The 218,415-nt window shown below is 41.2% G+C and overlaps 2 protein-coding genes across 5 annotated transcripts; both read right to left on the bottom strand.

Moving 5' to 3' along the window:
• Nucleotides 1–3,725: 3,725 nt before the first annotated feature.
• GAS6 (growth arrest specific 6) lies at nucleotides 3,726–43,704 on the bottom strand. Its single transcript, XM_041465746.1, has 15 exons — nucleotides 43,421–43,704; nucleotides 42,860–43,026; nucleotides 28,995–29,019; nucleotides 28,156–28,218; nucleotides 23,629–23,751; nucleotides 21,935–22,054; nucleotides 19,794–19,919; nucleotides 18,459–18,580; nucleotides 18,225–18,343; nucleotides 17,643–17,832; nucleotides 12,139–12,303; nucleotides 10,401–10,569; nucleotides 8,661–8,833; nucleotides 7,700–7,925; nucleotides 3,726–4,305 (listed from the first exon to the last, which is right to left on the bottom strand). Exons 1-15 carry the CDS (start codon nucleotides 43,488–43,490, stop codon nucleotides 4,154–4,156), a joined length of 2,010 nt encoding a protein of 669 aa, XP_041321680.1. The 5' UTR covers nucleotides 43,491–43,704; the 3' UTR covers nucleotides 3,726–4,153.
• Nucleotides 43,705–90,504: 46,800 nt separating this feature from the next.
• Nucleotides 90,505–197,994, bottom strand: RASA3 (RAS p21 protein activator 3). 4 transcript variants are annotated; one of them, XM_041465733.1, is made up of 25 exons: nucleotides 197,633–197,994; nucleotides 181,308–181,425; nucleotides 169,951–170,054; nucleotides 158,027–158,121; nucleotides 145,831–145,907; nucleotides 124,123–124,203; nucleotides 121,355–121,427; nucleotides 117,044–117,123; nucleotides 113,022–113,126; nucleotides 112,378–112,534; nucleotides 111,448–111,596; nucleotides 109,663–109,777; nucleotides 108,711–108,785; nucleotides 107,736–107,859; nucleotides 106,460–106,566; nucleotides 105,740–105,817; nucleotides 104,739–104,816; nucleotides 104,117–104,190; nucleotides 103,072–103,119; nucleotides 100,360–100,475; nucleotides 99,344–99,426; nucleotides 95,716–95,927; nucleotides 94,861–94,964; nucleotides 92,928–93,111; nucleotides 90,505–92,347 (listed from the first exon to the last, which is right to left on the bottom strand). In XM_041465733.1, exons 1-25 carry the CDS (start codon nucleotides 197,652–197,654, stop codon nucleotides 92,272–92,274), a joined length of 2,535 nt encoding a protein of 844 aa, XP_041321667.1. In that variant the 5' UTR covers nucleotides 197,655–197,994; the 3' UTR covers nucleotides 90,505–92,271. The 4 variants fall into 4 exon arrangements, with proteins under 4 accessions (XP_041321667.1, XP_041321668.1, XP_041321669.1 ...); XM_041465734.1 differs by having other exon boundaries at nucleotides 100,369–100,475; nucleotides 197,633–197,992; XM_041465735.1 differs by lacking the exon at nucleotides 103,072–103,119 and having other exon boundaries at nucleotides 197,633–197,993.
• Nucleotides 197,995–218,415: the final 20,421 nt, after the last annotated feature.

Raw genomic sequence — 218,415 nt, 5'->3', positions numbered from 1 at the left:
GTAAAATGTCATGTTAATGCACTAAAAATACCATTTCCAGACGTTTATTTTAGGCTACACTTTAGTGTTCAAATTAATACCTTTCTAGCCAAAAGAGCACCCCCAACAAAACCATTTTAGGTTAAATGCCTCTTATTTATTTTTAAGTTAATCCAAGACCTAATGCAGTTATTTCACAATGACTGAAACAGAGTGAATGAAAGGATGAAAGGAATGAAAGGGCCCAATTCCTTTTTTAATGTATTTATTTTCCCCAAAGGCTAAGCAGCAATACCTTTGGCAGTGACACTGACAGGAAAAAAGCCATGTCCCTGTTGTCTGCACCCTCCCTCCTCACCGTGTACCACATTAGCTGGGATTCCTTTGGCACACACCTGCCGTATTTTGGGACAGGGGTACTTACAAACAGCATGAAAACTCATCTAAATGCTGCATCCCTTCTCTGCATTTTGCTCCTGCAGGAAGGGTGTTGGTGCTGCTTGCTCCATAGATCTTACAGTCTAGACAGCAATGAAGCTCTAGAAATTTCCTGAAATGCCAAAGAGTAAAACAGGGAACGGAAGGTATTTCTTATTAACATTTTAAGCAGCTGCTCTGTATTATGAAGATATTGAAAAAAACTAAATAAACAAAACCAGCTTACTTGACAGTTTCCTTTGAAAGGAAGAGACACCATCAGACCTGCTTAAAATGGAAAAAAGAGTGATCACCCTTTTGCATAATACTTTGCAACTTGCAAAAAGTATCAGTTAATTCATGTGGTTTACCTCTGTGTATAAAAAGCAGATCCAGTACTGATACACATAAGAAGAATTAATTTATATGAACCATAACAGCCACCTTTTGTTCAATTAAGGTTTTTCTGAGATGCAAAGTTTTAGGCCAGTGATGAGGTGCCTTATGTGTATTGTTGACAAGGTGAGTTATATGAACCTGGCTGAGAAAAACAGAAGTCCGAAAAGAGACCATTTGTTTTGTTTAAAACATTAATTTAATGCATCCCAAATGCTTAGTTCGTGTGCAAATACATGCTGTGAAAAGCACAGTCACTCTGACTATGAAATAAGCGAAGCTACACATTTACTTCTTTTACCTGCTATGAATACTGCCAGGGGAACCACCAGGGTCCGTTTTGAGGACTCAAAGTCCAGAACAGACTTGATCCCTTTGGGTTGAACACCTAGACTAACTGAACAAGGATGAAGTCAATGTTTCTCTTGGGTTGAAGCAAGTGACTGAGAAGGAACGAAGGAATGCTTATTGCAGCTACCTCTTCTTCCAAACCTTTCTCCAGTATGGTACTGCAGTAAGATATTAAAAAAAATCATCTTTACACTCTGCTCCCCCTTGTCCCCCCACCTCTTCTGTCATTCTGCAGACTGAGAAATGCAGAGTTTCTCTTCTAAACCACATTTAGAGTCAGGGTGCATTGTGGTCTATGCAAAATATCTACACATACATGCACACATATGCAAAGTTTGGGAGCAATTTCTGCTCTGAATTAGAGAATTAAATGCTCTTGTACACGTGACATTTAGTATGAAACTGCAGAGTACCATAACATACCACAGGATTCATGTTTCCAGGACCCAAAATAATTCTGGCCACATAAATAGTGGCACTTACATTAACACAAAAGTTAGACGTGTTTGTGATTCATTTATACCACATGGTAGTTTTTTTGGAGCTACCACAGAGATTTTACCAAAATACCAGACATGAAACTATTTTGCTAGATTGTTTCATTTGAAAAAAACAAAGTAAAGCAGGGCTCATTTCATCTTCTTGGTATAAAAATAGGTGTCTTCCGAATCTGTAATTTTTTTCAGTGGAATTACTCCAAGACTAAAAGATGGGAGATTTTTGTGGTGGAACCCCAGCCAGCAGCCCAGCCCCAGACAGCCACTCACTCATTCTCCCTTGCTGGGACTGGGGAGAGAATCAGAGTGGTAAAAGTGAGAAAACTCATGGGCTGAGATAGAGACAGTTTTATAGGTACAGCAAAAGCCGCACACACCAGCAAAGCAGAACAAGGAATTCACCCACCACTTCCTGTGAGCAGGCAGGTGTTCAGACATCTCCAGGAAAGCTGGGCAACGTCACATGGAAAACAGTGACTTGGGAAGACAAAGACCATCACTCTAAGTGTCCCTCCCCTTCCCCTTTTGTCCCCCAGCTTTATGTGCTGATTATGAGGCCATATGGTGGGACATGCCTCTGGTCACTTGGGATCAGCTGTCCCAGCTGTGTCCCCTCCCAACTCCTTGTGCACTCCCAGCCCCCTCACTGGTGGGGTGAGAAACAGAAAAGCTCTTGACTCTGTGCAAGCCCAGCTGAGCAATAGCTAAAACATCCCAGAGTTATCAACATTGTTTCCAGCAACAACCCAAACTACAGCCCCATAGTGGATCATAAATTGATCCAGAGTCATCAGTGGTAATATAAAGCACTTTCAGGAACAACGTGGTTTCCCTTGCTCAACTAAAAAAAAAGCAAAAACATAGAACTACTCCTAGGTTTTGGTTTTGACAATCTGTCAATAATATTACTGTCTAGTGGGAAATTTCCTTACAAACTTGTGTGTGGTCAGAGCTGACAGTAGGTCCTTCTTCAAGTATAAATGAGTAGGTTGGTTCAAAGTGATAAAGTTCTGTTCTTTTCTGCCCCACTGCATTACTGCTGATTGTTTTATTTACGATAAGAAGCCATGATGTCATGTCTAATGGCTAAAAGAGTACCTTCCTCTTCTATGCTAAATAAAGCAGGGATCCTTGCTAGAAAATATGCTTGGAATAGTCTTCCCCTTCTTGCCTCTTTTCCACTGGGACAGTTGTATCTTCACAGTTTGGTTGCAGATGTTGCCGCACATGAGGATTATTAGATAATGTATCTCCTTATCTGCTTAGGGAGAACATAACATGACTGACCAAGAATAATTTAGAATTAGACCTTATTCATGCTAATCCTCTGAAGGATGGTATAACCTTAGACACCCAATACTTGGATTTTGCGCCGCAGCATATACCAAGATTACTCAGTTTATTAATTTGATGCAAGAAAGGACCAAATAAAACAAGACTTAAGTGACTCAAGACAGGCTAGGCAAACCCCATCCCAACTTCAGAAGGAAAGCTGAAAAGCTGAACACACTTTATGGCTCTAAAACGTTTCCTGCATAAACCCCCAGAGACATTCTCACCTCATGCAGTTCAGCCTGGCTAACTCTCACAGCTCAAGCCTCTTTGCTCCCATTGCTCACAGTGAATGAGCCAACATAAAAATGCAGCAGCAAAAATATGTCATCACCAGATAATATTCCCCAACCTTCAACACCTCATCATTTACTCCAACAGCTATTGACACAAAAGCTGTATGGCTTTCAACTTGAGTCTTTTCTTCTAAATGTTTCCTGCTGACCCAACTTCATTTTCCATTTTCTGTTGACCAAGAGTTTTTCTAAAGGTCACAACTGAGTCCTTTTTCTGTGGTACCAGAAAGAGAAGCTCTAGAAATAAGAACAGCAGCCACCATTTGCTCTGCAGCTGAGAAGATATGAAATACTGATGAAAGCATATAAACCCCCAACCCTTAACCTCCAAAAAAAACCCAAAAAACCCAGCCCTTGCCCTCTCCCCCACCCTCATCCAGTGTAACCTCCAGATCAGGCACAGTCTGAGTCACTGTCTCCAAATACCAGAATACAGAATAATCTCAGTACAAGTAAATTAAAAACTTGTATGTAAATATTTTATTCTCTCATATTTTGCAAATCAGAAAGCAGTGTTTGGTAATAAAAAATAATACAGAATTATTATTTTTCTTCCAGTCCACACTCATATATTACCAGGTTTCCCACATTACAGATGAAACTGTCTCTTACAGTCTAAAGATAGTATTCACTTTCAGTACATTCTGTTTTGACTTATTTAATATTAGTCTTCTGAACTATTTACAAATATATTACAACCTTTAAACCTCAAAGCAAAGAGTATTTCAATAATCAATTTGACATAAGGATCAGTAGCTTCTACGTAACTTCAGTGTTTAAGAGAAACTATACACGCAGTGCGGTAGATCTGAATAATTTATATCTTTTAAAAAAAGAAAAGCACTGAAAGTTTCTGAGTATAAAACTTTCGCATTGCAGTGGTACCTACTGACCCTCCTGGACTGGAGGACAGGAATGTGAGGTGATGTCACTGTGCTTGTAGAGAGCCTCATCTAAGTCCAGTGCCGAGTTGCTCAGCTTGAGGGTCATGCAGCCGTGGTAGGACGCGGTGACCGGAGTGGAGGTGACAGGAACGTCTGTCGGAAAGGGGAGATAAATATCTCTGACAGCTGCCTTTAAATAAACACCTGCCCTGCCTAGGCTCAGATGGCTATTGCTCCAGTTCATTCAAGCTCACCTCTTTCCATGCTGGCATTTCTACCTCCCCTGCCCCCTTGCCAGAAGGCAAGAGCACAATCCCAGACGTGAGGAAAACACCATCTGTTCTGGTGCACAAAAGCCCTTCTCACAGGCCGAACCCTTCCTCAGCTGCTCTGTGTCTCTGCAAGGCCTCCAGACAAGATGAAACCGTGGAACCTTGTGCTGCACAGCAGCAAGGCTTCACTGCAGTGGCACAATGTGTTCACACAGCCCCATGTTTTCCCCGCTCCATCTCCAAGCCCTCTGCTCTGTTATTGGTGGAGATGTTAGACCTTCCTCTAATGCTCTTTCTCTTATAAAAATAGCTCCAAAAGATTATAGGAAAGACTTTATGACAAGAAAGCACTTCCCATACGCTGCCTCTACCACTTGCTGGACTCATCTTGACGTGATTTTGCTGTGTATGAGCACAGGAAGGTTGGTGGCCTTCATCAGCAAGGTGCTGGAACGCATCAGCTGAATTGGTCAGACTAATGAGACTAATTTTTACTGTGGAGATCCACTGTTCTTTTAATCAGTTTACCAGAGACAGAAAACAGATGGCAAGGAAGAAGACACTAAGTACAATCCAATAGACTAGAGGAAATTAGTCTATCTTACTACTACCTTCTCTAATATCATATGCACACTGACCGTAAACAAACAAAAACCCAGCACAGTAATGTAACGACAAGAAAATCTACGTGAGCTCTGTCCTCTACCTTTCCCCAAAGGTCTTTAGTTTATTTACAGCCTAAAGCTGACCCAATCAAACTGGTTGTGCAATGGAAAATAATGAATGCCTCAAAGAATATTTAACTTCACAGTGATTCAGGTAGCTAAATAAATCACTTATCTTTACATCGAAGCAAGGACAACTTGAACAATAGGTTGTCCTGTTGACCCAAGATTATATGAAATTTAAAGTGTTCTGCCTGGAGATATGCAGGGCTGATGTGATCAGACACAGCTCAGACAGAATCTAGGACTGAGTGGGAGAGAGAACATTTGTGGGAGATCTGTAAGCCACAAAGAAATACTATAAATCTCTTCAGCTTCCTGGGGGAGAGCTACCATTGCTTCGTAGTTGCTTTATTTAGTGATGTTATCTATTTCCCATTCCTCCCATTTACCAAAGTTTATCTGCAAAGTCTGCTTAGAAGAATACAGCATCTCTGTTGTAATACCTCACACAAATGTAAACTAAATTTTGAGTCAGAAGGAGTTGAAGTTGTGACTTAGCAACTTGAAGACTTGTCTAAGGAGTCAAGCAGATTGCTGTTACATGTGCCACAGGGCTGAATGAAAGACAGTGTGGGCTTTCAGATGGATTTGCAAGAGATTAAAAAGAAATTAATTTTTTTTTCATTGTGTTGTAAATTATGTGAAATATTTCATTTTCTGTTATGACTAGAAATTGATCTGTCCAAAATGTGGTCATGTAAAGCTTTGGAAGCCTAGTTTAATGGTTCCTTCACCTGGTGGAATGCATATTTTCTGAAAAATCACCTATGCGTCACATAAATTACATAATTTAGGATTTATCAGAACTGAAAAGCCTATACAAAATGTAATTAATGTCTATATGTTCCCTCTTATCTGTTGAAACTCTAAGTAGTATTTCTTCCACATCTGCAACATTAGCTGTGCTTAGGATCAGACTTAATACATATTTGGATCCAGAATTCTTTCTTTATTTGTGGCAAATGGAATAAAGACGTGAAGTTTGACCACTATACTGTTTTTTCCACAGGGTATGGAAGCATGGAAAAACTAAAAACTACGTAATGTTTTCAAAATCTGAATGAGCCAAACTCACTTAGATCTGACCATTTGGTATTGTTAGTTAGCCCAGAGTGATTAATCCAACTGGAAGTGCTGAAATGTTTATTTATTTGGCAAATGACAGGGTTTCTCATGCAAGCACTGGGTTCCTCTCAATGGCAAAAGCAGAGTGCTGGCAGAAATTCCTGTTGCTAAGCACAACAGATCAAAGGGGGGATAGCAGCTAAACCTACAGCAGCCAGCTGAGCCTGAGCTGCCTCAGCCATGGATCTCACTCTCAGCTCTGGCAAATTAAAACCAGGGCTGCATCCAGCACAGGTAAGCAAACCACAGAGAACCTGGGACATGAATGTGACAGAATGGGATGATTTTCTGAGCTGTGGAAGTCTCCACTGTGCATCTGAGAGCAGCTTAAAAAAAAAGCAGGCAACCTCTCTTGTCTGTGCAATGGCCAGCTTAGATAATTCAATCTGAGAGTAGAAAATGCCATGTTTGGGATTTCAGCCTCGCTCCTGCCACTGTGTGAATGTCCCAGAGTGTGTGGCCTCCCCTTCCAGGTGTGACTGGGAGCCATTTGCGTCATCGGCATAAATCCTCTGTAAACTCTTGCTCATGGTGGGGACAGCCACACCATGTGTACTGTGTGGCACCTCAGACACCCTGTTCCAGCCTGACTGCTTCAGCACCTCACAAGAGGCCAACATTTGTACCTCTCCCTTGCTTGGGCAAGTAAGGGCAAGATTTTGCTTAGCTGTTGGCATCATGTGCATCAGAGACATAAGTGTTCCTTTCACAGCATTCCTCAGCAGAAGGGACTGATAAACCTGTTCAGGCAGAACAAGAAACAAACTCCCAAACTTGGCCAAAATTCACGATTGAGATGAAAGTTTGATCTTACAGGTTCAGAAGAGAGGAGGTTCAAAATGACCTCCCAGAAGAAACCCTGTTGTTGCTGAAAAGCCAGAGACAGTATAAATGGTTTAACCCCTTGGTTGTGCCCTACATGCTCCTTGCTGGGAGGCAGTCAGTTAACCGTGTCGTGCTGTGATCACTTCACAGAGAGCATCAGCCAGGGACAATCCCACACTGGGCTTCCCAAGATTCAGGCAAAACAGCTTGAGGCTCTAGTGCTCCCCTCAAGGAGTGCTCCCACGGATTCATTACATTAATGAAGCACTGCAGAAACCTGTAGCCCAGCTCCTATGGATTTCACCAGGTTTAAGATAATAACCCAGCTTACCACAATCCTTCAAATTAAATCATTCCTATTGCTGAACAAGCAAAACCTTCTCCTTGTATTTTTGCCTCCAGCTGCCCTCAGAAGGACACAATCATTCAAGGGAAGTGCAACCCCAGATCCATTATGTTCCTGCATTGCAGACAAAGCCTGCTCAAGCAGAAACAGAGTAGGACTCTCACAGCTTGAACAGAAACAGTTTTCCTGACTCCCAGCTCAGCAAAGCAAGTTGGAAGTCTGTGGTCCATGGTACAAAACTGGAGGCTCACCTGGCAATCCTCCCACGTACGTCTTCGTTGACTGCAAAGAGCTCTCCAAGACGGACAGACTGTCCTCCAGCTCAGAGATGCTTAGTTCACTCTCTCCTGCTACCCCATCTACCCTCAGGGATAAGTGATCTTTCTTGAGGAGGACATCTACAGAGTGCTCCTTTTTATCACAGAGATTTATTGCCAGCCTGGACACAACTGTGTTCTCCACGGCCACGATGATAAACTGAGCAGCAGGAGAAAGAAAGAAAAACACGCAATGAGCAGAAGAATACCTAGCTACACTTACCCAGTACCAGGATGAGTACCAATGTGCCCTTTATTACAAATATTTTGCAGAGTCTCCAGAAAATTAGGCTTATTGCTATTGCTGATTGTGTTCTGAGCTCATTTGCACAGATGAAAAACCAGCAAACCAGTGGGACTAATTCTTGAAACCGTGTTTTCTCAGAGAGAGTTCTTAGTGGGTCTTGCAGAAGTCATTATATTGCACTGGGGACAAACCAACTGGAGCTGCTGTACTATAAATGAAAATTGGCTCATGGGATTTAGTGAAATCCTTCCTGGTTTACCCTTGTGGAATGCCATTAAATAGTAGCTTCAACACTCCACCATGACTAGCTTTTCCCAGCACCTTTCCCACACGTAAAGCCTGTCTCTTGGCTACTTTGGGACAGGTACTGATAAGCAAGAATGGAAATCCCTGGTTTATGGCACTAAACAGTTTCTGTGCCAGAAGAAAAAAGCCTGCATTCAAGGATTTTTTTCAAGTTCTACCTTTTACCTAAGTCACATTTGCAGAGAGCTCCCTATTGGCATCTGACACACACCTGTAAGAGGCAGAACTTCAGGCAAGCACTGTTGCTTCAGAACATGCTCTGAACAGGTGGGACAAATAATGAGACAGGCAGCAAACCAGGAAACAGCAAGGAAACTTCTCTCCAGAAACACTTGTTTGTACCTGTTGCTTCAGTTTCTTTGTGGAGTGATAGTCAATCAGAGATAGTGATAAAGGGACAGATGCTTCTTCCGTAACTAGGGCAAACAGCACACCAGTATCTGTTGCTGGTTGAATTACAGCATTTACTTCAATTTCCCAGTTTGTCATGGTTTCATTTCCAGAAGAAGGTTGCACTGCAGAAAAAGAAATTCATTGGACAATGTGTCAAATGGGTAAGCTGTTCAATATCTCCCTGGAGAAGAGCATAGCCAGATGAGCATCTGGAGGGACTGCCACATTTTTTTTTAATTAAAAAAAATCATTCCAAAGCATCTGAACATAAAATTCGACAAGAAAATGGCATCAGTTTCCTCTTGTTACCTTATGCATTCTGCTGCTTTTCAGAATGACAAAGGATAACATAAAGCTTTTTATCACAAATTCCCATGGCTGCCAATCTGACACATTCAAAGAACTGCTGCGACATAGGTCAATCAAAAACCAGTTTTTGAACCAGTCTGCCTAAAGATCATTGAGAAATCTGAGTTGAAATTTGACACACAGGGAACATTTCTATGAAAGCCTGTACTAAACTCAAAAATTGTATAAACATACTACACTCAGCACCTACTCAAACTCTTCCTGATCACTGATCTCTCAGAAGTGTGGCATGTTTTATTTCACCTGTTGAACACTGAATTAAACTTTCTGCTATCTTCTTACTGCCTCAGTGCCCTAATAATTTAAAAGGTAATGCAGGCTGCAAAGAAAGATCTCAACCTGCTCCTGCAACCTCCCTTCACAGGACTATTAGCTTTGCAGGTTCACCACATCTTGAAATACAATAATCCATTTTTTATAAAGCTTACCACTGGAAAGGAAAAAAAGATAATGATTGTTTGGGAAAAAAAAGAGCAGGTGCTGAGGCCTTATCTTGGTTGTCATCTGCACTTCACCTGCATTTTACATGCTGCCTTGTCTTTACTTTGCAACTTTGGAATCCACGTGCTAAGTAATATGACAGACACCTGATACTCCCTAATTTACCATGACACAGCAATAAAATCCACGTAACACTGAACAGATGGCTCCTGCAGAGCAGGACTTACACGCCACTCTGAAATAGATGGTCAGCATTTGTGTGGGGTCAGAAATACTGATTGGTTGATTACACAGATAAGCAAACACAATAATCTAGAATAGTAAAAGGTGCCTTTCTGAGTGCTACATTAGTATGGACAAGTTTGATTTGAAACCTGTTATTACTGTATTGTAATTTCATTGACTTCTATCAGAGATATGCTTAGTGCATTTGTCCCAAGTGTAAGTAATAACACCCCATGATTAAAAGTGAATCCAAGACAATAGACAATATTAATTTTTCTGTCTATCATGACCTCAAGATACAGCAGTATGGCTGCAGGTCTCCCTGTTGAGCAGAAAACAATGGTAGGGGCTGGAAGCACCTAAGCTGCTGACAGAGAGATGTAAAGCCTCTAAGGCTGAGGATGAGCTGGAGCTAGTCTGGCTGTGAAATGTATTACTGGAGCTACACAGAAAGAACCTAATCCTGCTGGGCATATTTTCACTGGCTCAAACTATCATTTATAAGCCTTCCTTTACTAAGAACCTCAGGTTTAATCTTTTCTGCATCAATCAACAGTGAGTCTGGCACACACCTAAGTTTTAACACTGTTTATTAACCAGGTATGGTTAATGGCAGGACAACGGGTCAGAAAGAAAAAATCCCAGCTTACTTACTGTAAGTAAGATTAAACACAGCAAAACCTCGTCCAGGATAGAAAGAGCCTCGTCCTGCTACAGCAAAGCACTGCATCTTTTCATTCATCTTTATGGTCTCTTGGATAGAGGTGTCCTCCCCATTCAGCCAGTTCCACGCCCGCATGCAACCATCCAGCCGAGGGTTTATCTGGGAAGATAAAGCAGTACCTTATGCCTCAAGTGACTGTTCAGTGAAGAGGAATTGTGTGCAAAGGAATACTGAGTGTGCAAAGGAATACTTATCATACTAAACAGTAGAAATAATTTTGACTTGTTATGCACATGCAAACCAAGAGGCGGCAAACCCAATCCTGCAACCCCAAGCAGGTGAGTGGTCAGTATTTCCCCAGGAAACTCCCCTGAGCTCAGCTTGTCTCCATGGGCCACAAGGGCACTAGCTAGTGCAGGTGCTGATTTGGTTGTATTGGTTCTGTAAGCTCCTCTATGTGCTGCCCATCATTAATACAACTTATTTCTAAAGCTCTGTAGCCAAAGCTCTGTAATTTAGCATGGCAAATGCTGGAGGCAAAGTTAAGGCTGAAAATCCCAATCCTTTTTGTCATTGCAGACAGCCTGTATGACACACAAGACAGACATTGGAGCTGATCACGGTATAAGTTTTTGGGCTCTGGCTCAAGGAGGGGTGCTGGCACCACAAGACCAGCACACTGCTCTGTACACACCTTATTCCTTCCTGCTTCTAGTTAGCCTGTCCTGTCCTGATGTCAGCATTAAAATGTGAGTCAGTGTGTAAAGTGAAGGCTCCTTGCAAAGTCTTTAAATCAGCACTGCTACCCCCAGTTAAGTGAAGGAGAGAGAGAATTAAGTGTCTGAGCCAGGATAAAAACCTGAGGAGTTTCTGGCTCTCGGTCCTAGATTCTGACTACACCCTGGGCTTACTGTCTCTGACAAGCAGTGGCCCTGAATGACTTCTTGTGAGGCACAGGAGCTGTGAGGCTCAGCTGCTTCACTCCCAGTCACAGAGCCACAAGCTTGTGACCTCATTTAGGAATAAAGAGATGCAAATTTGGATTTCAAGGTGCCAACTCTGCTTGTGGTGGACATTTAAACCAACCTGAACAGCAGCTATTCCAGAAACACAGCAATCATCCAATCTTACCCAAGGACTGCTTTGGTCCTTGGGTAAGATTTTATTCATATGTTGTATGAATAACAACTTTTATTCATATGTTGTATCTACTTCTGTTAGGAGGAAATAAAGAAAAATAAGCTTCTGTTTTTCCTTGGGTCTCACTATGCTGATACAGCAAACACATGCAGCAAATTGTGATTTGTTACACGTGAAGAACAAACTTTGGTCACAACACAAAGAGTGCCCTGACGTCGGTCCCAGGCTTAGCAGGCACAGTGGCACCCTCTCAGAGCAGCGTGCCCACTGACCCCTCCCCAGGCCACTCCTGCTCTCCAAGCCAGCATGACCACTGTGAATTTTGTCATGTGCTCCAGTTTTGCTGTGCCCTAACTGGGATACATCTCACCCAAACTTACCAATCAAAAAATATGGAGACTCAACTTTGCTACTGGCTTAGGCTCCTGCTATAGTCAGGGGACAGAAAGCTGTATCCAGAAGGTGATAATTCCACCTGTTTCAGGGCAGGTTGAACAGCTCTCAGGAAGGACCTACATTACCCCAAAAGAAGATGAAATCAAGCCCTTCAGGCATGCAAAGGAACACAAGTTATCATGTTATACTTACCGGTAGAATAAGGTCCTTTGTTTTGAAAGGAATGCCTCCTACTGTCAAATTCAGCTGATACACTCCCTTGTCTAGTGTAAACAGGTTTCCTGAGACAGCTATTTTCATAACTGCATCCCTATTGACCTTTATAATCAAATTTCTTTCAAGTTCCTCAACAGAGATCTGAAAAAGTAAAATTCCAAAATGAGTTATTAAGCAGTCATAGAACTTAGTATCTGCAGTCTCAGCTACAGGACAAACCCCAGTGAAATCCCCAAGATAAAGAAATATTTTCAGTCCCCAATCCTCTTTGTTCACATTCTAAGTGACATTCCACATTGATATGTAAATCTGCTCTAGAAAGCAGTCTGTGATTAACCTTAATGGTGAAGACAGTCCACCTACTTCAAAACAGCTACAGAAAAATGTGAGTGGATTAAGTGCATGACTTTTGTAGGTTGCTTTATGCAAAATGTAAATGCAATAATGAGTAACTTCCTGTTGCAACTGCATGTGAAAGGAAAAGCTGGAAGGACAAACAAGATGTCTTTTGTTGGATCAGTGTAAGATAATGCAGAAGCCTCCCAGACCCAGACTTTTAATATCAACCTCTTCCAAAAGCACAACATAGAATGGAATTTTTGAGAGGGTAATAAAAATGCGTAATAGGCAATTACTTTTCTCTCAAAAAAGCATCTACAAGTTTTCCCTCCATGTCTCTGAAAAGCTACTTCTAGGAAGATTCTATTACCACTGAAATTTCAAAAAAAATTCATCATTTTGATTATGACAAGGCAGCACAGAGAAGCAATATAAAGCCTCTGTGGAGGGAGAGAAGGTGAAGCCCAAAGCTGATGCACCAGACTGACCAGCAGCCAAGATTCTGCTGCCTTGGGACATGGGTCCTGCTACCAGTGGGGTGTTCTGTGGCTGTAGCAGAAGACAATCCCAATCCTTCTGTAAAGAAGAAAGAAACACACCTCACTATTTCATAATCTTCTTCCCACTCTGTGACAGATACTCCACCTACTCACTCTTCATCTGTACAGCTCTGTTCCCTGGGACACCCAGAAACTGCTTCCATCAGTGAGCTGCTGTACAAACCAATTATCTATTTCAGAGGATGTTTAGACATGTCCTTCCCTCTCCCTGCTAGCAGGTCAGGTCCTGAGCATCTTTCTCTCTGTATTTTGACTAGCAGTCCCAAAATTGCTCTTATCAGCCATTCTGAGGTCTTGCTCTGTGGCTGTAACATAAAGGAGGACAGGGTTGAGCAGGTTTGTATCTGGGCACTCCCTTTGGATTGCAGTCTTCAGTAATGAAGATTTAAGTGAATTTGATAGTAGAAAAGATTATTCTCAGACTTTCTTCCTCTCATGAACCTATTTTCTTCTCATGTGAATTCCAGTACAATCTGGTTTATATTGCTACAACACTGTTTCCACCTGGTGTGTTGCTCTGTGCCACATCCTACAGGACGTGAATTTACTTGTCTGCAGCTTGCTTGTTTAAAGTAGCACCTACATCTCCAGACTGCATTTCATGGAGACACACAAGCCAGTCTCAAACAGGCTTTTTCTGAGTATTGGATGGCTGTGAAGCCCATTCAGTGTGTGGGAACATAAGCCCACAGGTTGTGGCAGCCTCAGCCCAGCTGGCTGAGCTACACACAGGCTGTGTAGCCAAAAACTCACACAGACACTTCTATCCAGTGTCATGGTCACAACTGCCCTAATGCTCTGGGCTGTGGAGTGCCACAAGGAGCTGGCACAGAGCATCTCCCTGCTCCTGGCACAGACACTGGGCAGACACAGAGCAAATGGGAACTGGGGAAAAGTGGGGAACTGGCTGCAGCAGCGCCCATACTGTGAAGAAACATTGCTACTTACAGGGCTACCAGAATTCAGGGCCTTCTAAAATTTTATTACATTGTATAGCAAGTAATAACATATAAATAAAAAAAAATTCTGAGTTCTTAACTGCATCTGATCTTTAATACAAGCAAACCGAAATCAGTGAAAACTTCCATAAGAGAAGGGGTTAATCCCTGTGGGAATTCTCAACAGATTCCAGTGTAGGAAATTACATTCTGCCTACTTTACAATGCCCTCTGGCTGTTTAAGCTCCTGCTTCTTATAATCAAAGCTTAATTGCTGGTGCACCACCATCTCTTATAAACCAAAAGAGGAATAATTTCAGTAGTTAGCATCCTGCTCCAATGCCCTACTCTTGTGGCAAGGAGAAGCTACTTGCTGCCTGCCACCATGGCTTAGGGACATTCAGCAGGGCAGTTCTCATAGCTAAGGGTTCCCATATGATTAGCCATAGCAAGGGCAGTCAGCTTTGTGTTTTGGATTCATGCCCTGGATAGCTCATAGCACATAGCCAGCCTGTCCACTGCTTGCAGAAAAGGAACAGACCTACAGTCAGCTGCAGGGTTAAAACCAAACACCAATCTTGTGATTGCTTAACTTCCAGCCCTGACATTTAACAGGGCAGGTAAGTTATTATTTTTGTTAACCAGACTGTGTCCTCAGAGAAAGACTAAACTGAACACTGAAAACAAGACAAAATGATGACTATTTTTGGAAATGCAAAATAAACAGAAGGCGAGTGCATTCTCTACTATCGTAATTTCATATGTGCCACTTCATCCAGCTGGATTACACACAAATAACCACATTAAAAGTCTTCCCTGAGGTTTGCTTGTTTGTGTTTTCAAGGCTGGTTCAGAATTGAAATTTCAATGCTCATTTCAAAATATTTTAGGAAGGATTAACACCAGAGAAAATACCTAGGTAGAACTATTGGCCTGAAGTTTTGAAAATGCCATTGTATTTCAGTGAAAGTATGCAACTTTTGCTCAAGAGATGAGAACACTGCTGGTGCTTTTTCATATCTTTTGCTTTTAAATACTCATTGTTTTTCCATCTGCTGAAAGTTAAATAGTAAAATTGCTATTTTCTCACCACCCATATGAAGTTCTCTCCAGTATCCAAAGTCCTCTGGTTAAGATCTAGCCAAAACTAAGGGCTTGATTCTGTGCATACTGAAGTGCAGACTAAAGCTCACAACTGCATTTAAGCCTGGACTCTGATGTCTGAAGATTGTTGGGGGTGTATTTCATAGAAAGCGAGGCTGCAAAGTACACACAAGTCCATGCTCAAAATGAAATAGGTGGCTACATGTTTTATAATAGGAGACAGTAAAAAGAAGTCCTTAAACAGGATTTCCTAGATCGAAAAGCATGCCAGAGAGAGAAAAATGGAGAAATGTGGGAACACATTTACAGTTGTATCACTCAGCCATATAGATTAAATGGCATTTAGAGGTGTGTGACACTAGATGTCAAGCAGAAGAGAGCCAAACATCTCTAGGGTGAAAGCAAGAGATAAGAAAATACAGCAGAGAAAGGAGAAATCAACAGCCCCCCAGCAAACCAGGCAAGGCCCCAGGTCTCAGAGGTGTAAAATAGGAAGACAAGAGACTAAAGGCTCCTTCCTCCTGCTGCTGTTCATCCGTGGGTAAATCCTTCTGCTTTGGGGCAGTATCAGCATTGCACTGTTTCACTTTGGGAGACAGTCACCACAACTGTGGCCATTGACCTGCTCCAGGTCCATTCCTGTGGCAGCACTGCATGATGCTCTCTCCTCCACTCGTGCCATATTATTTATGCCTCTGGGAGCTGCCCAGCACACACTCAGGGACACCTCTGCCTCCACCCCATCAGTGTGGGTCCTGCCCACTTGCCCCACACAGCATCCACAGCTTGGTCTTTACCGTCCCAAAAAGCCTTGGGGAAGGATTTCTAGGGGATTTACACAATTCCTCAGAAAATGCACAGGGTGCATTGCTGCAGCCACTCAGCCAGGCAATTTCTTGGTTAGGATGGTACCTGGGAATAAGAGCCCTGGCACTGATAGCTGGCAGGATACATTTAATTTTTTGCCTAAACATGACACTTTCATCACACTGCCTTCTCTCCCTGAAAAAAGAAAACACATTTCAGCTGTGTCTTCCTCAAACTAATATGGGGGTAGTTTGTAATTATTTCATAATGAGGTCAGGCACTTAGTAAGTATGTTAGCTCCTCTATTAAATGAATTAGCTTGACAACTGCTGATTTTTGTGACTCCCAAGTCACCCCAGTGGCATCCACTCTGCTTTTCACATCTTCTGTCATCATCCTCTCTTTGCAGACAATTACAATTGTCCTATTTCAAATTACCAGAACAACTCTTACTATAAAATTCAGTAAGAACCAACTTGAAGCTATTCCTATATGTAAAGATACAGCATGTCACACATTTTATCTACAGCTTTAATGAACCTCTACAGTTCTCAATTTGGAATCTAAAATTGTTTCACTGTCATTAAAAGAACTGAACCAACATCGCCTCATCTGCTGAAAACATTGCCAAATGTCAGTGGTTGATAGTGAATGTATTCAAGGACTTCTTCATTTATTAATGAAAAACAATTTTTCCCACTTTGCTTATTTCTTTAATGTATAATTCTGAGCTTTTATATACTAAAAAATGTAAACCAGAAAATTATTCACAGCTACCAGTATCCCCATTTGTCTCATATGTGAGTTAGCTGAGAACTTCCCACTCATTCCCCAAGAGGCACATCAATTTAAAAGTTAAAAGAACTAATTAAATAAGAAAAAATGAAAGAGGAGGAAAAGGCAGAAGTGAGAAAGCATGTATAAACTGCTCATCTAGTGTAGCTCATACTGCAGGACGTCTTTCATGATCCTGGCACAAATGGCAACAACCATAAGGCTCCCAAAACCACCAACTGATGTTCTGTGAGAGTGCCAAGAAGAACATGAACCCTTACAATCCTTACAATTTCATGAGATTGTGGGATTATGGTATCAATAAAAAGGTGATTTACACCAGTAGTGCTGGGTTGACAGTTGGACTTCATGGTTTTAGAGGTCTCTTCCAAAGTTTTTTGGAATTCTCTGATGCTATAGACCCCAATATCTTTACAAGGGAAACAGTCTATTTTGTATATAAACAGGCCTGAAGACTTTATAAAAAGTATACTGTAGCATAACAGCATAAGAAAATCTGAGGCCTGTGACTAAACAAATGAACAAATAAACAAAAGCAAGCACACCCCCCTCCCTACCAAACACATTTGGAAAGTTTCTTAAAAGAACAGATAAAGAGTTCCTTCCCTCTTACTTCCAGCCCTCAGCCAGAGGGAACTGAACTGATGTGAAGTCATCTTAGCCCTACTGCATCTCAAAGACACTGTTTGTGCAAGTGGTTGCTCTGGTTGTGCAAATTAGAGATGCAGTGTATATTACAATGTAATTAAATAAAGTATAATTCAATTTCTTAGGAAAAATATTTTCACCTTGGAATCTATAACATACTGGCATGCATTTAAGGGATAGATAGGATGGAAAAGCATTTTCCCATGAATACACAAAGTCTATCTGCACTTGATGAATGCATCCCAAACAGGCCAAGAAGGAGTGAGGGCTCAGCAGGGTCTGGACTCACCGTTTGCCACATGCCGTGGTTGATGAGCGGCCCGGTGCTGGTCACGCGGCCGATCCCGTTGTATTTCAGCTGCAGCTCGAGCCGTCCTTTGCGCAAAGCCAACACTATCCATGTGCTGTCTTGATGGCCTCCAGCAAAGAAAAGGATACCTTCAGGATCAAAGGTTCTAAAGTCGAACTCAGCCACAAGTCTGACCGCACAGGTGCCAAGAAATAAATTAGTTATGCAGAGTTCAAAAACCACAGAGTACTTTCCATACAGATAGCATCAAGTCTAGCAGCTCTAAAGCTCTGTTAAAATACACTAGCTTTTAATGCACTCCTGAAAGCTTTAAGAGGTGAGTACAGCTTTTAAAACATCATCAAGAATAAAGAATACAATACTATATTTCAGTAATTATCCTAACAGCTCTGTGGTCAAGGCTGCCTTTCTCAATTACTGGTTTAGGTAATGTTTAGCCTAACAGGACTTCATAATCCAAATAAATAATGATGAATGTAGGGTCAATTACTATTGTAACAACTTTGTTGCATGCATCAAAGCCAGTCAGAGCATTTAATTGTCATTCTAGATTGTCCTCACCTCGTCAGTTGTTTCCTTTTGAAGCGCAGCCTGATAACAGGAGTTCCGCTGAACATCCTCCCCAGGTGCAAGGATTTAATACTCCTCCCAACAGCAAAAGGCACGCATGGTATGATGTTCTATAATCACAACACATTTCTGAGTGCTTATTCTCCTCACACCAGCAGAAAGAGAATCAGAGAGTGCTGTAAAGTAAAGGTCTGTTTGCAGTTACAGCAATGAACACCGACATACCTCACATGTATTCATGTCCTGGGAAAGTTTCACTCCCCCTCTGCCATCACAATGACAGGTGTAACTCCCTGGTGAGTTGACACAGGTCTGTTCACAAAGCTTTTCTTTGCATTCATCTATATCTACACAAGACCAGCGAAGAAGAGAGATAAAAACAGAGTTTGTTTAAACATGATAGAAATGAGGGAATGGCCTGAAGTTGTGTCAGGGGAAGATTAAGTTGGATATTAGAAAAGGGTTTTTCACCCAGAGCAGGGGTGGACAGTGGAACAGGCTCCCCAGAGAAGTGGTCACAGCACCAAGCCTGACAGAGCTCAAGAAGCATTTGGACAATGGTCTTGGGCACGTGATGTGACTGTTGGTGAGGGTGCTGTGCAGGGTTGGGAGTTAGACTCTATCCTAGGATCCTTGTGGGCTCCTTCTAACTCAGCTTATTCTGTGAAATCTATTTTCACAGACAGATTCAGCTGCCCAAAGATACATAGCAAGTCAGTGGGAAGGCTGGAAGCAGAACTCAACTACTTGTCTGCTGGAGCACAGCCCTGGGCTTTAACTTCTAGACAAGACTTCCTCCCTTCAGGCCCCTTCTGCTATGCCTGTAGTGACTGGCTTCTGCTCCTTCAGTCAGGGACTGCATATAAAACCTGAGTTTCTCATTCACTGTTTTCTTTTTTTCTTCAGCTATTTTTTATCTTCTTCACAAGCAAATGCCAGAAAGCAAACTGTGACAGCCCACAGGGATCTCTTCAGGCAGAGTTTAACACTTAACGCCCAACAGGACTGGTTGGAGTGTGATTTGAGTCATTACGTTAACTTAGACAAAAAGCAGGGAACAACACTGCCTTTGGAATACTTCCAAAACGTACTCTGTTGAGAAAGCTTGCAGCAGTGTAGCCAGCAGCATGGTTCCAGTACATATTAAGTTCCTAGTTCAGAGTAATACCACAAGACAGGTTTTGAAAAAAGAGCTACTGCTTTGTAAATTTTCTTCTCCTATGAAGAGAGACAGCAACACGCACAGATGTTTCTGAGCTTTCACCAGATCTTGCACTTGTTGAAATGCCAAGAAATCTCAGTACTTTGGCTCATACAGCTTGATTCAAGTCATCAAAGATGACTACAAACTCATTGAACTCAAAGACAGCAAGCTTGATGAACTCAAAAGTGACTGCAAACTGCAAACTCACTCCTAACTAGGGAAAGGGAACAGAACTCCAGTAAGTAAGCACAATTAAAAAATAAATTAAAAAACTTTTACTGAAACCTGAAACGAAATTTCTGGGGTTCTACAGATTTAAATTATATAATAAATGCTAGCACATTTCTTGAGCTTACCCTGACAAGTTTTTCTCACGTCATCGTACTTGTAGCCTGCATCGCAAAGACATTCATATGAGCTTATTAAATTTTTACAGTGAGCTTCTCCACAGATGTCTGCTGATGCTGTGCATTCATCTATGTCTGCAAAGCAAGCAATGAAACAACACAGCTTCAGAGGAGTATAATCACTGCTCACATAGAGTGATCTTAGGGCAAGGAGATCCCTGTGTAATTTTGGAAACTGAAAAAGGTATCTTTAAGTATCTACTTTTAGGGTTAGCTAGCTATAAGAAGTGACTTCAGGCTTCAAAAATCAGTTGGTCTTTTTTACCTTAAGTCATGAGCCACTACTGGAAAAAGCAATGCAAAGTGAACCAGGAGAAAAACTGTAAAACAAAATAACTAGCACAAAATCAAAAAGCCCCACTCTCTCCAACTGGGGGACCGAAACTGCAGGTTAAAAAAAGCAATGGGCAGAAATTTAGGAGTGGCAGCATGAATTTTACCAAAACACTGAAGGAACACTCAGCCTGTGGCACTTCAGAGATTTCTGCTCTGTGTCCTCAGACAGGCAAACAATACATATTAATATATCTACAAAGCTAAGATCTAAATCTGCTGGTCTGTAGTGGCAAGGGAGAATTGAAGCAGCCCAATTTCTCACCGAGAACAAGCCATGCCAGAGAGACGTGGGGTTTCGCCATAAGGGCAGGCAATGAACTGGAACTGGAAGTCCATAAAAAAACCTGATTGTTTTCTTCACATGTTAACTAATACCCTGCAGAATCCCAGTGTTGACAAAACATTTGCAGTATACTGAGAGTTTAATATTTACTTTTGCTTTCTAGTATGTGTTAAAACTACAATTACTCATTACTCTTGTTGATTTTCCCACGTATGAATGAACTGGCTGAGTACCCCCTGTAGCTTAGCCTACAAATCAAAACAAGAGGGAACTTTTGTGTGTATGCCCACGATGACAGGAACAAACATTGAAAAAGTCAAAATGCAATGATAAATCTGAGATATCGATAACCACACCTGACAGTAATTTCAGCAGCTGGAAGGTCACATGTAAGTTACAGAATGCTTATATAGCAGTGCTCACAGTGTTCTAGGAGACAGTACTAGGGTATGGAACAAATGTACACACACAGAAAAACAAACACATATGTGAGCCCCTTGCCAGCCACCTGTCCATGCTGACTGGCACCAGGAGGACAATGCAAAAGTGAAGTTGGCTCTTCTAAGTTGCTGCTCCCATTAGGAATGGATACCATGTAATTTATACAGTCATCACTTTTTAGAGTGGAAGTGACTTAGAAACAAAATCTTGCTCTTTTTCTTTTTGCTGGTAGCATTAATAAGTTGTTCAGATCATGTATTGCAACAGCAATTTGTTTAGAAATATGTCATCACATCCATCTCTAAGAGATATATACCTGTTTTTTCATAAGATGAACGTAACTTTAACAGCCACCTGCTGTTGAGTTATTGAGTTTGTCTCAGCATGCAGTCTCTTAACACTTTTAAAATCTCAGTTGCTTAAGTTTTGGTTATGTAAATTCATTCGGCAGTTTCAACCAGAAACTTCAGGTCCTCATTTTCTGTTCTCAGCTGGTATGTAAAATAGCTGCCAAACTTCACTAGGGCCTTTCTACACCTATTAATATTGAGTTGCAGTGAATTTAGCCATCTGTATCTATCTGAATTCATTAGCTGCTGCACACATCCAAATCTAAAAAAATAAGAAATACACAAAAGAAAAACAAATGGCTCACATACTACAACACTGTGGGACTGGAAAGAATCATAACAACACATCTGGCCAGCGCTTCCTCTTCTCAATGTCAGGATATGAGGACTGATCAACTAAACCAATTTAGCACAATCCAAGCCACAAATCCTCCATGAATCACGCCTGTGTTATGCTCTTGAGAGCATCATGGTCCAACTGCTGACAAGCCCAGGCATGTAGGCTGGCTGGAGCACCCAGCACAAACCCAGTGGAGTAAAGCTAAGAGGATCTACCAGCAAGTTTCTGCTGGGCTAGGGAGCAGACCAGGACTGCTCAGGGCAACCCAGCTCTCCAAAACACAGACACAAGTCACAAAGCATCCCCCCTGAAGCAAACGGAGAGTCCCAGCAAAGCTTACCTTCACATGTTTTGCTGTCTTTAAGAGCATAACCACTGTAGCATGAGCACCGGTAGCTGCCTAGCTTGTTGAGGCAGAGCTGGTTACAGCCGCCGTTCTGCGTTCTGCATTCATCAATATCTACATCAAAAGAAAGTGTCACAGTCAGCTTTTCACATCTGTAAATAATCTACAGGGTCACAGGGCAATAGATGTTGGGAAGGAGAAAGATCAAACAAGAAACAGTATTACAGATGCAACACAGTGATAACAAAAAGCACAATGATTTTGTTCAAACACTTCATCATATAAGCTCAAGTTTGTTTACCTTACCAAAAAAAAAAAAAAAAATGGGAGAGAGAAGGATCTGTAACTGAATAGTATCTCCTTCACAACTCTCAGAATACACAAATGTATCTTTAGACACCGTGGAGGCAAAGAAGCTTGTTTGCAGAAGCAAACTAGTTATGTATTTTTTATCATAACTAGGTACTAAAATTATGCTATGGCCATAAGTTCAGGACAAAGGCTTTAAGTAAAACAGGAACACGATATTGTTACAATTACAGAGCTCATGAGAACAGAGGAAGTTCCAAGTTCACACCTGCCGAACATTTATGAGCTTAACTGTGCCCCACTGAAATTGGCAGCAAAAGCCTGTAAAATCCAGCAGAGCCTGAGTTTCACCTTCAGTCTACCCTACCTGATCATTATGTACTGCTTGTCTATGGGACTCCAGAGTTAGCTGATGGGTACAACAGCATGTCATGGCATTTTATAAGGAAATAAGGAAATATGCTTCAGACTGATCAGCGTCTGAGCTCTCAAAGCCAACTGGATACTGACTGGTCTGCTTTCTGAATTGATTAAATAAGATGTTTGAGTGATCCTATAAACACCTCACAATTTTCACATGAGAAGGAAAGGATTGGATCTCCTGCAGTCTGGGTTGCCACAATTCTGGACTAGCTGAATACTATTTCTAGTCATTACTTACTATTGGCAAGCAAAAAAGCAGTGGCCCTGACAGGAAGCCTTGCAGGCAGAAGAAAAAGAACTAAAGAAACCAAAAAACAAGAGGAGGGAAGATAACTTGTAGAGAAAACTCTGTGGGCAGCTGGAACTTCTTGCACCAATAGTTTCTGTCTGAAATTCTCTTTTGAGGTGATGGAAATATACCAATGGAATATATGGAATATATATACCAATGGAAATATACCAATGGAATATATGGAATAAGGTCAGACTAGCAAGAAGGCTTCAATAGACTAATTTTATCAAATTGTATGTCATCAGACTCAACTTGCCAACTGGAAGTCATTGTTCCCACTGCAGGGATGCTAGATGGGAAGATGGGCCAGCCTCTCTGGCTCTGTGATCTGTTACACCAGGGTTCACAGCAGCAGCTGATGTAGCTCGGCTTGAAAAGCCACTGCTACTCTTTCTGCTGCTGCTTTCAGAGGGGTGGAGCAGAACGTTGGAGCATAACTTCTTGGATTACCTTGCCAAGACCAAGCTGAGCTCCAGTAGAGTCATAAAAAAGTTGATGTGAAAAACTACCTGTTTCCCAAAGAGTAAAAACATGAACAATGTGTAACCTAGGTTCAGTTCTGTGACTTTTGAATTGTGCAGCACAGTATCGGTGACCATTTGAGAATATAGGAAAATCCAAAATATCTTTGCTACAAGAATAAAAGATAATGAAACCAAATTACCTTTTTCACATTTTTTCCCCTGCCAGCCACGCTTGCATTCACAATAGAAATCTCCCTTGAGATCCTCGCATTTGACGGTCCCTTCTTTGTGACAAGGACTGGGAGAACACTGGTTTGGCAAATCTGATTTACACAAGAAATAAAAAAACCAAAACAAAACAGAACAATACATTGAAATCACTGACAACCAGGTGTTTCACTCTCATTAGAAGATGGGAAGCTTAAACAGTATTGGGGAATCACTCAAAAATACTTGCACCTGGCAAAACTATAAGCTGATTCTTAGTGCTCATATGCCAAACAAGCTGTGCCAGGAATTTTACAGAGCACATGCAGTGGAATTCACTTAATTGCAAAAAGAAGTGAGCTACCACCCCCATATCTGAAGGACACATCCTGAAAGAAACAACTCAAAGTAGTTTATTTTTCTTGTCTCACTAATTTTTGAGAAAAATAAAAAAGGCAGTATCAACTAAAGTACTCAAAAAAGGATGGGTATTCCTTTCAATCACCTTTGGTAGTTAAACTGAGTATCTTACCAGAGCTGATAGGTTTCTAGCTAGCAAAAGTTTTTAAAAGAAATTTTTCATAGATCTTTCCTATTACATTGAATGAGAATAAAAAAGGAATACTCATATATCAACAGCCAAGGAATAGCAAACCATTAATCCAGTTTACAAAGAGCACAATGTTCATATGGGGATTTTTAAGCCAAGTTCCAGGATTTGGCAATGAGTTTCCTCATTGGAAAGAAGCTGGGGAGTAGTCACCACACTTTAGGAATGATTGAAGGGAATAAATCTCAAAGTATCATGTAGCCACTCACCAACCGTAGTCACCTGTCCAAATTCACCTACCCACTTACCTGCACAGCACCCAGGGACAGTGCTTCACAGAGGTAGCTAAAGGAAGGATGAGAGAACACCCCTGTTTCCACAAAAAAATGTGTTGGTAGCTATCTTGTAGTAGTAACCTGTTAAAACCAGCGTTCTAGATCAGTGGTCTTCAAAAACATGAATGTGTTAACTGTTTCCACAATTTTAACCAGAAGGAACAATGCAGGAGCTCATTCTGCAGATTGCAAAGCATTTGAAAGTGCCCAATGTGTATACACTAAGTGAGCAGCAGCAGAAAAGACCTGCACTGGTTTCCATGCACTGGTTCTGCTGAGTCCAGTATGGACTCGATATTCTAAACAGGACTTTGTAGCATGACAGGGAGGTTTTTAGGAGAGGAACTGTTTGTAGATTAGCAGCCCCTGAGAACTGAGAAAAGTTAAGACTCCTACTTTTGTCAGGATTACTGTACTGCTACAGGTCTCTTCTCAGCTTCCTCTGTGAAAGTCGCTGTCATGACGAGCTGCTTTGAAAGGACTTTAACACTTCTGAGAGCGCAGGCAGTAGCAGTCCATTTGATGTCTCATAAAGCACTGAACAGCACTTTTGTTTGCACTGACTGTCTTGGATTTAAATCCCAGGTGGTTGAGGTTGGCAGGCATCTCTGAGGTCACTTGTGTGACCTCCCTGCTCAGGCAGGGCCACCTACAGCTCAGGACCATGGCCAGAAGGCTTTTGATTATTCCAGGGATGGTGACTCCACAAGCTCCCTGGGCAACCTGTGCCGGTTCTGGTTCACTCTCACAATGCAAAAGCATTTCCTGATGTTCAGACAAAACCTTCCAGATGTGCAGAGCTGGGGCAAAGGCACAGCCAAAGAGGCCAGGCCACACAAAACAAAATACAGCTACAAGGGCTGACTTAACATCCACCTGCCAGAGCGCCTCCCAGCAAATCACTGCCCGGCTGACACACTGCTGGAGGGGGAGGAGCTGGGGAAGGAGAGGCCCGGTGAAGGTGGCAGTGAGCCACAATACAGCAAATCTGTCCTGGGTGTTTCTTTGCCTAGGCAGATCAGAATGTTTGCATTAAACAGAACAGTTTAGGTATAGTAAGCCAAGAATTTTTTTTAGCAGCTCACACTAAATTTGTCAGTGATTTTAGTCATTTAATAAGCAAATCAAGTCAGCGGGGTTATACACAACTTATCTGGTGTGTCCACAAGTTTCTGATTCTTGCCCTCAAACTGTATTCTGACATAGCTTGCAGAGCCACATGGTAGTAACAATGCCCAGCAGGGTAACAACCCATGGTAAAATCCACCACAGAGATTTCTATCACATCAGCACTGTGCTGATTGTTTGCTCCCTCTCATCATGAGAGTTTGAGAACATAAGACACACTCTTATACTCTTCTGGTGGCTTCACAGTTGTGTAATTCTGCTGGGTTCATAGAAGGTACTCCTGATTGAAACCATTGCAAAAGAAAAAAACCTGAACTTTTGTTTCCATTCATTTACATGACAGATTTTAGTAAAGCTGTTAAAAGTAGTGTTGAGCATGACCTTTTCATGTGCTTTGAGCTGTGTCTGATAGCACCTATGAAGCTCATAAGTGCAGACAGAGAGCAGAACTACCAATTCTGTCTCTCAAATCTGTATGGAAACACTTTCCTTATGCCCACTGACTGTCACTTTCAGTTCATCACATTGTTCTGTGAATTTATTTTTTGATACCCACAAAATAGTTCATATTGAAACTTCATAAAAAGCTAGGCTGAAAATAATATTACGCTCAGTAATTTAATAGTAAAAAGCAAGCACATGTGACCTAACAAAAATATCATTGACTTTTTTAAGGCCACGTATAGCTTCATCTCCCAAAAGTCCTGTAGAAATTTCCAAAGCCTTGCAGAACCAAATCCTTAATTCCTAGATGACCTGCAGGATCTTTTAGAAAAAGATCCAGATATGCAGAGAAAGTATAAGTATCCATGTGTAAAGTATGCATCTATCTGCAAAGCAATTATAAATAATTGCAGTCACTGGAGATAGTACAATAAACAGAGTCTGTGGAGGGACTCGGGTCTCCTCAGAGCAGACACAGTTTGGTTGGGGGAATCCCTCTAGAACCAGAGATTAACTCTCTGCTAACTCTGATGGGAATACTGCTCATGTAAGCACCCATGCTGGAAATTCCTTTTTATACACTGCATGCAATCCTCTGAATCTGGAGCAGAATCCTAGTTGTAACCTGATCTCAAGAGTTTATGAAATTAGGAATCCTCACATATTCTGTCTAACCTGTCTACCTTATTTCCAGTATAAACTTGTGCAGTCAATCACCCTCCAGCCCTCAGGTTGTTCAGTATCTTTGTACACTGGGTTAAAAGAACATTCCACTACCTTGTTTTGAGAGGAGAAAGGCTGTTAAGAAACAAAGTTTAGAAGTGTCTTGCAGGCACAAACCCATAGAGCTACATAGTCTTTTGGCAGCATCTGTGAAAAATTAAGAGACACACTAGAACTGGCCAAGCACGAAGCCTGTCATTCTTCCAAGCGTGTTTCAGGCTCCTTCTCTGTTACTTCTCCTGTGAATTGATGATGGTTAGCCAAAACTCAGCCATTTAAAAACCTGATAATATTTTAATGGGGGAAAATATTATCATTTCCTTTACAAACCACTGAATCTGCAATGGGCAGAAATCCCTAAAAACAATTATTCAGCTTTTATTTATTCAGAATTTTTTATCACTACCCTTTGGACTCTCATTTCTGAGACCCTGATTAGTTGTTTGGAACAAGTGTTCCCAGTCAATATCACCATTTTCAGCAGAAACTCCTGCCTCTTTGCTGTGCCACATGCACAAGTAAATGTAAGCATTGAGCCTCACATCCCACTTTGGACTAGCTGGCATTCTGCAGCCATCACAGGTACCACAGGTCTGAGAATTCCCAGTTCGAAGGACTCAACATCCATGAGTGATACTGCTGCAACATGTGAAGGAAATTCTTTACATACCACTTATTAACCTTGGAATTCAGTCTTTAAAAAGGTTGTTTTTAAATGCAGTTTATAAATGTAAAAAGTTGACTAAAGGCAACTAGAAAGGTATTAGAAGAATCCATTACATTTTCTTCTCTAGTGTTAGTGAAGGACAAAAAAAAAACCCTTCACCCTCTACAATGTTATCAGTTTGGCTTCCAAACTGCTTTGAGGCTTTAAAGGTAGCAATATTCAAAGCACAGTCATATGGTACATGAAACTGATCTTTTAATGTAAAGAAGGCTGGCACAAACCTGGTTTGACTGTAAACTTTTTTTGAGGTTCCTTAACGGGGTGAGCCAAAGCTAGCATTCAAGGAATAGAAAACAAGGGGCCAAACATTTTGTACAGCCTTATGGTACCTCCTAGTTCTTGTCCCTCTTGCTTCTCATATTACTCAAATTTTGGAAAGCTGGTGGGAAAGAAATTTGCATCATAAAATATCAAAGCACTAAAACATGACAGCAAGATAGCATTAGGTTATAAAATGGGAAAGATTTTGTTCAGTGGTATGGAGTCTTAAGCCTGGAGAATAGGAAGACCAACACTGAAATACTATCAAAAACAGAGATGGCTCAACTAGTCCCACACCATCAGGTAGAATGAGAGAACATTTAAGTACAATATAAAAACCAAAAATGCTTACTATGAACACACGTAAGGAAATCTGGATTTCTCGTATACGGTGACCCATATTTCTGAATACAAGCTGAAAAAACAGAAAATGAAATTGTTATTGTTACAGTGGTGAAGGACAACTATTCAAAGCACATAAAATGACACCTGGCCTGCAAAGATTTGGAAGGGGGATGTAAAATCTATGCAATATTATCATCTCCCAGATGCCTTGAAATTCTGAAGTTCATTAAAATCTTTTAGCTTTGATGTACAACAGTTAAAAGCCATTTGAAGAAGATGATCACTTAACCAGATGCTACTATGATTCTAAAACTATGGTAGTAGCTACTCCAATTTGACCATCTAAAGGTCTTAAAATATCTAAAAAGCACATGGTTTTTCTCCCACTGTGGCATTTGTGATCTAAAATACATCATATTTAACACAAATAGAAAACAGTATGATGCCATGACTATGATACAGTCAATAGAATCAGCCAGTAGTTCAATCAGGCACCTGTTTCTTTTTAAAAGGAGATTAGCTAGTAACTAACTTCATTAAAAAGGGAAAAAGGTAGAAAACTACAAATCATTTCATAACATTGCAAGCCACAGATATATATGCAACATCAGGATTTTAACATGCAGAAAACACATAAAGCATTTCTGTCTGCAGATGTACACATAAGTAAAAACACAAACCTCAAAGCACAATAAGGAACATAAAGTCTATCTTAAAAGTTAGCAATGCATGTTTACTGCAATCAGATTCCCATCCCTTTCCTTAGCAGAAACTTCAGCTGTGACAAGCTCCAGTGTTAGGCACGTACCAGACTCCCACAAAGTGGAAATAAAAGCTGCAACTCACCCAAATATTTCGGGTAAAAGTATTCCTGTAAAAGGGGAAAAAAAAAAAAAAAAAAAAAAAAAAAAAAAAAAAAAAAAAAGCAAATATTTATTGACTTGTATTTGCTTCTAATTTTATGCTATTTAAAAGCTGCTGTTACTTTAGCAGTCCTGTATGGCAGTTGTTTAACAATTCCAAACACCTAATTTCCTTTTATTCAGAACCAGAAGTAGCACAGTATTAAACATGCATTTTGTCATTTGAAAAGCAAAGAAACATTAGTTTGACTTAAGGTATTTTTTGATGGCAGCTGATCTGGTCAGTGACTGAGCATGAAGACACCCTCCAAGAGATAAAGCTGCTGCTGATGGCATGAGGTAGGGCAAGGAACTGGAATCTGGGGCAAAACCCTGCAGGGAAGAGTACAGGATCATTCAGTCACCCCGTGCCTCCTCAGAGGCATTCTGCTGATACAGGACATGAACACCACAGGCACTAGAAAAAGTACTTATTGCTCTTGCAAGGGGCACCCCACAGCTCAAACAGCACCCACTGCTGTACCACACATCACATCCTGGATGCTTAAAGCAGGGAGAAATGACACTTTGCAAGAGGGGGGAAAATTGACATCCACTTCTCTAAAACCAGACTGCAAAGGGCATTGCCATTCCTCTCATGCTACATGGTCATGCATTACTGTTCCCCACTTTGCATCAACCAAGTGCAGCCATACAGTGAGAGCAGCATCATTGTGCCGACGTGATGTGACTCTAACCTTGCATGTTAGAATAGTCAGCCTGGTGAGGCCTCACAAATCATATGATTGCTTGTACCAGCACAGGGAAACAGCAGAAAAAATGCAGTTGTGCTGCATCAAAGAATGGGAAATTGGCTGCAGCTGACAATTGTATCACATTCTTTAAAAATACAAAACTTCATGGCCAGGAAAAAAAGCAATTTTTTCCACCTTCATGCTGGATTTCATAATATATAAGTCACTAATTCAAATGCTGTTAAAATGGTAATTGGGGCATTGAATGAGGAAAAACTTATGCATTGTATCAGTGCTTAATTTTTTTGTTTAAATAAACCACGTCTCAGCTAATTATGAAAGTGCATGCACAGTATAATTCTCTTTTATCCAAAGGAGCAATTTCCATATAACATTATCTTCAGTGAGACTGGGACAGTAAACTCCCTGCATTCTACAAAATTAAATTGGTCTATACAATGTGCAAGAGAAGAAACTATTTTATCTTCTCCTCTTATTACTTCAGATGTTTGGATTGGATCTATACAGGCATGTATGAACAACAGAGAGAGGCACACACCATGATTCAGTTTGATCTGGACTGTCCAGTGCAATCAATTGCACTGCTGTCATTTACCAGAAGAATCAATTTCTCCTGGCAAATATACTCCTCTTACTGAAATGCACCATGTAAATATTCAGCTTAAATTATAGGAGCATCAGCAAAGAAGTAGAAGCAGCAGCTTACACTAATGTTAATTTTCAATTCTGATATGAGAGTGATATGCTTGGCATCTTTTGGGACTGAGCTTTGAAATGTTTCTTCAGCTTGAAATGTGTCATCAGAGTGATGAGCTCAGAACCCACTATGGTCCCTGTTCACTCTTTTTTTTTAAGGTTTAGATTGGAAAAGACAAATCAAAAAAATGCAGTCAAAACAAAAGTAAATCTAAGCAGTCTAAGTATTCAGATGGGTGCCCATATGTGCTATAACCACAAACTGAACTTCAACTAGCACTTGAGGAGAAAAAGATAGGGGCATATAATAAAATATTCCAAACATTTTTTTTCATTATTTCCTCTTTGTTCCATGTACTTCACGAGAACGTGCAGATGTATTTAACCACCAATAGGATAATCCAGACTCTGAGAACAACTATTTTGGCACTCACAGGACAATAAATAGGAGCTTTCATATTCATGGCTATCAGCCTAATTGCTCCATGTCAGTGGTGGCAAAGGCATTTTCTCCTCGACCTCTGCTGAATGAGTTGAGTGCTAGAAAAGTGGTATAGAATTTACTTTTGTAAATATAACTTCCAAACTCAAACTGACTGTGTATTGATTCAATGCCAATTGAACAGCAGATAAGTGAAACTCCAAGGCATTGTACGCCCACAAGCTTCATTCCACAAAGTATGGAGCCAAGAGATGTAAACAGGCGACTATTACTAGAAATTTAGCTCTTCTGTCCCTGTCTTTCTCATTTGCTGATGTTATACAAAGGCACTTGCTGATCAGTAGCACTTCTCCAGGTTTACAAAACCTGCTGATATTACCATTCTAAAATAAAGACATGTGCTCACAGGTTCTAACATTACTCATTTTTGTGTGATTAGCTTTTAATTTTTTTCCATACTCAATTTTTCTTACAGCTGGCTTCTGTAAATACAATGACAATGTATTTACATTCAGAGAAAAGATTAATCAAGAATGAAGGATGAATGATCTCACACCTTAAGAAAAGGAATCTGCCTAAACTGCAGTCCCTTTTCAAAAAACACTGATGACAAGTTTTCTTGGTTAAAAATTCAAGCAGCACCTAACCTGATACAGATACACATAATTTCTCATGTGAGCATTCAACTCTTCAATGTCTTTTCAGTCTTCTGTGATCTCTTAAGGGGGTCATTACCCCCAGATGTCAGAGAAAATTAAAATCCTACACAGGGTTAGGTCCCTGCTAAAAGTGTGCAACTCAGCTTCTTTCTGCTAGAAGTGTTCAATTGTATTTTCAGAATTCTCTAAAATGCCAAGAGAAATGCTTTGAGGCTTGCTAAGAAGGAGTTGGCAAAGATTCTCTGTTACTATTTTGCTGATTTCTCAACAAGCCACTTTCAATTTCAGGCTCAATAAACTTCTCACCATCCAGAAAGTCACACACTGTTCACAGGACCAAAACACAGGAAGATATTTAACTGTTACTACTAGGGTGGCAAAAAATCACCACAGAATTATGTAAGTGTTAAATTTGCAGCTTGGATTCTGACAAAAAAGGTCAACATTTAAGTGTGGTCAGCCCTTCCCCTTTAGATCTGCTTCCTAATTACTGCTGAAAATAAAAGCAGGAGCAATTGGCTTTTGAAATAAAAAGCTATAAACACATACATGTTGGATATAAACATCCTCTGGACAGGCTGCTGCACAGACACTGACCTCACCAAGCTCTCTAATCCATCTGTCCAGCAGTAATGTCCCAGGCAAAAGGAAGACAAAGGCTGCAGAAGCTCTGACCTCCACAACAGACCAAACATCACGAATGTAGCCTCAAAATTCCAACCTCTGTGACTGTTCCCAAGAAAACTTAAATGTATTTCCACCTCTCTTCTTTGTGACCCACCAGACTTTCTGTCTGTCTGGTTTCGACCAGTATGGCTGGGATGGCAGAAGCTACAATAGTCAAGGGCCTGGCAGCAGGACACCGGCAGCCTGTGATGCCCCAGTAACATGAATGGTCCTTTTGTAAATTACATCTTTTATCTGCTGCCACTACAGGTCAAACTTGTAGTATGAGCTGTAACTCACCCATGAGTTACGCATCATGTACCACGCAAAGCACAGCTCAGCAGAGATCTCCCTCTCAGGTAAAGAGGAAGAAACAGCAGAGACTGGGAAGTGCCTAAGATCTGCACATCTCCACCCTTTCAGTGAGGTGGAAAGCAGGGCATCAGGCCAGTCTCTCCAGGCAGGTCCTGGCTTGCTTATTTCAGCTCAGTTCCAGAGATCTTTCTCTTGCTGCCCATGAGACAGAGCTGTGCTTTAACAGAAAAGATTTAAGCTGTGCAGCTCCCACCCGTCTCACACAAATATATGTACATGCTAGAAGCAAGTCTTCTGATGCATTAAATGCAATTATTTGCTTCCACAACAGTGTTGCAAGATCTGAGAGTGCATGCTTTTATTTCAAGGTAGAGTGATACCAAGCATGAGCGTAAGAATTCTGTTCATAGGACTAAGGAGTTCCTGCCCACCTGCAGCTGGAGCTTACTATTACCCTGATAAAACAGCTACAACACCTAGTCTGGATACCTAAGAGAGCATAATTTTAAAAGTGTTCTCAAAAAAACTAACCCAAGCCAATGACCCCCCAAAAACTCCAGGCTGCTCATTTTTACATTTGGCTTCTTTCCTTCCAAATGATAAGAAAAATTTCACTCGGGGCCACCCCCACAACGCCTCTCATTGAAACAACTGAGGAGAGCACAACATGAAGGTAAGAATTCACAGCCGTGGAGTGGAAGGAGCAGAAACACCTATGTCAGCCTCCCTGCCAAAGGAAACCTACTTTGGGACTGGGGTCACCACCTATTTTCAACTCTATGGCCAAAGTCCACAGTGGTAAAATCCAGAAGTTATTGTAATTATACATTGGTCCTGCTGCGTTTTTAGAGAAGGTGGAAAAACACCAAATCAGAACAGGCGTTAACATGAGTCACTGTATAAAAATAGCCCTTCTGAAAACATAACAATGACCCTGTCAACACCAGGAAAATGTTCTCACTGCTCCTTTACTTTAAACTAATTGGTAATACTGGAGACCTCAGAAAAAAGGGCCTGCTTACTGCTTCTGTTTATTTTGCTTGAGCACCAGGTCAGGTAAGACCGTGAGGCACGGAATCTTACAAAATTCATGTTTGAGCTCTGGAGGCCACAAATAAAAGATGTAGTTTATAGGAAGGCTGCTCATGTTTCTGGTCATCTGGCTCTTGGTCACCTTGCTTGGACAAGCAGGATGGACCAAAAGGCCTCCAGAGATGCCTGCCAGCCTCCAGTCTGTGATTCTGTGACTGCAGTGTCACTAACACTGGAGAATTTCACGGAATTGTGTTAGCAACGGTGATTTCTAAAAAGCACTTTCTTAGTTACCTAGTTACATCTAAGAGAGTAGCAACAACTCCCACGTTATGCCCTTTCCTCATTTCCATATAATGACTCTCCCTTTTCCTCTTTCCTTCAGGACTGAATGTTTGTCTTGGGCATGGTCAGACCTTGTTTATAAATGTTCTTCATGTTTCCACACTATGGGCTTGTGTTATCCTTGAAGAAATCACTGCTACCAACCATAACTGGCTATAAATCAGTGTTTGCTAGTTTTCAACTGTTACAGCCTGAGAATGCAAATCTCAATAATGCTCAAGAACTCTCCTCCTTTTTTTAAAACTCAGACCTAGAATTTAGGTGCATAGCAAATCTCACACTCATATGGGCCTTCCTCCTGTATCAGGGCATTAAGCAGTTCTGCAGTTCAGAATTTTAAATACATAGAAGCAGTGGTTTCAGAATTGATGTTCAAATGAATGCCATGCTGCCTGCACAAGCTTTCCTTCTCATCATGAGGGACCCACCACTCAGCCAGGGTAATGTGCTTCCTATTGTGCTTTGTGGCAGTCTGTATTCTCTATATGAAGAGCAAAGATAATTTCTCTCCACAATTTGGCAAGCCAGGAGTTAGAGAAGCAAGTAGTTCACATTGCAATCCAAAAGCAGCCTCCAAATCTCATCTCCTATCACCCAAGTAACAGCTGCTTAGGGTAGCTTTTAGATTTTTTTGTCCATTTGTCAAGTATCCACTTCACACTGTCCAGCTATTCAGGTACACAAAAACTGGGACTGCCCCTTCTATCAAGTTGTTGAACTTGCCAAAATAGAAGCATTCAAGACTATACTCTCCAGCATGACATCTTCCATAGAGACAAGGTACCTCTGCAGAATCCAAGTCTGAAACAAAACCCATCTATTGTCCTAACTTCCTTTGCTCTGTTCTGGACAGCAAGACTGTTTCCCAACAGTTTACTGAGGTGCCACTTCAGCAAAAACTTTCTCTGCAATGAGGAAAAACCCACCAATGACTGGAATGCATAATTAAAGGGGAGAAAAAAAATTACTGAAAGGAAAGAAAAGACAAAAAAATGTTGACGTATGTCACAGACACTTGAAGATGCAGGGGCACAGAGACACGATTTCTATAGGTGGCCTGAGGCAGGGTTTGACTAGACAGCAAACAGTGTGAAATGGATATAACTGTTGCCAAATACTTCAACAAAAATAGTTGGTAGTGTGATTCCAATTGGTTGCATGTGCTTTTAAGTTATTCTGACAGAAATCTGATCACAAATGCCTTGAGGTTTCCTCCACTGCTTCAGAACTGAAAGGCTACTTTCCCTCCAGCTGCAATAATGTGCAAGATCTCAGTTTGATGACAAATGTCATCTCACTCAATGTTGCTTGTTTGAATCATTACTTTTGCAAGAGTTAGTGTTTGTATGTGGTAAACTAACACTTGCTCAGACAGTTTAGTCAAATTAAGGAAAACAGTATCTGACCAAACATGTAACATAAGTAAAAAGCTGTCTCTCCAACACTACCTAGATTTACTCTGTAATTATTTTAGCCATATTTAAAACAGAACATGTCATATATAATATCAAACATGATTTAAATATCTATGATCTCTCATAGGCTCTGTGACATTTTATCCACTTTAGTTTTCCCCCTCCTTATAATGCAATCACACTGTTTCTTTGGATTTTGCTTAATCTGAAGAGGATGCAATTCACACTAACAGCACTCAATCACATTAAGGCGTTTAAGGATTCGGACTCAGAGGGTACGGGCAAGTAAGGAATAGGGAAGTGACATCTTAGATGATACCAGGCCCTTGTGACAGAATCTGATCTCATACTTCCCTGTTCATTATTTTCATAATTAAGTAACTCTTGCTTTTCTGTTCATGTCCTAAATATTTTCTGGAACTGAACTAGAACTCCCTGTTCCAGGAATCAGCCAAATATGGTTGCTTTCCAGGAACATGTGATTCTGTGCAGTGCAAGCATGACCCATTCTCCTTTTATCTCTTCATTTATGTACCCTTCTGTCCTGGCAGGTGTGTAGAGTGAAGGCAACACCAACACTTGTTCCCCTCTCTGGGTATCCTCTTTACTTCCCAACTCTGCTCTTCTTCTTCTAGTTCCCACTGCTGATGCTCAAAGGAACAGGGAGAAAGCACAAACCCATCAACAAGTAAATTTCCCCAAAGATATCCACGCGTGAGGAGCCTATAGAAGAGCAGTCACAACAAAAGTGTGATTAAAGCAAAGATACAGAAGGGAGACCTGCTGAAAAACTTCAGTCAGATTCTCCAAGGCTTGGTTGTTTTTTCATTGCTTTGACAGGTTGAGCTGTGACAGCCATTTCTGTTTCTCTTCCAGCACCTGGCCTTCCCATCCTAACCTCAGGCTGCCCTTCCCACTGTGTCAGTCCCCACTGGATTGGGGAACCAACCCAGCTGCAAAATTACCATTTTTTCTCTGCAGACTACTTTTCTTTAGGTTAAGTTACTTGAATTGGTCCATGCAGTCATCCAAATTGCTGTGCAAGAAGGGTGAAAAGAACAGGCAAAGGAATTGCTCATATCTACTAGAGCAGCTGAATCCCCAGTGTGAAACCAAAGCTTGAAAAGCAATGTGATGGGAGAACTAAACCTTGTTGCTCTCCTCCTTCTCAGTTTCTTCTAAATCTGTGGTCGTGCTTCCATCCTTGTTCTTCATACTTAGTGGAAAATGACTGCTTGTAATTCATTAAGCTCACTCAGACTATGGAACACACATGAATCACAGCTGCCAATTTATACACATTCAATGTTTCTCTTACCTGATTCTTAAGCAGCTGCACTAAAAAAATTATATTAATTCCCAGTAGGCTGCTCTTTTTCTTTTTAATTTAAAAAAGAAAATGAAATGAGTTCATGGCCACAAAACTGTTTTCTTAATTTTTACTTGTCATTTTTCCCTTCTTACGTACTTATTAAAACTTATTGTACTGCACTAGAAAACTGACTTACCCTAATTTCATCTACTTTTTCCATTATCATCCATCTTGAAATGGGTATAACCCCAACCCCCCCTTCAATTTGTCATTCTTAGCACCTTTTTCCACCCTATCTTCAAACAGCCCCTCAGCATAATATTAGTCCCTTCTGTCTTCTCTTGCTCCTTCCCTCCTGCTGCACAGGACATTTAACATGCACTATGTCTGTGATGTGGTGTGTCAGTATTTCCAGGTCTATTCTGAATTTTTGGGCTGCTCTCCCATGAGCGGAAACTGATACAGATCAGGTAGGTATGAGTCCAGTAGAGTTGATGGAGTTGTGTCTGCTTCCACCAAGGGCAGACTTCACTCACCCTTCTCTAAAACTTTTGATAAAGCAGCATTTAGCAAATAAATGCATATCCTGCCTCCTAAGGCAGGCAGGAGTATTTCTGTCACCCTCCTGCTACTGAACACCACCACTGTCAACAAATACTGTGTCTGTACTGCAAAGTAGATGGGTGCACCCTGGTTGAGAGTCCCAATCCTTTTGCCTTGCAGATCAGTTAGACCCACTGGATTTTGGTACAAAGCTCCCTTGCCTTTTATACCAAACTACAGGGAGAAGGAAAGAAAGGGAAGGGAGTGTGCCTGGTGGACACACAGACCTCATCGCAGCAGGCTGGGATGCCACTGTGGCATATCCCTGGGCACTCAGATTTTTACTTCCTTTTTCTCTCCTTCAACCCATTCCCGGACAAAAGTCTATGTATCCCTGTATTTTCTTTCTCAAAAGCTATTTAGCAGGTGTCACTGTGCCTGGGAATCCATTCCTACATGTACTGAGTCCAAGCAGGTTAAAACATCAGCATAGAGTTTTCCCATAACTCTTTCTCTCTCTCTACACCAACAAGAAGAGACAAAGAAATTTATACAGTTATAAATCTAGCCCTTTCTCCATGCTCTGCCAAAATGTCAAAACAAATCAGTATATCAAAAAGAACTGTCACAGCAAATAAAACCAGATTTTTGCCTGGTTATTAAAGGAATATTCTATACAGGGATGATGACATCTGTATCTAAAGATGATATCAGTATTTTCCATGTCTAGACTGCACAACATTCACTAAATTACTTAAAGAAATTTTACACTGCTTTACTCTCCCAGTAACTCCTCTCCTCCCTCTACATGCCTTCATACTTTACTGATTAATATTTACAAGCATGTGTCTACCTTGTTATTCTTAGAAATAACATCTAAACATTGCCTGACAAGCATGCCTCCTAAAAGATCAGAATGAAGTTTGGATGACCTGAGTCCATGGATGCAGCTCATCTGTGTTATGAAGACCATGTCATGTTATGGAACACATAAAAAATAAAACCAGTGAGCCATCAACACGCTGAAAACCAACCAAACTGACCCTTACCACACCCTATACATTGCTTCATCTGCTTTTCAGCTTCTCAATAAACCCAGCCTAGCAGAAAGAATGCTGACATTGCTGGATGTTTTGTTAGGATCAGTAATTTTCAAGAGAAGATCGCTAAAAGCCCCCAAAAACATGGTCTGGTGCCACTGCTGCCCTTGCCATGAGTGGGACAGTGGAGTAGATTCCTCTTCAGTTCCAAGTTATGCTGTGACTCTCTGCCAGTGTTTTGTGTATCTGACAAGCTGTAGATTTAAAAACAGTTTGGATGTAAGTCCCTCAAAATCCACGTGTCTGCCTATGAATCAGATGTCCATTCTGCACGCACAGGGAAACCAGCTGGCTTTCCACTGGGCTCCACCGAGGGCCAAATCCACAAACAGTAAACACAGGTGGCCAGGCTGACCTACATCAGCGCTTCTGGTGTGCCTAACATTTTTCAATGCATTCAGCATAGTAATTTCTATGGTGAGCTGCAGGAAGAGCAGTAATTCTTCAGCGGTAACAACAGCAAGCAAGATGTGCAGGGACAGATGCTGTACTATGGTACCAAAGGATTAGAGGCTGCATTTGAACATCTTCCCTATGCTGAGCCGTTCAAAACAGAGAAACTCCTCTCACAAGGACACTTTTTTCCTCAGTGAAATACAATGTTTCTAAGAAGATCAGGATCTACACTCCCTTCTGGCCTTTGTTTTACATGCTTGGATGACCAGATTTTTAGAATGGGTCAACCAAATTCCAGAGCAGTTTATCAGTCACTTAACAAGCTGTAATACCTTGACTGCATACCAAGGTCAAATATTTCTGCAGTGCTGCTTTTATAAGGCCTTGTCAACATCTTAAATAAGATAACATTCTTATCTCTGTATCCAAGATATTTTGCAACTTCATCCCATCTATCACACCTAGCAAGTATTTTGGATAGATCACATTTAGAAAATGTCTGCATACCTCCCATCAAGATGTTTTCCCTCCTTCTTTTTTTTACCACCATATTATCTTTTAATTTTTCTGTTTGGCACCTCTAACACAAATTAAATTACAAAACAGGAACCATCCCAGAATTCTGCAGTAATGTTTAAGGATGCTATAATCAGCTTCATGAAAAAAGTAGGCTGCAAGACTCATTAATCCAGGCTACTTGCTTTTACCATGTATAGTCATACAAGTGGCACAGACTGAGCTTTGTTCTGCCTCTTAAAAAAAAAAAAAATCTAAAAATGTTTCAATTGATCTTCCTTCCTCTGGTCTGAGTGAGCTGATATTTATATTTTCCGTAACATAAAAGACAAAAGCTGCACTGCCCTGCACATGAATGGCTCTTGGACCCCGCCTGAGACACTATTCTTAGCAGCTGATGTAAGTAATCACACATGTGGCAAAATCCACACTCAGGTTTCAGAGAATGTGCATCTTCTGCTGACTGCCTGCAGATGTTGTTATGGAAAGCTGATCACTGAAACAAAGGCCCAGAAAAAGGGTGTAGGTGTGTGACATGCCCTTTCATTTACTGGTCTGTCCAGGAGATAGGTAGCTTTCTGTGAAATTCTTGTCTAGATGTTACAACCGGCTGCCTAAAGATATAGTTTCACCTAAGAAGCATCACGTGAGCTGTGTTACAGCCTTGCTTTGTCTTGCCTCAGCTTCTGGAACTGTTTTATTGAATCAGCTAATGAAATTTCCTATCGCATCTTTAGGTCATAGGTCTTAAACATAGGCCTTGAAATTCTTCTCACACAACCACAGGATAGTCAAGAAAGGCAAGGTTGGTAAGGAAGACTCATACATTTCATTAGCATCTAATGAAGGGGAAAAGGGAAGAGGGACCACACTTTTGGTCTAACATCACAAGCCTTTCTTGAGGCTGAACTGAAAAGCACCAAGATTGATCAAGTAATCTGAAACTAACTTTCAATTGTCAAGGCTGAAAAACTATTGCTCCCGTGGGACAGCAAACAGCCAAATGCCTACATAGATGCTCATCTGGTGCTTTAAAGCATAAAACCTGGGAGATGCAACAGGACAGACTGCACTGCTGTGTTTGTCATGGCTTGCCTGCATAGCCTCACAGAGCTCAGCACAGGGCAAAAAGTACTGTAGCTGCTTCTTTCTGCTACAACCTAAATAGTTAATCCATGTGACCAGGTTCAGCAGGCACACGCAGAAATTTCACCCTTCCTAAACTACAAGGAATCTTCTTCTGTCAACAGCAATCTGTTCATTTCCCTGGTCAACAGATTTCCCTGGTCACTTTACCAGCATGGATCAGCTGCAGCCTGGCAATATGCTGAAGCAGGACTGCAGTTACTGTAATTCTTCAAAAAGCTGGGTGTTGTTTACAACAGTCTTTGGCTTTCCTAAGTCAGGTCTTCCTTTTTCTGTCAGTCACTAGGACTGGATGTACAACACAGCATCAGTGAAATGACAGCACAACTCCCTGCTGTTCAAAATACACTTCCATTGTGAATTAATACTCTGTCCATGAAATCCACAGTTACTGCTGAAAGAGCAGTCACCTGTGCACTACAAAAGAGTGAAGTCTTCCAGTGCAGAGCAGCAACAGCCCACATACATAACCTCTGCCACCATGCATTAGAAAGCTGCTACTGAACGGCAGCTGCTGCTTTCACGTCACATAGTGATTGCAAAAGGGACAGGAAGGGCCACACATCCCCCTGATATATTATGGCACACTTGCTTCTCAATCATGAAGCAAAGTAATGCAAGGAGTAGAACATACTGCACTTAACAAGCAACTCCACAGCTCTTGGGAGGCTTGTCTCAGAAAAGGTAGACTCTTATGTCACTGCAGATCTAAGTGTCCTCGTGTAGAAGGACATGTTAGGGGGCACAGACACTAGAAACCCATCTAGCCTTTCTTTAGGTTTTCAGAACAGAGTGAAACCTAGCAGCAATAGCAAAGGAAATGCACCAAAAAATCAAAATCACTTACAATAATAGAAAGCCAGCGTTGTCCTACAAAACACACTGAAAATATGATGGTATCATAAAGAATTTCTATTATACGTGAAAAGATTTTAAACCAAAATGATTTCACTATTGCCATTTCAGTAGGAGTACTGTGTTTTTTTAAAATTTACAAAATCAGTACCAAATGCTGTTAAAAACTCCTGACATATTTGTACATTATCCTACCCTTAAACTGATCTATCAGTGCATCGCCTTTGGCTACCTTCTTGGCCAGCAGCCAGTTAGTAAAAGCAGTGACCTTAGATCACCTTTGTTCCAGAAGGCTACAAAATCACACTCATCATAGTTTTCCCAGTACTCACTGCTATGTGATGAATATTTGTATTTTAAATACAGTAGCTGTGCCAGCCACTCTCACCCCATTACAGTTACACATTCTGAAGTAGCCCAGTTTCTGCAGAACGGAAGCAAACACTGCTACATGCAGATGTGACAACACAGACACATAAAAGGTGTAACATTAAACACCACTTGGGCAAGTGTTCCATATTAATCTCGAAAATAAAGGCGGTCAAAAACACATCACTTTGCTTTTGCTGTGCTTACTACTGTCTTGTGACAGCAAGCTACTGCACTGTCTATCCAGTGCTGAGGCTGCTAATGATGCACACATGTCAAGACTTGCCTTACTGGAGCATAAAACATCTCCTCTGCTAAATCCCTCCCTTGCCTGTGGTTTGTGCCTCTGTGTACATACACACGTGCTCTCTCTCTCTCTCTCTCCCTCTCTGTCCTATCTTCTCCCTAGAGCATCATACCATTAACAGGAACATGCTGTGCAGAACTGAGCTTCAGCTTGAACACCAAGAAAATCCGCTTCCCACTGCTAAATCAATGCCAGATAGTCCTTGCAATGAGAACAGCCTATCCAAAACAGCGTTGAGAGGAAGTGTAAAGTGGCTGGAGGAGTAAGCCAAGCTTAGTAAAGCATCCTCCTGCTGCTCAAAGTGAGAAGACTGAAGTGAAAGTCAACCTTTATAAGACTGGAAAAGACAGCTCCACTTATGGTGTGCAGTCTGTAATTGTGTGAATCCACAGTGTTAGAAATGCAGCAGCACCATGTTCCCATATATGTGCCCTCCTGCTGTTGTAGTGACAGGTCCTGATCCCAGTGATTCTAAGATGCTGACCAAGCTGAATTGGTCCCCATGGATTTAAGAGGGGTTAGGACATTCGTCTGAGAAGCCCCAGTTGTGACATACACTGCAACATTAAGGGGATTTTAAAAACAGCTGGGATGGGAAGCTGGAGGGAAAAGCAGGGTATCCAGACAGAGGAGCTGCCTGCATCATTATATTGCACTGGTCTTGCTTCATGGATTTGGACCATGGGTGAACAGGACCATCCTACCCGGCAGTGGCAGTCCTGCCCGCCAGTGCCAGGCTGGGCTGCTCACTCAGACCACGCTCACAGGGACGCTGCTGACCGGACTGCCCCGGCACTGCCCTCGCGCAGAACGAGCACCAGTGTGTCTCCCAGTCATTCACCTAATGGCCCTGGGTCCTCCTCCTCCAGATGCCTTTCCCAGCTGTGCCGGTAGCTGGCATCCAGCCGCGGATAGAGGGTGGGCGGGAGCGCAGAGCCGGACAACCCCCCAAATCTCCTCGGCGGCTCTGTGTCCTTACCGTCTCGGGGTCATTCTCAAACACCTCCCGGGCCTCCTCCTTGCTGCAGTGCTCCTCCACGCACTCCCTCTCCAGGTGCCCTTGCTTGGTCTCCTCGAAGATCTGGTAGGCTCGCCGCTGCCTGTGCCGCAGGAACTGGGCAGCTTCCGGGGCGCGCAGCAGCACGGCTGGGCAGCGAGCGCCGGGACGGCGCGGGGGAGGCCGGGGCAGGACGAGGAGGAGGAGAGGAGAGGAGCAGGAGCAAGGACAGGCAGCGGTGAACAGCCGAGTCCGCCTGATCGCCCCGGATCCCCCGACCCCCACCCCGCACAGCAGACCGCCCCTCCGGGGGGCACCGAGCGCTCTCCCTGCTCGGGGCGCCGCCCGTGGGTCTCCCCGGCCTCAGCGCGGCCCCTCACCCGCATCCCCTGACCCCGCCGCCGCCCTCACCGCAGCCGCGGAGCCGCGCATCCCCCCGCACCCCACCCGCTCCGCAGCACAGCCCGCGGTCGCACACACGCAGGGCGGCGGGGGATGCTCGGCGGCGAGTGCAGGAGGGACGAACCCCCCCGCGGTACTCACTCTGCGAGGAGTCCGCCGCCAGCAGGACGAGCAGCAGGGCGGCCCCGAGGGGCGCCGCGGGATGCGGCATCACGATGCGGCGGCGGCCGGGGCCGGGGCGGGCGGCGAGCGCGCTGCTACTGCGGGAGCGCGGCGGCGGAGCCCGGCGGGGGAGCCGCGGAGCCGCTCGCCCGCCCTGCCCAATCCTCACAAGGCACCGCCGAGCCGCTGCTCACGGACACACCTCGCGGCGGAGCGGCCGCCGGCCCGGCCCCGCGTACCTGCCCGGGAGCGGCCGTGCCGAGCGGCGGGGGCGGTCACGGCGAGTCGGGCCGATGGGCGGCCGGCAGGACGCGGGGAGACTGCGCCCTCACCCCCAGGCACATCTCTTTAATAGCTCCGGGGCTCATCGCTAGCAAGGGAGAAGCTGGCACAAAACCCAACCCAGTCCTGTCGTAAATTAGAAACTTGGGCTCTCCCCATACGCCAACACAGGTTTTCGTCAGAAATGCATTTTCAGTTTGTTCCAGTATTTTAGGATGAACTCCCCAGGAAAGAGATTAATGTCTTTTGTTACCAATGTATTGCAAACCGTGATTTACTGTCCTTTGTCCATCCAAAGTTCCACAGGACACTTCCACCGTGGGAAGCTGTAACCTAGAGCGGTGGGGTCAGAGCTCAGAGGTGCTCTTAGGCTATCTACTGCCACTGCTTTAAAGCCATGCTTTTTATCTGTACTACTCTGTCAAAGGGTAAGTGTGACAGTAACAGTAACACCATGTCTATGCATTCTTCAAGAAACTTCAGTGGCATAATTTGTTTCAGAAAAATAACTTGTCTAGTTTTATTTTGTTATTTAGGTATGTCTAATACAGACTTTGTGTCTCCACAATAAATACTGCAAATATAACATAACAAATGTAAACAATGTATTCATATCACATATAGTTGAAGTAAAGTAGATGAAAACAGAAGAGCCAGCCTCATTCAAAGCAACTGTCCCTAGGCTGGTGTCTTCTATCTGACAATGGCCAATAGCAGAGAAACAGGTAAGAAGTATAAAAACATGTAAACCAACATTAGGTGGCCTTTCTTTCTGTTTTCAGCTCCTGAAGTTCAGAGGAAAAGCTCTCAGGTGAAAACTGTATCCACTGCAACCCTAACAGCCACAAATGTACCACTTCTCTTTGAATTTGTCAAATAGCTTTTTCATCTGTTGGTACACCTGCCTCCAGGAGTGGTGGGGAGGTCTCAAAATAGCACAAAAGCTAGAAAGGAACGTTTTCCTCAATGGTTTTAAATCCAGTGCTTAATAATTTTACAGGGTACTTGAATTTTTGTCATCTAAGAAATAATGAATGATCATGCCCTATTTGTTTCCAGCATACCAGTTTATAGACCTCTCTCATATGATTTCAGAACCATCCATTTTCCTGAACTGTGGAGCTTTGGTCTTTTACTTGTTTCCAAACCTCTTTGAGCTAGCATTGCTCAAAGGAGCAATGTCCCTGTTGCTTTTTCCTGTCATTTGGCCACATCCCTTTCTTGTGCTTGCATGCTGCAAACTCTATCAGAATAATCCAACAAAAATGATTAATTTTGTTTCAGATCAGTTCCCCCACTGAGTTCTGAACAGCTGCACAAACACCAAAAGGGAGAGGCTTTCAGGGGTGACAGCGAGTAGCTTCAGGCAAAAGAGCTTGGGCCTAATTTCATCAGCAAAGCTGGCCAAGATGGTTTATGAAGCTACAGCTGAAGGCAGAGGTTTCCTAGGACTGACTGGCTGCCACTTTCCTCCCGCTGTCGTGTATCCCCCTGCCCACGTCCACAGATGTGGCTGTGCCATTTCAGCTCAGTCACCTGGCAGGAAACCCTTCCTTTTTTTAGTGTGTGTGTGTGTGTGTGTGTGTGTGTGTTTTACCAGGTTACTGTGTTGAACCTGCTCAGTGACAGCATGAAGAATTGTGGAGTGGGATTACAGCACTAAATCCACAGTCTGCTCTGGGATTGCAGCCTGAGCCCCTCAAACATTCCCCACCTTTTCATCCTGCCCTGTATGTTTTCTATTTATACTTCTTTTCAGACAATGTGACAAAACTACATCCAATATTCAAAATATGATATTATAGCAATCCTGCTTTTTTCTTACTTCTATTTTTTTCTTACTATTCTCAAACATTGCATGGGTCATTTCTTGACCTGTTCTCTCCACAGAGCCATGAACAAGAGGTCTGAGATCTCTTTCCTGAGTGGAAAACCCTTTCCTGAGTGCAGATTTACAAGTGAATATGGAAGGTGAGGGCTGTCTTTCATGGGTGTGTCGCTTTGTGTGTCTGTATATTAAATTTCACTTGTTATTTATTACCCTGTCACATGAAGAGTGTTATCAAGTGATACAGCCAAGCCAACTGAACAGCTTCTTGCTGCCAAAACAGGTTGTCCCACTCTGCCTTCCCTCTATGCTTCCACCTTATTCCTGGATGTACAATCTTTGTACACTTTTTTCACTGATGTGTCCTCTCAGCAAGTAAATTCCACTCACTAAGCCAAGATAAAAGTTGGGTTTTTTTGCTAAAAGTCTTCTGATGTTCTTGATTACCAGTTCAAGATTTGTCTGTTCAGATGAATTTTGTATTATCTGCCAACTGACCTCATGGCATTAAGCTTCTCCATAAAATTTCTGAAGATGTTGAACAGCAGAAATTTTTGTGGGTTCTGGAAACTGCATTATATTGTGTAATCTAATGATGAGTTTTCTTTCTTTCAGATTTTTTTTTATAATTTTCTCTTTATCCCATATGATCACACTTTGAGAGCATATGGTAAAACACCAGCTCAAAATTTTTTTAAAATCCAAGTATTTAATTTTATCAGAACCATCTTTATCTAAATAAATATCATTCCTTGAATCTCAAATGGATTTGCAAAACAAGACATCCTTCTTGGTATGCAATGCTGATTCTTCTCCAACATATCATTCAGTTCACCAGTTCTATTCTTTCTTATGTTTTCCAGTCAGTTACTTGGCACAGACATCAAACACTGATTTTGGTGAGCTCAGAAGTCGCTTCAATAGTTGTATTTTCCACCTTCCATTCTTCTGGCATGGTAGCATTTGAGGCAGATTTAAGCAATGAGTTGAATAAAGTAACAGTTTGATTTTCTTCAGAATTCATGGTGGTTTGTTTTGTTTTGGTGGTTTTTTTTTTTTTTTTTTTTTTTTTTTTTGTTTTTGTTTTTGTTTTGTTTTGTTTTGTTTTTTGTTATCTGGTCTCAGCTGTCCCAGGAATGTCTTAGGGAACATGAAAAACAAGATAGAAAAATAATGCTGAAAATATTAAAACAAAGTTACATGAACTGCTGTTCTCTCAGCTGCTGTACTCTCTCAGCAAGTCCCATTTTAGACTCTCTTTTGAACAGATGTTTCCAAATATAAATCTGAACCTGTAAGATTAGTTCATTGGTTTTTAGACACTAACCAGAAATATGCACCAAATCTAACAAGTTTTGAGGAAAGTGACTAAAAATACAACTAGAAGTTGTTCGTTAAGGATCAAAAGTCTAAAAGTGGTTCATCAGTTCACAGACAGTGAGACACTTACACCAAATTCCAACTGATGCCCTTTGGTTTCTCTTCCTTGATTGATCCCAAAAGAAACCAGTGCGTAGTGTGTAGACAAGCTGCAGAGGTGTAGCAGAAGTTTAACTGAGCAAAGTTCATTTAGGTGCCTGCCACTAATTACATTTGTAATCACCAAACTGCAGAATGAAACTAAAATGTCCTGAGAAGAGTATATAGGCCCCACAACTTTAGAGTTGAAGAAGCAGGGCAATGGAGCAGGTGAAGGATCTGGAGCACAAGTCTCATGAGGAGCGGCTGAGGGGGCTGGGGCTGTTTGACCTGGAGTAAAGGAGCTCAGGGGGCACCTACAACCACAATGAACTGGAAGGAGGTCATAGTGAGGTGGAGGTCAGTCTCTTCTCCCAGTTAACAAAACACAGGACAAGAAGAAATGGCCTCAAGTTGTGCCAGTGGAAATTTAGATTGGATATCAGAAAACATTTGTTCACGGTAAGAACAGTCGGGCATTGGCACAGGCTGCCCAGGGAAATAGTGGAATCATCACCCCTGGAAGTGTTAAAAAAAAAGTGTGGGTGTGGCACTTGGGGATATGATTCAGTGGTGGACCTGGAAGTGCTGGGGTAGCAGCTGGATTTGATGATCTTAGAGTTTTTTCCCAACTTAAACAATTCTATGATTCTATATATTCATTGTGGACAAGAGGAAGGGATTCCCAAGCCTGCCCTTCCTTCCTTCTATCAGTCTTCTAGCCAGAGACACTGTGAGGTGCGTGGTTCTTGACTTCTGAAGGACCCTCTCTTCTGTGTAAAGTAAAGGTTACTTTACTTTCTGTGTAAAGGTTAGACATGTCCTATGAGTTGTCCCACACTGCCAAAGTATCTCAGATTTTAGAGCAAGCGACTGTTTCACATGCTCATTCCACATTCATTTACTACTTTTCCTTTGAAAGTGTTCCTAAGGTGTCATTCCTATTTTTGCTTGTATTTTATGAGTAGAAGGATATGAGATTACATCAGAATACTTAAGAAATTAAATGATTGGGGAAGGCAACATACTTAATCAGAAAATCCCTCTGAGAGTAAGAGAGCTGATTCCATGATCCTTGACCTGAGTGCAGTACAGGCTGGCCATATGCCAAATATACTCAGCACATTAAGATCTGGAACTTGCTGCTTAGTTGTCAACTATAATTCACAGACTGATGCCAGGAAATAAACTGGAAGTTTCAAGGGCAAGGAAGTTCTGAAGTGTCATCTTGTTCCTTCTGTGCCTGTCTTGGTTTCAGGTGAATGAGACTTCCTTTCATTAGAAGCTAAAATGGTGGCTGAAAATGTCTTTAGGCACCAGCAAAAACAAATTGCTTGTCTGGACAGTGGCACTCCCTCTGCAGCAAGCAAGACAACGAGCAAACTCCTGGGCAGAATGGGCCACTGCTATCCATGGGTGAGCTCTCGGACTAAATGGCGCCCACCAACAGCACAGACCTCCTGCCAGAGCCTAGAGGACATTGTGGCTCCTGGTTTATTATATACCTCTGCAGGACACTGAAGGGTTGAGGTGGGGGTGCAGGACCAGACGGTCTGTTTTCTGTGCAATCTGAGTCACCACTAAACACCTGGAGCCAGGGAGCCCAATGGGGCTGCTGCATTTATCGTGACAAGATGTTGTGGAGGAGAAGATCCTCCATAACTGACTGCTTTTTACTTCTTAGTCCCTTTTTTAAACAATAGCTTTGCTTTTCTCCATTTTTGAAACAACCTTTGTACTTCTGGGATACAAGCATTAGATTGCAGACATAACTGTGTTGTGGACAAAGACCAGTTCCTCTTATCTCGCTCCTGCCTTCACATGTCTGTTATCCAGTTGAAGACGTTAAATTCAATTCTAATAGATTTCTTGCTTGATGATTAAGCACCTCTTGTGCCATCACTAAATGTCTCTCTAGTGTCTTCTTATGTTGCCATTTGGCAAAAGAATTTTGTAGAGGTTGAAAGATACCTCAATTTTCACCACATGAGACAAGGCAAAGAAGGGAGCTCACAAACTGGAACTACTGTGGGCAGACAGACCATAAATAACTCTAGAATGCCCCTGACAGATAATTTATATCAAAAAAGTAGAATCCCAAATATCCTACTGTCTTCACGCACACACATGAATCTTGTTTGTATGGAAAAATCACACAAAAATTCCTTACTGAAACAGTGTCATTTTGAGGACCTGAGGATTTGTAATTTTGTTTTACCCAAAGATGGAAAAAGCTCCTGTAGCAGTGTGTGCAGCTTGCCCAGGTGGACCTCAGTTAATTAGACAAAGCATGGGTTCTCACACTAAAAATTTAAGATTTCTTTTTATCATCAGCAGGAACTGAACCCAGACTCCAAGACAGGAACCTTTCATGGTACCAACGCAATCCCTGCTGCTTGGGAAACCCATTTGGTAGATCCATCTGGACCTTCTCCTAATGTGCCACTGCCACAGATGAGCTGGGGCTTTTTTGTACAGCCTGCACTTTCCTTTTTAAAAACAGAGTTTTGAACATGTCAGCTTCATTTAATGCCTGGCTGTTAAATGAGTCAAAATAAATTTAAATTGTGAAGTATTTGTGATGATGAGAAGTGAAGGTGGGAAGGTAACAAAAATAGGATGCGAGCCTTCTAAGAACATTTCCAGGCACTCAGTGTAATGCTGGATAGTCATGCAGCTGCACTGAAAGACATCACTGATGCATATACACATACTGATGTGTGTGAAACCTTATTCCAAGACACACACTGATGTAGAATGGAAGTGGTGATGAAAAAGAATGTCCGAAGGATGAGAAACTGCAACTGAAAGCAATTAGAAGCCAAGCTTAGATTCAGGCTATTTTCAGATTCAGGGATAAATATGAAAAACTACTTTCTCCTCTTCCAAATGTAAGTCCTTCATGGAGCCACACAAACATGTGCCTTTGTTTAGATCAGGACAATATTTTTGTGTGAGAATGTGAAATTTCATCAAGAGGTCCTTAATAATGTAAATGGCATAAAACTCCTCTTCACATGGTGTGTTCAAGTTTAATATTTTCTAATAAAAACAATCACAGAAAGGTGCCCTTATACTGAACACTCTTTTGAGTGATTGGCATATATTAAATCAAGAAGAAAATGGTTAACTTTCAAAATATGCTTAGTGAATTCTAGTGATGATGAAATGGATGAAAAGAATAAGTAAATTTAGATTAGAGAGAGAATCAAAGACTTGGGTAAAAAGGGGAACTGAATGCATGGAGAGAAATGTAGAAGAAAGGTAGTTTATCTTTCACACATGTCATTTACTTAAAAAGAAATTTCATAAAAGACTCTCCGATTAATGTCTCCCTTCAATAAGAGATCCTAACCCTATTATCTGACAGTGATACAATATGCTGGAGGGAGAAGGAGAAAAGCTTCTTTTCTTCAGGTGCTAGTCATACCCATGTCCGTATGCTGAACTGAATGACCAGAGGAATAGACTTTGGAAGGGACCAGATTCTCTTCAGGGCTTTCCTGCTGGATTTCTCTTTCAGCTTTCCTGCTGGATGCTCCACAGCTGAGACAACTGAACCTTGCTTTGAAGCATTGCACCAGCATGGACACTTATGTTTCTTCTTCTCTTTTCTCTGATGTTCTTGTCCCTGTGGAAGTGTGCTGAGTTAAAACAAGGGGCACCCTGATGATGAAGAAGTTATCACGACCTGCGCAATTGTCAGGAAAAAAGTTGAGAGAAAATGCAGTGTCAGCAGATAGAGCTCAGTTCTGACTCATACCGAGGATAAGAGTTCAACAAGTCTGAATCCCAAACCAGATTCTGAATAGGAATGAAGTTTTGAGTGATGTAAGGGATTTCATAAACACTGCTGGTAAACAGGATTTGTGTTTTATTAAGCCATTGGTATATCAATATACCATGAGGTCATCATGGCTTCTATTTCCATACATTCCACACGAGCTTGAGTCCTAAGGGATTTTTAGTTGCTTGAATAAAACCTAAAATAAATATTAATAAATTCCAGAGTGATATGAGGAGGAGAAGAATATTGCAGCAAAACAATAAGAAGAAATATAAGTCCATACAATGCATTCTACAAAACCTCGCCAGGAATAATATAAACACCAAGATGACAAGTGGAGTTGCTGAGACATTACTTGAGTTGGAGCTGTCTCTCCAAGGCGGGAGGGAGAGTACTGATATTCATTGCTGCCTGTGAAAAGGGCCTCTTAGCAGAAGAGCATGATGTTTCTTTATAGTTCTCATTAACTGAAAGCAATAAAAAACTCCCAGCCGTATAACACAATATAATGGGCCAGTGAGAGACAAAACAGAGCTTTAACAAGATGTTGCTCTTGCCAATGCTCCGAGCTCTTAGAGGGAACTCTGCTCTGAAGCAGCCTCCATGCATCAGTCTGGGCTTGGAAGAAAGGAGAGGAGCTGTCACTGCAAAGAGCTCTCAAACCCTGATCCCTGGGGCAAGCTGCTGGTGGTTGGGAAGAGTTGCCTGGTAACAAGGAGCTGCCGCCTTCTCATTTCCAGCTGTTAAACTGCATTGGAAGGAGCTGAATAATACCAGAATAGAAACCTAGCTTATAATTTGTGGTTTAATGCAATGAAATAGGTGTCATGTTATGGCATCTCTAAATTGTTTAGGACACGAGTCTTTGCAGTAGAGTTCCAGCAGGTCCATGTTGCAAAATGGAAACAGAGCTTTCTGTAATCTTCTATTGATCAGCTTCTTGTTCCAACAAGATTTGTCAGTGGTGTGCTGGTGGTGTAACTTCTGGTGTGTGTAAAGGATGGGGAAAAGGTAATAGCAGAGGGCAATTTAACAGAGAAGCACAAGAAACAGACATAACCAAGAAAGCAGAAATTCATTTTCTGAAAAGTATATGAAAATATATGTATTAAAATATCAGCATTCATATTTCATATTTGAATGGAAAATACAATATCTGATGTACTGATTTCTCTATCCAAAAAGAAATGTGTATATTTACCAATTTACAACAACAACAACAACTACAACAACAGCAGCAACAACAACAACAATAACAATAGTAATAATAATAATAGCAAGGGTCTGAGTTTAATTATAAAACAAGTATTCTGCTTTCTTTTCTAGAAGGGAAATTCTAGTTGTGCAGTTTGAGGGGACTGAGACTTGAATGAGGCCTGTTGACATCTCTGTGGGAGACAAATTAAAATGAAAGTGTGGATCAGACCAGAGGAGAGGGTTAGACTGTAAGACTGCCATCATTGAGGGAAGGAGTTTCAACATATGTTGTTGGGCAACCTGTACTGACTGCCCTGAAGTTTCCATCTTCAAAAGCTGGAGGAAAGGAGAATGCCTGCAAAACCCCAAAGCAGCAAACAAAAAGGAGGAGTGAGCCATCCTCTGAAGTCCTGGGAACAAAAGGTGACATTGATGTGGGCTTTGGCAGGGAAGGCAGTCGTGGGACCTGCTCACGTTCTTTAGAAGGGTTGTAAGCAACAGAAAGAAAATATCAGCTTTGGTTTAAATTCAAAAAAATCATAGTTCAGTGTGCTGTTCTGGCTGGGGTAGAGTTAATTTGCTCTATAGCTGCCAGTATGGGGCTATGACTAAAACAGTGTTGATAACTCGGGATGTTTCAGCCATGGCTGAGCAGGGCTGGCAGAGCACCGGGGCCTTTTGTGCCTCTCACCGCACCCACCAGTGAGGGCCTGGGGGTGCTCCAGGAGCTGGGAGGGGACACAGCTGGGACAGCTCACCCCAAGGGAGCAGAGGGAATATCCCACACTATAGGGTGTCATGACCAGTATATAAAGCTGGTGGAAGAAAAAGGAAGGGGGGAATGTTGGGACTAATGGTGTTTACCTTCTCAAGTCACCATTACACGTGATGTTGCTCAGCTTTCCTGGGTTGGCTGGATACCTGCCTGCCCATGGAAAGTGGTGGATGAATTCCTTGTTCTACTTCACTGGCCTGTGTAGCTTTTGCTTTCCCTGTTGAACTGTCTTTGTGTCAACCCATGAGTTTCTCTTTCACCCTTCTGGTTCTCTCCCCTGTCCCACTGGGGAAGAGTGAGTGAGCAGCTGCGTGGTGCTGGAGTTCAATCATGACATTCAGAAACATGTAATTTTAACCAGGAAAATTAGGGAGGGAGAGGGATATCTAGGTGAAGAATGACTTCCCTTTTCCATTACAGATTGATTTGAAAGATATGGTAATATCACAATACATTGCTAGTGAGAGCTGGTTTTAAGCCTGTGTTGTGCTAATTTTATCAAAAACTAAAACCTTCAAACATTGATACTTAAAATGGGCAAGAAATATGTCAAGAAAATATGTTTCACTCATGTGCAATCTGATCTTCAGGTAAATGTACCAATGTTCTCTTCTCTACAAGAAATCTTTATAGAATCAGGGTGACCCCAACGTCTGGCAATGATTGGCATCTGACTCCATTGATTCAGAATGCTGAACAATTGCTTTATGAAAACTATACTATATTACATTAATACTATATTATATTAGAGAACACTAAATTATACTAAAGAAAAATCCATGACCGTCTGAGACAGTCACAGCTTTGACCCAATTGGCCAAGGAAACAAAACAATCCTCAGCAGAATCCAACTGACAAATCGCTTCAGGTAAACAATCTTCCTAACACATTCCATGTGTGCAAACAACAGGAGCAGCAAGTAGAGATAAGAATTGTTTTCCCTTCTTCCCTCTGTGCTTCTCCAGGAAAAATCCTGGGAGAGAGAATTACGTCTCTCTCTGTTCAGAGAACATGAATGCCACAGATCTTCTGTGTTTTAGGAAGATAGCGATATCATGAAAACAAAAAACAGGAGGCACACAAAAATCCAACCAGTCTGTACCCACATCCATAGATGCATACAAATATGCACATATATGTATCTCCATATCCATGCGTGTGTTGCCATGTCCCAACACCCTACAAACACTAATCAGTTAAGTTTCTTACAACAGTCTCTGGGACAGGAAGGTATTATTCCTGTTTACAGATTAGAAAGCAGAAGTCTCAGGGAAGTTCAAAGGTAAAACCCAGGAAGAGCTGGAATTGACTTTAATTTTTTTAAGTCCAAGGTGGGAGTTTGTTATGTCCAAGATTTATGATACCATCTTTTCTTTTTGTTGTTTGACTTGATTTCAAAATTTCTATGGCAAAGAGAGAAAAATAATGGAATAGAATACTGTTCAAATAAAAGGAGAAAATTACTGTTTCCCTTTAAGTTGAGAGAGGGAAAATCTTTCCCTCTCATCATGTTAGCTTGTATCAGAGCAATAATTTAAAAATGAAATGCTGATTCTTCAAAAAGAAATTTAGTTTTGCTCTCATTGATGCCAGCTTGGTCTGCAAGCTCTACCACAGGAAGAGATGATTAAGTGGTTGAGAAAACCTGAATGAATTACACTCAGACCACAATAATTAAAGCCCTCCTTGGATCTTAAGGGCTGGAACCAGAAAAACAGTGGTCCAAAAGACCCAGTCCAGCACCGCTGCGTTTTGGTGTGGGCAGTCCAGTACATAATAAAAATGCCCTGCATAATATTATGCCCTGCATAATAAAAGTGCATAATAAATGCTGCCTCTCAGCAGCACCTGGCTTTTAATGGAATAAATGGGGCAAAGCGGGTCTGGAAGGGCAGCAACCCCTTTTACAGACTGGTATAAGGGGCAAATAAATCCACCCCCACCACAGGACACAGGCTGGGGCTTTCTTCAGCCTGTGGTGCTGACTCCTTCTCCCTGAGGAGTGCACCCTCACTTCTTAGGGATAATGCTGTGATGCAAAGGGGATGATGGAAGGACCTGTGATACTGTGGTGCATGGAGAGCACCCTCAGGAGGGAATATGGTGTCTCCTACATTAGCCTCCTTCAGAATTATAATGAAATTTTGTACATTATATTATATAAATACAGAGTGACTGTATATTTTATACAAGACCCATCCTAACACTGGATACTGGCCTGTGCTGCAGATTCTTCTCTAGACTTAGAAATTACTTGTATTGACTCTCTCCAAAGGAAACCCAGTCACCAAGTTGTTGCTTTTTGTCTATAATCACTTTGCCTTCATCTATGGTTTGGCACCAGCTGCACCAGGAAAAGGCACATAATTACAGTTTACTTCTAAGTTATTTGATCAGAAGTTCAAATTCTAAGTCCCAGAAATTACACATTGGTTATAACTAAGAAAAAAAAAACCTCAAGTATTCTGTTAAGAAAATGGTGTTAAGCTAAACACTCATAAGTCAAACCCATTGCAAGAAAAACACCTTAATATCTGAAAAAATACCAAAATAAAATGAACAGAAACTTAAGTTGTTATCTGGCTATAAAATTAAGTTCAGCTATTTTCTTACTTGAGCTTATCAGTTCTTATTTTTATTGTGTGCATTGTTTATATATTGTGCTCTAGAAATATTTTATGGCATAAATGTTTGGCTTAAGGGAGGGAGGAAAGGGTGGGAAAAATCCCCAACAAATAATCCAGTGTATTTAAGGCTTTCAGTCTGTACATATGCTGCAAGGAAGATTCCAGCAGTGTGGTTTACTGTATGCCAGGTGCATTTGCTGCTAGGAAACCAAGCTCAGCTGTCCACAGCACTTGGCCCTCTGTTGAAACTAGAAATCTTCAATATGCCCATCACTTGAGCAGACACCAGCTCCTAGGGCAAGTGCAGTAAATGCACAGGAATGCACATTTTGGGGGTGAAGCTCCCTAAATCTCACATGCAGTGTCCTGAAGCAGTAGACTCACCATGTGTGAGCTGAATGAATTACGGACCATGAGCAGAGGAGCTGCCCTTGCTGTGCAGTGCTGGGGTTTGCAGCAAGGCCAGCCAGTGCTTTTCAAGGCACTTGGTGGGACATGAAGGGGAAAGATGCTATACCTGCTGCACTGCTGCTGTCCTGTGTCTCCCATGGGCAGGGCCACACCCTAACCTTCAGGTAGAAAAGGGCACATGAGGCCAAAACTTTGTGCTGGGTGCCGAACAAAAAGGTAAAACCCTTTGGCAATGCACTGGTGTGAGTCCTGTACATGTGTTAGCCCATAATACAGGAGCTCATGTGTGGCCCCACACACATACATCCCACATACCTATACAGACTCTGCACAAGGTGAAGGTGATTGCCCTCTGCAGGGTTTCAGGTGGCTCAACTCAAAGCTGTGGCTGCTTCCTGGGTGCCACGCAAGGAGTGATTAAATCTGAGCCCAGAATCTCCCCAGGCACAGCACACACTTACCTGGGGGCAGAGGCGTAGAACCTCCAGCAGCCCTCTCTGTCCTTCTCTCTCTGTGTGCCCAGATATCTCCAGACTGGCCCCATTGCTTGAAACCCATTGTTGGGAGCCACAGAGGAGCTGCAGCACGAGGGGTTCCCATTGATCATCCCTGAACCCCAATCCTATCTCTCTCTCTCTTGCTGCATTGTCCCCATACCAGTCCCTGTGGGTAAATGGAGGGGCTCCTCTGATGCTCACCCTGCTGTGCCTGGGAATGCTGCCTCCACCCCAAAAGGGCTCCCTTCAAGTGCACAAGTGCACTGCCTTCTTCCTGCCCTGTGTTCAGCTTTTAATATGCATCCCTGCAGCATTGTGCAGCTTCCGATGGGGGCTGATAAGGAGAGAACTTTTTTTTTCTTTTTTTTTCTTTTTTCTTTTTCTTTTTTTTTTTTCTGTAAAGGCAGAAAACTAATGCAAATGACGTTCACTGTAGGTTTTGATGTGTGTGGCTTGATGCTTATCAGCTCAATTATACTGCAGGAAAATGAATGGCAGGATTGTTCTCCTAGTCCTACATGGAGTTTAACAAGAAAAACTGTGAAACTCTTTGTGTTACAATCCAAGTGTAACTGGGGTCTCCACAATTCCAGAAGTAAAGTGAGTTCTCTGACCAAATTAAAGAAAGTGGAGAATTGCCAAGGAAAACATTTTTGTCCAGTTTAGCTTATCTGATGTTACCAGCATGTAGTAATACATTATCATAGGGAGTTATTTCCTCTGTTAAACATAGAAGCAAGAGCAAGGATGGATAAACAATGTAGGCAAACAACCCCCAAGTGTTTAATTATTTTAGCTTACCATGGCGGGAAGCAGGGGTGGAGGGGGAAGGAGATAAAATTAAGCATTCCTCAAAGAGCCCAGCTACTGCTTTCTATGTTGGAATTGTCTCCATCAGAGAAGGAAACCCAAAGCGCAGAGCAAGTGGCTGTCCAGCAGCCAAAGGCTCTCTCAGAGCCTCAGTCTGTTGCAAAAGAGGAGCCCTCTGAGCAAGGGATGTGACTCAGGGTGACCCAGATCTCATGGCCTGGGAAATGCACAGCAGGAATCAAACATCTTGCCTGCTTTTGGATGTGTCTGGAGCAGATGTTTGTGTCCGGTCCACTCACTCCAGGCTTTCCTCATGACAAGCAGAGGGCTGCAGATAAGGGCATGGTTCATCAGACACTTATTTCAGGCGTCTGGTTTGGGATTAAATGACTCACACTCTGAATACATTATACATTGGTTAAAAAGAGACTATTCCATAGTAGATGTATGTGTTATAAATATCAATATTTCATCAAAAGAGCCCATAGGCCGCCACAAGATTTCCTTTGGTGGCTGCCATCAGCCATCATTGTTGGCCACTGGGATCTGTAGGGCTTTGCACACCCAGGCAAAAGGAAGGACAGGAAACCAGAAACCTTCCTTTCTATGAGTAAGACCCTAACCCTTCAAAGCAGGTGAGTAAAGTTGTTATTCCTTTAACCTTGAATCCCATAGTTGAAGAATTTAGATAATTCCAGTTCATCCCAGACCTGAAGTCTCTGACTAAATCAGAACTTACAGAAAAATTTCGGAGAGAAACTATTTGGTACAGTAAATGTTGCTAATTACCACTATAAACCAGTCTTTAGTACAGCAGTTTTGCTGCAGAACTGTTTGTTAGGATAAATTTTTATACTGCCAAGATAACATACAAAGGACCAAAGGGATCTTCCATGATGAAGGGCTAGAATATATTTGTGTGGCTGAGACGGGGGTTTTGTGTGGTAGCACCCCATTATCTCCATACCTGGAAGATGAGAAGCAGAGCTTTGGCTGAATGTCCAGAGCAAGTTCTGGGTTGTGAAATCTCTGTGTGAGGGAGCAGTGACAGCTCAGCTGACCTTCAGGTCTGGCTCAGGTAAGGCTGTGCCAGCACACTGCCTCCCCCCCAATGCTTGGAGGGTAAACCATGAATGGGGACGTCGTTTCCTCACTGATAATCTGCAGGCCACTGGATCCTTTTTGCACATAAAAATGTACTTCCACGTGCTAAAATACAGCTCCTGCCTATACCTTTGTCAGTTAAATTGTGCAGGGTGAGACACAGCCTCTTCCAACAGCTTATTTTGGTTTATAAACTAGGGCATTTACTGGCACAGCAGAAAAAAAAAATGTGCTTGCTAACCCTTATGTACAATAAACACATGTTGATGGCAAAAACATGTTTTGCAGAAGGTACCAAGTAACCTCAAGGCTGAACAGAGAGCTGTAGAGTTGTCTCATTCCCTGCCAGCAATCTTGGGATGTCATCCAAAATTACCTGTGGCTTCTTGAATTTAGTTCAGTTGGAGCTGGAAATCAGCAAAAGAAGTGTGTATAAACATCTACATCCGCAGAAACAAAAAAAGTGACATATTGAAGACTGTATCTTGGTAGCCTACATGTAAGTCCAGGTGAACACCATAAAACAATATACATATTTAAACATCTATACATTTTCCAGTAGCCACTTGAGAGCCACAGTTTTAATTCATGATGCTGAAATTCTTGATGCAGAATGACATCAATCAACACCGAGTGTCTGTCAGAAGCTGGTGCTTTGGATTTCATTTGGTTGTCTCACAGTGGTGTGGAGCAATGTTATGGGGCTTTCTGTACTAGATCCAGTCCAGATAAGCTATCACGTGTGTGTTACTTCAGAAACATGTAGAAAGTCATTTGTACATCTTGATTTGAGACAGACTATTAATGTTCTTTTGTGGTGCGCAGCTGTACATCTAGATTCATGAGTGGGATCCAGATGCTAAACAAGGGTAGAGAACATCAATGCCTTTGCAAAATTAAACCTCCCAGTCAAGTTCTGGATATCTTTCTCCCGATAATCCTCTAAACTAAAAAGTAAGAAACAAGGCAAATCTTGAATCTAGATGCAGTCTAATGAAATTTGAATCAGCAACAAATATTCCTATTTCATAAGAATGAAATAAGATAGGGAGAGTATGGTGAAATCAGCAGAAAGTACCTCTAATCCTATTTTGTTTAAAACTTATTAAAAAAATAATGATTCAGTGACATAAAAGCCTAGTCTAAGCAGTCTCTTGCTCTCTCTCTTTAACTAATTTCTAGAAATTAAGCTGGAATAAGCCCCTGCAGTATAAAAGGCTCCAAACCTCACAGGAATTATTAGAGGTTTGCAGGAGGCTGTGGTGGGACTCATCTGAATAGGACAAAAGGATAGGATAAACAGCAGATCGACATTTTTCCTTGTAGTCATGTCCATGTACCATCTAAAACTGAGTCTTGCGGACACCAGCAGTTCCGTGGGTGTGAGCAGAAGAGATAGAACTAAGGCAAACAAGCCAGCAGAGAAGCTATTCACCGTTTCTGTGGAGATAGAGCAGCTGGTCCCACATGGAAACAGCTCATCCCCACTCACCATGCTCCACCTGTCAGGTGCAGTGTCGCTTCAGCTCATAACTTCAGAGCTCATGTGAAGCTAGCAGAGGGGCATGGACTATCCTCTGCTTTAAATGTCCTTGGACACTGCACAGTCAACTTCAACAAGACATTTTATGCATCCAGCTATAATATCTGCAGGAGTTCTCAAGAGCAGGCCACCTGAGCTTGCTCAGGCAGCTCTGCCATGCCCAGCACCTTGACTGCTTTCACCCATGGCCCTAACAGTGGCACAGGCAGTGGCAGCACAAAGTCCAGATCGGGTCAGTCTTTGCTATTGTTTCTTCGTCTGTGGGAAGCATACAGAGAGCTGAGATTGGAATTAAAAGGTCTGCAATGGGGAAAATATAAAAAACCTAAGGGATGCAGAGTGGTTTGAAACACTTCAAGTTTGTCTACATACACTCATTTTTCCTTTTTCCTTATTCTCTGGTACTTCAAGAGTGCTGTAGCATGGAAACATCTTACAGTGGAAAGGCTAGGCCAGTCATGGAAAGATATACACTGAACAGAGGTCTGGCATCAAATAAAGGTCTTCCTACCACAAGCAATACTAGCATGGTCAGGGTTAATGTCCTGTGTGGGATTCAAACTTAGGCACCCTATTTTGAGTCAAAGGACTTTTTGGCTCTCTGCAATTAAAAATAGAAACGATTGAACTTTTCATCAGCCCTGTTTATATTTACACATTCTTGTCTGGTTAAAATTTGGAAATTTTGTGGATCATTTGTGTTTTGTCTCTGTGATGTGGCATATTAAAAAAAAACCCTGAAATATCAACGATATCAAGAGGAGACAATGGTGACTCTCTGAGATTACTCTAAACACTCTCTTTCCTACAAAGGAAGAATAGAAAGTTCATATCTACTTTTCTACATAGGATAATTTATGAAGTCTTTCAGGAATTCTGTACTGTTCAGACAATTTTCATTGTCATTGGGGGAAACAGCAAAGTTTGATACATTGCTAAGAAATGTTTGTGCCTTAAGCATCTCCTGAAGACTCATCCACAGTTTTATTGTACACCACAGTGCTCAGTGCTCCATTCTGCAGGTCACTTCCAGCCTAGTTCTGGTTTTAATGGGACTAGTGGCAATTCTAAATAAACTCCCTTTGGGAGCAAATGAATACAGCCCATTCATTTCAGTTGACAAAAGTAAATGTAACATTTTCCTTCTGAAAAGAAATGGAAATATCCTTAAAAATGAGCCTAAAATAGACATTTACATAATGAAAAAGACTGTTCCTTATGTTCTTCCAATTTGTATTCATTTTGGCTCCTTCAACAGCAACTATTGGTGATGAAGTAGTTGAAAAAGAGCATAAGTCATTGAATCAGAGTTAAGTCACGTAGTACCATGACCCATATATTCCTATTAGGTGACTTGCTACACTTGCATGGTTCCAAGCTGAAAGGAATGTGTGTTTCTCTGGGAACATATAGCTTGGAAAAAGCATATAGATGATAACAATAAAAAAAACCATGCAGCTGAACATGGAAAGACACAACTGTGAGTAACTGCTGCTGTACTTTTTCTCAAAATCCATCTGTTTATCATAGATTTTCATGCCTGTGCAAGCATATTAAGAGATATTGAGTGATGTGGTAGTTATTGGAATCATTACAAAACCAACAAACCTGAGGAGAAAGCCAGTTTTTTGACATTCTATTTACTGTACAGGACAAGCAATAGAATACACTGGTAAATTTTGAAACTTCACAGTTACAGTGAGTAAGCAGTCAGTAAGAAAAGCATAGTTTTGCAGCAGGTTTCAATTACATCCATAGTGGATTTCAGGGCAGTTACATCAGCTCATCAGCTCCTATATTCTGGGTAAATCAAGAAGCTGATTAGCATGGATGAATTGTGCAAATAGAAGCTTGTGTTTCTTCTCTCAGTTATTTCATCTCCATTTTCTCCTGTGAACACACAGATTTCTCAAGAAGCAGTCCATATTTTCAAAATAGGCCTATAATGAACTGTAGGCAGGTTTTGCCTGTTCAGTGATCAGGCTGCTGATGAAATTACCTTCAATGAAAACCCAGGAGTCTGTGATCATGTTGGCTGTTTATTTAGGTTGTCTGTTCAGAATTATGTTAAATTCTTGCCTTGTGCAGATACAAATTCTATTGCACTATTCAGCAGAAAAAATAAATACTAGCAACACAAACATTTTCCCAGTTCAATCACTAAGAGGTAGACTGTGCTGTTTGGAAGGTATGTTTTAAATGGGAAGAGGGGGAGGATTCACAAAAGATTATATGTTATTTGACGATACTTTAAAGGCAAACTGAGAATTGGAAAAAAATCTATTGGACAAATATAACCTCTATAAGCTTCTAAAAACCCCAGTAGGGGTTTTTAAAAGTCCCAGTCCTGCTGGCCTTTAGGACTACAATTATAAAATCAGTAAGCCAAATAACATGATCAATTGCTTGTGTAGACATAATCTTCCCACCTCTCCAGATCTTCTCTGACTCAATAGCCATTCCTGAAAAACCTCAGCAGTGACTGCCTGCACATCCCTGTAGACAAGCAAGAGATCACCCTGTGATGGTGAGAACATCCCAGTGATCTGTATGTCTGCTGTTTGACTCAGGGCAGCAAGCTTCCTCTGAGGCAGAGGCAAGGGAGGACAAAGAGCAGCTCCAAAATTATGTGCTGCCAGAGGAAAAGGTGAATGCAGAGCAGGAGATGTTTTAAGCAGATCTGAGGGGACTGGTGTGTGTGTGTGGCTCTGGTGGAGGGTGCCTGAGAAGATGATGAGGTTGTCAAGATGTACAAGCAGGGAATTGTTGTTGACTTCACCATTGCTAGCAGGTGCAGCAGTGGAGGCTCACGTGGGTGCAGGAGCCATGAGATGCCTGCCAGGAGAAGGTGCAGCAGCCACAGGAAGACTCTTGGCTGTGCCCCCTTTTCCTTGTCTTTCCCTTCTGCTCTCAGCAAACCTGGAGGTGAGGAGACTGCAGACAAAGGATGCTGCTGGGGTGGGGGCAGGCAGGGCAGCTTCTCCTGCCCACGGTGTGTCTGTCTGTGGCCGTGGGCCACGCAGGCTCTGCAGTTCACAGTGGCAGCAGCAGATCTGCTTTCAAATGTGGGAAGATTGGGTGGGATGAAGATTGGCTCCCCAAAGGGTCCCAGTACTGGTGAACAGCACAGTCCACCAATGTGAGCACTGTGAGACCGAGGGGCTGGTGGACATACAGGGCCCTCAGTGGTTAAGAGGCTGTGAAAAGAAGTTCTCTGGGAGCTGGGATAGAGGGCTGGCTTTGCTGGAGCAGAAGGATAGGGGTGCTGTAACCCACAGAGCTACCAAAGGGGAGCATGCTGAAAGGGCTTCAGTCGATCAAGGACTACAGTGATCTGTCAAAAAGAAGGACACATTCCCATCCTGTCATTGCATGGTTGGCCAATGACTTCAGAAATATTCAGAGCAATTTCCTTTCCAAAAGAAAATGTTGTTTTGAAGTAAGCCTGTGCGTTTCACAGATGTGCCAATATATTGGCTGACACAGCTCCTATTCCAGAAGAATATATTATTTCTTTTTGATAGGAGGTCAAATAAAGAAGGGAATGGACTGAAACCAAATTCCAGTATATTTGTTATTTCCAAGCTCCTAATTCAGAAAAACAGTGTTGCACAACATTTTTTGCTATTTCATCCATGATTGTTCTCTGAGGGATCAACATTACAAGACACACTCATGTGGACAGCCTGGGCAAATATCTCCTTAAAAATTCCATGAGGATGAAGAACAAGACTTTCTGGAAATCACTCAGTGCAAAACACTGTCCAAATTCCATTTGAAGAAAAAGACATGTACACAAATGAAACACATGCAGAAACTTTCAAACTTCAATTGCAAATCTCATTTTGCTTTTATCTCTGCTCTCAGATAGGAAGACTCCTGTGCTCTTAGAAACTCTATAAGCACCAATACTTCCTCCTCATCCTCCTCCTCCTCCTCCTCCCTCTGCCCTCCCCCCCCACCAACGGGATCTTCTGGTTTTAGCTTTTCACTTTGGGATCTTCATAGCTATTCTACTCAAGAAAAAAGGGGAGGGGTGTCAGCCAGAGCCCTGCACTGCCTGCATGCTTCATGTTTAGCTGTGTCCTGGACTGCTCTGCACTCTCACTGTGGTGTGAGCCTGACCAAGATAGCCTTAAGCAGCACAAATGTGACCTGAGTTCCTCAGTGATCCTTGGCTCTGATACATGGCCACTGTCAGTTTAGCTAAGAACCATTCTCTAAATCCTGCCTCTGTGAAAGCAGAACCAGAGCTCCACCCTTAGCAGCCCCTGTTGCTGCAGCCAGGTGTGCAAGGCGTCGGGCAGCACATTTGGCAGGGCTGCACAAGCAGCTACAGGTGACATGGGAAGGAGCTGGGAAGAGGCTGGGAGTCCTGGGAAAGACACAGTGATATTCCTTTGGTTTAGAGTTCTAGTTGCTTTCCCTCATCTCAGGCTTTCTGGTGTTCTGGGGTTTTTTTTAGATAATTATTTATGAATTCATCTGTATATCAGAGAGGCAATAAGCATAGCTATAAAAATAAAACAAAGTGAAAGAAAAACAAGTGCAAAGGCTGGAACAGTACCTGGAGTTATAGCAGTAGGATGCCAAAGGTCACAAAAGAAAAAAAAAACACATACAAAACCAGATTTTGTGGACTCTTCTGCTCCCAGAACCAGTTTTTTTATTTTCTGAGACTTCTTTCCCTCTTTTTATAACTTTTCAGGCTTGCTAAATTTCCCAGTAACTCTTCAAATTCAAAATCAAGCTGTGCCTACAGGAGCACATCTGTCTCAGCAGTCGCAGAATCACACACTGTTGTTTTCCCTTCCAGCACCACCAAGCCCTCCCAAGTCATGAAACTGAGGTAATTGCTTGAAGTTTTGCACAGTTCTGCCTGTGCATGCCTGGGACTTTGCAACATGAGGATGTCAGCTGCAAAAAACCCACCAAAACCAGAGAGGCTTGAGTGTGTATTGTGTGCACTGTGGGTCATCTGTGTCCCACAGATCAAGGGTAGAAATGTTACCAAACCAGAACACTGCCCCTAGCCCCAGGTGAAGGGGAGGTTGGAAGCCTCACAAGTTGTGAGAAACAAACTACAGAGAGCCTGGGGCAGGATCTGTACCTCTTCTGTGCAGCAGTTTTCCGCTGTAGCCACAAGCTGTCCTGAATTCACTTACTTTTTAACCTACTGCAAAAATTATCCTTAAACAGCAGTTTTGGTGCAGTGCTTATAGGGAGCATTCACAAAGTGTTAGAGCAGCAGTACCTAAAGGGAAATTTAGGTTTGCTTTTCCTCCCAGGTGTCAGCTGCCAGCTATGCACAGACAAATGTGCAAGGGTCCAGCTCCAGTCTGTGTTCTTCTGAGGTTCCCAACATTTACCTTTTTGCCACCCAGTAAAAAGCATGCTCAACATTACCTCAGGCTACCTCAGTGTACAATCTCAGGCATCTTTATTCCCTCAGGCACAGCCCATAGCAGCAGACTATGGACTAGAGGAACTATCACCTCAGGCACCAGAGACAATGTCATGTCCTGCATCTGGTCCACATAGTTCCATCCCTGCTCACGCTGCTGATATTCCTGTTAATCCATGCTGCTGGTGGGGGAAAGTCCACCCCAGATGTGCATCCCTTGATCTGTAGCTGTGGAAGCTGGGGTCATACTCCCCATTCCTCTGTGTCACATCAGGACCAAGTTTGTCTCATCCCAGCATGCAGGAGGAATAGTTATTTCTCTCCAAGACAAATACTGAAAGACCCTTAATTCACATTTAGCCTCACTAAAGGGAAAAGACTGAAAAATTACAATATTATGTATTTAATCTCAGGACAACTTCATGGTTGCCAGCTTCTCTTGGGAATCCATCCTGAGCTATGGCTGCTTCTTCTCATTCTAGATGCAGATTGTAGATGTGGCCTCATTTTCTAGAACAAGAATCAACACCGTAAATGTTTACCCTGCAATAAAGCCTAAGGAGCCCTCTATTTCTCAGCATTTTCAAAGTGATCAGTAGTCAAAAGGCACCACTGAGCAGCCGCTCCTATCTGTCAGCCTGCTCTCTGCCATACAAAAGTCAGTGATTTCTGCTTATATACAGCAAAAAGGATCATTATTGTTTCTGACTCAGCTCAGAGTATTTTGTCATGTCTGATTTTGCTGGAGGCTCCAGCCCTTCACGCCAAGTTATGTTATCACACAGCAAGAACAGCTAAATAGCCCCAGATGGCCTGGTTGGTTCACACTAGCCTCCCAGGTTTTTAGCAGCACTGTCATATACCCTGTTACTCTTGGATAGTGCAGAGATGGCTTTCTCAAGCCAGGTTTGTGAACAGTCTAGATGGATGCTCCAGGGCTCCATTCTGAGACTTGGCGTGTGTTTAAAGTACTCTGGGTTTGGATAAATCATATCCCTGTGTACTACCATAAAGGAATGTGGATGATACTCTTGCGGTTATCCACAGCATCTTTGTGGAGATTTTGGGAAGAAAAACAAATAGCACCCTTCCAAATATTTTGAAATGCTACCTCTGACTCTGAGGAAGAAAAAGTTTAAAGAGAAATTAGACTGTCATGAGTTATTTGGGCTAATAACCACCAGCAGAATAAGTTAACTTCTAAAAATATTGTTTGGCCGAAACTTCTGCGTCTGGTTTTGGGGGAATTTTTACTGATCTGTGCAGTAATGCGCACACTGTAAAGATTAAGCATTCAGCAACTTGATAGGCAGGTTTAGCTCTAAGACAAAGTCACCACACAAATGTTGTCCTGCATAAACCGGGAGACATGGCATGGTTGGTACCAAGTGCTGTGGAGAAGCATCACCACCCATCATCTTTATGGTTGCTCATTTTATTGGTAACAACTCCAGCTGTGGTCTCAGCCAAGATATTCTATCTGCAAAAGTTGAACTGAAAAGATCTGCAGAGAGTTTTCTGTGTGGCACAGCATAACAAATTTGCTAGATTTACTGAAGTGTTAGGTTTGGAATTTGCTATTCAAGCATTCCTTCAATGGAACGCAACAGATACTTTGACAACTTGTTTAACAGAAAAATCTGGTCTCCATTATGTGCAAGTGCTATGTCATATAAAGTTGAAATAGGAAGACACCATCCTTTTAGCCCAGTTTTGGTCATTATGACTATATCCTGCCATTGATCTATACCTGGATCTCTAAGCTGTGTCCATGAAAAGGCCTGAAAATGTATGAATGGCAGGATATGGCCCTTTGTTCTTTCATGCTACAATCACAAGGAATTAGAATGGGATCTGGCTCCCAGGACTTTGAGCTGGCCTGCAGCTTTATGAGAGTGGCTTGCATTCCTCAATGAGAAAAGCCTTTGGAAAAACAGGCTGCCATCTGCTAGCTTCCAAGCTCTGACACTGCCAAGTACAAACTTTCTCGCTATATGAGCATACCAGCCATTGTAGAGTGCTGGGAGTGATTTGTAGTTGATAGCAGGGTGTTCTCGGATCTTTCTGGCAACACTTCTTGACCCACCTCCATTTATTACATTTTGATCCCTCATCAAACAGATGTTTGATTTCCCAGGTGCTCTTGCACACGCATTAACCCTGTATGTGCATGATTGGCTGGAGAGCAATGGAGAGGAGGGAGGGAGAGCTCTGACCATGCTCCTCTTTGAGTGTCCAAAGCTGCCTGCTGGCTTAGGGCTCCTCAGAGTCCTTAAATTCCAAATCTCCTTGCCACATAACCCTGTAACCTTGCATCTTCTGTGGCTATGCGCTGTGCAAGAGAGGGATAGACACACTCTTGGTGACCCAAAGGAAAGCTCTTCCTCTCCAGTGTCATAGCCAGCACCTTCCAGGGCCAGGAAAGGGTAGAGCTGGAAATATTTCAACCCCCAAACATGTGGGATATGTTTGTTACAGCCAGAGAGCAGGGTGTCAGCTCAGTAAAGCAAGGTTTGCTCTGCTGCCGTGAATGTCTCTGTAGAAGTAAATCTTGGCAATAATGAGCCAAAGAAAGGTGACAGCCTTGCAATCAGTGATCAAAACTGCTTCCACCCACTTCCATTCACAACCCATTTCATGTTTTGCATTTAATGCCCACCAGAAACACCTTAAAGTTCTCAAAGAACTTGACCAGGAATACTATCTTGAAATTTAGGTGAAATAACTTGGACCATTTTTCTAAAGAATTTCTTTGCAGAAATTCATTTTCATCCAGAACACTCTCGTGAAAATTATTTAGGCATTGATTTTGTACTGAAAAAAAATTGTCCTCTATAATTTTGCGGTCTTTGGGGGTAATTTAATATCAAATACTGTTAATAGATTAGGGTAAAAAAAAGTGCCCTTTTAAAAAGTAATATCAGGAATTTAAATGACGATTTTATTCATACAGAACAAATGGAAGGTCTCAAGACTGTGGTTTTTATACATATTATATTATTAAAAGGTTTAAAATACCCTTCTCAGCCATTCCAGAAGTCAGTTTTACAATTAGATACTTGTTAGTGAAAGGAGGATAATTTTGATGATGATTTTATGGACAAATATTTTCTAATCTCAGAAAATTTGCAATTTACTCCTGAATTTTTTTTTTTCATTTATGTATGATATTAACAGATGTGAAGAACATCACAGCAAAGGAGTATATTCAGAGCAAAAGGTCTTTAAGGATAACATTATGTGATGTTCCAGTGTTTCCTCAAACGGACTTGGATTCCAGATGATGTATGACTGACCAGCCTACAAACTCCCAAATAACCAATGCTAACATATTGTTCATGTACAATTGCTAATGTACCTATTTTTAAGCCTTTTGTACTTTAAAACAATATTAAAGTGAGAAGGTTGTGGTGTAACTCTTTCAAAATACAGCATTTTATTTCACTCTCAGTCGCAACCTTTGCGCACCGCAGTCCATGTCAGACTGACAGAGGTAACATGCTGTCTGCAAAAATGTGGAAAGCAATTTCAAAGCTGCCTTCTTTGCCATGTACAAGGCCCAAACTCACTGGAAGGGGCAACGAGCAGGGCCCACCTGGAGCTCAGGTGAGTTCACCATTTGCTCTGTCTCTTGACTCTTGCATGTTCATTTCCCCAGGTTCCTGGTTACTGCATAGCTCATGTTCAAAATGTATAGTTTTCTTTTTCTTTTCTTTTGATCAGTTTGGAAGGGAGGACTTGCTGTCCCCAAAGCCTGAAGGAAGTAAGCCCTGAGCAGCACAGCTGTGGAGCTGCAAGTTGCCTGGGAGCTTTGCAAGCTGTAAACCCATGGCATATCCTCCACCTTACCCCTTTCAATCCTTTCCCTCCTGGCTCATTGAAGGAACCTGTAAGGTGAGCACGAAGAGGCAATTTGAGCACAAAGAGGCAATTAAGGGGTTCAGGAGAGGGCACAAGCTTGATCAGTAAAACACCATCACACTGAGTTTCTTCCCAGTGCAAATCTCCTGAAGCTAGTGAAGATGCAAAATGGTGCCTCCTGATGGCTCCAGCCATCCCTGCATAGGACAACAGTTCTGAATTCAGTTTGCATAAGAGAGATTTCTTTTTATTTTACTTGGATAGTGGTTAAAAACTATATTTGAGTTTTATGTTGCTTCCTGCCTGAAACAACACCTCCCCTGCATGTCCCAGACAGCTGCTGCTGTACAATGGAGAAGCAAAAGGCAGGCTTTTGTTTTGAACTGCTTACTGGTTTGGAGGCATTTCATGCCTCACCATTAGCTGATGCTGGAACTCAGAGCTCTCCTGTGTTGTGCACACTATTAACCAGCCAGCAATTTTGAAAATATTTTTATTACTGCTAATTACCCTTCAGGGAGAGTGAAAAACAGAGTTTTTATGGCAATCTCTGAGCTGTCCATGCCTGGAGGAAAAATCTGAAAATGATTAGCCACGTTTGCTAACCAGAGCATCACAGAGATTGTCTCTATGTTCCTGTGCCTGACTTGTGCCAGGCTGCTTGGGAGATGTTTACAGCTCCCTTTCTCACAGCTATTCTGAACAGTGATACTCACTTGGGAGGCAAAAGAGCCATAGTTCATGAAATGTGTTTCTGTTTCTGAAATAAACACTTCATCCAACCTTCAACCAGTGGACTGAAGATGTCCCAGTTTAAAATAACTACACCCTAACTGCACTGGCTTAGTCTAAGGCAGCTGAGGGATTTGGTGGGGTGCTGTGGAGAGAGGCTGTCCATGCAGTCCTGAGTCCATCCAGGTTTACTCCTGATGTCTGTGTCCACCATATCACCCATGATATCCATGTCAGTGTGGGGAAGGAGCTCCTGTGGCTATCTGGGGCACTTTTAGAGCTGTAGCTCTGTCCTGAGCTGGGCTGCCCTGCCAGGTCCACATGGAACCAAAAAGCAGCTCTCCCTTTGCTCTTTACCTCTGACCATATGGGATGCCCCCCTTTCTTTAGTGCCAGCTCAATGCTTGTAACTCCACAGCTGGCATGTGGCAGGAGATGTGTGAAAGGAGAGTGTTCAAATGGCTGGGGACTAGGAGAGGCATTAAGATGCCCCCTTTCATCACAGTATAGATTCTATACAGAGAGAGAGAGAGGTTATAGCAGAAGTGCATCATGAAGCCTCACCATGGTGTGTTCAAGCCGCACACCTGGTCCCACATCTGTAGAATAGGTGGTGGCACCTGGTTCTCAGGGTCTGTGTGACACTGTGATAAACTGCAGCAAAGAGCCAGCACTGAACACTGCTGCAGCAAAGAGAGGGTTTATTTCTGTTCAGGAGGAAGAACAAAGAAAGAATTACACTCAAAAAAGGAAAGAGAAGTGAATAAAGACATTAGCACAATTCCTTCTAGGGGACTGAGAAAAGGAGAGATGAAAAGTGAAGCTACTGAGGCAAAATCACATCTCAACAGCCATGCACATCCATGGAGAGCCTTACCAGGGCAGGGCTGCCCAACATTGCTGAAAAATATCAGTGGGCAGCACGAGGCTGGGGAATATGCCTCAACCATGCTCCACTGCCACTCCTGCCCCTCTGAGGAAGCTGCCTGCTCCTCACTGCCCTCAGCATCCCTCAAATGCAGATGCAAGTGCAAATTGCTCCCTTAATGCTTCTCCTTGGCCGCCACACAGACAATGAAGACACCAAGTGCTGGTCCCTGCCTCCACCCATGGAAACCTGGATCTGCTTCTGGGCCCAGCACAGGGAGGTTAAAGGATGTTGAGTCACCATCAAGAGTGGTGTGAATAGCACCTCATTTTGTGGATTTGAACATTGCAGGGCAAATTAAGGATAAAACACTTTCTCTAAGCTTAAAATTACATACTTTTGCAGGACTTGAGTCACACTTGAGCTATTTTAAAACTCTCTTAGAATGCTTAGTTTTATTTTTCAGGAATAATAAGCAAGACAGGACAAATTAAAAGCTGTGGCCCAAGCAGTGCTGAGGGCCTTATGTGAGGGTCAACAGAAAACTACATTGCAGTTTTCCAGTCTGGCTCATCCTCCTGTAGGAGACTTTTGGAAACTATCTTGTACTCAAATGCTCTTTGTGCTCGAGGTTTTCCTTTCACAGCTAGAAAAGCCCAAGATCTGGTAGATCCCTGCCAGACTGAACTGCAAAGTGGAGTGGAAAACAGCAATTTTGATTTGAAGTCCCATATATAAAAACCTTTCTATCCCAGGGGATATTGAACGCAAGCAGCCTTCTCTCTTTCAGGAGCCAAAAATTTTTTGCATGAAACCCTTCCTGGAAAGATTTACATGCTTGCCCCGATGCGATCACACAAAGAAACTTTGTCAGTAACCACAGAAACTGAAAATCAGAATGTATCTGCTGAGCCTGAGCTCTGTTTCTGTCAGGAAACACCCTCTTTTGTTAGATCTGGATGCCTGCTCCTTCTTCACCTGTGCCATGCTAAACTGACATGAGCACTGATCCACAAGGAAAGAAGTATCCAGCAGCTGCCTAGTTTTTTCATGTCAATTCAGGGCTGGAACCCACCTCACTGGTATGTTACCCAGCCCCCCTGATGTCTGGTTCTTCTTGAGATTTGGGGCAGCAGCCTCTGAGGTCCCGAGCAGTGAGCAGCTGTACTTAAAAATGACAAAGTCAAATTTCTGACATCCCTGAAGTGCACTTGGCTATGTGGGTGAGCAGCAATGTTTTCTGTGAGTGCTGCCCCTGCTGCCAGCTGGAAATGGGCAGGAGGTGTGGGGCTGGTGGCATGCCTCCAGGGTGTGCCTGCTGCTGGGATGGATACTGAAAGCAGCTGCCAGGAGCCAAGAAGCCGTGTGGTGGGTGAGGCTGGTGCCGCAGCAGCGCGGGACACAGGGCTGGCCAAACAGTGACAAAACCAGAGCTAACTGAAGGTCCTGCTGCACACGTGCCCACAACACACACACATGACTCCTGCTGCCCATGCCACAATGAAAGGATGACCACTGGACCTTTTGGGGTGTAGGGGCTCCATGAGACTTTGCAGACCAGAGACAGAAGAGCTGGGGGTCAGTTGAGGAAAACACAGCCTGACGCCTTTGTCATTTCAACCCACGTTCCTCTGTGCCCTTCCCCCAGAGTGTGAGTCTCATCAATGACCCACTCAGAGGGTTATCTTTCTCTTGACAGCCTCCTAGGCCTTCGGTTTGAAGCCACAAAATGCTTCCAAGCAATGTCAAATGCAAGGAAAGCAGGTATCTGCTGCTAGCACTTGCCTTTTCATGACAAGCTTTCCCAGCACACAGAGGTAACATGAATTGTGAAGCTGCTGAAGGCGGGACCTTCCTCTGTTCCCATGCATTTTTCTGGACTCTGTAGGGAACAATGACAGAGATGTTAAAATAAATTAATTTGAAAGATTGCTAGGAGGCAAAACAAGCCTCTCTCATGACAAGTCTCAACTGAGATTATTGATTTATCATTTGTGCACTACACACCTTGACATTTCAAAGGCCAGGACATTTTTTGCAGCAGTGCCAAAACATGAGCAAATAAATTAAATATCCACAAGCAGAAGTACTATAAGGGAGGCTCAGTCTTGGGAACAGCTCTACTTTTGGGTCCTGCCCAGCATGGGCCACTAGCCCAGGCTGCCCTGTGGGATAACCACACTCAGATAAAATGATGAATTGCAACAGGGCCATTCCAAGGAAGCTACATGCTTGCTGGGAGCCTTTGTCAAAGTGAAATCCTACTGAATGATTGCACTGAGGTTTTTGGATCATGCCCATCAACATCCGAGGTTGAAGGAGTGTAGATGAAATAATTTTTAACAAGAGCATAGGAGAGGAGTAAATGTCTGCATTGCATTTTCTATGACAATTTTCTGTATAGAAGTTGGAAGTCCTGGGCACGAGCACACCCAAGCCATTATGTTTTTTTCTGGAAAACAGCAAAGATGAGAAAAACACCAAACTGATCACAAACCAGCTGGGTACCTTCCCTATGAGCAGCTTCTTTCCCATGTTAGTCCTACTTTGATATCAGCCCCTGGGATGGGATGGTTACACACGAATCTCTGCTTTCCATGTTCATTGAGTAGACAAGGTCTAGGCTGGTGGAGTCCTTAACAGCGAGAGTTGAATGGTGGTTTGTGATCCATCTTGCCATGCTCACAGCATGAAGATGAAATCTGAAATCCTGACTTTAGACAATAATTCACAACAGTCAGCAAATCAGACAGAGTTGCCTTAGAGTTAAACAAGGGCAGGATCAATCTCAGAGAACAGCGTAGCTTGCTTTGGCCAAAGGCTTACGGTATTCAATCCCACGCTTTCCAGAGGAGAAAGCCATATAAGCCCTCACTTACATCACCATGTCTTAGTGCTCTGAGGCTGCTTCAAGAAAACATCTGCTGAAGAAAGCATGGGAAGAAAGCATGGGACAAAGTGGGCCTGATTTTGGTACTGAGGCCACTCGTGAGTTTCAGGTGCCCACTAAAGCCACTGTCTAGCAGTAAGTGCCAAAGTCTCCCACACAGCTGAAGGTGATTTTGCAGGTGAGTCCACACAGAGCACCTGCCAGGCAGTGAGCGTGAGTGTGTGAAGTGAGGCCGTGGGTGTCAGCCTACCCTGCCGCTCTGGGGATGGCTGAGCAGCACCCGGGCCTGAGCACTCCCCTGTTCCTAAATAATCCCTTTTGTAATGAAACAGTAGGGAGGCAGCAGCCGAGAGGTGTTTCTCCTGGTGGGCTCCTGGTTCAGCATTGAGGCAGGCAGTTAGAGGAGGCAGTGAAGGTATTTGGATTCCCAAGCCCTTTTGTGGTGAAATTCTGGCCATAGCGAAGCCGGTGGGAATGTTACCGCTGCCTTCCACCAAACCGTGATTTCACCCCATAGGTATTAGTTTTTTCCTCTCCTCCCAAGACCAGTGCAAATATTAGGAAACCACATTTATCAGGGTGTTACAAATACATACTTATTGTCACAAACCTGCTTTCTTTGTCAAGAGGGGCCCAATGAGCCTAAGAGAACAGGCTGAAGAACAGCAAGGATACAATGCAGCAAAGCACAAATAACACAAGAAAAGACTAAGAAAAGCAGATTCAGTCCTTAGGAGGAAATAACATTGTGTTCTGCAAAAATAATCAGCTGACACATGCAGCATAAAGCACTCTATGAACTTTGTTTTCCTACAGTTATAAGCAGTGTCTTCCTGTGGTACCCTGCATACTGCCTTTGCTCTCTGCCCAAGAAGCAGGCAAATCAGATGAGATGCTTCATGACCAGCATGACAGAGATCATTCTTTTGCTGAACTAAGTCTAAACACAAACCAAGCCTGAGGTGAAGAAAGGAGAGAGATGGTGGTGTGAGGAATGGGACCAGTGGGATAGGGATGCTTCTCTTACCTTTGGGTTTTCTCCAGCCTAGATCAGAACATGCATCAGACCCTGCTTTCATGTCAGGAGAAGGAGAACACTTATATTGACTAGAACTTCTGGATTTTACATCCGTGTGGCACCAATTTACCTGGTCATTGAAGGGAATCGAGTGATGGTGCCACATCCATGACACACAAAGCACTTTCCACAGGTGACTCTCTCAGGTTGATCCCTTGAGTCTTATCTGACAATTAACTAAGTGTTTTAAGGCTTAAGGATGGTTATGACTGTTTGGCACTAAGCTGCACAGTTAACATGGCTGCTTTCTAATAGCATCTCATCCTAACCTGGAGTGCTGCCTATTTCTATTGGGCATGATTAAAAAAAAAGATGCTGTAGCAAGTATAAATGAAACCAAAAAGGGAAACAAAACTGATGATAACATCAAAAATATGGATTTGAAAGGACACTTCCTAAGTGGCACTTTTTTCTTGTAGCACAGAGGAAATTACCTATGTTGCATATTTTTTTTTTAAAGGGTTCAAACTGCCAAATGGGCTCAAAGTCTGCCAAATGACCCAAAACCCATGAGAATATAGGGGAACACAGTCCATAGCAGCTGCCAACCCACAGGTATGGAGGGAATTTGGCTCAGTGTTGCATCTGGTAACAAGGTCTGAAGACCAAAATTTTTCTCAGGAGAGAAATTCTTCCTGGTAAAATCTGCTGAAGATTAATGGCTCTCTCAAGGCAACTGCTGAAGATACAAATGCATTTACACACTGCAGTCAGACATGACCTTCTCATTTTCACAGTTTTTCCTTTCATAGTTGATGTGCATACAAAAACATGCAGGTATGCTGAGGGCTTCCACCTGACCATCCCTGAGGACCCTGCACAGACAAAAGCTCAGCACCGACCCTCTGGCAGGGCTGCAGCTTCCTGCAGTGACCCCGGAGGAAACCAGCTTAGAGGGTCAATGGCATGTGGGTAATGCGGAGTCTTTGCTCCTGTCACCACTAACTTTCCAATCCAGAGGGAAGTTCCTCTGTGTGGAACAGATTAGGCTCTTGGAACTGGTCTGAACCTGCAGTTTCCATGGAGATATTATCCCTGCTTGGAGTTAATGTCACGGTTTGGTGATGGGAGAGCAGCGTTTCAGAGACTTAGGCTGTGAAATTTTAGGCCCTGATTTTTAATATCTACTATGAACAGGAGACATGAACCATGAGCTGGGGAAACATCTCCAACACCACCAGACATGTGAAGTGCAGTGGCCAGGGTAAGAAAGTTGCACTGCAGCTTGTCACATCTGATGCTGGCAGGAACATGCCTCAACCACAGCTCTTGTGCTGCCCCTGCAGAGCAAGCTGGAGGTCCTCAGAGGGGTTTTCCTCATGCAAGATTGCAGGGGACAGCTCCCTGGGCTGTTGTCCTACCATCAGCTGCTTGGAAAGGAAGTTTTGCTGATATAAAAGCTCTAAGAAGAAAAGTAGGACCGTCACCTACTGATTCTTATCCAAAACAGCAAAATCCTGCTGGTCTAGCACAATATAGCATCACATTTTGTGGCTGTGGGAAAACATGCCCACAGCACTGTGGGCTGAGCAAGTGGGATCCCTTGAGGGCTGTCCAGGGCAGCATCAGACACAAACTCATCGCAGCAGAGACAGGGAATATAATGTGAGCAATCTATAATCTCTGGGGGCTCAATCATGCAGCCTGGCTCCACTAGTCATGGCCCTAACCTAGGACTCCATCCTTTTCTGATTTCCAAAGGAAGTCAGGAGAAACATTTACAATTTTTTTTTTTTTTTTGAGGTTGTTGGTGCATATTGAAACTCTGCACCTTGAAAAATGGGATTTCTAGCTCACACAGGTGGAAAGCCCTGATTCTGCAGCACTGCAGCCTAGGTCACACTGTGCTGTGGGTCCGTTCTGGAGGGTGATGGTCCTCAGAGGATGAGTGCTTAAAAAGTGTTCCTGAAAGACACTAAGAAAAGACAGGCTATTGTTCATGGAAGTAAATAAATGCAGAGAACCCACTCTGACAAGACAATTGTTTAGAAGTCAGACAACACATAACCATATGCATTTCTGTTTGACTGCTTGTATTTCTGGCTGACAAACCCTGTGTGGTTTGTCCTGTGGGCTTTTTTTTTTTTTTTTTTTTTTTTTTTTTGCATGGATTACTACATCTTGCTTGTTTTGACTGTCAGTTGGAATAGGTAGCCACTGGCAAACAGTGGGATAGAGAGTGCTATTTGCAAATCCAGACAACTGGCTTTCACACAGAGTCATGCTAAATGCTCTCTGTGTGCATTCTTCAATCAGGGGTCCCCCGAGACCCAGATTTATGACAAAGTGCAGCGATACTGGAGAAACAGTCTGGCAGCCCTATACTCACTTCTGTGGTTAATCAGCTTTAGTATTCCTTGTTGTCCCTATTGTTTCATCAGCTATAAGCACATAAAAGCAGATAAATTGGAGAAAATGGGAAAGGCCTGTTCTCAACTGTAATATTTTGAGTATTTTCTAATGCCACGAACAACTGGATCATATTTTGCAATCTGAACTTTAATATTTTATTTTCTTAAGCTGAGGCTGCCAGAATTTTGCACTTATGCAAAAGCAGTACAATTACTGCATCAGCACCACAGAAAAGAAGTCAAGCTAACATTAAACCCATCCAAAGACTGAAACTTTCTACACCACACGTCAGTCAAGAGCTCCCACAGGAGCAATACCGAGCCTCTTCCATGGGGTTTTCTAGTGACAAACTTGCTAGTTTAAATTTCTGTTTCTCAATGTTTTCTGAAAGAAGAATGTGCCAAAAAAGTACTTTGGCTGAGCTCCTCCATCCCAGTGGCTGAGTGAATGTGCAGAGCCAGCACCTCTCCTGCCAGGCAGCAGCTCGGTGCCTCTCACATGAGCTCAGGGGATTCTTGGAAACTTTGTGTCCCCACAGCCAGGAAGCAGGCCTTGCTGGGACATTGTGTAAATCTTCCTGTAACTCACTGAATGCTTCTTCAAGGTCCCAAACCAGAGGGGAGGAGCCTTCCTCAGCTGACTAAGCATTCATTCATGTTCAGCTGAGGGGTAGGTGATCCTTCCTTAGCCCTCACACATCCTCCCTTGCAGTGACACTCCTCCAGCAGACCCCAGCTTGGGGAAAACCTCTCCAGGGCTGACTGCTGTTTTGAGGATGCACCATGAAACTCTGGTCAAACAAAAACATTCACTTACCAATTACCAAAAGCAATGAAATTCAGCCAGGTTGGAGCCTTGTCTGCAGACCTGTTCCCATCCATACAATGTCCTGCCCTGTGTCTCTGCTGGGAGGGAAGCTCAGGAAGACAGTGCCAGTGAAAGGTGGGAAGTATTCTGTGTTTTTCACGTAAGTCTGAAGACTGACCAATATTAAAATCAGAGTCCATCTGAGGACAGTTCTCCAGCTCAGCTCCAAGGATGGTGGCACTGCTGACACAAAGTTGTGGTTCCTTCATGCAGCTCCTGTACGCTGGCAAACAAAACCTCATGCAAAAGAAAGAGCTGCAAACATTTTGTCATGGAAGCTTGGCTCTGTCCCTGGGTAGGATTGCACCCCAGGTCAGTCCAGCTAACAAGGTGTGTGTAACACATCTCCACAGGAAAGCAGTGGGAAGACACCACTTACAGTGGTCCCAACACAAATTTCCCAAGGGAAAATGTTTTCTCTTACAAACACCAGACGTGTCTCTGTCTCTGGGACCCTAAAATCTTGCATCTTATCGGGTCCAATATGGTGTACATGAGGATCATTTTGCAATATACCTCTAACTTTTTTCAGAACCACTGAAGGAGCTTTTGGAAAATAGAGCTAATTTCTGGTGCACAAACTGGACAACTATTACTCTGTGTGGTGCCCCAGAGAGGAGCTTTCTTGGCCCAGTGGCTGATTTGATGAAGGAGAAGCGGTGGTGCTGCTGCTCCCAGAGGAGCTGTGGGCCTGGCCTCAGTCAATGCAGAACCACATCAAGCTTAGCTCTGCAGGCTTTGCTCTCCAGCTGATGGAGGCTTTGAATCTTCTTGCAGGAACTGGATTTAGCTCATAAGAGCACTGACCGTGGGGACTCGCTGCCTCCCATCTTTGGTGTTTGGCTGTAGAGTGCTGGGGGCCTCATGGTGCTTCTGACCCTCTGCACCAAAAGGAGACAGCAACACACAAACGTGTCTTTGGGTCCAAGAGGTGCCACCTGTGGTTCAGAGGAGACCCAGGGTGGGTGTGATACAGAGTGAAAGCAATCAGTGTGGCTTAAATCTGCCTAGCATGGGCAGCTAACAGCCAGTGGCCTCATGATGGGTCCCCAGTTCTCTTGTGTTTAGCAGCAGAAATACTCTGTGTCAGGGCTGGAAACAAGGTGGGGAAAGGGAATCAGGGGTTCACATGCCAGACCAATTTTCCAAATCATGAGTCACTTATAGTATGCTTTGGTGCTTGATCTCTTTCCAGCTAGTATTGAAAAGAAGACAGTTGGCAAACAAAGGGGGAAAGACAAAAAGCCCAAAAGAATCAGGCTTCCATTGGCAACTTTTTTAGAGGTCTTGAGCACTTTCTTTTTGGCTTGTTCCCAGCTTTATCTTTCCCAAGACAGGGTATGGTGTCTGCAACTTTATCTTTCCCAAGATAGGATAAGGACCAGCTGCAATGCCAGCCAGCTGTGGTGGCTGCACCACTGTGGCCTCCTCTGCAGGGAGATGGGCAACAGAGCTCAGAAGGTGCCCCTGTGCCAAAGAGCTCCCTGTCTGAGATGGGTACAACACTGCTACGTAACAGGAGAAGGACAGATCATATATGTTCAACAGAAGTACTCTGTGAACCTTGCAACTTTTAAGTCTGCATTCTGTCTCCACCAAAAAAAAAAAAAAAAAAATCCACATGCATGCAGCTGGAGACTTGGATGCACTTGGAACATTTGTCCAGCAGTAAGAGACTCCAGTGGCAAGTCTGTCACTTACAGGATAAATCAAAAATTTAAAAATAAATACAAGGGAGAAGTAGTTTTCTCTCTGGCCATGAGGTAGCACCATTGAGCTATTCACAGCTAACCTGCCTCAATTTTACAGGCAGTGTTTCTGCAGATACAAGTTGCCTGTCATTTTACATTGACCGTCTCAAGAGATTAGGTTTACCACTGTGCTAATTTAGTGATGAGTCAGGCCATGCCAACCTCTCCTGGCCATTTCTCCCCTCTGTGACCTTTCTAACTCCTTGCATGAAAATCAGCATTTTGTTGACCATGCTCATACCATGTCCTTTACCAAGATGTCCCTGGTGAGTGCTGGTGAATGCAGACTCTGCCAGGCTCTCTGCTGGCCAGGGCTGTCCTCAGCCAGCCCCACCACACAGCTCCCCCCAGGGATGAGCAGAGAGAGCAGGACAGGCTCAGTCTGTAAAGTAGGAGTTCCAAAAAAAATTTACGTGTTTGAATGGGGAACTCAGTTTGAGCTCCTAGTGGTGTTTTTTATGTTAAGTACATTAAAAGATAGATAGAAACAGACAAGTCAAATCTATTCTTGGACACCTATATTTGATTCTATTACCCACCTCCTGAAGATATTGAAGAATTGGAGAAGAGTGCATTTTGCTGCCAGACATTGTCTGCAAAACATCAGATCATGGCCTACAGGACATCCACTTTCCTCCCAGGCAGCCCTCTGCACTGTTTTTGTGTACCTTTGCCAAGAAAATTCAGAACAGAGTGAAAAAATCCAGTTTGCAGGGATGCCTTGCTGCAAGCCCATTGCTCTGAACAACATACTTCCTACACCAAAAATTATCTCAGGGAAAGGAATAGAAAACGAAATATTATCTTATGAAAAGCTATTTCCATCTATTTCCATCTGCAGCTGCACGGTTGATGGGATCCACCCAATGGCAGTCAAGGAAACACTAACCTTAGCCTTTCAAGGAGGCTGCATGAACATCAGATTAAATTCTTCAGCTCCAAATGGCATTTAAGTCAGGAAAAGGGAATTATGCTTTCCAGAGCTTCTAGAGACACCGACTGTGCTGACATCCAATGACACTTACTTCCCTGTGCAATATTTGCTGATGATGTATCTGATACACAATTTTTTTTTTCTTTTTTTTCTTTTTTTAGTGATTGATTTGGTCGAAGCACGAGAAAGTATTGTGCTTTTGAGGAACACAGCAGGACTTTCCATGACAATGGAAAGTTGCTGGCAGACGTACGCTGGTAACGTGGGAGAAAACATGTCAGCCTCATTGGGGAAAATGTTACAAGAGAAACATGGAGTAAGTGGGAGATTTTACCCAGCCTACCCACTATGCTGCAGCAAGTTTTGTGCTTTGTAAGGTGGAAAATGATCTGTAGTTCCAACAAACACCACAGGGCTGCTGACGTGGAGGCAAGACCTACAGGAAGGAAAATGATAGCGACCTTGGAATAAATGCTGGATGCCTCAGTCTGAGCTGGAGCAGCTGTGCTGCAGACAGCCCTGCACCACTGAGAACTAAGTGGCTGCTGATCCTGAGCAGGGATCAGCACTGCTCAGCCTCTTCAGCCCTCTGGCAGCCTGGCTGCTTGGAGGTTTGCTGAGAGGTTTTGGAGGAAGGCAGATTTCTCATTTCTTTCGTAACTCTAATAGTCAACATACACAGTGTCTTCAGACCCCCCTCACTGAAGGGCCAGCTGACAGCAGACAGCTCCCACTTCAGTTTCTGCTCATCCTCTGAATATCTTGGTGAGAAGCATTTCTCTGGGTGAGATACTGCCACAGCTCCAGTGCCACTGCTCGGTCCCAAGCACAGACAGCGGTGACAGCAAGCGAGCATTACTGAGTGTGACAGGGGCTCCTCAACACCTCAGGCATGCACTTCTCCTGCATCTGTCTCTACTGAATTTGGGTTAACAGGGGTGGCAGTGGGGTCTGGCTATTTCTGCACCTTCTACCTCAGAGATAGACAGATGCAAGCTCACATTGTCCAGAGGGTTTGTAAGGCCAGGGACTCCCAGCAAAAGATGGAGCAGGCAACAGAGAAGTTTGGGAACTGCTGTCCTATGCTTAGCAGGGCTTTGAGGTGATTTCTGGGGTTTTTTTTTTGTTTTTGTTTTTTTAGATTAGGATGCCAGCTCTTAGTTTTGACAGGATTTGAAAGGATCTAAGACTGCACAGGCCTTCCTCTCATCATGGAAATTTGAGCAGGATGCTCAGCTCCTCTGTTTCAAGGGAACTGAACGATGAGCAGCTCCTGTGACTTACCTCACCTGACTCCAGTTTATTAGGGGCCCTTGAAGTCACATCCCCTGGATTTGCTCTAGAGGCTGTTTCTTGGAGTCAGGAGCTGTACAGGCAGTGACAGATCATTTCTGATTACTCAGGGTGAAGCATAATCCACCAAGGCCTCACAACTGAATCCAAATCTTGTTTTGTTTGCTGATAATTCAAAACCCTGAGGTTAAAGCTTTTAAAACCCATTTAACAAGAGGCAGTGTTTGTGACTTGGGCTGATACAAGTGTTTCATACACTCACTGTAACAAAAACATCTCCCAGAGCAATTTTCAGATGTCTACCCAGTGAAACAAGGGGACTCCTCTATTAGTGAGTGCTAGGCTGCCAGACAGCCCAGCTATGACAGAGCAGACTAAAGTATATCTGCATAATGAGTTTTTGGCTGTGTGGCTCTCACTACACCAGGAAGAGGTGCTTTACCTAGACCATTATGCTGAATGTTTAAAGCAGAAGTTTACCTAGAGCATGCAGCACCTCTCTCACCCTCGAAGTCAACATGCCCTGAGGGGGCAGTAAAAGCAGAGATTTAACCTCCAGCAGGTTTCTCATAGCTGAATTTGCTCTTCATTCACCCTTTTCTTCATTTTCTGTTGCAAATCATAGACAGCTTCTCAGTGCTGGAAAATGCTTCTGCTAGGTTTTAGCCCAGTAGTGCCCTCCCCGGCCTCTGAACAAACACATGGAACACAGAGCTCTTATCAGTGGGAAGTGGCCTCTTCACCTTTTGCTGAGTGTAAATCTTCCAGCATCATCTCACCTATGTCTGTCATAAGAGAAACAAAACAGATAGCAGGGGAAATGAATATTGTATCTAACACTGGTTTTCTTCTCTCGTAGTCTTTTGTATTTGCTCCAGTGTCACTTTGAGAAGAGCAGCCTGAACCAAACCCACCTCACTGGTGCAGGATGAACCTAATTTTGTGCTTTGCCCACAGCCCTTCCCACCAAACTGTACTTTGTACTACAAAGGCAATGACCATGGTGAAATAAGAAGGTAAAATTTAGATGACAGAAAATGGGTGTGAGACAGACCAGCAGCAGGAATTTAAGTAGCAAATGGGGTGAGAGCAGATACTCACCTAAACAAAGCCACATGTTGAGGGAAAAGAAGCATGGCTTCAGCACAGCCCTTTAGAAATAAGCATTAGAGATCACAGCCTCACCCTGCACCAACCACAGCAGCACATAATGGGTGTAATTCCTCTGTATAAGGTGACTTGGACGTGTGGAAATTCAGACTGAAGCTCTGTTTTCCTGTTTAAATTAGCATCTGCTTCTCAGCTGGTGCATGTCAACCCTCACAGCCAAGAATGAGACACTCCAGCATCTGGAGGCAGACATCTCAGCTAACCAGTGCACAAAACATCCAGTCTCTGGCAAACGTAGCTGAAAGCAGCCTGTGCCCCAGCACACAGGTCCTGCCAGCCCTGCCCCACGTCTGCCCAGGGCAAAGGCACAGAACGCTGGCATTTAGGGGTGCTGCACAGGAGGAGCTGGCTGAGAAGTGCTCTACTCCCAGCTCCTAGCGTTGGCTCAAATCTCAGGCAAACATTTCTTGAGAAGGGATATCTGCAGGTCACGAGTCTCGTGCCTGCCAGGGAAAAACCACAGAGCAAACAAAAAGAGATCAGCTGATCTGTGCAGAGCGCTGGGAGAAAGCCACACAGCCAGCGTGATTTATGCTTCCTCTTCCAGGACGTGCCCTGGAGAGGTGCTCCATGGGCACATGTCAGAGCCTCCCCAGTGCCAGCTGGGCATGTCTCTGGCAAACTCCCTGGGCTCACACAGTCCTGCCAGGGATGGCTGTAGCCCCTGGAGAGCAGGATCTGCTCCTTCCAGGAGAGCTGCCAGCAGCCATGTCCCATGCCACGGGAGCTCAGTGATACTATGGTGACCAGGGTTTGATTAAGGCGTGCCAGGAAAGAGGTCTGAATGCGTGATGCTCAGGAGGGGACATGAAAGAAAGCTGTGGAGAAATTTCTCCCCTGTCCAGCTGAGGTCCAGATCCCTCCCCAGAGCAGGTATGAGCAGCTCCCAAGACATGGGTGCTCGTTTAGTACTGCTCCTTCTCTCTCCTGCCTTGTCCAGCCTGGGAGGTGCCTGGACACCAGGACAGAGGCAGAGGTGGTTTGCCAGCAGCTCCCTACTAAGGACCCCACCTGCAAACAAAACAGTAAGGCACAAAGGATGCTTTCTGTGTCTTAAGGATGCACTTGAGAGTTGTTCTTGGTCAGATAGCTGAGGAGCTCTAAAGGAGTCTCACAAGATTCAGGACTCACAAGATTGATCAAATGTAGTAGTATTCTTGTTCTGCTAGCGCTTGCAAGAACAATAGGATGATATACCCACTTCCAAATTTAGGAATACCAGTATCATTCACATTGTTTATAATTTTTTTTTTTTCAGAACATAAATCCTTTGGGACAGGTCTAATGTGGATGTGATGGTAATGTGGATAGGATGTACTGTACTAAAGCTGTAAGGCTCTCTCTGGCCCTGGGTTTTCTTTCCAGCCACCCCAGAAGTGACCATAGGGCCACCTGTAGCTCTCTGATCCAGACCACAGGAATCACTTGTGAGTGATTTAAGCACTGGAGACTTAAGTACACAGTCATTTTCCAGTGTGAGTTTAACAATAAGGATGTGCAGCTCACCCAGTCAAGCATGTTTCCCTTTGCACTTTGGAAAAGAGGACAGAACAGCATATCAGGGGACCAGAGAGTGTTAAAAATTAGAACAATATCCCACACATGCAATATACATGCAATACAAGAAGTACAAATCAAACCAAAAGCAATGACCAGGGAAATAATTGCTGCTTTGGTGCTCTAGAACTGAGTGGTACCACATGAGAATTGCCACTCTCCTTGCACTGAAGCAGGAGGGGTTTACCTTTCTCATCTGGCTGCCCTCTGTCAAGCAGGAATGTTGTTTTATCCGGCATCCAGTGCACAACTGAAAGCACTGTGGACTCACCATGCAAGGCTTGAACCAACCTGCTCAGATTCTGCCAGTCCAATTGGTTTGGGAGGCCACACTGGCTCCTGGCAGCTTCCTGGGGCATCCCGGGCTGCTGGAGCAGCCCCAGCTCTGTACCTGACTGGGTGTGGTCCTGTCCCACCACAGGAGCCAAAGGAAAAACAACTCCATTTGAGCAGGAACCCATGATGGGCTCACATCCCACCTGGGCCCGTGTGTGGCACCAGCTGAGCCAGCCACGCCCAGAGCCAGTGCTGGTGTCCAGGAAAGCACTCCCGAGCTTCTCCTGCCCGGGATCCCGCTGAACAGCACACCCTGAGCAGGACCCTGGGGCTGTGGACGCATCCTGCAGCAGATCCTGCACCCCCATCTAGTGGCCTCAGCGCTCCCTGTGGCACCAAAGGCAGGAGGGAAAACCCTGTGAGGACATCCAGGACTGCAAGAAATCACCGGCTGCACAGTGGGGGTGAGTAAAGAGTGACAAGGTACAGCACAGCAGCTGGGATTCCCTCCTGACACCCTGGCTGTGCTTCATCTCACCAGCTTCAGATGGCTGTGCTGTAAAAGATCCTGCCAGGTTCTCTGCAGTCCACAGAATGGAACTGAAAATTTTTCAGGTTTGATTAATTTCATCCTAAAGCAGATACTAAAAAGTGTTGTGAATCAGAGTTTAGAGAGGCCTCTCTCTTTCCCCTGACTATTAGAGGATGAGTAACTAATTGAGATGTCAGCATCTACATGGTGGGCATCTGTAACTGAGAGGCAGATCCTATTTTCTTTATCTTATGATGTCTTATTGAATCATTTTAAATACAAATCTTGCTTCTCATGGATATCACAAGAGATTTGAGATTGCCTGTTTAAGTAACACTCTAACAGTGCTGTCAGAGTTGTGTATGAACACATTCAGCAGAACATTATTCCTCATCCCCTGCAAAAGAAAACTCACTTCTGGTTTATGCCATTTCAAAGCCCGTAATGTCTGGTTTTGAACACTCAGCCCCTGCAACACACAAATACGCAGATGAGTGAAATTTTACAGGCAAGGATGCTGGCATAGCTGCCTGTGGCATGGAAATACTTCTCTTTGCATCCCATTGCCTCCAAGCAGCACTGAGATTCTTGAAAGGAAAGAATAAAACTTCCCCGAGAGCTCACCAGCTTTGTTCTTCCTCCACTGCAGCATTGTATACCTGCCCAAGTGACCTCCTTGACTGAGTGAAGACAGAGGTGCTGTCTCAAAGACAAAGGTACTCTCAGGAGCAGTCAAAAGACCTGATCTGAGGGGCAGGTGGGATGAGGGGTCCCCTAGAGGTCCCTTCCACACTGAGTCTTCTGGTGGTTAGTGATGACAACCAGGACTAGGTGAACACAAGATCTGAGACACCAGAAGGGGCAGCAGGCTGGGACTGCACCAGGGACAAGAGCAAGGTGCTGGTAAGCAGGGTCTGTCTCCATCTAGTCTGCCCAGGCACCAGGTGGGGAGAAGAAATTGTGATAGTTTTGGAATGGCAGGGCCAAGGAAGGAAGGAAGGCAAAAGAAGTTGTGGCAACCTTGCCTGCAGAGCCTGGGGAGACTCCCAGCAGCCCTATCCTGCAGCACCCATATGCAGGGAGCCAGGGAAGTGCTCCACTCTCCTCCTTGCTGGCCCCAAGCAGCTGCAGGTGGTCCATGCACATGTGGGGCATGGTGGCTCACAGGGTTTTCAGCTCTGAAGGAGCACAACAGAAAACAACAGCTCTCCTTCACAGCAGGAATTGCTTAGGCAGGAGAAACATGCAGAGAAAATGAATTACTGGACAGCTCAATTAAGAGAGCACCATTCAGCTTTGGGAGCGCAGTGGGCAAAACCAGTTCTGATTTTTCTACTTTAGGCTGCTCATGGCTTCCTGGCTCTTGCTTTACATTGGTTGTATCAGGCACCACCGTAAGAGCTGAGCAGGCCCTTAAACACCAGAGCACTTGGCCCTTTCCAGCCCAGGAAGATGGGTCCTGCCTCTCCATGAGGCTTTTCCTATCTTTCTCCTCTTAATGAGGCTGATACTATCTGCCCAGGCCTGCCAGCTCATCCCCTCTCCTGTAGTCACAGCTTCTAAATAAAGTAAAAGCATCAGCCATCTCTGACACCAAAATAGCTTGGGCACCACTCTGGTGAGACTCAATGCTAAGTCCTCTCAGAGGACTAACTCCTCCCTGTTACGGCTTTTTGTTTACTGTTCCCTCTTCCTGCATCTTTGACAGAAATTATACCAAGGAACGACAATATTGAAAGGAGGTTGAGGCCCAGGTCTCTAGTGGGAAAACTAGGCTGCCTTTGAGTCTCTCACAGCCTTCACCATGCCAGCTGGAGGCAGCACAGGGCTGCTGGGGAGGGTGCCAGAGCAGCTATCACACATCCTCTCTGGTGGGGAAGCTCTCGGGGTGGCTTGTCCCCATCTCATCAGCTGTGCTTATGTTAAAGGTGTTTATGAGACTGCTCTAAACCTGTTTAGGTAGACAGTCCAGGTTTTTCCAAAATCTCCTAACTCCCAATTATTTTACTGATTCAGTTTCATCAGTGCAATTAATGGGGTGCAGGACCACAGCCAGGGCAGGCAGCAGAATCTCTTCAAGGGGGCCTTACCACAAGAGAGACATACACAGAGTTGTTCTCACAACACTGTGGCGCAGTGGGAGGCAAAGTATTTGCATCTCCAGACACCACAGATGAGTCTATCTATTTTTGAAGTTGCTTTTCTCAGCTATGATCCTCTCCAGTCATAGGCTCTCATGGCTGCCAAAAAGATAGCTTCTATAGAGAATGAGAAGGAGGAATTCTAGCTGAGCTGAAATACAGAAAAACTTGCCAAAGGAAGCAAAAACAAGGCGTTTCAGGGTAGCCCTCCCCCTTTTTTTGTGCACCATTTGTACTTTTATCAAGTATGTCTTTCTTCACCTTTAATTCATAAAATTCACTTCTTGCATTCCCATCAAGAGATTTTTCTACACAAACATGATGACTACAGTTTTCGTTTCCACCCCCAGAGAAATAAATGACTACATTTATTCAAAGTATCTTTCTTAGTCAGTTAAATTTACAAATTCTTACTTTTGGTACATGATGGCAATCCTGTGCCCTGCTGTCATCTCTACCAAAACTTACTCATTTGCCTGTAAGAGTCCATAACTAGGTAGTACTTTTGTTATGGCTTCAAGCAAACAATAAAAAGTACTTCCTTTTGACAGCTTTAGGACACAACAGTGCAACTGTGACAGAGGTTAAAGATGATGAATGAATTTAGTAAAGAAAGTCAGACACCACACAGACCCCCACACTTGTAGAGAGAATTTCCTCTCAACACTATCCAGACCGATGTCATCAAGGGCATGCTTTTGGTTAAGATTCAGCATAGCAATGTTTTCAAACTAGTAAAAAGCCAATTTCTGTTTTCACCATTTCAACCTTCCTTACATCTAGCCCAGGCTGCTGGTGAACCCTTTGTTTAATCAAGACTTCCACCTTATTTTTGCAGGCAAACCTACTAACACCAGGCAACTTTGTGGTTCAAAGTAACAGCTTTGCACAAAACCACAAATACAATAATGTTAAATTTTCAGGTAAATCAGAGTGGCTCAAATGGAGGAGAAGAAAAACAAGGATTGAAATGGAAAGGCATGTGTAATTTGTTCACAATTAGGAGGGTTGGTTTCTATCCTCAAGATTAATCTCTTAGGATCCTGCTTTATTTTAGGAATCCAGAATAACTGATTCATGATGAATCTTTGCAATCTTTTCTTTCACAGATCATATCCAGCATCTCATCCATACAAGAATACAGTGCTTCTGGCTTAAAACTTCCTCCGTATCCAGTTGAACTTTGGAATAATTGATTTACCATTTAATGACAGCAGCCCAAGAACCAGAAGGAAATGCTGTCTTCAGTCAGCTGAGCCCTGCTAGCTCAGCTGCAATACACCCACAGAAGGTGGCTCGTGGGAAGATGCTGTTCTTTATCACCACCCTTACACCGTATTTCTCCTGCAGCACCCATTTCCTGCACCTAATAACAGGGGCTGGCAGGGTTCACACACTCTCCTGCTATCCACGTAAGCTCCTCACACAGATATTTAAGAAGGTGAAATAGAGTATTGCAGAGAGAGGATGGGAATCACACTGAAGTTCAGGTGCCTCAGACAGCTGAGCTGCCTTACATACCTGGGTCCTGTCACCACATCAGTCCTGCCCCAGCACATTGCTTCAGCAAGGGACAAAACAGGCACAGGGAACTTCTCTGGCAGTAGGAGTCCCAGGAGAGAACAGCCCAGCTTCTAACTATTTTTTCTATCAAAAATAATTTTGTTGTCTTTCAGCCTTGGACAGAGCAGAGAAGAAAACTGACCTGATGTGCTTACTTATGCCTATGCTTTTTTGGGTTTTTTTCCTCCTATTTTCTTCATTCCACACACAAGGGATGCTGTCCCAAGTTTCCCAATCAAGCTACTTCTGTTGTGGATAGGATTTCTGAGTATTTCGGAAGATAGCATCAGAAACATATGCTGCAGACAGACAGGAGATAGAGGCTAAGCAAGTACTGGAAGCCCAGTTTTAACACAACCCCCTCACCAAACACAGAATGTTATGCTGTAAGAAAAGCAGATTTCAAATATTTCCTATTGACTTAAGCTAAGATATATTAGCAGGAGAAGAAAATTATTGTAGACACCAGATGAGACTGAGTGAAAAAGAGACAGAGCTAGAAATAGTTTTACAGTAATTTTGCATTTAACTCTTCTAATTTCTTACAAATATCGTGTCAGTTTCCTACCTCATTCTATGTAAAATTTTGTTTCCAAAACAAGGTTTACAGTTCCTCAGCAAAACCCCACATTTACACAATTGTACTTAAGTTCACCTTCACCAGGACACTGGTGATGTGTCCTCCACCAGCAGTTTGGTTTTTGTTCCTGGATGTGGTTTATCTGTTAAACCACCACTGTCACTCAGCCCGAGCGTGCCTGCAGCAGCTCTGCCCCAGCAGCTTCTCGGAAGCACACGCCTGGGTTCTGCTGAGAGACACCCACCACAGCAGGGAGAGTCACCTTCAGCATGAGCTGAGTGAACACACCCTGAATGCCAGTCAGCAGCTTCCCACCCTGGTGGTACATGGCCCAGCCTCCCTGGAACACCGCCCAGGAGAACCAGTGTGTGCAGCTTGTCACCCACCTCAGAGCCAGAGTTCCGTGCACGATTGTCCTGAGAGGACTGGTAAGCTCCAGGAGTATGACTAGCAGAGACCTCAGCAAGTCCAAGGCTTTGTCACAGGACAAGGGTGGTGGTTCCATAGGTCTGTGAGCCAATCCACAGGTATGCAGGGCGCTGTGGGCTCAGCTCGTTCCTCCTGTCCTTTCAACATGGTCTCAGCTCAGTTACTGTGCAGTAACACACGGACCCAGTTCAGGATGCTGACCTATCTGAGCAAGCTTTCTTTGCTAAGGTAGTTCATGGCCGGCTCAGATGCACAGTCTGGCTCACTGCAGAGTCCCATGGGTGCAACGCTGACAAGAAAAGGGGTGGGTGAGTGGGTGGGGATGGGATCAGGAGCAAGGACAGGACTTGGCAGGTTTCACTCACAAGGATCTCCATCCATGGCCCCCACTCTCAGCAGATGCTGTGCCAAGAAGCATGCTGTTGGCCGTGTGAATTTAAAAAGACTCCAAACATGGACACAGTTCTCAGAAATAAACCATTTCTTTTAATTGGCAAGTAGAACACACATTACAGGTAATTAGTATTTTATAAACAATATTAAGTTACAAATACGTGTTAAAAATTGCAGTTCATGGCAGCTAAAAGCTTGGAGTCCTAAATGCATCTTTGCAATGCTTCATTACTTCCCTTTCCCCAGTCTGCTGGGTGAAGATGAATAAAAGATCATTTATCATCTACTAGAAGGTGGTCTACTATATATTCGAACAAAACCAAAACTTAATTCCTAAGAACATCACTAACAAACAGAGGCATTCGAAGTACTTTAGCCATCTCAAATCATGTCAGATGCAATGAGGACACGGTTAAGAATTATTCTTTAACACTTGAAGCAAAGACAGACATCTTCACATTAAACTGATCAATGCTTTCTGATCCAACTCAGCTTAAAACCTGTACTAGCTTCTAGCCCACAGAGGCCTAAAGTCCATCATGCAGGCTTCCAAGCCATCAAAGCTAGATGTTTCTATATCAGACCCTTACACAGAGAAAAAATTATGGTGTACAGCTAAACAGCATACATAAATATGCATTGGATATTTAGAAGATCTTTATTCCTCTCCTTTTGTTGGTATTAGTGAGATACACAGCTCATTCCATTTTTACTATACTCATAGCATTACCAAGTTATCATTATGCATGTTAATATACTAAATATCATTTAACAAGTCTCTTTTAAAAAGTATTTAAAAACATTTTTGGAAAAGTAGAAATCTATTTTCCAGAAAAGCAAGTGGTACTAGGATAGCATGGACTCCAGTGCATAAACATCCTTTCAGAGAAAAACCATCTTGATGGCTTTTGTGCCTGGGAATCAGCACGTCTCAGCTGCCAGATTCATATTCTATTTGTCCTTCTCACTGTGGTGATCAAAGGTCATCAAAATCAGCTTACCTTGCCTTTCAGTTGGCAGACTTTCAAACATTACCATTCACTGGACTGTGCAAGAGACACGTAGCTTTGACATGAGTTCATTTCTTTCTTACTCATATTTATGAGAGTCAGTTTTATTATACTGCTGAGATTGCATCTTCAAATCCAAAGTCTGCTGAGTGTGCCTGGAGAAATGACTTCGTATCTCAAAAATATCAAGAGTACCATTCAGATCTGAATTTCTATTAAAAACTGTGCACAGTTAGCAAAAACTACACTGCTGTAAAAACAAAAGGCCTGCTCCTTGGCCTGTTCAGAAATACACGCTACAATGTAGATGACTACGCCAGAGGGATTTTTCTCTGCTTCTTTTCTAAATGCAGGCATTAAAAGTAAAGTGTTACTAAGCTTTTCCTAAGAGAGCACGCAGGGGATGTGGCATAATATACATTAACCAGGAACAAAAAACAGTAACAAACAACCTTTCTAGAAAATGCTGCATACTAGCAGCACGCTTGGTTTCCAAAACACAAGGAATTGCATGGGAGTTGTCAAGATGAAGTCCACACACCTTGATCATTGAACTGATCACTAGATTCCAAGAAACCAAAGCAAATTTAAAAATACACATGACAACTGCCTAGAAGGCAGGGTTTTATCATCTGTCAATAACCAGATGAATAAAGTGCATAGCAACTATTATAACAGTTTCTTGAAAAGAGAATACGTTTACCAAGTCTCAAAGTTTGTAAGCTTGACACTTTTCCATACATTTTGCTACATGTGTGGCTTCCCTTTTGTTTTGCTATTTAGCATCACTAATCAACCCTTCAGCACTGTCCTGTGATTTCCTTTGCGCTTCATATGGAATGTGCTGAGATCTCTGACTGTTGCCTGATGTATGTCTGGAAGCTCTTGTCACCAATGGGATGTTCTCTAAAAGAAAAGAAAAAACCAGTATTACACATAGAGCCATCTGTCAGGACATGAAAATGTCAGAACAGAAGGTGGAACACACAAGAACTTTTTCCTTAAATTTGATTTTCAGAGTTGTAATTGTTATGTTAATACTGCATTTTACTTGAGGTAGAACTGACTGAATTGATCTTCTCTTTTGTCAGCCATATGCAGAATGCTTTATGTGTACACAAAATACAGTCATGTGGCTGTGTCAGCCACTCTTTCCATTTTTAAACCAATACTCCAAGATAAGCTGGTAAACACATCTATCTTCTTTTATTAACTACTGCACAGCTCACCAGCATGCGTTTAAAATTTAAAACCAACAGTATAACAAACCCACATTATATTTTATGAATGAAATTGCATTAAAAATAAGCATAAAAAATTCACTTCAGTGCTTTAAAATATTGTGATATAAATCCTAAGTCACACTGCTACTCTGTATGTATTTGCAGGACCTTTTTTGGACAAAATACAGTGAAACCCAGAGCATAAGCAAGGGAAATACCATCTTCCAGGCTATTCCCCTGTTTGTACAACCCATTGTACTTACTGGCTTCCATACTTTGTCTTCTTAAATTTATCCCTCTTATATTGAGCGTGCTCCTGCTCTAAATTTCCAACACCTTCAATAATCAGCTTTAGTGTTTTATATGTCTCCTTAGGATCATCAATGATGAATGTAGAATACTCTTCCTCTTCAGGTCCATCATATACAGATTTGCTCCCACAGGCCTCTGGAGAAAAAAAAATAGTACAGGAATAGATATGTGGCAGGCGGAAAAAAGCCAGACAAGCAGACTAAAAATATTCAGTCTGGGGTTCATACAGTTTCTTGGTTTGCTTCTGTATGACCACCACAGAACTGTGGCTGACATCAACAGCAGCAGTTTTGCTGGGCTGTTGGGAGGCACAGAGGGCGTCCCATGCCCATTCCCTTCTCCTCATCTCATATGGAAAGGGCAGCAAGCCTGGCAGCTCTCCTGGCTTGGTGGGAAGCTGTCCTTTGCTGCACAGGCCATGCTTTAATCTCAACTGCCACTATCTGCACCCCATGCACACATTTTGGAAACTCTTACATAGGCCTGCCTCTGCCACTGTGCTGCAGGGTCGGCCTGCACAAAGTCAAATATTCACTTGTTAGAACAGGTTCCATTCCCAGGCAGCAAGTACAGGCTGAATTTGAAAACATTACAGGCTGAAGCAGTCATGTTTTACCTCATTACCCCTAAAAGATTCACACAATAAGCATAGACAGAATATGCCAAAACTACTGTCTGGCTGCCTGCTTTACAACATATCCCAAGGGGCAAGTTATCCTCCTATACCTTCTGATCTTACCAGGGAGCCCTCCTGACTGAGAGATCTGGATACTGACCACACATCAACATCCACAACATACTGCCCATGAGATCTACTCCTGCACTGTAGCAGAGCGTATTAGAAGGGGAAAGAAGGGGAAAGAGTATTTTACTTTGTCTCTCCTTCTAGCTTTACTGCTGTGCCAGTCTCAGCTTTCAAATTCCCTTCCCCTTGCTGCACTGTCTGTGCCAGACCTGCGTCCTTTTCCCCAACACTGACACTCGATGCTGGCTCTGGCAGCGAGGATTCAGAACAGGGGAAAGCTGGGCACCAGTTCAGACAGCTCGGAAGTGGTGAGGATCTTGAGTTTGCAATTGCACAGCAGCCAGGAACAGATTAAAGTGCTTTCCAGTCTGTGTGTTTGACACCACTGGCTTATCTCATATTATAAAATAAAGTCCTATTTAAAGATCAGTGCCACAGTGAAGGCTTCCCCGCCACTCCCTGTGCTAAACTGAGATTTCAAGTCTGGCACTGTGTACACCGGACACTTCTCTTGGCATGCCTACTAGTACGAACTTCCTCTGCCGTCTCTTCTTTCTTTTATCCTTTCCATTACATCTCTGCTTCCCTCAGCTCCTGAAAGTTTCCCAGCCAAAACTCCACTTTTCAACATTTCACAGGCATCCACAGGTCACCCTCGATGGGTAATTCTGAAAGAGCCTTTCTGAAACCATTTGTATCCAGCTTGTTGTTAGGATCTGAATCAGGGAATGTGCATGCACATGACTTCTGGTAACACAAAACCATATTCCACTGAAATCTCAGCTTTGCTGGTGCAAGTTTTTGTCAGGATCAGTAAACCTCTGGTTCAGTTCTGGCTCTGATTTGTCAATTCAGAGCCTCTAAGCAACAGTCTGTGCCTATGCTATTTTAGGATGATGTGGTTAAGACCGTATTTCAAACAACTGTTAGTACGCAAAGAACTTTTTACAGACCATGAGACTGCACCAAAAATAATACACACAACTGCCTCAAGACAGCAAAAGGGGAAACAAGTGGAATAAAGGCCACTATGTTCCAGGATGTGATTTGCAAGGCTGATTAAGCCAGGACATCCAAACTTTCACAGGCATTTTTGCCTTGGTAAGTGAATTGGAGATGTAATGATCTTTAATCCTCACCTTGCATTTTTTCCAATTTTGGCATATACAGGTTGAAAAGGGAGTAGATGCGCTCAGTTTCTCTATCTCCATCTATATCCAGTTGTATATTTGCTGGCAGGCCTCTGTAAGGCATCAGGAAGAGAGGTAAAAGTTATATGCTAAACAGTGTATTATGGCACATAAAGCACTTAAGGAAAACAAAGTAAAAGTGAGTTCTCATGAAAGCCAACACATTGTGTGTAACAGAGCTCAAAGCCTTCCATTTTTCCCCAAAAGAAGACAAGTTAAAATTTATTTATGCCTTTATTTATCCAGCACCCTTTCATGGACTTGAAACAGAAGACTGGATCAGTATCCAGATATTATGGTGAATTAGATAGCTACAACCAGATGGAGGAGCCAAAGCACTGAACTTCCAGCTACCCAGGTCTTATATCTTAGTCTAACTACCACTACAGTCTTGTGACTTCTCTCAGTTTAGATGAAAATTGCTTCCTACAAACCAGACAGTACATCTTTGTTTAAGAGAAAGCATGAGCAGCCCCCTGAAAAGATCAGTGTAAAATTAAATCTATCAGCAGATGAGTGCTTCAGGAATTTATAAACAGGATATTGAAGAGATTTTGGACTTTTTTATTAATGACAGATGATCAAAACCGAAGTATTTTTAATCCCACAGTCATCTCCTATCACCATCTCTAACTCTAAAAAGTCAACATTTCCATCCTGAATCCCATGCAGAATCAGGAATACCAACAGATGGCCTTTGAACACCTGCACACCTGGCAAATCTTGGTTAACTGTGCCCCTGGAAGTCACCCTGCAGAGACACATGTACCCCTGGCAGTAGCCATGGCACATTAAAACCCTTACCCTGTGCAGGGTGTGCAGCCAGGGGTGTTGTCTGCAGTAGCTTTACAGCAAAGCCAGTGGCCATTGAGATAGGCTGAGGGATGGTAGACTGTGAGGCGCTTCTTGTTGCACTGGCTAACTTTGGTGAGGATATCAATCCAGTCCTTGGCCTCCACACAATTATTTGCTTGGATATACAGGACTCTCCTTTCAGGCTGGATCACCTGGAACATCTGCAAATAAACCACGGAATAAAGCACCAGAATGAGTCAGTGAACCTAGGACTAGAATCAGAGTGAAGATTTATTGCAGGAAAAACACAGCATACTAAAAGAATGGACCAATAAATACATTTCAACACAAAACCAAGCAGCAAATGTGCCCTTGAAAGAAGAAGACCTTTCACCTGGTACAAGGAGTAAGATACCATTCCTGTAGGAGATGATTTACAAATATCTAATATCAACTTGCTGATTAGGTCTCAACAAGATTTGTTGTCAGCCTCAGGGAAGCAATTTTAGTAATGCTGCAACTCCAAGTTTTGGAAGGCTGACAGAGGAACCCAGTGCTGGCCTGAAAGGAAACACTCCTCAGCAGGAGGCAGAAAAGAGAAAAATGAGAATTTGGATCCAGCCTTAGTGACAGCTTTGCCTTAGTACTGCCATTTCTCTAGTCCTTTTAGTACCTGTTTCAGCATGACCATTGCCTTTTAGCAACTTCCATCCTTCTGCACCCAACTACATCTGCTATTAGAAGATCATAAAAATACTGTTTCTCTTTGATTGACATCACATAGTTTAAATAATTACACATTAATTATGTGTTACACCTTGACCGCTGAAAATCTTAACTAAAGCTGTTCAAAACCGCTTGCAGCCTAGAAGGGTATTTATTTTCCTCCTCCTGAAGAAGGAAATTTTTGATGCACAGACTTACTGATTGATTACACTGATCACACACTGAAGATTACTAAGCTCAAGTTAGTGATCCTAGCTGCAAATTTTGGAAAGGTACATTTCCTTCATTTCCTCTAGCTTCTGCAAATAATTAATGCATTTTCTTCTCTCTTTCAGATATGCCCAAATTATCTTTCTCCCCTCTACTTCTTCACTTGATTATTCAAATCATTAGACATTACATTGCCATATGGAATACAATTTTATAAACAGCTGGTTTTTTGTGCTGCTTTAAAAAGAAAACCAGAGAGGTGTACACACACACACTCACAAAAGCCCAACAAAAACCATACAAACAAACCAAGCAATAAGAACAAACCAGACTCAACAAAATTGAGATTTGCCTTTGTTACATAGAACTGAAACATTGGCTTGAATTCTGCAGCTAGCTGGTTGGGAGAATCTTTCAGACTGGTACCATGCTCAGTCCTTTCTTCCTTTGTGACACTTTTAAATGTGCATCATGCCAAATAGCAAAGAGAAAACTCAAGCAACCATTTCCCTGGATTTAGCAGGGAAGCACTGTTGGTATCAGACAACTGGTCTGATATTGGTCCCTAATGGTATCAGACAATGATTAGAAAGGCACAATACACCATGGCAGGGTAGGAGCTGCTTGGTGTGATCAGTCCAACAGTGCCCACTACACCCCAAAGAGTCCTTTCAATAAAACTCTTCAGGGCATAACTGGCAATTTGACCTTGGGTTGGAAGGAAAAAAAGGAAGACAGGAGCATGCAGTTCAACTCTCTATTAACACAGAGCTACAAGGAAAAGAATTTTAATGTCCTGCTGGGCTAAATGGAGCCTCCTGCATTGCAACAAGGAACAGATTTAAGGAGTATGGCTTTGTGTAAGGGGATACCAACCAAAGTGATCCAACATATGGCAACAGTTACTGAGGAGCCCACAACTAAGCCAAGAATTTCAAGTGGCTGCAAGACCTTTACACTACCAAAACCACCAGTTGCCTCTCAAACAATGCAGAAGACCCAAAAAGTACTTAAGGCCACCCTCACATTCCTCAAACTGCGCTTAAGAACAACGAAGGCTACTGGCCTTACTGCCAGACAGGCAGGTTTTAACATGAGTGAGAAAGACACGTTTGGTGCAATTCAGAGCACAGACACACACTGACAGTATTTACACAAAATGTGAATTTTTATCACACAAGCACCCACAAGGGAATATCCATTGCAAATACATCGGCTGTGGCGTTCTGAGAATTCTGATCTTGCTGCAGTAATTTATTTATATATGGCAAGAAAACCAGGAATATATTAGCACAAGAAGGTGGTAACATTATTTTCTACTGTTAATGGAAAGAGTGAATCTTACTTTCTGGAATGGATGTAGTCACCTTGATTTCCCAGGTAATACTGAATTTAAGCAACCAAAATCACACAGGGTTTTTGATGTTAACAATAAAGGTACATTTTTCAGATAATGAATCTTCACAATGCAGACATATTTTGGATGCTCAGTCTAGCTCAGTACACTCAGCATAAGTCATAGAATTATAGCTCACTCCTCTCAACAGACAGTGAGTTTTATCTCAACTGTGTGGCTGCTTTCAGTTCAAGTTAGTTTGCAGAGTGCAGTTGGCAACAGTTCATCACATGTTACAGCTGCCTTCTGATAGCCTAAATTATTTTGCAGCTTGGTTGGTTTTTGCCTGTGTAGTAGAGTTACAAACACCAGAGCAAACTACAGTACAATTAAGATGTGTTCTAGAAACAGGTGGAACTGAAACTTACTCCATGTTTTAGCAGAGAAAGAGATGTTACCGAAATAATACCTAAAACTGGGAAATACTGAAGAGCCTAGAATTGTATTTCACTTGTAACAGAGCTGTTTGATGAACCTAATATCTGGGGCAGGATTGAGCACTGCCCTGCATGGTGCTCACAAGCAGTGTAGATGGCAGGAAGGACTTAAAGGTAGAAAAAGATAAAAGTCATAACCTTTTATATATGTGAGTCTGTGGTAGATGCATGTTTGGAACTGGAAAAAAACCTGAGCTCATTTTTTGTTTAACTTTAAATGAAATTTTTAAAGGACTGGACTCAGCTTTACAGGCAGAGGTGTATGAAAAAGGCTCCCAACATCACCCAAACTGATCAAGTCTGTTCTTACCTAATACAGAAGTTGGCAGTAGTGTTCCATGCATGAGAAATACAGCTGTATTTTATTCCCTAATGTGGCAACCAAAATGGTAAACCACACCAGCACAGCACAGATGTTGTTCTGGTACATAACCTAACCCAAATAAAATATAAATATACAAATCCATATACATATGTACTTTCATGATCCAATAAAGAAACCTAATAGCTAATAAAGAAGTTGTGATTCTTCACAAGCAGCAAGTTCCTTCTCACCAGAGAGGCCTGGCAGAAAGGGCAGGGACTCGATCATCTTACCTGTGTGTGACCTTACAGAGCTGACAGCTGATCAGCAGCGCTCAGTACTGAGTGTGCTGCAGATCACGAAACCCAGAGACTGCTGACTGGGCTATTAAGAATCTGAATGGGCTGTACTTTTGGAAACTCCTGCTACTATATACAGAACAAGCAGCTGTGGTTGTACATCTTTCAACAGAAATCCAATCCAGGTTACAGAAGGGAAAAAGGCGATTAGGCTGGTGGATCTGGAGCAGCCTAACAAATGCATTAATGAAGATGACCTACTTACATTTTTCATTTTAAAGGATTCCTCCTCTAGTCTTTCCACTGCCAGAATGTTTTCAATTGGAATGCTACACAGAGGGTGATCACCTGCAGAACACACAGACACACAGATAATGAGCCACTTACTCACAATTCATCTTCACCTTTTTCCCTTTTTATAAGAGCTAATTCAGTTTCTTTGAAGATCATTTTGACTGCATAAGAAAAGAGGGGAAATCTTTCACTCAGCAGGGATTTGCTAGCATGGTCCTTAAGTATCATCTTAAGTACATTTCTGTTTTCAGCTGCACTACCTTATGCTAGCAAACCTCTTAGAAACTGATTACTGCAGCAGGACACGGTATATTTACTACAAAGGTGACAATGAAATAAATCATTCCTGTCAGCTGAACTGAACTAGTGGTCATGCAAGATCTCAAAGCTGAGTGTGAAATAATGACTGGCATGATCTGAACATACTTCCTTATCTTTCTTCCTCCCTATGTACTTAGATGATGGAAGGAAGTGGTATTTGTTGTGTACTACTGAACAGACAGGAACAATTTGCAAAAAGCAAAATCCTTGCTATTAGGCAACATTAAGTGAATGACACATTTTTAAAGTTCAAAGATTGCAGGTGAATTCCTGTCTACTGTATCCAGTTGTGCCAACACTACAGAATTTATGAGCACATGTTGAGATGCATCTGAGAACGTTCAATACAAACCCAAATTCCACCCCGAGGAATCTATGTTTTGTTTCCTAGGACAATCTAGGTAACAGTGAAACCTACAGATGATGTTAATAACTGACATTAGACAAATATTATCAACAACGTTGCTAACTTACAGGGTATTGTGCTACCCAAGAAGCTTCTCTAACTGTCAATACAGACACTAAAAGAAGAGCAAGAACATACAGGCTGACAGACATGCCTGCACTGTGTCTTCTACAGTTAGAGATCTAGATCTGAGTCTTCTACTCCTACAGAATCCTTATGTTTAGTCTTTGCTTCAATGTATCAAAACAAGACTGGCAAACCTTTGTTACCTTTGCTTTTCTGATAGGTAAACTCATGGTTTGTCAGGCGAAACCATCTCTTCTTGAAGTTTTTCATACCAAACCGCTTTCTTCCTTGTGCTCTCTTGATCATGAACCTAGTAAACAGGGCACCAATTGTTACAATACATGCTTATGTATGTAGATTTACACATAAATGTGTATACATACAGATGTGTCATAGCACTTGCAAAGCTTTAGGAGGGACACAGTGTTTTCTAATTACTGAGGTCTTTTCTTGGCAAGGAAAAGTGACACATTTGGACAGGTTTAGTGCATCTGTTAGTTAGGTCTGTCCTTTTTCCAGATCTAGATGAGGGGAAAGACATGTAACTTGACTTGTAGTTAGTTAACTGAGCTGCAGTTTGTGCCCTTTCTGCATTACAAATCCAGCTAAATGGTTTCCAAGTACAGCAGAAAAAAAGGCAGAACATGGTTAGTACTGCTCTGCTAAGCTCAACCTGTTGACTCTACAAGCTTTTTTTTTTTTTTTTTTTTTTAGCTGTGAGAAAGCTTAAAAAGTTTAGACCATGTTTAATAATTAAAAGGCAGGTGTAAAGCCTCTGGAGCACAGGGACTGTACCCTTACATGCTTTAATCACTCTCAAGCTCTAGAAACAAAATCAGGATGTTCCACAGCCTCATTTGCAACTGCACACAGATAATTCAGTTGAAATGCAATTTCAGTAACATACAAAATGATCCCATGGCTGGAAGGTAGAGCACCCCCACCCCTTTTTCAGCAGACTAGGGGTGTTAATTTAGTGATTTGTCAGTTTTAATTAAACTTGAATGAGTATATTGTGAAATTAGTTTACTGGGAAACTGATGCACACACCACTTTCCTAACCACTAAATCAATCCAAAAGCTTCAGTGTGACTTTGGTGACTTCATACTGCTCAGCATCACTTTTGTTAAGATAAAAAATGTGTGTCCATATGCAGTAGAGAGTTGATAACAGCTACTCTACACATTACATTAACTATTGTGCCAAATACAGACCTGTATAATGGAGTGGGTAAAAACTACTTACTACAGAGCACTTTTTATCAAGTAGGAAGGCACTACACAGCACAAAGAGCACACAGAGAGAACAGCGAATGACCTGGTTTAAGATTTTTCAATAGCAGAGCTAAAATGCTTAGAACAGCTAATAGTGTTTCTTGCTTCTGGTACCTTCAGTCACAAATAACTACAATACATCTGACCAAACCACAGGTCTGTTAAAAGCTCAAACAGAAACCCAAGTTCCTTCAGACTTTAACTATTTTGTAACCAGCTGGGCTGGTGCCTGCTGCTCATTCCAAGCTGTGTGGGCAAAAGCGGACAAAGACTGTCTACAGCAGCAATTTTTTTTTTAGCTGGTTATAGATACAAATCTCTCATTCTTAAAATGGTCAGACAGTTCTGTATCGGTTCTTATTCTTGGAATACTTGAGAAATATTTAATAACACCATGTGATTCAGGTAATCACCAGGCCCATTGGCAGTAGCCCTCATAATTCCAGGTTAAGGCAAATTTCAAAGGAAGAACTGATACCCTTGGGCAGGACAACATGCTCTTTGAGTTAGTTTCTAATCCTTCTCATGCCAACATTTGAAGGTGACTTAAAATTGCAAACTCCTACAGAGCCTCCCTTCTCTGAAAAAGGGAAACTCCATATGGCAGAGCTAAGAGCACATTTCTAATTAAATTCTTCATAGGTAACATAGTCAAGAGAAAAATGTGCTTTTATTTTCCAGAGATAGGTGACTAGCATTCAAAGTCACAGAAGTCATGAGGTCAACTGCTTTGTTTCTAGCAATTACAGAATGTATGTGAAGTCAGAGCAAACAGAAGAACAAAGGGAGAAAAACTCCAAGATCAAATCTATTTTAGTACAAGGTGGTTGGACATACTATTTCTTCTCATGTTTATGGTAGACCTGAATCTGGATCCGCCTTAGCTTTGCTTGGAAGTATTGACATGCCCTTTTCACCACCAAAAAAAAATAAAATTAGTTCTCCTTTTCATTTTCTTCCTTTTGGAAAGAACCAGGCAGGCAGCTGTTAAGCAGTGATGGCATGACTGATGTCAGCAAACCCAAGTGCCAGTGACTAATCTTTTCATCCAAAAGTACTTATGCTATAGCTTTCCATTTGATACTCTTAATAGAGTCAAAGACAGATTAAAAACACAAAAGCAAGCAAATATATTGCAAAGGCAAATAGAAACCCCACTAAACAGCCATTCAGTCTGGAGAAGAGTCAAATCAATGGCTGTAAAAAGTCCCAACAAGATATAGCAAAAATGCAAAATGTAAAAAAAAATAAATAAACTGCTGAAGGCCACTTCTTAAGCTTGAGAATAATTTACATGGATACTAATTAAGAAGTGCCTAGAAAATGCATGGTTTCTTCATCACTTTCAGTAAGTTCTTCAGGATCCATACAGTGCTTCTTGGTGCTCTTCCTACAGACAGAAATCCTTTATTCTCTATTTACAGCAGGCTTTTGTTTCAAGGAAAATAAAGTAAAAGGTCAATATCAAGAAATGGGTAACTAAACGTTCTCTGCTGGGTTTACACAGGTATTTCACGATGGTTAAACAGAGTACTTCCTCCCCAAAGTTAAGTCAGACAAATCTACTGCTGCAAAGGACATGCTGTCAGCCAGTAGCTACAGCAAAGCAGCAACTGCCTCTACCATCTTACCTGCATGAACTATTACCATCAACTTTCTTTACTGTTAGTTTAAGAGTCCTTACAACAGCAGCCACAGGCCGAGCAAGAAAAGACAGAAAAAAATCAGACAGGAGCAAAAGAAAGACAGAGGCAGAAAAAAATGTTTTACAGTTAGAGGGTAAATGTTACAAACTATAAACTTATTTTGAAAACCAAAAGGATGATAAACGTACAGAATTAAATTAGACAAAATTGCTTCTAAGGATAGGGGCTTATCAGAGAAGTGAACTGTCAAAGTTAAATAGAAGAGGTTGTCATGTTTTCACTGAAAATGTAGTTTTTGCATTACTTAAAATGACCATGAATGCTTACTTTCAAACAGTATTTGAGCTTACTGAGCTCTGACAAATTTGGATTTTTTTACTTTCTTCTTCCCAGCTCAAAGAAGCTGTTTCTACAGTGCATTTAGATGATCTTAACAACCGAGTTTTGTAACAAAAAATGTCAACAATTGGTGTCTGAAACTAACACAGCATATGGAACATACATCCCAAAAAAGGAAAGGTACTAAAACTATAAACTGTTCCAAGTGCATGTCAAATTTTCCTTGAAATGCCCATGATAATAGTTAGCATATGTATCTCACAGGGCAGCAAAAGCAAACTCCATTTGCAGGCTTTGCTTTCATTAAGTTATTCAGTATCTGTCTTCACAGTCTTCCACTGTCTTCACAGTGAAATTTTACAGCTTTTATTCACTAGAGTTCAGGAGGAAGATCCCAGCTTGATTTTAATATGATACTGAGTTTATTTTGCCTCAGCTAAGCTAATTAAGTTCTACAGGCTTCTCTTTCCTCCATTTATTTCAAAACACATTTATATTAAGATGTTTAAATCAAATGAAAATATGTTAAAATCAGCTACAGCAACCATAGGGAGCAGAAATTGCAACACAAGAATTCTCCAACATTCTTCTCTGATTGCATGAATGGAATAGGGTGGCAGAAAAAGAGATGGCTGCCTTAGAATGGTAGAAAGCACATGAGTAGATGGTTTTGTTGGACATGAATACTTACCCTTCTTTAAGCAATATAGGTTGCTCTATGCTCTTGTGATCTCTTCTTCCTGAAGATGAAATTAGATCTAGAAACTAAAAGGTGAACAAAAAGCAGATGTAAAAATGGCAGGACCACACTATCCAAATTAAAATCTTTCAGCATTTGCATAGCACACAGCTACGAGAGTATTTGTAAAAGAAGTTAAACAGAATGTAATGGCAGAAGCTTGAGGAATTTGGGAAGTTTCCTTGGTTGTAACCTAAAAATAGCACAAATGCTCTTAAGCAGTAGAACTGCAGATGCCCAATGCTTCTTGTGCTTCTCCTTTGTTATATGGATCTTTCACTTCCTTTGGACTAAGCAATTTTCATCACAGATCTGCAGCATTCTACAAAGTACACACTTGTCAAAAGCTCTAAGCAGCAGCTTGTTAATCTAACCTATTTATTAACTAGAAATAGATGCAAAGAAATTTTACTACTGACGTGTGTATAATTTGATAAAAGTTTCTTGAATATTAGTTATCAGGAGTCTGCTTTTCTCAACACACTTCCTGGGCTACCAACAGCATGTACTGCTTTCTAGGATTCAACTTCAACAGCACAGCAGGATTTTTAGAACCTTCACATGTACTACTTACATTTTTTACTGCATCTGCATATTTCTGTTCATTGAAATAGTCATAAAATGTAGCCATGTAAGATTCCTTGAAATTGGCCTGAAATACAAAGCCAAAACCATGCATATCATCATACAGTTTATACAGAAAACATTATTGTTAATAGCAGCAGGTCAGGAGGAAAACCGCTGCAGACAGACAGGTTTTTTTTCTGGCCAGAAGTAAAATAAGCAAAGTGCTACTTTCATGTTATACAGCACACATTCAATAGTACCACACTTCTATTTCAGAGAGGCAGCAGAATGCATTTCATATGTTCAGTTACTACAGTTAACAATGCATTCTTCAAATGCTTCAAAATTCTGATTTGGCTTTAATTTTTCCTCCTGACAATAAGTGTAAGAAAAATAATTCTGCTGTCTTGAAGGACTCATAACCAAGGGTACACAGTCACCCACAGTTGCCTGTGTGAATCCTAACAAGACCCCAACCACCCCAAATTACCACCAGCTATAGCAGTGTGGTGCCTTAGGTACACTTATTTCAATCAAACATCCAGAGTATGGGCATCTAGCTCTAATCTCACCACTGACAGAAAACTGAACTGGTATGAATAAGAAAGTATAGCACTTTCCCTTATTGGATGACTTTTCACAGTTGAGTTTTAAAATGCTGAAACAATCTATTAAGCCCTGTAGAGCTGCTGATCATGTATCACAGATAAGTAGAGAACTTCACAAGTTCTCCTGATCATCGTCTCTCTTCCAAAGGAAGGAATGAAGAGTTCTGAAACAGACTTCTAGATTGGTCACACAATTTTGCTTTACTGAAATCTAGTTCAGATTAAGACAGATTTAGTTTTCCTCTAAACATGAGCAGCTTATAATCAAAGCAAACATAACCAGTTTTGCATGAGCCTAGTGCAACTCAAGCATTTTAAAGGTGTAATTACAATTAATGATAAAAGATTTAAAAAAATCACCTTCCTAAATTAAGTAATTAAATGAAAACAGCATACTTACAGATTTAGATTTTGATAAGCTGCCTAGTGTTTGAATGGTTTTAGAGATAAGTGTCAAAGTTCGAGAAGTCTGAGGATCCTAGGAAGGAGAACAATATTATCTGGACTAGCTATTTAAAATTATGAATAGAGGAAGGTAAACTATTGTTCTTCTTTCTTATTTCACTTGCAGAAGAGTAACAAAAAATTAGAGGAGAGCCCTAATAAAACACTGCAGGAAAACAGTTGCTTTTATATTAAAAGGTTTTTGGCTTGTAAGCCATCATGCTCCATAGCTACCATACTGACCTTCAGAGACCCAAATGCAATCCCTTACAAAACAAAAACAAGGCTGTCCACATCCTCCCCACTCCCAATAAGAACAACTACTAGAAGCCTGCCTTATGTTAACATCCAAAATATTTCCAGTGCTGCTGCCAATCAAGCCAGCATTAATGCGATGCAACAAGAATGAAGAGAATGAAGCAATGACCCTTTTTTCCACAGCAGGTTAGACCATCTACCTTGTTTGTCCTTAAATTTCACTCTTTCAACATCTCCCAAGTTCTTCACATACAAAGTGATTCAATATATGCTTCATATCTAAGACAGAACAGATCTTTGGACTAACAAAGGTACTTTTCCTAAAGGCTATTAAAAGAACCAAAGAAAGAATCTCGATACACAGACTCTGGTGACAGAACCGTACACACAGCTCGAAAAAAACTAATACAATACTTACTGGATGGTGTGGTGTAAGCTGAAAGAGGTTTGGAGAAAGAATGGCAGGAGCAAAGAACCTCAGGAAAATAAAGCTGCTGACAGCTGTGTACCTTACATCTAGGTCACCTATTAAAAAAAAAAAGACCTCTACTCAGCATTTCAATAATCCTTCCTGAAAAGCCTCATGAAATTATCAGAGCCTTGAGAGAGCTAACTCAAGCATGTGCTGGATAATGTATGTATTTGTAAGTTACAGGATTAACCCATGACAGAGGATTTGGAGCCAGAGATCAGCTAGCCTAACCCAAGGAAATGTCAATGAGAGCCTCCTTAAAAAAATAACCAGGTTCATAACATAAGGTGCAAGAACACCATTCACTTTTACACCACACAGGGAATTTCATATGCATCTGCTATTTCATATATGCACTGAAGTATGAGGAATAATTTACACAGTTTATGAAGCGTTCAGCACAGAGGCCAAGTCTCAGTTATGTACTTATAGTCCTAAGCACAAGTGTTGTACAGACTCCTATTGGAGTTGGTAGTCACAGAAAATATTCCAGTTGGTAGTTACAGAAAATACATTTTACTTATTTCTTTAAACATAAAATAAAGAGCATGACAGCACAGTCAATGGTTTTCCGCTTGAGCTTGCCGACTCCAAAGTGACTGTTTAAAAGCTGAACTTGTATTACTTTCTCAAAACTTCCCTACTGTAATCTGCTTCCCTTCATGAAAATACACAGCTTGGTTGTTTTGCTTAATTCTGGTTTTACATTGCCTACTTACTCTCACAGAGTCAAAACAACTAAGAGGGACTGGAACGAGCTGTCTCTTGACAGCCAGAAAACCTTTGCAGCACATGGGCTCCTAGAGCAGTGAGCTTGCAGCAACTCCAATTTATAGACTGGCTTTTATTACAGATTGACATATAAGCAGAAAATAATTCCACTGCATGGAATCTGCAGAATGAGCCATTACAAAATCATGAACATTTGAAAACTGAGTATGCTTTGCAAATACTGAACCTATAAAAGACCATCAAAATTATCTTTTTAAATGCTGCTTTCCTTAGAAAGATGTTTAAGAAAAAATTCCAATCATCACCAAAAATCAAGTTCCTTTTTGGAATGAATAAACTATGAGAAAACAGCATTAATATACTGCAAATATTATTTTGGATAAGCTGCTGTTCACATACTAAATTCAACAAGGATCATGCAGACTGCTAGACTACACCTGTATTTAAAAGCTATCAGTTACGTAAAATAAAATTATATGTATAAACTCACCTTGAAAACGTTTGGCAGCTGATTCTCTCAGTGAAAAGAAAATATCGCACATCACTGTAGGACAGCTTACACCAGATTTTGTAATTACAGTAAAAATGCGATCAACATATTGCCTCAGATTTTCCTGAAAAAATGCAAAGATTATGACAAAATTAGTATAATTTTCTGCTGTGGAAAGTGGCACTATTCCTGGTTTTATTCAGAGTGGCATCATTAAAAGATTCCCACTTTCAACATTATACACTTGAAAAACAAACTCTCACTCAATTATACTGTTTGGGAAATGCACATATTCAAGAAGAAGAGCAAAAATATCATTCCTATTAAATCAAACATTAAATGATACAGCCGTATGGCAAATCATTCCTTCTTCTAGCACGGTTCACTATCTCATCAGCAGAATCATAGAATCATTAAAGCTGGGAAAGACCTCTCCATGAAAGATCATGGAGTCCTACGGTTAACCCAGCCCTGCCAAGTCCACCACTAAACCATGTCCCCACATGCCACATCCACATGCCCCTTGTACATTTCTAAGGAGGCTAACTCCACCACTTCCTTCAGCAGCCTGTTCCAGTGCCTGACCACCCTTAAGAAACTTCTCCCCAATATGCACTTTAAGCCACCCCTAATGCAATCTGAGGTCTTTTCCGCTCATCCTGTCACTTTTCACTTGGGAGAAGAGGCCAACCCCCACCTTGCTACAACCTCCTTATAGTTAAAGGGAGAGTTCTCCAGGTTAGCCAAAGGCTAAGTTATCATTGTCCTCAGGACAGCAGAAGTCATTCACTTTCTACAGGTATTGCATTTATAGCATAATGTAAAGCTGTTGTGAAATAATTATGAGTGTGGTGTCAAGAAAGCTTACAGTGTATTCTAATGAATGACAAAATTATTTGCAAGATCAAACTTCTGAGGATGTCAGTTAAACTTGATGGCAAAAAAAAGAGACTGTCTTCAAAATCTAATGCATACCCTGTTATTTTCCAGGTTTTCACCATCTTTCAACTTCACAGGATCAATTTCACAAGGTTTATGGACCTGGCAGATCTAGAAAAAAAATATAGTTAGCAACTGATAAATAAATTTATCTACAAGTACAAAAACTTTTGTAAAGAGCATAATTTGTTAGCTTTTGAGATGAGAGGTAAAAGACAAAAGCCAACTTTATAAACAATATTTTTTTTCTTTTAACAGCAAAAGTAAATTATGTGTGATCTTTATTTTTTTTCCAAAAAGCAGCATTAATTCATTCTACCCTTTCCTTCAACTGAAATGAAGAACAGTTCTTTAGACTCTCTCAAGCAAAGCTGTTCAAGAGAAGTCCTATTTTTCCAAAACAGTCAACTTTGAAAGTATATCCATATTCTTTAAAACTTGACATTTTCTGATGAAACATTAGGACAAGAACAGCTGAAGAAATTGTCAAATCATTTAAAGGAAGTCTGTGGTCTGAAAGTATTGCCCAATTACAGCACTAAAATACCCACACCCACCATTCTGGACTGGATAGATAATAAACCATTGTTCCAACATGTGCATCACATGCACAGTTATCTAATAATAACTGCATCCCTTTATACCCACTGGATGCAACACATTACTTACAGCTTCACAACAGCTTTCTGCTGTGTACACTATTTATTAATTTCTCAGAAACAATATATGCTAGTTTTTATAAAAGAGGGTAACGTGGTTTAATAAACAGAAATTTTACTTTTCCTTTAATGCAATCCAACTGTTTCTAAATTGGGCGACTCAGCTGCGGCTAACCTAACACACAGGATTTTAATGCAGAAACAAGCCATTAATAGCCATTAAGCATTATTCTTACAAAGTGTTAAAATGAGAAGTAATAAACAGTATTTGTTCCCTGAAGGCCTTTACAATGACATTTTACCAAAGAAACAATCTGAACTCTTCTTACCTCATCTATAATTGGCTTTAGTGTAACTTGCAGATAATGCATCCCTGCCAGTTTCATTGTCTCATCAATGCACTTGGAAGTTAACGAGTTTCCTCTGAAAATGGTGTTTGGATCTCTGGAAGTGAACAGTTTTCTATAATTTAGTCTCTTTGTAATGAACTGCTAATACATGGAATAAAAACAGCAGTGAAAGGTGACAGAATCCTAGGTTTGAATACACAAGCAAAAAACCTTCCTTTGACACCAGCCTGCCATTAAGTGTAGTCATGCAGCATTTAGTGCACTTCCAGGGTCTAACAGAAAAGCAGCAGCCTTGGAAAATCCAGAGGGACTACAGATCTTCACTGTATTAGCACCGTGTTCTCAGTGCACTATCCAAATACACAGTGATACACAGGCTCAAATCCAAGAGGTTTACAGCACAAATGTGGGAAACATCTGTTTTCACATGCTACTGAACAGTGCTAATTTGAATAAGGGAAAGAGGCAGTGACTTTAGTCTCACAACTACACTGGACATTGCACATGACCTACTTTACTTGCACCTACAAAGTAAGTACTTGAGAGCTGGGAGGAAGAAGAAAACATAGGCTCCAATGGCATAGCCATATTTTCTATGGAACTTAAAGTACTGTTCTGTGATAACACAGTGCAGACCTCAGTTCAGCCCTGAGAACTGTGCAGCAAGGTGGCACCTTGCAGACTCTCAGTTTTTCCTAAAAATCTCTCACACAGAACTCACCTTGTATTAGACATACAGCCTCTGTGACTGATAAAGCTTCAGCCAGCTGCTCTATCACATACCTGTACCTCCCTGCTCAGCAATTTACTTTATGCAAAAAGGTACATAACCAATGATCTCATCTACAATATGTACCTTTGCTGCCTTTTTACCAAAGGAACATAACTGACTAGGCATCAGCAAGCTTCCTCATGCTAAAGCAACCATGCTGTTTCAACCAACCTGCAGTTCAGAAAAAATACACCTACCTACAGGAAAGAAAACACTTGATCCCTCAGATACTCTGAAAAGAGCCAACCCACACAAAAACTTTATTTTATACCAAGGAAGTTTACAGTCAATATCTGTCATTCCCCTGGACTCCCAGTTGTCTCTTCTACTGTTAGTCAAGAGCATGACTACACAGGCACAAGGATTGTGGTAGCAAATATTCTTTAGGATCTGCTTGGTATGAACACTACGCTATTGAGCTATCAGCCCACCAGTAAGTCAAACAAGGAATTCAAATGTAGCAGCCGAAAAAAACCAACTTCATTTTCTGCCCTCCCATGCCAAATTCAATCCCATCCTTAATCCTTCACCCTCTAACTGGGACAACTAGACACACAGCTTGCCTTAAATATTTATGATTAGGAAGAAACTTGCTTGTTGTTTTGAACAAATTCAACAAACACTCAGCACTAAATGATTTATTAGCACACAATAAAGCTGAAATTATTTCATATGAACAGCTGAAGGTAATGTAGAATTTCAGTTATCATATATACTTAAGACTGAGTAAAAACCCCTGCTCTCACATGTTAGAATAGGCCTGCAAATAATTTTCACAAAAAATGATGGGGACTCCTCCTAAAGGTCAAATTAACCAGATCTGGAGAGCAGTGAAAGAATTTAGAAAGAACTCTGCCACACAGGTAGAAAGAACAGGAATGACCCAAGCATTTTCTTCTGAAACTGCATATTTCTAGAAACTGAGTGGAGGATTCTAGCAGTAGCCAATGCAGTTTAGGTATTTTTGATAGCAGTTTGGTTTTGGTACTTACTGAGTTCTCTTCACTTCAGCATTCGCAATGGCACTTATGAAAGGCACAATTCTGCCATAGTGTAAGAAAAGCCTGACAAGAGGTATGGCCGCTTCCTGTTTTTCTCTGCAAACTTCACCCAAAATATGTGCAGCTGATGCTGAAACAGGCTGAACAGTGGAAGATAAAAACTTTGAGAAATCCTTCCAGAACAACCATTTTTTTCTTTCTATTCCCATTAGTTTCTTAATGCAGAAACCCCCACAACAGTTGCAATGGCCAGTTACCCAAATGTCTGTATATAACGTGGATGGATGTCACATCCCAGTTTTTGTGGGCTGTAAGTTCTGGTCACAAGAGGGCAGCAATTAAAAAACTACTACAGTACAGTCTCTTCTTATCTCCCATATTTTTAATGGCTGTAAATATCTTTTCAGTAAATGTCACTTGCCTGGGAAGCAAGTGAAGAGAAAGAACTCTAACCCTTTGCAATTTCAAGTGCCAGTGAGTACAGAACCCAATTCTTTTACTGAAAAAAACAAAAGCACCATTACAACTGTAAAAAATCTACACAAGGACACACATGGTCCAAATCTCTGATGTTTCAGGATGAGTTCTCGGCTTGGGTTTTTCTCTATTATGCAAACAAACCTGCTCCTGTCCAGTAAAGGTAAACAACTGAAATTAAAAAATCACAAAGAATGTGCTGCTGCTAAAACTACTGTGCTCCTGGGTCTGCTTTCACCCACAAAATGCAGATAAATATCTCTGCAAGGACTGAAAACAAGCACAAGGGATATGCAGAGCTTAACAAGGCTCTGAGGTTTGAAAAGGAAGAGCTGACCTCTCTGGTAATTAAACAACAACGGTGCCAGCAAGATAGTGACAAATCTTCAGAGACCCCTGTGAAGATGATCTGCAAGTAAACAACAACCACCACAAGCAAATTACCTCAACATCTGCAGATTTTAGCAGGACATCTCGCAGCGGACTGTAATAGTCTGAGGAGAAAACATGGTCCTCAGTGTAAACCACATTTAACCTTAAGGAACCGAGGTCATCAGGTTTCAAAGACTTGTTACCATTATCTCTGGGCTGCAGAAAATACCTGATATGCAAAAAATAGGACAGAAACTTAGTGCTGAAACACCATATTTTCTCAGGCTATACAGGAGCATAGAGAAACTCTACAGATACACAGAGTATTTATATATGTACCAAACTCTTGAGAGTTCTGAATCAGACTTCTTAATTAAGTTTGCACCAACTGCAACATGGGAAGTTCTGAACATAAAGATTTATGTAGATATGATTAAAAACCCACACACTAAAACCATAGCACTGCTGATGAACTGCAGTAAATAATACAAAAACAACATACTAGAACTCCCACATGCTACAGAGAGGCAGACTGAAACCTCTAATCACATTATCAAAACTTCTTGTTCTTACACTTGCTAAGATTACTTTGGCTTGCTTACAAAAAAGATACAAATTAACTCCATTTAAACTTTATTACATAGCAGTAATTACTCTTAAGTCTTCAGAGTAGACATATGTTTCTACTTATTCTCCAAAAGAAAAATGTCAAATACCATGCTTCGTAAGAACTGGACTGTCGGAGAAATTTCAAAGGGAGTCTCAATTCTCCCAGAAACTCGTCACCAAACTTCAAGTTACTGGCATTCCAAAGATCGACCCTGTAATAAAAACAAATAATTTATTATTAAGAAATTAATACTACTAATAATAAAAAACCTCAACATTTTTTTCCAAATTTGTTAGGGTTTTTCCCCTGAAGTCTATGAGTTAGAAAGACTTGAAACTGTACAGCAATAATTTCCAAATATTAAAGAGATAACCGTACCTTAGACTTCTGAAGCCTTATAATTCACCTCTATAAAACATCAGTGAAAAATATCACTCAGATGAACTTTTCTCCTCTGTACTGTTTCCACTGTCCATACTGATAAAGATTCAGATGGCTGTCTGGCTATCCCAGATAATGCAAAAATACAGGTAAAATGGACACCAGGGGAAAAAGCACAAAGTTATTTAAGAACTACATATTGTCAGTCCTGGTGTAATTTGGGATTACTAACAGCCAAATGGCAGCTTTACAGAATTAGTTCTACACAATTTTTCCCAGTTTCTAGCTCTCAGGAAGACTCCTGTGTTAAGCATACATACTTATGGCAGCTAAACTAGTCCTGTAGAGTTATTCAAAGCTGAAGGATAGTTCTACCATTTGGTAGAATCTGTTTACTGGCTGAAGCTTACACAAATTTTGGCACTCAGTTCCTCACATTTGGGAAGTTCTGGTATCTATCTGTAGATGATCCTTTCGTCCCTTTCACATGTTTTTCAGCATCTGGATGGAAAACAACTGCACTGAGATTCAAAGCAGAAGTACTGGTGTCCAACCCAGCAGGTAGGCAAACACTACCATACCCACCTTGAGGCAAGGGTTTCAAACTCCAGAGTATTTGTTTTTGTATGTATTGTAAGGTTTTCTCTAAGAGCTATTTTTAAATAAAAAACAAGATCAGCTGGTTATTTTGCAGCTAAGTGACAGCTTGAATGTGCCTTAAACTTTTGGGGGGAAAGAAAGTACATGGAAAAAAATACAGGTTTTCAACTAATGACAATTTTTAGAAGAGCAACTTTAACTTGGATAAGGTGCAGAGTCATCCAGTTGTGGACGTATTTACACAATCCTCCTGGTGCCAAGCAAGTCACAGCAGACTGGCCAAGGAACAGACAGTTGACAGTTCTGTTAAAGGTTTATCCTATCTTATGCAAGCACAGAATTTGTTACTTTTAAATCCTCTGAGCCTTGTATCTCTCAACAGTGTTTCCTGCATCAGCTGTCATACACCAGACTCACCATTAGCTCACACTGCATGCCTGCTAGGTAAAGTTCTTTAGACTCTGATGATTTGGACAATATTTCTGCAGGGCAAGAACTCTCCAAAAGGAAAAAAACTTCTTTGAAAATTCGACCTTCTCTCTCCTTTCTCCATATTTGATGGGTTACTATATTGCAAACCAGTTCAGACAGCTAAAAAGCAGCTTCAGGAGGAGAGGAGCCTATTTTAAGCCTATTTACACAGTCAAATGTACAATTTACCAAGTATTTACACGCTACTGGTTTCTAGTTTATCCAAACTCATTTAAGATGCCAACTAGCAATATCACTTTCAAACAGAGACAGCTAAAGGGTTTCCCCAAAGTTACAGAAAAAAATCAGTGCAAAGAGGAGCTAAAAATTCAAAGTAGATCTCACACTACATAGTAAACAAAGCAGGTATGCAAATTCTGAAGTTACTGGTTTGTGCTCTTGGAGTACAAAGAATAAACAGAACTTATAAAAAATGTTAATACACAGATCTCAGAGTCTAAGAGATCACTGTTTCCCAAGATTTTTAGAAGGCAAAATTATGACAAGTGTTATTCTGAAACTGGTCAGATTGTAGACACAGAAAGAAACAAACAGGAGAGAGGGGGAGGAGAAACAATGAATTCACCAGAACATCTGGTCCCCAAGTGTTGATATGCCCTGCCTACAACTTCCTACACCCACTCAAAAAGAGAAAACTTTTCATAGCTTTAGAGAGAAACCATGAGAGACTAAGTTTCCTCTTTACCCTGTGGAATTGTATCTTTCTCAGGAGAGAAAAAGAAAACAAATCCCCAAACCCATAAATTTTATGATCTGTCCAGAGGGCCTGGGGGCAATCTAACTCTCACTAAACAGAGTGGAGGAAGTAAGCGGGGGTGGAAGGGGAACCCAAGATGGAAACAAAAACACACTGTCCCACAGGGGACAAAAGCTCTAAGGAGAATTTGCCCAACCAAGACTGACACTTTATCTGCTTTTGCCTGTTATTTAAGCGCTTAATCTTTTCACAACTATTTTGCAAGCTTCCTCTCAAACTACTCATCTGTACCACACTGTGCTATATCGGTTTTCAGGAATGACAGACTTTTCTGAAGCTCAGCTCCATATACTTTATTGCTGCAGACGAGCCATTTGCCCAGAAAATATACTTAGCAAGTAAACAACTGTATAATTTCATTTAGTCCAGCAGTATAAAATAAGAATAATTGAAATGTTAAGCAATATGTAACCGCTGTACACCAATGTCTAGCATCTCCTTCAAAACTATCAAAAAATCTATCAGAGAATCCTAGCTTTGACTTAAAATCAGTGCATGGGTGGGCATCATGGTTATAAAGACTAGATATATACTGGGCCTTCTGAGACATGGTGTAGTTGCCCAGTTCATCACATAAATCCCATGGAATATGGGGCATGTTACTTCATATCAGCCTACAGAGTGCATAGCTTTGCAGAAATACAGTCTAGTGCTAGGTCACCTGCTGTGCTGCAACACTGACACCACCAAAGCAGCTCAGCTCTGCACCTGGGCCTTTGCTTTTGCTCCCATGAGCCAGCTGTGGGTTGCCCCTAAACCAGCTACCCTTGCACTGCCTGACGCAAATGTTCTCTCTCACATATGAGTAGCTTCCCTTTCCTGCCTCAGAGCCATGGCAAACACAAATCTATTAATGCTCCTCTAGTGCTGTGACACTGCATTGACAGGCTACGTGAACCAGCAGCTGTCACATCAGAACAGCCCTCGACCCATTCATGAACACAGATGTGTTTTGCTTGCTGGGAGCAAGTATTGTTCCCCTTTCCTGGTCTCCCCTCCTTTCCTTATAGCCAGCTGTGATTCTGAAGGAACTATGGACCTTTCTGGGAGACACTTCACTGCCTCTCTAGTGAGAACATATGGGGAGGGAGGCAGTGCTACTATTCTTCCCTCCAAATACTAACATAAAGGAGAGGGGAATTTCTCATCACCTAATGCAGAAATAGCAGTATTCATTTACTGTGCATACAGATCACCAGATGGCCCAAGCCTCCAAGTTCCAATAGTATCTGATGGTAAGATGCATGTGATACTTTCAAGTTTTGCCCCTTCTATTGTCTTCTCACCCCTCTTTATACTCACCAGTCCCCACAGACAATGTTGACTGGCCTCAGCAGGTTTTAGAATAGTACTAAGAGGGTGGCACAGGGTGGGATTGTTTGGCTTTGAAATCAGAATTGCTTTTTTCCTGTGCAACTGAGTTCATTTTTATCACATCAAATATTGCAATAAAGGGTTAAAGTTGGAAAGCAAAAGAGATGAGAAACTGTCTCTGGCCCAGAAAAACTCTTTTGAGTTCAAGAATGTCCTTCCAGGGAAGAAGGACCTTATACAGGTTGCTAAAATTGATTGATAAAAGAAAATATACTCTGCAACTTAGAGTATCACAGAGCCTCTGGGCTGTCCTGGGAAACTGAGGGAAGGAGGAAAGGAGAGCCTAGACACAAAAGGCTGTGCTTAATGACATCTGCATATCAGTTCCTGCATCAGAACCAACACACATATTCAAGATAGAATCTACAGGACAGCAGAAGTAAATAAACATACAGATACAGTGACAAAAACTCATCTTGATATATCAACAGAAAAACCATGCTTGCCACTTTGTAAACAGAGTCTACGACAAAGTTACACAACTCTGGAAGACAATATTGTGGTAATAATGTATTTTTTATTACCTAATCTCCATTTTGTCCACTTCATCTACATCTTCAATGTCAAAATGGGATTTCTTGTTGTAGCTACTGGGTCTTGTAACCTAATAAAAAGGAGGAAACTTTTAGCAGCTTGATCTGATACAAAAACATTCTGATAACTTTCACAAAGCTTTGGAAGAGCACAGTATTTTACTACCAGCAGTGACTTCAGTCCTGATACTGAAAACATTCATGCAAGTAAATAAACATGTTGACTAAACAGATTACTGACTACAAAGTGGTGGTTACACAATCATTTCCAAGAGTAAGCAGATAGTCCATACTTTTTTTACAGAGAAAGACCATCTTTAATATTACTACAGCACTTTTAAGTTTACATTGACAACAGAGAGATACCACTGAAAGGAGTACCACTTTCATAATCCATCCAGGGAAAGAAAAGGGCAATTAACCTTTGTTTTAAATACAGCTGTACAACAGATGCCCTGAGGCACTTTGCAGAGCACGGGGGAGGAACCACAACCACCCTTAAAAACATTTTGCAGTGTATCCAATTAAAATTAGGAAGTTCTTCCTGTCCTGATCCTCGAAGTTAATTTAACTTGCCCATACAACAAATACCAAGCAGACCAAGAGACCCTAGCCTGTGTTATGCATATCAGAATATAGAAGCAGCTGCACAGTTCACCAACCATATTTGCAAGACTGATTAACTGGAAAGCACAGGAAAAGAAAAAAAGGAAAAAAGTATAGAGCATTAGCATAGAAAGTTTTTGTACAAACATGTCTTAAAATTTATTTTCTACCATGACTGTAAGAACACTTTGGTGGGTGTATTTTTGCATAGTGCGTCAGAAACCTAAGAAAAAGGCTACCCCACCCAGCTGAAACCACAGCAGGAACTGATCAAATGCAAGAGTGTATGATGATGTGTCGGTTCAGCTCTTGCTTGCAAGAAGCTGAACTTTATTGTATGTTTGAATATGCTTGTGGCTTAATACTCCCCACCCACAAAAACTGGCTTTTATTGTAAACTTGACTATTTGGTTTTGTACTGTACATGAGACTCAAATGGCAACTGAGGGAGGCAATGATACAGTTGCCTAAGTGGAGAGGAACCAGAAAACAATCTTTGGCAGAGGACACTCAGAGCCTTTTTATATGTGTATGTGTGAGGCAGGCTACATTTTCAAAGTGATACACAAGAACAAGAAGATACTGCCAGCAGCACTGGAGACCAAATGCTCCAGACTAATGGAATCAAATGCACCTGGTAAGCCCAAGAGCACAGTGGATTTAAATACAGTCTACAACTTCAGCAGTTAAACACAAGTTTCCTCACCCTAGCCTTGCAAACACTTCACTGTTTCTGCAAAGTATCCTACAGGCCTGCAAATGACAGGTTCTACTACCACTGCGAGGCTTATGGTGCAATTTTTAATAACGGAACAAACTTTTAAGTCTCCTTCTATCTGTAACACAGGAGTTATCACAAAAAGCTGTAGCATAGGTGTAATTTACTGCACGTCCCTTCTAAGTGAACACTTTCTCAGAAGTCCTGCTGGAATCTGCATGTATGACATCTCTCTGTTCACCCACATGACTACTTAGTGTGCACTGCTCAAGAGTGGTATTCCAAAAGGGATAGCTGTATGGAACTGGAGATGAGGAACCCCCCAGTCCATGGTGCTAAAGTAGCTGACCCCTAACACTGCACAATAAAGGGGGCATAACTCTGCTGTGCTGTCCCTTTCATCTGGGAAAGCCATTTATCAGCTGCTCAGGTTTTTTTCAGCACATGCAAGTTTACAAACAGGTCCCCAGCACTTCCCTCTTGAATTCCTGTAAGAGGACCATTTTCCTGTAGCTGCACACACAGCTCCACACCACACTGCAGCTGAAGCAGAGATGAAAAGGGCTCCTAACTATCAGGTGCAAGTTTCACTCACCACACCCCTCAAATAAGCCTTTCTATTTCCCAAACCAACAATAAGCTATCTTTCATTTAGAAAATTAAATCTGTGTAACTTTTTGGTTGTAGAAAGGAAAGCACCCATTCACTGTCTTTTACAGATCAGCTTCTTCCTTGGAGGCTTGGACAATCACTGTGCTAGCAGGCTGCAGAAAAGCTGATGAAGCTGTTCAGAAGCAGAAAGTGACACCGCTGTCAACAGCATGAATCTCTCAGCTCCACAGGAATTGGAGCACTTCCTTTGCATGCACCAGCCACAGGTCTGCCCATGTCTCATTAGTGAATGTATTTCCCAGTCAGAGCAGTTCTACTGAACCTTGTTCCTTGAAGACGTTTAGCCTGATTTGTACTAACTACTCTCAAAATGACATAAATCTATGATAGCTCTGTCTGCAGAGGTATGTTTATATTTCACAGCTCTGGCGGATTCAGTCATTTCCCAAGCTCTGCTCTTACCAGCACAGAATTAATTTTGCTCTGAGTTAGCAGAACAACTGGGGCATGGGCTTGAGTTCAGGTTTTACTTTTGCTGGTACTTGCACACAACCCAGCTCTCAAACAAAGGCAAGCTAAGCAAGCCCCCAGCCCCCTCTCTCTCAACTCCAGCTGGAATATGCTCAGTTTCTCTCCTTCCTCTCCCAGTACGGCACCACCTGCCAAGTTCAGTGTTTAAATACCAAACATCCACTGTTTCTGCAGCACACAGAAGGATGAGGAATCAGGTGAAGTTTTTGTGGCTTACAGTGTGAATTCCTGGACTACATTCTCATGAAAAAGTTCCCACTGACAGGCTCCTCTAGAACTGCCTATGTTAAAATAAGGAAGCCCGTCTTAGTTTACTTACATATAGCATCACTCTCGTATCACTGCCAAAGACCACAGTTCTGGGCCAGGTGAGGGACTGAAATCCCGGGTAAACACACAGACACCTCAGTGCAGTTTCAACACTTGTCTCACAGAACCTCTGCCCCTCTAACTGTGACTATGCAGCAACTCCACAGAGTCTCATGGAGCCAGGAACCAGGCACAAAAGCTCATTGCAAGCAGGGCAGCTATATCCTAGGATGAGATGTGCTGGGTTAGCAAAGATCACCTTAGAAAGCTATCCTGGCCTACCCTCATGGCTTCCAGCCCCTCAGACACTACAGAAAGTCCTCCTACCAATCAGGAACTTGCTAAGTCTGTTCCTTTACACATTACATCAACAACAGCATGTATCTGCTGTTATGACAGACGGTAGATTGGTCAGTACAACTACTGGCTTCTAGGCAAAGATGGTGGTTTGCAGGAGAGGGAAGACAGCAATGTCAACAATGACATGTACACTTCAGATCTGCACAGTGCAACAGCACTTGTATGGCTCCTCTCTCCCCAGCTTCCCTTCCTGATGTGGCTGTGGCCCAGAACTGATATGAGAAACCACATCCCTAGGTGCCATCCCTATGCCAGCAACAATTTCTAATGCAAATGTGACCTGAAAGATGCAAGCCATATGAGCAGAAAGGACTTTTCAATCCATGCCAACTGCATTGTGCTACTCTAGCTTTTTTTCATCAACTTCATAATTACAGATACTTTCTTGAGGCGTCTACTGAAATAGAACAGTCAAGCACAGACCAGGACTATGATATCCAAGAGAAAAAGAGAATGATACACATACTTTAGAAGACAAAATGAAAAGTTTCAAGAGAGATCTAAATTATAAACACATGCACATGAATGTATGGACACACCACAATTAGAGCTACTCTTGCCAGAAAGAACCAAAATGAGGACTTTCATAGAAGTTATACTTTATCTTAACTGGACCTGTTGAAAATGCTCTGTATTAAATAAAGCTATAGAGGTTTTACCCACTTGGAGAAAAGGCACTAGTATTGCAGCAGACTGGTAGACAGCCAGAACAACCAGTTTAAGTGTATTTTTCCTCTACAGTTTTCAGTATTCCTAAGGAGATAACCTTCCTCCCAGTGACTGGGAAAGACAGGGTGGAGCAGCTATAAAAACACAGACTAAGAAAAAAATGTCATTTCTCTGAGTGTGTGGTTTGTTCAGGTTTTTTGAACTAATTTTTAAATGTGCTTTTTTTCAAAACTCTTGTGGGGTGAGTTGCGATTAAATGTAAAGCCTGTTGCTCAGAAGTGCCCAACTTGAAGCTTTTCCTACAGAGCAGCAGAGGTGAAAGCAGGATACTGCTCCTTCAGCAGACAGCCAGTCTGAGCCCGGGTACTTCTTTCCCCCACACCATGCTTTGAAACAGTCTTCAAAGATGACAGCTGGCACAACACGCAGCAGGATGCCGTGCCAACTATCCACAGTATAGTATTTCAGCTTATCACCCGCTCCTTTGAAATACCAACCTCAAAATAAAACACTTCATCAAAATGTGGATTGTTGGTCTTCTTTTTAACTTTAGTCTTTTTGGCTTCTGATCTGAATTAAGGAAACAAACAAAAAAAAGGGTAAGAAACAACATTAGTAGAAGTGTGATCCTAGAACAGAGCCACTGACGAGGAAATAGCCAGCCACTTGATTTATCTCATAAAACTGGAATGTCATGCGGCTCCAGCACAGCAAGGCACAGACACTTGCACACACCGAAGAGAGATTCAATGCATTCCTATTTCTCTAAAGTGGTGGTAATCACATTTTGTTATCCTATTTTAAACACAACTCCCTGAACCCTTACTCTACCACTTGCTTGACATAGAATCTTTTATCTGTAAAAACTGGCAAGAATGGGGCTCTGAGCAGCAACATTTGGAGGATGTCTCAGTCTTGATGTGACTCAAAAATTCCTCATACTCTAAAAACACAGGAGACAAAGCCTAACATAGCTATTTCTGTGAGTGATATTTTATAATTCTGGTCTGAAAAATCAGTCACTGCTTTTCAGTGACAATCAAAAAACTCAGAATGGTTCCTTCAGTCAGAATATTTTTATTGCTGTATGAGCATCCCTTTCCCTGCAGCATCAGCAGCACTTAGTTAATACAGTGGTGAATTATTATGACCAGTGCTGAGCAGAAGTCTCTCTTTTATTGTCCTGTAGGTGTAAGACGTGGCAGACCTCCTCCCAACCACTCAGCAGGCCTGGCCAAGCTGTGCACTGCCCATTCATCCCCTATGGGCCATGCCATCCGCCTGTGCCTGCCTTTGAGAAAACAGACATTGACTGCTGGGCTCAAGCCTGCCAATGCATTTCTCACAGGCCAGCCAACAGCTGTTTGATGGCTTCCAAATGCTATGAACCTATGCCTGATTTGTTCTCACTACCTACAAGAGAAAAGCTGTGTGCTATCCTGTGTCACCAATCTTACCCTACAGCTCTGCAGGCATAGATAAAACAGATGCAGATGGAGAGGCACATCAGCCATGTGGAAAACTGACCTACTAATCATTTCATCCCAGAATCTATCGTTCATTTCTCATGCACCAAAGCTGCTTAGATAGCTTGTAACTGCTTATATTCACTGGACAACTCTGTTTATTTCACAGAGGTCAAGGGAAGCTTGGTCTAATTCCCAGTGCTGCTCCACACTTCCCATGTGAGTTTAATGGGCCTGTCCAACAGTATACAATATTTTTCCATCTATAATAGAGGCACAGAAAGAGTTTCTGTCGGGAAGTCTGATGACTCTAAGTACAAATCACATAATAAACAGCAGCATGTTTGTTGAAATTTTCATGCTTGTCATTGCATAATTGCGGCTGAATAAAGCAGCTTTCCTACTCTAAAATGAGAGGCACTGGAAAATCCAGAGAGGAGAATGATGTACAGATTAAGAATATCCCACTATTCCTAGGAGAAGCTGAGAGATAAGAGACACTAATCTCCTCCAGGACTCAGGACAGATTGCCAACCCCATCTCATCAGTCACACTTGCCAATCAGCCTCTTTACTGATAAACCCATCTGGGAGGGGACTGGGAAGCAGGATGTAGAACGGGAGGCAATTAAGGGAGCACAATTATTGAGCAATTACAAAGCAGTGAATGGGAATAAGCTGCATGCTGCTTGTTGGAGATAGGAAACAAGCCTTCTCCCCCTACCAAAACCCAGACAGGAATAGGATAAGGCTATGCTCCTTATTCTGAAGGAAGTACATTATCAAAAGTCATACATTATCCAGACTGGGGGAAGCAGACAAAGGTGAATTTGGACATTCAAGAGTTAGTCAATCAGTCTCCTTACAGTTTCAATAACAGTCACCCAGCCAGTCATTTGAAACAAGTTACAGGCTTAAAATGAAGTGTACAAGTCAAATATACAAGTCCATTAACGGAGATAAGGCACAACACACCTAGACAAAGATGCAGAATACAGACAGGCTCAAAGACTCCTCTGCATGCAAGGTGAATATTTGTCAAGAATGCTTCTTATTTATAGTATTTTCAATAAATTGTTGTAAAACATCATTAATAACCCATGCTACCAAATCTGATTCTTTGAGGTTACAGCAGAGCTATTTTGTTTCTAAAATGACACAGACATAAAAGATGACTAGATAAGCAGAAAAAAACCAGTGACATCCAACAGCACAGGAAATTTTTGTAACAGATGGGGAAATTGAATCCCAAATTTAAACTGAAGAGTATCATGCAGAATCTCATCACTAAAACCGCATTCCAAATTTTATCCATGATATTATGTCTGCATATATCAAATTACAGGACTGAGCCATTGAGGGTTTTTGACATACATATTAATTTGTCACACCTTGAAAGTGAAGACACTAAATATTCACACGCAAACATGCATACTCGGCAAGATGTTGATATATTCACATTTCTCTTCCACCCTGCCCAAAATTAGGCAATGAATTTGCTCAAAAACTGGCCTCCAACTGTGAGGTGAGAAGATGCATAAATTAAGACTAACCACATATTATAGACTCTGAGATATTCAAATTATTCAGATCTTTACATAAATCAAAACCGAAACAAGTCTCAAATTACTTACTCTAGCATAATTCAGTAGCTCATGCACACACCCACCCCAACATTTAACACATTCTAGCAGTGTCTAAATACTCCCAGCTGTCCATAGGAGAAAGTGAATTTCTAATAGACAAAGGAAACAGAAACCATCCTTATAAAATGGAAGCCCTTGAATGTGAAATACTTGCCTGGAGGGTCCTGCTAAGGTAACGGTGGCGTAGGGATCACATTGCCCGTTCACAATGGGCAGCCCTTGGCACTCCAAAACTCTAGAAAAGAAGAAAATGAAGACAAATAATTTAATTAAATCAAAAGAGGTTTGAGTGAAAATAAAAGTGAAGCATTTTCATAGGGTTTTTTTCACAATAATTTACACTAGGGAATTGAAATGTCACTACGCAGAAACATTTAATTTATATTTGAACTTGACAACACATTTTGTTCTTAAATACTAATTTTAATAAGGGTCCAAAATACTGTTAAATTATTGAGAAACCTTAACTCAAAGGATTCTTATTATGCAAGCACAGCAATTTAAGGTTCATGAAGTAGGAGTCTGCTGTCAAGATGGGAGCTGTCAGCACTTCAAAATTCTGTGACAACTTATTCACCAAAACACATAACCAGAATTTATTCTGTAAGAGAAATGTAAGAAAAACACCACACAGACAGATCCCAGAAGCAGTTAAGTAATTTCTCAGAATAACATTCATGAAGACCTCAGTGCTTTTGCAAAAATTGGCATAGGCTTATTTATAAAGTTGTGTTAATTACAGACCAGGTCATATGACACAGCCATCCTTCTCCATGATCAGCAGCTCTGCACTCAAGTAGTAAGAGACATTGGAGGGAAAAAATGGAACAAATTGGGGTTTGCTGCACACAATGGTGGGAAAGCTGCACTTTTGCACTCTCATTTCAACATCTCTTTGGGGAAGAAAAAAAGAAGAAAAAACCCAACACAATTACCCCCAAAAACTGAAAAAATGCTGCATGTTTCAGAAGTTAAAACCTACTGAGGAATGCAGCAGCAGCTGGAAACAGAGACAGACAAGCCAGTTTCCAGAACTCTCCCTCCAGCAACAACTTCTGCTTCCAACAGGTAACCTCCTGGGCTGATGTATTTGCACAATTTTAACTGGAAAGTTTCAGCAAAGACAAACCACGAAGCTCTCTGGGCAAGTGAGTAGTACTATCACTGCAATGTGAAGTGTCATGCAAAATTCTGGGTGCTGTAACATCACATGCAAAGTAATAGCCATTTTACTGTTTTCAGTAATGGGAATTTCAATGCAAAAGAATATAAGGATGAGCAACAGAGAAAAATAGATAGTGCTCCACAATTTCATCCACAAGGCACGTTAATTGTTTACATATAGTGTTGACTTTAAATACAGTTTAACTACAGGCCTATTATTACTTACCCTCCTTAAAGGGAGAAAAGAAGTAATATTCTGCATCAATACAGGAATAATTTTTGTACCAGAGAAGGTACAATCTAGATAGGTTCACACAGCTCTACAAGTAGAAGACGACTGAGCACCACACTAAGGGGCACACACTGGTAGCTGAAATGATACAATACGTTGCTAGCTGAATTGTCCTACCCATGGAACCTCAGAATGAAGGATAGGTAGCTATCTTTCAATACAGACAGCCCCCAGTAATGCACCAACTCACAAGCTTCTCAGTTGCACAGCCCTAACCCGGTCGACTCAGTGCTAATTCACTCACACTAGTACAAAAGCATGTTCTGTGTTCTGGATATGCAAGTGGAATCACAGATCAAAACAACAGAGAGAGCTGGGAGAAGCTTGGATTGCACAGGCCATGTGCTGCTTTTATTTCTGGACTTCTATTATTTCACTACAAGTTTACCATCCACAGAGACAGAATCTAGAAGCCACTGAAGCCACCTAGTTTAAGCACATATCTGATATTACAGAGTGCTACAACACAAACAGTGAAATTCAAGCCACAAATTCTATCCCAGCACCAGCTGGAAATCCATGGTGTAAGCTTCAGGAACCCTCAGCATCAGGCAACACACAAAACACGTGACTTGGCTGCCTCAATGCAATGCATACAGTGCCATTTAAGATGACTTAGTTTCTTCCACTATCCCTTGATGCTGCTCCACAGAGGCAGGAGGTACCCATGAAACATGTAAATTCGACAGCTCCACATCTCTCAGAGGCCTCATAAATAGACCAGATGATTGTTTTCAAGCAATCAAATCCTACTCCAAATTCACCTAGCTTACCTTACAGAGAAAGTGTAGAATAAGCTTTTTTTTTTGCACATATAATAATGCAAATACTCAGAATTGTAAGGGAGATGCCACTTTTTACATTTAAAAGGGGAGGATGTGAACAGAAATAACATTATGGGGAACTTTACACTGTAGCCTTCTGACAGAGTATCTGTCAGTGCAGGAGAAAACCAGTAAGTTCCAGCAGAAAGTTTTTCTGGAGAGGCAGGTGCAGCTTGATTTTCTTACAAGTTAAGGACAGACCACTTTCCTTACAGTGGTCTTTACATTAGTAAAGTGTGTAAAGACATTCACAGCAGAAACACTTGGCCAGTGAGCTAGAGCAGGACTACTGGTAATTATTTTAGGATGGCAGATGTGGCTTGAACACATTCCTATCTAACAGAACAACTGTACACCAAGTGCCAATGTCAAACCAAACTCCTGGGTTCCAGTGCTTCCTTAAAGTAGTCTGGAAGTTCCTTAAAATTAAATAGTAACTCAATGGCTTTATAGCAGTCAGCCAATTTTCTGCTGCTGATGAATGGATTCCAAGAGAGCTCCCATCCATAAGAGAAGAGCTATGTGATATTTAAACAGTCAGAGCATGTGGCCAGAGAGACTATGACTCCTGTTTTAGTAAAAGCAGCTCTTTCCAGAGTTTGCAGAAAATAGAAAGTGATCCTAGAGAGAGCATAATCTACACTTGAGGACATACAGAGTTTGCAAATCACTACACAAACAAAACAGAAAATAAAAAAAATCACAGATGAATTTGAATGATGAAAAGTGTGAACTCATCCAAACAAAAAATATGTGTATCCTAACTGTACACATGTACAATGACAGGATCTATTGTAATATTGCCACATAGAAGAATCGAAGGGTTTTCTTGTGGGTAGCCCTGTGTTATCACATCCCTCATCAGCAATGGTTAAAAAGGCAAGCAGTATCACCAGCTGGATGGACAGAACACAGCAGTGTACACCACTGGGCACCTATAATTTGAATTGTGTGTGCTCTCCAGAACACATGGAGAAGAACAACAGATGGCTTCTAACCACTTATAGCTCTCAGAGGGCTGTACTCTCCAGCTCAGAAAACAGAAGTTATCCATCCACAAACAGCTTACAAAATCATGATTGGTGTGAAGAACATTTCCTCACAAAATAAGAATTATGGGGCACATAATAAAATTACCAGACATGAGGTTTAAAAATAAACAAAAGGAAGTACTTTTTCTACACAATGAAACTGCAAAACTTATTGCCATGTGGTGTCGTGGAGGCTGATAGAATACATGGATTAAAATCAGCACTACAGAAACTCATGGAGTATAGGTTTGTAGGCAGCTATTAAAGCTTAATGGTCCAGAAGCCTCCTTGAGCTCAGGAAATCTCATTTTGTGATCAGGAAGGGTGCAACACTGGAGCAATCACACCACTTGAAGTATCACTCACCAGAGAGCATCAGTACTAGGCTAGACTAGAGGGGCACTTAACACAGTAGGGTAGTTGTTCTGTTCTCTGGGGAAAAAGCAAAGACAAAAGGAAAAAAAGAATAAAACAAAATACACAGATGTTCTTGTGCAGTCACGATGACTTAAGAATAAGATGCTTCTTTGTATGCTTCTTGAATAAAAAAAGCAAAAACAACCTTGAAAGAAACAAAATGTGGGAAAACAGGAAACAGACACCAACAGACTGCATCACAAGCATTTCAGGTAATTTAAAAGCAGTTATTGTTTAAGAAAGTTGAAGAAATCAGGCAAAAGACTGAAGACGTAAGCTTCTGAGGAAGGAAGGCTGTGTTTGGAGAGACATTCATTCTGGTTCTTGTTTCTTATCAAGCATTATGAGGAGAAACAATAAAATTCAACAATGCACAGGTCTGTTTGAGTCATGCTAGAACACTCTCCTTAGCTACAGAATATTGCAACGTTAGGGCTGCTTTTGTTACAGTCATTTTCTTCAGTCATGGGAAAGTTGCTAAGTCAATTAATGCTCCTCTCTCCCAGCCTGGTACCAAAACACTGGCTTTACTTGGGAAGCAAGGAAAGAGCTAGAACAAAATGTCAGCTTCTCAGAGACAATAAAATGGAATCACAATTATGCCACAAGGCCATCACGTTATTTAGACTGACAGTTCATATCTGGATTAAATGAAAAAGAAAAAAAAAATGTGTAACAAAGGTATGATCTTAGGAAAGAAGGGTATAGGGGGAAGCAGTGAACAAAGCCAGTAAAAATAAAATGCCCTTGCTCTGGTCATCTGCAGAATTAACTTAACTTACATATACTAGAATAAAGAAAAAAAAAACCAAACCCTGACAATCAAGATTATTCAAGAATTACAAGTCAACTCATCAGACCCCAGAGAAAAAAAAAGTCTGGTGGCTGCCAGAGTCTTGTCTACCCAACTGGTAATTTCTCACCATTAGCTGTCTGGAGCCCAGCTGGGGCAGTGAGCCATCCTCACAGCTTGCCTGGATGGGCAGAACTAAGGTTAGTGCTGGGTCATATGAGAAAACTCTCAATGCAGCTGCCTCACTCTATTTTGCTTGTGGTTTATAAAATTAATAGGTTTCAAGAAACAAGGCAGTTTAGTTTTCAGTGTGGTTCATGACCAAACCTTCAGAAGAGTAAATAAGCTATGGAAAATTCCCAGTGGGTAAGAGAAAACCTCCAAAACCTAAACATATCATAAGCGTGCCCTTGTGTCTACAGAAGCTGAAAGGGTGGCAGGAGTAGAAGGTCTTAAAAAAAATAAAGAGATTTTTCAACAAAGACTAAGTAGCTCATATCTGACAGTACAGGCATTTCCTCTGTCTCTGGGTTGCCAACTCAGCACTGTAGGCTGTAATCTCGGACACAGCCCCTACACAAACATACTCAAAATCAGCCTTAACACAGGTGAGCAACAACAGAATGATCCAAGCCCACAGGCATTTCATGCTCCTGCCCTGGAAATCCAAAAATGGTTTAGAAATTACAGGCTTTGTGATTAGTTCAAGATGCACATGTGTCATCAGCCTCTTTGTGTGTCAGAATGGACAACCAAGGCAAAAACAGAGAAAAAAAAGAAACCAGAAGGGACATAGCTGCCCTTAAAACTCATATGGGTATTTACTGTTTTTCCAGAATAAATCACCTTCAGTCTACCGCGTCAGGCACAGTTGTTTCCCCACTTTCAGCTTAGGATAGGGACCAGTATACCATTGTCATTCTCCTTCTCAAATCAGACTATTTTCTCATTGTGATTCCTCAAGAGAAAATAAATACATCATTGTTTCAATACAATTGCCTTCTATCACTGTACCATATATTTTAATTGCCTGGTTTCTGAGATCAATATAGATACTTAGCAAGTTTGCTCATCTATCTTACCATTCCTCTATTTCCAGCCTTCACTTTCTCTACCTCTCTTTCATTTCTTTATCTTGAGACTTCATTCCATCTCATATGCACATTTTTTTGGCTATACTCAGGTTCTGCTCTGCATCATTTTAAAGACAAGAGACTTCCTCCTTGCTTATTCTGGTGATCTAATGATTACTTGGACACTCAGTACTTTGTGAGGTAAGCCTGACCAGGCAAGTACCAACTTAAGAGCAAACTTGTGGTAGATTTGTCAGAACTATCATCAAAACAATGCATCTTCGGCTTAAGCTAAGTACTTGTTTGGTAAAGTACATTTCCCAGAGCTGGGTATATGACTTAGCTTCTTAAGTCTCTCTAGATCTCTCACTCTTTTTTTTTTTCCCCTTCCCAATTTTTCTTTTCTGCTCACTAGGGTCATCTTGTCACATATGTACTATCCCGAGTACTTTGTCTTGCAGGGGTAACAGAACACCTCTAAATAGGCTCTCCTTGCGACTGGGCTTCTCATGGAGCATTAAATAAGGCTATTACTCTAACTTCATAATAAATCAGTGCAGTCTTTTTGCCTAGTCTAACAGCAAAGAAGTGGTGTCCCTTCCTTGCAATGTTCAGTTCATTCCTGAATGCTCTTTTCTTTTGGAGCAGCTTTTCACCACAAGCTGAGTTTTCTCATTCTGAGTGGTTTAGGAGGAACTTTGCTGTAATGCTGCATGATGGACTTCCATGTGCACCTTGTCCAACCTCACAGCTGGGTGGGCACATAGCAGCTGCTCTCAGACCAGTGAACTGACTTACACCTTCCACTGCAACCAGGCCTCCTTTATTAAAGCTGTTTATTACAGCCTTAATAAACAAGTTATATATCACGTTTCAGAGGGGCTTTGCCTGAATGCAATTCAGACAAAGGACATTCACCACTAACAAGCAGAAAGGTGCCACGTCTAGCTCAGAAATTCCCTGAATCATAAATTTTCAGAGGCCAGGAGAGTGTGTCACTGTATGACTGCTCTCATCATTCTTCATGTCCTAGACAGACTCAGAGTCAGCATCCTGGGCTGAGTCTAACCAAATGCTACATCTGTTTGTGCACCTTCAGACAAGCCTTGCACTTCCCCTGCACTTCCACAAAGTAATCTACTGGATGTCCACTGAGTGTTTAACATACACACACAACCCTTTTTTGTCAAGAGGCTAATGAAGTGACCAGTTTCTTCTGGATAAGACAAAAATTTTTACAGTTTATGCAATCCTGGTTTTTAATTATACTCTGCCTTCATCATCAAAAATACTACAATTATTATGTCCCAACCCTCTCAAAATTTCTTTACCAATCCATACTCTGACTTTAACTTGCCCCTGTCTCCAAAGAATAAGGAGGCTAAGAATATGGAATACACATTTTGAATCAAGTCCTTGTCCTCTGGATGATCATCTGAAGCCAAAGAATCATGCCCACTCCCAGTAAGTGAACTCCAATAAAAGATTATTTCAAAAGTCCGTACTCCTTGACTTTTGGAAGTGATCTATTTGTACCAAAACAAGATTTCCTACTATTCTTCTCACCTGAATGTTGTTTTTTACTGGGAATAGACCAGTTTCCTCTGACAGCAGTTCTCACATCCTGGGAATTGCCTGCAATGATGTGCCCTGGTTCACCTTCAAGTTATGTCCCGCACAGACACAAAATGTTACAGCACTGTGTAGTGCCATTCCACCATGACAGAAAAAAACAGGGAAAAGAAAGCATGGAACAATGTCCAAGTAGATAAAGCCATATTGAACAAAATACATCAATACTTGCTTGATCATCATGATTTTTCAAGACATTTTCCCATTGCATTATTTAATCTCTGCAGCAAACTTGAAACAAGAGTCTTTATCCAGTCCTCATCCACGCTGCTGCTCTCCAGTGTAGCCTCCCACCACTCTCACCGCCCGCCCCTCCAGGAAAACCATTCTCTTTGAGGAACTCCAGCAGTACTCTATCTTATCTAGATAATACCCTCCCTCCTTTTGAGTTTATTTTGGTGAACAAACAAGTTCTGTCTTATAAAGCAAAAATAAACACTTGCCATCTCCTTAACATTTGAGAGGATTAACAGTTAACTGGAGCTACTTTCGCCTTCATGTGGCAACTCATTCTGCCACAAAGGTCTGTGGCACTAAATGAAATCCTGCCCCATTCAAACAAATGGCACTTGACCTGGACCAGCTATTTACTCAATGTGTATTCCCTTAGAATAAAGACTTTTACAGTATTTAAGGCATTGACTCTGAAACATTTATATACAAAATATACTGATACACTCAAAACTACTCCCATTTTGATCAACCTTAAATATCAGAGGACTAGGCTGTGCAGGCAACTATTTTGTTTTTTCCCCCTTCAGAATACTCCCCAAAGCCTCGACAACAAAAGCACAATAGAAACCTTGAAACTGAGATTACAACTGCGACCCCATGTAAGCACTACTTTTTCTTCCCCATTTCCAGTTCAGTTGAAAATCGTCATAGTCCAACAAATCTAAACATTTTCTTAAACCCATGTCACCCTGAACAGATTCCTTCCCAAGCTGACCTACAACAATTTTTGCAGCTTCATGTTAGCATGCAGATTAACTTTTGGTCTTAACTGGAAAGCTCTGTATGCACAAAATTTCTGTCTCACACACACAACTCTTGCTAACACAAGACTGGCAACGGTGATTCCTTCTGAGAGAGCAAAGGGAAAGGAATTAACTGCTAGTGTCTTAGTTCAAGCAAAAATTTATTTCCCAGGTATTTTACTGAAGATATTTTAGAGCAAAACAGGGACAAATATCATACAAAGCCAACAAAAAACATATAGAAAGCAAATGAAAGCTAATGAGCACAGCCCCTACTTCCCCATTCTACCAAATCCTATTACAGATATTACAATAAAACTACATCTAATGCAAAAAACCCTATTTCATTAACTAGAAGGAAGAAATATTGTCAACACACATGCATCCCTAAAACCAGTATTACTTCAAATGAACTGCAAATTTCTCATGTCATTAAACATCTACATTTCTTAGAAGTTTAAAAACAGTCTTTTTTTTCTGCTATTAATATGGGAACTGTCCTCCATACTACAGCTCAAGCCATCCCATTTGTTTTCCAATACCCACTCTAAAAAGACTTTTAAAAGCACACATTTACAGAGTACCATCTGTACTCTGTACTAAAGAGAGCAGACTAAAGAGTGGGTGTCAGCCATCCTGTTCTCACAGGACAAGGAATTAATCCATTAGTAGTTAAGCCAGTTTATGAGCCAATTACAGAGGAGTTGCAAGCTTCCTAAAAGCCTCTTCAGAAAACTCTTCAGTTGTTAGTATTAAAAAATGGTTAAATTATCCTCTACAACAGTGCCCTGAGGCTTTAAGCAGAGACAGAAGCTCATTGAAATTTTGCTTTACACTGATTTAGTGACTATTCCTTGCACTGACATCATTTCCTCCTGCCTTGGTCTCAGACTGGCAACCCCAGCTATTAACAGGGAACAAGAACTTAACAACAGGAGAGAAGAGAAAGGCTAAGCAAGCAGAAGTTATTCCTAGTACATGCATCTTTGCATCTTTTGTCTTCTCTGATATTCAGAGCAGACAAAAGATGCAAAGACAAGTTAAAGTAAAGCAAGTAGTATATACAAATTGTAATGGAATAGCAAAACAAAAGAGGAGGTACAATCAGGAAAGGGTAAAAGTGCTTAATGATGTTACCATATTGATTCTTGCAGGGGCAAGTGAAGAATTTGAATTTCATGTAGTATGGCAGGAAGCCAAGGAATGGGTCAACATATCAAGGCAGTTGCAGAAGCACTCATGTTAATGCAGCATGGTGAGAAACGCAAAAGGAGTGAAGCACAAAACAGCAACAAATACAATACACAGCAAATGATCAGAGCCCAGCCAGCTGCTTTAGCTGAGCTGACTGTGGCCTATGGCAATCCTAAATGGAAGCAATGAGATCCTGTCTGTACAGGCTGATAAGAAAAGAAAGAAGACCAAAAGGCACCATGGGAGTGAGAGGCACTCATCTTGAAACAACTCGGAAAAACTCTAGATTACATTTATGAGAACCATCAGACAATCTGGGATATTGATTAACAACAGTTATTATTAAAGGACAGTGATCTTTGCTACACTTCGCAACACTTTCATTATGGAATTCAAATTAGGTTGATTCATTAGCCCTGCTGAGACCTCATGGCAGTTAACCATCTTGCCAACTAAGTTCCAAAGTAATGCTGATACACTGAATTTGTTTTGATAAGAGAACTGGGCTAAAGTTATACAAATTGTGTCACAGTGAACATAAAAATGCTCTCCAACTAGAATTAACAAAATAATATTAAGAACTTGATTCTATCAGGATTTACATATCTAAAAAGATGTCAATGTATCTCATTGCAATTATGGACAATGCAATAATCAAACACAGGAAGCAAAAAACAAAAAGCACCCAGTATTTAACATGGAAATCAAGGCATTATATCCTCAAAAACTGCCCTTTGTTTTAAAAAAAGAAGCCCAACTCAAACCAGAAACATTCCATTTAAACCAGATATACCAAGTCTGTGGAGAGTCTTCTTTAGTAAATCAAATTGCAACATACAGATCAGGCTTGTTAACTTTCATTTACCTGTTTTTTTTACACTGATACAGATAGAGCTATTCAAAGAATAGTTTGGGTTAGGGAGTCCTAAAAGATCATGAAGTTCCAACTCCCCTGCAATGGGCAAGGACACCCTTCACTAAAGCAAGCTGCTCAAAGCCCCATCAAAGAAGCACAATCATCATAAGGATCAAAATGTACATTTTGTAACTTACTTTCCTAAGAAATTAACTGAAAAACCCTTACCAATGTCCCTGACTTGGCAAAAAAAGAGATCAAACAGGATTCATAAACCATTTATTTAAAAAACAGCTGTCACAGGATGGTGACTTGCCTAATTTGAGTAATTCCTCTGGTCCTACAAGGAGACGTGCAATAGCGTTTTGCGCCTGAAGGATCAAACTGTGAATGTAATACAGAAATTCCATGAAGGACGTTTTGCGGCCATTCTGTAGCAACACCAAAGCAAGTAGGTCCTGCAGACAAAACCTTCCATTAGCAGTGAAACCTCCTTAATAAAGCATCATCCTCTGCAATGCTACAACTTAAAGCACCAAGCTCTTAAGACTCTCCACAAGTCTTAAGACGTTAGGAAAACACCTATGGAGCAAAACCCAGAAGGTGCCTGGAGAGGAATCCACAGAATTCTAATGGAAGACAAAATCCCTTTGACCTACTTGACAGGAAAAAGCACCAGTTGTGATTACCTGCACAACAAAAGCACATACAAATGGTAAATCTGGTAGCCCCTACCAGGAACAAAGCATTACACAAATTGTAAACAATTTGGCACACTATCCCATTTGACTTTCTACTCTGAAAGGTCAGTCATGTTATAGGTTTAGCTAAAACCTATGATATCCCATCCAAAGAAGAATGTGCTTCACCAAGTGGTGGTTATACCATTGCTGGTACAGCACAAAGCCTCTTGAGATGAAAAGCAGTGTAAAGTACTCCTTACTAAAGTTTTTAGTGGCTTGTCACTTCATCTTATGGAAAAAACACGATGCAAATTAGGGCAAAGCCAGATAGGCATGTTGGTATAACCAGCAGTAATTAGTAGCCCACATCGGCTTTTTAATACCAGTTATTGCAGAAAGAGTTTATACTGGTGTTACATTTATCTTCATAGTTTGGGATGAAAAGGGATCTTTGGGATCACATTCTGGCCTCTTTTGAGACAGTGATGAAAGCTCACACCTACTAAATTTGTGCAACAAATTCAAGATGTTTACTTCATATTGAGAGCACATTTCTGAAGAGCAATTGAGGCTTAACTCAAAGGAATCAACTATTAAAATATCCTCAAAACGTTCCACATGAAATTGTTTCCTGATTAACGATCATGACAAAAAACAAACAAACAAGCTCCCCACCCCCAATGGTTTTACTACTTGTTTCCCACTAGTCTTGAGCTTCCAAACATTGGTTATTATTTACATTAGGAATAAGTAACCATACATTCAGAAGGACTCTCTTCTAAATAATGTGCTCACTGAGATTTCACAGAATCAGCTAGTTTGAAAAAGACCTCTGAGATCATCAAGTCCAACTTACCACCTAACACCTTATCAATTAGACCATGGCACTCACTGCCACATCCAGTCTTTTCTTACCACCTCCTGGGATGGTGACTCCACCACCTCACTCGGAAACCTTTTCCAATGCCCAATTACCCTTTCTGTGAAGAATTTCTTCCTAATGTCCAGCTTAATCCTCCCCTGGCACAGTTAAGACTACATCCTCTTGTGGTGTTACTTGTTGCCTGGGAGGAAAAGCCAACCCCACCTGGCTACAGCCCCTTTCAGGCGGTTGTAGAGAGTGAGAAGGTCCCCCCTGAGCCTCCTTCTCTCCAGGCTGAACAACCCCACCTCCCTCAGCCTCACAGGACGTGCTCTCTCATCAACAGCTTCATAGGGCTCCTCTGGACACACTCCAATACCTCAAGGTCCTTCCTAAGCTGAGGAGCCCAGAACTGGACACAGCACTCAATGTGTGTCCTACATCGCTGGATTCAGCCCATGGATCCAGCCTGTCCAGGTCCCTCTGCAGAGCCCTAATACTCCCCACAGATCAACACTCCTCCCCCAGCTTGGTGTCTTCAAAGTTCTCCTTGCACAAATCCAGCAGTCACTCACTCTAAGACATATTTTCCAGCTCTTCTATTTTTCCTTTAGTGCTTCCATGAACACTTCTGAGTTTAACAACATGCTTTTTAGCACAGTCTCCTAAAGCGAGAAGCTTAAGAGAAAATTCTCTCTGCCTGCATTTGTCAATCAATCTCCTGCTGATAATTTTTTTAAAATCAGTTGTCATTTTCCACAGAATTTGAATAAGTGGTAGAGATTTCAAAAGATATTCCAGTTCTACTAATTTTACTAAACTCAATGGATATGCAGAGAAGAAAGCACGCCTGGATGTCCCTAGGGAGGAAAGGGCTGCACACAGCAGTTCTCAGCAGCTTCTGACTGAAAAGCACATAAATAGAGTCTGCTGTCACATTGTGCCACCTTTTACAAACATGATGTTTGGACTGGTGGGACATAAAACTGGGCAATTCAGCAGAGACTGTCAAACAACTAAAAGGGTAAAACCATACACAGCAAGTACATCTGCAGCTGTACACAGTCTAGCTGAATTGTTGCCTCTGTTTGAAGCTTGTATGAAATTATTACAAAACCATCAGCTTGGAAGCAAGTCAACAGTAAAATAAGTTAAAATTAATTGCAGACATTACTGCCTCCAAAAGCACAACCTCCTTGACAATTTCTGTGCTTGCTGCAATTTCTTTCAGAGTATTTCCCTTTCCTCTTAGTATTTGTGAGAACAAATCTATTAGATAAACTAGCAACCTACCTTGTAGGGCAGAAAGGAATGGGACAGTGAAAAAGACAGGTCTCAAAATGCTATTAACAATGTGTATTGAAAGATTTTTCATCAGACTCTCAAAAGCTTTTTATGTTACAAATATATAATTGGCAAAATAGATGAATTTTTCCACAATCAACTCTTACTGAAATTTTCAAAAAATGGCATCCAAGTCAAAGGTTTACCACCAAGACAGACAAGCAGGGGGACATACAGTTGAAACAGGTGATTTTAGCACTGTAGATTCTGGAAAGTACACAGTCATAGCACATAACTAGCTGCATTCTCAGTACAATAATGTACCCAGAAGCACAAACATGATTCCAGATGGAGTAGGACAAGAGATACTTTCTCATTATTGCCACATCCACTGTATGACTTTTTGCAATAACTTCCTCTCAACAAGTCCTTCTGTGAACAATGAAGTTAATGACAAGCGTTTCCTAGGTATTGTGTACCATGTCTCTGCTTTCCTTATATCTGAAAAAAATAAACAAAGAAGCCAAACAAAAAACTATATCATCCAACCTCAACACTTGGGGCCCTGCAACTTCCTCTTTACCCTCCAGCTTTCCCTATTTCTGTCCTACCTTGATGTCTGTCCCTGACTCCATTCTGCTACCTAAATATCATGCTGGCAAGTGTTGCTCTTGGAGCAACAGATAAAAAATCTGCAGAGACAACTGTAATTTGTGCCTCATCACATTGCTCCTTTAGAAACTTCTCCACTGGTTTTGGATGGTGCCTGCCACAGAAGCTGCAGAAATCCCAAGCATCATTCAGAATGAAACAGGGTGCAAGCTCAGCCCTGTATTATGCTAAATACCTTGTACTCTGAAGGGATGAACCTTTTGATATAGGTTGTGTTGCAAGACAGCTAGCTAGTTTTTCCTAGGGCTCGACCTCAAATGTAACTGAACTCTTCCAGCTGATCATCAGCAAAGGACATTAGCGAAGTAAAAACTGCAGGCATTTGGGGCACTGACAACCTACTGAAGGTGCTAACAATTCACAGCTCTCAAAATCTATGCACCTTTTACAAACATGGGCACTACAGGAATACTCTCTAATGCCCCTGAAGCACCCTAACACTGTGACCTCAAGCACATTTAGAAATTAAATCATTAAGTGAAGGATTTATGCTTGAATAATTTGCCTCCATTTATAACCCCAGTCTGTGCCTACTCTGTGTAAAACAGGAAGTACTGCCATGTTATTTACACAGCACCATTTACTGCTAAAACAGAACGGCTTGAGACCTACATTTGAGTCTTTAATTACAAACTGAGTTTTATACCTATTCCAGAGAGTCATGTGATGACTATCCAATCTCAAAATGGTGAGCACTTTAAAACATGTTCTGATGGAGAAGAGTGTAACTGAAGTTGCTGTTGATTGGGATTACAGATAAAATGACACTTATATGTGATTTGCATAAAGAATTTAATGAATAGAGGAGAAGCACTGAAGAAACACTGAATACAAAAACAAAGAAGTGTGAAACAAACTTCATTTAGTGGGAAACACAGCAGCAGCAGAAGACAGTATTTCTATATATCAGAGGTTTAATGGAGAGCAACTGAAACTTGATTTAGGCTACAAAATAGTTGACAGAGGCTATGGTAGGGATGGAGAAGCACAGCAGAGACAGTGTAAACAGTGTTATAAGAGCTGGAAGGAAAAAAGAAAAAAATTATGTACTATATTAAAGTCTTAAAAAGATACATCTCTCTTCTTTCTTCCCCTCTGTACTCCCAAAACTGACAGCACTGCAGCACTTCATTATAAAAGTACCAGATACTATGTGATTTAACCTCTGAGCATTTTCCCCCCATCAATTTGTTATGAAACCCACACAAGATAAAAAGCATGATCAAGATGTAATCCTGCAGGAAAAGGTGCAGCTTGATGCAGGGCTTGTTCTCCAGAGAAAGGAGATTTTAACACATTTAATGGATGCATGAATTTATTCAAAATGAAGCCGTGAAACTACTTCATGCCTCCATTAGCATTTCTTCTCAGGAGCAAACAGAACTTGAAATGTTTCAAAATACTGTGAGTTCACCTGATTGATGCATACATTAAACTGGCCTTCTTGTAGTTAGCAGTACCTTTTTACCCCTAATTGATGCAGGTGATATTTTAGGCAGGAAAGTAAGCTTCATTTGACCCTAAAGTGAGTTCAAAGCTGGCTGCAGTAGAATGGAAACTTCTCTAAAGTATCACAAATGTATGGTCTCTAAACTGGAAGCAGCAAACTCAAGAGTGCTGGGTGTCTCATGGACCCATTCTGGATGTAGGCACAACACCAAGAGCTGTAACATGACAGGAAAAGCAGCCACTGCCAGCTCCAGCCTCCTCTGACCTCCAACAGGAGCTGCAGCCCTGCACCACATCAACATAACCATCAGGAGCCTGAGACTGAGCACTACTGCCTCACAAAGCAACAAAACATTGCCCCCACGAAGAAACAACCACAGCTTCCTGCTGACACTTTGGTGGAAAACCAGCTCCAATTTGGAAAAAAAAAAAACAACTTTTTGCAATCACAGAAGGAAACAGCAGACCTGCACCAGACAAGATCATGTTTTCCTCTTATGTTTTAGATTAGGATCCAGACTGCTGATCCAAAAGCAGGAACAGCCATTATCTCAGCCCTTCCAACCAGACTTGATATACATAACTTTGCCCTTCATGAGTTGTGACCAACAGAACAAAAAGGCTGAGCCTCTGAAATTTTCAAAATGAAGCATCATTTACCTTTACCTTAGAAGCATCATATTGCATAAGAGATTTTTAAACAGTTACATAAAGTCAATCTGCTTTATGGCAGTGATTGTCAACCAGTGAGCAGCGATGCTCATGGACAAGAAAGCTCAGATCTATAATGTGAGCCATCAGAGAGGAAGGTCAGATGCTGTTCACTGCATGCCCTGTGCTCTATTCCCATGGCAGGGAAGGCAAGGGAACCACCACCAAGTCCCAGGATGCTCACGCCTAGGCAGAAACCTTAACCACACCTGACAAATGAAACCTTCTTCCTTACCTCCCTCTTCCTCTTCAGGCTTTTAGAGCCCACAGATCAGTCACTGTTCTTTTAACAATCCCTGAAGCGTTTATCTTGGGGATGTCATACCTACTTATTGTCTCCGCTCCTGCTTGCTCTTGTAAACTGCCAATTCAACTTTGTTCCACATGGTCGGAACACATCTTGTAGAGCCCTCAAGAGAGCTGCACAGCATTTAATTCATAAATTAATGCAGAGCAGCCACATCTTCCATACCAGAGGTACAAAAGCCTCACTTTCCAAATAAAATTTCAGCATTGATAATGTATTTGTGGACTTATTAATTGTTTACTGGAAAACTGTGTTACTACATGTGAAAGACAGCAGTAGCCTCTGAAGCACGTATGTTGTTATTTAGCTATATGGATTTACTGGGTGGGAGAATAAAAGAAGCAGGGGAGGGGAGGAGGGGTGAGCTCTCCAAAGCAGATGTTTCCAAGCTTTTTTAAAACTAAGAGACAAGACATAAGACAACACTTGGAAGGAGCAGCTGGGGACACCGAATAAATACAGACATTTAAATGTGACTAATTACATACACATGCTGGAATTCTCAAAGGATGATCAGGGAGCCAGGCTCCCAGCTCACTCCGACTTTCAACAGGAGTTCAGTGGCCTGTTCCTTCAGGCATGCTGCAAGATGTCATCTTGCTAAATACAGAACACTGCCTCTAAATGTTGCCTCTATTAGCTTAACCACAGCAAAGCCTACAGATTGCTACAAAGCTATCTACAGGAGCCTCCTCTTTATTAAATAAATACAAATGCATGTACCTGCTGTTCCTTGCCTGTGTGGCTCTGACAGATGAGACAAAATTGTCTGGACAGCACAGAGGCCCTTAAAGCCTCTGGGGAACCACCTTTCTGTGCTAAACACAAAAATGTTGCCCAAAACCTACTCTAGCAATAGTGGGGAAAGGTTTACAAAAAGTCTAAGGATCCTTTCCAAGTACTTTGGTTGCAAAGCAAGAAAACTCTTTGTATATGGGAAGTGGTGGCTCACAAAAAAAAAAATTAGGAGAAGTACATACCATTGATTTTCAGATGTGTTCATGTAATACGGCTAGACACACACTGCTCATGACTTAGTTCAAACACTTCCACCCAGCATGGCTGCAGAAAGAGAATCTTTCTCTGATCATTTTCCTTCTTCTGCATTACAGCAAAAGTAAAGTGCAGTTTCTAGGATACACAGGATTAAGGCCTGTTTCATCTTAAAAGCATGAGGGGAAAAATAAAATACAACATTGCTCAAGCAACTGCCAGAAGCTGTATGCCAGCACAAAGGGGTGTGTATGGACACAAGCAGCCGGAAGCATGGGAAAGTCTTGACCACTTCTTTCCATGGCCTACGTTAAAAATGTTCATAAAATTACAGATAGATTTCTGGCAGGTGACAAACAGGAGACAGCCTTCACTTCACAGCCAGTGGAAGATGAGGCCAGATGTTGATAGTCACAACAAGCAGTGGCTGACTGTGCAGAGGGCCAGGAAGGCTGTGGCTGTAAAAAGTGAGGAGGAACACGGCGCAAGATCTTTTGTGAGTGAAAGGCAAAAAGGGGAGAAGCCAGACCTACCAAGCAAGACTTTCTTTTTCCCAGCACTCAAGGTGACTCACTACACGACACAACAGTATTTAGTACAAATGCAGCTACAGGAAGGTACCAAACCACAAAGTCCATGCATGTTGTTTTTTATCTGACACACTTGGGCAAGGGTCTGTGGTCAGCAGAATGTACATCTGCTCTCCCTGTATGGTGTGAACACAGACATCAAGAGCCTGCATCCCAAGTCCTGTAACTGGGATAGAGGAGACTTATGGGGACCAGTCACAAGGATCACCAGGTTTTGCACTAGGTCCCACAGGGGGTGCCCACAAGTAGCAAACCTTTCCCAGAAGGAGCATCCCAAGTGAGAGCTGTGGTTCTTACAGAGTATGACAGAAGTTGTTGCTGGGGGACACAAGCAGTGTGAGTGTGGTGCCTACATCTGTATTGTCCATGTAACTTTTAAATCCACTAATGCTTCTCCTTTTAATCTTTTGCAGGGATTCAGTCCAGGAGATTGTGCTGTAGCAGCTGGCTGAGACTATGGCCTCTGATGAAGCACAACAGCTTAGTGGTTTAAGACTAAATGAAAGTACTGAATGATTCCTAAGGAGAAGCTATTAGATAACAGTTTTTGAACTGAATTTTTTGCTTCCTCGGCAGGGGTAAGGAAGCACACTTGCCTTTTGCATTTTTTAATAATCTACCACTTAACGTTCAAGAGCTCATCACTTAAATATTTTAATTTGCCCTTCCATTCAGATGAATTTTTCCATCCATTCATCCAGCTGACTGTTCACAGCATGCTCCATGGGACTGCAGGCTGGCTCAACCCCAGCTACTTTCCAGGCTTTCTGGAATGCAGAGGTGGTAGCAATTTGAACAGGCTCAGAGGGCACTGATAAAGACCTGTGGGTAAGCTCATATCTTTTGGAGAGGTAAAAAAGTTTCCTAATTGGGCCAAGTCTTCATTTAGCCTACATACATGGTCTTTGAAAACAAGCACTACTCTGGGGCTTAAAAAAGCAAGTGTCTCTAAGGTATTTTTAAACAGCTAGCCACTGGATGCAACTTTTGTTCTCCCTTCAAACCTGAACTGTTTTCAACCAGTTATATGCATGAGGGAATTTGCAGGATAGTGTTCATCTCTGCAGCTAAATGCTTCGTTTAAAACAAACTATATATATATTTTTTTTAAACAAAGTCAAGAAAGTTCACAAGACAAGCATTAGATTCACCAGAACAATTCAGTTAAGATGAAGTGATTCTAGATTCCTGCTCACATTCTTACAGTCTTGTCTTATTTGCTCACTGTAACATCCACGAGACATTCACAAGAAAAGCAGTTATCTTCACAACACTCAAGTGGAACGTGCACTTCCCTAGAACACCTAGTCTCTGCTTTACACCCATGACCTACCTCTAACAAAGGTTCTGCCTCTCCTCACTGGCAAATTCCAGCTACAGAGACATTTAGAGCAGTGCCTAATTACCATATTCTTTTCATACAGGCTGAAGCACTAGAACCAAGACTGTCTATGAACAAACCTGCAAGAAATTTCAGATCATGTGGAAAAATGTTAAGAGCTGCAGTTTGCTGTAGACCTTCCTGAAGCAAGCAGTGTGGCATGAAGAAAATGCTGGACTACATTCTGAAGTGCTTTTTATTCCCCCACGATGTGAACACTCCCCTTCATCATTCCCTTCTTCATTCCCACAGCTAAGACAGATTGCCATGAAATCCTGCATCAATGGATCTACATACTCTAGAAACATTCTTCTTTCCCAGTTTTCTTATTTAAACTGCTAAGCTCTACTGTCACTTACCACTCAAATAACAAATGTGGAAACTAGACAGAGTGTCCAGGTCAGATACCAAAGAGAAGGTGGCAATGGGAGAAGACAGTTTCAGCAGACAAAAGCCTGCTTGAGCTCTGATTCTCAAATTTTGTTTCTAAGACACTTGGGCTCATTATGATTCAGTGGCTAAAACCTCATTATTTTTCTACACAGTGCAGCTAATACGCTGAACAATACCGAGCAAATCATGGTTACAGAATGCTTCGCAAACCAATCTAAGTTGTTTATTTTAAATCTGCATTGTAGAACGTTTATGAAATAGTCTTCAAATCGAGAATATATAAACAAAAATTTGAGTAAGTATTTAAAAGCTGTCTGGCCAAATTAATAGAAAGCTAGGAAATCACACTGTTAAAGTAGTCATTGCCTTACTGCTATTCATGAAGCAAGAGGCTGCATGTATTACATATTAAGAAGGACCTTTTCAGACACCTATTTCTAGCATTTCAGGAAGTTCACTGAAAAATCTATTGGTACTATAATTTTGCAGGGTCCCACTTAACCGAAGACAAAACCTTTAAAAGACAGCTGGCTGTGGTATGGCATACTCCCTCAGAATAAAACAAACAGAGGCAAACACTTCTGAAGGTCCCTCAGTACACATTCTAACTATTCAAAACAGATGGGAGCAGAAGGGCATTGCAGTTAATCTATGTTTGCAGAGTCACGGACATCACAGGATTTCAACCCACAATTAGGGTTCAAAGGATAAGGACAGAAGGCTCTGTGGCTGTACCACATCTAAGCAGTGCAGTACACACTTTCAGAAAGGCCAAAGCAAAAAAAACCCTCTATGTGGTAACCAGGACAACTGTGCTCCTTTTCCCTGTCTAAACTCACTATCCTCCAGGCTTGCTTCAAGGAAAGTCCAAGCTCAGTGATAAACCCACTGTCCTGTATGTCCCACACACATTCACCCTCTCTGAGAAAGAAATTGCCTTTTCCCACCTTCTATTTCCCCTTAGGCTTTCCAAAGCCTTAGGACCAATAGCAATACAAGCAACACTTAAACAAAAGATGTCAGCCTAGGACTTGGTAGATACAGGTTTGGACTCTGGTTTCTCAGAATGTGTGTGACCACCATCACTTGGTCATATTCAAATTGGGCAATGGAAAATTACATGATGAGAGTCCTCAGGCAGCAGCTAGAGGAAGGCTGGGTCCTCCAGGTGGTGCACAGCTATACTGACATGGCAATTTTTGTTCTCAAAGAGGTTCAGCTGTGTTCCAGCAACATTGTGCCGTGGTTAACAAGTTCACTGGAGCTCAGAGCCTCCACAGTAACTTGCAGCAGACTATCCCCTGGTATATCCCCTGCCTCATGAGAGCAGACTGCAGAGAGGAAGAGGTCAAATGTACCTGCTGCAGAGCTCTGGTTGGACCTGCATGGTCAGAGGGAACATGCACAGGCAGGCAGGACCACTTACCCCAGCACATCCTCATACCAAGAGTGAACCTACAGTGATGGAGGTCACCATATGGTCACCTGCATTTGTTAACATGTCCTAGATTTAAAGACTACCCGGACAGAGCCTTAGGAAAGGCAGCAAAACAATGATATTAAATACTGGTCTGAAAATTGGGCTGGTCAGAATTTTCCTAGCAGAGCATTATCATATTGACATGACTGACACAGAAGTGCATGATGCCAGCAGTCTGATTTTGATAGCTCTTCTGCCAGAGAACACAAAGCATTCCTCACAGAAGCCAACCGGCTCTGCCACTGCTTCTGAGGTAACATTAAAGGCTTTGGTGTGGCCAGAGAGCAGTGGTCTTCCAGACTCCTCCTCAGAGGACAGAGAAATCTTTATTGCTGTTTGAGTCCTGTGACATCTCTGTTCCAACTTGAATGAGACTGGATGGCTGATTCTGAGGCCGCCTTAGTAAGCGATAGCAAACTTTTGCTTTAAGTCAGCTCTGTAACACTCTCACCACACAAGCTGTGCTACAAATTTACTTAGCTGGTGAGGTCCTTAATGCAAATTAGAAGGACATTATCATTACCCTTTGATGTCTTTTTAGTATTTATGGCATGACTAAATTGGATAAGGGATTGATTAACATTTAAGGCTATTAGGAAGAAAATTACACAGATTATGTAGAGAGAAGGAAAAGGGAAAACGAAAAAACTCACACGCTACAAATTCATAAGGACATCTCTGATTAAGAATATTCAACGTTCAACTAAATGTGTTGATTCCTCCAACTATTTTTAAATGAAACACTGCACACTGTTTGCAATCAGTCTGTTTCTCACAACTTCACAGCTACATTTCAAGTCCTACCGTGTTGCGAGCTTGTGGCAGACAACACCAGTGTCTGTTATGACTTCACTCAGTCTCAGCTCCAGGTGAACCTTCCCCTGAAAAACACCAAAAATACCACAGGAAAAGTTAGTTTTATGCATAGGAAGTCACACCATTCCAACTTCAACCAAAGCAAGCCAGATTGTGCAAATAATTCCAGGAGAATTCTAAAGATTAAATAAGAGCTGTATAGCTGAGGTCTTTCTACTGCCAGAGAATCAGACTAGTATTTATTCAAGTAAATGTGGGTGCATAATTCCCACCATTATATTATCTCTGTAAGTTGAACTGATTGAAGGATATGGAGCGTCCACAGTCTGACACAGAAATGTTGTGTTGAAGTTGTAATTAGCATTTTAAATATTAAGCAAGTATCTGCAACACTACTGTTAAAAATGACATCACAAAAGTATTATAAATTAACACCTGTTTTAAACATTATAAAAATAAAATATATTAATATAAATAGTAAGACAAATATCAATAAAAGTATATCAAACAACTATTAAAAAACACATAAAAATGTCCAATCACATTGCTAGCATTCACAGTATCTACTCTTACACAGTCTTCAACTCCTTACCATCATATAATTTATTATGACTTGGGCCAAGATATTATCTTTCAATACACTAAGCAAATAAAGGCAAACATGAATACCAACTGCATTCCTCTTACTAATTCCATTATATCTCAAAATGTGACTAGCCACTCCCACTGACAAAAACTCAGCATCACTTTTACAGTGTGTACACAGTAAATGCAAAACACATTTTGTTATTGACCAAACCTGACATGCCAGCAGTGCCCAGTCATCCTCTCCAAATTATCATAGCCAAAATTGAGCCTTTCATTTTCATTACTCTCTCCTCCACCTTTTGTACTAAAGGATGCTAAAATCCACCCTGCTAATTAGTGACAGGTCTAACGTCAGTATCATGTTTACCTTAAACCACAAAAAATTCTTGTGCCACCCCTTTTATGGGATGTTCCAGAGTCAACCTTTGCTCTTTCTGCACAGGACCAAAACTCTTGCAAGCAACTTCCCTACCTTTTGTGGCTAGTTACTATAACCTCCTGCTCTATGGGCATGTCTGTCCTGATGAAACCCTGGCCTCAAGTTGCACCTATGCTGCTAAGATTCCCTACCCCTATAGCAGAATTGTCTGGACAAAAGCTGGTGAAGGTAGTTCAAAGCACAGCAAGGAGTGCAGCAATAATTAAGGAGCATGGACATACAGAAGTGCAGTCCAAGGTCATTCCCTGGTCCTCTCATGTTAAGAAGCACAAACACTGCACTCAGTGCTTGAATACTTGTCCTGAAGGCACCTATGAGGCATTCTGTTTCTTACTGCTACAGTCATTCCCTCCCCTTCCCAGTTTATATCCCTTATTCAGGATCATTCTTTCCGCACTACCTTGAATGCACACTTCATGCTTTCACTCCCCAAACATTTATAATCTACTTATACCTTCAGTATTCTGACTCAGTAACACTTTTTCCTGTCTGAGAGCTGAAACACAGACCCTTGGCAGACAGTACTGGTCTTCATCCAGAAAACAAGGAAGACAACCTCTCCAATTGAAGACAACCTCTTCAATCTGTATAAAGTTGCAGAGGCACCACAGTAGCTCACTGGCATTTTGAACAGGGAAGAACTCAGATGAGTGTGTGAGTTTCAAACAAGGTTTCTGCCATGTGTCTTTTGCATCATTTAAAAACAAAATAATTAAACCACCACCACCTCCAATGCAAAAAACCAAACACTGCATTCAGCTGCCACTTCGGATATGTGCTTCAGCGACACAGGTATCCTCCTTCACCCTGTCAGTGTGTGCCAAAGTCAGCATCTGTCACTGGCTTCCAAACTGAAGCCTGTCCTCGTGCATAAGAGCAGGACTTCTCTGGACAAATGCATAAAGCCACTTCTAGATTCAGCTCTTAAGGACTTGGTACCACTGCAATGCCCACTGTAGCTGTACATGACAGGGGCTAGGCACATAATCAGCTAAGAACTCTGCTTAAGCAGAACAGCTTTCTTGCTTTTGTTTTACTATATTTCCCTTACTCTTCAATGTTCTCTCTCCCACTGGCTGCATATTCTGTTACAGTATCTAAACCATTGATCTCTAGAGAATAAATTTAGATTATCAACCTGTAAAACCCACTACTGCTATCTTTGTTGATATCCTGCTAACTACCAGAGAAATCAACATTAATGTAAGTTTTGAAGAAATTAAGAGACAAGAACAGAGATTTGGAAACCCAGAAAATATCCCTTTGTAGAAAAATATCAAGGTATGCAAATGTTTTTATAGAAATATTTCTGCTGGTCTTAAACGTGAGACCAACCCTTCTCAGGAAAGAATGCTTCAATGCACTTAGATCAGTTATAGGACCCTAACCCCACACATACTGAATAAAATGTAAGCTCCTCATTTCTGAAATTAGCTTGAAAAAAAAAAATTAAAAATCAGCAGTATTTCACACATTTTCCTAGCTACATTAAGCATAAAATTATACTGATGCCTCTTATGGGCTAAAAGCCATATTTTCTTATCGCTTTCATCTTTCTCTTGTGAAAGCTTTGAAAATGGTCAGCTGCTCCAAGAGTGACTCCAAGCTTCCTACAGCAAAACAGAGGTCATGGGATCACTGGGACCAGCAGCCTACAGCTATTCCCAAAACACCCTCCAGTGTTTTACTTACAGTTAAAAACTCAAATACCTTGAATTAAGGCTACAGTAACGTGCTTTCAGGCTTAATTTACAGAAAAGGTTACTCTTACATAAACAGAATGCTTTTTCCAAATCAATTATACCATTATGCAAAACATAAGGATTCATCTGAATAAATTCACTCCTGAAAAATGGCATTATCTGGGTTTACAAAACACCAGGTAATTGATTTTGCAAAGGGAAGACAGAAAACTGCAATAAATCAGTATCATAAGATCAAAAGTTAATCTAATCAACAAGAAGGTCAACCTATAATGGATTAAATGTACAACAGAAACAGAGAACTGCCATGATCTTTGACTGACAGTTTGTAAGAAAGAAATTTATATTTTTAGTATTAAAAGAACTACTGTAATAACAACAAGAGTATTTTACTGCAGTAGGTCTGCAGAGTTTAAAAGCAGGAAAGATTAGACAATGCAACAGAACAAAAGAAAAGTCCACTTTACCAAAAGCTGAAACAGTGGCCTCATCCTGCTCAGAGAGAATCCCTCCTTTGGAGCCAGGGACTGAGTCTAGGCTCAGGCCTGCATTATGAGGCTATAATGCTTTCTTTTTCCTGAGAAAAAATCTGAAAGTTTGGCAATTCGGAAATAGCATGTATTGATTACTCAAAACATTTCCATTAACATATATATTTCAGCGTGTTTATAGAAGTAGCTATGCTTATTAGTACAACCTTCTCCTTTGGAAGGGTAGGACCCCGTTTCAAGGAACAAGCTGAAGGAGTGCCAGTTCAGCCACTGAACACTTCCTTTTCCATCAGCTCCTGCTCATATGGAAGGTGGGTTCACAGGTCACACCTCCTTCCTAACCACATCTAACACCACATAATGGGGCCAGTCAGCTTCCAGTTACTGACTAGAGAAGCCATTGGATGACTGAATTTCTTGTAGGGAAGCAGACAGTACTCAAAAGGAAATCAGTAACAAAAAAACTTTTGAAAGGCCTTACTGAGGAAAACACAAATTATACTATGCTTGTTAAATATAACCTTTACTACACACTGTGTTATCTGAAAATGAAACTGACTGCAAGTTGGCAAAGAAAAGAAAAAGCAGACTCCAAGTCCTGGTTTTTTAGATACAGGGAAAGCCTGCCTCCAGCTACCTCCTTTCTGCCTGGAACGAAGCTGTGAGCCACTGTGGATTGAAACACCAGAAAACAGTTATAAAGCAAATAAAAGTACACAGATCCTACCTAACTGCATCATGTTTCCAGCAGTTGCAAATTTGTGGTTTAATTTAACCACAGTACTTTGAAGGAAAAGAAAATGCATGACCACAGATTATCCTAAAGCTACTCTTATGACAAAGTTCTGCCATCCAGGCATAAAGCAGTTTTAGCATCCTGAACAAGGCCTCAGAGGCAGTGTTTGCAAGGTCACCACCAGGACACCACTGGGAGCAGTGTCACAGGGCAGTTAAATGCACACATTTTGCCCTGGAATCTGACACACCCCACATGAAGCAGTGGTTGCAGACTCAGATGCAACATCCAACCCAGCTCAAAACAGATGCAATCTGCTTTTTCAGAGAAATATTTATGAAAAAACACTGACAAATACCAGGAACTTCCGTGCCTATCTGAGGCTCTACAAGATGCACAGTAGACTGTCAGTCTGCCTAAGTTCAAGACAGGAGCCAAATCTACCCAAATTTCCTAAATCATTTTAAAGCAAGTATCAACCAGGCCTCCATCCTTTTTGCTACTACCAAATTTTTAGAAATCTTTCACTTTTTAAAAACATCAAAGGAGAAGAACAAGTCTTCCCTGCTGATTTTAAACAAAACCAGAAAATATACAGTTTACTTGAATATTAAGTATCAGGTCAATAGTCTTAATATCCATGGCTCACACAGCATGGTAATTTGCTTCTACAAAAGAACAACAGTTGCTATCAGAAAAACTCCTAAATAAGGTATTTGTTTACTATTAAACCTGCTGGACAAAAGGTTTGTGGTAACCCACCTTTCTACTTCTCACTAGCCTGCCCAATTTTGATGGGAACATTCCCCCCAAGGTGGGAGGTGCACCTGGATGAAAATTTTTACAAACATTTATTGCATATAGGGACACTTTTCCCAATACAGCTCAACTCTGCTCATTGCTCAGCAGTGTGGAAAGAGGGACTAGGACCCACTTTTGTCTCCTTACTCCTCATCCTGCTGGTAGAGTGTGACTGCAAGCAGTCCCACCCCAGCTCCTGGAGATGGAGGAGGGATGAGATGTAACAAACATGAGCTGTAGGAGAGGACTAGGCTAAGCAGGTGACATGAACCACAGCTCAAGACTGACTCATGCCAGCACTGCATTTTTCTTGGAATCTCAAATTCAGGACTGTGATAACACTGGTGTGTTGGTTTATTTTCCCTTGCTCCAAATTGTCTGGAGAAATGAGCATTGGAAGAACTCAGCACTGCACAGAGACCATTCCAAACTAGGGAATAACCTGCACCACTGCTTTTTCCGTCTTTCCAGATTTTATTTCAGAATATAGCAAATATTATTGGGTAGATTCTGTCTACTTTGAAACCCTTTTAGCCAACTTCCCGAGAAGACACTTTCTGCCATCAGTAAAACTTAAAAGCAAACAAGAAAACTGAGCCAAACCTTAAGGGATCACTAAATGCTGCCCTTAAGGGAGTGGGAGAGGAAAGATCAAGGGTACAACTACTGCTTTAGGTAAATCCAGCCCTGCAGTATTATCAGCAGCCTCACATAAGGTCAGGCCTCACAGCAGGTTTGAGAGCAGGAGGAGGAAGGAGTTTGTTTGCTGTCTACATTTGCTGCTTGTAACAGCTGCTCCTTCCTTTAGAAGAGGGCAGCGGGCGGCTGGGAAAGGTCTAAGGATCATGCTAGAGATCACAGCCTGCCTGCTGGACCACCGAGCAGCTCACAAGAAACTGGAACAAAACCCAAATGATTGCTGAGGAAAGTACAGCAGCTCTATTCAGCACTGCATGGATTCATAAATGCTAAGCAAAGCGGAACTGATATCTGCTTGCTCTCCATATGTGCAAGCATGTCAGAATTGCTCAGGAACTGGCAAACAACTTCACATGGCATAACATTAACCTTCCTGTTTCTCTAAAGGAAGAATACTGCCATATGGTCAAAATCCTTAAAATTAATCATATTTTCTTCTCAAACAGCTTGATGGGACACAATATGTAGATGTTGTAAGTGAAAGGGTTTCATTCCCCCAGATAAATTGTGCTCTGCAGATACTGCCCCATGTTACTTTAACACCACGTACGCTCATTGCTCAGCAGTAGGTGTTCCTCCCCACAACAGACCAGCTACTGAAAAATAATAGACCAAAACTTGAGTAGCTGTCCTAGCCCTTTGTGCTGTTAAGCCTGAATACTGTGCTCCTACATTCACACAGGGAGGAAGTCTTGCCACAAAGCAGGATATGGTCAATAGCTGCTCTTTCCCTTTACCACAAACATTATTTACCATTGCTGATGCATGGTTCAGTTGTCTCAAATAATTTTGTCAGTAGGCATTTAGCCTTGTGATTCTCCCCACCCTATCAAAACAGACATGTCATCTCTCTTCAAAACAAGTACAAGATAGAAGCTTAAGTGCCACTGTTCAAAATATAGAGGGTTGCACCCATTTATTTCCTGTTTGTGGTTGAAAGCTGATACCAAACCTGGAAGCAGCTTCTTCTTTTTACAATTTGCATTTATCCATGCTTACAGAAGGTTGTACAAAATGCATCAGTGACTCTTTTTTATGGTAGAAGGGTTTAAGTACCTACACAAAGATAGAAAACATCAGTGTTGGACAGTGGGCATGCAATGCTCTTAATTGTTCACCAGATAATGTAATTCTATCAATTACTGGAGTGAAACTGCCCTGTACAGTTGCTCCTAAAGACAATTATAACTTGTATCTTCAAACGTATATTCTTAATTACCAATTAGCAACAGAGCCATCACAGTTCAACACAACTTGCTCCACATATACAAAGAGCATTGATTTATGTAGAACAGGAAGCAAGCAGACATGGGACACTGGAAAGCAAGCAGACATTGGAAATTTCAACAAGGTGAATACAAGTAACAAAGTAACACTTGCAGCTTCCTCCACAGATCTGGGATAAACTTTATTCAGTCTTGTGTGATGGAGAAGATGAGCTAATTAAAAAATTTGTGGTAAAACCTTGGCTCTGATGAACTCCTGGCAAAACTCTCACCCCAGGAAGGCCAAGATTTAATTCATAAAGCCTGACACTTGGGATACAGATTCTGTATTCAACAGGAAGGTGCTGAGAAAAAGGAAACTTTTTTGAGGACCACACCATGCCGTAGCTGGACTCTTCTAGCTAATATACAGGCAGCATTTCAGAGCCAGTAGTTATGTCGAGCAAGACAAGAGGATTTTACATGTACTTTCCAAACATACCCATAAATAATGCTTTCCACTAATGAAGTATAGCACACCACATGACACAGTCCATATCCAAGAACAGGCATGTTTAATCAACAATAGTCAAAGGCCTGCATAGACAAAATGTTAATGTGGTGAAAGGAAGAGGAAAAGCTTTTGGTGTCTGAAGAAAGTACTTAACATCAGTTAATCTTTGGCACAAAGCTTTGAGTACAGAAGGTTAAAATGTGAGACAATTTGCTTCCTCAGTGTTGGTTATCTGCCCTTTACATGCCTTTTATTTTTATTAAGTTGATAGCCAAATAGATATGTCAGACACATCAAAGTCCTTATGAGAAGGAAGGGGAAATGAGCAATTATCAAGTTTTTGTCAGACTTTTTTTGCCCCAACAATGACTTTACATAAGACCTTGAGCATAAATGGCTTTGGAAAAGCATTCTATCATTTAGAATTGAGAACTCAGCTGTAAGCGGACATGACTATTTCACATTTGTCAATGAGATGGAGGAAGTAACTCAAAGCACACTTGAAAAGGGGAACTTTTAAAACAAGAGCCTGCACAGGAAAACATGTCAGAATAATCTAAAGTTAGATAATAATAATCTAACTTTGCGAGTCCCCCCACTTTGGCATATACTGACAACATGGTTTGGAGTATGCTGGTGTACATAGATATTAATCAGAATATCTCTGGATCTTTAACCACTTCATTGATTACAAGCACACAAAGAATGTTTAGGTGGCAAAGCTCAAACTTCACAAAACAGACTTGAACTATGAACTTAACATGAAAAAATATTAAGGGGAAAACTACTCAAAACGAGGAAAGGCCTTTTAAAGACTGCATGTGCACTTGGGCTTAAATTCCACTGAGAACACACGGACCACTGAGAGTATCTGTCATCTACAGCCCTAGGCAAATATCTCAATCAGTTACTGTTGGGTAAACTTCCTTCTGTGAACAAAAGGAAAACATTAATGGATCAAAAAAGAGGTACACACAATAGCATGGCTATTTTTGCTTCCAGACCTCAAAAAGTATGACAAGGAGAATACAGCAGGTCCTGAAATACAAATGACTAGTAGAAAAGAAACACGTCCCATATAAGGTGTGCAACATCATGCTCCTACTGGCCTCAAGCAGCTTACAATGTTGTGTCTGCTGCTGCTAGCCCCCCCGCTCCAGCTGAAGCTGACTGATTGTTCATAATCTATTTCAATGCAAAAGTTAAACCATTTTCAGTAATGGCTCAATTCCTGTTCTACTTCTCACTAAAATACTTGGGCTCATGTACTGTCATACACTGGGCATTTAACTCTGGGCACAGTACTGAGGAGGAGGCAGGCTCCATCAGAAGATGGGAACTTAAAATTCCTCCAGCTAAATGCACACAAGCCCACCTGGTTATAGCTTTCTACCTCCAAAACAAGTTTCTCAGTCTGGAAAGTTAAGCCATAAATTAAACATTAATGGTGCTGTTAACTTCCATTCTGTACTCTATATAAAAAACTTCCCAATCGCATTTAACATTTTATTCTATATTTAAAAAGGAAATATTCAGACATGTCATTTCATATTTGTATGCCAAACACAAATACAAGCTGAAGTTTCATCATTTGCTCTTCACAGAGCAGCTCAAACTTAACCAGCTAGAGCACAACTGCTCTTTCATCACCCAGCTATATCCCAACAGCATGCAGGATATCCACTGACAGGACTAGAGCAGACTACGCAATGGGTTATTTTCAAACTAGTGAGAGCAAAACCAGACAGTGAAATGTGGGGGCACTGATGTACCAAGAGAGTACAAGCCTGTCAACTTCAAGGGGCAGTTACAGCCCACTGCTGACTGACACAGCACTGTGCTCTGGTAGCTACTGTTTTCCACTGACTCAGGCAAGGGGAAATCCAGGTGCACCTGGTAATGCTGATTATCTCACTAGGCAGGTTTGCTAGACCAAATGGTGAACCAAACCCACAAAAGACATTGGGTGGGTCACAATGCCTGCTCTGCATCTGTGGGCTGAGCAGCTGCACAGTCCCGCCTCTGCTGCTCCATGTGAGGCTGAACACAAGGCGCCGCGAGATCACAGGCCGCTCAGCAGCACTCAGCCCAGACACACAATGCCCTCATTTTCTTCTTCAGCATGAGCAATCATGCTAGACTCCTTTACCTGCTGTCAAGCAATAAATGGAGGTGGCATTAAAACATCTGACAGCAATACTCATATCTGTGTAGTCTGACAATTAATGTAGTCCTGCTGTCAGTAACATCCTTATCTGCAATAAAATTTATGAAGCCATAATCTCACTCCTGAACATACAAAGCACCTTTATAAGACAGTAAGAATTGGCAATACTGTAAAACCATAAAACTAGATTCAAAGTCTCAAGCTAAAGACCTTGGAAACAATCTGTGATGAAGTTATACAATATTAACACATACTGATTTTTAAAAGTATACAGGACTCATACAAATAGGTACAAACCATGATGAACAAAATTTTAAATTCCTCTCATTAAACTTCAGATAGTTCAAAATAACAGTTCTTGCATCGCAAGTGTTATTATCTATAATTTCAAATCAGTCTGTTTTCAAAAATGAGGTACCATGTCCCAAAAGTGGGCCACAAGAAAAACAGCATCCAATATTACTGATATTTGAACAATCCATTGTTTTTAAGGTGGTTTTCAGATTCTGACTGTGCTGGCTGCTCTGCTTAAAACCTGGGTATTTTCAGACTTCACACAGGGTAAAGTAAGTCCCTCACAGATTTATTATTCTTACCCAGTTTCTTTCAGATCACGGCCTAATGTATTAGAAATAATTAGAAAGCTGGTCTCTTTTTTAATTTCTCAGTCTGACTGCACAACCCCAAGCAAGTCACATTCTTTTGACATTTACTCTCACTGTATTCAAAGTGTGGGAGTGACAATACCTTACCTCAATAGAGTGCTGTGATGCATAACTAAATAGCCATGAAGGGATCTACAACATGGAAAATAGTACAACAGCCACTAGCTGACAAAAGCAGAAGATGCAGGAGTTTCCTGGTCTACAGCTCAATGTTTAATCCACTAGATTGCACTGGAAAAACTGCTAGAATGATAAAACTGATAATTGCCACATTAAGACTGCCTTTGTACTAGTATTTGCATGATTGACTGCAAATGTTAACTATTAAAAATTCTTCAACTATTTTCTTGAAAATTGAGTAACATTGTATAAATACTCATCATTAACACAAGTATTTTATTTTCCTTTACAAATCAGTAAGTGCTTAGGACAACTAAGATACTACAAGTGTAAAAGATAGAAAAAAAAATCATTTGGCTATCTTCACTTGCGTAAGAATTCATACAAAATATTTACAAATCTGCTCCCACTATTATGGAACACCAAGCCCTCTTGCAGTCTCAACATAAAGACCAAGGAACATTTAAATAAATGGATAAAATTAGAGCATTGTGTAAATCATATTTACACTACTTGCAATAAATGCTTATCATGGAGCCCAGAAACAGCTTTTAAAAGTTGGGCTCTAGTAAGGATGAAAACAGCAGAAGTGATAAACTGCACTTCACAATTATGAACAGAGAACATGCTTCCAGCAAATCCTGTGCTCCTCATCACTCAAAGCTACAGCTGTCTGCACCTTACATTACCACTGCTGCTCTAGAAAGCACCCTGGTCTAAAAAGCTTCCACAAATTCACTCTGTATAAATATTGTAACAAAACAAACAATGCAGAAGCTTATCTAAATATTGGCTTTCTTCAACTGATAAATTACAAAGGGAAAGTTTTCATATCCTACAGGAAATAAACACTTAATCTATTTTTCTAAAGGCACTGTCATAAGAGGCTTAGGGGTAAGAAGACAGGGACACACCAGGGTAAACAGAATAGATCTCATAGTTAAAAGCCTGTTAAAAGCCTTTCCATCACCAGTGACACTGAAATGTGGCATTAGAGAATCAATATTTTACAAGAGAATGTCACAGGCTGAAGAGGCTGTTCTGAAGCTTTATTTGTATCATATACACAACAGTGTATTATTTGTCTCTCCAAGCAAAAAGAATACCTAATCTTGCATGTTTTTCCAAATATGCTTCACCATACATGACCACACTGTATGTTGGAATGTGTGTGCATTTCAACTGTCATTTTCCAAGCTGGTATGTGCAGACCTGCACACAGACTGAAAAGCCAAGACACTGTGCCCAACCCTACCATACAGAAGTATCTAAGAGGCATTTCCCCTTGCATTTATCTGAGACTTTTGCACAGGCCACATATTCATGTCTCCTCCTAAACAAACATTGTGGTTCAAAAGTGATGTGTAATATACTTACAGGAGGAAAAAAAAAAAGTAACTGGCACAGTATCCTGCTATATAATTTTGATTTCTTGCATTGTTATAATGGCTGTTTTCACAAGACCTAATGTCATAACAGAAAACAGAACCTGCTTCAAAAGAAGAAAAGTACAGAAAGGGGAGTCACACTGTGTACAAAAGTTTGCAAAGTACCAAACCCTAAATGTTATTTAGGGCTGAAGTAATACAATTATCAGCATTCCCACTGTATGGAAGAGGGCCTAGAGATCTGGCAAGGAATGTTTTTCACATTTAAGATGTACTTGTTGCCATTCCTGTGGCAACCTGCCAACACAATTATTTTAAGCAGTACCTGCAGATACTATTTTCAAGATGGCTCCACTCCCTGAGGAATCAACTGCTATTTATAGGGTCTGAAGTTATTCGATACTTGAGATAAACACACCCTCCTTCTATCAGTGACCTGATAGTTCACATTGTTTTAATTATTTCTGTAGGCAGAATCCTGACCCCCAGTGATTTATGCACACTTGTAATTCATCCTACACTTATCACCAAAACCCAAACCATACTAATGGGCAATGTTTCCTTTCCGTACGGAAGCAACATATCTGTCCCAGAGTTATGAAACCCATGAAACTGCCATGGCCTTGTTACAAATACTCTTTGCCAAGATATTTTTTTAATCATCTCACCTGTACTTCTGAATCAGCATCGACATGCTGGAGTTGAAACCAGGTGTCTCTGTTATGATACTTCTGCAGATCTTCTTTCTGTATAGCTACCTTTCCTGAAATAAAACAAACCAGAAGCAGAGTTTAAGACATGCTGTAGGTCTATCAAGATATATTTCCATCAAAACCAAGTTGCAAAACAATGATTTAGGGCCTGTCCTATTCAAGAAAGGCTTTAGAGCAAGGAAAATATTTTTTTGGGGAATACTTCTTTACACAATACATAATGAGCACAGTACTGATGGATCATACAATTCTGATGAGCATCTTTTTCCACTGCATTCTGTGAATGACTTGAAAATTCCTAAAGTCCTACTCACCTAGCAGAGTGACACTGGACACTATGGACAAGCTTGTAAATATGCTTATAACAAAAATGTCATCATTACTTCTCTGACATGCAATTACATTTGTGGAAAGAAAAGCTTGGAAAGCATTGCAGAGATTTTTTGTCTGTAACAATCCCAAATTAAATGTTCCACGCATATTACTGCCAACAATATTTCAGGATGAGGCATTTCACTGTATAGTTTTGTAGGAGAAGGGAAACAACTCAAGATGTCAAGTCACAGCAGATTCCCACATCTGCATTTTGGGGCCCTGTCAACCTCTCTCTCTCACTCAGATCTTTCAGACTTGGTATTACATTAGCCAGAGCCACCCAAGGGCTACCCCTGACAGTAGAGAAAAGCCAGGGGGGAAAACACACACCAAAACACTGAAGAGTTTTAACTCTTATGTTTTTATACCCCTGTTGCCACTACCACATGATCTAGTTTGGTAGGTACAGTAACAGCACCCAGTTCCACACTGTGAACTGAGAGTCTGCATGAATGCAAAGGGTCAATGCAGCAATTTCTGTCCTGCCCAACCTCTCTTAGGCAGTATGTAAAGCACTCTCTGAGGAGCAGTGAAACTTTTTCCAAGCTTCTTTCTTTGTATACACAAAGCTGAGTGTGGCATGCCTGGGGAGCACGTGATCCTCAGAAAGCTGCTTTGGGTTGGGTGGCTCCCCAGGCACTGAGCAAAGCAGCATGTTTGAAGTGAAAGAATCCAGGGCAGTCAGAGACATTGACAAGGCTCGAGGAAGCTGGGGTTTGGCAGCGTGGTTGGGTAGACTTCTGCTGCTAAAGTGAGTTGCTCACATACAGTTTGCAACCACTGCTTTGTCATAAAAACACAGACTTTCTTTAACCAAATGTTGTTAGATAAAATTCACCAATGAATATATTTTTCTGGGAAAAAGAGTACCAAGGCAACCTAAATGGCCAGATGTCAGTAATACATCACCCCAGCAAATGTTAACAGAACACATTTACAAAGCAAAAAAAAAAAAAGCAAGAAAACACATGATCAAAGACTACAAAAGTGGCAAACAAAAAGCATTTCTCTTCAGAAATCTAAAAGCTTACACAAGTCCTACCAGCAAGTTATTACACAGCAGCATTCCCTCAATTTATGGCCTTTTCCTTTAACTGGACAGCTTCACCCAGCCCTCCTGTTTGCTGGGCTATACCCCATACCATGTTGCAGCTGCATTCTTCTGTCACCTCAGGCTGTTTCTGATGACATCTTCCAGATTTCCAGTCCCAGTTCCTAAACTACCCTGCCATTCCTCCACAACTGCCCTCCATAGTATCTGGCAGGGTTTCTGCTCTAGTTTCCCTTTCAGAACTTCTGACCCATTATTTCTAAGTCTTGTTCATTCTGTCCTCAGCACCGTCCTCTCACTGCTTCGCCTGTAGAGATTATCAGATCCATCTCCTGCCAAACATTTAACTAGAGATTAACAAGGGAGACTCTTTATTGGATATGCAGAGCAAGCCTCTTGAAACTTCTTAGAAAAGCAGTATTTAAATTACACAAACCTACAAAATACTATGGCAGGAAGGGCAAATAAGACATCTGAACTGTGCTGAACAGAAGACACCAAGTTATTCTGCTGAGAATCCATGGGATGATGACTGTGTTTTTTCAAAGCTTCTACTTTTATTCTCCAACCACAGTGGCTTGTGGGGAACCTAGTTTCTCTAAAACACTCTGAGAGCAATACATTGAAATGCATGACCTTCCACTAATTGCTTTGGACCTCACTCGAAATTGTTTACTTTCACTGCTTGCTATCCTCACTCTACCCTTTAATCTCTTGCAGAAATCCTCCACTCAATGGCAGCGTTGCACACACTTTGCAAACACCGTCAGCCGCCATCATCTCATTCACAGTCACCTCCATGTAAGGAGTGCCCTGCAGGAAACTCAAGGATGCTTTCCCAATAATCTGCACGTGCTATAAACGGTGTGATCACCGTCCCCTCTTTCAGCAGGGGACACTTTCTGCTCTCTGCATCAAGGATGGCAGGGTAACCCAGATGGGTCTGGCCACGGAGTCAGTACATGACTGCAATACAAAGTGTTCACAGGCAATGGCACGTGCCTCCGGCTCTGAGGGAGTTAATGTGGTGATACAACTGTTTTGATTAGGAAACTGTTTGAACAGCACTGTTTGCTCTGCACACAAGCAAGTTTTATTAATGACTGAAACTTATTGACTGGGCTGGCTATTATCCAGGGGTTTTCATTGCATACCAAATGATCCACAAAGAAGAAAAATCTACTAGGGAAAAAGAAGAGGGTGGCAGTAAAAACAGGGCCTAGAGTTCAGCCAGTCTAAACATATACAAAGATATATTACTGATAAGGTAGAATGTTTGATCTGCCCTGATAAACAGTTCTCTGCATACACACAGAGGAGCTTCCCTCTCAATTTGTGAAAAACTCTTCACCTGCACCAGCCATGTCCATATGCTCATCCAGCTCACATTCCTCCTCCTCATCACCAGACCTACATAAAAGACCTACATAAAAGTGCAGGTGCTGAGCATGGTCATGTTTCTGCCCTGGTCTACACAGTCACTGCTCTTCCACTGGCTGACCTACATCTGACCTGGCTCAAACAACTTCCACAGCACCAGAACTAGGCTAAATCTAGGCCAATAATCACAAGCTGTTGGCACCTGTCATTTGACCTGACACTACACGATAAGAAGCTGTAATTCTCCCTGAAGATAAACCCAACACAGGAGGTCACAAAGATTTACCATCACTCATTTAAAGGATGTCTTCCTCTTTATGGTTCTTCAGCATGCTCTCAAAGCCGAGCCCATTGTCTTGCACTCTGTCTCAAGACTTGGGTGGCTTCCAGACAGCATCAAGAAACTCTAAATCTTGCACCTGAGGCACCCAGCCACTCCTGCTGGTTTCCTCAGAGTGGCCCCAGGCTGCAGAGTCTGCATCTGATTAAGCTTTTACACACTGTATGGGAAGAGGCAGGAAATAGCCAAGCTTGTTGAACAATGTAAGGTGTAATTTCAAAACTTAGTATAAGTTACATTTTTAGAAGTTAGATTCTCAGCAATAACCAGCAAAGATGAAGTAAAAACATTCTTCTCATCTGAGTAATTTCTGTCTGATGCCTGATGCTCACAGGACCCCAGCCTGGGGGAGGGTAGGAAAACCTCACACAAATCCTGTGTGTTTTCCATTCATATGGCAACATTTTCCCTATGACCATCCCCCTTCCCACTTCCCACTTCAGACTGAACAGATCTTCACTGCAACATTTAAATCCTAAACTCTGTGTTCAAAACAAAGGTGCAACATGCCACAACTGAGCTCCTCCTTCTGCGAACCTCTCTTTAGGGAAAAAAAATATACTTATTATTGACAAGACAGCTTACAGATTAATGAAGTTACCACCTAGGCCCTGGATGGTTTTAAAGCTGCAAATTCCACTTATAATCCCTGGTACAAACTGATTTAAGAGCCTCCTACATTCTCCACCCATGCACCCCTGTCCTCTCAAGCAGGGCATATTGAAACTGTTGAAGAAATCAAGCTAATCTAAAAAAAATCCAAACAATGAGAATAAATATTCTGTGCAAGGAGAAGAGAATAAGAAATAAGTTTCATGGGTCACATGTGAGTGGTGTTGGCATTTTTAACACAAAGGTCATTTCAACTGACCTGTTTTAGAGCTTCCTCACTCAAGAGTCAGATCAACATAGCTAGAAGACAGAAGATAGCAGGAAATCTTTAATTTGGGCACAGAGGCAGAGATTTTGAACAGAGAAGGGTAGGAATTTCTGGCTATACCACCTGAGAAGGTGCTTGTGGAAGCACCACACCCTCAGTGCCCATCCCTCACTGGTTACAAACATTTTTCCAAAACAAGTCAATGCAGCCCGTTAACCTGTCCCGGAACATGCCTAGGCTTGTTAAGTCAGGGTCAACATCTCCATACAAAGACTGACAGAATTTGGCTCAGGCATTCTCCACCTGTACACAACCACCTTCTGTCTGCATTACCTGTTGGTGACAAAGCATTAGGCATTGGTTGAAGGATTACATCCCACCTTTCAAGAGTAATAGTTCTAGTTTGCAGATGAGATGTGTGAATATTTATGACAGATGCTAGACTAATAGAATATTTCTTTACTGAAAAAGTAGCACAGCAGCAATAGAAAAGGAGCTTGTCATTTTAAAAGGGCACAAGGCCCTTCCTGAAGCATGATCCAACACATTTGGATCCAACAGTTATTTTACAGAAGCCTAAAATCAGAGTATTTCAGGAGCTTTTGCACCTTCTCTTTAGGTTATCTTTATCCTGGAACACCTACACAGTGAAAACAACAGAATTTTACACACTGCTGCCAGGTGAGGTGATATGATATAATATCCTTCATTAACAATGACTGCAGTACAGTTAATTTACAGCAAAGGGTTAGGTCTGAGTCACACATTAAAAGGCCCCAAAAGCCTAATTAACTGAGTCTTCTCTCAGCTCTGAACAGAGACTTTGTCTCCTTCCTATGCAGTATTAGGCAACAAATGAGCCTCAAAGCTACTTCAGAAGTTGCTTCATATTAGTATGTTTAATACACAGACACACTGTATCACTGTATTGATTTAATATAACTGATATGAAGGTTCATAAAGAAAGTAGCTTTCAATAGCTGGAAAGACTAGGGACAAATCAGAACCAATTTTAATCAACACTTTAGGCTGTGAGAGCCTAATTATCTTGAAACAAAAAGCATCACTGCTATTCCAACCTACCTAGATGTTTATAATTATCTGTATGAGAGGTTATTTGTCTTTAAATGAAAGTACAGAAACCTTTCCTGCCTTTTTCAAGAACAGCACTCCCCTCTCCCATAACACAGAAAAAGATCGAAACAAGCAAACTCCCTATTTCAAAATTACAAAGATGAGAATTAGGGACAACATAAGGCTTCAGAGCTTTAGAAGCAGCAGAATTGTTCCCTCCTGGCTCCTGTTCAGTGCACCATGAAGCACAAGCACTATTAGACCATCTGCTACAATGGGTAAGAATGTAGTGGCAATAATAGCAGAACACTTCCAGCACAGCATTAGTGCATCCACAGAGAGTACTGAGGTATGCAATATTCATGACCCCAATCTCATTTGTTTGGGTTTTTTAAACTAATCCAAATATACTAAGAATATCACTTATTAAATCCATTTTTCCCCTTTGTGGGATTTATCTTGGATAATAAGGCAGAGAAAAGTAGGCTGTGGACAAAACACAGCTTCTATCCTTTAAAGTTGCAAGCTGCAGCATTGCCTGAACTGACAAAACACAGATTCTATAATTTAAAGTGGGAAGCTGCAGTGTTGCATGAACTATCTTCTATCAGGGTTCTTTTGCTGGTCACAATCCAAGAGATCTCACCTGGCTTCCATCTGAATTTCTCCCTCCCTGCTAAAAACAGCAAAACCCCCAAACAAACAAAAAGAACCCTCATCTACCACATCTCTGGTATCAGCTCTCTCCCAGCTGCTCTCTGGGCCCTTAAAATGGCTCTACACTTGAGACACTGGCTACAGCCTGTGGCTGGTTGCAGCGGGAGAGCAGTCCTGAACTCCAGACTTGCAGTCACTGCTGTCTGCCTTCCAGCAGGCACCAAATCCCTCAGTACGCTGCCTGCACTGAACAACCGCCTCGTTCATTCCCTCATTCTACATACAGACAACATTAAAACTTGTCCTCATGTCAGGAGGAGGGCTGCATGAAAAGACAGTCGAGGTTCTAGCACATTATGTTCAGTAGTTTTGTTTGTATCTGTATTTCTAGGACGAAGAAGCAAAAAAATACCAGCTTTTGAAAGCTCAACTTTTTTCTCCTGCTCTTGGGACCACCCATCAGGCTAAAAGATATTGTGAGTGCATCCTAACAACTTATTCTATGCAGAGAGCATTTATTTTAGCTTAAAACAATTCTAATTTAATTCTAGCTTATATCTTTTTGAGACTTGCCATTGTGGAAGAGTCATCTGTTTCCTTTATTTCCTTAGTAGTTATATTTATATCATACTGAGCAGATATGTTACTCCCACATCATCCACCAGTACATTACGGAAACAGCAAACCACTGCCCAAGCCATGGTCAGGCTAAAAGAAACCAAGGAACACTATTTTCTACTAAAATTTTGATCTCTGCTTCATGCACTATTGGAGAATCTTTCCTGCACTTAACTAGCAAGAAGCACAGTTCATCAGGGATGATTTTTTCAATTTTTTTTCTTTTAAACCAGTGAAATACTGAAATAAAAAGGTGATGCTTCAGCTACATTTGGTAACAGTTACCTAATAACAGTAGATGGTTCGCTTAGATGTTTGGTAATAAATTATGGCAATCCTACAAACATACCTCCTCAGCTTTGGAAGTAACCATTAACAAAGGCACAGGTAATTCAAACATGCAAACCTCAAACAATTTTCAATTCCTAGGTGTTTTCACTTTTTGAGTGTCTCCAAGAGCTATGAGTTGGTTTCATCTACTTCAGCCCAGATCAGCTAAGTTGAACTATTTCTGAAGGCAAATTTGTTGTAGTGCTTTACTTTGCTTCACCTCATCCAGCATTAAGCAGGAAAAGAGTTAAAACCTGCCAGGATACAATGGCCACAAGAGTCTCAATTTGTCATACAACACACCTAACAACCTGTATGAAGGTGACTTAGAGCAGCAAAGTTATTGTAAATGTAATTAACAGAACCACACACTAGTCTTCTCCCACTGGCTTTCTGCTCCTTCACTGAAAAGCTTTAACATTTCACATCTGTGCTTTATTCAGCACTATTCTGTCCCCATCAGCACAGCAGCATTTTGTTCTATTCAGTTCCTGCTTAGCACAGATGTTGGCAAGTCATGTATCTCTCACCAAAACAAATGAAATGCTGAGGTGAGAAAAACCAAACTGACTTAAGTAGAGGATAAATGATTGTGTACTTGTCACCTGAAGGACAGATGATATCAACCAATCTCTCACCCAAGTGTTAAGTGATTTGGTGTGGCATATTTCCTGTTTTTGATCTGATCTGTATGTTTAAGGTCACAGCCTGGCAAGCCTGAGCTATTCATTACACACCTAGAAGAATACTAGCTCATGGCATACCACAAATATGGTTTTCCTCAGTAAATCTAGCTCAGTTACTGAGGTGTGAGAAACCCAGTTTATTGTTATTACATGTTTATTGTTATAGCATGTCTCCTTCAACAACTCTAAAAAGCTGAAAAATACCAAAACAATCATTAAAGAACATTTGCCTGATATAGCAGCACTACTATCCTAATATTCCTTCTGCTGCAACTAGCCAGAGACATCTTTTTTCCCCATTATTACCAGAGGGGCACCAATTGAGTTTTTCAAGTTAGCCCCATCTCATCCGTGTTTTTCTCATTCTAACAACTAGAAGGAAATAGAAATTCTACACATTACAGACACATATTCCAGCAAGCTGGCCTATTACTGCTATGTGATCATTCAGAAACAAACAAATGTGATTTTAAAATGCATTTACCATTGCTTTCAGTAGTATATTTCTTACTCAAAGCATCTCAACATACTATATAAATCAGTACATAAACTCTATCCAGTAACAGTCAATATCACTTCAACAACAACTTAAAACTAGTTTACTTTCACAGTAACTATTTGCTATATTTTATCTAAAAGAAGAGAAAAATAATATTTCAGATCCAGTGAACTCTGCATTTTCATTATATTTGCATTTCAACTAGTACCCAATATTCTTCCAAGACACAATGGTTCAAAAGTTGTTCCTGTTACGCTAACAAAATCCCAGATGACTTAGCAATTATGATTGCAGAAAATGCAAATGTAATAAGCAAACATGCAGACCAAAAGATATCTTTATCTGCACAATCCTCCCATCCTGTATGCCAAAATACTACAGCATGTTCCAAAACATATCTGCTACACATGTTCCAGTTTGAGTTTGTTTGGCTCTTCTCAGAAGTTTGTGTCAGAGGTTTCAGGGGGTTCTTGTTTTTCATATTCTCTCTCCCACATCTTCCGCTTTTGGTAGCTTAACCATTCTCCTCTGTCACATGCTGAGTTGCATTTCTGAAGTTAAAGAACTTACCATCACAAACTTATACTTCATATTTGAATACATAAAAGCATGCCTGAGCTCCAGTAACCCTGGAAGTCAGTATTGTAATAGCAAGAGAAACTTCTGGAAACATTTAACCAAATGGAATTGGTGAACCAAATGGAATTCTGCTAACCAGACATCTACAAAAAGTAGCTACTTGCTGAATTCTCACCATTTTGACCCATATGACTCCATTCTTTGTCTCAAAACCCCCTCAAAACCAGCCAAAAAAACAATGCAAGAGATGTCAGACAATTTACACACAGGTAAATTCACAAGCCCAGTAACATATGGACTCTAAATTAGTCTCTCCTGGATGGAAGACAACCCCCCAACTCCCTCCCCTGAAAAAGTTCATTGCTGGATGAGCATGAATAACTACATTGTCTTCAACATAAATCTCTCATGATAACAGAATGTTACAAGTGATCTTTGGAATGCAAACAAAGGGCCCCTGACTCCAGAATTTGGTGGTTCAGTGGAAAAGAGCTCATTCTAGCTCTACTCTGACCACCCCTTTCAGTAAGGCCATCTTCCAAATCTTCCTTGCTCAAGCCTCTTCAAGAAAAGGTTTAAGTCTTAAAACTGAGCTGAAGATACACACAGAACAACTGCTGCTTTTAAATGTTACAGACAATTTTTTTTTTACAAATTGAAGAGTTCCCTTGTTCAAAAAAAACTCCATTCTTGAGCTTTGCAGCTGCTGACTCCCATACTGAAAACAGCCATAAGCAGTTACTCCAGAGCACTGTTCTCTTTCCAGAAAAATTTCCTACTACAAGCAGAACTTCGAGAGTAGTATCAAAACTGACAGTAATTCTGGATTTCTTTTTTCCTTCTCTCCATTGCTATTTATCACACTTCTCTATCTTTGAAATGCTTTTCCCAACATGTCTCAATAAGTAGGAAGGGGAACAGAAGGAGGAGGAGAGGAAAAAATACTACAATACATAATATGCACTGTAAAATCTCAATGTAGGCAGGAAACACCAGAGTTTTGACTTCTAGTGCTACATCAATGCTGTCATCAAGCTACGTGGTTTGGTTGACACACTGGAGAGAAGGAATGACATCCAGGGGGACTTGGACAAGCTGAAGAGGTGGGACAATGGGAGCTACATGAAGTTTAACAAGGCCAAGTACAAGGTCCTGCATATGGGTCAGGGCAATCAGAAGTTCAAACACAGGCTGGGTAGAAAATGGATTCAGAGCAGCCCTGAAGAGGAGAACTTGGCAGTGCTGGTGGACAAGAAGTGCAGCATGATCCAGCAATGTGCACCTCAAATTTCTGAGGCAAGTGTATCCCGGGGCTGCAACAAAAGCAGTGTGACCAGCAGGTCTAGGGAGGTGATTCTGACCCTCTAACTCTGCTCTTGTGAGACCCCAGCTGGTGCGCTTCTGGGGGCCCTCAACACAAGAAGGATGTGGACCTGCTGGAATGAGTCCAGAGGAGGGGCACTAAGTTGATCAGAGGGCTGGAGCACCTCTCCTATGAAGACAGGCTGCTCAGCCTGGAGAAGACATGGCTCCAAGGAGATTTTCCAGCTGCCTCTCAGTGCCTGAAGTGGGCCAACAAGAAGGCTGGAGGGCACATAGTGACAAGGAGAAGGGGGAATGGCCTTAAATGAAGAGTAGCTTTAAAGTAGACATTAGGAATGAACTCTTTTCTGTAAGGGTAGTGATGCACTGGAATAGGTTGCCCAGAGAAGCTGTGGATGCTCCATCCCTGGAATTGTTCAGTGCCAAGCTGGATGAAGCTATGAGCAACCTGGTCTAGTGGAAGGTGTCCACTTCACCATGCTTCAACCGAGGTGTTGAAACTAAATGGCCTTGAAGATCCCTTCCAACCCAGGCCTTTCTGTGATCCTAAGACCAATATAGTAACACACCAGTTTGCCTACCTGTGGATTCTGCAATACATGCAAAAGTTAACATTGCCATTTCCTGAAGAGAGTGAAAAAATAAAACTTGATCAATCATTCAAGCATGCAAACAAAAGTCTTTATATTTTCTGCATGTCCTCTTCACAAACTGCTCCCAGTACCTTTAAGATCACTCTAGCATCTCCTGAATAATTCCCCTCCAACATCAAAGCTCGATTATTAAAACATGAATTTAGGAAATACGGAGAAAAGAAAAATATTTTCACTTCTCTATCTGCAATTTAACCTGTCTGACACATATTAAGTGGTTCAAGAGATTGTTTCTCCAAGAAAAGGAGTAAAGCCCTGAGCAAGAAAACTCCCTGGCCTGTTGACGGGTCACTGCAGCTGCTGAAAACTGGCGACACACAAGAGATCAGAATTTCAACAACGAAAACCTCATCAGTTGAAAGAAGGGAGCTGTTACTTTCAAAGTACAAGGGAAACTAGACATTAGAGAGAACAAAAAGCTTTCCAAAAGCTCACACAGCAATCAGAAATTGACTCCCTCCTCCCCAGGATTCTACACACACATGAGCTCACTTACGGACAAAGAGAATGATGACCTACTTTCGAAGCTCATATGTAAAACAATAATTAAAGAAAAAGCTTGTGATTGCATGACAAATTACTGTAATGTAAAGATACACATAAAATATCTGCACCACCACTCCATGGTTTAAGATAATAAATTTTATGCCATTATACAAACTGTTGCTCAACATCTGACAACTTCCTCTCTACAACCTCTGTCAAGATAGCCATAGCCATCTATTTCAAAAGAGATGAATAACTGAACCCAAAGTGTTCAAGTGACTTAAAACAGAAACTGTTCCCCTCAATAACAACTAAGCTTTGACAAAGTTTTTATCCCCAGAGAGATAAACGGAGTGTTACGCAATTTGCTGCTGATGAAATGCACAGCAAATAATATCTGGAAAAGCAGGAATCTTGTCAGTCTCAAACAGGCATTGGAAATCTTTTAGAGCTCTTCTCTAGGTGATAGCTTGCTCTGATATGCTCTACAAAATTCTGTCATCATTGTACTTGGGGTACCTACGGCCAGTAGCTGCTCCTCTGCTGGCTGTTAAGGCAGCCATAGTTTAACAATACTGTACACGTGCAAGTGTGGGGCCCTGGAAAACTGCAAGACTAACGGCCCTGCACCTAGAAAAAAATAAAAAGTAACATTTGCAGGAACAAATGAGGTTGTCAACATTTAAACAAGGTTTTGCAGCCTGTTTTAGTTAGACTGCAACCTGCATTCACTATCACAACAGACAGTGCTTTTCTCCCCAGCTTTTTAATATATAATATGCAATATTGAAAGCGTTTTTGACAACTGACAAAAGGAGGACAATACTGAGCAGCAGTTACCACTATCAGTCCTATCAAGACCCCCAACTCCTAAGACTGCAAATGATGTAAAAGTTAAAATCCAAGAGAAATAAGCTGTAAGGAAAATAGTAATTTATGAAAACATACCTATGATGGAATCCCTTCGAAAAACATCTCTGTCAAAAATATAAAATGACAGATGGCGAAAGGTCCGAGGAATTTCACAGTAAAAGTCTTCTCCATAGAAGGGGCTGAGTGAACAAAAAAACAACCAACATACACAAACACATACACACACACAAAAAAAGGAAAATAGATTAGTGTTGGTATCCTGGACAAGCTGGTGTGTTTATATTTCACACCCAGAACATCACTCTGGACTGAGATGGTCTTTCCCACCAATGAATGTTCACTTTTAAGCACAGTTCCAATTTGACTCTTCCTAAATACTTTAAATGCTCACAGAACAAGATTTTTTAATGAGGAAAAAAGAACAGATATTTCTTTCTATCTGGAAAACAAGTATCCCTTTACAAAGGGGGCAGAGACCACATTATTTGTTAACATATAGTGCCTTGAAGGGTAGAGAGAGGCCCCTGTTGCCAAAGAATGCTTACAGTAAAGCATTAGGATAGAGATCACAAAAGCATACTGAACAGGATGAGAAAAACACAGTATGGTTCATGGCTTTTTTTTTTTTTTTAAGCATTTAGTATACTTAAGATAAAATGCCTACAGCCATTACATCTTTTCTCATCCCCTGCAAAGTTTCTTATTTGAAGTCAGATTCAGTCAACTGGCAGTAACTAAGCTTTGGAGCTGGCACCATGCTTGTTACCTCCGAGCGATGAATATCTATTTTTGCATAGTGGAATTGTATAGTTTTTCCTTTGGTTTTTTTTTTTTTTTTTTTTACAGTAAGACTTTTTTTTAAGACATTTTAAAAAATAAGAAAGTACTATCTCAGCATGAAAACCTCTTTAGGGATCTAAGGGGCTTTCTTTGGATCCTATGAATTTAAATGGGAGAAAAAAATTCCCAGCCACCTGACAGCAATGCTTTCAGTTTCTTTCTATCAAATTACATGGTTAAGGATTTACTTCTAGGAACTATAGGCATATATAAACATTATTTATTCATTGACAGGTCTACCATTTTACACAAACCTTTCATTCCAAGTCATTCATGCTTCAGTAGATCTAAATGAGTGGATGCAATTCAACTCACATGGACAAATACAGCAAGCACAGCAGATGTAGACTTAAAAATATATCAAATTCCAACAGGCCAAAAGCCAGCAAGCTTTTTCTTCCCCTCTTAAACACAGACCTTCTTATTGCCTTGGTTGAACTCAAAAATGAGACACAATTGTGCTATAGTTTAAATCACTATTAAAATTTTTTATGTTAGAAAATTACATATGCAAAAGTTATTAACAATTCCTTGAATAAACTTTTAAATTTTTCAGAATTTTGTCAGGAAAGGTCATTTCCCTGGCTTCTTTCAGGGATGTTTTATACCACCATATGTTTTTGCTTGTATTTCTGCCTATGGGAAAAAAACACTCCCTCAGAATCACCACGTTCCCTCAAAAGCTAGCTGACAAGTCTCCCTTACAACACAAAGGCACTGCAAATTAGCTCATCAGTCTGTGTTTGAAGGGAAAATAACACAATAATTTCATGAAATCCAGAGACATCACTCAGTATTCACCAAGAACATTATTTAAGTCGCTACTCCACTAGCCACACGTAAGAACACATGTTGGGTGAACAACAAAGCCCAAGGCATACCCACAGGTTAAGCTTCCACCACTGAAATGGTTTCCCATTCCTTGAAAAAAATGCATCCAAGTTACGAGAACCAATGGGAGGCCCACTCAGTCACGCCTACTGTGAAGGCAGGGGAGGAAAACCTGACAGCTGGAAATGGCAGCTGGTTTGACTCTTTGTCCCAACTGCCCCATCCCATTCAGCACACTCCTTCTCACATCCTCTCTACCCCTTCTGCTCTGGGAAGTTTCATTTGGAAGCAAGAATTTCACAGCCACCACTTCAGGCCCAAAATAGCTTAATTCTTTGTTAAAAGCAGCTTCTACCAAACTGGGAACTACAGGACTGTTCCAGCAGCCATGCTTCTGCTGGCAGCCCCAAGGGCTTCATTCTGTGCACATCACCTGTTGCACGTTTTCATGTGCAGGCTTAACCCTAGGGGGCCAAACAAATGCATTAATATTGCCCAAATACCTAGTGCATTATACATGCAAAACACTTTCATCATTCTGAGCTTTAATACTCTATTCAGCCATAAAATTGTCCTTTCTGCTGGAAGAACATGACAGATGAATTTATTCACTCATGACCTTCAAATGAAACAATACTTAATGAACTGTGGAATATATATCCAATTCTCTATCAACAATATGAGGGAAGCTTCAGTGTACTTCAAGTCTAAATGCAATATAAATACAAGTGACTTACACTGAGGCTGAGTTCATGATTCTGGGGGGAAGAGCAGGGAAGAGACACCAACTGGAACCTTTGGCAAGTCCCCCTTATTAATGTTTGCCATGGGTGTTGAACAAAGGCAGAAGTTAACTAAGACCACACCACAGCAAAACAAACAAGAGTCAGAAAAGCAGGGTGGACAACAGGAGGTACCTAGCCCAATGCACAGTATCAGAAAGATTAATTAACAGAAGAAATGCTGTGAAGGCTGACTTAGCCATGCAGGGACAATATCAGGTCACTACTACTGGCACAAGGTCTATTAGTCTGAGCCACCATCAACAGAAGAGAAACTTTGTTCTGCTCTTGGCTTCTCCCCTCTGAGATCTTGAACCCCTTGTAGATTCGCAACCTCTCATCATTCAAGTAACACCCCTGAGGTGCACTGGTTCTTAATTAATTTAAACAAGCATATTTCCAACACAAGCATACTCACTCTGCACTGGATAATTAGCCAGCAATGTTTTAACTGTAAGAATACACATCAAGATAAATCTGGTATGTTCCCAACCCCATCTTGTGTAGCTCTGTAGAAACAGTAACTTCTTTCTGAAGAAATCAAACACAACCACACAAATATTTCCAGCTTCCACTTAAACGTGTACTTTTTCTCCACGTATCTCTTCAGAACAGTACTCGCTTTGTCTCCCACCAAGACCTGAAGAGCAAGAGGTCACAGCAGTCAAATCCCATTATTTATTTCCCAAGCTAACTTATCTTGAGCGAGAACCCCAGGGCTCCAGAACGGTTTTTCCAAAAGAACAGCTAAATCCCTCCCCCAGCATCTCCTTTCTCTGAAAAGCCAGAATTTGTCGGATGGGGATTCAGTGAGTACTTTTACTTTGACAGAGCAATTAATAAAAAGCAGCAACATCTGCCCACCCAGCCCTCAGGAGTCTGACAACATCCTCCAAAACAAATACTGGAACCAGCCCGGTCGAAAACTCAGAAATCTTTCAAGAACCGAGTTCAGATTCAACTTACAGGTTTTGAGTTGAACTTTCCTTGTAGATGAATCAGCCCTACACTCAAGAGATATTTTAATTATTCAAAGTTGAGGAGTGACAATGAGGGCCTCCTCCCCAACCCTGGGAGCATAGACTGCACATGAATATGATCACAAGGGAAGGGCATGGCCAAGACCAGTGCTGTCATTATTTCAGTCTCTTGTGGACTTCAAACAAGTAATGGGATGTAACTGCTGAGAGCAGGAACTTACAAGGCCAGAAACAGTGGATCTCCCCTGAAAATACAATTCAGCTCCTTCCAAGCAGAACATAACTGCATTTTCAAACCCAGCTTCTTCAGTAAGGACTACTAAGTTGAGAACAACTCTGCTAATTTTGTTTTAGTTTTGCCATCACAGCAACAAGAAGAGTATTAGTGCAGGTATCAGCTAGGCTTTAGTTATGAAACAGGGCTCGCTCTCAAGTCACTGTCTCTTGTTTTCCTGATGGGGTTAGAAACGGAGAAAGATCTGTACCAATTTTTAAATCCTTGCTCCAAACTTTCAGACACACAAGGGCCTGATTAGCCTTCTATTCCACATACTCTCACTTCACACCCCTTTCTCATGTCTTTTTCAGTACATGCACGTACCTTAATATGTCCTGAAAGAGGGAAGCCTGAGCTCAGCAGTCCTTTTTCCTTAGGAAGCACAGGGCTCTCTTACTACACAGCTTTTGTGCAGCCTCTATCACCAACACATACACTGAACAATCTCTCCTCAGGACACTTTCCCTAGTATGCTTCCACAGCTCTCACCACAGAAGAGACACACACAAAAAACAAAGTCAGACAGTGCAACCTATTTGAACCTTCAAGGAATACTCACTCTCCCCTCACCAAAAACTGGCTTGTTATGAATGCTCATGGCATGGGAGCAAGGTATGTTTTCTTGGAATTCCAAGAAAACAAAACTAAAAAAGATTCCTCTAGGTATTGTTTCACTCACTTTCCAGCCCTCCCCATTTCAAGGTATCTATTTTTGAACATCTTCTAATGAAACTAATGTTTTGGCAGTGGATATTTTCAGGAGGAGACAGGGAAGGAGAAGAGAAACAAAAATTACTGCACAGATCAAGTGGAGTGAAAGCAAATAATGAAGAGAATCCTTACTTCAAACACAATAAACCCTCTAAAAAGGGTTCAAAAATTGTTCACATTTACATATTTTACTAAATTCCAGAAGCATACTTGCAACTTTATTTCATAGCTTCATGTATCTACTTATACCATCACAATATTACTGGAGAGGAAGAGATTTCATAAAACAAATGTTAGTGTAAAAACATTTATTCAGTTTCAGGCTGTATTACAAAACCTCATGCTTGTTTTTCAATACTTAGGATTCGCTAAAGCAGTTTTGTTTTTGTGTTGGCACCAGTACTTCAGTGGATGAAGTGAAAGAGTCGCACGATGAATAATAATGAAACCTCTCAAACCAGAATTCTTTGTGTATGGATTTTTTTTAACTGCTTTTGTGATTAAAAGTAAGGACTATTAACATGCCACAGACAACTCCACATCTTTTGACTATTTTAAAAGGTTTAGAAATACTGAATTCATCCTGCTGCATGAACTGAACACCAGAGTTCACATCACCATGTGAGCAGGAAGCAAAATCAGCCTGTACAAAGGAGCACACTTGTTTGTTTCTACTACTAAGCATTTTCTACTACTTGGCTAATACTTCTTATGCTATGCTTTGCAGCATATGTAAGGGAGTGGGGTAGAAGAGAGAAGGTTTATTCAAAGCAGATACAGCAAGCCAAATAAAATCTGAATGCACTTCAGTCTCCTAACTAGACAGAAAACTAGGAGACAACAGGCAAGTAAGACAGGCTCTGTAAAAGCCAGAGTTGGTAAATGTCACAATAGCTTTCTGACACAATTTATTAAAAATTACTAATATTATATTTGAAGCACAAATTTGGCAGAGGACATGCAACAGAAAGTATATGGCACAGGAGGCAACACCTAAATCCAAACATATCACTTATGCCCACTGTTGAGAGTGCTGGCTGCAGTCTACCAGACACCCACTGAGCCTAAATGAATTTTTTCTCCTGTCACTGTGCAGAGACAGTCGGATGAACAGTACTTTGTTACACCCATAACCAGCTCTACTACACAGAGAAGAAAATAAAGCAGTGTGCATTTTCTCAATCCTGTGCTCAGAAGAGACAGACAGACACATGAGCTATAGTTATCAACCTCACTTGACAGTTGCTGGTTTGGCTCAAGGAGGCTTACAAGGATTATGATAAACTGAAGCAGCAGCCATTTGGCCCCTGGTCACCTCCCAAAATATTCTGTAAGATGACACACACAAACAGCAGAAGTCACATTACAGCTGCATTTACTTTTTTTTTTTTTTAATCACTCAAAGCAGCCTACATCACCAACAATTGTTACTCGCATGGGTGGCTTGTCATATAGATAAATGACCCCATTCATAAACCCTGCCTTGGGTCTCAAGGTTCACTTCATTCTCCTTCTTCCATTAAGTCCTGCTTCCCTTACTGGCACTCTTCCCAGCTATATTACTTCCCTGCACAGCCATGCAGTCCTTGGCTTCAATAATATCCCTGACCAGGCTGAAGCTGTACCCCTACCAATCCTTAAGCCCTTCCCTTAGAGGCTCAGGGTGTTCCAGAACTGAAGTTTATTGTCATTAGGAATTCAAGCCACAGTAAGGTGCTGTTACATGCAGAAGACAGCAGACCCTGGGAACCTGCAGGAGTGAAGTTGCAGAACACCCTACAACATCCACCTCAAGGCCTCTCTGCTTAAGGCATCTGGGCTGGGGAAAGCTGTTATTTCAAGGAGGTGAGCTGGCAATGTAAGAATGTAGAAACAGCTAATGGATCTAACTCAGATACAACAGCTAATTTTGGCAACATTCCAACTAAGGGAAACAACTTTGTGTTTAAAATTTGAGAAGTGGCCTGCATCCAAGATGTAATCAGAACATGAGAAGTTTAGCTACACAGCCATGAACTCCAAACACACTGGGAAAAAGGATTTAAGCAGACCTAGAATTAGAAAATAGAATTAAATATGGCAGTAGAATAACTTAATGAAAGTTCTGACAACTACTAGCTGAATTTGTTACCTAATCTAACTCTGAAACAAACATAGAGTAACCACTTATTAAAGAGAACATAGCCTTAACTGTGAATTTATAGCACATTTCAACATACAGTCACAAAGTCACAAGCACACTGCAGACTTGTAGTTCTCATTATTATGTTCACCACAGACTAGTGGAAAAAAAAAAAAAAGACAAGGGGTGGGAAAGTGGGGAAAGTGCCTATGGCTTCATTTGCTGTTTCATTCAGGCTTTGATCACTATGTTTAGCACGTGAAAAATTTCTCAGTGAAATAGTGGTGAACTAAATAATCACAGACTCAAGATGCTTGGCTCACCTCTCTAAAGCACACACAGTCAGACATTTGATTCTTAGCGTACGACAGATTTTGCCTTTATTCATATCCTTGAAACAAATTTAGAGATGCCACATTCCTTCCATTCTTCACCTATGATTTGAGAAGCTGCCTTGATTTCCTGTTGCAGCTGACACTGCCCTTTAAGCGAATGGGCACATTTGATGCAAACTGCAAAGGCAAAGTCAGTCTTAACACCAACAATCCAAGAAAGTTCATCCTCAGGAAATATCTGTAGCTAGGAAACACTCCTGGATGGTGGAGCCTGAAGTAGGGAAAGCTACTAATGGGGGAAGATAAGTCGTTTATTGAGCAAAGGGAATTAATAGGCAAAATTCTGGTCAGGCTGTTTACTTGCAGCTCAGTACTAAAGAAAATTTGTAGGGCTCTGCATTTTAAAAAACACAGTCATTCTAACATGTTCCTTAGGCCATAAAATACACGAGTCCGTTCACGTACATCTTTGCTAGGTTATATGGAATGGATCCAAATCTATTCAGTGTCTTTGTAGATGATGGTAATATAAATATTGAATGACAAATACAAAACAGAGAAGCATATTAAATCCTGGCTCTAACTGACCTCTCCCTCATATCTTATGACTTCCATGTGACCTTCTTAGAATTTAGTAAAAGCTGGTGCCAAGTTTACAAAAACAGTGCTGCTTGAAGAGTTCAAGATTCTCTCCCTGAAAACCTGGATTTCTTGGTCTGAACAATTCACATATTCACTATTCCTGCCCAAAGATCCCCAGAGAAGTGGGATGATTCTGAACTACCCATATAAACAGCACTTTCATGTTGCTCTGTGGTTTTATAGGAAGGCCTGCCCCAGTGGTAACCAGCCCTTGACTTGTTTCAGTCAGACACTACTAAGTTTATTGCAGCTGCTCTCAAAATCTTCCAGCACAAGGTAGCAGTGCCCACCATCCAGTTTAACAGCAGCTAAGAGGCTGGATGGCAGGAATGATTTAAGTTCTATATTGTAATTTATGAGCCCAACCTGACTGCTGAACAGAGGATCACCATGCTGGCTCCTCTCAGTTTTTGAGACACACATTTAGATAAAGGGCATTAAGCTCATAGATATTCTCTTCAGAGCACTGGTAAGGACACTTGACTGGACAACAGGATGTGCTGGTTCAATTCTTTTGAGTTCTGAATGATGCATGCATTGTTGATTTAAAAGGTTACTGCTCTCAGCTGTCTTCTCATGCCTCTGCCACAGACTAACAAAAAAAGAAAATATGTTGCAGAAGATCAGGACAAAGCTCAGGGAGGCAACTTCTTACACTGTCCCAGCATAAAACAGGAGAGGATGAGTCAGAGTCTGAAGGTTCTATAACAGATACTCCAAGCAAGCCAGAACTGGACATCCATCCAAGTCCCTCTGGGAAGGGGAGATAACTGCTTCCTTTTTTCCATCTGCCAATTCTATTTAAGCTTTACACCAGGAGCAGGCCTGCATGGAAAATTATACATTTATGCAATGCCTAGTAGAAGCCTAAAGAAGTTCAACTGAGAAAAGGGGGGGGCAGGATAGTAATTCCCAACTACACAAGACATTGTATCAATTACAAGCCTTAAAGATGGACTTCTCCAGGATAAATCTATAAATCTGAACAAGAAGACATCATTCCAGAATCAGAGCAAGGGCTGCGTACAAAAGACCTCCTAATTCAGATTTCCACACAAAGTATCTTGTTTTCTATAGACTACATAAAAATTTTTTTTGAGCTTATTGGAAGATGAGGGAATTATCAGCTTCAGTAAAAATACAAGAAATACTTAAAACTTTAGGGCAAGCCAGTCCTGTGCCAGACATGAAGGTACAGGAAGTAGAAACCAGGTATGAACAACAGACCAGAGCCAGTGATCTCCCCTTCAAGCTGCAGAGGAGAACTGTGTCAAGCTGTGTCACACAGCCACACAGCATTTCAGGGAGGACTCAATTAATTTAGTCAAGCACTGGCCCAGCTTCACATCCCTGTTCCCAAACATTGTGTATCACTGCAGCAACACCTCAGAAAAACGGACCAATGCAATTCATTATTAAGTTGGCAAGTGCTGGCCAAAGGAGCACCATACATGAGAGCAGGAATTCTCTGCTGTGCAGAAATTCCATAGGGCACATAAGCCTCACCTGCCCAATAACTCACTCAGTGGGTTAAATCCATCTGCAAACAAGCATTATAGAATGGATCAGCATGACTGGCTTCTCATCCCAGAATCCTACAAAAAACAATGGGCAACTGCAGTAGGGTCTGGTATCACTTCAAAAACATATTCTGGAAGTCTATGTATACATTTGTTCTGGAAGATGTAAACACAGTCATGAAAGATAAAGTAGCTGTTTGAGTGCGTCTCATGAAGTAAGAGCAATTCCTACCCACAGACTGGGAAGACATCCCAGGATTACCACTCATGTATTTGGCATTTTTATCTGCTCTTCTTTTATGGCCCAGAAAAGCAAAAAAAGGGAAACACCTATAGGGCTAAATGCAAAACTGAGTTGATCTCAATGTCTAAGTGGATACTCAGCGACTGTAAAGCAGCAAGTTTTTCAGAAATAGTATTTGAGAACAGAAGCTCACATAGGGAGAAGGCAGGCTCCCACTGATGATAGGAATTCACTAGGAGAAGAAAGAATGACGAAGGAGACCATCTTTAGTCAAGCCTTAGACCAAAGAAAATAGGTCCATAATGGGATTTTGAGAGGTCATCTGGTCCCACCACTGTTTCAAAGCTGGAAGATCCCTATTATTTAGTTGAAACTGATCACATAGAACCTATTAAAAGCCATCAGCAATAAACACAAAAACCAACAAAATCTACTCTAGTGATTCAGAACCTTTAGCAGAGATTTTTCTTCACAGTTAATCTTAACCTCAACTTCCTTCCCCACTGCAATTTGAGTTCATTATTACTTGCAATATCCATACAGGACAGACAGACCAGTTCCCCCCCCCTCAAATTTTTGTTCTGGTGTGGGGGAGTTGTTTGGGGTTTTTGTTTTGTGGGGGTTTTTTTTTGTTTTTGTTTTTTTTAATCTACATATTTATGTCTACTCTCATCCTTTTTCTCTAGGCTAAACAATTCCAATATTTCAATCTTTCCTCACTGGTTATGTTTTCCAGACCTCTGATCATTGCTCAGTTCTCCCCTGAATTTGCCTCAATTAACAAAATGAACTTAGTCCTGTCAGGAACCTAGAAACCTTCCAATTTTGCACAGCCTCATGTACCTCTCCATCTTTTTAAGACAATCTAGAGACAGATGGAACTTTTCCCACTGAAGGAATTATACTTGTTGCTTATTTTTATTACCAAGAGTTTATTTTTTCAATAGAAAAATGCCTAGATTAATTCAAGGAAATGACATCAACTATTCTCACACATCCTCACTTCCTATCTTCCATTTCCCTGTGAAGCACTAATGATCATCCAGAAAAAAATTTTAAAAATCCCAAAAAACAACAACAACAACAAAATGTATATGACTCACAAAATCAGTTTTAAAAAAAACAACTGGTTCAGGGATATTTGATTTAGGGACACTATATGTCAGCTATAGGGGTGAGGAAGAAGGCATACAGAGCAATTTTTGCTTTTTGTTTGTATACTACAAATAAAAGAGCATTAGCACCATCACTCAAAAACACCAAGGCTTAAAGATGACAAAAATTTGTGTGAAAAAATAATTAAAGAGACTTACAGGAATAAATCCCACTCACATTCCTGAATGTGTCAGGTACTTCTGAGTAGCTGGGAGTGAGGTCTAGAGACACTTCCTGAAGTACATTATTTGCAATAACAAGACAAATAGCAAATTCCTAACATATTACTCAAATTGGGAAAAGGGTGAGAGTTCTCTTAAGAGAGAAATTATGAACTTGATTGTTCCTTGCTGCATCTTTCCTCTCCACTAAAAAAAAAAGCTTTGCTTACCAGAATATACATGTATGCCCAGCCTAGTTCCTTTTATTTTTTTATGTCTAAGGATTTCCAGAAGAAAGCATTTTAACTTTTGCTACATGCTTCTCATTCTGTTTCATTCTACATTTGACCTCTGTAATCTCATAGGAAGTGTCCAAGATAATCAGACAGGCATCTTATGTTCAAACCTCTCCTTTCAGTTACAGCCTCGTGACAGGAAAAAAAATAAAATTCTTAACTCAACTTCCTAGGGCAGCCAGACCAATGCAAAATTCTAAGCCTAGAAAGATGCAATTTAGAAAAAGTTCACTAAACTCCATTTTGAGATTTTTAAAAGCTTAGGGAAGTATAAAACAAGTACTGCTGAAAGAAAGGAGCACTGGTGGCACATTGTTAGGGAAAAAATTAATATGGATTGCCTTGGTGAAGGCATTTTCCCTTAAATACAGGTAGGTATCATGACATTACTGTTTTTACCACTAGTGTTTTTAAAACTGGAGAAAGAACCCTATTCATCCTCTCTTCTTCCCTCAAAGTATCTTTGGAATATTAAACAAACCTAGTTAGCAGATAATGAGAAGAGTTAACAGAATATTTATATATGTATGTGTTACCATAATGATTTCTCCACTATTTTGGTCCTGAAAACCTCCTCCTGGTCCAGGTTTACAGTACAGTAGCAATCCCTCATCTTGTTTGGCCCCGGATATGTAGGAAGATTTTTGGCTTCACCTAAAGACAAGAAAGAAAAACACCAGAAAGATCACATATTAAAATGTTATCCATAAATTAGTCGTCTCTCAACTACTGCAGTGTCAGCAACATGGCTAAAGAAAAGTATCAAATTCTCCTTCTCAAATGTGACGTCTCCATCAAACTTTGCAGCAGTTTCCTGTTTTCAGTGCAGCAGGTCCTGATCAGGTTTGGAGCTCAGCTAAGAACTCAACTGTCTGCTGCACCCAATTTATTCACAATGTATTTGTATGTCCTTCCATACAATGTTTAGGTTTTCATCAATGCTCCCCTAAGATGCCAAGAACACCACACAACATAGCAATCAAGCTTTTCAATACATGAAATACACTGATTTTATCCTAAAGTCATTACCAGAACACAGCAAATGAGCTGTGCAGATCACAGCTTCACCACTCACCACGGATGTGGAGATGGAGAACAGTCACTTCAGTTACAGCCAACAGCCTTAGATCACAAGCTGGACTTCAAAGCACTTTGATGGGATAATTAGCACTTGTGAAGCTGCCTGAGGGCTATGCAAGTCATGAATATTCTTCACAATAAACATTTGTTTCAAAACTACAGCAAGAAGTACTATAAATTAACAACAACAAAAAGGACAGGACTGAGGAACTCAGGCTAACCAAGACACTAGCAAACCCAAGTGTATGAAACAAGAACAAAACCACAGTTTTCCCCTCTACATATTCAATAACAACCAAAGCCAAGCACTAAACTTCCTTGACTGACAAAAATTAAAACTCTCCAAAAGGAAACTGGACAATGCCCCTTATCATCTTCCTAAAGTGTGTATCACTATGTGGATGAGTTAATTATTTCAAAGACAAAACTCAGACCTAAATGTAAGTCTGCTCATAGTCTTATTTACTGTCACTCTTCCAGTAGCTGGAGATTATTAGCACATAGCACGGGTACTAGGTCATTCTGTCCTGGTAAAAATATAAGGAGTAAGACTAAAATTGCACAGACCAAGGGAACACAGACTCATTTGCCAGTACAGAAGGAAACTCTAAATGATGGTAACAAATATAACTTTTTATTCAACCTCTGCAGCTCAGCTTAAGTGCACTTTCCTAGACACATTGTTTCCCAGTCTCTGGCTCCCAAATAGCTTCACACTAATAACAGAATCAACTTGTTTTTTTCAACCCTATTTTCAGTAAAGACATACTTGTTCCTTTTGGCAGATTTGTTCCACAGCAATCTGATGCATGTGCCTGTAAATACTGAAGATGCATAGCAAGGAAATGCTGAGCCAAACTGCACCTTCAGCTATTAAGGAAAGGCATAAAATGACACAGGACTCCACGTCTTCCTGCCTATGATCTCTTTCTGGCACACCGTTCACACACTTTCGCTAACTGACCCATGGCATGCCCTTGGAACCATCACACGACCACATTTCTCAAAAATGGCTTGTATATGGGTGACTGCATGGGCATATGTTTTCTAAAGCTAACCACGGAGCATATATAGAGGCACTAAAAAGGGACTTGAAACTGTTGCTTCAGACAGTAATGCCTCACTTCAGAGCTGTTCTAAATAAGCTTTTTCTCTCAGCTCAGCTGACACAACTTAATAGCATTCTTCCCAGTTCCTTCAGAGTTGTGAGACAATGGATTAAAAAAAAGCTGTCTCCACTGTAATTTGAAGGTGTGACTGGAACATCTGTTGGCATGCTCAATGTGGTGTTAAACTAAGCTGAAGTGTTAGCAATAGTTAACTGCAGCAGCCCTAGACAAAAATACACTGAGGATTATTGATGGCTTGCTCAGTCTGCACTGAAGTCTATCCTGCCACACTAAACCTCCAAGTTTTATTCTTGTTAGTCTGAGTTCAAGCAAGTTACATATCAAATACACACAGACTGAGGCCTCCAAGTCTGTCTTCTCTCCCCAGGCAAGCAAATTCCTGTTAATTTCAATAAAGTCACATGAGACCAGCCTCTTTCCTGGATAACTGGGTACAGTTCCCCAAAGAGACAGTGTCAACAGGAAGCGTTTCAATAGCAGACTGATAAGGAAGTCTTCCTCCAGGGCTGGCACACTGTTCCCACGGTTCTTCCAAGAGAAAGACACAAAACTTTCAAGCTCAAAATCAAACCAAAACAGTAACACAGCTTCCCTTTTTCTTCACTCTTACACTTCCTACTTCAAGATTAATGCATCACATGAAACCAAATTTCTGTTTTTCATCTTGACTATTTTTCATCTTGATTTCAATTTTTTTTGATGTGCACAATATTCACTTAAGCACTTAAAGGTAATAGTTATGTCAAATACTTTAAGTACCACATTTTGAAAACTCAGTTCTTTTCTTTCTTAAAAGACTTGCAATAGGAAAGCCCACAATACTGAAACCTAAATACAGTGTAAAGGAAGACAACATTTAGCATCACTGGAAAATGGCTGCCTGCATAGTCTGTACAGCAAATTAAAGGCCACCAGCATTACAGCGGTAGAAAGTGCACAGAGGGAATATAGAGAGAGAGGACATTTTACAGTAATTTCTTTCTTCAAAATGAAAAAGACCCTGAAAAACCAGTGAGACTAGTGCAAGGGATTAATTGACTAACACAATATATTAATCATGCTACTGACTTCAGTAATGTACAAAAAAAAAAAATACTGTTTCTTCCCAACACCAGCAGCACCCAATGGCTGTTTAGATTCCTCCAGCACTGAGCAGTCGAGAAAGAAAAATTTATCAAGCTTTCAAGCACAGCTAAAGACACAGCTCTCTAGCCAGACATTTTAGGTCAACAAACATGCTCTGTTAGAGCTTCAGTTGCTCTTTAGATTCCTCTAAGCCAAAAAAGTTCCCTCTGTTGCACTGTTTTGCCATCTACAATGAAGCTGAACAATCTGACCAGTATTTTTTTGGATTTGCTACCAGCAAAATGAAAAAAAAGAAAACCCTTAATACATGCTACAGTCATGCACCATTTCCATTTTCTCAAAAAACAGAACTGATCAGATCATTTATTCTGGGAAAGAATTTAATCACTTAACCTATCTGTGCAGAAGAGACACCTTTATCAGTTGCCTTTTCAAAAGCCAACTCCCATTTTTTTCCTCCCTTCTTCATAAGTGTGAAGTACCTGTACACTGGAGAACATGGAGAGGGCTTGCAGATGAAAGGTCAATACACTCACCTTTAAAACCTCCAGTTTTCCACTTCCACTAAGAAGAAATGGAATGTTTCTTAAGATATCTAAGACCCTGACAATTTAGACTACACAAACACTTTGTTTTGGAGCATAAGGCTTCCATTTGGAGCCACAGCAGCAGAATAATCTGTTCAGGTTTGGAATAGCTTTTCCCCCTATCCCTGCACTTTCAATGTACATGGGTCCTAATTTAACTGTGTGCCGAACTCAATTTAGCACTAAGTACTTAAACCTAGCAAAGCTGATTTCAGCTGCGGAAAAGTTAACATTAGGTATTTTGGACAAGTCTTAAAAAAAGACTGTACAATTCTGAATATGTCACTGGCTTGCTATCTTCTCTCCATTCTCCTCATAGAATTACTACAAGGTTGCTACAGTTCAAAAATAGACTACCACGGCAGCACAGACAGCTTAGCTTGAGCCAGGCACAGGGAATGCAACAAGCTGGAAGAAGATGAAGGAAAACCTCAAAACTGTATTTATCCTCCTTCTTCTTTCTGGTGTTGCATATTCCTGCCCTGCTAAAACACCAGCAATCAAATGAAAGCAAGTTAAAGGGGCTCTCCTACATATGGCAAGGAAGGTCACGGGGACCATAACTGGTAAGAACTAAAAAAACTTCAAAAATGCTTCTAGGAATAAATATATACATACATTTTCTTAAGGTTTTCCCACCCAAATTTTTTGAAGCATCTGGTATTTTAAATTGGATTTGGATACTTGCCATTGTGTCATCTTCGTTTCTGATATATTTCCCCAGACACAACTTTCTGAAAAGCAAAGACTACATGACAGCCACATATTATATCTACCTTTTGCAACAAATTTCCTGCTCTTGTGTTGCCAAATATTGGGTCACCAGCACACATCTGCCAATCTGAATGCATTAAGGAAGATTTTGTAATGCATTAACAAATTTAGCTTGCTGTTTTCTACCAGCAACATATTTGACCAGGACAGCACGAGAGAGCCATTTCTCAAACTGTTTCAGAAAACAAACAAGCAAACAGAAACCTACCTCCAAAAAATAAATCCAATAAAAACAGCTGAGCTTTCAATGCCAGAGCATTTGACTTCAGGGAGAATGCTGAAAGACTTAAGTACAGAAACAAAATACCTAAAATCTGAAAAGGGCATCGTATCCAAAACCACAACAATCCACTTTGTTCCTGCTATATTCAGGAAAACACTCTCCAAAGAAGCTTGCAGGGAAGCATTTCAAGAACAAAAACAGAGCAGCAATGTATGTCAAGAATGAAAAGCTTCTCCTGCTCTCATTTAAGCTCTCTATCTCAATGGAGATGCTGGAAATCTTGAAAAATTATCTCAAGCATTCCTTTTAAGTTTTCTTTCTTCCGAAAAAGCATTATTGTTTGAACATCCACAGATCAAGGAAAAACAGAAAATATATGTACACCCAGACCTCTGATTATCACAATTTAGGCTTAAAAAGCTATTCATGCATAAAATTCAGCATATATGTAAAATATTGAGATGACATCAAGTTTCTAATTAATAATTTTACTTGAAGCATAAATACAATACCATTCAATGTTGATTAACACACACAGGAATACCTAAAATTTCATGCCTATGCATTAAAATTTAACTGAACAGAAACAGTTGCATTTATGTTGAATGCTGAGAAAGCAGTTCATTTTCTTGCACATAAAATATCATCTTTTTTGCAGATGGGATGGGGACTAGGGATATGACTGCAATACCTCAGGAAGAATATATTAAGAAAATAATCCCTTTTAGTATTGAAATGGTCACAGTTCAAAAATTTCCATCCACATTAGAAATCAATTTTGTTACTGAACAGTTAATGTGATAATTATATGATATTAATGTAATGTTTGAAAGCAGAATAGATGGTTACATTTGTATATAATTCCTGTATGTATATATACTGTGTGTACCTCTCAGAAAAGAGTCTGAATTAATTTTTATTAATACAAATAGAAAATAGCAATAAAATAAAATAAATTTTAAAAGTAAAGTTGCAAAAACCAGTGTACCCAGCATGCAACTATGGAGCTATGTAAGTAGCTTAGTGCTCCTTTGTACTTCTGTAGTAAAATCAAAACAATAAACACTTTCTAAGCAATACATGCCAAGTGTCAAAAATGTTCTTTTCTCTCCACATCTGTGTATAATTCTCAAAGCCCAAAAATAAGAAAAACACAAAAATCATACATCTAAAAAGGAAATTGATATATTAAAAAGAATTATTTCTTTTAAAACAGATGTGGCTAGTAATGCTACTTGTCCAACAAATCTCTCTTTGCCTTGACCACTGGCTTTTATGTACACACACATACACGCCACTTTCCTCTCACAGAGGGACACATTGCAGTAGATTTCTAAACCAGGTCAAAAATAGCCATCTGTGAAGAGATTTTGATGATCTGGAAAATGAGATTTTTAGATGACCTGTTCTTAATCTAAAAGCCCTCGCCTGCCAGCCTCTTTCCACGTGAAATAATCATCACGTTATCAGGGAAGGCATTACCCCAACCAAACACCACTGAAAACCAGGCATTAGCAACACCCCCTGAGCAGCTCCACACCACAGTGCTGCTTCAGCAAGCAGCCACCAAGGAAAGCACACTACATTAATTACTAGTTTTTAGACAAGAGTATCACGTGGAAACCCTCCTGGCTTCGGGGAAGAGCATCAAACCCAAATCTTCTGGCATGAAACTGAAGACCAGCACCAGCTGATAGCTCTATTCACAGCCTAGTGACAGGAACATTTGGCATCTGTTAAAATCCCACCTGCACAATCCACTTCACCAGCACACCCAGTGCCATGGTACTACAGTACCTCCTTTCCCCCTCACATGATTAAACTTATCCTGTACCAGTTAGGAACCTTCCTACAGATCCTTCTCTGATGTGGAGCCTGTTCTGGCCCAGCAAACAGGCCTTTCTGTCCACTGTAACAATGCTAAGCCTAACCAGCCACAGCCTGCCTGCATGGTGAACAGACTCAGACCTATCACTCAGAATGGCAAGTCGCCAAATTCCCTTTTTCCTACACACATGTGATCAGACATTCCAGTTCTCCTTTTACAGCCCTGAAAGTCCAAAAAACTGTCCACATATCTTGCTTTATTTTGCTGGGTGTAACAGAAGCAGCTGAGGATATTTTCACTGGAGAGCAATGAGAAGCTGCAGGCTGACAGTCTTACTTTTCTTGTAAGAAGAATGAACAGAGAGAAGGCTCAAAAGATCTTGTCATGATCTTAAGTACTTAAGTGCTTACAGCACCAGGGCTGTTAATCAAATCCCAGGGCTGAGAGGAAAGATGCCTATGAAACAAGTTTCATGAGAGCAGCTTGCAAAATTAAGATTTTAGTTTGTACAAGAGGAGAAGCACAATTCTCCTCAACTCTTTAATAACTGGATGCATGCTACTTGCCAATATTGTGGTCAACAGCAGGCATCAGGTTTCTCTAAAGATCCCCTTAGAACAGTAACTTAATCCCACAAAATAAAAAATACACAGTCCAGCTGCTTTTTAACAAGACTGAAGCTATTCTGCGTAAAAGGATACTTTGAAGGTATTCTACTATTTTAAAGTAGAATACTTTAGGAAAAAGGTGTTCTCAAGGAGTTCACATTTAAATTCAGTTTTCCTGTGGCATTCCAGGGGAAGCATTAGTTGCTTTGATGTGATTTTTTTTCATATTTCTGCAGAAAAATAGATGAATTAGCTAGACTGTCTTTATCTGTGTTGACACAAAGTTCCACATACATTCTTTTTCAGTCCAGCTTGTGTTTTGAAGATGGTACTTTGCATCAAAACATCTCATGCAACTCCCAGCTGCATTCGATAGAGACTTGTGAGGTTTTTCCTACAGTTTCAGAACTGCAGGGACTGGCTACAGGCACTTCTGTAGCCTCGGAATTGTGACCTTGGTTTAGACTGTGGCTTGTGCAGTTCTCGGTAGGTTTTCTGTTTTTGTTCTGACATGGGGCGTTTGTGAGAGGGAGTTGCTTGGTTTGGGGGTAGTTATTTTTTAAAAACGAAAATCAGCTTCCTAAACTTATGAAAGACATTCTCTCAGCAAAGTTTAAGTCACTGAACATCTGTTGTGGGAGGCCATGAGGGAGAGATTCAGGCTGCAGGAGGGGCAGAGTAGCCGAGAGGAAGTAACTTTAAACAGACTATTCCATCATGGAGCTGCACTGAGCAAACAGCGAGCAACTTTTGCTATTTTTAGAAAAACAGTATGACACAGGAAATACAAGCAAGCGATGTACAACATCTCACAACGAAATCCAACAATAAGCATTCCCTTTTGAGAGCCTCTGTACTTTAGCATACTTTAAGATTGTTGCTCTGCAGTAAGGAACCTAGTCATTGCTAAGGAACGAAAGTACTGCTCTCAAAAACACCAGCATAAGCAAAAAGATGTCTGTGGAAATAAATATTTTTACTTTCATTTATATTATTCACAGACAAAACCTAAAGTCACATCACAAAAAAATAAAAAAAAGGACTTTTTACCGATGTACATCCCATTTTTTTAAATTGTAAATCAAAAAGCAACAGCTGTGTGGAAAAAAACAAGAAAACAGAAGCAATGAGAATGGAGTGATGCCCTCCCTCTTCCAGAACACTAATCACTTCTATCTCAACAAGCAACTCTCAAAAATTTTGAGGGTAAAGTAACATGGAAAGCGCAAATCTGCCAAAGGCCGAATGAGAATGGAGTGATGCCCTCCCTCTTCCAGAACACTAATCACTTCTATCTCAACAAGTGACACCAAAAATTTTGAGAGTAAAGTAACATGGAAAGCACAAATCTGCCAAAGGCCATGTTTTGCTTATATCAAAAGCTGCTAATCAAAAGGAATAATTGCTGAACAGACAAAGCTTAGTGTCCTGTAAACAACTGTAACTGTTTCTTCCAATGATTCTGCTGTCCACAACGGCTCTTGCTTTAGAATTACATATTTAGAAAGATCTTCACAAAGCAGAGTCTCACAGGATCAAGTTTAGATTAGGTTCAGTTTGGTCCTCTGGCTCCACAGTGTTCAAACCAAAATAAAACCTGGCTATTGAAAAACTGGGGGATTTTGAGCACAGAAGTTCAAGGCAATCTTGAAAACCATCTAAGATTTAGGAATTAATTGAGAAAAGAGTGTCTTCTTCCACGTTCAAAACACTCTTCCTATTACAAAATTAATCATCATAAGGGGAGAACAAGGTATTGGTATCTTCTCAAGTTGCTTTACTTGAGTCTTTCTTCACGAACAGTGAAAATAGGTACTTTCCTACAATGAGATCAAATTCTTTTTTCCCATTTAAGTATTCCTCATGTGTTTCTTCACACATGACAAGCATCCTCTGCACTACAGAACAAGATAAAAGGAAACTCTTTAAGAGAGATGTGATCACAACCAGTTCTCAGTCTACATGCTTATCAATGGGTTTTGAATGAAAAAGGGAAATCATACCTTTGTAGCCATAGTCTTAGGTGGCTGACAAACACTATATTACAAACTCAGCTATCAGATTAGGACATTATCAAACCCATCCACAGTATTTGTTTTAGTTACTGGGCCTTTATTTACATAACACTTTTTCCAGTAGAGTAAAACAAAAATAAATTTCACTTGGACATTACTAAGGTTGGTGCCTGATATGATTATAGGTGCCTTTAAAAAATGTTTCATTGTTTAATAACCTGTATTGCACAGATGCATGACAACAATACACAAGAATCTACATAAATTATGCTAACTTCCTGTTGCTAGCTTGGAGTTCCATTAATGAAGCAAAACCAATGGCATCTCCCAACATCCTAAGGTGCCTAAAAGCATTTGAGCTTGACTATCAAAGCAACCACTTGCCAGCTTGCAGCGCTGCGCAGCTGAACTCCTAAGTCTGCAGATGCAAGGATGTACTGCCACTGATCTACAAACCCACTGAATTCTTCACTGAATGGAAAGCAAGAGAGCAACATGCCTTAACTACAGCCACCACACAGTTTGGCCCAAGAATTTCTAGAATTGGCTACTTCCAGAAAATCCATACATTGACAGAACTGGACCATCATTATCATCCAAGATCCTAAACGTTCCATTTACCATGTCAGCTGGCTTACTGAACAAGTATCTGGTTTTTCAGAAATCTCATCAGCACAGGATTCCTGGCTCCATGTTGAAATAAATTTTCACTTTAAAAATACAGATGAAGACAAACTGACCTAAGTATAGGGAGGAAATGACAATTGTAGCTACCACTGCCTTAAGCCTTGGAAAGTTTTCAAATTGCAAGCTAAGAGTGTACGAGATTATTTTAAAAACAAGCTGTAAAGGTCTGCCTACAAATCTAGAGCAGTATAAAGGACTTGATGGCCAGCACTAAGCAAAATGAACTGTAAAAAAACAAACAAGAATTCCCCCATCCAATTTCCCAGTGTCCCAGTTGGTGGCTGGGGGAAGAATCTTCCAAAGAAATGAAGTTCACATGCACAAATACCTAAGCATTTACTGGTTCTTGCTTCATCTGCACACAGAGGATCAGGTCCTCATCTCACAGTACATAAGACCCAACATATTCATCTCTGCACAAAGTAACTGCCAAAATACACAGGTATGTTGTCTTCCAGGGGAAGCCAATGCAGCAGGACTAAACAAACTTCACAGCAACACTGTTCTATATAATGGATATAATAATGGATATTCTCAGAGAAATAAGAGCAAGACTCAAAATTAAATTTTGGTTGTAGTTAATCACCTAGAGGCTGAGTATCTTCCAAATCTGGCAATGTTTTTTGAAGCTGGGTATTCCCTATGAGCTGTTCATCCACACCCACAAAATTCACCCAAAGCTGAATTCTAGCATATCTCTTTAGTCACCACACGAATCTGTCTCACACAGAATGAAAGGAAAACTAACAATGTGAACTAGTATTTGTAACAATTGTGAGTGTCTGATACCTGTGAGAATAAGCTGAAAATTGGAGACAAAACAAGACCACCACAAAAACCTTCACCAAAAAACCCCCAAAACACCACCATTTGGATTTCTATAGATAATCTCATTTTCTCCCACACTGGTCTGCACCTCCACCTACTTCATGAGTATTTTCTTGTCTAAAAAAACCACGTTAACAACTTACAACATTGAAGCTGTTCATGGAACCAGAATCAAAGTCTAATGTGGAACATCATCTTTCCTTCTATTCAGGTTTTCATCTATCAACTATGAGAGTTTATAACCATTTATTTCAGCAACTCCCAATCCTTTACTGTGTCATAACCCTAATTTCTCTCAAGGCACAATCCAGACATCACTCCTGGGCATATTCATGAGATGCAATACTTTGCACAATTTAGGTGCCTGCATTAACATCTACTGTTGACAGACTCCTGTGTAAAAGGATTTGGGCCATGAACTTAACACATTTTCTGAATCGTAATTTGTTGTTCATTGACTAGATATGGAGTTTAGCCAGCTAACAGCAACATCTGGGTTATGTGTTTACAACCACACTGTATATATCTTCCCCTCTCTCTTCCTACTTCTGATCTGGCCACCAGACATTTTCTGCATTAGTTTGTCTTTCAAACTGCTACTTCCCACAATGAACCATCACCCCTAAAATCTTCTAGTACCAAGACAAAGAGCCTTCATTACACTACATTATACAGTAGGGACTAGAAACTGCTACTGTCCTGAAGTTGTTCGAAACCTTCATTAAATCTCAGCTCCACCAGATACTTCCAGTTTCTGCCCCAAATACTGAAGTCTGATTCAGGTACCATGAGAGTATGCCATCTATGTTAACAATTTTGTTATAACTACTGCTTTTAAAAATCTATAGGTTTCACAAAGTTCAAACTACTACTACATTTGCAATGTAGTTTTTGTTCTCAACAGTATAATGAAAGAAGCTAAGTCTAAGCAAGATGTATTTCAGCACATTGAATTACTTAAAATTCACCTGCCTTATAGACAATTCTTTGCTAGTTACTGTGAGTCCCCAATTTAGTAGACTAATTTCAGTGGGACTCCAATAATATGCCAGTTACCATGACTATAATATATTTTTCAATATAATGATGCTGCTGAACCCAAACTGCAAGCAGTGGGGGAGCATGCAACGGGTGAGCAGGCAACAACCTGTGGTGCGATTTATTTTTTAAACAGGATTTCAAGCAGTGACTAATCTGATTGCCCAGAGAAGGAGAACATCACATGAATCCTGGCCTGAAGAACAAACCTAACGAAGAAAGCATGACTCATTGTGCAGGCAATGTGATGAGAACCAAATGCCTGATCTTCCAACTTCAGTAACTATGGGAAGAGAAAACACATTTACTTCTTCACTCCTCAGCACTGCGTATAGATAACACAGGCACAACACTGCAGAAAAACAAGCAAAAATCTGAATATAGTCATCTATTTACAAGCAATGATCAAAACTACTTCAGAAGTTTGTGTAGCTGTGTGCTCCAAAAACACATCATTTGATATAAGCAGCTGAGATTCTGTAGAAACACCTGAGCCAAAATTACAATATTCCCTTGCAATTTCCACAAATATTCATATGATTGAAATTTGTATTTACAGGGAAATGTGTAACTTTTCATGAACTGTCTGCAATCCTGTTGGGTTTTTATGCAAAGTATAAAGTAGGTATTAAAAATGGAAAGTGACCTACTTTCCTTTTCTAAATTATGCAAAGTGTTAATATAATGAAACTCAATTGATGTTGGTTTTCTTTCAGTCTTCTAGTTTCAGTTTACAAGTTAGTCATATCAGCTGCAGAAAATAGGGTAAAGTCACACTGATTGTGAAGTACTCATGAAGTGTTAAATATTTTGCATACTTATTACTAGTGAAAAAGCAGAAATAATTTGTCAATGCAGAAGGAATTCAAAAACATGAACAAGAGGAGTATCTGGCAACCACTCCAAACACATTCACGAAGTTGTATTGTTATACACATCTTCAGTTTCATCATTCTGCCTAACACAGCACAAACCTGCTCTGACTTTGCCTCAGTAGCAGAGGTCCAGCAGTAATGAGAGCTGTACCAACAAAAAAGACATTCTCTTTCTTAAAATGCTTAAGCCTACACAAATACTCATATATGATAAGGGAGGATTAAGCTTTAAAAAGAGAAGGGCAGTTACAGGATATTTGACAGGATGGAAGTATAAAGACACAGCATTCCTAAACACAACACAATACAAAAGATATACTGAAATGTAGTGTTACTCAATTTAGAAGTCTCATTCCAAATACTTTGCCAAATCAAACCAAGATCCAACTGCACAGTCTTTGAGCCAACACAGCTAGTTGGTGACAGTGGCTTGCTTTCTTGACACACAGGTGGAGAAGGCACTGCAACCAAGCTTATTCCTCAGCCCAACAACCAAAAAGGACAACACACATTTAGCTAAACTTAAACTCACAGTTTTGAATCACAGTTATGTGGTGCAACTACTCAGTCATCAAAAGCCCAAAATACACAAAACCTTGGTTAACTCTGTCATCAGCACTTTACAGAACACATCAAGCAAGCAAAAAGTGATAATTTACCCACACACTTCAACTTACAGTTCATCTTTTTCAGAGCCCAACAGAAGTGAGAGAATCATGTTTTCCTTGCTGATACAGCATGTACTAGTTTTATCTCAAACTCAAAAAACAGAAAGCAATAAATCCTATCATATTTATTGAGGGTCACATGAAGCTGTGTTATCACATGCAGCCAGTGTCAAGAGGTACCTAAAGGCCAAAATATACATGTGCAGGATCAAGTTGTCTTGAAATAATCTTCTCAAACCCCTGTGCAAATTCATAGCTTGCAAAAGAACATGAGACTGGAGTCAGGGAATGCTTCTGATAATCAAGTGTAAAATGAAGCTGATTTCTGGATTATGTCACACACTTTCACAGACTGTAAGGAAGTTCTTCACAGACATTTACAATAACCAGATGCAAAACTTAAAGCACGTAAACAGACATGCCCATCCAAGGACTATTTGTTGGATAAAAATATTCCCTTTTTTTACCTTTTAGGGTAGAACACAAGTTACATAGAGTAGATGGACACAAATCCATGTGCATGCTGTAGTCACAACTTTTAATACTGTAGGATAGGGATGAATACGCCAGAGATTTGGCTACCAAAACAAACTAATGCTTCTTTGCAGAGATCACCTAAGAATGGCAATTCATTAATTCAGCCTCAGTTAACCCCTTTCTCATTTCATGTGGTTTCAAAAGTGGTCCATGTATTTTTACAAAGCAATACCACACAGCAGAGCAGTTCTGTGCAGGAAGGTTCCATCCCCATGCAAGAAGCTGGCTCTTTTGGTTGAACACCTGGATTCCATCCTGCTTCTGCTGCAGACTCCATCTGTGATTGTGCATAGCAAGTCACACAGCAAACTTCTATGGTCAAACTCCATCCCTCTCAGTACTTCATAATCAAAATGCAACTTCAGACCCCTCAGATGAGGCTGCATGGCAGCAATGCATTACAGTATTTGCTAATCCAACCGCATGAGGGACTGCAGAAGCTGCAATGCAAGGGCCAGCACAAGGGCCAGCAAAGCCATCCCAGCCTGACCCACCTGCCTTACACGAAAGGGCTCTCCTGTGCAGCATGTCAAGATCAACACCTTCTTTTGGGAAGCCTCTTGCCTGCTGTCATAACAGCACAAGGGGGAGGAAATCAAACACAAAGCAGAATTTACCAACACAGAGCTGGAGTAGACAAAGCACCTGGTCCTTTTAACAAACAGGTAAGACAAACAGTTCCCAGTAAGCATGACAGGAAATATCTCACTGTTAGCAGTGTGGAATTCCAGCAGTGCTGTCACATCCATACAGACAAAAAAATGGCCCCCAAGTGCTTTGCTACAGAAAGAACACCAATTTAGGCATGAAAAAGATAATATAACTGCTGCAAAGCAACCTGGCAGAAAAATGCCTTGGAGAGATTACTTTGATACGAAAGACACTCTTCATGGGAAGCTGCCTGAGGTATTCCATACCAAAACAGAAGGGCAGAGGAACTCCCAAGTGGAGAGAGGGCACCTACACACAACAGAAGCACAGAGAAGCACAGAGATAAACCCAACAACAGCTCCCACTAAGGCAAAGTTCACCTCTGCATAGTTACATCTCAAATAACCATGCCATAACCACAGCACAGTCATCCTGCTGCCAGCTATGGACTTAAGGGATCTGAAGAAAGACACTTTCTCCTCATCTTCCGAAGATGAACCATTTGTGAACAGGATTGTTAATTATTTCAAAAGATGTGCAGTCAGAGCAGATCTTTTCTATACTGAAGATTTTTGACTTGTGGGGGTTTCTGCAAAAGAAACTACTTGTTTCTTATTTTCAGCTCTAACTTATTCTGAAATTAATATACTTCCATTATAAATTCAGATGCAAGGCAGTGGGTATACCTGCAAGCAGGAAAACAAATGCAAGTTTGCTATTCAACCAAAGAAACTGCCTATAAAGCTAAGCAAAAATACCAGTCTTTAAAAGAAACATCTTGTTTACATAGGTAACAATACTCTGGGTCACTGATTATTTGCTTATTTCTTGGGAGTTCTTATAGTTGTTACTCAAAGCTTCTCTCCTTTGAAAGGCAGATAGATTTCTATACTAATATGTTCTTAGCACACAAGATAGATTCCTCCAGAGAAACAGCAAACACTGTTTAATAGCACAAGTTTGGTAGGAAAGCTCAAAGGAAGCATAACTGATTTTCAACTGAATTGCAAGTCAGTGTCTTCCTTTCCTGTACTCCAACACACTCATTCTGTGTCAGAAGACAAGAGTTATACGGGGATTTTTAGGCTGGGAGCAGCAATGTCCTCACCTGTTTCAGTATCACTGCAGCTTCACAGCCATTTGAAGCTTTGCCCATCTTGCCCCACATGGTGCAAAAACACACATTCACATGCCACACAAACCCATTAACCAGAACAGACCACACCAGCTCAGAACAGATATTGTGCAGCCATTAGCTCTGACACTGTAGAGGCTCCTGATGGATCCACACCACAACCTTTTGCCTTGGTGCAAGAAATGGGGCAGCAATGAGAGTGAACAGGACAGGGCTTGTGCAACTGCATGGCCCTGGACACATATTTCATACTGGACACATTTCATACAGGTTTACAAGATGTAAGCTCCTGGAAGATCTGAGGCTGCACTCTCAAGCACTTGAACTACAGGCTCATTTTGATAGCTACTCTTGCTGGGGTTGTTCTATAATGCCATTGATCTAAAGACTCAAGCAAAAGCAACAAACGCTCTGACAAAAAGAATCTGGTCTACTTATGGGAAGATCCAGCTCAATTCATCATCATTCTCCATTCAACTCTATATTCTCTGACCAATACTCAATGCTCTCTGCTGGTTAGCCTCTCCACTCTTTTTACAGTTGAGCCCTTTGAATAAAAAAATATTAATCCAGCAAAGTTTTCCAGACCTAACAAAGTCTTTCTACTAAAGTCAAAGGGAAATAAGTGAAGAAAGCCAATCTATGTAAAACAGTACTGAATCTTGGCCACTCTGCAATGCTTGAGCTCAAATAAACCAATCTGAACTTTTTTCCAAGGCATTCTTTGACAGTCAGCTACTCCACCTTCATTTATCCTTCCCTTTATTCAATCACAGAATCACCACTGTGATTGAAGCTTCTACTGCTTGAGCTCAAATAAACCAATCTGAACTTTTTTCCAAGGCATTCTTTGACAGTCAACTACTCTACCTTCATTTATCCTTCCCTTTATTCAGCTGAATCACCACTGTGATTGAAGCTTCTATTGTACATGTCTTTCATGAGGTTTCTCACTCCTTACCAAAATGAAGTCTAAAATACAATCAAGAAGCCCACAAGGCAATCAGCTATTCAAGTGCATCCATACACTACTTTCCATCAGTAATGCTTATTCTCCATCGGAGAATTAAGTATTTTCCCCAAAATGGTGTCAGCTGCTGATGCACGTTACCTCTAATTCCATACAGCTCCATGCTGTCAGCTGAAGAGGCAGGGTCACTGGCTGTCCATCTCCAGTGCTTTTCTTGAGGTCAAGTACAGCTCTTGCCTCTGCTGGCTCAGCACAGTGAAGATGGCACGGTGTGGCCACCAGTCAGTCTCCACATGGGATCAGCAGGTTCAGTCAGCCCCGCAGCTGCCTGCCAACCACCGCACTCGAGGCTAGAAGCTGCAATAGCAGCCCCTCTAGAGGACAATGCGCGGTTATAGCGAGTGAAGTGTGTCCCATTATCACTGATCTCTCCAGCTGCATTCAAATCCGGCTATGGAGAGACAGATCAGAATCACTGCTTTACCAAATTCATTACAGCTCCTACTGCAAAAGCACATTTCCCCTCCTAGCCAGCACAGTCATTCCCTGTGATGCACATGCAAACTGAAGGTAAGCAGACCTATTAGACTTTATTAAAAATACAGTCTTGAGATCATTCACAACAGCTGTTTCCTCTTCAAGCTAGTGGAAAACAGATGGCAACATAACAAGAGCTAGATAATTTTTAAAATTAACTCTAAAACATGACACTTGTACAGGATGTCTTCCACTCATGCATCTCCAAATGGGATAGTAAAAATAAATTGATGCCAAATGTCATTTTGCTAGTACAATATAGCATAATTAACATATCAAGAAGAAGGGCAGAACAAAGAACACTTCAAATTACACAGAAAAGCTACGTTGTGTAGAACACGAAGCTGTTGTTGTAGATTCCCTACAAAACCACTGAGAACATTGTTTATCTCCTCTGTCAAACACCTACAAACCCTGACAGCATCAAGACACCTACAAAGCACCAAGACAGTGCAATTACAGGTGTGGAGAACAAGGGTGTGTACTTTTTAATAATCATTAGCAACATCAGTCAAGATTCACATAGGTGGGAAACAGCAAGGTAAGTATTTAAAGTCATACTAATTATCTCTGTGAACATAATGAGGAGATTTTATTTGTGTCAGTCTGGCTCAACTGCAGCCCTATTCTCTATTTCATGCATATCCCATATGCTTAAGAGTAGAATTTAAAAAACTAGAAACACACAATTGTAACAACTTAAACACACATTGAGGGAGACCATGTATTATTGAGCTACTGCATGTTGGAAAAAATTCCTACCAAAACATCAGCATTTATGGACAGACAGCAATGAATCCTCAATCAGTTATGCATCTACAGGACCAATTCAGAGCCAAAGGAAAAAGTCTGGACAGAAACAGAAGCTATGCTTCTGACTATCTACTTTATAGGAACAGTTTAGGGTAAGTGGTTACCTTTTTTTCCTAATATGCTTAGCACTGAAATGCAGTATGCAACAGACCCTTGAACTACCAGCTCACATTTCAGGATCTACCAATGACTCAGTCTCAGATTTAGAGTGGTGAAGAAAACAATGCTACAACACTTCATTTTTCTGGGCAGACTCCTGGAAGTGACTACTTAAGTGTGGTATACATTTAAGAACTGACAAGGTGCAGCTTTTATTTCCTGGCAGAATAATGTATTTATTTTAAAAGCTAGCAAAGTAGTCTCTGCAAATCCAGACAACTTTCCAAACTCTGCTGCAGATCCGCTGAGAAATACACTCACTTCTATTCTCCTACTCCAATAGCATGCCTGGTATCAGCCTCCACCACCTATTCTATCAACATTTCTAAAAAACTATCAAGTAAAATAACCAGAGCAGTTAGACACCATCGTTACAGTACCGCAAAACAGGTCCAAAAGAAAACTTATGTGTTTGTATATCTGTTCATCCCCCTTCAAAAAAACCCTCAAGCATAAAACAAACCACACACATAAATTGTGCCAGATGGTTAGCACATTTAGAAACAGAAATGGTCATAAAATCCGCTCTGGATACACTCAACCCTATCACTGACAGCACAACACAAGTCATAGTCCCTGTGATTCTTCCACCTATCATGTTTATTGCTGTAATTTGAAGCCAATGTGTCTCAAAACAGCAACACTTGTGGTCAGTAAAGCACATATACAAACTGAAATACTGTTCTCCATAATACATAGCATATATTCATAAAATACATTGCACACGATCATAACCTGCATAATATATAGTGTAATAACCTATATAACTGCTTTACATTGTATGTTTTTTTATACTGTCACATGTTACAGAAATATATGAAAACCCTACACAACTTGCAAGCAACTTTTAACTTGGAAACGCTCTCTGTTCAACTGACATTTAAAAAACCTTACTTTCATTTTTGACTACTTATTCTGTGGGGTTTTGATAGAGCTTTATCTGAGATGAAAGAATTCTCTATTCTTTTTCTACAAGCATAATCAAATATCACATGTTGCTAATCTTTTACTACATTCATAAATACATCTGAAGTGTCTGGAATAGTGAAAGTATTTGGTGTATTGAAGAGCCAAGAAGCAAAAAAGAACAATTACAGCAAAAAAATATATTTCCTTCCACACCCTTTTATCTTTCTGACTTCCATTCTAAGAGTAGAAGACTGAATTTTGTAACTTGCCTACCACATTATTCAGCAAATTTGTGATCTCAAGCAAGACAGTGAAGTCTCTGACATAGTCGTGTACTCTCTAGCTGTGACTCTATGAATCAACTTCCTCTATTTATGGAAAGTGGGTACTAAATTAACTCTTGCCTTGGCATTTATCATCTACAAGCTTCATTCTCAAATTCACGGGATACCCTCTGTCCAGCACAGTCTGCCATTCCAAGTTAGTTGTGTAACTCCTGCTGGCATGGCTAACCAAAGCTGATACATGATCATACTGCAGAGGTAAAAAACCAAACCAACAAATTGTTACCATCTTGTGAAACACAAAACTCAGGTGAATGACATTTCCCATTATCAGACCCACACCCAGACCTGTTCAAGTGGTACCTCTTCCATTAGTTCTCTCCCTTTCATAAAGGCAAAGTAGACATAAGCACATGTATCATAAATTTGCCTTGTAGATTAGGAACACAATTTCCAAATCTTAAACATAAATCCTGCCTCATTTTCTTCAGGAATCAGAAGTCATAAATGCTGCCAGTCAGGCTCACATTAAATGGAAGGAGATGGGGCACATGTAAAGTTGATAACTGCAAAATAACCACCTGCAAAATAAATCTGCCAAGGAATCAAATTACATCATTGAGCTTTAACCACTTACAGTGTACTTGCAATAATGAGAAGGACACCCATTTAACAAGCTTCCTTCCTCTTTAACAAGCTTCCTTCCTCATCCTTTTGCCCCCCCCCCTTACAGATCCCCATTTTAAATGCTTTACAACAACCACCTATATCACGTGGACTATCTAAAGTAAAGTTCTGTCCCTTATTATCATTAAGAGCTGCAAATTACCAAGAGCTCACACCCAGTGGAAGATGTTTACTGACTAGATAGTACAGCTCTGTGGGTTTCCTAGCAGAGAGGAAAAAGCCACTTAACCAGATAAGCCCTCCTTTCAACTTCTCTCCACTTCCACCTCCCTGCTGTATCCTTCAGCTCAAAGGAGCACCTAACCTTAGACAGTGCCAGAATCAACACTGCACTTAAGTAAAAGAACACACATAAAATTCCAGCACTAACAGTCAAGCCAAGCTATAAAGATTCATTCAAAAACTTACTGAACACATCTCATGGGCCTCTCTGCTACTTTGTTTTGGGTGATCCTATACCACTTCCTTTACATAACAGTTGTGAATTTTCTCCCCGCAACCCTGCAACTGCTGTCTCCTTAATCCTTGCTTAACTTGATTGCCTGTCACATCCTTGCTCTTACACAAGCAAGATACCCTTAAACACATGGGAATCCTTGATGTCGTGCAGCAAGGAATTACTAAACCCACAAAATGCAGACTTTATGTGCATCTTGAGAGAAGATAAAAATCTCTACGCAATTTGATTATGCAGAACAAGCCTCAGATGCATTTAATAGTACTCCAGTATGCGTATTTACCATGATATGCGTTTAGACTACAATTCAAAATATTTTGCCTGAGTTATCATTGCCTTTTCAGGAAAGGGAAAAAAAATTAACAGTTGGTAACTTCTAACTCTTTTAACCAGGCAGAACTAAAGAAGATGAAGAACCATATGCCTATCTATAAAACACTGGTCATTACTCTCCCTTCTGTGGAAGGAGCATATTGCAAGTACTGCTGTTCTGAGACATAGCACTGTCTTTCAGAGCAGCAGGAAACTTGAATGCAAACAGAACCAACCCTTTCATCTCAAGTACAGGTCTGCAGGGAGAACCATGGCTTAGTTCATAACCTAACTTCTACACAACCCTCTGTCTGCTGCAAAGACTCCTTCAACACAACTCCCACAGAAATAACACAGAGAAGTCTCTACAAAAATTCTTCTGGGGAAGGGGGAAAGAAAAGAGGCAGGAAACAAAGGAACACTGAACTCTAATAGATCTCTTCTGCTAATCAACAGAAGGCTGCTGACATGATGTAAGGGCAGACTTGACACAGCCTGGAGAGAAGTAAGAGTATGTACCAGAAACTTCACAAAAATCAGACACGGTTTTCAAACCACAGAAAGAGGGAAGAAGAATAAATCACTAAAAATGTCATAGAATGAGAGCAAGATATTAGTCAAAGTACATGGATGAATAAAGGCACAAAAACACAGCTGCAAAAGGTTAAAGAGGCTTCAAGAGAATTTACTTTCTGTCCATCCCAACAGCCTAATTAGCAATCACTGTAACATACTGTAGCAATAGCTACCTAATACCTAGTGCCTCCCACACTCGCCCTCATCCACAAAGGGCTGTGGAAATACCCTCCATCCAATGCAAGCCACAGCGGCTGCAGCAATCACAACGGGGGGCTGGCTCCCCTCACACACAGGATACATTTTATTGCCACAGTCAGTGTTACAAAACACACAGACCCATCTTCTGTTATTGCATTCTCTACTTCCTCTTTTCACCCTTTACTACTGACACCATGGTTATCCCAGGATCAGGAACTGCAGAAGGTTTTATGCGATTTAAGGCTAGCCCAGACAAGATCTTACCCAAACAGAGCGGTGCCAGGGCGCTGAGCAGAGCCTCTCCCCCAGCCCCGCGGGTCTGGAGGCCTCGGCTCCGGGCCAGCTGTGACACAGCACAGCTGTGTACACTCGGAGCAGGCTGCTGGGGAGGCAGCCCTGGCACAAAGCACGCCTCACTGGCCTCACTGGACACCCTTCCCCACCTCAGGGCTGCATTCCAGCTCAGACCCTCGGCAGAGCTCTGCAGGTTCCTCTGCGCCTGGCCATTAGCCTTACCAACCCAGACAATTTAAATTCTGAGGTTACCTTGGACCAACACAGCATTACGAAGTTCTCTGGTGGTTACCAGGGTCTTGGTTGACCCTGGCCAACATTATGAACCTGCTCTACCCTTGTTTGGCCACCATATGATTCCCCACCTCACTGGCAAGATCACTGCCCTGCCTACTTTGTTGTCATGCTCAGCTTCCAGTCTGCCTTTTTTAATCAAGTAATCCACTTTGTGCTCCGTGACAACTGGAATAGGATAGCCTCACATTAAATTCATCTTTTGTTCATTCGGTTGTGCTCTAAATATTAATAAAACACACCCTTATAGCAGCAGGGCACTGGAGTTCGGCTACTAAGGTCGCAAGGATCAGTGGAGTATTTAACCATTGTTACTCAGAACAGGGCAACACTTGTCAAGGCTAAGCAAAACGTTATGTTGTAACATATGTGAACAGCAGCTTTTCAAAAAGGTAAACAGCTAGAATACAAAATGAAATCTATTACCAAGGCTATAGCAGACTTCTCTACATTGTTTAGACTCCAAGCAACTAGAACAGAAATTATTTGCACAAAACAGTGCTCTACATCAGGACTGAGACCTTGGCAGTGCAGTGCTCAAAATTCCATTACTGTTAGCTTACAGAAAGGCAAAAACTGTATTAACTCCCGCAGATCAGCAGGGAGAGTCTAACATGCAGGGGAGGGTGGGTACACAGGGGAAAGAGAAAGCAACAATTTAGTACCAGTTTCTTAATAATAGCTTCCTCTTTAGCTTCTATTCTTCAAAACCAAATAGAGTACTAAAGCTGTTTTCTGCTAAACTCTTTCTACACCCCTCAATTGTTTCAGTGAAAACAGACAACATCAGCTCATGAGAGGCCGGTTTGTCCAGCAAATATCCAGGTGTCAAAATTAAGTATTAGGCAACCCTGAAATAATTCAATAAAAATCCCCCAAAATCCCAGAGAATAGAAATCAGCATGTTTTCTGATCCTTGTGGGAGATACTTGCTCTAATACTGCATTTCATTTCTCCCATACTGGTTATGCCAGGCAGGACTTTTGCAGTGAAAGCCCTATCGTGTCAGGAAGACACAGAAGGCATTTGACTCCAAGTGCAGACTGACAAGAACAGGATCTTGAAAGGAAGGAAGCAAGACTTGGCCAGGCAGAGAAACAGAATCCTGCTTGTCCTCCCCTGTCCCTTCCTCTGGCAGGGTTTTCTCATCACTCTGGCACTGCTTAGCCAAAGCCAGTTGATTCCATCTCTACAAATAGCCGGGAGAGGTGCTTGTGAGGCTTCTGCACACTACTCTCAGTGGGAGAAGGCACATCACAAACGAAATAAGCATGAAGAAAGAAGACTGCCACAATGGAATAACAATGGCTGAATACGTATTCAGGTCCAAGACCCTTGCCACTTCAACAAAATTGTCTTCCAGAAAAATGTAGAATTAGATGCAAATTGATACCATGACTGGTAAATACCATTTTTCTATCCTGTCCCCCACTTAAGAGAACCAACTCTACCTTGAAAAAGGCTGGATGATTAAAGATTCCACAGTATGGTAAGGCATGCAGCAAAGCAGGCATATTGCAAAACAATAATGCCAGAGCAGGTGTTGACTACACATATGGCAGAAAACCATGTATGCCACTACAAGAACAGAATATAGATGATGGCAATGTTACTAATAAAATAATAATAATAAAATAATAAAATTATTATTATTTACTACACAAGTACCACTCATCCCATGGGTTGAAAGCAGTACAGCATTTTTCTTTTAAAAGTAAATATAATCTTATAAAGGTAAGAATGTTGTGTACACAAAGGGACTCAAGATTAAAACAAACAACCCTCATGATTGTAACCCTCCGTTTCAAGTGTTTGACTCTGGAAGATCACCGGTGCTTAGCACACATGGGTAAACAATACAAGCCTTTTACACACTGCTTCCAGCTGCCAGGAACGTGAATGAAGACATATGTCTGATGTCATAATGTCACAGTGAGACAAATATCCAGTACAGACAGAACAGCAGCGATGTGTTTCAGTGACTTTCCTAAATCAGGCTGTCTTTCAAATGATTAGCATAAAAACTCATCTATCATTAAGGCTAATTAGGCAATTAATGAACTTTAAAAATTACACCTGAGGAGACTGTAGAAGGAATTAAGTGGGCCAGGTCAAACTTACTGTCTTATATCTTGAACGTTTGGGGCTGAACCACCCAATCTAGACTATTACAAGAGTACAAACCAATTTTGTATCACAGTGATTACACTATCTACAGCCAAGCCATAACTACTGATATGATTCTGAAGCTTGGGTATAACTAAAGATCTTTCAGAGGCATAACCAACATCACAGAAGATGTACAGCAGCATCCTTCTGACTTAGTTTTAATTTACAAAAGCCTCAACCTCCTTCCCTTCTCCCCTGAAAGCTCTCAATCACAGCCCTACAACAGAATTCATGTTAGTCCCCATCAACAGCCAACTAAGTGCTCCATTCCTCAAAATAAATACTTGAACATAGCATTGATACTAAGCTATTTTGTTCCAAAGATTTTACTTGAATAGTTGTTGAAAAAGAAAATTAAAAATCCTGATTAAAGTAAAGCTAACCCATTGGCTCAAAATCATGTTTGGAAGCTTTACACTGTCGTCATCTTCATCCTATGCTGGCCTATTTTAGTGCTAATCTCATGTTCCCAAAAGAAAACTATCATTCAACAAACAGAAAGCAGTGCAAAGCAAAGCAAAAAAAAAAAGGTAGCACACAGTGGCTGAGCTGTGGTTCATCCTTCCCACACCCTGTTCCCCTGGCAGCTGTGAAGGCTCAGCCCTCCAGCACAGCTGGTTTCAGGTGTACCACAGAGGTCAGAGAAGCTACAAACACTTTGTCAGGGAAAAAAAAAAATGCATCCATGACCAAAACAATGGCAAAACAGCAAGAAAAAATATCAAATAAATTGCACATGACAACCGCACTAGATCAAAGTGCACTGTGACTGTGCTTTGTCTCTGTTAAAACCCCAAGCTACCCCAAGAGAAATATCCCAATTCTATCTCCTGCAGGCTGATACCCTAGAAGATACATACACTGCAAAATATGTTAACATTTCACCATGACACTGAAGATACCAAATGTTATACCTACAATACAACGAAAGCACTGATAAATCACCATCACGGCCTCCTCCAGAAGTACAAAGGGAACCAAATTCCTGTCTTTAAGGCACAGCTACAAGGTCCTGCCTTGCTACTGACTCCATACTCTGACGGAAGTAGGTAGAAGCTGCTGTCCACATCTCGTATTGTGGAGTTCAGGAGAGCAATAGGGAATCTGACCTAGCCCCACACCCAGTGTTGTCCCACCACACAAGTAGTGGGTTTTTCAGATCACATTCTGTAGCATTGAGTTAACCCCATGCAAGGCCAGAGGAGTTTTGGCATATCTGCAGCCTGGCACTAATTCACACACATGTAAGCTCTTACTCGGTTCTAAGCCCTTCCTGGATAAGGTATTCATGCCTGACCCCATTTCATTCTGCTGCTGTGCGTGGTGTGTTAAGCACAGAACTTATTCCTATATGTTTCCCAATGCAGGTAGTGCTGAAGTAGAGACCCCCACCTCACAAGCATCTGGTACTTCTGGTTACATCTCAAACAGCCGCCAAACATTAAAAAAAAAGTTGGACACAGTACAACTAAACCTGAATAAGATTCCATCAGACCAGGAGAAAAATATACCTTAAATTTCAGAGATTCACTCTGCACAAGAAAGTGAAGTCCATATTCAAGAGCATGCAGTACAAGTTACTTCCAGGAGTAGACTACCATTTCCCATTACCAGAGGCAGGGCACCAGCATACCAATAATTTGAAGGTGTTAGGAAACTTTAATAACAACAACATTTTCCACTAGACTGTTACAGAGACTGGTTATATTTAATACTAAAGCTGGCTTTAAAAGTAATTCAGTCCAATTTTTTTCCACTTTCAAACTCCCAACTTTCTGGAATACTGTCACAGAATCAGGTGTCAAAACCCACTAATTATCAGCCTGTTAGTGTTTCACTTTTACTGAAATGATTTTGCTCTATTACAACATTCCAAATTCCCCCAGGCACTTTTTATTCCCTGTCAAAAATCACAGAATCACCATTCAAAACCAGACAGGCAGGCGTATGGGTCTGAATAAAAATTAGCTTTTTTCTTTCCTCTCAGGCAATTTTGCTTAGTAGGCCTAGAAAATAAAAAGCCATGGGGGAGTAGAGAGAGGCACACTATCTTGAAATCTAGTTCCTCTCAACTCTTAACATGCAACACCAATTTCATGAAGTCCATTGCAAGCACCACCCCACGGAGCACAGAGGTTGGCTCTACACATCAGTAGGAGAGAGAAGGGACACCAACAGTTCCCCCAGCTTTAAACAGGGCTGGATTTGTGACCACTGACCACAACCTCCTTTCTAAGCCATCATCATCTCTGAAGCACCTCAGCCTATTCTGCAGCAACTACCTGGAGCTCCTGTTAGTGGAACTCTGGTGTTCACAGTGGTCAAGCAGAGTCATCCAAGAGCTGCCGGCCCTCAGCATGCAGCAAAATTAATTATGTGGAACAATCTAAAAACACAGGGTAAGACAAATATTTACAAAAGTAAGACTAGTGCTGGTCAACTTCTACCTTACACTTAGGGCAAGAAATGCTAATAGAGCACAAATGTGGTTTTTCAGGTATCTTAACAATTTGAAATTTGAATATTATGCAACATCAGCCAAAGTCTTAAACATGAAGTATCTACACTGTAAACGTAACTACAAGTTTATAAAGAGGAACAGGCCACAGAACATTTCCAGAAATAGCTGACTGGTCCTTTCTCTTATGTACCAGGGAATACTTTACACAAAACGCAGAACTTGAACATTATGTTCCTGGAGGTAAAATGCAACTTATCATTTGAGGAACTGAACTAATAGGTTAATGAACCAGTGCTGCAGGGATAAGTACTCTGAAGGACGTCTCTTAGGACAAGACTTGGTCTAGGCTATGGAGAATTTGCATAGATCAACAAGGACCTTACTGACAGTAAGGTTACAACAGTGCACAAAATTTACAGGAACACCACTCCTCTGACTCGAGCAGAGCAGGTGCGAGTTTTTTAGGACCTTTACTGCATCCTTGAAACAGAGCATAATACAGTCCAATAGCAACAATAATCCGCTACAGAGCAAAAGAGCTTTTGGGTTTACCAAATTCTCAGACACCCTGAGCAGTACAGTTACCTTTATATAAGTGCAGAAGATGTGAGAACTTTAAAAATTGTTCTATACTCATATAATAAGCTGAAAGACACACAGCTGCAGGAGTTTCACAATTCTGTCACTATTTTCACATACCTTGTGGGAAACAAGTAGCTCTTCCCTCAGCTCCTTACAATATGTAGAAAAAATATAATGTGCAACTAACTCCATGTACAACCTATTTCATGTAATCAGTTATATATATATATATATATATAAAACAGTTATATATATATATATGTATATATATATATATCTGCTGTCAGGGACATTTGAAAAAAAAACCAAAGGAAGACAAGAAATTGTACAGATCAGATCTGTAGAGGAGTGACAGGTCTCTCCCCAGCACAGGAGTGCCAGCATTCCTTGCTTATCTTTGCTAAAATGTACTAAAAGCAGCTAAAAAGAAGATAAATATTTCCCCAACATTAAGTTCTCCATGAGAGCAAATGCTGCCATCTCAGAGATATTCCAAATCAAAAATGGAAGGGAAAACAAATCAGCAAGTATATTTATAAAGAGAAAAAACAATGCTTCCAATGCAAGTCTCATCTTAAGAGCAGGTGCTTTGTGAAGAAGTTTTTCAACACATATTGTACCACTAGAGCTTTCATGACTAGTAACAGCATGAAGAATGAAAGTTGCAATCCCAGAAACAGCACTCACAGCCGGCAAATGGCAACAACAGAAGAGCGGACCACTGGACTATGAAGAACTTGCATTTGTTCTGGAAAACTTGGAGTAGCAACTCAGATACATAAACTATTCATAAAACCACAATTTTTTTCAGGAAGAAGAGAACAACTACTTGCAAAAAATGAGAGCAATTCTGTGGGACAACTGCATCTCTTTTTTACTGACTTTGAATTATCTGCAACAATGCAATCTCAACCAGTAAATCTAAGTTAAACATGGCTGGTTTGGAGAGGGTGGATTGGTTTTGTTTTAGACACACACAGCTCCCACTTTGTGCCACAGTGTCAGAGCTCAGTTTTCCAAGGCTGTGCTTATGTGTTCTATAGCAGTCACCAGCCTTTCAAACCAGAATCGAAAAGCAACTGTAGAATGTCACACCCTGTGTCTCCTGCAAAATAGATCTAATTTTCCATTACAAACTGGTGATTGTTCCTGGGCAGGGGGAGGGAGAGAGGGACTAAGAAAGGCAGCTTTTGTACTATTTACCAGATTTTTCTTCTATTTCTACCACCCTCCTTCCTACAATTCTACAAGCTGAACGACAGCCAGATAAATCAACAAAACTATTTTTCACTGAAATAAGACAACAAAACATCTGAGAAGTTTCAAAATACAGTTCAATTTCACTGTTCAATTAAACCCTTAAACACAAGCACATATAATTACCTTTAAGAACTCACTAATTGGTTAAAAATGCACATCTTAGAAGATGCTAAGAGAAATAGCTTTCAGAACGTTACACTGTAGCACTCAATGAAACAGGAAATGAGGAACAAAGAAAGGAATTTCATAGATTCCAGATGTACTCTAACGCCAGCTGGGAAATACAAGCAAGAATCAACTCCAGCCTTGTAAAAAGCTACCACTAACTGTTTTCTTCTAGAGTTCTTGAACAAAAGTAAGTAGCTGTAAACAATTTGTAAACAGAAATATTTTTAGAAGGAATTGGAAACAGTAATAAACTTCTCCCCTTCCCTCCTATTTTTAAGGAGTTTAAAACTCAGCCACTAGTTCATCTGGATTTTTGATTTTTTTAAACATAAGAAATCTGTGCAAACAGTCATAACAGAAGCACAACTTGCAAATAAAGTATTTCAAGTTGTTCATTTTCCAATACTTGGAATATTAAAGCTGAATGAAACTCAAAAGCAAGGAAAACTTTTAAAATAGTACAGTTGATTTATACTGCATGCCTTCCATGCAACTGGAACTGAATGGAAATTAAATTTGCAAATTGCTATAAAACAAGTTATCAGTCACTTAGATTTTTTTTTTATTCCTACATCTATAAATTAAAAAAAAATAAAAACCCACACTTCAGATTAAAAATCCTGGAAATAAAACTCCTTCAAAAGTTCAAACACCCTTCTGTTCCCTGTGTAACACAACATCTCCAATGTGTCATCTTCCTTTTTTTGAAACACAAACTCAGGCCTTTCAATGCAAACTTCTTCTAAACGGATTTTGAAATCTCTTAGTAACACGTTTAGAGAAAAACAGACAAGTATATTTCCTCCCAAAGTCACTGTAACATATGGAAAGAAAGCTTAAGCATGAAGCATGCATCTTATGGAACACAGATCTGTGTCCCCCTCCTCCCCTCATCACAGAAATAGTTGTTCTTCCCAGCTTTGAGACTCTTCATTCATTTGTTGCACATGGAAGAATTGAGACACCTCATCTAACGTTCATCCACCTACTAGCAGCATATAAAAGTACATTCATATTTATGCAAATTAAACATGGCATCAAATGCTAGCTGTTCAAACCTATCAGTCATTCTGAAGTAAGTGAAACCCTCTTACCATCACATCACCCTAATCCATTCCAGTCAGTGGCCATGCAGTCACAGCTACACACCTCAGCAACAGGGAACAGCAACATTCAGTTGTTGGGCTAATGAAGGGACCTTCGTTTTGCCCCAGTGCTCTCTGAGAGTAATAACACGCAAATGCACAAGTCTCTAGCAAAGTAGAAAAAAATTATAATACTTCAGAGGTCTGGAATGAAAACTGAGCAGCAGAAACATTAATCAGAAGCCTCAAAAGCCTTTTCAACATTTGTGTTCTTCCCTCAAGAGACTTCAAAAACACAGATACACTATATTTTTTCCCTTTCAGGCAGAAGGGGAAAAAAAACCCAAACAACCCTCAAAGACCTCAAACTTTCCACTGAATATATGAAGTGTTTTACAGTTGGCATTGATCCATTAAAATTTGAGAAAGGAATACAGGGAGAAAATATTCCAGTTCTCCAAAGTTTTGAAGCTTCACATCTCACTTTGCAAAACTTTCACCCAGAAAGCCTTCTATAGGAGGAAAACAACATGTGAAGTTTCAGGGAAGTTCCTTTCCCCCGGTAGAGGTTAGGATGGGAGAGGAAGGAAGTTAGATTTGCTTTGTTTTTACTCCAAAACAAAGCTTTTATTTGGGTCCTAAATTCAGTCACCAGTCCACCATGCTAAAAAAATTCAGACACTGCTAAAGAACAGACATTTCATAAGGCAGTAAAATCAGAAGGTTACAATGGGCGAGTCCACAGTCAGTGGACTTTCAGTTTAGTAAAATATAACCTGTTATTAACTCCAAGATTGAGTTTTTCCTTGGTGTAACCACAAAATATAAAAACCTCCACTACTAGAAAGTTTAAAAGCACAGCATTAAGACTTACTAATGTGTGTTTTGACTATTAATATAAGCCTTAGGTGACTTGTTCCCCAGAAACATTAATGGTCCACTAGCACACACACATTAATTTTCCTTTGACATAACTGGCTGAACATTTGTTGGTCAGATCAATATGAGCAATGCAACTGTCTAATATTTACATCTTTTACAGTATGCGGCCAAGTCTACAAGCCTCTGATTTTATTCTAGGCTTCTTGCCCTCACAAGAGCTAGCTGTAAGATTTATCCTCCAAACACATCCGTTTGCAAAGTGCATTGTAACAACATGAGAAGTGTTAAGTACTCCTTAACAACCCAAAGTGGATTTTACCTCATCCTTTCCCCTCCCCCATCTCCTCCAAGAAAAAAAATTGCTACATGAGATACTCAAAGACTTAATTCGACTCTCACAGAAGTGCAATTACTGGCTTTAACATAATTATTCCTCATTTACACTCCTGTAATGGAGATCAGTCAGTGAGAAAGGATAGAGGGGAATTTTAACCTGATTAATACTATCAAAGGTATTTTTGATGAGGCTTTTCAAATGTATTTTCTAATCTTGGTGTAGGCAACACTGTCCAGTGTTTACCTGAGGTCTTCCTTAAATGGGAGCATCAGTGCAATAAATTACTTCATATGATAACAGAATGTTTGACAACATAACTGCATAAATAAAAATCCTGCTTTGATGCAGAGAAAGAGCAGAGGGAATAAATAAATAAATAAATATGATAATCAACGTTAGGTGCCTAAGCTTTAAAAGACAAGTGTGCAATGGAGAAATGGGGCAGGATATGTTACTATTAATTAATACCAACTAGAGCACCTAAACTTTCATAAACAGCTAAGGCCGCTTATGAACTGAGTGTGAGATTCAAGTAGTTCTCAAGCAGAAGGTCAGAGATACAGATACATCAATTTGTCAGATAATCCTTTTGGTGCTCTCTCTGGAGTTTTAACATTTATTCTGCAGAGCAGCTGACCAAGCTGGTGTGTACTGGCAGCTAACAAATACAGCACCAAATCAAGAAAACCTATAGTAAGGAAAGGGAGCAAACTGAAGAGCACAGAAGTCGGACCACCAGACAATCACTTCCATGAAGAGACAAGAAAATACTTCTCATGAGACAGATTAAATAACAGTTCTTTCAAATGTATCAACTCCAGAAGACCAAAAAACCTAACAAGTTTGTTTACTGACATCAGAGGCCCTGAGCATGTTTGTTTAACAGATTCACTCCTGTGAATTTACCTCTACACAGTCTAAAAACCAAAACAGATGGCCTTCCACTCATATATGAATCCTTCTCTACTTAAAAGAGAGTAAGGCTATGAATGGAATGCTATGGACTTTGGTATCAGGCTGGCAGCCCCAAACACAAGCATCTTCTATTTCTTCAAAACTACATTTACTGCAGCATTTTCCACTGCTACCTCTGTTTCCTCCTCTCACTTGCAGAAAATATGGTCTTGCTCCAGCCACGGCTGTTCTTGACAGTCCATAAACAGCCAGGCACTCTGCCTCTAGAAACAACATTGGACCCAGACCTTTTCCATTCAGCACACTGAACACAAGCTGGTCAGAACACAGCCACCACCAAATCTAGCAATGTCAAATACTGAACCAGCAGTGACAAATCTGTGTAATTTATCTGCACCTTCCATGGCCTGTGAGACTCAAGCCTTAACGAGCATTTCTACAGTCAATCAATAAGAATGTTAAGGTGCCAGCCACTTTATTTTACCTATGCAACATCAGTTTAAGCTGTACTTGTTAACTTTTTAATGTGAAAAAAAATCTTGAGAAGTCTTGAATATATTCAGGGTGAGATGCAAATAGCTTTTCTTCCTTTCTTTTCTTCTTGGTCCTCTATCTTTGAAACACCGGAAAAAAACATTGTTATCTATATAAGAAACATTTCACACTTCCTAAATAATTTTCCATTTTTTTAATAAATAAATAAATATATTTTATATATATATATATAGTGAGAGAGAGAGAAAAGTACCTGGAAAAAATTCTCTCATTCTAAAAATATCTATTCCACAACCTTGTGCCCCATTTAAAGGGGAATAAATCCTTTTACAGTATTATGCAATGAACATATTTAGTCGTAATTACTCCTACAAGTAACCACTTAAGGCACTAAATCCCAGCAGACAACATTAAAAGGGACATCTTCTCAAGACAAAATGGATTTCCCTGAACAACCTTAGTATTATTAGACTTAAGGGAGACCTTACATTTGTCAGGGATAAGATAAACTTCTTCTTAGCCTGGGAAACACAGAGACATCTCTCAAACATTTACTCTGTACCAAGTTTAATGGTGGAAGTCTGTAAATACCTTCTCTTGGCAATTGACCTACTTAAACACCAGTAAACTAGCACTTAACTAAGTACTTTGCCTGACTTCGCCCAAGACTCTCAGTTTCACAAATTTAACTGCTTTCACAGTGTCTTAAAACTACATAGCTCTCCATTAATTAGTAAAAAAGGCACACTAAGAATAAGAGGCAAAGAGATGGCACATCTACAGACCAACCATCCTCATTTTGTCAACTGGACATTAACAAGGTCTTACAGTTGCTAGAAAATGGGGTGAGTTTAGAACACGGTAAGCTATGTATGAAGCACCAACCCACATCAGGGAGGAACCAACTTTTATCACAAATATTTCACTGCTTCATGATTCTGCTCACAGTTAATGCTAAGGATAGCTTACGCCACTGGAATTCCCACATTTGAGACTAAGGCCTCAACACCTTGTAACCACACAAAATGGCCCTTTTAAAAAAGATGATAAAAGATTTAGAAGTTCATGAATGTCTTAAATTGCAAAAAGCGTTCACAGTGCACAAGTGGATTGTTACTGTCTGTCAGCTCAAAAGTATCATGAGCAAAGGGTCCTTCCTATTATATTACAGCCCCAGTAAACTCTCAGTGTGCAACATCCTCCTGCCCCAATTACTACTTTCAAACTATCAGACAGAACTATAACAAGCTCTACTACTGCTAGAAAAAATACTATTTTAAAGCAGAGCCAAATACCCCTAAGTATAACAGTACTAGATTTTAGGGACTTGAAAAGCTTGCTAAAGTGAAAATTCACAAATGAGCTGTTTCTTTAGATTTTTCAAGTATAAACAATTTCACAAAGTAAAATCTGGCAGCAGGTTCTCTGCTAGCCAGCATACAGCTTTCAACAACAGAAATGCTAAACATGAGCTTTTATTTTTTCAACTGAAAGTTTAATAGTTGATGCCATTTAAGGAGAAAAAAGGTAGCAATTAAGTACATCATATTTATTAAATATTAACAGTACAACAAAAGTAATGTTGTCAAGCAGAAGGACTCTTTGTAGTTTTTCCAGCCAATCATCAGCCATAGAGCCTTATGTTGTTTCCTTTCAGGTTTTGAAACACTGACTCATGGAAATATCAGCACTGCACACTTCCTCAAAGTGGCAATCTTATAGGAAGTGTTTGTTTAGTCTTACATGACACATTGTTTTGTTTATGTATAAGGGATTCCGGTAAAAATAATTTTCAATTAAGGAAAAAAAAGACATAAGCACAATGGTTTCAGTTATGGGAAGCCAAAATAAATCAATTTCAACTAGACATCTGAACAGCACATTCATTAACACAAGTACTACTTTTTTCTTTCCACTGTACATTACTTCCTTGCAACATGAGCAGAAGTTGCCAGGCATTAACTTCTTTCAATTCAACTAACCACAAAAGAAACTGGACAAGAGGCAGCACAGTAACAACTCCTCTTAACACTGGTACCCCCATCAACAGTTCACATTGCTGCTCCACAACCTCAGCATCCCAGTGAGACATCTTTAGGAGGTGCCACACCATTGTCAGATCAACTGAATGAGGCAAACACACAGCTTCCTACAAAGCTTAACTGCTTCAACACTTTCAAAAAAGGAGACAGATGGCTCAAGCTAAATCCAAGCTTGACTAGCAACAACACTCCTCAGAACATGGAAGCACTTAAGAGATCCAGAATGTAATAACCCACCTAGCTTAATACGGGTGATTCCATGCAGCCTATCAGTCCCAAAAGAACAAGTTATACAAGCAAAAGAAAATGCCTTCGTCTATCTGCAGCTTCTTGGAAATACAGGACAAGCCAGCCACAGCAGTACACTACATTAGGGCATTCTAACATCTCTAGGCCACAGATGTTTTGCACAGCCAAAAGTCTCCCAACTGCATCCACCTCCCCATTAAGAGAGGCATGCCAACATGGGTGTCCACTCTGTTTGCACTGATTCCTCAGTGAATCAATCCTACATTTTATGCAATCTATTCTAAGGCACACCTGTATATCAGTGTCCCCATTCATGATTTGCCAGCAGAGGTGCTACAGAGAAGGAAATGTCTTATCAGATCAAGCACAGAATACCTGAAAGTCAGAGATCAGACAGAGCTTGGCTATGAAACAAGCTCCCAAAGAACAGAACTGACCATTTCCTCAGCATAATAAATCAAAGCAAATCAACATGGAAAATGACCTACCTTTTTACCCTCAAATAACTTTTCTCTTAACCCATTCATTGAAAGATTAATGCCTCCTGTCACTAGAAAAGAGAGAAAACTACGAGGCACCCATGGGAATGGGAACTGCTAAAAGAAACGTACTATTGGCAATAGCTGGAAAAAGTAGCGTCCCTCCAATGTTCATCACCTTTTCAGTGGTGCCCAGCAACACGATGAGGAGAAATGGCCATAAATAGAAACACAGTTGAGTTCCACCTCAACATGAAGAACTTCTTTACACTGAGGGTGGCAGAGCACTGGAACATGTTGCCCAGAAAGGTCATGGAGTCTCCCTCTCTGGAGACATTCAAAAACCACCTGGACACTTTGCTGTATAACCCATGTTGGGTCACCCTGCCTTGGCAGGGGTTTGCAGCAGATGATACCCAGCGATCTCTTCCAACCCTAACAACTCTGTGAGTCTGAGACCTCCCATCAGATCCAGCCACAGGACTTTCTGCAGGGAGCCTACAAGCTCCACATACAAATTCTAGAAGATTACGATTGCTTTACGAGGCCAATCTGATTAGGAATACTTCCTCAACCCATCAAAGCAATCCCGCCACTTCCTATTTTTGTGAAAATCTCCCAAGAGACAGTCAGCTACAGAGAGGAGGGTGATTTTGCACACGGGGGGCAGAAAGCGGCGGGGCTGCCAGGCCGCCGCTGCGCGTCCCCGGCCGCGGGCAGACGGAAGCGCTCGGCTCCGCCCCCTGCCGGGCAGCGGCGGAACGGCGGCGCAGCGCCGGGCATTGTCCTCCACATCCTCCGGGAAACACCTTCCGCCGCGACCGCACAAGCCAAGCGCCGGGATGCTCGCGGCTTTTCCTCTTCCTATCCAGCCTAAAAAACAGTGGAGATCTTTGCTGCAGTTCTACAGGAATCAAGTGCTTAGCTCTCACAGGGGCTTCGCTCCGACAGCTGAAGCCTGCAGCAGGATTAACTTTAGTCCGCGATATGATGAGATTTATCTCAAGACTTTTGCAGCTGTTATTGTATTCGATCTCCCCAGCAGTTCAAAGAAATTCCCACACTCTCGTGACTTCAATCATTCAGGTACTATTATCAGTGTTTTCTTCTCAAGAAAACCCCAACTAATCAGCCACAAACAGCTTAGCCACAAGTCACCATCGTATACGCAGGATGCGTTCTTACCCCTTTTACTAAAAATCACCAGATGGAAACAACTTGCAATATTATCACTCGTATGGTGTTCGGATTTCTCCCTTGTGCAAAGACCTTTTTCGAATTCCCCTCCCCTCTCTGAAAAGGGACAGAGAGAAAGTCTCCATCCATACTCTGTAGTCTTACTGAATCTCTTTTCTGGATGTATATGAGAACATTAAAAAACCACATAATTTTTAGTTTATATGATAAAATTTTAACTCTTAAAAACTGCTATCACTAAACTACCTGTTGACAATTAAGAAGGAAACGATCCTAGCAATGCTCTCTTTGAAATGCTAACGCCACTGTCCAATAATGAGATTTTCTACGTAATCTCACGTTTCAGTTTCACCTAACACGCCAATTGGAGGCTGCATATTTGCTTCCGAACGCAGGGAAACGCAGAGGGATATTTTTTCAAGAGCTTTATTAAGAAGCCACACGCCCTCGGTACCCACCGCTGTGAGCCCGGCGCTGAACTTCGCCACTTCCCCTGCAGCTCGCAGCCCCATCCCGGGGAGGAGAACCGCTCGCTCGACATGTGGGACTGATTGTCTTACGGAAACGAGGGATTTCCCTCCCAGCCGGCACACTCAGAACTCGACCAGGGAGAGTTTAATCCGCTCGCTGACATCTGTCGCTTACTTTCTAATAATGTGGTTTGGAACTGGCTCAACACAAGAAGAAGAGCGAATCTCCAAAAGCGCGAGTCGGAGGAAGCGGTGAGGAAGCGGCAGCAGCCCCTGCCTGTCCCCCTCGCCGAGGGAAGGGGCTGACACCGCGGCTCCGGCACACAGCCGCTTTTGGGCCGGCTTCCCACCAGCTTCGCCAGTAACACACAGTGTTAAGACTCGGTGGCCGCCTTCAAACTTTTAGAGCGCAGCTTAGCAACAAAAATTAAAAAGAAAAAAAAAATCCTAACAAAACAAACAAAAAAAAAATCCAAAACCCGCGAAATCTGCCGCATACTCCGCTCCGCCCGGACTCCCGCCGGCGCCGCTCGCCTGCCGGACGCACGGCGCTGCCCGCCCGTCCCGCGGCACCGGCCGCCTCCCCGGCACCGACCGCCCGCCCCGCACG

Source organism: Pyrgilauda ruficollis, unplaced genomic scaffold (assembly GCF_017590135.1).
Source record: "Pyrgilauda ruficollis isolate IOZ18807 unplaced genomic scaffold, ASM1759013v1 scaffold190, whole genome shotgun sequence".
Taxonomy (NCBI): domain Eukaryota; kingdom Metazoa; phylum Chordata; class Aves; order Passeriformes; family Passeridae; genus Pyrgilauda; species Pyrgilauda ruficollis.
Note: the sequence above shows the minus strand (reverse complement) of the source record. Positions and strands in the feature narration are given on the sequence as shown.

What these genes read in the sequence shown, in the direction of transcription:
- GAS6 (XM_041465746.1), bottom strand. Translation starts at nt 43,490, where the DNA reads ATGCCGCATCCCGCGGCGCCCCTCGGGGCCGCCCTGCTGCTCGTCCTG. An exon ending in TTGAGAATGACCCCGAGACG is followed by an intron (nt 29,020 to 42,859) that starts GTAAGGACACAG and finishes CCCCTTTTACAG; the next exon opens with GAATACTTTTACCCGAAATA. An exon ending in GTACGTGGGAGGATTGCCAG is followed by an intron (nt 4,306 to 7,699) that starts GTGAGCCTCCAG and finishes CCTTTCCGACAG; the next exon opens with ACGTTCCTGTCACCTCCACT.
- RASA3 (XM_041465733.1), bottom strand. Translation starts at nt 197,654, where the DNA reads ATGGAGCTGTATGGAATTAGAG. An exon ending in AGCTGCCAAACGTTTTCAAG is followed by an intron (nt 106,567 to 107,735) that starts GTGAGTTTATAC and finishes TTTTTTTAATAG; the next exon opens with GTGACCTAGATGTAAGGTAC. An exon ending in GATGGTAATAGTTCATGCAG is followed by an intron (nt 100,476 to 103,071) that starts GTAAGATGGTAG and finishes CCTGTTTACTAG; the next exon opens with GTTCATGATCAAGAGAGCAC.